Here is a 288,358-nt window from a genome sequence, read left to right as displayed (position 1 = left end):
TTTGGTGCAATATTCAGGATTGTCCTTAAAGAATGTGGGACGTGTCCTTATACGCAAACCTCTTGGGATCATCTTGGTTTTGAGGTATTCGGCCAGTGTGACACTGTGCAGTTCGGGGCCTGAGACAAAACATCAGGGGCCCAGGCACCGAATGTTTTGACCTAGCAACGCCCCTGCTCATATCAGAGATAAAATAAAGAACTTCACTTACCTCTCCTGCTCCTCCTCTCCAGGTCCGGCGATCGCTCCTCCAGTCACACTCCCTTGTCTTCTTCTCTAGCCTGCGCTGCACTGTCCCCTGACTGCGTGCTGTGTCGGATCATAGTGTGCACAGTACATCCTGACGCTGTATGCGGTCAGGACCAGCAGTGCAGCAAGGTCCCCAAAAAAGAAGAAGACAAGAGAGGGTGAGTACCGGCAGCGCTCACAGCACTTCTACCGCTCCCTGCACCTAGTAGATACTAGTGAGCGCTTACTAATAATGGAAGCGCTCACTAGTATTCGCTTTGTAAGATGCATGGCCACCCCCCCCCACGCACTTTTGGGGGGGGGGGGAAATATGTCTTATAAAGCGAAAAATATGGTAATACATTATTACACATTATAAAGTGCTATGTGCAGTGCAAAAATACATAATATACCATCATCACATTTGAAGTATATTCCCTTATTCATATGAAGTGCAAAAAGTGCTCATAATACAGAACTGTGTCATTTCATTCTGTAGTGGGATTGTCTCTCAGTGATAATCCAGGTGTAGAAAACAATTGGCCGTGTGAAATAGATATAGTCCAGAATGACAGGGGATGGTCGAACTCATCACATAGAAAAACACGTATGGAGGAGCGCCACGTACGGCGTTCTAATTAGCTAACTGTGCGTGTCTGTGAGTTAGAGAGGAATGACATTGCTTGCTGAGTCCATGGGATATGCAGTGGCCATGTTGAACATAGGAAAATGGAGAACTCACAAACCTAGTGCAATACTGGATGTGAGGCCCACTCCTACATATTGGAAAGGGGAAAACGAAACCATAGAACGTCCATATTTACGTGTAGCCTACAATCGTATATCAGAAGTGATCCAGATCACAATCTTGATGGATGGGCACAGGTCAGGGTTCTCCTGACTCAATTAGGCATTGAATAGAGGACAACCACAAAGGGGAGGTGATGCAAGATTTGCACACCCATAGGGTGAGTGTCACGGATGAGGTAAAGGAGTAAACACCACACCGACAACCAGGAAGGGGGGGAAGGGAAAAGCCGCTAGGGGGCTGTTAGATTCCTCCACGCTCAGCCAGCCTCCTTGATTTCCTGACATCAGTCACCTGAGGGACCGTGACAATACTCCCCCCTTCTACGGGTGACCTCTAGGCACCCAGGACCGACCTTATCAGGATGGGCTCTGTGAAAGACCTTCACCAGACGATTCGCATTAACATCGGCTGCTGGAACCCACATCCTCTCCTCTTGTCCGTAACCCTTCCAGTGGACGAGATACTGGAGGGATCTACGGAGAACTCGGGAGTCCACAATCCTGCTGATTTGAAATTCTAAATTACAGTCCACCATGACAGGAGCGAGAGGCAAGGGGGACGGCTCAACAGGTTCGACACATTTCTTCAACGACTTATTAAATACGTTATGAATTTTCAAAGCCTGAGAAAGTTCAAGACGGAAGGCAGCAAGGTTAACAATGGCAGTGATCTTATATGGGGCAATACATTTTGGGCCCAACTTCCAAGAAGGTACCTTAAGCTTAATGTTTCTTGCGGACAGCCACACAGAATCACCCACTCTCAGGTCCAGACCATTCATACGTCTCCTGTCAGCCACACGCTTATACCTGTTGCCCATCTTTTTTTTAGGTTATTTTGAATTTTTCACCAAATCGAAGACAAAGAAGAGGAAAATCGTTCCTCCTCAGGATTACCGGATGTTTGAGAACCAGAAAATGTGCCAAACTGCGGATGGAATCCATATGCCCCAAAAAACGGTGACTTATCAGTGGACTCCCGACTACGGTTATTAATGGCAAACACAGCTAACGACAAGAATGAAGACCACTCCTCCTGGTTCTCCGAAACAAAACATCTCAAGTAAGTCTCCAGATTCTGATTGATCCGCTCCATCTGTCCGTTCGACTGAGGATGAAAAGCCGAAGAAAAGGCAATTGTACCCCCAGACGAGTACAGAACGCTTTCCACACTCTGGAAACAAACTGAGTCCCCTGATCAGACACCACATCAGAGGGAATGCCATGTAGTTTCACAATGTTATCGACAAACACCTGTGCAAGAGTTTTGGCATTAGGTAGAGCAGGCAATGCTATAAAATGCTCCAATTTGCTAAACCGATCAACTACCACCAGGATCACGTTTTTTCCCGAAGAATTCTGTAAATCTGTGATAAAGTCCATGGACAAATGAGTCCAAGGTCTGGACGGGATGGGTAATGGAAGAAGAGATCCAGAAGTCCGAGTATGTGTCACCTTAGCACGTGCACAGGTACAACAGGCTGACACATAGTCCTCAACACACTTACGCAGCCCTGGCCACCAAAATCAGCACGAGATGAGATCGACAGTGGATCTACTCCCAGGGTGTCCAGCCAAGACAGTACAGTGATGTTCCTCAAATACCTTGTGACGTAAGTCTGAAGGGAACAGACAATTTCCCTGGAGGACAAGAGTCCGGTGCATCCTTCTGGGCCTTCAACACATTAGCCTCAAGATCAGGATATAGGGCAGATATGACTACCCCTTCAGACAAAATAGAACTAGAATCTTTAGAATAACCCCCCCCCCCCCCCCAGGAAAGCTGCGCGACAAAGCATCCGCCTTGATGTTCTTAACCCCAGGGCTGTAGGTGAAGTTAAATCTGGTAAAAACAGCAACCATTTGGCCTGCCTTGAATTCAGTCGTTTAGCCGACTCAAGTAAGCCAGATATTTGTGATCAGTAATAACCGTAATAGGATGAATTGCTCCTTCCAACCAATGGCACCATTCTTAAAAAGCCAACTGTGAGACAGTGACAGGTCTCACGCAGGGTAGAGGCAAGGAAGGGGTGGATAGTTCGATCCACACCGCTATTCCACCACAGGCGAGACCAGCTGGAAGTAATCAGGCTGGCACAAAGCACCTTCCAGGGTGTCAGCAAGGGGGGAGTGTGTTGCCTGTGGACAGAGGCCTGGAGGTTTTGTGTGGTCCAAGCCAGGAGGGCTGAGAGACCACTATTCCCCATGTGTGCTGAGACACTGGACTGGAGGCAGTGGGCGTACTGTGCTCTGTACAGCCAGGACGCTGTGGGACATTGGCTGAGAAAGCTGCTTGTGTTTACAGGGTGTGAACAAGGACTTAGGTGAGTCAGGAATATTACAGTATGTTTAGTTAGAGCCTGGACGGGCGAGTGTTTATTATTTTGTATTATTGTTTATGTTTATGCGGATGTGCCGCAATAAAGCACCGTGTTTGGATCTTAAACTTGGTGTCCTGAAGATATCTGTGAGAATGACCCCTGAAAGAGAGCTGATCCCCTACACAACTTAATGGCCAGCAATTCCCTATTATCCACGTCATTATTTCTTTCAGCAGTCGAGAGTTTTTTAGAAAAAAAAAGCACATGGGCGCCATTTACTAGGTGAAGGACCTTGCGACAAAACTGCTCCCACCTTTACCTCGGATGCGTCAACCTCTACAATGAATGGCTGAGACACGTCCGGTTGCACCAGAATAGGGGCTGAAGCAAAACATTCCTTCACAGCAGAAAAGGCTTGTAATTCCGCTTCAGACCAAACAGAGAAATTGGCCCCCTTCCTAGTCATGTCTGTTAAAGGTTTAACCACAGTCGAATAGTTCAAGATGAATTTACGGTAGTAGTTGGTGAATCCCAAAAACCGCATAAGCGCTTTCAGATTTTCGGGTCAATACTAGTCCAACACCACATGGATTTTCTCGGGATCCATATGAAAACCTGAGGATGAGAGCAAGTAACCCAGGAATTGCAGTTCCTGAATTGCAAATACACATTTTTCCATCTTAGCATACAATTTATTTTCTCTTAGGATCTGTAACACCTGTCTCAAGTGATCCTGATGAGTCTCCATGTCTGGAGAATAAACTAGTATGTCATCCAGATATACAACAAATTTCCCCACCAGATGATGAAAGATGTCATTGACAAAGTTTTGAAAAACTGCTGGAGCATTGGTTAACCCAAAAGGCATGACCAGATTCTCAAATCCGGAATCAAAGGAAGGGGGTAAGAATCACAGATAGTAATACGGTTGAGCTCATGGAAGTCCAGACATGGTCTAAGGGTACCATCTTTCTTTTTACAAAGAAAAACCCAGCAGCCACTGGGGATTTGGATGCTCTGATATGACCCTTTGCCAAGCTCTCAGTGATATACTCTTGCATAGCCTTTCTTTAGGGCTCCGAAAGATTATACAACCGAGATTTAGGCATACTCCCGATGCGGGGGTAACTCCTGGTTACCACTCTCAGAAAACACATCAGAAAATTTGAAAATGAACAAGGGTACAGTTTTACTGGTGACCACAGAGAAAGACGTATTAAGACAGTTGTCCATGCAAAAATCATTCCAATCGAGAATCTGTTTCGCTTGCCAATCGATGGTAGGGTTAATGTTTGCTTAACCATGGTAAGCCCAAAACCATCAGAGCAGGCAGACCCTCCAACACATAACACTGCTATAACCCTGCCCCACTATCGATAAATACCTCGATTTCCACCATTTTAGACTCTAGCGCCACCTCGGCAGACAGGAGAAAATTGGGTACTACCAGTAAATGACAAAAGTACGTTTTCTTGCTCCCCACCCACACCACCAATAGTTATTTGGGGATTAAAAATTTTTCTTTTGTTTTCACCTTGACACTGAATGTACGGGCAAATTTCCACAAAATGTCCCTTCTTTCCACAACAAAAACAGACTCCCTTCATATGAACAAAGCTCTTGCCAACAGTCTCAGGAGTAGCTCCCCTTAACTGCACAGGCACATCACAAGGCACAACCACAGGTGTCTCTTTACCATAAGTGTCAAAGGAAGCCGCCACCTTGTTTGACAGTACATCTTGAGGGTGAGGACCCCTATATCTCTCCCTCAGGCATCTATCAAGACGTACAGCAAGGGACCTAGCTGCTTTTAATGACTCAGGATTTTCATGAAAGGCCAACACGTCCTGCAGCCTCTCAGATAGACCCTGACAGAACTGGCTACGGAGAGCAGGATCATTCCACTCCGTATCCGTAGCCCATCTCCTAAAATTCAGAGCAATAGATCTCCGCGGAGAGCTCTCCCTGCCGTAAACCACGTAACTTGGTCTTGGCCTGAGAGATACGATCCGGGTCATCTTAAATAAGACCCAAGGCTCTAAAAAATTCAACTGCCGACTGGAGGGACGGTGATCCAGTCGGCAGAGAAAAAGCCCACGACTGGGCGTCATCTTTAAGCAAAGAAATGATCATACCCACACGTTGACTCTTGTTCCCAGAAGAGTATGGACGCAGCTTAAAATATAATTTACATGACTCCCTAAACCGGATGTAATTGTCACTACCTCCAGAAAATCTGTCCGGGAGTGCCACCTTTGCTTCAGGGCAGGCCTGGTACCCACCACCGGAACCAGCCGCCTGTGGTTTCTGAATCTGTAAGACTGTCGCGCGGAGGTCTGCTACCTCCAAAGACAGTCCCTGCATCTGTTCAACCAGTGCAGATATATAATCCATAGCTGCACTGACCTGAACAAAGAATGGCGGTAGATTATGTCACGGATGAGGTAAAGGAGTAAACACCACACCGACAACCAGGGGGGGAGGGAAAAGCCACTAGGCCTCAATGCTAAGGAAGGGAAAGGGTCACCACCTAAAGAACCCTACTGCTGGCCCTGAGTCCTAACTGCATGGGCACCCCTTAAAGGTAGAAATGCCCATACACAGGAACCTGGAAGCCCTGGAGACCCTGAAGAGCCCTAAAGATATTGGCAGGGCTGAGACAACCCGTTCCTTTCCAGATGAAGGAACAAGCATCTCCCTGAGGCCTAGTAGCAATAACCAAGGGGAAAAGACAAAATACAAACAAGCGAGACACTTAGCTTCTGTTGTAGAAGTATAAGGAGAAACTCAGGGAGAACCACACTCCAGCTCTTTCCAAAACCAAATGAAGAAATCTACCGCATAGTCAGAAGGGTAGGGTCAGACTATAAAGGGTAGAAGTGATGACCACTGAGCAACAGCTGAGACAAGGGAAGTGGTCATTAACCCTATCAACACTGAATCAAGAGAAATCAAGGAGGCTGTTAGATTCCTCCACGCTCAGCCAGTCTCCTTGATTTCCTGACATTAGTCACCTGAGGGACCGTGACAGGGAGCAAGCCTCACCACCAAGGAGACCTGCACCACATCACCCACAGTCATGGGCGATGCATGTCTCGGTCCCATCAGAAACCCACGGTGGGGGTGGGGGGAGAAGAAGTAGGAAAAAAGACAATAAGTGACAATAAAGTAAAAGTGAATAATGGCATGAAATTAAATTTTTAGTTGTGTAATAAATCATATATGTGTAGATGGCGAGTCTGTCATCACCTTCATTCTCAGGGCCATAATCTAAAAAGAAAGATGTGTAAATAAATAAAAAATAAGATTTTACAGCAGTGGCGTGCCTAAGGTGTTTGGAGCCTGGGGCGGGTCCTTTATCTGGCACCCCCCTCCCCAAATACTTTAAAAAATTGTGCCTGCTAACAGTAGTAATGCCTTCATTGTTCAATCACCACAATAGTTATGGCCAGATATGTGCCCCCTTACGATAGTTATGCCCACACTTTGTCCCCTCACAGTAGTTATGCCCTCATTGTGCCCTTTTTACAGTAGTAATTCCCTATCTGTACCCCCTTCAGAGTAGTTATGCCCTCACTGTGCCCCAATAACAGTTATGCCCCCTTCACAGTAGTAATGCCCTCTGTGCCCCTTCACAGTAGTAATGCCCTTTGTGCCCCCTTTATAGAAGTAATTCCCTCTGTGCCCCCTTCACAGTAGTAATGCGCATTGTGTGTTCTTCACAGTAGTAATGCCCTCTCTGTGCCCCATTCACAGTAGTAATGCCCATTTTGCCCCTTCACAGTAGTAATGCTCAATGTGCCCCCTTCACAGTAGTAATGTCCTCTGTGCCCATTTACAATAGTAATGCCCTCTGTGGCCCCTTCACACTAGTAATGCCCATTGTGCCCCTTCATAGAAGTAATGTCCTCTGTGCTCTCTTCACAGTAGTAATGCCCATTGTGTCTTCTTTACAGTAGTAATGCCCTCTCTGTGTCCCTTTCACAGTAGTAATGCCCTCTGTACCACAGTACTACAAGAAAATTTAGACTAGCACATTCATATTCATATCCATCAAGCAAACATGGTTGATAAAAACATGGCTGCACAACATTTCACATACAAAAAATAGAGCTGAGAAATGGGGATCATTCTAAATTAAAGTGGTATTATACCTACTATAAATGGAAAAATAGAAGCTCTTTGAGCTCATTTTTGATCAAACGTTTGTCGGGCCCATCTACCAGGCGTCAAGGTGGCTTCCGCAGACGGGTACCTAACACTAATATACCGCCTCTCTTGGACTTAAGCCTACAATTTCAGGTCAGTGTAGGAACCAGCTACATTTATACTCTGCTCAGAAGCCCCAGGCAGATGGGCATTGCTCAGTATAAAAGAGGCGCTACCCTCAATATATACTACAAGAAAATTTAGACTAGCCCATAGTAGTAATGTCCATTCTGCCCTCTTCACAGTAGTAATGCCAATTGTGTCTCCTTCACAGTAGTAATGCCCTCTCTGTGCCCCTTTCACAATAGTAATGCCCTCTGTGCCCCTTCACAGTAGTAATGCCCTCTGTGCCCATTTACAGTAGTAATGCCCATTGTTCCCCCTTCATAGAAGTAATGTCCAATGTGCTCTCTTCACAGTAGTAATGCCCATTGTGTCTCCTTCACAGTAGTAATGCCATCTCTGTGCCCCTTTCACAATAGTAATGCCCTCTGTGCCCCTTTCACAATAGTAATGCCCTCTGTGCCCCTTCACAGTAGTAATGCCCTCTGTGCCCATTTACAGTAGTAATGCCCATTGTTCCCCCTTCATAGAAGTAATGTCCAATGTGCTCTCTTCACAGTAGTAATGAGCATTGTGTCTTCTTTACAGTAGTAATGCCCTCTCTGTGTCCCTTTCACAGTAGTAATGCCCTCTGTGCCACAGTACTACAAGAAAAATTTAGACTAGCACATTCATATTCATAGTCATATCCATCAAGAAAACATGGTTGATAAAAACATGGCTGCACAACATTTCACATACAAACAATAGAGCTGAGAAATGGGGATCATTCTAAATTAAAGTGGTATTATACCTACTTTAAATGGAAAAATAGAAGCTCTTTGAGCTCATTTTTGATCAAACATGTGTCGGGCCCATCTACCAGGCGTCAAGGTGGCTTCCGCAGACGGGTACCTAACACTAATATACCGCCTCTCTTGGACTTACTTAAGCCTACAATTTCAGGTCAGCGTTGCTCAGTCTAAAAGAGTAATGTCCATTCTGCCCTCTTCACAGTAGTAATGCCCATTGTGTCTCCTTCACAGTAGTAATGCCCCCTCTGTGCCCCTTTCACAGTAGTAATGCCCTCTGTGCCCCTTCACAGTAGTAATGCCCTCGGTGCCCATTTACAGCAGTAATGCCCATTGTGCCGCCTTCATAGTAGTAATGCCCTCTGTGCCCCTCAATGTTAATAAAATAAAAAAAACAGTAACTACTCACCTTGTCCCGTTTCTGATGCTCAGACCACCTCCAGCTCTCCCGTGCAGACACAGATCGCTCTGTAGCACTGTGTGGGAGGAGCTTAGGCAGATTCCCTTGCTGCAGGCTCCTGCCACACAGAGCGGCAGTGTGATCTGTGTCTGCAGGCTGCATGGTGGAGCAGAGTGCAGAAGGCTCCTGAAGGAGAGAAGGAGCGCGGGGAGCTGAGCAGTCAGTGAGTAACAGGACCGCAGCTCCCCAGCGCTCCAGCAATGAGCTGGATCTGTATTGATGGAAGATCGCTGCTCGCCCCCAGGGCGGACCACCCTCCCCCCCTCTTTGGCACGCCACTGTTTTACAGTAATATTAATAATAAAGATGCTCGATCACACAGGAAGAGGCACACCCATATATGTTGGCTCCTGGGGCGAGTCAGTATTATCTCAACAACTCACTCATTTTTAAATTAACATTTAGACCCCTCGGTACACAATTTATAGATCCATTTGAGTTCTGTCACCACGCCTTCTCGGCAGAGGAATGTGATCTATGATACAGAATCGTATATTATTTTCATTATGTTTAAATTCAGTAAAATGTTTGTGCACTTGTAGACCCCCCACATATAGAAGCTGACATGGACATGATAGGACATAAATCACAAAGTCAGAGTCACATGTTAAGAAGTGCTTTATCTGAAAGCGTTCACCACTGATTGGCAACGCAACACAAACATGGAAAACACCCCAATTTGGGTTTAGACAGAAATAATTGATGTGGAATATTGTCCAGGCGCAGATCAGCTGTAGATTTCTGGATCTACGGTCCAAAAACAGAGGCTGTTTTTTAAACTCAGGGATATGTTCAAAGCAACTTTGGAGCGTGGGCCAATGGTAGCGAATGATGGTATTAATTCGAGGATTGTAATCGTTGTAGGTAGTGATAAACTGGATGCTATGAGTAGTGGCCTCCTGGTTTTTACTAGAAGAGCAAGGTCCCTGTCTGTGTCTAAAGCTCTGGATCTGTGTGTTTGTAATAGGCGTAAGGGATAACCTCTTTGACGAAATTTGAGAGTCCTATCATCAATGGTTTTATGTAAGGTAAATAGGTTCTACTGAAGGAGCCACTGAAGAAGGAGCTTGTCGCTCCAAAACGCGTGGTACTACTGTAATCCAGAAAGACCCCCAGCAAAACTGTTATATGCCACTTGATCCAGCAGTGTGATTTCTGAACCCTTACAAGAACAAAGCTTCTCAAGCCACAGCCCGCTATATCGGAGATCGGATACAGAGCGACCACGTGGGACGCCAGGAGGGACGCCGAATAAGGGCAGACACCAGCTGCGATAAGGGAAGTCGGATGATTTTACTCATAGGCGGAATACCGCTCAACTGCAAGGCGCTTTCCAGATTAATCAACAATGTGGTAACATTTCATAATTTACAGTAGAGAGTGGTAGACAATGTATACAACATAGCTATTAAATACACCAAGCTGCTATTTGTACTGCCACTTATATCAAATAAGATACCTAATATCTGTACTAGGGTTGTTTCGATACCAAAATTTTGATTTGGTTTCGATACCATAAAAAAGTATTGCGATACTCGATACCATTTGATACCACGCGAAAAAAAGAAAACACCAAAAAAAGCCATGTGCATTTCCGCATTTTATGGAACGTCCGGCCCGGCCCGATCCTATTTTTTGGGAGGACAAGGTGACAAAAAAAAAATGGCGAATTGCGAAGTTTTTATTTTATTTATTTCTGTTACGGCGCTCACCGCATAGGACATTTTTTTTATATTTAAATAGTTTGGTCTTTTCAGACGTGGCAATATGTGATATGTTTATTTATTGTTTATATATTTTATATGTAAAATTGCGAAAGGGGGTGATTCATACTTAATATTTTGATGTTTTTTTTTTCTTTTTTCTTTTGTTTACTTTTTATTTAATAACTATTCTCCCCCTTAGGGGCCAGAACCTGGGATCTTTGATTCCCTTGTCCTATTCACCCTAATAGAGCTCTATCAGAGTGAATAGGACTTCACACTCTTCTTGCTGCCCTGTGCATAGTACACACAGCAGCAGGGAGCTGACTATGGCAGCCAGGGTTTCAGTAGCATCCTGGCTGCCATGGTAACCGATCGGAGCCCCAGGATTACACTGCCACTGCCACCAATGAGGAGGAGGGGAGGGGACCCTGTGGCCACTGCCACCAATGATTTTAATACTGGGGGGGGGGCGCACTGCGCCACCAATGATTTTAATACTGGTGGGGATTGAGGGGAGGGGGCGCACTGCACCACCAATGATTTTAATATTGGGGGTTGAGGGGAGGGGGCGCACTGTGCCACTAATGATTTTAATACTGGGGAGGAGGGGGGAGGGCGCACTGCGCCACCAATGATAATATAATTAACATTTAATACAGGAAGCGGGTGCGGCACCTGAGGGGTTAACTGCCGCTAATTGCAGCTCCCCGCTAGCACCCGCCTCCGGGATTTGTATTAAACATTTACTTTTATTGGTGGCGCAGTGCGCCCGCCCCTCTCTCCTCATTGGTGGCCCCGGCAGCAGCGGCACAGGGGGGAGCGAGAGACTGCTTCCTTCTCCTCGTGCTGCTGAGGAGAACACGGAGCGCGCTGAGAGCAGCACGCTCCTTGTTCTCTGATACTAGACTGCGCAATAGCGAAGCCTAGTATCAAAAAAAGGCAAATTCTGGTATCGAGGTCGATACCAGGCAAAAGTATTGATTGGCTATCGAAAATTCGATACCCGAAACAACCCTAATTTATACAATATGAATAGTGAACATTGATCAACTATACCTGGACGAAATTGTTCAATAAACTATTATATGCACTAATTCATAAATGGGATTAGACTATTTTTATTTTCCTTATTTTTCTTATTAACAATTATGGATATTGATTTTTATTTTTATTTACAATCATGGATATTGATTCTCTCATACTAATCATGCACATTGATTTAAGAACTCTTCTGACTCCAATAACTCTATAATCATGATAATTGATTAGGGGGATAGAGGGAACCATGAAGTATTGACATAATTGTGAGATATTGATAATCATTGAATATTGAGTCTCTTTTGGAAGGGCATTTTACCGTGTGAAATAGAAATAATAGTTTTAATAATAACCCTCTTTACCGCTGGATTCAGTAGTTGTGTGGATATTGGATGGGATGGGTTCCTGTCCTCAGTTACACCATCTACACTGAGTTGGACAGGAAAATCACCACATCCAACCATTTATATGAGATCTGGTCTCCAAGTATAAAGGGGACATTTTACTTATATATAGAACAGAAGAATAATAGGAGTAACAACGGTATCTTTTGAATTGTATAACAGTGTGAATATTCAATAGGGGGGTTCCAGTCCTCTTCAGTCACAGAGACAATTGTAACATATACCACTGTTGCTGAAGCGGACGGGAGAATAAACAAATATTTTTTGTACAGTTCCCGGTGACTGAGTGCCTATTAATCTATTTGACTTATATATAATACATTTATGGACGTTGGGGTAGTCCACTAACTGTACACCTACGTCCAGAGACCAAACAGGAGAGCCACTATATACACATTCACTTTTATGTAAGGTAGTTTGATCGGACACGATACATCTTGTCCGTAGAAACGGACTAAATGGAAGGCGTCTTACCGTATTTCTTGGATGGCAGCTATAAAAAAGAGTTACAGTCAGTTGGTTTAACAAATGGTTCAGTATGAAGAGTGCCACCCTGAAACCGAACTAAGGTCTCCAAGAACTTAATCTGGCAATCAGAATGTCCTACAGTAAATTTCACATCTGGATCAATATCATGAAACGCAAGTAAACTGTCAATCAAACCCGTCCAAATGAGGAAGATGTCATCAATGTAACGCCACCACATCGATACTTTGGGGAAGTGGTAGGAGACAAAGATTACATACTATATTAGTGTAGGTTGGGGTAACATTGGACCCCATTGCCACACCTCGCTGTTGAATGTAGAAAGTCATCCTGAAACCTAAAATAATTGCAACGGAGTACAGTATCTAAGAGAGCAAGAACAAAGTGACGTGTTTCTGATGGGACCGAGACACACATCACCCATGACCGGGTGCTGTGGTGCAGGTCTCCTCTCTGGTGGTGAGGTTTGTGCCCCCTATGGGTGTGCAAGCCTTGTGTCACCTCCCCTTGGGGGTTATTCTCTATTCAATGCCTAATTGAACAGCAAATAAAATATGGCGGCACACAATAGAACTAGGGATTAGGGATTATTCTGAATGACAGTGGTACTATACCCACTATACAAGAAAAATGGAAGCTCTTTGCGCACATTTTTGATCTGGAGAGTATCTGCCTCCTTTAGATTAAGCACTCCTCTCCCATCTGCCCAGGGCTTCTGAGCAGAGTATAAATATATATGGTTCCTTTACTGCCCTGAACAATGTGCAGCCAGCCAGTAGCGCAGGGGCAACACGTGAGGTGCACGGTGGACCGATGAGGGGCCAAATTATAACACACAGTTCATCACTTTACTCACGGTTAGCAGAAAGCCTCCCTGGCAGCACAGTGTTGAGGTGGACAGCACGAAATACTCCGGGGCACGCTCTGTGGTAGGGAAGCATCAGCCAAGATGGTGGTTGAGGTGCCCTTGATGTTAGGGGTGCTTAGGGTGCTTGTTGCGCTGAGTCCCTTGATGGTTTTTTGTCGTGACGCCAGTACCGTTAATGGTGTTACAACCAATAGTGGTAATAATGAGGTAGACAGTGGTAAGATGCAACTCACAACTTTTACTGTTGATGACTTTGGTTGCAGCAGTACAAAAATACAGTCTCTTGAGGTTAACAGAGTTGATTCTGCAAATCCACTGTTTCTAGGCTTTTTAGGCTTGACTTGGAGCTTAGCCAGATATTTTCTATATCAGTGCAATTTGGTGAGGTTGCCGGAGGCTATGGTATCCTTCACCTGAATATCCCAAAGGTCCTTGATGCCTGATTTGTGGCTTTTATCCTTTGGATAGATAAGTCCTTTTTCCTTGTCTCTTTCTGGACTAAACTTTCATCAGAGCAGAAGTGCTAGATTTGCACTCTTCCACTCTCAGCATCAGTCTCCTAATTACTGATCTCTACACTGATCTTTTTTTTTTACACAATAAAAGCACACAGAGCTATGGGGACTGGGTATTGCGGATGTGCTAGTGGCCATCTAGCAACCCATGTCCTCAGCTCTATACCCAAAATCCTGGTGACGGGTTCACTTTAAGAGAGACTTTTTTTTTTTTTTTTGTAATTTTTATTAGCAGAATATGAATTTTACATACAGAAAACCCCAACACCCCCATACCCTCCCCCCACAAACTATTCTGAAGATGCTCTCCATCCGCCACACACCTCCCGACCACACCAACATTTCAGCGTGACAATACGTGCCCCTCCCCTTCACAACTCCCATCAATATCATTTAATGAAATCTTGGATCCTGTAGAGAACATTACATAGGTTATCAGACACATCTTCCCATCATTAAATAGTAGATAGACATTCCCTAAGTCCCACAAGAGATCGCCAACCACGGAGCCAGATATACACAGCAGGAAGTAGTACCCCTAACACCAATCCCAAGCGGTATCTCTGTAGTTCCTTAGACGCCAGCCCAGGGGCATCAATCCAGGGAGTCCAAAGCTTTTCAAATTTGGTCAGAGCACACATTTTCCTATAGACCCCTCGTTCCAGGTTGATTAGCCAAATAATCTTGGCTATATATTCGGTTCTACTAGGACTACACTCATCAAGCCAATGTTGGGCAATCAATTTACAAGCCATATATAACATTCTAGCCACTGCTATCTTTCTGGGCTCAGTGGTTAGCAGGTCCTCCACATATTCCAATACACAAACAAATGGGGTCACATCCAATGTAACTTCATATAAGGAGTTAATAAGATGCAGCACAGCCCAACAAAAGCCCTCCAGTGCCGAACATGACCACAGCATGTGCAACATGCCCACATCCTCCTCCCCACATCGAGGACACTTGGAATCCGAACAGAGTCCGATATTAAACAGAAACTGTAAACCCGATGGATCAGGTACAATTGTGACAACCTATGGGCTTCACTGAGAGAAAGCTGCGAAGTCCTTTCCATTATCTCCTGCCACTGGTTTTCCTCCAATGGCCCCATCTCTACTTCCCACTTTGCCCTACTCTTCACTGGGTAGTCTCGCAAAAATGGATCCAGTATAGCCTGATAGAGCAGGGAAATAACTCCAGGCGAAGAATTCCTCTGGTCTACAAGGGCAATTATTTTGTTTTGCTGTACAGTGCTCAACATACCATCATCATGCTCAGCCCGGAAGGCATGGCGCAGCTGTAGAAACCTATAAAAGTCAGAGGATGGTAAAGCAGCTTCCGTCTGAAGTTGCTCATACGTTTTAAGAACATTATTATCGAGAAGTTGGTGAACTCTGATAATGCCCCTGTGACGCCAACCCCCCATACCCTGCAGGGAGCCCAGATGCGGCAACCATGGAGTGTCCCATATTGAGGTATACTGTGTGATGCCCTTTATGCTCTGTATGTCCCTTACTTTCCACCACGTCTTATTCAAGAGAAGTATCGTAGGGAACACCCTACCTGACATTTTCAGCTTATCTGACTCTAACGCTTCGTATAGGTTTGATACTGCCAGGAAGCCTCTCAGTAACCTATTTTGGATATTTCCCACCCCCCCTTTCCCAAACCCTGCATATGCTGAAGTTGAGCGGCTAAGAAATACACCCACGGATTCGGGAGAGCCAATCCCCCATCAGTTTTACTCCTTTGCAGTGTCTCCAGCCTCAACCGTGCCGAGCCCCCTCTCCATAAGAGCTCCCTAAACAGCTTATTAATTGAGTGAAAAAACCTGAGAGGCAACCATATGGGAGAATTATGTAGCAGATAAAGTAGCTGCGGCATCCAGATCATTTTAATAAGATTGATCCGTCCTACTACCGACAGCGGCAGCCGAGACCACACATGCATTTTCTGTTTAAATCTGACTTTAAGAGAGACTTTCAATGTTCTTTAACTCCTTATTGACAGTGGAAAATACAAACGCCTTTATTAAGCAGAAAAAGTGTTTCTGTGGATTACAAACTGCAGGAGAATACTGTGCAAGAGCCCCTTTACAAAATCACATTGTAAAAAGTTCAAAAATTGCATATTTTTGGTGTCACTACAAATGCTTGATGTCACTGAATGGCCGCCTGAAGGCTCCTTGTTGTTTTACTGCGCCTTCACTGTGGAAAAAATTAGTGACACCCCCCTTCAGAAGCGGGAAAATAGAGTTGCTGTCTCGATTCGAAAAGAGGGAAAATAATATTTGCTGCGCCACCATAGACTTTACATTATGTCTCCAAATGTTTGCGCCGCCCCCCTTATGCAAGTGAACCTAGGGGGCGGGCTGGTGAGAAGGCAGAACCTCTGTGATGGGTGGAGACGTGTGCTGAACGTCGATCCGTATAACAAGCCGGAAGAATCCAACGTATAACAAGCCACCCGGATTTGAAAAAGAGATTGCTCTACAATCCCTTCTCCCTGGGGAGCGGGTTCTGCCATGTGCCCCGGTTCGAGCTGATGCATGTAGATATTGGGTAATCATGCCTCCCCCTACCCTTATCCTATGGCACCAAGGAGGGGCCACGATTTACCACGCCAGGCCGGAGCACCAACACCGGAAGAATACCATTCTGTGGAAGAACTGCAGTCGGAGAGACCAGCCGGCTTCAGGCCACGCAATCCCCTGAGGCAGGCTTTGCTCGCAGAGATCCGAGCAGCGGGCATCATCAGGGTCCATCGGACAAAGGCCTACTTTTAAAGAACTGACCAAAAGGTTGGTGGAACACCCCACCGAATGTATGCCTCAATTGGAGAGAAGGCTGGGAACCGTCCTCTTATTTGATAAAGAGAGAGGATTTGGGTTCCTCCGTGATCAGGAAATCTAGCGGGACTATTTTGTCAACCGGCGTTCCGTAAAAAGTGCCTGTCTGCCGGACCGGCTCCATAATCTGCAGATTGGAGAAATTGTTGAGTTTACCCCTGCTGAGGGCCTGAGAGGTCCATACGCCAGTGCGGTGTCCAGACTCCCACTTGTTCCAGAGAGATGGGAGGAGTCAGGGTCCAGTGCGGAGTCCGAAGGCGAACCTGAGGCCTCGGTCGGAGGTGCCCGTGCTACTTACCAACATCAGGCCTCATTTATGGGCCCAAACATTTTCTGGCAGCCAGTGACAGTCGAGGCCGAGAGGATTCTCCTCCGACAGCCAGATCTATGCCGGGGTGCGGAGGATATAGAAGCCGCCGAGGCTCAGCTGAATTATCGAGACTACCAGGAAGGCCAACGTCGCAGGGCCGTACAACAAGACCTAGAAGGCCGGTGCAGTGATTCACCTACAGAGGATCCATTAAGGCCGGAGCCCGCGCTGCCACCACAAACTACCGTTAAAGGGCAAGGAGCCTGCCCCCGCAGATGCAAGTGTACCAAATCCGCAGCGTGACAAAAAGAAGGAAAGGCTGACATATGCGCGCAGCTCTGCAAATATCCTATCCGTGGAGGATTTGTCGGGGTGCCTAGAGCCTGCTCTGTCATATAGGGCTCCACTCAGTCCCCCTAAATAAGAGGAACTCCCATGGTGGATGAAGCCCGTTGTTGCTGAGAATAAGACACATGCCTGTAAGTAGGCCGGCTGGCCAACTTCATGTCACTATGTTACCTACAAAGAAAAAAAAAAAAGAAAGGAGCTGGAGCCATCCATAAAGTGAACTCTGTGTAATTGTCTGTGGTAGTTCTCCAGGCCACCTGAAGGAGTCACTGTTTTGCTGATGAACTCTATCAAAGACTCCACCTTGTACTACAGTACCCTGTTGCGCCAATGTTTGCGCCAATTTGTCCCTTGTTTCCCCCTTCTCAGGTTGTCTGGGACTTTAAATCAAGTTATGCAATGTTTTTATCTTATTTTATCAAAAATTATGAGTACAACTACTACCCCCATCGGCCCAACATAGCTCACAGATTACCCCTGCGGTCCGGTTTGCTGCAGATAGATAGATAGATAGATATTATATAGATAGAGACAGACATATGATAGATAGATAAATATAAGATAAATAGATAAATATGAGACAGATTATAGATAGATAAATATAAGATAGATAGAGACAGACATATTTATAGATATGAGAGAAAAAAGAACAAGGGTTAATAAAACTTTCCCACTAAGCATAAACCCAATAAACATACAGTACAGACCAAAAGTTTGGACACACCTTCTCATTCAAAGAGTTTTCTTAGTTTTGATGCCTTCATAGTCATGAAAATAATGAATTAACACATGTGGAATTATATACATAACAAACAAGTGTGAAACAACTGAAAATATGTCATATTCTAGGTTCTTCAAAGTAGCCACCTTTTGCTTTGATTACTGCTTTGCACACTCTTGGCATTCCCTTGATGAGCTTCAAGAGGTAGTCCCCTGAAATGGTTTTCACTTCACAGGTGTGCCCTGTCAGGTTTAATAAGTGGGATTTCTTGCCTTATAAATGGGGTTGGGACCATCAGTTGCGTTGAGGAGAAGTCAGGTGGATACACAGCTGATAGTCCTACTGAATAGACTGTTAGAATTTGTATTATGCCAAGAAAAAAGCAGCTAAGTAAAGAAAAACGAGTGGCCATCATTACTTTAAGAAATGAAGGTCAGTCAGTCAGCCGAAAAATTGGGAAAACGTTGAAAGTAAGGGCTATTTGACCATGAAGGAGAGTGATGGGGTGCTGCGCCAGATGACCTGGCCTCCACAGTCACCGGACCTGAACCCAATCGAGATGGTTTGGGGTGAGCTGGACCGCAGAGTGAAGGCAAAAGGGCCAACAAGTGCTAAGCATCTCTGGGAACTCCTTCAAGACTGTTGGAAGACCATTTCAGGGTACTACCTCTTGAAGCTCATCAAGAGAATGCCAAGAGTGTGCAAAGCAGTAATCAAAGCAAAAGGTGGCTACTTTGAAGAACCTAGAATATGACATATTTTCAGGAAAAACCTAACCCAAAAACAATGGCAGAATTGCATTTTTTTCTCCCGTCCCATCCCACAAATAGTGTTTTTTTTCCTTACAGTTTCTCAATACACTAAATGATGCCATTAAAAACACAACTTGTCCAACAAATAATTCTCATACAGCTGTGTTGGCAAAAAAACAAAAAAAATGCTCTTGTAAGATAAGGAGGCAAAAACTAAAACGTCACTGCCAATATTACCATGTTCCTTAAAGGGGTTGTGCAGCCACCAATATTGATGATCTATCTTCTGTATAGGTCATCAATATTTGATCGATTGGGGTCCGACTCCCAGCTTCCAGGAGGTGGCGCTTTTACAGGCACTACTTCCTCTTCAAGATTACAGTGCGCGTTGTCTTAGACATCTTGACGGCGCAGTGTAAGAGGCTGACTCCCGGCACCACCCGCCGATCAGCTGTTTGACGAGGTGGTGGCACTCGCACAATTACTGCTTACTTTTCATCACACTAAACATTACATCTTCCCGCTTATAGCAGCGGCGCAGTAAAATTACACGAGCTCGTCATATCTTTCTCAGTTGGTGATAGCAGCAGGAGGTCATCTGCATACAGCAAAAAATTCAACTCTGTGTCATGGAGGGTGAGACCTGGTGCGGAGGACTACTTCACAGTCGCCGCCAGCTCCTTTATGAGGATGTTGAGGAGCGTTGGACTGAAGCTCCAGGCCTGTCTGACTCCTCGGCTCTGCTAGAAATAAGACGATTTACCCTCATGCTGCATCTGTTCTCAGTGTAGGAGCCAGAGGTGAAGCTAGGCTTTCCTGCACCCGGGCAAGGATTCAGTAGGGTGCAACCCAAACCCCCCACCCAGCCACATGCGTTTGCCTCCCAACTGTAGTAATAGCCCCTTTTTGCAATTATTTAAAAGTGGCGAGTGCATGACGGGGACCTGGACTCCAGCACCGACACGTTTACTATCTTTTACAGCTGTAAAAGAGCAGTAAAAACTAATCCACGGGCCCAAGCGGTTTGTACTCCAGACACACGGACTGCCGGAGGTGCAGATAATTCATAAATTAGGCTAATCCTCTGGCAGTGCAGGGGGGAACAAAGATCGGCATAAAAAGCATGGTCTTTGTAAATTACCCCCAATATATACATCTGATAAATCTATCACAGGCTACATGGCGGTACCAATACACCCTGTAATAAATGAAGGAACCAACGGGTCCTACCGCATCCAGAGTTTCGCTGGTGTGTCGGAGTGATGTCCGCTGGAACCGGAAAAAAGTACCTGTGGTGATAGAGCAAAACGAATAATCACATAAGGAAGGGATGGTGACTGATGCTGTGAAATCCCCAGCATATATGCCCTTCGCATATAATGTTTTACAGGGTCAGCTCACATGCAGACCCTCGCATATAATTTGTTAGAGGGTCAGCTCAGCTGCAGGCCCTCGCATATAATTTTTTAGAGGGTCAGCTCACCAGCAGGCCCTCACCTACAATATTTTACAGGGTCATCTCACCTTCAGGCCCTCACTTCTAATTTTTCAGAGGGTCAGCTCAGCTGCAGGCCCTCGCATATAATTTTTTAGAGGGTCAGCTCACCAGCAGGCCCTCACCTACAATATTTTACAGGGTCATCTCACCTTCAGGCCCTCGCATATAATTTTTTAGAGGGTCAGCTCACCAGCAGGCCTTTACCTACAATCTTTTACTGGGTCAGCTCACCAGCAGGCCCACACATAAAATCTTTTACTGGGTCAGCTCACCAGCAGGCATGCACCTCAAATCTTTTACAGGGTCAGCTCACCAGCAGGCCCTTGCATTTAATTTTTTAGAGGGTCAGCTCACCTGCAGACCCACACATAAAATCTTTTACAGGTCCAGCTCACCAGCAGGCCCACACCTCAAATCTTTTACAGGGTTAGCTCACCTGAAGGCCCTTGCATTTAATTTTTTAGAGGGTCAGCTCACCTGCAGACCCACACATAAAATCTTTTACAGGGTCAGCTCACCTGCAGGCCCTCGCATATAATGTTTTAGAGGGTCAGATTACCAGCAGGCCCGCACCTAAACTCTTTTACAGGGTCAGCTCACCAGCAGGCCCTCGCATATAATTTTTTACAGGGTCAGCTCACCAGCGGGCCTTCACCTACAATATTTTACAGGGTCAGCTCACCAGCAGGCCCGCATCTAAAATCTTTTACAGGGTGAGATCACCTGCAGGCCCGCACCTAAAATCTTTTACATGGTCAGCTCACCTGCAGACCCTCACCTAATTATACCTAATAGGTAATTTGCACGCATGCTGCCGTGTTTGGATGTGATAGCCGTAGCTGTTTCTCAGACTCCTTCTCCGGAATCGAACCATGATTCCCCCGTTACCCATGGTCTACATGGTTTGGGCTGAATATAAAATCGAAAGTCGATAGGGCAGACATTCGAATGGTTCGTAGCCATCACGGGGATGTGCGATCGTCCCTAGGTTATCTAGAGTCACCAAAGCGGCAGCAGGCCCTTGCCCATAATGTTTTAGATGGTCAGATCAGCAGTGTGGCAGGCGCAGCACTATGAAGTGCCTTTTGCGCTGTGGCATTAGAAAAATGTTTATATCTCTGACTTTTTAGTCTAACCAGATTGTCTATTAATCTGTAATTCCTCTAGCGGCGTTCTATGGAAGCAGTAGGTTTAAAGAGCACACCAAATGCATGAAATAACTTCTTTATTAACGTCAACTTTTCTTCATATATAACACTGCCGCCTCCGCAGCAGATAGTCTATGTACAAAACACATGTGGAATAAAGTATCATAAAATGGCGGTATGCATAAGATGGTGGTTCAACTGTTCAATCTTGTCATTCAACATAAAATGGTGGATATATTTCACTCTTCAGTATCTGTACTCTGACTTTAAGTTATTTAAGCACTTTATGATCTCTCTGATATATATCTGAGGTATATCTGAGGTTAACCAATAGTTCACTTGCTCTACTTGGTTTTCAGTTTGCTCTATACAGTTGTTTATGATCTGGTATGAGCAGTTTGCATGTGTATGCAGTTTGTTTGGATTGTATGATTGTATGGCGCAGTAGTTCGTTTGTATGGTGGAACTGTAAGTAAACATACATATAACCAGTTCAGCATACAGTTCTAATCACTATATTAACAGTAGGAACATTATATAACTGTTTTAAATACCTATTTTGGCCTCTTGCTTCCATAAAACACAGCTCTTAGTGGAGTGTGTGTCTGGTTAGCTCCTCTCTCTGGTGAATAATGATTCCAGCAGCTCCTGCTAGGCTGGCTGTAATTGGTCAGAACTCCTAGGCTGTGTGAGGCTAGCTAGGATTGGTCAAGACTCCTGCTTAGCAACAACAGTTTAACTCTATGCTTTCTGTTGTGTCTGCTGTGTCATTGAGCTTACCTTACATTATATAATGAATCTTAAAGGCACATTATCTTTTTCTGCTTCTGTAGACACAAAATATAACTATTACATGACATCCAAACATGAAGTCAATGTAAATAACTCTGCTTTTGTCTTTGACACACAAACATAGGAACTGTATTAAGGTTATTGGCAGGTCTAGCTGTATAAACATATAAGCTATGTTAGCAACCTAGGACAGGTCTTAGCTGGCCAGCTACAGTCCCACCAAAATTACCTATAACTCTATGTTCTTAGTGGTGGACTTAAACATGAATTTGAGGAATTTTCCATCAGGTTCTCAACTTCCAAGTGTCTTTTATTACTCTCAAGTAGAACAACTAACTTCTGTATAGGACGTTCCAACTTGAGTGGAGTAGTGAGATGTTTTCCCTTTTTGTCAAGTTTTGAGTCTCCTATTTGTAACAACACTCTTCTTACTAGTTTGTCTTCATCCTTTTGAACTTATAGAACTTTAACCAATTTCCATTTACTTCTAGGTAAATCTTCTTTTACTAACACTATGTCACCTACTTGGACATTTCTTCTGGGTGTTTGTCATTTACTTCTTAGCATAAGATTGGCTAAGTACTCTTTCCTCCATCTATTCCAAAACTGATCTGATAGATATTGAACTCTTCGCCATCTCTTTTTAGCATATAAATCCTCTTTGGTGAACTTGCCAGGTGTTGGCTGTATGTAATCAGACTTAAGGTGAAGTAGATGGTTGGGAGTTAAAGGGTCCAACTTGAAGCATGATCTGCTGGGTTTTGCTTTGTGTCAATGTGATGCCAATGTTCTGGATTTGTTATTTCCTGAATTTTCTCAACTATGTTGGTGACAAAGATATGGAATCTTCGAGCTTTGTTGTTTATGTATCCTAGGACAACTTGTGAGTCTGTCCAAAAATATTCTTCATCTATTTTTAATTCCAATTCTTCTCTCAGAAACTTGTTTACTGATGCTGAAACTACGGTTGCTGACAGTTCAAGTCTTGGTATTGTCTGAATGCTGGTAGGTGCAACTCTGGCCTTCCCCATAACCAGGGCACAGTGTATCTTTTCTTCTCCTATCACTCTGATGTAGGAGCACTAACCATAACCATAACTACTGGCATCTGAAAAGTGATGAAGTTCTATTTTCTTGTACTTTCTGAAATAATGAGGTGCAAAACATCTGGATATCCGAACTTCTCTAAAGTTTTGAAAGTCTCTTATCCAACTCTCCCACCATGGCCTCAATTTTTCAGGTATGGGCTCGTCCCATTCCAACTTCTGTCTGCATAATTCTCAGGGCCAGCGCAACCATATAGGCGAACTAGGCGTTCGCCTAGGGCGCCAGCCTTCTGGGGGCGCCCTGGTGGGCTCCCCCTGACTGGGGCTGCAGCCGCCCCCAGCGCCGTTACAGAGGGGCCAGGAGGTGGAGGTCCTTCTTAAATATGGCAGAGCAGGCATCTGCTTACCCTGATGGCAGGTGCCTGATCTACCAATAAATTACCGGAGGAGAGGAGGCGGGCGGCAAGGGAGGCTGTTCTAGCAGCTCCCCACTCCTCCCTCGTGCGCCCTCTGTGATGCTGGAATATGACGTCATTCCGGCCTCGGCATACTAAACGGCGCGCTGGTGGACTGAGGAGCCGCACCACACTGGGCCCCAGGGAGGTGAGTGTTTAAGTGTTTGACTGAGTGAGTGTCTGCCTGTGTATTTATGTCAGTGAGTGAGTGTATGTATGTCTGTCTTTCTGTCAGTAAATGTATGTGTGTCTGTCATTGAGTGTCTGTGTGTGTGTGTAGGTCAGTGAGTGAGTGTATGTCAGTGAGTGTGGATGTCTGTCGGTCAGTAAGTGTCTGTGTGTTTATCAGTGAGTATGTGTATGTTTGTCAGTGAGTATATGTAGTGTCCCACTAGATAAAGGTGGGCACTGCACAAAAGGGGTTAATGTGTCTTTATTACCTTTAATGTTATGTGTATGCATTTCCCTGTGTTAGCTGGGTGTCAGGCCTGTCAGGGTGTAGTTTAGCCTCCCAGACGTTAGAGGGAGCTAGAGAGCCCTAGATATATATGGGAAGGCCCAGGCAGGGGAGTGGTAGTTCATTCCAGGGGACTAGAGGAGTTACTTCGTCCACCTGAAGCTCCTGAGGCTAGGCTTAGCTCAGTAGAGACACCCCGGTTGCAGGACGTCACCTCCTGGGAGAAACCACAGCCCTGCAGCAATAAAGCCAAAATACTACAGGCAAAGATAAGTAACCCTGATAGGCAGATGCTTTAGGAAGAAAAGCAAGGATTTAATACGAGAGGAAGATATATATATACCAAGGATTTAAGCCACCATTTAGGCATCCGGGCCTTGGGATTGAAACCAGACAGGAGTTCTAGAAAAGGACAGTGTACGCTATTTCTGAGGAAAGGTACAACCTGATTCTGAGTACATTGTGGATTTACCCTCTGAGTATCTTGCATAACTTATACCTGCCATCTTGTGGAATAAAGCCTGCTGGCAAGCTGTAATACAAAGGACTGTATAACTACCTTACTGTATAAAGTTGGACTGTTCAGTAAAGAAACGTTTGGTTCACTATACCATCTGTGTACCTCAATTATTACCACTACAAATCGGTGTGCCACCGTCACAGGCACTGGCGTCACGAATCCAACAGGGACCTTGCCCCAGGCACTCAAAATACCTGTAACATCCAGGGCACCTCATCCACCATCAGGCCTGGTCCCTACATACCGAGTGTGCCCCAGAGGAACTGTGTCTACCTCTCATTCACTGCCGCATGCCTGCCCAGGGTTCTCCAATACAGTGAGCAACCCTCGATTGCCCAGAACCGTGACCTCGCTTCGCTATACCCTGCAGGTCTGGCGTGCTGCATAAATTGGCGTCACGAACAGGATTTACGGAACATTCCTGCGCCATTGCGGATATAAAACTGTGTGCTGAAAAATTGCCTTAAAGTGACCAAGCCCTATTGTTTTATTCAAAGATTGCTGGGCCAAAGAACTGTCATAATTAGCGGTGTGAAGATAGTGTTTTCTGGACTGTTTGCTGCTTATTTGAGCCACCGCTTGCTGTCAGTGAATAGACAGCGTTTTGCTAAAGATGGCCGCTGAGCTTGCTTGAATTTACTGCTGCGTCATCTTCATCCTGAATTGGCGGTAAAAGTTGGCGCCTTTTTGCTGAAAAGAGCGGGAAAGGCTCAATGTCGGCGCCACCGCCCTGTCTGGACATTTGCATGTCTGCAGAAATGGACTCCGCCTCCCCATACTGGAGTACCTGGGGGGCGGCCTCCCAGTGCAATGGGAGGATCTGTCTGAACTTATTGGCGCCACCCTGTCGCTCTCCAGAGAAGGATCGAGCATGTTGAAGAGTGAAGACTGCTCTGCTGGGATGTCCGCGCCTGATTTGATAAAGATGGATAGTATTGGTGTTGAGCCAGAGGACGCTCCACCGGCCTACTCTCCGGGACCGGAGAGACCCGCCTGCCCGCCACCGAGGATGCAACCGGAGACCTATTACGGCTCCTGGAGAGACTTCTTCCAGCCCTCGTTCAAGTGGTCAGCGTTGATGGCAGAGATCCGGGAGGCCGCCATAAAGAAAACGACAAAGACAAAGATCTACTATGAAGAACTGGCAAAGACCGTTCATGAGCGCCACACTGACACCCAACCCCGCCTGGAAAGGAGAAAGGGGTTGGTTGTGGCCTTCGATAAGAACCGTGGCTACGGTTTCATACAGGACTATACCACCGGCAGAGACTTATATGTGAATCGGAGATCCGTCAAGCGGAGTTACCTCTCCGAATATATGCATAACCTCCGCGAGGGAGAGGAAGTGGAATTCACCCCTGCCGAGGGCCTGCGAGGCCCATATGCCACTGCCGTGACCCGTCCCAAGAAAGAACCGGAGGACTGGGAGGCCGATGAGGACTACTCTGGCTGCGAGCGCGAACCAGCGCGCTCTCCAGAACCGGCCCATCACGCATTCCAAGAGCGGGGCTCTTTCATTGGCCCGAATGTTTTCTGGCAGCCCACAGTATTGGAAAAATGGGTGAGCCCCTATCCATCCCCCGAGCTGCCTCGCCGGGAGAAAACGATGCAAGAGATGGAAAATCTGAAAAGACTCCACGTTACCCTGGACAATATCCGGAAGGGTAAAAAACCTGATGCGCCACCTGAGCCTGCAGCGGCTGCGCAGGATGCACCTTCTATGGTACAAGTGCCGGCGGCGACAGCGGAGGACAGCGATCCTGAGACCGAGAGCCTGGATGACCAGATCGTCCGTCTGGAGGAAAAGTTGCGGGAGTTATGCAGACTTGCCACCGCCAGAATCCAGACGCCACCTAAGAAGGAAGAGGTCTGCCTTCAGTGCTCGGACATCGCTGGGTCAAAGGTAAGGGTACCTGTCCCTGCCGTTCAGCCACCCTCTGTACCTGCAGCTGCGTTGAGGCCCCCAAGGAGGCCCTCTTATACTGTGCACCTTTAACCCTTTAACCCCCTTTTCAGGTTGATTAAGGGTATTACAGCACCTCTTTTATATATATATGCCAATGGAATAATGTGGGCTATTTTTATGTGCTGTCTTTTTACTGTGCAACATCAATTTTAAGGAAACGTGCCCGGAGATAGACTCAAAAGCACCTGAGCCTCTGTGATCATCTACCTTGCTGGTATCCTGACTTGTCTGATAATGACGCTTGTTCTAAATAAGAAAGAAACCTGGGTACGGACTCATATGTGTTCCTTTGAGCCTCCAAGGACTTACGTTTATTATGTTTTTATGGACTATCCTGGCTTATTGATACGCTGCACCAGGTCAGCACCCCTGTTCCCTCACATTATCCTGAGAGAAGAGAACGACGCCCCTTTTCACCATTCCTTGCAGTTACATTGTTTGTTAATTTTTATGCTGTTGCTGTGATAATTGCCATGTATGCCGGTTCTCATTTTGTCTTTCAGGCTGCAGTTTCCAGCCGGGCAGGGCCCCTCCATGTTGCGCCGAGGACGGGCAACGTTATAGCGTGGTTGTATGTAGTGTCCCACTAGATAAAGGTGGGCACTGCACAAAAGGGGTTAATGTGTCTTTATTACCTTTAATGTTATGTGTATGCATTTCCCTGTGTTAGCTGGGTGTCAGGCCTGTCAGGGTGTAGTTTAGCCTCCCAGACGTTAGAGGGAGCTAGAGAGCCCTAGATATAAATAGGAAGGCCCAGACAGGGGAGGGTTAGTTCATTCCAGGGGACTAGAGGAGTTACTTCGTCCACCTGAAGCTCCTGAGGCTAGGCTTAGCTCAGTAGAGACACCCCGGTTGCAGGACGTCACCTCCTGGGAGAAACCACAGCCCTGCAGCAATAAAGCCAACATACTACAGGCAAAGATAAGTAACCCTGATAGGCAGATGCTTTAGGAAGAAAAGCAAGGATTTAATACGAGAGGAAGATATATATATACCAAGGATTTAAGCCACCATTTAGGCATCCGGGCCTTGGGATTGAAACCAGACAGGAGTTCTAGAAAAGGACAGTGTACGCTATTTCTGAGGAAAGGTACAACCTGATTCTGAGTGTGTTGTGGATTTACCCTCTGAGTATCTTGCATAACTTATACCTGCCATCTTGTGGAATAAAGCCTGCTGGCAAGCTGTAATACAAAGGACTATATAACTACCTTACTGTATAAAGTTGGACTGTTCAGTAAAGAAACGTTTGGTTCACTATACCATCTGTGTACCTCAATTATTCCCACTACAAATCGGTGTGCCACCGTCACAGGCACTGGCGTCACGAATCCAACAGGGACCTTGCCCCAGGCACTCAAAATACCTGTAACATCCAGGGCACCTCATCCACCATCAGGCCTGGTCCCTACATACCGAGTGTGCCCCAGAGGAACTGTGTCTACCTCTCCTTCACTGCTGCATGCCTGCCCAGGGTTCTCCAATACAGTGAGCAACCCTTGATTGCCCAGAACCGTGACCTCGCTTCGCTATACCCTGCAGGTCTGGCGTGCTGCATATATGTGTGTGTTTGTCTGCCAGTGAGTGAGTGTCTGTCAGTTAGTTTCTGTGTGTGTTTCAGTGGGTAGGTGTATGTCTGTCAGTGAGTGTCTGTCAGTGAGTGAGTGTGTGTCTGTCAGTGAGTGTATGTGTGTCTGTCAGTGAGTATGTCTGTCAGTGAGTTTCTGTGTACGTCATTCAGTGAGTGTCTGAGTGCGTCTGTCAGTCAGTGAGTGTATGTGCGTCTGTCAGTCAGTGAGTGTATGTGTGTCTGTCAGTGAGTTTCTGTGTACGTCATTCAGTGAGTGTCTGAGTGCGTGTCTGTCAGTGTGTGTGTGTGTGTCTGTCAGTGAGTGAGTGACATGAGGGGGCGGCAAAATAGATCTTTGCCTAGGGCGGCAAAGATCCTTGCACCGACCCCGATAATTCTTGTAGTATTTCTTTTGCTTTGAGGATCACTGGGGCCAAGAATCCTAATGGATCATATAAAGAAGCCACTGCGGAAAGAATGGTACGTTTAGTTGCAACTTTCTCTTCAATAGATACTTCAAAGAAGAACTTGCCATTCTCTACATTCCATCCCAATCCAAGTACGTTCTGGACCGGAAGATGATCATAAATGAGATCTACATTCTTCATTGTTGCTACACGTTCAGACTCACTGATGGATTCCAGTACCTCTCTGTTGTTTTAGATCAGGGGTGGGGAACCTCCGGCCCGAGGGCCGTATGCGGCCCACGGTATCATTTCATGTGGCCCCCGGCCCCCTGCCAGAACATAATGTGAAAATGCTTATGACCCCTTCCATTATGGAAGCGGTCATTAGCATACGGGAGGCACAGGAAGGTGAGAACAGCACTGCACTGGCTGTCCTCACCTTCCCTGGTCTTCTTTCAGCCCCACACTGTGTCCTGACACATCCAGCGTCAGGACGCAGTGCACGTAGACGTGCACTATGACCTGACGCTGTGCGGTGTGAGGTGACAATATAGTGCGGCAGGAAGAAGAACAGGGAGGGTAAGTGAATCTGCCAAGAGGCAGCGCCGTACGGAGCTGGAGAGGTAAGTTTATTTGTTTATCTTAAATACAGTATCTGATCTGATGTCTGATTGGGGCTGATCTGAGGCTAAAGGAGGGTGGGGAGGGTCTGATGGGGGTCTGATCTGAGGCTTGGGAGGGTATGATCTGAGGCTGGGGGTGTCTGATCTGAGGGTTTGATAGGGGTCTGATCTGAGACTAGGGGGGCTGATGGGGGCTGATCTGAGGCTGGGGAGGGTCTGATGGGGGCTGATCTGAGGCTAGGGAGGGTATTATGAAGGTCTGATCTGAGGCTGGGGGGTCTTATAGGGGCTGATCTGACCCTGGGGGGTCTGATGGGGGCTGATCTGAGGCTGGGCGTCTGATCCGGGTCTGGTCTGAGGCTGGGGGTCTGATGGGAGTCTGATCTGAAGCTAGGAAGGGTCTGATTGGGGTCTAATCTGAGGCTTAGAGGTCTGATGGGAGTCTGATCTGAGGCTGATGTAGGCCTGGGGGGTCTGATAGGAGGCTGATTTCAGGCTGATGGAGGTGGGGGCAGATATTTTGCTGAGAAAGGGACAAAGGCAGGGACAGTTGCGAAGAAAGAGGCAGGGAGAGTGAAAGCTGGGTGAACCCCTCTCTGGACCCCCTGGGTTTAGCTTCCTGCCATTAATGTCAAATAAGTAACATTCTGAACTTAAAAATTAGACTGCTATGTGTGGTCAATATGGCGCCTGTATTGTATGTAATATACTGTATATATATAGTGCAGGCGCTATTTTGTGCTGCAAAAATACAGCCCTCTAGATTATTTTAATTGAAGTGCAATTTCTGTAACTTATCCCTAAGTCAATTATATGTTTGACCAAATACAGGAGTAAAAAATTTTTATTGAGAATTTTGTATGGCCCCCGAATGATGTTACAAATATCCAAATGGCCCTTGGCAGCAAAATGGTTCCCCACCGCTGTTTTAGATGAATTTATGAAAGCGCAGGTTTCCTCTTGCGCATAACTCTTGGCTTTCTTTCACTAGTTCGATTGCAGATTATGTGGCCTCTAGACTTATGAGACCATCATCTACATAAAAGTTTTTCTTCAGAAAATTTGCTGCTGATGGGCAATCCTTTTCATTCTGATTGGCCAGGTACTTCATACAATAATTGCCGCAACTTGGAGATGATGCTGCTTCAAACAAGTGTACTTTCATTCTGTATTCTGCTGGCTCTGTTTCTGTATCTGTATCTCTGTCCTCCCACCATAGGAACCTCAGGAAGTCTCTATCTTCATTCTTCACATGAAACTGGTGGAACATCTTTTCAACATCACACATGACCGCTATGGGATACTTTCTGAATCTACAGAGTACTCCAGGCAGAGTGTTTGTAAGATCTGGTCCTTTTAGTAGATGATCATTCAACGCAACACCATTGTACTTTGCTGAGCAATCAAATACTACTCTAATCTTATCTGGTTTCTTTGAGTGGTAAACACCTTGATGTGGGATGTACCACACTTCTCCTTCTTTAGGTTGGTTATTAACTTTCTCTGCATGTCCTTCTTCAAGGATGCCTTCTATGAATTTCAAATAATCATTCTTGAGCTTGGGATCTCTTCCCATCCTTTTCTTCAAACATTTCAATCTTGTTAGGGCAAGATTTCTGTTACTTGGCAGACGAGGTCGTTCTCTAAAAGGTAAGGGCATTTTAAGATGACCTTGTTGATTCTGCTGAATACTTTCTTCTAAAGTGTGTACGAACTTTATGCCTTCTTGGGATACACTCTTTTCCTTAGAACTTATGTCTACAAAGTCGGATTCAAGGATCTTGATTACTTTTGCTGGACTTACAGTTGGTAACTCTTGGACAGATATTCAATGACACAATCCTGTCATCTGTCTTGAGTTTGCGATCTGCTGTTTTCCTCCATCAACACCCCATCCTAGATCAGTTTGAACAGCGTAGGGTTCACCCTTTCCTCCTGTGATTACCTTTCGTGGTATCAACGCTTCGGGACAATCGTAGCCTATCAACAGTCCAACACCAAACTCCTTCAGCGGGGACATTTCATGAGATATGACAGATAGGTGCTCCCATTCATTGGCTGTTTCACAGGTAGGTATGCGATTTCGATCTAGAGGTATATTGTCTTTTGTATAAGCTGGAGGTAGATCTAATGCAGTTTCAATGAAGTCCTCTAACTCTCAGTCCTTTGACCCTTTGACTGTTCACTAATGTGTCTCTCCCCGTCATTGTGGTGAGTTTGAGCTTCACTGGTTCTGTAGCCACTTGTAATTTCTTGCAGATTTCTTGATCAATGAAGGTGAAGTCACTCTGGGCATCCAGTAGCGCATAGGCAAATACCTTCTTGTTCCTACTTTTAGGATTTGAAATACACACTGGTACAACCATTGATGTGCAGTTGCTTTCTCCTTATCTCACTCTGTAAGAGAATACCGATTTTTTTTTCTTCCTCAGTATCTTTAGGTATTGAGGATTTATCTTTCTTTGGACGTTCTTCATGTAGTGGTGTAGGATGGCGTCCTTTGCAAACTCTGCATGTGGCCTTTTTCTTACACTCCTTAGTAACATGGCCTTTTATTAGACTACCAAAACACAGTTGGTTCTCAAGTACAAACCTTTTCTTTTCATCTGGGGGCTTCTCCTTCAATTGTTGGCACTTGTGTATAGAGTGGTTCTCTCCACATAACATACACTTGAAGGTAGTCTGAAGATTTGTCGGTTCTGTCTCTCTACTGATCCCAGTAGTGACTTTGGACTTGCTCTTGCTGGTATCTGGACCTTTAGCTGCTGTGTTGGTTGCAAAGCTAGTTTCTCTTGCACATCCTATCTCTCTTGCAGGCCTTCTAAGGATTTTAAGACGTAAGATGATGTTACTGGATTACATGCTATCCGTGCTTCCTCATTGATGAACTCAGAGAACTCTTTAAAACTTGGGAAGATCTTACCTAGATCTAACTGTTTAGTCACATAGCGATTCCATCTAGAAGCCACTTCTTCAGGTAGCTTAGCATCCTGTGGTTTTCTAGATAGTTGTTCAGTACTTCCAGTCCTTGAACATGTGGGATGGCATTGCTGCATGCTTGCAGGAAGTCACCATACCTTTGGAGTCTGAAGTATTCTTTAGGACCTATTTTAGGCCAGTTATTCAGTTTCTCTGTAAAGGCTCTTTGTACTAAGAAAGGATGACCATATCTTGCATTCAATTTGTCCCAAGCTTGCTTGTAGGCTTCTTCGTCTTTTATATAGAAGTTAGCTTCAAGAACTTTCTTTGCTTCCCCACCAACATATCTCTGAAGGTAGAATAAATTGTCGACTGGACTGAAGCAATGATGCTCAATCATCATTTCAAAACTTGCCTTCTACTCTATGAACTTCAGTACGTCTCCCGAAAATACAGTAGGTTCCGGAACGGCAAGTCTAGCGAGGACTGTTCTCTGTTGTCTTGCTGGGACAATAGTTGTAACATTTTCTTGACCGTTGCAGTGACATCTAGGGATAGAATCACCCGGTTCTATTTTCTCACTTAGTTCTGAATTAGGTGAGTCCCTTTCTTCATCTTTTCCGGTAGAGATAGAGGGTAAATCCACACACCTTTTCCTAACATTGGACTAGCCTCTCTTTGTCTTTCTGAGCAGGGATGGAAGGATAATGACTTATTTCCTCACTAAGTGCTGGATATTTCCTTCCATTCTCCTGGGAGTATGTAGGAAAGTAGGAGTCTGCTTCTTCACTTAGTACACATTTGAACCTAAGACTACTCTGATTCATATCTTCTTCGTGCACTCTGAGTCTGGCTTCTATGATCTTAACTTCTTTCTGCCTTTCCAGACTTTTCATCTCAGCTTCCATTTGATGGCGCTATGCCTCCATTTGATGTGGCTGTGCCTCGATGGCAGCTTCCATCTTAATTTCTGCTCTCTTGACAGCAAGTTGTTCAAACAATTCCTTTCTTTTTGCTGAAGTACTTGATGACTCTGTTTTGGGGCTGGCACTTCTGCTAGCGAAGGAAGTCCCACTTAGCATAGTCTCTCATAAAAAGCTTGTTCATTCTACTTCTTGCTTTAACTTCATCATAGTTTGCTGCAGATGAAAGTTCTCTCATGAGCTTTACTAAATCTTTAGTGATCACAGTACGTGTCCATGTTCCTTACAATATCCTAGGAAGGTGTCGTAGATGACCGCAGGTTGACATATGTTGCCATAAGCTCTGATTCAGATTCTTCTTCCGTCTCTACCATGTCACTCAAGGTCCTTTTTATACTTTCTTGCTTTAGCTTTCTACAAATGTGTTTAATGTATGATTGCCACCTATCATACATCCGGGTGAACTTCTTCTCTTTCAGTGCTGCTTCTTGCTCCAAAATTTCCAGCATTTTTGGGGTCGGTTTTCTGGCACGTGATGAATGTCTTAGGCTAGTTTCACACTAGTGGCAGGGGATTCCGGCAGGCTGTTCCGGCGGGTGAACAGCCTGTTGGATCCATCCTGCCGCTAGTTCACGTGTGCCTCCGGACTGCCGCTCCGTCCCCATTGACTATAATAGGGGCGGGGGCGGAGTTCCGGCGGCAGCACGGCAGCGCACGGCAAGAGGCAGCTGGACTAGAAGTACTGCATGTTGTACTTTTAGTCCGGCTGCCTCTCACCATGCGGCTGTTCACCCGCTGGAACAGCCTGCCGGACTCCCCTGCCGCTAATGTGAAAGTACCCTTAGTTCATCTTCTTGGGCTAGATTTGTTTAAGGCAAGACTAGTGCTGCATTAGACTCTTCTAACTCAGGCCGGTTCTCTTGCTCTTCACCTTCTACCCTATCTATCTTTGTATCCTCTAACAGTGGCATGGTAATACTAGGCTCGGACATTTTACTTTACATGCTATAACAATCAATATGAATATTAAAGAACCTTTCCCTTTAAATGCAATATTAATAAATGCAGAAATAAATTACTTTAACTTTAAATGTAACAGCGATAAATGCAGGCAATAAATGACTTTCACTTTAAATACTTTAGAGTCCGTGTACTACAAACTGTTCTTTGTTTTACTTTAAAGCAGGGGTCCTCAAACTATGGCCCGCAGGCCACATGCGGCCCGCCGAGGACACCGATCCGGCCCGCCAGGTGTTTTGGCCATTTCAGCAGTTCTGTAGGCAGCGGTGGCGGCTGCAGGGCACAGCAGGAGATGAGCGCTGCACTTCCATTGCGTTCATCTCCATAGTGATCTGTATCGCCGTCCTCAGGACAGCGATACAGATTTCTGTGCTGTGGCAGGGGAGGGAGATGTGGCATCTGAGAATATAGATGTAGTGGCTGTTACTGAGACGTGGTTCAAGGGGAGTAATGACTGGGATATATCAATACCAGGGTTCTCTCTATACAGGAAAGACAGAGAAGGCAAGAAGGGGGGAGGGGTGGCCCTGTATGTGAAAGATAACATAAAATCTAATTTGATACAAGTTAGCGAGAACAATTTAGAGTCAGTTTGGGTTACCGTGCAGCTTGATAATCATAAGGTAACTCGTGTAGGTGTGATATATAGACCACCTAGCCAAGTCAAAGAATTAGATGATCTACTAGTTGAGGAAATAGCTAAAATGACATTGAAGGGGGAAGTTATCATTATGGGAGACTTCAATCTTCCAGATGTAAACTGGAAAACCAAAATAGCTAGTTCTGCCAGGAGTACAGATATTCTAAATTCCCTACTGGGATTATCTCTACAGCAAGTAGTGGAGGAGCCAACCCGGAAGGAGGCCATTTTAGATTTAGTATTCACAAATGGGAATTTGATATCTGATATTACTGTAGGGGAAAGCTTGGGATCTAGTGATCACCAGTCAGTGTGGTTTACTATAAGTACAGTGACTGAGTCACACCACACAAAAACAAAAGTTTTAGATTTTAGAAAAACAGACTTTTCTAAAATTAGATTAGTGGTATACAAGTCCCTATCAGACTGGAACAGTTTCATTGGAGTCCAGGAGAAATGGGACTACTTAAAAGTGGCACTATTGAAGGCAACAGAAAATTGCATTAGGCTTGTCAGTAAAAGCAAAAAAAGGAAGAGACCACTGTGGTACTCAGCAGAAGTGGCCAAAATCATTAAAAACAAAAAGATAGCATTTAGGAATTATAAAACAAAACAAAACGAGGATGACAGACAAATTTATAAGATTAGGCAGAGAGAGGCCAAACAAGTTATAAGAGCTTCCAAAGCACAGGCAGAAGAGAAATTAGCTCAGTCAGGGAAAAAAGGCGAGAAGGCATTCTTCAGATACATAAATGAAAAAAGGAATTACCAAATTAAAAACAAAAGAAGGAAGGTATATAGAAGAAGATAAAGAACTAGCTGACTGCCTCAATGAATATTTCTGTTCAGTTTTTACAAAGGAAAATGAAGGAGAAGGACCTCAGTTAGGAAAGAAGACTAATGAATCTTTTGATGCATGTGTCTTTACAGAGGAAGAGGTTCTAAGTCAGCTGTCTAAAATTAATACAAATAAGTCACAGGGGCCTGATGGGATACACCCAAAGCTATTAAAAGAGCTCAGCGTTGAACTAGCCAAACCATTAACAGATTTATTTAACCAATCGCTGGCAACAGGAGTCGTCCCAGAAGATTGGAAATTAGCAAATGTTGTGCCCATTCACAAGAAAGGTAGTAGGGAGGAATCGGGCAACTATAGGCCAGTAAGCCTGACATCAATAGTGGGGAAATTAATGGAAACCATACTTAAGGAGAGGATTGTGGAACATCTAAAATCCCATGGATTGAAAGATGAAAAACAGCATGGGTTTACTTCAGGGAGATCATGTCAAACTAATCTTATTGATTTTTTCGATTGGGTGACTAAAATAATAGATGGAGGAGGTGCAGTAGACATCGCTTATCTAGACTTTAGTAAGGCTTTTGATACTGTCCCACATAGAAAGCTTATCAATAAAGTGCAGTCTTTGGGCTTGGACTCCCATATTGTTGAATGGATTAGGCAGTGGCTGAGGGACAGGCAACAGAGGGTTGTAGTCAATGGAGTATATTCAGACCAAGGTCTTGTTACCAGTGGGGTACCTCAGGGATCTGTTCTGGGACCCATATTGTTTAATATCTTTATCAGCGAAATTGCAGAAGGCCTCGATGGTAAGGTGTGTCTTTTTGCTGATGACACAAAGATTTGTAACAGGGTTGATGTTCCTGGAGGGATACACCAAATGGAAAAGGACTTAGGAAAACTAGAGGAATGGTCAAAAATATGGCAACTAAAATTTAATGTTGATAAGTGCAAGATAATGCACCTGGGACGTAAAAACGCAAGAGCAGAATATAAAATCAGTGATACAGTCCTAACCTCAGTATCTGAGGAAAGGGATTTAGGGGTCATTATTTCAGAAGACTTGAAGGTAGGCAGACAATGTCATAGAGCAGCAGGAAATGCTAGCAGAATGCTTGGGTGTATAGGGAGAGGAATTACCAGTAGAAAGAGGGAGGTGCTCATGCCGCTCTACAGAGCACTAGTGAGACCTCATTTGGAGTATTGTGCTCAGTACTGGAGACCATATCTCCAGAAGGATATTGATACTTTGGAGAGAGTTCAGAGAAGAGCTACTAAACTAGTACATGGATTGCAGGATAAAACTTACCAGGAAAGATTAAAGGACCTTAATATGTATAGCTTGGAAGAAAGACGAGACAGAGGGGATATGATAGAAACTTTTAAATACATAAAGGGAATCAACAAGGTAAAAGAGGAGAGAATATTTAAAAGAAGAAAAACTGCTACAAGAGGACATAGTTTTAAATTAGAGGGGCAAAGGTTTAAAAGTAATATCAGGAAGTATTACTTTACTGAGAGAGTAGTGGATGCATGGAATAGCCTTCCTGCAGAAGTGGTAGCTGCAAATACAGTGGAGGAGTTTAAGCATGCATGGGATAGGCATAAGGCCATCCTTCATATAAGATAGGGCCAGGGGCTCTCCATAGTATTTAGTATATTGGGCAGACTGGATGAGCCAAATGGTTCTTATCTGCCGACACATTCTATGTTTCTATGTTTCTATGATAGACTGCGGGCCTTGTGCCGGCAGCCTATCAGAGGCCAGTGCAGGCGGCGCGATGATGTCATCGCGCCGCCTGAGCAGTACAGAGCGGGCCAGAAGAGGCCTGCCTCGCACTGCATCGCAGGAGGTAAGTATGAGTGTTTTTTTTATTTTATTAAATCTGCCAATTTTTCTGCCACACTTATTACTGGCACATGGGGAAGGGGGGGGGGGGTGGCAGCAAAGAGGAGACTGGCACGTGAGGGGGGGGAGAATTGGCACTTATTACTGGCACATGGGCAGAGGCGTATCTAGTGAAAATGGCGCCTATGGCAAGCACTGAAACTGCGCCCCTGTCAAAATATTTTAAACCCATCTTTCAGATAACCTTAACAAAAAAAAAAACACGATAGCTCTTTTGTAGAACCCCCATAAAAACTTACAGTTACTTGACTTGGCCCTTGGGGATCTCGGACGCCACTTCAACACTTTGGCCGGGGGCTCGGTGGAGCTGATGTTGTGCTTTAACCTAATGAGAAAGATTTCATAATAAGGATTTGGAGAAAGGGCAGAGGGATAGCAGAGCAGGGAGAGGCTGGTGCTGCTACTAGGGGGTCATACCATGGGGGAGTAATAAAGCCCACCATAATGCCCCCCCAGTAGTAATAATTCTCCTTATAATATGCAAAACATTTGTAATGCCCCCAGTTGAGCTAATGTTCCCATAATGTGCCAATATAAAATACCCCTTCTCAGTGCCCCCGTAGATGACCCCCATAGTGCCCCCCCCTTCCCCATAGTACCCACCATAATGTGTCCCAGTATAAAATGCCCCTATACAGAGCCCCCATATAAAATATCTTCTTTTTTAGCCTCAGTAGATGCCCCTATAGTGCCCCCCAATAATCTGCAGTAAGATGTGCCCCCATAGATGCCCCCAATCATGTGCCAGTAATAAGAGCCCCCCCACCATCATGTGCCAGTAGCCAGAGCCCCCCCATATCATGTCAGTAGCCAGAGCCCCCCCATATCATGTGTCAGTAGCCAGAGCCCCCCATATCATGTGCCAGTAGCCAGAGTGCCCCCAATCATGTGCCAGAAATAAGAGCCCCCCCACCATCATGTGCCAGTAGCCAGAGCCCCCCATATCATATGCCAGTAGCCAGAGCCCCCCCATATCATGTGCCAGTAGCCCCCCTTATGTGCCAGTAGCCCCCCTATGTGCCAGTAGCCCTCCTTATCATGTGCCAGTAGCCCCCCTTATCATGTGCCAGTAGCCCCCTTATCATGTGCCAGTAGCCCCCCTTATCATGTGCCAGTAGCCCCCCTTATCATGTGCCAGTAGCCCCCCATATCATGTGCCAGTAGCCAGAGCCCCCCCCATATCATGTGCCAGTAGCCAGAGCCCCCCCCCACCATCATGTGCCAGTAGCCAGAGCCCCCCCATATCATGTGTCAGTAGCCAGAGCCCCCCCATATCATGTGTCAGTAGCCAGAGTGCCCCCATATCATGTGCCAGTAGCCAGAGTGCCCCCATATCATGTGCCAGTAGCCCCCCATATCATGTGCCAGTAGCCCCCCTTATCATGTGCCAGCCCAGTAGTCCCCCCTTATCATGTGCCAGCCCAGTAGTCCCCCCTTATCATGTGCCAGCCCAGTAGTCCCCCCTTATCATGTGCCAGCCCAGTAGCCCCCCTTATCATGTGCCAGCCCAGCCCAGTAGTCCCCCCTTATGTGCCAGCCCAGTAGCCCCCCTTATGTGCCAGCCCAGTAGCCCCCCTTATCATGTGCCAGCCCAGTATTGTACCTATATAAAAAAATTAAAAAAAATAATACACTTATACTTACCTCCAGCAATGCGATGCGATGCAGGCCACCTCTTCCGTCTGTGTGTCCCTCGCTATACGGCTCAGGCGACGCGATGACGTCATCGCGCCATCACCGGCCTCTGATAGGCTGCCAGCACTAAGCCGGCAGCCTATCAGAGGAACAGGAGGGGACACACCTCTCCCTCCTCTGCCGCAGCACAGACAGGCATCTGTATTGCCGTCCTGAGGACGGCAATACAGATGACTATGGAGATGAGCGCTTCCGCAATGGAGGCGCTCATCTCCTGCTCTGCCCTGCCGCCGGCCGCGGCCGCCCCCACTTGTCACCAGGGCCGCAGCGCTGGGGTGCGGGGCCCGGGCACCCACTGCACCCCGTGTAGGATCGGCCCTGGTCGCCCCCCCCCCGCTTGGCGCCTATGGCACTAGCCATGGCTGCCATAGCTTGGATACGCCACCCCTACCCCTGAACATCTCCTTCTCCTTTCTTCTTCTCTGCCATGTGACATGGGGGGTGGCAGCAGAGAGGAGACTGGCACACGATGGTGGGGAGAATTGGCACTTATTACTGGCACATGGGGGGGTGGCAGCATAGAGGAGACTGGCACATGGGGGGGTGGCAGCAGAGAGGAGACTGGCACATGGGGGGGTGGCAGCAGAGAGGAGACTGGCACACGATGGGGGGGAATTGGCACTTATTATTGGCACATAGGGGGTGGCAGCATAGATGAGACTGGCACATGATGGGTGGGGGGAGAATTGGCACTTATTACTGGCACATGGGGGGGTGGCAGCATAGAGGAGACTGGCACATGAGTGGGGGGGAGAGGAGAGTGGCACTTATTACTGGTACAGGAGTGGGGGGAGAGGCACTTTTCACTAGCACATGATTGGGGGGCATCTATGGGGGCACCTCTTACTGGCACATTATTGGGGGGCACTATAGGGACATTTACTGAGGCCACAAAGAAGGGGTATTTTATATGGGGGGCTCTGTGTGGCACTAATATTATCAGTGGTATTATCTGTTTCTGCAGTATAGTATTGGGGAGCTCTGGATCCGCCACTGGTTCCATTCGTCTTGCCGCGCAGACCTTCCAGACCTGTGAACCTCATGTGCAGCTGCGTCACAGGAAGTCCAGAGAAGAAGAAAGGAGAAGGAGATGTTCAGGGGTAGGGAAATGTGTTTTTTAGCGAATATTTACTTACCATTTCCTCATCTTGAGTTGATCTTCTGTTTTGGAATGTCTGTATAAGCAGGACCACTGTAGTTTCTGTCATCAGCAGCTTCCTTGAACAGTTTAACCACAGCTATGGTCTGGTTGAGACCATATCTCCCACCATTATCTGACCTGTTGAAATGCAGACTGGCACCCTGATATTTCATTATCCAAGTCTCTTTGAGGAAGAAATGAGAGCATGCCAACCCAGCCAACTGCCATTTGTCTTTCCATGGGCCAACCATGATACTAAAATAGCATCTTCCTGCTTATATAGCCATTCCAAACCAGAAAGTCAACTCAAGGGTAAAAAAATAAAACATTACTGATTAAAGGGGTTTCCTTGATAGAAAAACTTAAATTTGATACACGTTTCCTTTTCAGTGTTCAGATTTAGATATCAATCTGGCCCGTTATATAAGGAAATATAACAGAACCCCGTCAGGGACTGAGCTGGTCTGCATAGAAGAGCCTGCAAGAGGTAAGTGTCCATGTCGGGGGCAGAGACCCGCAAGTGGGGGTTCATACACTGTGTGTGCGTGTGTATATATATATATATATTCACACACACACACATATTGGTATTTTACTAATAGCAATTTGCAATCCTTAGGAAACAATGATGTCAAGAAAAGGAACCCGCACCTATATAGAGAACGGAGGGCGCACTGTGCATGCGCAGCTGCACTCCATTCATTTCTATGGGGCTGCCGAAAATAGCCAAGCGCTGGCTCGGCTATTTCCGTCGGCCTCATAGAAATGAATGGGAGCATGGGCAGTGCATGCGCGGTACGCTCCAATTCACTTTCGGGGCTCCGTTCTTTATATAGGTGAGGACCCGCACCTAACGATATGCCCCCATTGTCCAAGATGGGAATACCCCTTTAAACTATAGTCCGGCCCTCCAACGGTCTGAGGGACAGTGAACTCGCCCCCTGTTTAAAAAGTTTGAGGACCCCTGCTTTAATGTCTCTTTATGCCAAAACCTATGTGCAATGATAAGTAATAAGGAAAGCTCTGACCTTATTCTGAAGAGCAGGAACAAATGTCAGTCTTAAAGGAGACGTGTCTTTTCTTGATGATGCAATGCTTTGTGCTGATTTGTGATGCTCTGCGATGACTTGCGATGCTCTGTGATGACTTGCAATGCTCTGTGTAGACTTGCGATGCTCTGTGCAGACTTGCGATGCGCTGGCTTGGATACTCTGCTGCAGGCTTTGGGCCTAGTGGCGGGAAACTAGCTGGCTACAGTACATGGTCTCTCCATGGATAGCGGTGCGGGCACTCTAGCTCTGGACTTTGGCCTCCCACCATCCGTCTCTTTCTCTCTCTCGGGATCGCAGGAGGGTTGACGCTCTTTCTCTGACTATTTTGCCTTTCTGCCACTTTAAGAGTCGGCTGCAGTTTGACTAATGCACACGTTCTATGGCCTCTATGGTAGCTCCGCTGAGGTATCTTTGCTTGCTCACTCAGGGAACAGTTGCTGCGTGGCTGTATATGCTGGCGCTCTGCTGCTCTAATGCGCTCTTTACTGTGCAAGATGAGGAGCGCTATCACTTCGCCCCCTGAGGGAAATAGTTCCACTGTGGCAGGCGCAGCACTATGAAGTGCCATTTGCGCTGTAGCATTAGAAGAATTTTAACTTTTTAGTCTAACCAGACTGTCTATTACTCTGTAATTCCTCTAGCACCGTTCTATGGAAGCAGTAGGTTTAAAGAGCACACCAAATGCATGAAATAACTTCTTTATTTACTTCAACTTTTCTCACAATTCTAAAATTTTTGGCTCTATACACCACCACAATGGATTTGAAATGAAACGAACAAGATATGCTTTAACTGCAGACTGTCAGCTTTAATTTGAGGGTATTTACATCCAAATCAGGTGAACGGTGTAAGGAACCACTTGTTAAGGAACCAAAAGTAATGGGACAGAATAATAATCATAAATAAAACTTTCACTTTTTAATACTTGGTTGCAAATCCTTTGCAGTCAATTACAACCTGAAGTCTGGAACGCATAGACATCACCAGACGCTGGGTTTCATCCCTGGTAATGCTTCAGTTCCTGCTTGTTCTTGAGGCATTTTCCATTCAGTTTTGTCTTCAGCAAGTGAAATGCCTGCTCAATCGGATTCAGCTCAGGTGATTGACTTGGCCATTACATAACATTCCACTTCTTTCCCTTAACCTCTTAAGGACACAGGGCGTACATGTACTCCCTGTGTATTTTCGATCACTGCCGTGCGGCTGGCAGTGATCAGAACCCGGTGCCTGCTCAAATCATTGAGCAGGCACCTAGGCTAAATGCGCGGGGGGGTCCCGTGACCCCCCCATGTCGGCGATCGCGGCAAACCGCAGGTCAATTCAGACCTGCGGTTTGCTGCGATTTCTGAAGTTTCTGGTCCCCGCGGTCCCTGACCGCGGGGATCAGAAACTTTATATGCCTAAAAAAAAAGTTTTATTCACCCCCCCCTGCACCCCCGAATGATTTTTATGGTGGTGGGAGGTGCAGGGGGGGTGTTGCGGGAGGTGTGGGCGGTGCGGGAGGCGGGCGGTGCGGCAGGCGGGATCGCGATCCCCCGCCCGCCTCCCCTTGTATAATCGTTGGTGTCTAGTGGGGATGCGATGTCAGCCGTTTAACCCTTTCCATACAGCGGTCCGTACGGACCGCTGTATGGAAAAGGTTAACAGCGCAGGGAGCTCCCTCCCTCTCCCATCGGGGGGCTGCTGTGCCTTTGCAGCCCCCCGATGGGGAGGGAGAGAGCCCCCAGAGAGCCCCCCGAGAGATCCCCTCCTTACCCTTCCCCGTCTGCGAAGTTCTGAGCAGTACTGAGCAGACGGGGAAGGTTCCCATGGCAACAGGACGCCTCTCAGGCGTCCTGCTGTCCATGGTGCTGAACAGATCTGTGCTGAAAGGCATAGATCTGTTCAGTGTAAGTAAAATACAGTACAGAACAATATATATTGTACTGTACTGTATTATACAGACATCAGACCCACTGGATCTTCAAGAACCAAGTGGATCTGGGTCAAAAAAAAGTGAATAAAAGTGAAAAAAAAGTAAAAATCAAAAAACACATTTATCACTGATAAAAAAAATAAAAATAAAAATTCCCTACACATGTTTGGTATCGCCGCGTCCGTAACGACCTGATCTATAAAACGGTCATGTTACTTTACCCGAACGGTGAACACCATAAAAATAAAAAATAAAAAACTATGATGAAATTGAAATTTTGCCCACCTTACTTCCCAAAAAAGGTAATAAAAGTGATCAAAAAAGTCGCATGTATGCCAAAATTGTAACAATCAAACCGTCATCTCATCCCGCAAAAATCATACCCTACCCAAGATAATCGCCCAAAAACTGAAAAAACTATGGCTCTTAGACTATGGAAACACTAAAACATGATTTTTTTTGTTTCAAAAATGAAATCATTGTGTAAAACTTACATAAATAAAAAAAAAGTATACATATTAGGTATCGCCGCGTCCGTATCGCCCGGCTCTATAAAAATATCACATGATCTAACCCCTCAGATGACCACCGTAAAAAAATAAAAATAAAAACGGTGTAAAAAAAGCCATTTTTTGTCATCTTACGTCACAAAAAGTGTAATAGCAAGCAATCAAAAAGTCATATGCACCCCAAAATAGATGCCAATCAAACCGTCATCTCATCCCGCAAAAAATGAGACCCTACTTAAGATAATCGCCCAAAAACTGAAAAAACTATGGCTCTTAGACTATGGAGACACTAAAACATTTTTTTGGTTTTAAAAATGAAATCATTGTGTAAAACTTACATAAATAAAAAAAATTGTATACATATTAGGTATCTCCGCGTCCGTGACAACCTGCTCTATAAAATTACCACATGATCTAACCTGTCAGATGAATGTTGTAAATAACAAAAAAAAAAAACGGTGCGAAAAAAGCTATTTCTTGTTACCTTGCCGCACAAAAAATGTAATATAGAGCAACCAAAAATCATATGTACCCTAAACTAGTACCAACAAAACTGCCACCCTATCCCATAGTTTCTAAAATGGGGTCACTTTTTTGGAGTTTCTACTCTAGGGGTGCATCAGGGGGGCTTCAAATGGGACATGGTGTCAAAAAAACCAGTCCAGCAAAATATGCCTTCCAAAAACCATATGGTGTTCCTTTCCTTCTGCGCCCTGCCGTGTGCCCGTACAGCTGTTTACGACCACATATGGGGTGTTTCTGTAAACTACAGAATTAGGGCCATAAATAATGAGTTTTGTTTGGCTGTTAACCCTTGCTTTGTAACTGGAAAAAAAATATTAAAATGGAAAATCTGCCAAAAAAGTGAAATTTTGAAATTGTATCTCTATTTTCCATTAAATCTTGTGCAACACCTAAAGGGTTAACAAAGTTTGTAAAATCAGTTTTGAATACCTTGAGGGGTGTAGTTTCTTAGATGGGGTCACTTTTATGGAGTTTATAATCTAGGGGTGCATCAGGGGGGCTTCAAATGGGACATGGTGCCAAAAAAACAGTCCAGCAAAATCAGCCCTCCAAAAACCAAACGGCGCACCTTTCACTCTACGCCCCGCTGTGTGCCCGTACAGTAGTTTACGGCCACATATGGGGTGTTTCTGTAAACAGCAGAGTCAGAGCAATAAAGATACAGTCTTGTTTGGCTGTTAACCCTTGCTTTGTTAGTGGAAAAAATGGGTTAAAATGGAAAATTAGGCAAAAAAATGAAATTCTCAAATTTCATCGCCATTTGCCAATAACTCTTGTGCAACACCTAAAGGGTTAACGACGTATGTAAAATCAGTTTTGAATACCTTGAGGGGTGTAGTTTCTTAGATGGGGTCACTTTTAGGGAGTTTCTCCTCTAGGGGTGCATCAGGGGGCTTCAAATGGGACATGGTGTAAATAAACCAGTCCATAAAAATCAGCCTTCCAAAAACCAAATGGCGCACCTTTCACTCTACGCCCCGCTGTGTGGCCGTACAGTAGTTTACAGCCACATATTGGGTGTTTCTGTAAATGGCAGAGTCAGGGCAATAAAGATACAGTCTTGTTTGGCTGTTAACCCTTGGTTTGTTAGTGGAAAAAATGGGTTAAAATGAAAAATTAGACAAAAAAATGAAATTCTCAAATTTCCTCCCTATTTGCCAATAACTCTTGTGCAACACCTAAAGGGTTAACAACGTATGCAAAATCAGTTTTGAATACCTTGAGGGGTGTAGTTTCTTAGATGGGGTCATTTTTGGGTGGTTTCTATAATGTAAGCCTCGCAAAGTGACTTGAGACCTGAACTGGTCCCTAGAAATTGAGTTTTTGTAAATTTCGGAAAAATTTCAAGATTTGCTTCTAAACTTCTAAGCCTTATAACATCCCCAAAAAATAAAATATCATTCCCAAAACAATTCAAACATGAAGTAGACATATGGGGAATGTAAAGTCATCACAATTTTTGGGGGTATTACTATGTATTACAGAAGTAGAGAAACTGAAACTTTGAAATTTGCAAATTTTTTTCAAATTTTTGTTAAATTAGGTATTTTTTGGTGCAAAAAAATTTTTTTTTTTTACTCCATTTTACCAGTGTCATGAAGTACAATATGTGACGAAAAAACAATCTCAGAACGGCCTGGATAAGTCAAACCGTTTTAAAGTTATCAGCACTTATAGGGACTCTGGTCAGATTTTCAAAAAATGGCCTGGTCCTAAGGTGTAAAAAGGCTGTGTCCTAAGACTCTTGCTTTTGCAGTATGCTTTGGGTCATTGTCCATCTGCATTGTGAAGCGCCATCCAATGAGTTCTGAAGCATTTGACTGAATAAGAGCAGATAATGTTGCCCTAAACACTTCAGAATTCATCCTGCTGCTTTTGTCAGCAGTCACATCATCAATAAATATAAGAGAACCAGTTCCATTGGCAGCTATACATGCCCACGCCATGACACTACCACCACCATGCTTCACTGATGAGGTGGTATGCTTAGGGTCATGAGCAGTGCCTTTCCTTCTCCATACTCTTCTCTTCCCATCACTCTGGTACAAGTTTATCTTGGTCTCATCTATCCATAGGATGTTGTTCCAGAACTGTGAAGGTTTTTTAGATGTCGTTTGGCAAACTCTAATCTGACCTTCCTGTTTCTGAGGCTCACCAATGGTTTATATCTTGTGGTGAACCCTCTGTATTCACTCTGGTGAAGTCTTCTCTTGATTGTTGACTTTGACACACATACACCTACCTCCTGGAGAGTGTTCTTGATCTGGCCAACTGTTGTGAAGGGTGTTTTCTTCACCAGGGAAAGAATTCTTCGGTCATCCACCCCAGTTGTTTTTCGTGGTCTTCCGGGTCTTTTGGTGTTGCTGAGCTCACATTTCATTTTTAAGAATGTTCCAAAGAGTTGTTTTGGCCACGCCTAATGTTTTTGCTATCTCTCTGATGGGTTTGTTTTGTTTTTTCAGCCTAATGATGGCTTGCTTCACTGATAGTGACAGCTCTTTGGATCTCATATTGAGAGTTGACAGCAACAGATTCCAAATGCAAATAGCACACTTGAAATGAACTCTGTACTTTTTATCTGCTCATTGTAATTGGGATAATGAGGGAATAACACACACCTGGCCATGGAACAGCTGAGAAGCCAATTGTCCCATTACTTTTGGTTCCTTAACAAGTGGGAGGCACATATGCAAACTGTTGTAATTCCTACACCGTTCACCTGACTTGGATGTAAATACCTTCAAATTAAAGCTGACAGTCTGCAGTTAAAGCACATCTTGTTCATTTCATTTCAAATCCATTGTGGTGGTGTATAGAGACAAAAATGTTAGAATTGTGTCGATGGCCCAATATTTATGGACCTGACTGTAACACTGCCGCCTCCGCAGCAGATAGTCAGAGTACAAAACACGTGTCGAATAAAGTATCATAAAATGGCGGTATGCAATCTTGTCATTCAACATAAAAGGGTGGATATATTTATATATAGTTCACTTGCTCTACTTGGTTTGCAGTTTGCTCTATACAATTGCTTATGATCTGGTTTGAGCAGTTCGCATATGTATGTAATTTGTTTGGATTGTATGGCTCAGTAGTTCATTTGTATGGTGGAACTGTAAGTAAACATACATCTAACCAGTTCAGTATACAGTTCTAATCACTATATTAACAGTAGGAACATTATATAACTGTTTTAAATACCTATTTTGGCCTCTTGCTTCCATAAAACACAGCTCTTAGTGGAGTGTGTGTCTGTTTAGCTCCTCTCTCTGGTGAATCATGATCCCACACAATCTGTGTGTGAGGCTGGCTGTAATTGGTCAAAATTTCTGCTTAGCAACAACAGTTTAACTCTATGCTTTCTGTTGTGTCTGCTGTGTCATTGAGCTTACCTTACATTATATAATGAATCTTAAAGGCACATTATTTTTTTCTGCTTCTGTGGACACAAAATATAACTATTACATGACATCCAAACATGAAGTCACTGTAAATAACTTTGCTTTTGTCTTTAACACACAAACATAGAAACTGTATTAGGTTATTGGCAGGTCTAGCTGTATAAACATATAAGCTATGTTAGCAACCTAGGACAGGTCTTAGCTGGCCAGCTACAAGTAGGCCCTTGCTCCAAATGTTTTTGAGGGTCACCAGCATGCCATCAATCATAATTTTTCAAGCCTGTGTATGATGCCCTCCTTTATGTGTAACAAAGGGTGTATTGGAGTGCTGGTTCCTTGTAATTTTTGGCAGCCCTTTCATTTAGTGCATAGGCTTTATGCATGTAGGATATCATTTTTTAGAGGGTCAGCTCACCAGCAGGCCTTCACCTACAATCTTTTACTGGGTCTGCTCACCAGCAGGCCTGCACATAAAAACTTTTACAGCGTCAGCTCACCAGCAGGCCCACACCTCAAATCTTTTACAGGGTCATCTCACCAGCAGGCCCACACATCAAATCTTTTACAGGGTCAGCTCCCCTGAAGGCCCTCGCAATAAATTTTTTAGAGGGTCAGCTCACCTGCATGCCTGCACATAAAATCTTTTACAGGCTCAGCACCTCAAATCTTTTACAGGGTCATCTCACTAGCAGGCCCACACCTCAAATCTTTTACAGGGTCAGCTCACCTGAAGGCCCTCGCCTTTAATTTTATAGAAGGTCAGCTTACCTGCAGGCCCGCACATAAAATATTTTACAGGGTCAGCTCACCAGCAGGCCTGCACCTCAAATCTTTTACAGGGTCAGCTCACCAGCAGGCCTGCACCTCAAATCTTTGACAGGGTCAACTCATCTGCAGGCCCTCACCCAATTATACCTAATAGGTAATTTGCGCGCATGCTGCCTTGCTTGGATGTGGTAGCCGTAGCTGTTTCTCAGGCTCCCTCTCCGTAATCAAACCATGATTCCCCCGTTACTGCACGCAATGTTGATGGTGAACAGATCAAAACACTGACAGAATCCATGGATGGCAGGCTTTTGAGTGTCCTTGCAAAGAAAGGTGGCTATATTGGTCACTGATTTGTTTTTGTTTTGTTTTTGAATGTCAGAAATGTATATTTGTGAATGTTGAGATGTTATATTGGTTTCACTGGTAAAAATAAATAATTGAAATGGGTATATATTTGTTTTTTGTTAAGTTGCCTAATAATTATGCACAGTAATAGTCACCTGCACACACAGATATCCCCCTAAAATAGCTAAAACTAAAAACAAACTAAAAACTACTTCCAAAAATATTCAGCTTTGATATTATTGAGTTTTTTGGGTTCATTGAGAACATGGTTGTTGTTCAATAATAAAATTAATCCTCAAAAATACAACTTGCCTAATAATTCTGCACTCCCTGTAGAGTCACCAAAGAGGCAGCAGGCCCTTGCCCATAATGTTTTAGATGGTCAGATCAGCAGGCCCTTGCTCCAAATGTTTTTGAGGGTCAACAGCAGGCCATAAATAATAATTTTTTCAAGGCTGTGTATGATGCCCTCCTTTATGTGTAACAAAGGGTGTATTGGAGTGCCGGTTCCTTGTAATTTTTGGCAGCCCTTTTACTTAGTGCATAGGCTTTATGAGTGTAGGAGTCCCACTACATGAAGAATTGTACCACAATGTGAATTAGGCGCTCCTTTATGTGATATACAGGTTGTATTGGAGTGCCTCTTCCTTGTAATTTTTGGCAGCACTTGCACTTTATATACAAGTAAATATACAGGAAAGAATGTTTCCTATCAATTTTTCCTCTAAAGTCGATTTTTTTCTTCGGTTTTGTGCGTATTATTGTCAGTCTATCAAAGTGGCGTACTATTTGTACAACATCGTTCCCAGCAGCGACCTGCGACTACAATATGCATCCAGACATCCTGCCCATTTCGGTGGTGTTTCCATTAATTTCTGACATTTTCCTATGAACCAGGCACCCTCCTCTCTTCAGAGCAGGGGGTACCTGGTTTAATACTCGGGTTCTCCCATTGACTTCCATTATACTCGGGTGCTCGGTCGAGCACCCGAACATCCCAATGTGTTCGGCCCAAGCACTACGGTGCTCGATCAACACTAATAACAGGGTAAACTAGGGAATTGTTTTCCCCTTAGTCTACTTTCACATCAGCGTTTTTGCTGGATCCGGCAGGGGATCTGCAAAATCCCATCCGGTCAATAATTCAACTTTCTGCATCCGTTCTGAACGGATCCGGTTGTATTATCTCCAAAACGAACAAGACGGATCCGGCACTAAAACCATTATAAGTCTATAGGCCCGGGTCAGTTTTTCTTTGTGTCCGAAAAATGGGATACGGCACCATTGACTTAAGTTGTGTTTAATGCCAGATCCGTCTTGCTCAGTATGGATCCATCTTGCTCAGTATCCCATGGCGCACACAAAAACGTTGCTTGCAGCATGTTTGTGTGCGCCATGGGATGTCAATAAACAGAAGCATAAGTGAAAGTAGCCAAAGTGCTACCACACAGTAGTTATGCCCACATGGTTCCCCCTCACAGTTATAATGTCCTTATTGTGCACAGCAACAGTTACTATGCCCACATTGTGCCCTGTCACAGTAGTAATGCCCACATTGTGCCCCCTCATAGTAGCAATATCCACATTGTGCCCTCTCACAGTAGTAATGTCCACATTGTGCCCCCTCACAGTAGCAATATCCACATTGTGCCAACTCACAGTAGTAATGCCCACATTGTGCCCCTCACAGTAGTAATACCCACATTGTGCCCCCTCACAGTAGTAATGTCCACATTGTGCCCCCTCACAGTAGTAATTCCCACATTGTGCCCCCTCACAGTAGTAATATCCACATTGTGCCCTCTCACAGTAGTTACACTGAAACAAAAATATAAACGCAACACTTTCGGTTTTGCTCTAATTTTGCATGAGCTGAACTCAAAGATCTGAAACATTGTCTACTGTACATACACAAAAGACCCATTACTCTCAAATATTGTTTACAAATCTGTCTAAATCTGTGTTAGTGAGCACTTCTCCTTTGCCGGGATAATCCATCCCACCTCACAGGTGTGGCATATCAAGGTGCTGATTAGACAGCAGGAATATTGCACAGACTGTCAATAAAAGGCCACTCTGAAATGTGGGGGGGTTAGAAAACCAGTCAGTATCTGCTGTGGCCACCATTTGCCTCACGCAGTGGAACACATCCCCGTCGCATAGAGTTGATCAGGTTGTTGATTGTGGCCTGTGGAATGTTGGTCCACTCCTCTTCGATAGCCGTGCGAAGTTGCAGAATATTGGCAGGAACTGGAACACGCTGTCGTATACGCCGATCCAAAGCATCCCAAACATGCTCAATGGGTGACATGTCCGGTGAGTATGCTGGCCATGCAAGAACTGGGATGTTTTCAACTTCCAGGAATTGTGTACAGATCCTTGCACTATGGGGGGCATGCATTATCATGCTGCAACATGAGGTGATGGTCGTGGATGAATGGCACAACAATGGGCCTCAGTATCTCGTCACGGTATCTCTGTGCATTCAAAATGGCATCAATAAAATGCATCTGTGTTTGTTGTCCATAACATACGCCTGCCCATACCATAACCCCACCGCCACCATGGGCCACTCGATCCACAACGTTGACGTCAGCAAACCGCTCACCCACACGGTGCCACACACGCTGTCTGCCATCTGCCCTGAACAGTGAAAACAGGGACTCATCCGTGAACTCATCCAACGTTGTCCACCCAAGTCGGTTACGACGACAAACTGCAGTCAGGTCCAGACCCCGATGAGGACGACGAGCATGCAGATGAGCTTCCCTGAGACGGTTTCTGACAGCTTGTGCAGAAATTCTTTGGTTATGCAAACAAATTGTTTCTGCAGCTGTCCGGGTGGCTGGTCTCAGACGATCATGGAGGTGAACATGCTGGATGTGGAGGTCCAGGGCTGGTGTGATTAGACGTGGTCTGCGGTTGTGAGGCCGGTTGGATGTACTGCCAAATTCTCTGAAACGCTTTTGGAGACGGCTTATGGTAGAGAAATGGACATTCATTGCACGGGAAACAGCTCTGGTAGACATTCCTGCAGTCAGCATGCCAATTGCATGCTCCCTCAAACGTTGCGACATCTGTGGCATTGTGCTGTGTGATCAAACTGCACAGTTCAGAGTGGTCCTTTATTGTGGGCAGTCTAAGGCACACCTCTGCAATATTCATGCTATCTAATCAGCACCTTGATATGCCACACCTGTGAGGTGGGATGGATTATCTTGGCAAAGGAGAAGTCCTCACTGACACAGATTTAGACAGATTTGTGAACAATATTTGAGCGTAATGGGTCTTTTGTGTATGTAGAAAAGTTCAGCTCATGCAAAATGGGAGCAAAACCGAAAGTGTTGCGTTAAAATTTTTGTTCAGTGTATATTAACATTGTGCCAACTCAAAGTAGTAATGCCCACATTGTGCCCCCTCACAGTAGTAATGTGCATATTTTGCCCCCTCACAGTAGTAATGCCCATATTGTGTCCCATCACAGTAGTTATGCCCACATTGTGCCCCTCTCAGTATTAAAGCCCACATGGTGTCCCCTCACAGTAGTTATGTCCACATTGTGCCCCCTCACAATAGTTATGCCACATTGTGCCCCTCACAGTAGTAATGCCCACATTGTGCCCCCTCACAATAGTTATATCCACATTTTGCCCCTTCACTGTAGTTAGCCCACATTGTGCCCACTCACCGTAGGAATGCCCACATTGTGCCCCTTTCAGTAGTGCTCCTCCATCAATAAAGTTTAAAAAAAACACTGAATAGTCACCTGTTTCCTCAATGATCGGGCACATCCGGCGTTCCTCAGCAGCAGCACGATGCAGTCACACACACATCACACTGGTGGGCTGTTTAACCGCCTCACGTCCGCCCATAGACTATAAACGTCCTATGGGTGGACGTCTATTTCTGACAGCACGTTTTAAAACGTCCTGTCAGAAATAGCAGCTGCACGCTAATCGTGCAGCTGCTGATCGGGTTGCCCGCTGTCAGTGACAGCAGGGCAACCCTAAGACAAGGCAGGGACAGTTCCCAGGTGTCCCTGCCTTCACGATCGCTGCAGACACAGCGCTCACCGAGCGCTGTGTCTGCAGAGCAGGAAGCGCTGTGCGCTTCCTGTTCCGGCCCGGCGGTCATGTGACCGCCGGGACCGGAGAGTGCAGGGGCTGTGTGAGGTCTCTCAGAGACCTCGATCAGCCCTGCTGTGAGGCTGTACAGCGCAGGATTGCTGCTGTACAGCCTCTATAGGGGTGCATTTGTCCTGTAACTGGGGCTACTATCTCAGCCCCAGTTACAGGAGAAATCAACTGTGAAAAAAAAAAGAAAAAGTGAAGCAAATGTCCCCCAGAGGTCTTGTATGACCTTATGGGGGACGAAAAGTGTAAAAAAAAATAAAAAAAATAAAGGGTTGAAAAAATAAAATAAAATAAAGTTTCACATGTAAAAAAAAAAAAAGTTCCCAAGTTAGGAATAAAAATAAAAAAATTAAAATAGAAAAAATAAAGTAAAATAGACATATTTAGTATTGCCGCGTCCGTAAAAACCAGCTCTATAAAAATATCACATGACCTAACCCCTCGGATGAACACCGTAAAAAATAAATAAAAAAAACTGTGTCAAAACAAGCAATTTTTGTCACCTTGCATCACAAAAGGTGCAACACCAAGTGATCAAAAACGCGTATGTCCCACAAAATGGTACCAATAAAACCGTCACCTCATCCCGCAAAAAATGAGCCCCTACATAAGAAAATCTCTCAAAAAATAAAAAAACTATAGCTCTTAGAACATGGAGACACTAAAACATAATTTTTTTGGTTTCAAAAATGCTATTATTGTGTTAAAGTGAAACAAATAAAAAAAAGTATACATATTAGGTATTGCCGCGTCCGTAAAAACCAGCTCTATAAAAATATCACATGACCTAACCCCTCGGGTGAACACCGTAAAAAAAAAAAAAAAAAAACTGTGTCAAAACAAGCAATTTTTGTCACCTTGCATCACAAAAGGTGCAACACCAAGTGATCAAAAACGCGTATGTCCCACAAAATGGTACCAATAAAACCGTCACCTCATCCCGCAAAAAATGAGCCCCTACATAAGAAAATCTCTCAAAAAATAAAAAAACTATAGCTCTCAGAACATGGACACATTAAAACATAATTTTTTGGTTTCAAAAATGCTATTATTGTGTAAAACTTTAATAAATGAGAAAAAGTATACATATTAGGTATCGCCACGTCCGTAACAATCTGCTCTATAAAAATGTCACTTGACTGAACCCCTAAGGTGAACGCTGTAAAAATAAATAAATAGAAACTGTGCTAAAACAACCAATTTTTTGGTCACCTTGCCCCATAAAGTGTTATATTGAATGATCAAAAAATCATATGTACCCAAAAATAGTACTAATAAAACTGGCACCTTATCCCCTAGTTTCCAAAATGGGGTCACTTCTTGGGAGTTTCTACTGTAAGGGTGCATCAGGGGGCTTCAAATGGGACATGGCATCTAAAAACCATGTGGAGTTCCTTTCCTTCTGCGCCCTGCCGTGTGCCCATACAGCAGTTTACGACCACATGTGGGGTGTTTCTGTAAACCGCAGAATCTGGGTAATAAATATTGAGTTTTGTTTGGCTGTTAACCATCGATGTGTTAGAGAAAAAAATTGATTAAAATGGAAAATCTGCCAAAAAAGTGAAATTTTAAAATTTGATCTCCATTTTCCTTTAATTCTTGTGGAACGCCTAAAGGGTTAACAAAGTTTGTAAAATCGGTTTTGAATACCTTGAGGGGTGTAGTTTCTACAATGGGGTCATTTATGGGGGTATCCACTATGTAGGCCCCACAAAGTGACTTCAGACCTGAACTGGTCCTTATAAAGTGGGTTTTGGCAATTTTCTTAAAAATTTGAAGAATTGCTTCTAAACTTCTAAGCCTTCTAACGTCCTAAAAAAATAAAATGACATTTCCAAAATGATGCCAACATAAAGTAGACATATGGGGAATGTTAAATAATATATATTTTATGAGGTATCACTTTCTGTTTTAAAAGCAGAGAAATTGAAATTTAGAAAATTGCGATTTTTTAAAATTTTTGGGTAAATTTGGGATTTTTTCATAAATAAAGGTGAAATATTTTGACTCAAATTTATGACTATCATGAAGTACAATGTGTCACGAGAAAACAATCTCTGAATGACTTGGATAAATAAAGGCGTTCCAAAGTTATTACCACATAAAGTGAGATATGTCCGTTTTGCAAAATTTGGCCTGGTCAGGAAGGGGGCAAAGGGCCCAGATGGGAAGTGGTTAAGAGGAGGCTGACTCCTGGGCGTAGATCTTTCCATGCTTTGTGTTGTGGACGTAGCTCTTGATGAGGCTTTGCAGGGTGCAGATGTGATCCGTGGTGTGGTGGTTTGGCATGAAGCCTGCTTAGCCTTTGCTTAGCCTTTGGTGAGGATGTTGTGCTGGGTGAGGAAGTTGCCTCTCACTCGGGATGACATTGAAAAAAGTTTTCTCAGGTTGCTGCTGAGACATATACTTCGGTCGTTGGCCAGGTTGCAGCTGTCTGTGGTCTTTTGTATGGGGGTTATGAGGCCTTGGTTCCAGCTCTAGAACAACATTGAAGAGTTTTACTATTGCAGCCTGGAAACCTGGTGGGCTGAATTTTATAATTTCTTGAAGGATCCCATCTAGGCTGCTGGATTTTATTTACCCTTTATCAATGAGATCCTCTCTGTTATCTCCTGCAGTGTATTTGGCGTATCCAGAGGGTTTTGTAAATCTTTAATTCTTTCCTCCATGTCCTTCAGTTTCTTCTTTTTGTTCTGGGCTTTGGTCCTCCTCCAGGGGGGTCTTTGTACAGATCCTTAAAGTACTGGGGCCAGATGTTGCCATTTTGAATGTGGAGGTTGTTGTTCTTACAGTTTGTCTTTATGTGCAGTGGCGTAACTACCGGGGCCTGGCGCCGGCCCGCTGAGGATCACGGGAGTTGTAGTATCCCGCAGTCACCAAGCTCCAGCTATGCCTACCTCGCGTAGGCTTTCCCGCCCTCTATACTCAGGCCCCGCCCATAACTTTGTGGCGGGAAGACTTGGAGTGACGCAGTTGGTATTTTGTGACAGAAGCGTGAGGAGGTGGGGGATGTTGTGAGGTGAAATTTTGTGGAAAATAGTTTACTATTCCTTATCAAATGGACAATTAGGTAATTTATGAAGGAATGTTAGGGAGGCCATGTAGAAATCTCGGTATATTGCCTGGCCCTTATCTGTGCCCCCCCTGGACTTTGCGCCCCTGGCCACTGTCTGTGCCCCCTTGGCCCCTGTCTGCCCCACCCAGGCCCTTTCTGTGCCCCCCCTTGCCTTTGTCTGCGCCCCTGGCCCCTGTGTGCACCTCCCTGGCCCTAGTCTGTGCCCCCTTGACCCCTGTGTGTGCCACCCTGGCCATTTCAGTGCAACCCCTGGCCCTTATCTGCGCCCCCCTGGCCCTGGCCTGTGCTCTCCCAGCCCTTGTCTGCCCCCCCCCAAGGCCCTTGTCTGCCCCTACCCAGCCCTTGTCTGCGCCCCTCCAGCCCTTGTCTGAGCCCCTCTGCTTGCTTTTCTGCCATCTACTACTGCTTATTTTGTTGCTCTTATATATGCAGAGGGTGTGCGCTTATATGTGCCATAATAAGCACTAGTACATGGCGGAACAGCGGGCAGAAAGGGGAGGCTGCCATGTACTGCAATGTTTTATATAAAGATAAAAAAAACCCCAAAAAAGTCTTCACTAGTTTCTTATCGAGCCCGGCTACAGACAGGGGCTCTGTAGGAAACACTGTGCAGCAGCCTCCTGTCATTTACTATGAAAGAGGCTGCCGTACACAGGCTCCGGCTCCTCTGATCGCCACACGGGGGATCCGGAGCATTACCAGAAGCACGTATTGAAAAAAAGTACTATGTAAATTAAAAAGTTCCTAATCTTGGAGGCAAAGGAGGAAATAACAAAATAAAGTATTAATGGGGTTGTATAATCTTAGACATTGGTGGCATGTTGCTACAAAATGCCACCAATGTCAGTTAGGTGAGGGTCCCACCTGTAGGGCCCACACTTATCTCTATAACGAAACACCAAAACTGAAAGTAGCCAAGCGCACTGCTCAGGTCATGTCTAGGATTTGATGACTTTCTTACCCTCATCTTACATTTTCTACCTCTTGGGCTAATAGTATATTACAAAAGTTTTTTTATACCTTCTAGATTTCATTGCTTGGAGCAGCGCGTCGGCAGAACTTGAAGGGGAGAAGAGCACGTCAGTGAAGACTACAGTTCAGTGAGAAAGATCCCAACCAGGGTGAGTACGGCTGGCCAGTGCTGTGGACCCGAATGTCTCCTTCTCAGCCTCTGCATCTTAGTAAAATTAGAGGAGGAAAAGGATGGACTTCCAGGGCATCCGGCACTGGCCGCCAAGGTACACCGAGTGGGACTTGGAATGTGCAGGGTGTTGGAGGAGGGCAGCAGCAGACTACTAAGAGAATCTCCTTAAAGGCTTTGTCTCTTTTTTTTTTCTATTCATGACCTATCCAGCTCGGTGGGGGTGACTCCCGACACCCCCACCGATCAGCTGTTTGAAGAGAAGGCAGCACTCATACAAGCGCTGCCTTCTCCTCATTGTTAACCTGCTTACCGACTGCAGTGAAGAGCAGTGTAATTGCAACTATGGAATCCCAATTCACTTCTATGGGACATTACCCTACTACTCACTTGGACAGGAAGAAGCTGTCCCATTGAAGTGAATGCAGTTGTGAGGGAAAGTAGGCAAACAATGAGGAGAAAGCAGTGCTTGTATGAGTGCTGCTTTCTCTTCAAACAGCTGATCGGCGAGGGGGCTGGTGTCGGACCCACGCTGATCTGATATTGATGACCTATCTTGAGAATGGTATCAAATAAAGGTTGAGGAGCAGCACCCATGGACCTCGTCGACCACACCGGAATGCACCAGCCCAACCACCACCGCAGATCCTCAGCAGTCCACAGATCAGCAATCAAAAAACGGTCACGGCAGCATCTCCAGTTCCATCTTTATTTCTTGTACTTAAAAAGAATGTGTACACAAAAAAAGAGGCAACGTTTTGGCTACATGGTAGCCTTTTTCAAGTTAATAACAAGTGATCATAACAATTCATATATAGTGAATATAGCCCCTCCCCTAATGGTAAGAGACCAATCCATCGGTTGTCGCAACCCCCAAACACACCTACATATAATCGGATTAACCAATCTCTCATATAACCTCCCACAATCTCAAATTAATAATTATATTGCTAAAAAACATCTGTGTCTACCTTAAGAAGAGGTGGTAGAGGTGGTAACGAGTCATGGTGTCCACATGGAGAGATCCAGGCTTCAGAGTGGCGTTCCTCTATCTCAATTGCACATGTCTAACAGCTCATCCTTGTGCGCACCGCTCATAAGGAGGGCACCGTTCGCGTCATCCTGCATCATCACATGACGATCATGTGAAAATCACATGATCGCGATCCAACTCCCGCCCATCTACGCCGATAGAGTCGGCTGCCAAGCGTCCTCATCACCATGGAGATACGCTTATCCGGGCGGAATGGATAGACAAGCGCTCACTGTCTGTTAGGGCGCAATCCCATAGAAGAACTCCACCATGGGATTGTCACTCACATACGGTATCTATGTACATAAGATGGATCCAGGCTGTCATACATATATATTTTTCCTACCGCCTATGTAGTTACCAGCAGGATCCAGATGTCTCCAAGGGTCACCAGATGTCATACACCATCTATAGAGAGTAATATAATAACAATAAGTGACATATTAAAAACAAGATAAAATCATCATATATGTTCTATACTGAATCGGACATGTAAGATATAATACTCTATATCATTCAATACCACTCACATTGAATTCAATATTAAGGCCAAAGGGTTGTAATGACTTTAAAGTAACGATCCATTTTAGCTCCTTTTTTCTAAGGATGCGTTCTCTATCACTTCCTCTTCTCAAAACCCCCACTGAATCGATCACACGGAATCTCAGTTGGTTGACACAGTGACCACACTCCACTAAATGTTTCGCCACCGGCATTTCCATTTTCTTCCAGATTGTACTCTTGTGTTTGTTAATCCTCTTCCTAACTTCCATGGTTGTCTCACCGATATAAATCAAGCTACATGGGCACTGCATCATATAAACCACATCCTTAGATCTACAAGTGTAGAAATCCCTGATGACATATTTCTTACCACTGTATGGATGGACAAAAGTGTTCCCTTTTAGCATATTACTGCAATTGCAGCATCCTAGGCAAGGAAAATTGCCCATCTTTCTCGGTGCTAAATACCTCTGTCCTTTCCTACCTATTCCTCCTGTGTCGGTCTTAACCAACTTATCCCTCAGATTGGCATTTCTTTTGTATGACATCAATGGTGGATTACTGAACTCATGTACTGTCGGGAGACCTCTGTGTAGAATATGCCATTCCTTCCTCAATATATAGGCTATATCCCCACTATGGTTACCAAAAGTGGATACAAAACAAATCGGATCCATATTTTTGTCAGTCGGTGTATTGTGTAGTGTGGTCTCCCTGTCAACCAACGAGATCCTATCACTCGCATTCTGTAGCAATCTCCGTGGATATCCTCTTTTGGCAAATTTATAACACATCTCATCTTCCATAACCTGCAATCTGTCTTTGTAATGCAAGGCACCAACGAAACAGACCAGTGAGGATGAAGTAAAAGGGGTTTATTAACAAAATAAACAAAGTCCAGGTAAACTTCACTGGGCAAACTGGGCAAACAAAAAACGTAGGAAAGCCAGGAGTAGTTCTGATCCATGCATAAGCCTCAGTGCAACTTGCCAGGTAAACAGATGCGTCACGGAAAGTCCCGGGTCCTGGGTCCCACAGGAATGGACGGAGTCCCAGCAAACTTCAGTCAGTAGCTAGCAGTACTGACCTGCACCTGGATAAGGAAGGACCGACCTGGGAGGCCACCTTTTATGTGCCTGCTAACAAATCCCAGGGCGCCAAGTGTCCACTCCCCATAGGTCATGATCCTGCCCTACACCTGTGTACAAGGCTTTGGTCGGTCATTAGTCAATTAGACCAATGTCGGCCCCCTAATCTGCTTTGAAATTGCGGCCAGGTGCTATTCCCTTCGCTGGTCGGCGAAGCGCATAAGAAGCGCGTACGCGCGACCGCGTATCCCCTTGCGAACCCGTTTTTGAACATAAATGTGGATGCACGACAGGCTCTGTAAGAGTGATCGAGCGCGTCGACATGGACACTGGAATGGAATCCACAATAGGTACCGGAGACAAGCTTGGCCGCAGCGTACTGCCACTAGCCCAGCCAAGCTGTCCCCAAAAGCCATGCGGTCTTCCCCTCCGGAGCACATGCGAACGCATCCCTGCGTCGGTTTTCAAAGGGGTCGGAGCTGGTGTATCAATGGAGACACGTGTAACCTGTCCCACAGCCCCACAAGGACCCTTTTTGGTCACACCGGAGTGCGAGACAGGTAAGGATCTCACAGTCGTCATCTGAAATCACTCTCCTAACCCGTAACAGTTGGCTTCAAGGGAGTGAGTTCAGCATATGTAGTGGATGATTACTGTCATGTCTCAGTAAATTATTTCTATCAGTAGGCTTTTGATACAGGTCCGTCTTGATCATCCCTTCCTCCACATATACCCTAACATCAAGGAATTGCAGCTCCTCCTGTGATGTGAATATCGTGAATTGCAGACCCGACTATCCCCTATTCAGATGTTGGTAAAAGTCATCTAGTTTGTCTTTAGAGCCACTCCAAATCATAAAAATGTCATCGATGTAACGCCAACAACACAGGACTCCCTCCATAATTACAGATGCATACACCAGCTTGCTCTCAACATCCGCCGTGAAGAGGTTAGCATAGGTGGGGGCCACATTGGACCCCATGGCCGCACCACGCTCTTACTGATAAAAGGTGTCCCTAAAGAGAAAATAATTTCTCCTTAGGTCCACCTACAGTAGTTGAAGAACAAACCGGCGCACATCAGGAGAGATCCCTGTGCCAGTGAGCGCCACATCAACAATATTTAAACCATAACTGTGCTCAATGGATGTATATAACGATGTTACATCAAAACTCACCAACCAGAACTGTGCAGGTAAATCAGTTCCTCTTAACTTGGTCAAAAAATGACCTGTGTCCCTGATATAGGAAGGAGCACTGATCGCATGGACCCGAAGCAATCTGTCAAGGAATATAGCCACAGTGCCAAATATTGATCCCCGGCCAGACACAATCGGTCTGCCAGGTGGATCATCAAGACTCTTGTGGATCTTGGGGAGGACATACAGCAGCGGGATGATGGCATGCTGCACTATCAAATATTCACTCAAGTCCTTGTCGATGAGTCCCTTATCCAAGGCGTCATCGACAATGTTCCTGAGTGTGTTAGTTATGTCCCACTTGGGATCACCTCCTAGTGTACTGTACACCTCCCCATCATCCAGCTGCCTATGTACCTCACCAATATACTTACAGTACATGTGTCCATCATGACCACCCTTCCCCCTTATCGGCGGGCTTTATTGTGATCTTCTTTTTCTGTACTAATGACTTCAGTGCCTCCCTTTCTGCGTCAAATTATGTCTCAATGTCACCCTATTCTGTTCTCTCAAATTCCTGATCTGTTTGGTCACTATCTCAATATATGATTCAATGATATGATTGTTTTGTGGGGGGCATAAAATTACTTTTTTTCTTAAGTGTTAGATCCTTTAATGATAATTCAACCATCTCTTTATTAGTTATCCTAGTGTCAACCCCCGTAGAGAAAAAGCCTTTCAATCTCAGTCTCCTGAAAAAACATTGTAGATCTAACTCAACATCAAACCAATTAGTGTCCACTAAAGGGCAAAAGGACAGTCCACGTCCCAATACCCTAATCTGATCGACAGTCAGTTCCATAGAGGAGATGTTCACAACCAACTGTTCTATCTCTTCTGATTGCGTCTGGTCGGTCTCCCCTTAACCTTTGTTGTAACCTGGAAACATAGGTGGAGGCAGGTTCCTTCTGGGACCTGTGGTGCTTCCTTCCGCCCCGTCGACATTTCCTTCCATTGCGCTTCCTGGTTGCCCTAGAAAAGCCGATTTTCGCAGGTGGTGAACCCAAATTGCCCCTGGTCAAACTTCTTCCCCTTCTTTCTCCTCGGTCTGTTTTGACTCTGCTCTTTATGCCAATTGTATACACGGCCCAGACTGGTATTCTTCCAAATCTCTGTGCCACTTATCTCGTTTGGTTTTCTCAACTTCGGCCCTATGTCTTTGTATATGTTGGGCTGTCTTCTCCTTATGTGTGGAGAAATCATCCGCTCCCAGTAGATCTTGAATCTGGGAATCCAATGTTGTTAACGTTGTTTTAATGGCATCAACCTCTTTATGAAGGTATTCAATGTTTAATAGCATCAATTCAAATGAGAATTTGTTATTCACCAACTCAAATTTTTTGCAAAAGTCCTCATTATTGGGGAATAAATTGAGGCGCAAATGAGACCTCTGACCCCTTGGAATTTTTTGGGTCTTATAATATTCCCTCAGGGTATTAAGATGCAATTCAATGGTTATAAGTCTCTTAGAGTCTTGCTCATATTTCTTTCTTAATAGGTCGATTGATGGTATCATGAGGAAAGAGACATCACTCTTATTCTCATTAAACAACCTGTGAATGTCCTCTTCAGTATACAGGTAGACATTCAAATTGGCAGTCTCTCTGGTCTTACCTGGTCCTGGGGGTACCTCCATCCTGAGTATTGGGGTCTCCCCTGATGCACGCTCCCTGGATCCAAATAATGTCAAATAAAGGTTGAGGAGCAGCACCCATGGACCTCGTCGACCACACTGGAATGCACCAGCCCAACCACGACCGCAGATCCTCAGCAGTCCACAGATCAGCAATCAAAAAAGGGTAACGGCAGCATCTCTACTTCCATCTTTATTTCTTGTACTTAAAAAGAATGTGTACACAAAAAAGCAGCAACGTTTCGGCTACTTGGTACCTGCTGCTTTAGAAGAGGATATCCACGGAGATTGCTACAGAATGCGAGTGATAAGATCTCGTTGGTTGACAGGGAGACCACACTACACAATACACTGACTGACAAAAATATGGATCCGATTTGTTTTGTATCCACTTTTGGTAACCATAGTGGGGATATAGCCTATATATTGAGGAAGGAATGGCATATTCTACACAGAGGTCTCCCGACAGTACATGAGTTCAGTAATCCACCACTGATGTCATACAAATGAAATGCCAATCTTAGGGATAAGTTGGTTAAGACCGACACAGGAGGAATAGGTAGGGAGAGACAGAGGTATTTAGCACCGAGAAAGATGGGCAATTTTCCTTGCCTAGGATGCAGCAATTTCGGTAATATGCTAAAAGGGAAGTATGGCTGGCCAGTGCTGTGGACCCGAGTGTCTCCTTCTCAGCCTCTGCATCTTAGTAAAATTAGAGGAGGAAAAGGATGGACTTCCAGGGCATCCGGCACTGGCCGCCAAGCTACACCGAGTGGGACTTGGAATGTGCAGGGTGTTGGAGGAGGGCAGCAGCAGACTACTAAGAGAATCTCCTTAAAGGCTTTGTCTCTTTTTTTTTTATATTCATGACCTATCCAGATCGGTGGGGGAAGAGGGTGACGCCCGACACCCCCACCTATCAGCTGTTTGAAGAAAAGGCAGCACTCATACAAGCGCTGCCTTCTCCTCATTGTTAACCTGCTTACCGACTGCAGTGAAGAGCAGTGTAATTGCAACTATGGCATCCCAATTCACTTTTATGGGACATTACCCTACTACTCACTTGAACAGGAAGAAGCTGTGCCATTGAAGTGAATGCAGTTGTGAGGGCAAGCAGGCAAACAATGAGGAGAAAGCAGTGCTTGTATGAGTGCTGCTTTCTCTTCAAACAGCTGATCGCGGGGAGGCTGGTGTCGGACCCACGCTGATCTGATATTGATGACCTATCTTGAGAATGGCGTCAAATAAAGGTTGAGGAGCAGCACCCACGGACCTCGTCGACCACACCGGAATGCACCAGCCCAACCACGACTGCAGATCCTCAGCAGTCCACAGATCAGCGATTAAAAAACAGTCACGGCAGCATCTCCAGTTCCATCTTTATTTCTTGTACTTAAAAAGAATGTGTACACAAAAAAGCAGCAACGTTTCGGCTACATGGTAGCCTTTTTCAAGTTAATAACAAGTGATCATAACAATCCATATATAGTAAATATAGCCCCTCCCCTAATGGTAAGAGACCAATCCATCGGGTGTCACAACCCCCAAACACACCTACATATAATCAGATTAACCAATCTCTCATATAACCTCCCACAATCTCAAATTAATAATTATTTGTGCTAAAAAACATCTGTGTCTACCTTAAGAAGAGGTGGTAGAGGTGGTAACGAGTCATGGTGTCCACATGGAGAGATCCGGGCTTCAGAGTGGCGTTCCTCTATCTCAATTGCACATGTCTAACAGCTCATCCTTGTGCGCACTGCTCCTCAGCAGTGCACCGTTCGCTGGAAACCCCTTTAAGGAAATGATCTGCTTTTGTGAAACTGATAACTGATCAGGATAGGACATCAACATTAGAGCTCATGCACACAATAGCTCATGCACACATTTGTTTTTTTTTAGGCATGTATGTTTACACAGGAGTAGGAAGTTGCGAAGCGTTGGGGGGGCATACAAAAATTTGCTGTGGGGCCCAGTCACTTCTAGCTACGCCCCTGCTTATGTGGTTCCATGGTTCCCAGAAAGAGTTGTCTTGGAGGGCATCTTGGAGTTGGAGGAGTTTGGTGGAGATGTGGCCTTGCTTTTTCTTTCTGAGGATTGTTTTCTATTGCTGTTGTATGGTGTAGTCCGTTTTCCTCAGACTGGGGTTGTTTGGGTCTTGGTGTTTTTCATTTGAGGCATTTCTTAGTACCTTCCTTACTTCTTTACACTCCCTGTCAAACCAACTGTTGGGATGTTACCTTTTCATTATTGCATCTTTTCAGGTCGGACATTTCTGCCATGGTATAAAGTATTGAGGTCCTTTACTACAAGATTTCCTCCCTTTTGGTTCAGTTCATACACATTATTATGGAAGTGTAGCGTCTCCTTGGTCTCTGGTCTGTTGATGTCCTCTATATATTTTGGGGCTGACATCTTAGATCATTTAAAAGATGGAGGTAGGCTGAAGAACCTGGTCTGCTGTGATGTTTGTGTGGGTGGCTTGCTTGTGGATAATGCATAATGTACAGTATAGGAGCAGTTTACTGTGGAGTGACTACGAAGGCACCAACTTTTGTAAGGTCCGAATCTGTGTTGTTATAGTCTACCACACTGTTGTCTTCATGGAAGTTTAGAGTATATCTTCCTAAAGAGTCTCCCTTGGTCAAAGACTTCGACATAAGTTAATTAGTTTTCTGCCACTTTTATCAACTATGCCTTTATAGCTGTTCCTCTTGGTGTGCACTGAGCTGTCACTGCTCTGAATATCTAGACGTTTCTGTCAGTGGTCAGGTAGTCTCTTTCCATCCCTGTTCTTGCATTGAGGTCTCCATAGATGAGAACATTGCCCAGAGCCTGGAAATCGGTAGCTTCTCTCTGTAAGATCTCAAAGCTGTCTTGGATTGAAGTATGGAGATTCTGGTGAAGATACTTGCACTGCACAGAGGTAGACGTCAGCCCATGAGGTGAGGATGGAGTGGTCTATTCTTACCCACTGGCCTAATATGCTCTTGAACCTTCCCCCCTACACCAGACTAATATTCCTCCTGACTTCCAGCCCTGCATGATGATTTTGTTTTTAAGGACAGGGACAGAGATTTCCTTGTATCCAGAGGGCACCAAGGATTCATTTTCTGCCTTAGTCCATGTTTCCAGAAGGATCTGCACATTGATGTTTTCCAGTTTTTGATCAGAGTCTGAAGCCTTCAGACCCTGAAGGTCTGTAGATACACAAGAAATAAAGTGAAGCAGCACTCTAAAATCAGGTGAAAGGGCGGTGGCCCGCTTTATTTATCCCAAACACAACATTTCAGCCCAACAAAATGAGACATTTCTCAAGGGAGACTTGAGAAAGGCCTCATTGTGTTGGGCTGGAACATTGCATTCGGGGTGAATACAGCAGGTCAATCACCCTTTCACCTGATTTTGGAGCACAGCCTCATTTTGCTCATTATTTAGCAGTCTATCTATCTCTATGTCATGGATATAAAAAGTCTACACACCACAGTTAAAATGACAGATTTTTGTCACCAAAAAAAATCAGACCAAGAAGAATGATTTCAGAATTTTTTCCACCTTTAATGTCCCCTGCAATCTGCACAATTCGATTGAAAAGCAAAACTGAAATCTTTTAGGGTGGAAAAATAAAAATAAAGAACTAAAATAATGTGGTTGCATAAATATGCACTCCTTAATACCTTGTTGAAGTACCCTTTGAATTTATGACAACATTCAGTCTTTTTGAGCAGGAGCCTATCAGCATGGCACATCTTGACTTGGCAATCTTTGCCCACTTCTCCAAATCTGTGAGATTGTGATGGCATCTCCTGTGTGCAGCCCCCTTCAGATCAACCCAGAGATTTTCAATTGGATTCTGGACTGGAGCTCTGGCTGGGCAGCTCCAAAACTTTCATCATCTTCTGGCGAAACCATTCTTCTGTTGATGAGAAGGTATGCCTTGGTCATTGTTGTGCTGAAAGGTGAAATTCCTCTTCATCTTCAACTTGTAAGCAGAGGCCTGAAGGGTTTATGCCAAAATTGAATGATATTTGGAACTGTTCATAATTCCCTCAACCTTGACTAAAGCCTATGTTCTAGCTACAGGAAAACAGCCTCAAAACATAATGCTGTCTCCACCATGCTTCACTATGGGTATGGTGTTCTTTTGGTGATGCGCCGTGTTGGCTTTGTGCCTAACATCCTTTTTGGAATTATGGCCAAAAAGTTCATCCTTGGTCTCATCAAACTATAACACATGTTCCCACATGCTTTTGGCAGACTTGATGTAGGTTTTGGAAAAACATAGATGTGCTTGGATGTTTTTCTTTGCAAGAAAAGGCTTCCGTCTTGCCACCCTACCCCACAGCCCAGACATATGAAGAATACGGTAGATTATACAGTACACAACCAGTACTTGCCAGAAATTCCTACAGTTCCTTTAATGTTGCTGTAGGCCTCATGACTGCCTCCTGGACCAATTTTCTTCTTGTCTTTCCATCAATTTTTGAGGGCCGTCCAGTTTTTGGTGATGTCAGTGTTGTGCCAAATCCACTTCTTGATGACCGTCTTCACTGTGTTCCATGGTATATGTAATGCTTAAAAATTTTTGTACCCTTGTCCTGACTGGTACCTTTGAACAGTGAGGACCTCTTTGACATGTTCTAAGCTGTTTACAGGCTATGGCTTTTGCTGTCAACTGCAAGAGAAGAGCTGAACTTTATATGTGGTTAATCTGAATCACTGAAACATGAGTATAAATGTGATTGCTAATTCTGAACACAACCACATCCCCAATTATAAGAGGGTGTTCACACTTATGCAATCATAAGCTTTTCTTATTTTTATTTCATTCCTCTAAATGATTTCAGATGGTTTTTCAATGCAATTGTACAGATTATGGGTCACTTTGAAAGTGGAAATAAATGTGAAATAACTTGTCTTGGTTTGAGGGTGTGTCGACTTTATATATCCAGTCTATCTATCTATCTATCTATCTATCTATCTATCTATCTATCTATCTATCTATCTATCTATCTATCTATCTATCTTTCTAATACTTTAAAGCTACTACTTGTATTGACCATAGTGTCCTATATACATAGGCTCGGTGCTAGTTGATGTGCCACCATTTCATCTGCCCCATGTCCCAATAAGCACCATCATTTACCCAAACTTATAATTAACCAAAATCAATATGTATCTATCTATCTATCTATCTATCTATCTATCTATCTATCTATCTGGTTTATCTGTCTATATATCTACAGTATATTTCTATCTATCTACAGTGGGGAAAATAAGTATTTGATACACTGGCAATTTTGCAAGTTTTACCACCTACAAAAAATGGAGAGGTCTGTAATTTTTTATCATAGGTACACTTCAACTGTGAGAGCCAGAATCTGAAAAAAATAAAAATCAAGAAAATCACATTGTATGATTTTTAAATTATTAATTTGCATTTTATCGCATAAAAAAAGTATTTGATACAATAGAAAGAAGAACTTAATATTTGGTACAGAAACCTTGGTTTGCAATTACAGAGGTCAGATGTTTCCTGTAGTTCCTGTAGACCTAGTTTGTACACACTGCAGCAGGGATTTTGGCCCACTCCTTCATACATCCAGATCTTCTCCGGATCTTTCAGATTTCTGGGCTGTCGCTGGGCTACATTGAGTTTCAGCTCCCTCCAAACATTTTTGATTTGGTTCAGGTCTGGAGACTGGCTAGGCCACTCCAGGACCCTGAAATGCTTCTTATGGAGCCACTCCCTGGCTGTGTGTTTCGGGTCATTGTCATGGTGGAAGACCCAGCCACAACCTATCTTCAATGCTCTTACTGAGGGAAGGAGGTTGTTGGCCAAAATCGCATGATACATGGCCCCATCCATCCTCCCTTAAATACGATGCAGTCGTCCTATCCCGTTTGCAGAAAAGCACCCCCAAAGTATGATGTTTCCACCGCTTCACGGCTGGAACAGTGTTCTTGGGGTTGTACTGATCCTCCTTCTTCCTACAAACAAGGCGAGTGGAGTTCATAACAAAAAGTTCTATTTTGGTCTCATGACCTTCTCCCATACCTCCTCTGGATCATCCAGATGCTCATTGGCGAACTTCAAACGGGCCTGGACATGTGCTGCCGTTAGCAGGGGGACCTTGCGTGCGCAGGATTTTAATCCATGACGGCGTAGTGTGTTACTAACGGTAATATTTGAGACTGTGGTCCTAGCTCTCTTAAGGTCATTGACCAGGTCCTCCTGTGTAGTTCTGGACTGATTCCGGACCTTTCTCAGAATCATACTTACTCAATGAGGCGAGATCTTACATGGAGTTCCAGACCGAGGAAGATTGACAGTCACCTTGTGTTTCTTCCGTTTTCTAATAATTGCACCAACAGTTGTTGCGTTTTCACCAAGCCGCTTGCCTATTGTCCTGTAGCGCATCCCAGTCTTGTGCAGGTCTACAATTTTGTCCCTGGTGTCCTTAGACAGCACTTTGGTCTTGGCCATGGTGGAGAGGTTGGAGTCTGATTGATTGATTGTGTGGACAGGTGTCTTTTATACAGGTAACAATTCAAACAGGTGCATTTATTACAGGTAATGAGTGCAAAGTAGAGGGGCTTCCTAAAAAAAAAACCTAACAGGTCTGTGATATCCAGAATTCTTGCTGGTTGGTAGGTGATCAAATGCTTTTTTCATGCAATAAAATGCTAATTATTTATTTAAATATCATACAATGTGATTTTCTGGATTTGTTTTTTAGATTCTGCCTGTCAGGGTTGAAGTGTACCTAAGATAAAATTTACTGGCCTCTCCATTCTTTGTAGGTGGGAAAACCTGTAAAATCGCCAATGTATCAAATACTTATTTTCCCCACTATATCTCATATCTAATTTTCAGCTGATATCCTATAATAACGGTCTGGACATGCTGGGAGTTGTAGTCCTCTCCTCCGTGTAATGTCATCTGATGCTGGTGTATAGATTACAGTTTCCATTCTGTGTGTTGTATCGTCACTCACTGTACAACTTCCTCCTTTTGGGGGGTTATGAAAGTGGTCACCCTGACTGCGATGCTAAGTAGCAGCGAGCGGAAACTACTACTCCACCAATCCGCTCAGTCACACACACTCCAGCAGTATCCTGAAGGAAGCAGGAGCGCTGTGACTAGTGGCCGCCTGCCCAGCCAGAAACCTTCCCTGCCTGTGAGCGCTACCGCCACCTCCTGCCTCTGGGCCCTGGCTAGCCTAGAACTGAATCCTGAAGACTGCAGCAGCCACACCGCCCCCTGAAGGCAGAAGAAGAGAACTGAAGAAGCCCTGAAGTCTGACTCTGTACGTCTTTAAGTAGTGCACTGCTACCCATGATGATCTGCAATAAATCCACACAATTAAAGGGGTTGTCCGAGTTCAGAGCTGAACCCAGATATAACCTCTTCTTTACTCATTTACTGTGTATGAGTGGAGCATCAGAGCATTTCCTTGTGCCAATGCATGTCGACGACGTCACCGGGCTCACTGCTAGGCGGGAGTCTCCTAGCGCAGTATGTCAATGGCAGTAAAAGAACAGACCCTTCTCTGCGCAAAGCTCCGATGCTCCACTCATACACAGTAAATGAGTAAAGAAGAGGCTATATCCGGGTTCAGCTCTGAACTCGGACAACCCCTTTAATTGTGTGGATTTATTGCAGAATATCATGGGTAGCAGCGCACTACATAAAGGGGTTCTCCGAGATTTTGATATTGATGACCTATGCTCAGGATAGTTCATCTATATCAAATAACTGGGGTCCGACAACTGTCTGTTTGAAGACTGGAGCACAGCAACCTCTTCCTAGTCCAGTGACGTCACATTCATAGGGTCACGTGACCTTGCCACGGCTGTACTTTCACACAGTTTCATTTCATATAATAGAAAATTGTGTAATCAGCAAATTTCATAATAATTTAATTTAAAAAGTCCACCTGAAATCATGGCCACTAGGGGTCTCACTTCCACCTAAGTTGCAGTCCACTGCCTGAGACACAGAAGATGGCTGAGAGAAAATGGGGGGGTGTCAGAGCTAGCAGAGAGCCTGATAGAAGCAGTGCCTCCTGCCTTTCTGTAAGTGTGATCTCCCCTTCCTTATTAGCTTTCTGAGCTCCCTAGAAGAAAACATAGTGGGAAGTAAGGGAAGCGAGGTGACAGCAGTTCAGTGCTGGCAGATTCCACAGAAGGGAGATGCCCTCTGCGTCTGAGAGAAATGCATCTAGCTGTGCAGCTAAAACATGGACTAATATGGCTGAAGGAAACTTTAGGGAAACTCAATAAAACACCAATTCAAGGAAGCACAGCCACTAGGCAAACTTTTTTTGAAAACTCAGGTACGCTTTAAAATCAATTTTTTATTTGTTTGTTTGTATGACTCTGCACCTTGTAAGTAGTGTTTTCCACATAGACTTCAATAGGGTTGTTAACATAAACAGAAAATGTGCAACAAAAGCCTCACAAAACTGCATAAATGCAGCAAAACTGTGAAAATTAGTGTGGATTTTTGATGCGGTTTTCATGTGGCTACAAATCCACACAGTGTGCAGGTCACCTTACAGTGACTGGTATGGTTCTGGTGAGGGTAGGAGAGAGAGAGTGAACTGTGCATCCCAGGACTTATGTACTCTATTGGGAAATACACTGAACACTACGCGGTGCAACAACCTGGAATATGCATACCTTATTTTTCACCCTATAAGACGCACTGGCCAAGAAGACACACATCGGTTTTAGAGGAGGACAATAAGAAAAAAATCTTTTTCATTAGACTTCAGGTCAGACCACCAACCAGACCCCCAATGTTAACCAGACCTCAGCTCACAGCCCCAATAAGATTCCCAATGTTAATAAGACCTCAGATCAGACCCCCAATAAGAGCTCAGCTCAGACCCCAATGTGAATGACCCACAATCAGACCTCAGATAAGAGCCCCATGCCTCTCATCAGCCCCCATATGCCTCTCATCAGCCCCCATGACTATCATCAGCCCCCGTATGTCTCTCATCAGCCCCCGTATGTCTCTCATCAGCCCCCGTATGTCTCTCATCAGCCCCCGTATGTCTCTCATCAGCCCCCGTATGTCTCTCATCAGCCCCCATTCCTCTCATCAGCCCCTATTGCCTCATATCAGCCCCCATTGCCTCATATCAGCCCCATGCCTCTTATCAACACCCCATATCAGCCCCCATGCCTCTTATCAGCCCCCATATCAGCCCCATGCCTCTTATCAGCCCCCATATCAGCCCCCATGCCTCTCATCAGCACCCATTGCCTCATATCAGCCCCATGCCTCTTATCAACCCCCATATCAGCCCCCATACCTCTTATCAGCCCCCATATCAGCCCCCATGCCTCTTATCAGCCCCCATATCAGCCCCCATGCCTCTCATCAGCACCCATTGCCTCATATCAGCCCCATGCCTCTTGTCAACCCCCATATCAGCCCCATGCCTCTTATCAGCCCCCATGCCTCTTATCAGCCCCCATATCAGCCCCCATGCCTCTCATCAGCCCCATGCCTCTTATCAACCCCCATATCAGCCCCCATACCTCTTATCAGCCCCCATATCAGCCCCCAAGCCTCTTATCAGCCCCCATATCAGCCCCCATGCCTCTCATCAACCCCCATATCAGCCCCATGCCTCTTATCAGCCCCCATATCAGCCCCCATGCCTCTTATCAGCCCCCATATCAGCCCCCATGCCTCTCATCAGCACGCATATCAGCCCCCATGCCTCTCATCAACCCTCATATCAGCCCCCATTCCTCTCATCAGCTCCCATAGCATGCCCCATGCCTCTCATCAGCCACGATGCCACAGAGAACATAAAATAAAAAACACTTACCTTACTGTTTCGGACGCCGACGCTCCTCACCTCCAGCGCTCCACCTGCTCCTCCTTCCGTCGGCTGTGATGTGAACCGATGCGCACAGCGTGAGGTCACAGAGTGCCCTCATGCTGTGCACAGCCACAGCTGACAGCAGAGGACCAGGAAGCGGTGAGTACAGAGTCTTCACTGCTTCCCGATCCTCCGGTACTAATGAGTGCTTCCATAATAGAAGCGTTCATTAGTATTCACTCCATGGGACATTTTTCTGTCACTTTTTTGGGGGGAAAATGCGTCTTATGGGGCTAAAAATACGGTACATAAATTATATTAAAGGGGTTTTTCCATTTAAGACAATGAGGGCATATTGCAAGGATATGCCCCTATTGTCCGATAGGTGCGGGTCTCGCACCTATTTCGTGAACCTAGCCGGGAAAGTGAAGGAAGGAGCATGCGTGGCTATCCGCCATTCATTTCTATAGGGCCGCCGAAAATAACCAAGCAGTGGCTCGGCTATTTCCGTTGCCCCCCCAGAAGTGAATGGAAACGGTGGTTGTACAGGCGCGCTTCGGTTATTTTCGGCGGGCCAATAGGGATGATTGGTTGTGGCTGCACCCGGCACTGCCTCCCATCACTTTGCCGGCTTACTTTTAGAGATATGTGCGGGTCCCAGAGGTGGGACCCACACCTATCAGACAATGGGAATATCCCTTTAACCCCACCCCAAAAGCAGTAGGGTGAGGTTACACATTATGTCTGCGGGGCTGCTGTAGTGTAGTTTGTCACAGTTTTCTGAAATTGTGGTAAAACACTGATTTTGTTGCAATTGCAGAAAACCACAGCAAAAAATGCACTGTGGAAAAAAAAATGCATTACTGCCATAATGTGCATGCCCTGCCACACACTAACCAATTTATTACAATCTATCTATCTATTATCTATCTATCTATCTATCTATCTATCTATCTATCTATCTATCTGTCTATCTATCTATCTATCTATCTATCTATCTATCTATCTATCTATCTATCTATCTACGTATCTATCGTTTTAATACTTTAAAGCTGCCACTTGTATTGACCATAGCGTCCTATATACATAGGCTCGGTGCCGGTTGATGGGCCCCCATGTCATCTGCCCCATGTCCCAATAAGCGCTATCACTTACTCTGCATCCCAACCTTATACTTAACCAAATTGTTGCTGATTTTTCCTTCATCCACCAGGGGGCAGTAGAAGAAAGCAGCTGTGATGCCAGTACACAGTCTTCCACATTTCTATATATAAAGCCTAAAAACAAACAAAAATAACCAGATTCTGGGAAACACCGGCACATGTATGATGTGGTCACTCCAGGCATGGGCCCCCGTGAGCTCAAGGGCCACAGCCTATTATCTTCCATTATCCCAGAGAATCTTATTGCATCCGGCCATTATGTATCAGCAGCGTGCTATGTGCCACAAATGCCTGCTGGCCTAAATGCAGATAAAACCGGGCGCAGCTATCTCTGGTCACAAGAGCTTTCAATCTAAATGCCTGAGTGAATAGCTGCTTGTATTCCATTAGAAAATGTGACTGGCTGCATTTTTTACCATGAACCCAGATCAGTCCCCATAGACAACAGCTAACAATGTACTGCAAGGCAGAACAAAAGGGGAATCCGCAGCCAATCACAGCCCGAAAACGGAATTTAAAGGGATCCCATAGGCTTGCGGAGGTCCAATGGCTGCGCGATGTCTCCTGGCTGTCAAAGGCACGTGGGAGAGATGATTAGAGGCTTGTACTTATTGGCTGCATGTAACCCCCCTTCCCCCATTCTCTACACCTCCTCTGTATCTTACTCACATACTGAGCTGCTCCTTGTGTCTGGTCTCTGCCCAGGATGCCATTAACCCTATGCGTCCCTGTCGCTTTCAGCGCCAGCACCGTACACGACTACTTTGTAACATTCGTATACATATGTTACATTTATGTATCGCCATTACCTCAACATTCCGAATCGCCCGCCATCCCATTTCCAATGCTAGATAGGTTATTTTTTTCCTATTTCCTATAGGAAATGGACAGGAAATGAATTGCTATTTGTTATCGTCCAATTTTTTATCCTCTCCCGTACAATTGAACGGGGTCCATGAAGTCGCTGCCAGCGTCGAAACGATCACAAAAATCACAAAAATTACTAATACGCCTGGCAACACATGGATAGCTGCAGTATGTCTTGACTATAGGTGGGTGGTTGGGGGTGGGGAGGGGTAATCCCAGGGTAATACCATAATATAAATGATATATGTAATTGTGTTTGTGGATTTAGCATTGACAACGGGCATGACAGCAGCACAAGTATTAATATAAGCCATCGTACATAAATCTACAAGAGCGGGCCGGCTTCGTGTCATGCTACAGCCATTGAGGTAAACGGCAATGAGTGCATATCTTGGGCGTAGGAGCTTGCAGTCTAAGGCGTAAGAGGTGGGATGACGAGGCTGTAGAAACAGATGAAGTAGGACAGGTAGTAATGGACATGGTTAGGGGATAGTTAAAAAAAAGTATAGAAATATAGATTAAAAATTGCTAAAATATAGAAATAAATAAAAATATAAAAGTAATCCAGCAATTAAATAAATGAAAAAAAAATTATATAAAAAATGGATACATTGTGTCAAGGAAGTGGTACATATAGTGCGTAAGGTGTGTATATCGTCGCCTCACATATCCATCAAGGCCACGTTTACAGCAGCGCAGGGTCCATCATGTGAAGCTTCAGGCCGTTCACATGATGATCACGCGCTCTCCTGTGGCTCCTTTGATCACGTATGTACATTCTGCCGGGCCATTTTCCCATACATACACTGTGACTCGGCCCGAGGTTTCTATGTCATTCCTCGTCATCATGTGATCCAAGAAAAATATTTAAGCAGATCCCTCCGACGGGGGGTCGTCCTATAACAAAGACATGGAAGGCGAAACGTCTCCAGCTTCAAGTCTTGGGCTCAGCAATTCATTTAAAATTATATTTATATTTTTTCTATCATATCAAAATGTAATCATGCTAAATGCCGTTGTCATGGCAGGATATTAGAATATTACAAAGAAGAATGAATATTAATAAAATGGCAAAGGTTATGGCATTTCTGAATCCTACAAAATGATGTCTTTTGAAATATGATCAAAATTATTTTTTTTAAGTCACATTTAAAAAATATATATATATTTTTTTCTCTTCCCCCTATCTTCTATACAATATTTGCATTTTGTTTCTTAAAATTGATACATATTATAAATTAGTGAGCTATAATAGAATCCCACTGAAGTCAATATATTCTATGGGGGTCATTTATTAACCATAAATACGGGATTTTTTTATGGACATAAATTTAAGGGGTGGGGTAAACCAGTCCAGAAAAAATGTAAAAAAGTAACAAAAAAAATAAATATTATAGTTGGAGTGTTTTGTTAAACACTTAAAAAAGAAAATAAGAAAATATAAATAATAAAAATGAAATAAAAGAAATAATGAAATATTTATATATTAATTACGACACAAAAGATCCAAGATAATAAAAGTTAATAAGATCATAAAAGATATTTTCAAAAATATTTTTTAAATAGCTATTACATTTCTTTGATTTTTAGCATTTATTTCCTGTCTTGTTAAAATGTCTGCTCACAATTACCATAATTAACCATTTAGATATTACTATTTTATTTTTATTATTTCATCTTATATACGGTACATTTTTTGACATTTTATATAATTTGTGTTGTTTATTCCCCCCCTAATGTTTATTTAATGCTCAATCTATAAATAATAACATTTATAACATATAAATGGTTTATGTGATATATTTTATCTCTATGATGTCACACATTTTCTAGGGTAATTTCTTAAAAAAAAATTCTCCAAGTCATTAACATTTTTATGTATTTTTTTTTTCAAATGATAATCTGATTTGGCAATGAAAGGCCTTGAGGAAATCCCGTCTAATAAGTAACTCCTTGTTTGCCATGTTGGAATTGACAGACCTTACATCCGCGCTCTCCCGCAGTCATCTAGAAGAACGCTTTGCTGTTGCCTGACTGTTAATTTGGCTGGGGAATTAAAAGAAAAGGAATTCATTAGCAGGGGCTCCCTGACTACCCCCCAGGCCCCCAGCCTGCTATGTGTCACCATGTCAGGTCAACAAGGTCCTGGATGTCCTCCCTGTATACACATCCTGCTCACTTTCTTGGACTGATGTGAGTCCAGACTGACAACGATGAGATTTCTAGTTCCTTCCAATGTCACTGCACAGAGGTGTATCCCGTGCAGCTTTCTCGTGTAATAAAGATACAATAGGAAGATTATTTTTCACTGAACTGTCAGTCCATGAAGATCTAGCAAGAACATAAAGCCAAACGCACACATGTGGAAAAGGCCTCCCTGCGACTTGTTCCCTAGTCGAAAGCCATAGGGGCAAGAGCTGGGGCAGTAGTGTCACTTTAGAAGGCCCAAGAACACTGGTGCCATCACTAGAAGGTGAAGAGAAATGAAGAACCAGGACCCAGAATCTTCAAGTTTGGCCATGGATTTGGGCAACGTTGCCTGTGACCTGACATTTGCAGCAGTAGTAGAGCCATCATACAGGATTTCCAGGCTTGAATAGGTCTTCCTACCTAAAACCTTTAACATGTCCCTCCTGATCAAAACTCCAGGGTTTCCATTTCCCTCCATTCTCTATTGTCAGCAGAGATGTAACTCGAGTCTCCGGAGCCTCAATGTAACATCTGTAACATGGCCCACACATCTCATGTGCCTTTGAACATACTCTGGCATCATAGTATCTCCAGTAAACTTCTATGGAGGCCTCCATTCATTTCGTTATGCTCTTTCCAGGCAGATTATAGAGCTTGGGGAAAGCAGGATCCCTTTCTCGTGATTGTTGGGAATCCCAGAGCTCCTTACTGATCCAACATTTATGTTCCACGTGGACAACCCATTTCGAGAGTAAATGGACAATCCTCTGTGAGCTAAACAGTCTCATTGATCTTTTTCCTAGATTGAATACCAATTTAACAAGCTTTTAGCTTTTCAGTTTCTCGTTGGTCCCATTCATGTAGACATCTACATAGTGTTCTAGTATATTCTTGATTTGGAGTACTGGTTGTATTGATGTCGAACTACAACTTTCTTCCACCATAGCAGCCATTAAGTCAACTGCTGCTATCTAATAAGAAAGTTGTGTGTATTGTGTCAGTCTTGTCTCCTCATGGGCCAGGAAGAGCTGGGCACATCAGGGGTGGGGAAAACAGTAGTCAACCTGCCCGAGCTGACAATGGCGAGTTATAGCTATTGGTAGCCAAATAGATGTGGCTGCGGATTCAAATGACTCAGGTCAGCAAAGTATGGTCAGAGGCAGAAGAACCATAGACTTCCGTGGCGACAAGCCTCGTAGGATGACCCCCATGGCACTATCTTTAATGGCTAGAGGCAAAGGAGAGCTTGTAGTGAAGAAAACTTCAAGTAGGAATAGCACATTTTGCGGTACCTGGTTTTCCCTTGTCTCTTAAGTCTGATGGAAGGAATCCAGACCCTAAAATGTTTTACTTCTTAAGACAATAAATTTGTCATCAACACAAGCTCCCTTGAAGATAACACCTTGGAGGTGTTTTTGGTTTTTATAGCACATATAGTTCTTTCATCTTACTTTCGGTCCACAGAGGACATGCAAATTGCGTTGGCTGATAATCATTTCCTCTGGTGGACCCAAGATTCACAAATCCAAATCTTAGGAGAACATCTTTGTAAACTTTACACAATAATCCATCCCATCATGATGAAATACATCTAGAGGAGGCTTCTGTGTCCAAAACCAGATTTGTCCTTCCTGTTTTACGGTATGTTGCTGACCAGTGAGCTTGCCTGATGAAAGTATTCTATATAACATGGAGGGGTTACATAATTTATTTAATGAAATCAAGAAATGAGAGAACAATAAGATGTGGATGGGAAGTAATCCAGTATGTAGTGATCTCCTCTAAAGGATTGATGTCCATTAAAGACAGTATAATTATAAATGATATACAATTATAAAAGTTATGTTCATGTACATTGTACAAAGGAATAATATTAAAGTAGTCATATTCTTGTACATAGGAACAGTAATATAGTAGTTATATTCTTGTACATAGGAGGCAGTATTATAGTAGTTATATTCCTGTACATAGGAGCAGTATTATAGTAGTTATATTCTTGTACATAGGAGGCAGTATTATAGTAGTTATATTCCTATACATAGCAGGCAGTATTATAGTAGTTATATTTTTGTACATGGGGCAATATTATAGTAGTTATATTCTCGTACATAGGGGCAGTATTATAGTAGTTATATTCTTGTACATAGGATTAGTATTACAGTAGTTATATTCCTGTACATAGGAGCAGTATTATAGTAGTTATATTCTTGTACATAGGAGCAGTATTATAGTAGTTATATTCTTGTATATAGGAGCAGTATTATAGTAGTTATATTTTTGTACATAGGAGCAGTATTATAGTAGTTATATTCTTGTACATAGGAGCAGTATTATAGTAGTTATATTCTTGTATATAGGAGCAGTATTATAGTAGTTATATTTTTGTACATAGGAGCAGTATTATAGTAGTTATGTTCTTGTACATAGGAGCGGTATTATATTAGTGATATTCTTGTACATAGGAGCAGTATTATAGTAGTTATATTCTTGAACATAGGAGCAGTATTATAGTAGTTATATTCTTGTACATAGGAGCAGTATTATAGTAGTTATATTCTTGTACATAGGAACAGTATTATAGTAGTTATTTTCTTGTACATAGGAGCGGTATTATATTAGTGATATTCTTGTACATAGGAGCAGTATTATATTAGTTTTATTCTTGTACATAGGAGCAGCATTATAGTAGTTATATTTTTGTACATGGGGCAGTATTATAGTAGTTATATTCTCGTACATAGGGGCAGTATTATAGTAGTTATATTCTTGTACATAGGATTAGTATTACAGTAGTTATATTCTTGTACATGGGAGCAGTATTATAGTAGTTATAGTCTTGTACATAGGAGGCAGTATTATAGTAGGTACAGGTGAAACTCGAAAAATTAGAATATCGTGCAAAAGTCCATTTATTTCAGTAATGCAAATTAAAAGGAATGCATTAATGCAGCTTAAAATTAGAATTTTGTGAAAAGGTTCAATATTCTCGGGTCAAAGTGTCACACTAAGTCAGCTAATTAATCCATATCCCCTGAGCAAAGGGTACCTCAAAATTGTGACTTTGGGGTTTCTTAAGCTGTAAGCCATAATCATCCAAATCATAACAAATAAAGGCTTGAAATATCTCGCTTTGCATGTAATGAGTCTATCTCATATGTTAGTTTCACCTTTTAAGTTGGATTACTGAAATAAATTAATTTTGCACGATATTCAAATTTTTCGAGTTTCACCTGTATATTGTTATTCATAGGAGACAGTATTATTGTAGTTGCTTTTTGTACATAGGAGCAGTATTATAGTAGTTATAGTCCTGTACATAGGAGCAGTATTATAGTAGTTATATTTTTGTACATAGGAGCAGTATTATAGTAGTTATAGTCCTGTACATAGGAGCAGTATTATAGTAGTTATATTTTTGTACATAGGAGCAGTATTATAGTAGTTATATTCTTGTACATAGGAGCAGTATTATAGTAGTTATATTCTTGTACATAAGGGCAGTATTATAGTAGTTATATTCTTGTACATAAGAGACAGTATAAAAGTAGTTGTATTCTTGTATATATGGAGCAGTATTAATAGTGGTTACCGTATTCTTCACCTCATAAGACACACTTTTTTTTGCCCCTGCGTCTTATGGGGCGAATACTAATGAGCGCTTCCATCATGGAAGCGCTCATTAGTACCCGGGGACCAGGAAGCGGTGAAGGCTCTGTACTCACCGCTTCCTGGTCCTCAGCTGTCGGCTGTGCAGTGGCTGCACAGAGCGTAAGGGCGCTCAGGGACCTCGCGCTGTGCGCGCCAGTTCACAGCACAGCCGACAGCAGGAGGAAGAGGATCGCGCTGGAGGATAGGAGCAGCGTACAGGAGCAGGAGAGGTAAGTGGTTTATATATTTTGTGTTCTGAGGCTGGGGGCTGCTGAATAATGGCTGGGGTCTGATTATATATATGACTGGGGGCTGATTACATATGACTGGGGGCTGATTATATGACTGGTGAATGATTATATGACTGGGGGCTGATTACATATGGCTGGGGGCTGATCACATATGGCTGGGGGCTGATATGAGGCATGGAGAACTGATATGAGGCATGGGAGTCTGATCTGATGTCTTATTGGGGTCTTATTAACATTGGGGGTCTAATTGGGGCTGTCAGCTGAGGTCTGATTAACATTGGGGGTCTGATTGGTGGTCAGACCTGAGGTGCAATAAAACATATTTTTTTCTTATTGTCTTACTCTAAAACCTAATCTTATGGGCCAAGGCGTCTTATAGGGCGAAAAATTTGTTTTACAGTGAATTCAGAAAGTCTTCAGACCCTTTAGTTTTTGTTTTCTTTACATTTTATTATGTTTTGCTGCCTTGTACTAAAATAAAAAAGTTCAAACTTTCCCCATCATTCTGTACTCAGTACCTAATAATGAGAAAGTGAAAACAGAATGTTAAATCTCTCAGGTTGGATGGGGAATGTCAGTGGACAGCCATTTTTCAGGTCTCTCCAGGGATGTTCGATTGGTTTCAAGTCAGGACTTTGGCTGGGCCGCTCAAGGACATTCACAGAGTTGTCCCTTAGCCACTTTTATGTTTTCTTGGCTGTGGGTCTAGGTTTATTGTCTTGTTGGAAGGTAAACCTTCAGTCCAGTCTGGTGTCCAGAGCTCTCTGGACCAGGTTTTCATTAAGAGTATCTCTGTACTTTGCTCTATTCATCTTTCCCTCAACTCTAAACAGTCTCCCTGTCTGAGCCACTGAAAAACAACCACACAGCATGATGCTGCCACCACCATGGTTCACTGTAGGGATGATATTGGGCAGGTGATGAGCAGTGCGTGGTTTCTTTCAAACACGAGGCTTAGTATGGAGGCCAAAAAGTTTAATCTTGGTTTCATCAGATCAGAGAATCTTGTTTCTCACAGTCTGAGTCCTTCAGAGTTTTTTTGCAAACTTTTTGATGTGTCTTTTACTGAAGAGAGGCTTCTTTCTAGCCAGTCTGCCATAAAGCCCAGATTGGTGAAGTGCTGCAGTGATGGTTGATTTTCTTTGAATTTTCTCCCATCTGCACACAAGATCTTTGGAGTTCAGCCAGTGTGACCATTGGGTTCTTTGTTACCAGTTCTAAGAAGAGTCCTGGTTGTTCCAACCTTTTTCCATTGAAGAATTGTGGAGGCCAATGTGCTCTTAGGAACTTTCAGTGGAGCAGAAATTTTTTGTACCCTTCTAGGCCTAGACCTGTGCCCCCACACAATCCAGTCTCTGAACTCTACAAGTAGTTCTTTACTCCTCATGGCTTATTTTTTGCTCTGATATGCATCGTCATCTGTGAGATCTTATATAGACAGGGCTGTGTCTTTCGAAATCATGTCCAATTAACTGAATTTACCACAGATGACTCCAATCAAGGCGTAGGAACATCTCAAAGATGATCAAGCACAAAATATCAAGTGTCATAGCAAATGGTCTGAATACTTCTGTCCAATGCAAATTTTAGGTTTTATTTTTAAATAAATTTGCTAACATTTAAAAAATTCTGTTTTTACTTTCTCATTATGAGATATTGAGTGCAGATTGATGGGGAAAACTTGATTTTATTTTTCCTTTAGCGCAAGGCCGTAACATAAAGAAAAGTGAAAGGGTCTGAAGACTTACCAAATGCATTGTAGTCTTGTACATAGGAGCAGTATTATAGTAGTTATAGTCTTGTACATAAAGGCATCTTATCTTATCTTATTAGGAGCAGTATTATAGTAGTTATATTTTTGTACATAGGAGCAGTATTATAGTAGTTATATTCTTATATATAGGGGGAAGTATTATAGCAGTTATATTCTTGTGCATAGAAGCAGTATTATAGTAGTTATATTCTTGTACATAGGAGCAGTATTATAGTAGTTATATTCTTGTACATGGAAGCAGTATTATAGTAGTTATATTCTTGTACATAGGAGCAGTATTATCATAGTTATATTCTTGTACATCGGAGCAGTATTATAGTAGTTATATTCTTGTACATCGGAGCAGCATTATAGTAGTTATATTCTTGTACATAGGAGCAGTATTATAGTAGTTATATTCTTGTACATAGGAGCAGTATTATAGTAGTTATATTCTTGTACATAGGAGCAGTATTATAGTAGTTATATTCTTGTACATAGGAGCATTATTATAGTAGTTATATTATTGTACATAGGAACAGTATTATAGTACAAGGAGTGCAGAATTATTAGGCAAGTTGTATTTTTGAGGATTAATTTTATTATTGAACAACAACCATGTTCTCAATGAACCCAAAAACTCATTAATATCAAAGCTGAATATTTTTGGAAGTAGTTTTTAGTTTGTTTTTAGTTTTAGCTATTTTAGGGGGATATCTGTGTGTGCAGGTGACTATTACTGTGCATAATTATTAGGCAACTTAACAAAAAACTAATATATACCCATTTCAATTATTTATTTTTACCAGTGAAACCAATATAACATCTCAACATTCACAAATATACATTTCTGACATTCAAAAACAAAACCAAAACAAATCAGTGACCAATATAGCCACCTTTCTTTGCAAGGACACTCAAAAGCCTGCCATCCATGGATTCTGTCAGTGTTTTGATCTGTTCACCATCAACATTGCGTGCAGCAGCAACCACAGCCTCCCAGACACTGTTCAGAGAGGTGTACTGTTTTCCCTCCTTGTAAATCTCACATTTGATGATGGACCACAGGTTCTCAATGGGGTTCAGATCAGGTGAACAAGGAGGCCATGTCATTAGATTTTCTTCTTTTATACCCTTTCTTGCCAGCCACGCTGTGGAGTACTTGGACGCGTGTGATGGAGCATTGTCCTGCATGAAAATCATGTTTTTCTTGAAGGATGCAGACTTCTTCCTGTACCACTGCTTGAAGAAGGTGTCTTCCAGAAACTGGCAGTAGGACTGGGAGTTGAGCTTGACTCCATCCTCAACCCGAAAAGGCCCCACAAGCTCATCTTTGATGATACCAGCCCAAACCAGTACTCCACCTCCACCTTGCTGGCGTCTGAGTCGGACTGGAGCTCTCTGCCCTTTACCAATCCAGCCACGGGCCCATCCATCTGGCCCATCAAGACTCACTCTCATTTCATCAGTCCATAAAACCTTAGAAAAATCAGTCTTGAGATATTTCTTGGCCCAGTCTTGACGTTTCAGCTTGTGTGTCTTGTTCAGTGGTGGTCGTCTTTCAGCCTTTCTTACCTTGGCCATGTCTCTGAGTATTGCACACCTTGTGCTTTTGGGCACTCCAGTGATGTTACAGCTCTGAAATATGGCCAAACTGGTGGCAAGTGGCATCTTGGCAGCTGCACGCTTGACTTTTCTCAGTTCATGGGCAGTTATTTTGCGCCTTGGTTTTTCCACACGCTTCTTGCGACCCTGTTGACTATTTTGAATGAAACGCTTGATTGTTCGATGATCACGCTTCAGAAGCTTTGCAATTTTAAGAGTGCTGCATCCCTCTGCAACATATCTCACTATTTTTGACTTTTCTGAGCCTGTCAAGTCCTTCTTTTGACCCATTTTGCCAAAGGAAAGGAAGTTGCCTAATAATTATGCACACCTAATATAGGGTGTTGATGTCATTAGACCACACCCCTTCTCATTACAGAGATGCACATCACCTAATATGCTTAATTGGTAGTAGGCTTTCGAGCCTATACAGCTTGGAGTAAGACAACATGCATAAAGAGGATGATGTGGTCAAAATACTCATTTGCCTAATAATTCTGCACGCAGTGTAGTTACATTCTTATACATAGGAGCAGCATTCTAGTAGTTATATTCTTGTACATCAGAGCAGTATTATAGTAGTTATATTCTTGTACATAGGGGCAGTGTTATAGTAGTTATATTCTTGTACATAGGGGCAGTGTTATAGTAGTTATATTCTTGTACATAGGAGCAGTGTTACAGCAGTTATATTCTTGTACATAGGAGGCAGTATTATAGTAGTTATATTCTTGTACATATGAGCAGTATTATAGTAGTTATATTCTTGTACATCGGAGCAGTATTATAGTAGTTATATTCTTGTACATCGGAGCAGCATTATAGTAGTTATATTCTTGTACATAGGAGCATTATTATAGTAGTTATATTATTGTACATGGGAGCAATATTATAGTAGTTATATTCTTGTACATAGGAGCAGTATTATAGTAGTTACATTCTTATACATAGGAGCAGCATTATAGTAGTTATATTCTTGTACATCAGAGCAGTATTATAGTAGTTATATTCTTGTACATAGGGGCAGTGTTATAGTAGTTATATTCTTGTACATAGGGGCAGTGTTATAGTAGTTATATTCTTGTACATAGGAGCAGTGTTACAGCAGTTATATTCTTGTACATAGGAGGCAGTATTATAGTAGTTATATTCTTGTACATATGAGCAGTATTATAGTAGTTATATTCTTGTACATCGGAGCAGTATTATAGTAGTTATATTCTTGTACATCGGAGCAGCATTATAGTAGTTATATTCTTGTACATAGGAGCATTATTATAGTAGTTATATTATTGTACATGGGAGCAATATTATAGTAGTTATATTCTTGTACATAGGAGCAGTATTATAGTAGTTACATTCTTATACATAGGAGCAGCATTATAGTAGTTATATTCTTGTACATCAGAGCAGTATTATAGTAGTTATATTCTTGTACATAGGAGCAGTATTATAGTAGTAATATTCTTGTACATAGGAACAGTATTATAGTAGTTATATTCTTGTACATAGGAACAGTATTATAGTAGTTATATTCTTGTACATAGGAGGCAGGATTATTGTAGTTATATTCTTGTACATAGGATAAGTATTATAGTAGTTATATTCAGTGATGGTCAGTTCGCAGTGTTCGCCAGCGAACGCTGGCGAACACTGCAAACTGATCATCACTGGTTATATTCTTGTACATAGGAGCAGCATTATAGTAGTTATCAGTGGCATAACTAGAGTGTTATGGGCCCCAGTGAAAACCTTGGATCGGGGCTCCCCCTCCCTCCCCATTTTTACAAAGAGGCGGCAGATTTTCTTTACACTAAGGGCTCTTTCACACGAGCGGATGCCGTGCGGGTAATCCGCTGCATGAAAGAGAGCCAAGCTCCGTTCCGGACAGCAGAGACACGGAGCAGTAACATGATTGATAATGCTCCATGCCTCTCTGTGACCTTTTTACTACAGAATCACAGTGAGATAAAGTTGTCACCGTGATTTTGTAGTAAAAAGATCACAGAAAAGAAAAGAGCATTATCAGTCATGTTAATGCTCAGTGTCTTTGCTGTCCAGAATGGGGCTTGGCTCTCTTTCAGCGGATTACCCGAACAGAATCCGCTCTTGTTAAAGAGCCCTAAGCCCAATGCATGGCTACACTCACCCAGTCCTAATAAAATCTGGTCCTACCTCATCCAGGGTGTCGCTGGCGTCGGCGTGATGTCCACTGGATCCAGAACAAGGTCCCTGTGGTCATAGAGAAAAAGAGAATAATCACATGGAAGGGATGGTGACTGCCCCTGCGAAATCACCAGCAGGGGGCGCTGTGCTGGCCTGTCAGACTGAGCCATGCCCACATTGTGGCCCCCTCACAGTAATTAAGCCCACCTTGTGGTCCCTTAAAAATAGTTATGTCCTCCTTGTGGCCCCTAACAGCAGTTATGCCCAACTTTGTTCCTGTCACAGTAGTTATGCTTACTTTTGAGCCCCCTCACTGTAGTTTTGCCAGATTATGTGCCCCTCACAGTAGTTATAGCCAGATATGTGCCCCCTCACAGTAGTTATGCCACATATGTGCCCCTCACAGTGGTTATGCCAGATATGTGCCCCCTCACAGTGGTTATGCCAGATATGTTCCCCTCACAGTGGTTATGCCAGATATGTGCCCCCTCACAGTGGATATGGCCAGATATGTGCTCCCTCACAGTAGTTATGCCAGATATGTGCCCCTCACAGCGATTATGCCAGATATGTGCCCCTCACAGCGATTATGCCAGATATGTGCCCCCTCACAGCCGTTATGTCAGATATGTGCCCCCTCACAGTGGTTATGCCAGATATGTGCCCCTCACAGTGGTTATGCCAGATATGTGCCCCCTCACAGCGGTTATGCCAGATATGTGCCCCCTCACAGCGGTTATGCCAGATATGTGCCCCTCACAGTGGTTATGCCAGATATGTGCCCCCTCACAGCGGTTATGCCAGATATGTGCCTCTCACAGTGGTTATGACAGATATGTGCCCCCTCACAGCAGTTATGCCAGATATGTGCCCACTCACAGTGGTTATGCCAGATATGTGCCCCTCACAGTGGTTATGCCTGAGCTCAGAAGAACAGTGAAGCAGGGAGCGGAGAGGTTTCCCTGCTTCACTCTGAAAACGAACAGCCAGGCAGTGACAAGAACTGCCGGGGGAGTGCGCCCCCGCCCTTTTCCTTGCCTCTGCGCTCCCCCTGCCTCCTGTGCCCCCTCTTGTTTGAAGAGCGCTCTGACGGGGCACGGCATTCTCACTGTACTTCATGCCGGGCCCCGTCAGAGCGCTCCCATTACATGTGAGTGCAGCGGGCCCCTACTACTATAATACTGCTCCTAAGTACAAGAATATAACTACCAGGGGTGTAACGATCGTGGTCACAGAGGGTGCGACCGCAATCGTTACACCCCTGGTAGTTATATTCTTGTACATAGGAGCAGTATTATAGTAGTTATATTCTTGTACATAGGAGCAGGATTATAGTAGTTATATTCATGTACATAGGAGCAGTATTATAGTAGTTATATTCTTGTACATAGGAGGCAGTATTATAGTAGTTAAATTCGTGTACATAGGTGCAGTTATTATAGTAGTTATATTCTTGTACATAGGAGCAGTATTATAGTAGTTATATTCTTGTACATAGGAGCAGTATTATAGTAGTTATATTCTTGTACATAGGAGGCAGTATTATAGCAGTTATATTCTTGTACATAGGAGGCAGTATTATAGTAGTTATATTCGTGTACATAGGAGCAGTATTATAGTAGATATATTCTTGTAAATAGGGGCAGGATTATAGTAGTTATATTCGTGTACATAGGAGCAGTATTATAGTAGTTATATTCTTGTATATAGGGGCAGTATTATAGTAGCTATATTCTTGTACATAGGAGCAGTATTAGAGTAGTTATATTCTTGTACATAGGGGGCAGTATTATAGTAGTTATATTCTTGTACATAGGAGCAGTATTAGAGTAGTTATATTCTTGTACATAGGGGGCAGTATTATAGTAGTTAAATTTGTGTACATAGGTGCAGTTATTATAGTAGTTATTATACATAGGAGGCAGTATTACATATAATATATTCTACACTACATATATATATATATATATTCATACAATGTTAGCAGCAGTAGCATGCTCAGTCATTAAATACATTACTGATACATTAGGAAAATTGGGAATGTCTCAGGAACGTATGGTGTAATTATAAAGAGGGTTCTTGGTTGTGAAAATATCACTCAGTTCTAGGTTGTGAGCTTTACTGTTGCAGAGAAACTGCATTATCGGTGATGATGAGAACTCCAATAGACCTTCTACTCTCCTTGACAAAACTATGTCATCATATTTATATACAGAGCAATCTGCCATCTCGAATAGATATCTATATAGGTCTATAGATGATTATCAATGGTCTCACATCTCTATTGCCCCCAGATTTTCTTCTAGTGTGGTGTTCAAGGTTACTCAGGACTGACTAGATTCCCCCTGGTTTACAGGCCCATGGGGCTATCTTAGAGGCAACTGCACTGGGTGCCATTTTGGGTCTTACCTTTAAAGAATTTTTACATTATAATGTGACATTGGGACCACGTCTTCGTAAACATACATGGACATTAGTTGGATCCATGTATGAATACATCATGAAACCCCATTGTACTAGATTAGTGATGGGGAACCTTTTAGAGGCAGAGTGCCCAAACTGCAACCCAAAACCCACTTATTTATCGCAAAGTGCTGACATGGCAATGTAACCTGAATAACAATATAGTATATCTTCCATGTACTTTATCATTTAGCTACAATAGCCTGCCTACATTCAATGCCTTGCGCTGATGAATGGCAGGAAAAGTCTAAAGTATATTGGTACGCCTTAGACTTTTCCAGGGAGTGGGTGCCCACAAAGAGTGCTCTAAATGCCGCCTCTGGCACCCGTGCCATAGGTTTGCCACTAGAGATGATCGAATTTTAAAAAAATGTAATTTGGCTGGTTTGGCGAATGAAAATTTTTTTTTGGGTTCGATTCGAATTTATTTGCAGCGAATTGCGTTAAAAATGCCTATTTCCTCTCTGCAGAGAGCCTGTATAGTGGTGTAGAACACTGTGCCTTGCAGTAACACACATAGGGAGTCTGCTGTGGTAGTGAAATAATGCTGTGAGTCAGTATGACATGCAGATGACAGGCGTTGCTCTTAGAATCACTGCACACTTCACTTATTTGGGCAGTCACGGGGCCAAAACTGACCAAATAACTTAAGTGTGAACTCAGCCTTACAGGTCGATGTTAGCGCCAAGAAGAAGCGCACTACTTTTACACTGTCGGCACCTGATTCCACACAGATGTCAACAGAACCTGTTCTATTAAACGCTTACCGTATTTTTTGCCCTATAAGCACCTCTAGGTTTTAGAGGAGGACATTAGACTTCACATCAGACCCCCAATGTTAGCAGCCCCCATTGCCTTATATCAGCCCTGTGTTTCCCCGATTGCCTCTCATTTTGGCCCTCAGCAGCCCCCATTGCCTTATATCAGACCTCTGTAGCCCCCATTGCCTCTAATTTTGGCCCCCAGCAGCTCCCATTGTCTTATATCAGCCCTCTGTAGCCCCCATTGCCTGTCATTTTGGCCCCCAGCAGCCCCCATTGCCTGTCATGTTAGCCCCCATTGTCTCAGATCAGCCCCTATTGCCTCATGTTTAATAAAATAAATAAACCACTTACCTCTCCTGCTCCTGGACGCCGCCGCTCCTCACCGCCCGCACTCTGTCTTTCTCCTGCTGTCAGCTGTGCTGTGAACCAGCGCGCACAGCGTGAGGTCACAGAGCGTCCTGCAGTTCACATCCGACAGCCTAGGACCAGGAAGCGGTGAGTACAAAGGGGAAAAAAAATGCGTCTTATGGGGCGAAAAATACGGTATACAAGTAGAGCCCCCCCGACAGAGTGGAGAGGGTGTCAGCAGTAAGTTTGTGTTGATGTCACTGATTATTTTGCCCTTCCTCTGATCCATCAGAACAATAACCCCGGATCCTGTCTGTTGAGCATCCGGTCAGCATTTGGTCAGTAATCCATCAGTATTGCTAATGCCAAAAAAACAGGAGTGGATCCAAAACAGAGAAGACACGTGAATGGAATATTTTCATGTCTTCTGTGTTTTGTACCCACTCCTGCTTTTGGCTACCAAATCACAAGCCAATTCTGATGGGACCATTCAGGCCTTACAACTGCTACACAGACAGGATCTGTTGTGCGTCTCATTTTTCCTTCCTTCTGACAGATCAGAAGAAGGGTCAAATAAATGATGATGTCAGCCAGGCCGAAAGGAAAAATAGTGGCTCAGTCATGAAGTGGGGAAGGTGGGAACAGCATGAGGAGACCACAGAGTGGCACAATGACAAAGTGTGGAGGTGGTGGCAGCATCAGAAGGCCACATAGTGGCACAATGACAGTGTGGAAGTGGCAGCAGCATCAGAAGACCACATAGTGGCAAGGTGAAATAGTGTGGAGGTGGCATCAGCATGAGGAGGCCACAGAGTGGAAAAGTGACATAGTGTGGAGGTGTCAGCAGTATGAGGAGACCACAGAGTGGCAAGGTGACATAGTGTGGAGGTGACAGCAGCATCAGGAAGCCACAGAGTGGCACAATGACAGTGTGGAGGTGGCAGCAGCATCAAAAGACCACAGAGTGGCAAGGTGACATAGTGTGGAGGTGGCAGCAGCATGAGGAGACCACAGAGTGGCAAGGTGACATAGTGTGGAGGTGGCAGCAGCACGTGGAGGCCACAAAGTGGCAAGGTGACATAGTGTGGAGGTGGCAGCAGTATGAGGAGACCACAGAGTGGCAAGGTGACATAGTGTGGAGGTGGAAGCAGAATCAGGAGGCCACAGAGTGGCACAATGACAGTGTGGAGGTGGCAGCAGCATCAGAATACCACAGAGTGTCAAGGTGACATAGTGTGGAGGTGGCAGCAGCATCAGAAGGCCACAGAGTGGCAAGGTGACATAGTGTGGAGGTGTCAGCAGTATAAGGAGACCACAGAGTGGCAAGATAACATAGTGTGGAGGTGGCAGCAGCATCACAAGGCCACAGAGTGGCATAATGACAGTGTGGAGGTGGCAGCAGCATCAGAAGACCACAAAGTGGAAAAGTGACATAGTGTGGAGGTGACAGCAGCATGAGGAGACCACAGAGTGGCAAGGTGACATAATGTGGAGGTGGCAGCAGAATCAGGAGGCCACAGAGTGGCACAATGACAGTGTGGAGGTGGCAGCAGCATCAGAAGACCACAGAGTGGCAAGGTGACATAGTGTGGAGGTGGCAACAGCATGAGAAGACCACAGAGTGTCAAGGTGACAGTGTGGAGGTGGCAGCAGCATGAGGAGGCCACAGAGTGGCAAGGTGACATAGTGTGGAGGTGGAAGCAACATGATGAGACCACAGAGTGGCAAGGTGACATAGTGTGGAGGTGGCAGCAGCATGAGGAGAACACAGAGTGGCAAGGTGACATAGTGTGGAGGTGGCATCAGCATGAGGGGACCACAGAGTAGCAAGATGATATAGTGTGGAGGTGGCAGCAGCATGAGGAGGCCACAGAATGGCAGGGTGGCATAGTGTGGAGGTGGCAGCAGCATGAAGAGACCACAGAGTGTCAAGGTGACAGTGTGGAGGTGGCAGCAGCATGAGGAGGCCACGGAGTGGCAAGGTGACATAGTGTGGAGGTGGCAGCAGCATGATGAGATTACAGAGTGGCAAGGTGACATAGTGTGGAGGTGGCAGCAGCATGAGGAGAACACATAGTGGCAAGGTGACATAGTGTGGAGGTGGCATCAGCATGAGGGGACCACAGAGTAGCAAGATGATATAGTGTGGAGGTGGCAGCAGAATCAGGAGGCCACAGAGTGGCACAATGACAGTGTGGAGGTGGCAGCAACATCAGAAGACCACAGAGTGGCAAGGTGACATAGTGTGGAGGTGGCAGCAGCATGAGAAGACCACAGAGTGTCAAGGTGACATAGTGTGGAGGTGGCAGCAGCATGAGGAGGCTACGGAGTGGCAAGGTGACATAGTGTGGAGGTGGCAGCAGCATTATGAGACCACAGAGTGGCAAGGTGACATAGTGTGGAGGTGGCAGCAGCATGAGGAGAACACAGAGTGGCAAGGTGACATAGTGTGGAGGTGGCATCAGCATGAGGGGACCACAGAGTAGCAAGATGATATAGTGTGGAGGTAGCAGCAGCATGAGGAGGCCACGGAGTGGCAAGGTGACATAGTGTGGAGGTGGCAGCAGCATCAGAAGACCACAGAGTGGAAAAGTTACATAGTGTGGAGGTGGCAGCAGCATGAGGAGGCCACAGAATGGCAGGGTGGCATAGTGTGGAGGTGGCAGCAGCATGAAGAGACCACAGAGTGGCAAGATGACATAGTGTGGAGGTAGACAGTGGGGTTGCGTGGAGACGCTAAAAAGGACCACAGAGAGGCGCCAAGATCCCTAGTATCTAGGGTTATGATGGTATATAACCAAAGAGATAGAAGCTTGAGTTGTTAGATACACATAAGTGGGGTGGCAATACTTTCACACTCACCAATTATTATGATTCTCACGGTCAATTTGTATATGGTATGCAATTAGCAAATGTGGTATTAGGTAAATATAAAATATTAGGCAAATATAAAATCAAGATATAAAATCAAATCAAAATTTTAGTGACTCACTTCACCCAGGAGGGTAATGTGGGATAAAGCACAAGACACCCACATCACACCTCCTGCGCCTGGATCGCCAGTAGAGTCTCACGGATGAACAATGATCACTCAGGAGTTCTTGTTCATTCTTTATGTTCTTTTATTCCAAAGCCAATGTGGGGGAGTGAGCAGCTCGACGCGTTTCGGGGCCTCTTAATGGGACCCCTTCATCAGGAGCATATATGCCCATTAAGAGGCCCCGAAACGCGGGTGCAGAACAGCGTAAGAGTGATGAGAGGGGTTGCACATGGTTTGCATACACTACATGCCTCCAACATAATTCTTGGATCTCTACATGAAAATAATACAGAGCAGCGGAGTTCAGCCACCTCTATTTGCTTCCCGCTGTTTACTGCTCCTGAATTAAAATTGGGGCAACCAGCTTCCTCTGATGTGTATGTCTACGGAGTCCTTTTGTTATGGCTTTGCACAGGGAGCAAGAATGTTATGCACAATTCTGATGGAACTCCTGATCCTAAGAAACTGGACTTGGACTCCAAAGCAGAGGCTCTCCTGTCATGTCTTGTGTGCTGTGGAGATCGAATGCAGATGGAGCAGATAAAAACACATGACTGTTTTCAACTTACAGAAGCTGCTTGATTTAATTGTGAATAGATGGCAAAGGCAAAGTCTGCTGGTCTGTTGTCATCAGCATCTTCATTATGTTTACTGCAGGACCCACGACGACGTAATTTGGTTTATACAGCAAAAGGAGGTCTACAATCACCCATCAATTTTCCCCAAAAAAGCCTGTTTCACATAAAAATTTCACCACTACGTAATTCGGTCCATACCGCAAAAAGGGCTTTACCACATATAACTGCACCGCTGAACGGCAAATAGGCCCTTTATTTTTTTCCACTTTCACACTACACAAGGCTTTTCAACATATAAGTGCAACGCTGAACGGCGAATATATTTTTATTTTGCCACTAATACACAGCAAACAGGGCTTTACAATATATAACTGCACCGCTGAACGGCAATTAGGCCCTATTTTTTTTCCACTTATACACTACACAAAAGGCTATTCTACATATAAGTGCAACGCTGAACGGCGAATATATTTTTATTTTGCCACTAATACACGGCAAACAGGGCTTTAGAATATATAACTGCACCACTGAACCGCAATTAGGCCCTCATTTTTTTACACTACACAAAAGGCTTTTTAACATATAAGTGCAACGCTGAACGGCGAATAGCTTTTTATTTTGCCACTAATACAGGGCAAAAAGGGCTTTAGAATATATAACTGCACTGCTGAACAGCAATTAGGCCCTAATTTTTTCCCACTTTTACACTACACAAAAGGCTTTTCAACATATAACTGCACTGCTGACCGGCAAATATATTTTTTCTTTTTCCACTAATACATGCTACACAAGACTTTAGAACATATAACTGCACTACTGAACGGCAAATATATTTTACTTTTGCCACTAATACATGACAAAAAGGGCTGTAATTTTAGCACTTTACCACACAACGGCTAATAAGCCCTTTTTGCAAACTAATAAAAGCCGAAAACTGCTTTAGAACATATAGGTGCACCGCACAAAGGCAAATAAGACATAGAAATATTTCCTTGTAATAAACCCTGGTAATGCCTGTATCAAACAGCACTTGCACCCCAATAAGAACAGTTTGATGGAATTACAGAGCTGTGCAATGGCAATTTGGGTGCCCAGTCAGTGCAGCAAGGTGTAATGGGATTGTTCCTATTACCCGGCTGTAACCTCCCCTACTGAACCCTGTTCAACATAAATGCTGTGGAATGATTCCTCCCTATCCTTTCCCTACACCTTGAATAATCTTTCCCTACACTTGTAAATCGTTTTTTTTTAGCACAATAAAGTTTTTCTAGCACTGTCCCTAGCGCCTGCTGACGTCTCTCCTTGCACTAAGTACACTGGTAAATGGCAGAATCTAAGATGGCTGACGCTATTTATAGGGCTGTGACATCACAGGGCTGGCTGGCTTCTGATTGGCTGCATGCATGTCAGTATGGGTGATCCCGCCTTCCCAGAGTTCCTTTCTCCATGTCCTTACATGTGCAGCAGCCATTTTCGGCTTTAGTGAGAATCGACTTTTTCCCGGAATTCGGAACTAATTCCACTTCGATTCACTCATCTCTATTTGCCACCTCTGTCCTAGATGGTCTCTCTCAAGCTGTATATACGTGTATAAATAGATCAGAGTAAACTGTATGGGGTCATGTGGGTTTTTGGGGAGGCATCTTCTTCTTGTTTATGTCAGTCATGTGGCTTAGGGTTAAAAGAAATGTTTTCTGGTTTGCAAGTAGAAGGACAGATGCCTGAGGCTTGGAAACTGTTTCCCAGGAGCGCAGGAACCACAATAGTCACAAAGACATAGCCAGAATTCATGAATTGTCCCCATGCTTACCAAATGACCAAGGTTGTAGTTATAGAGGTTGCAGAAGTAGCAGGCACACTTGATCCCTGGTGTCTGAGGCAGCCCAGAAGGATCTTTGCCACATGAAAAGGACACTAGTATTATAAATGGCACATGTGGATGATTTCTTTTTTTATTTTTATTTTATTTTTTACAGATTTTACATGAGGGCCCATGGACTTGATGTAATGCCTCTGCAAGGGGTTGTGCCCCTTGGGTCCTAATGAACCCACATGCTGCCATTTCTAAGCTGTTCCAGACTCCTCCAGCATTTCCATGATGCAAAGCAGCTGTCTGATGGCTACAAATTTTTGTCATATAAGCTGTCATGGAGCTACATATTCCTTAATACACGGCATGCAAATGATAGCAACGGAGCATGGCATTTCCAAACACGTTTACACTTGACAAAGAAAATTGTGTAGTACTAGAACAACTCCACAAAAGCCTTGAAGTCATGGGAACCTACCACCTCATTGGAAGGTCCTTGTGGTGGGACTGAAGGAACCTTATCCTGGAAATTTTCTACTAAGAAAGTAACAGGGTCCTGGCTTGTTAAATGTTTCAGGCCTCTTTCCCACTTGCGTTGTCCGGATCTGTCGTGTACTCCATTTGCCGGAGGTGCCCGCCGGATCCGTAACACCGCAAGTGAACTGAAAGCATTTGAAGACGGATCCGTCTTCAAAATGCGTTCAGTGTTACTATGGCATCCAGGACGCTATTAAAGTCCTGGTTGCCGTAGTAGTAGTGGGGAGCGGGGGAGCAGTATACTTACCGTCCGTGCGGCTCCCGGGGCGCTCCAGAATGACGTCAGAGCGCCCCATGCGCATGGATGACGTGATCCATGCGACACGTCATCCATGAGCGTGGGGCGCCCTGACGTCACTCTGAAGTGCCCCGGGAGCCGCACGGACGGTAAGTATACTGCTCCCCCGCTCCCCACTACACTTTACCATGGCAAACAGGACTTTAGCGTCCCGGCAGCCATGGTAACCATTCAGAAAAAGCTAAACGTCGGATCCGGTAATGCGCCGAAACGACGTTTAGCTTAAGACCGGATCCGGATTAATACCTTTCAATGGGCATTTATTCCGGATCCTGCCTTGCGGCAAGTCTTCAGGATTTTTGGCCGGAGCAAAAAGCGCCGCATGCTGCAGTATTTTCTCCGGTCAAAAAACGTTCCGGTCCTGAACTAAAGACATCCTGATGCATCCTGAACGGATTTCTCTCCATTCAGAATGCATTAGGATAAAACTGATCAGGATTCATCCGGCATAGAGCCCCGACGACGGAACTCTATGCCGGAAGAAAAGAACGCAAGTGTGAAAGAGCCCTAAGTTAGGATAGAATTGTGGGAACTGATATGTAGCTTCCACCACTGGTGTCACTAGGACTGGGCACCAGATGCACATCCCCCTGGTCATCCCATTCCTAGTGTCCCATTGTCACTTTTATGGAGAAGCCTCCATGCAGAAGGCAGGCATGAGCCGTGCTTAGGACAACAGTGAGGAATACTGTGGCTAGCATGAGTGGCATTAGGGGGCACAGCAGTTGTCACAGGGGTACAGTGGCTGGTATGAGGGCACAGTGGCTGGCATAAGGTGAATTGTAAATGGAGGCAATATCGCTGTCATGGGGCATTTTAAGCAGTCATGGGGGCATTGTGGCTGTCATAGAGGCTATTGTGGCATGCGTGGGGGACCTTTTTTTCAAGCGGGTACTATGGCTATCATGGGGGTATCTGGCATACGAGGCACTGTGGCTGTCAGTCATGGGGCATACAAGACACTGTGGCTGTCTTGAGGCATGCATGACATTGTGGCTGTCTTGAGGCACACGAGACATTGTGGCTGTCTTGAGGCATGCATGACATTGTGGCTGTCTTGAGGCACACTAGACATTGTGGCTGTCTTGAGGCATGCATGACATTGTGGCTGTCATGTAAACAAATGTGGGCACTTTTTTTTACAGGCACTACTAGGATGGATGCTACAAATGGGCACTGATTATTAGGTAGAAACATCTCTATGGGCACTACTAGGATTAACCTAGAATACCCACACGCACAATAGGGGGTAACAAAACCTTGGAACCCCTTGATGCCACGAACTGTTTGGGTTACTAAAGCACTAAACATCAGGGAATGGCTGGCACATTAAACCACACTTTAGTAAGGTTGCAATAAGATGACTGTCTATGACGAGCCATTCATGGGAACTTGAAGATCCTGTTCTTGCATTGGGACCATCTGTGTCTACCTCGGCTTTCATATTCCCTTGTATATACTATATATAGAACCTAGTACTATGTATAGTAACAATAACCATCAAAGGATTTTGCAAAGTCTGACAGATAAATCTAAAACAAAGGGAGACGTTTTTGCAGCTGGAGATCAAAGCTTCCCAGAGGGTCAGTAGTTCACAATGCTTTAGGAAACAGACTGTAATGGGGATTTTGTGACATTCTGTAGGTACTTGGAGTGATGAGGGTCCATATTCATTGTCTGCCGGGCCTGAAAGATGAGTACATAAGGATATGGATGGGGCAGGAATCAACAGGATATTAGAAGAGGAAAAGGGAACAGATTGTCGAATGGATATGAAGTGACTGGAATAACCCATACAGAGGGGGCACCATGTCATAGTGATTTACTTATCCACAGCTGCTCATTACAATCCTGCCTATTCCCTAGAGAGGTATGTACTATACAGTAAAACAGCAACACCCTCCCAATGATACAGTCATCTTTTTTCCAATGGGTCATGTTGTATTCTGATTTATCTTGGTCTCAGTCTATAACGGCATGAACAGCGCATAAGTTATGCAGTTTTGTTCCCACTGTCTTTACTCTAACTCTATAATTTATTCATTCACTTACCAGTAACTAAAACAAAAAGACAAAAAAAGAGAAGAGAGGAGTGGGAGGGGGGAGATGTAGCTGCAGTCTTTTTTCCTCAGCCTGTGTTTGAGATTCATGCTGTGAGAGGGGAAGAAGGAGCAGCAGAGAAGATACCTGATTTAATAGGTCTACTACAGTTATGTCATATTTGATCATCTAATACAAAAGTGTAAGCATGCCTGATATAATTTCTAAGTATAGGGTTTATATTATAATGTGTGTGTGCCTTCCTTGAAAATGTATTTTTATAATTTTTTGTATACAGTGAGGGAGGTAAATGTGATTGCCAATAAGTCCATCAGAAGCAAGTGACATCACTGAGGCTTAACTGTAGTAACATGTCACAGAAGATAAATGGATATTCCTCCTTACCCTGAAAATAACTTCTTATATCAGCGCAATATTGAAAACACGTCATGTGAGCTTGTCCGCCATTGATATTAAATTTAGGATAGCAGATATCCTGCTTGATATAATATACAATATAATGCTTGATGGATTTATAAAGTATTTACATGGTCTTTGGTTGTTCCAAATCTTCATTTAAGGAGCACATCCCCTGAAAGAAGTTCTGACATATTCCGCAGCGCTTTACAGACATTAGAATCACGTTGTCCCCAGTGGGGCTCACAATCTGAGTTCTCTATAACTATGTCTTTGGAGTGTGGAAGAAAACCAAAATACATGGAAGAAACCTACAAACTCCATGCAGATGATGACCCTCAGGTTGGATTCAAACGTAAGACCCTAGCACTGCAAGGCACCAGTGCTAACCACTGAGCCACCGTATACATACTTTTGCAGCCAACTTTTTGCTGCACCCAAAATATAAAATTTAAGCAAGCTTGCAAATTGTCTTAATTTTAAAAATAATGCTATTTTGTGCATACAGCTCCAATGCAGCCCTTTATATTTCCATAGAAATGGACTACAAACAAAATCTGTGGCCAGCAGTCCCGTGGTACTTTCTTCCATTTCCCTCTTCTTTTTAACTTACAGACAGTTGTACTAAAGGGTTTGCCTGAGTTAAACAAAAACTTGGGGGCCCCTGTAAATGGTCTAAAATAACAAATCAAGGGATAGTTACCCCTTTTCTCCCCTGTTTCTTCCTGCACCGTGTTCTGACCCTCCCTGTTGCTGTTTGTTTTCCTGGCTGCAGCATTGACTCTCCGTGCACAAAGGTCACCATGCAGCCAATCACTGGCCTCAGCAGTGACATTCTGTGTACACAGATCACATGCAGCCAATCACTGGCCTCAGCAGTGACATTCTGTGTACACAGATCACATGCAGCCAATCACTGGCCTCAGCAGTGATTTTCTGTCTACACAGGTCACCATGCAGCCAATCGCTGGCCACAGCAGTGATGTTCTGTCCACACTGGTCACCATGCAGCCAATCACTGGCCTCAGCAGTGACATTCTGTGTACACAGATCACATGCAGCCAATCACTGGCCTCAGCAGTGATTTTCTGTCTACACAGGTCACCATGCAGCCAATCGCTGGCCACAGCAGTGATGTTCTGTCCACACAGGTCACCATGCAGCCAATCACTGGCCTCAGCAGTGACATTCTGTGTACACAGATCACATGCAGCCAATCACTGGCCTCAGCAGTGATTTTCTGTCTACACAGGTCACCATGTAGCCAATCGCTTGCTTCAGCAGGGACATTCTGTGTACACAGATCACATGCAGCCAATCGCTGGCCTCAGCAGTGATGTTCTGTCCACACAGGTCACCATGCAGCCAATCACTGACCTCAGCAGTGACATTCCATGCACACAGTTCACCATGCAGCCAATAACTGGTCTCAGCAGTGATATTCCGTGCACACAGGTCACCATGCAGCCATTCACTGGCCTCGGCAGTGAGGTTCCATACACACAGGTCAACCTGCAGCCAGTCATTGGCCTCAGCAGTGACTTTCCTTGCAGATGGGTCACCATGCAGCCAATCACTGGCCTCAGTGGTGATGTTCCATGTACTGCCAATGCCAGTGATTGGCTGCACAGTGAACTGTGTGCGTTACTACTGCCACCAGTTAGATAATGTCAGCGAGCAGGGAGGACAGGGCACAGAAGCCGGGGAGAAAAAAGCAAAATATGACTTCTTTTGTTATTTTAGTGCATTTACATTTAAAGTGATATTCCAGCAAATCTCTACAGCATATCCACAGGACAAGTCAGGAAAAATCTGACCCTTCACCTATCATGTCCCATTTATAACACTGGTGTTGTGTTGTGTGACAGAAAGGCCATTGGTCACCTCTGCACCCCTATCGATTTGCCCATAGAACAGGGATCCCCAATCAGCAGCGTTGGTCTGTATACCATGTTACTGCATCCTAAAAGGTTCATTTGGAACAGAGTTGTCAGATACCCTACAACTCCTTTACACGGTCCTGAGGAGTAATGTAGAGGATTCCTTTACAGGGTCCTGAGGAGTAATGTAGAGGATTCCTGTATCACAGCGCTCCCTTAAACCTGCTGGTATCACTCAGCCTTTGTTGTATATAGAGGTTCTGACATAAAACAACCTCATTGTGTACAACAATAGGGACAATAGGCTTTGAAATGCAACTATATTTCATCAGAGAAAATGTCTTCATTCATCTTGCAGCAAAAATTTCTACTTGAGGCGCAGAGCCCGATAACCATAGCTACTGTGTGTTTTTACATGGAATGTGCTGCATTTATGAATGTCATAAGAATGTATGAATCCTGTGCTCTGTGACAGCGGCTCCTCTTCTCTCTCCCTCAATCAAATGTAATCAGGGAGATCCTTTTCCTCAGAGTCATCTACTGGGCATTGATTTCTGCAGGGTTCTCATAGATCTAGATGAGTAAAATGGAATTTACTAATGTTCCTACTGGTCTACAGTAGTTAAAGGGTCAATGCCAGCTTCCCTGGTGGTCTAGGTCAGTGTTTCCCAACCAGTGTGCCTCCAGCTGTTGCAAAACTACAACTCCCAGCATGCCCGCACAGCCAAAGGCTGTCCGGGCATGCTGGGAGTTGTAGTTTTGCAACAGCTGGAGGCACACTGGTTGGGAAACACTGGTCTAGGTAATGAAGGGTTCAATGCAAATCTCAGCGGTGGTCTAATGTATGAAAGTATTCAATGTCAAATTTCCTGTTGGTCTAGGGTAGTGAAGGGGTTAGTGTAAGCATCTCTGGTGGCATGTGATGAGATACGTGGTATAATGCAAGAGATGCGTTAAAGTAAGCATCCACCCTTAGTGGTCTAGGACAATGAAGTGGCTAAAAATTCAACATCTCTGATAGCAATCAAGGAGTTACTGTAATCGTTTCTGGTTGTCTAGGATAGAAAGGGTTATTGTAAGAAATCCTTGATGGTCTAGGGCATTAAGACAGATTTATATAAGCATTTTTGTTGGTCTAGGGCAGAACAGAATTAATAATAGCATTCCTGGGAGTTTAGGTCAGAAAAGGGTTAATAATAAATGTCTGATGTAGAGCAGCAAGAGATTGATATAAGCATTCTTGGTTGTCTAGGGGGAGAAGGGTGTTGATATAAGTATTCTTGTGGGTCTAGGGCTGAAAGTGGTTAATATAAGAAATCCCTGATGGTCTAGGATCACAACAGATTAATATAAGCATTCCAGCTGGTCTAGGGGAGAAGGGAGTTGATGTAAACGTTCCTGGGGGTCTAGGGCAGTGAAAGGATTCATGTAAGCTTTTGTGGTGGTCAAGGCAATGAAGGGCTCAATGTAAGCATCCATGGTGGTCTTGGGTAGAAAAAGGATTATTGACGAAATCCTCTTGCTTACCTTCATCATTCGGTGGAATTGTTCCCATCCACTCTTGCCAATTTTTTCGATTCACTTTGTAGTTGAGGCTGTAGTTATGGTATAGTGGTGGGTATCCAGTTGAGCCTAGGTGGGGTTTTTATTTGCTTTGTTTTTCAAGTGTCACAGCTTGTGGAGTTCAGTCCTTGTCCTGAAGAGTAGAGAGCCTTCTCATTGGTTCACATGCACCCTGGTAGGGGTTATTTTGATTACTCCCTGCAGTCACTAAAATAATTGCTGCATTGTCTGTGTGGTCAACTCAGGGCTGCTGCTTATGTCATCAGCTGATGTCATCAGAGATATGGTGTGAAAGATGGGAAGTATATGGAGCAATGATATTATAAGAGGAATACCTCCTATTTTCGGATATATAAATCGAATATCATTAGATGAAGACTGACATATCATAAAAAAGTGATAAATAATACTGAGATACGGTACTTTAGATGTATTACAAACTAACCCCAATACATTAGACTGAGGTTCCTGAGGTCCATCATTGGTGGTAATTCTGAAGGCCCACCCTGCATCTATACAGAACACCTATCATGCTGTATTAAAGGTGACTGATTGTGTCCAAGCATGGACTTTGGTAGGCCAGTCCAACCATGGGTGGGCTGCAGCCACAACACCCCCTTCTATTTGGATACACAAAGTGCAGTGGGAACCCAATAAGAACCCTAATGCCAGTTACTACCAGACTGCATATCTCCAGGCTCCAAATGACACCAGAAGGACAGAAGAGATGAGAACAGGACTTCAGCACGGCTCTAGCTCAGGACACAGATGATAATGATTACGGTATTTTAATGGTAAATTTGCTACGCGTTTCAGGACCGTACCAGTCTTTTTGTCAGGCAATCACCAATACATATTGGTGTGTTGCTGGCCCTAAACCTGGTCGGATCATGAGCTGCACCTCTACCTTTTTACTGCATGTCAGGTTGTTGCGACCTCAGCTCAACATCTATAGGTGAGCGGCCCTCTGGACGAATTCCTGTGGTTTATGTCAGCGGTCCTGTCTATGAGCGCTCTCCTTTGTTGTTGCACATGTTACACTGACACCAGAAGCCTGGCATAAGCATTCATATACTGCTCCTTCACCATGTATCACATACTTGGGGTCTGTATTTATTTACAGGGGTTATCCAACTCCTATAATGACCCCCCAATGCCGGGGGACCTCATATTGATTATACTTACCCTGCTCCCTGGCACTCGCGTTGCTCCTACCCAACAAAACATCTGGGGAGGGGCAGCCAATAGCAGGCTGTAACAAGGACGATTGCGGATGATGCTAGAGAGGCTCGTCGCCATCAAGGCCTGTCATTGGCTGCCCCCCCCATCAGCAGATGTTTTGATCCACGCGATGGGGAGATGCAGCAGAGGCCATGAGGGGATCAGGAGCAACGAGGGTGCCGGGGTGCCGGGTAAGTATAATCTATCTGAGGTGCCCGGGCATTATAGGGGTTGGATAACCCCTTCAAGGGAGCTGGTCTGGGGTCTGGAGGTCTTTTCATTTAGGAAGTCTTGTCTTGGGTTTGTATATTTTTGGAGTGTCTGGTCTGGAGTCTGTATTCATTTAGAAGATCATGTCTTGGATATGTATTGATTTAGGGGTTTCGTCTGGGGGTCTGCATTTATTTAGTGGCGTGAAGTGGGTGAGTGTTTGTTCATTTATGGAGACTGACTCTGTATTTAGGATGTGTGTTCTGGAGTCTGTAATTATTTAGGAGATCTAGTCAGGGATCTGTATTTATTTAAGGTATCTGGTCTGGCGTCTGTATTCACTTAAAGGGGTTCTCCCATGGCTAATGTAAAAAATAAATATCAGACATCATATAATACATGACACATGGATCCAGAGATCTCCCCATTCATTGCTCTTGTTGCTAGATTTATATCAAGCTGGCAGCTCAAGGGGAGTGTCCTTTCTGCTGCAGCTCAGGGGACGTGTCCTTTCTGTGGCAGCTCTTTCCCTATCACAGGAGATAGCTGAAGATGAAACTAAGCATGTGCGGCCTTCTCAGTGAGCCGGACAAAGAAATAATAATAAATAAAAAAACAGTGGGTGGCGATACATTTTATTGAATAACTCAGTGGCTATGCTAAATTTTTAATTACATAGAATTACAAAAGTATTAAGATTCCCACCATTCTTTGGAAACCCTAGAAATGGTTGTGCGTGAAAATCCCAGTAACTGAGCAGATTGTGAAATACTCAGACCGGCCCGTCTGGCACCAACAACCATGCCACGCTCAAAATTGCTTAAATCACCTTTCTTTCCCATTCTGACATTCAGTTTGGAGTTCAGGAGATTTTCTTGACCAGGACCACCCCCCTAAATGCATTGAAGCAACTGCCATGTGATTGGTTGACTAGAAAATTGCATTAATGAGAAATAGAACGGGTGTTCCTAATAATTCTTTAGGTGAGTGTATATTGAAGCAGTATTATAGTAGTTATATTCTTGTACATAGGAGCAGTATTATAGTAGGTATATTCTTGTACATAGGAGCAGTATTATAGTAGTTATATTATTGTACATATGAGCAGTATTATAGTAGTTATATTCGTGTACATAGGAGGCAGTATTATAGTAGTTATATTCTTGTACATAGGAGCAGTATTATAGTAGTTATATTCTTGTACATAGGAGCAGTATTATAGTAGTTATATTATTGTACATAGGAGATGTATTATAGTAGTTATATTCCTGCACATAGGAGCAGTATTATAGTAGTTATATTCTTGTACATAGGGGATGTATTATAGTAGTTATATTCCTGTACATAGGAGCATTATTATAGTAGTTATATTCTTGTACATAGGGGATGTATTATAGTAGTTATATTCCTGTACATAGGAGCAGTATTATAGTAGTTATATTCCTGTACATAGGAGCAGTATTATAGTAGTAATATTCTTGTACATAGGAGCAGTATTATAGTAGTTATATTCTTGTACATAGGAGCAGTATTATAGTAGTTATATTCCTGTACATAGGAGCAGTATTATAGTAGTTATATTCTTGTACATAGGCGGCAGTATTATAGAGGTTATATTCTTGTACATAGGAGGCAGTATTATAGTAGTTATATTCTTGTACATAGGAGATGTATTATAGTAGTTATATTCTTGTACATAGGAGCAGTATTATAGTAGTTATATTCTTGTACAAAGGAGGCAGCATTATAGTAGTTATATTCTTGTACATAGGAGGCAGTATTATAGTAGTTATATTCTTGTACATAGGAGCAGTATTATAGTAGTTATATTCCTGTACATATGAGCAGTATTATAGTAGTTATATTCTTGTACATAGGAGCAGTATTATAGTAGTTATATTCTTGTACATAGGAGGCAATTTTTATTTGTATAAAACAAACATAAATACAGAAATACTTTTTCCTCTGGATCAACTTGCAGGATAACAGACCGAACTGGATGGACAAATGTTTTTTTTCGGCCTTATATACTATGTTACTATGTACTATGTTACCTATGTTTATAATAAATCAAAGATCATTCAGTATAAATCATACATGTTCATAAGAAAATAAAATGTATATTAACTGTAACTTAAAAGTACATTTTAGCTAAAGCAGAAAAGCATAAAAAATAAAAAATAAATAAGTAAAATAAAATAAGAAAACAAACACAGTGACATCATACAATTGAACCGTCAGTCTAGATGGACGTTCCTCAATAGTTTTATATTTTCCCCTTTTTTTTCCTGACCTCTAATGACTGGATCCACCTGAGTTCTGACATGATGAGGGTTATAGCTGTGATATGATGGAATGGCTCGCTATAGATGGACACTCGGTTCTGGTTTGCCAGTGGTAATATTTGATGACAGTGATTATCAGATACATGGTCCCCCGGTCGATGTTATTCAAATGAGATGTTACCCCATAAAGGATTTCTGGGTATTTTAGGGACTGTAATAACGGGATTTTTAGCTTGGCGGCTATGTCATGCCAGATTTTCCGTCCACCCCAGCACTCCGAGATAAAATTAAGCATAGTCTCTTCCTGCTAACAACCTAAGGGACACATGCGATCTAACACACTGAGGAATTTTAGATTCCCACTGACAAACAGTTTTCCCTGCAATGAATGCCAGGCGATATCACAGAACTTTGGGGGAAGCCTCGGTCCATTGAGAAACCTCAGACTATCCTTCTAGGTTGTGGTTGGACAGTCTGTAAGTGCTAGCTGTAAACAATAGAAAGTCGTACATACTCTGGTGTATAGATCTTTCCTGGTTTTACTCTCAATGAAAGACTTGTCTATACTCCATTTTTTCAGACATCTTATACCATAGTCCAGGTACTGGGGGAGGTAGTCACGAGTCAATCACCCCTCTTGAGACTGCCGCCTCGCATCCAAGATTCTGCAAAAGGCAATATCCAATCCCTGATACTATTAAGTATCCAATGTCCAAAAAGCTTGACTCTCCTTAAGGTTGACCAGAGACCCTGAGGTCTCAGAGTAAGTTCTGATGGCAGCAGATAATATCTCCACCTCACCAGGTTCAGATATCACCACCGTCACATCATCCACTTAGGCAACAACATCCAGGGGCAAGCAATGGGGGACTGGCACCCCCTGAAAAGGCAAACACATACAGCACATACAGCAGTGGACTCAACGGGCAACCCTGTCTCACCCCCGCCTCAACCCTGAATGTGTCACCCTGCTAACCAATGATCAGAGGAAAGCTCTGTGCCTTTGTATACAAAGTTTTCAGCCAATCTACAAATTGTCCCGGAATACCGTACTTAGATACTCATGGTCCACTCTGTCACAGACTTTAGCCTGGTCCAGACCTACAACATATCTCCCACACCTCAGAACTTTATATCTCTCAAACATCTCCCTTATCGAGATGAAATCTCCAGAGATGTTCCGCCCTGTAACTGTGCCGAACTGACAGCCTGCCAACAGTGCCCGGGACAAACAGACTAACCTAGAGAACAGAATTTTTGTCAAAATCTTCCTGTCGACATTCAAGAGGGCAATCGGCCTTAGACAGCAGAATTAATGAGGACACCCTCATGGATAGAGGCATCAGGTGATTTTCTAGACAATTTCTGTACACATCCACGATGATTGGAGATAAGTGAACTTCTTATAAAATTCTGCGGTAATACCGTCTGGACCTGGTGCCTTCTTCAGATGTAATTTATCATTCGCATCTTTTATCTCTTCCACCGTTATTTCTGCTGTTAAAGGAGAAAAGTCAAAATCTCTAGTATCAGGCCCTGGAGTTGCCTCTAAGAATTGGGTCACTTTTTCCTTATCCAAAGCCTTCCTCTGAAACAAGTCAGTATAGTATAATCTCACCACCCCCAGGATACCCTCCCGAGATTCTTGTAAAACACCCCGGGAGTCAGTGAGACCTGTGATCAGTTTTTTAGCCACACGCTCCCAGCAATTCTCAAAGGGATCAGGAGCCCCTAAGGACCGATGATCCCATTCAGCTACCAGGGAGGTGTACCTGCTGTACTGATACTGCCTTATCTCAGATTTCAGCCCATCAATCCTTTGTTGGTCATCCCCACCCGCCGAATAAAGTGACTCCTTTGCGCACTCACACATACTGGCCATACTTACTCTTCCCCTTCTTAATTGACAGTCTCTGTAAGAGGGACCGGATCTCCTCCTTGACATCCTCCCACCAGCCAGCCATGTTATCATAGAAAACCACTCTGTCAAGTTGGAATAGATTTGAATAAGTATGGCTTAACATTATTAAAAAACGGAGTCCTTTCGCTCACTGTCTGTGGCCCATAGATGTTAATAAGCCAGAGTCTTCTACCTCGGATGGTAAACTCTAGCAGCAAGCACCTTCCCATCGAGACCTCCATTAGTCTATGTACAATTACATTACGGGTGTTAAACAAGATAGTAACCCCGGCATAAGGCTCCACAGACATCGACCAAAAGGACGGACCAGACTGCCATGCTCGCTCTGCCTCTCATATGAGACCTAAGGTGTTTAAGCGTGTCTCCTGCAAGAAAAACACATCGGCCTTGAGGTATCTCAGGTGTTCGTAGACGGCATGTCTGGTCCTTCTAGCTCTAATGCTATTCACATTACTGGTGACCACTTTAAGATGGAAGTCTGCCATCAGGAGAAGAAGAAATATAACCCCCATCATCATAAATCAAAGTCAGAGTTGTCTTGCTGACTACCAGTTTCAATATCCCTACAGACTATGACTCGGCATGAAGAGGTCTTCTTTTTGTGGGAGGAACCTCTCCTGGGTCGTCATCACATTCCGCCATCATACGTTTAAAGGATAACTGTCATATTTTCATCAAAAAATCTATTTTAGCATATGTTACTGCTGCAGCAGCATTATGCATTAAGCAATCTTTAGTTTCTTCACTTACCACTGTTTTCTTTGAGTTTTCCCCTTAGTTACGGCTGTTTTGAATCCTACATTATGAGGATCTTCTTAAGATGGCTCCTCTGCCAGTTCTCTGAGGCCAAAACTGCATTCCCTCACTTCCCATACACACTTGCTGTAGCCAGTAGCTTCCTGCCAGCCAATCAGATTGGATTACTGAGAGACAGGCCTCCTCACTCTGAAGCCTAATGCAGGCATGCAGTGTGAAGGATCGCCCCTCTGTCTACCTAGCCGGAGACAGATGAGCCATAGCAACGGTCTTTTAAGGGAGCAGTGGAAAGGGACGGGAGACATTCATGAAAGCTGGTTATTATAAGGTAATTACAGATCTTTTGGCAATCATTGACAGACTAAACTCAGGTGTACATGCCTATCTCTAATAAACTAGCAAATAAAAAAATATATGACAGTTATTCTTTAAGCTCTCTCTCTATTTCTGCCTCTCTATCTGACTCAGACAGCACACTGTATCTGTTGGTTGTTACTGTTACACCATGCTGTCTGTCCACTCTCATTTCAGTAGGTTTTTGGACGGTGGTCCAAGCACCCTCAGGCCTGCGGCTGGACTTATCTTTTTTCCGTTTTTTAAGGATTTTATTTTCCCCAGTGGTGGGTGCTGGGGCAGGGGAAGAGACAGACACTGGATGCTCTACAGGCTGCTCCACAACCTCCATGTACCCCTCAGTGTTACCTGCCTGCGGGTGGTCTGGCACAGTACCACTCATGTGTGGGGTCTCTGGTACTGTGTACAATGACCCTGACAATAGCGCCTCCTCCTCCTGCTCTTCATCTGGGACATCTGCCTTTTCTACCAAGTCCTCATCAGGGAGATCTCTACAGATGTTATGCCATGCTTCAGGACAGTCTCTATGGGGGCGACCGATGTTACCGCACAAGTTACACCTTATGTTCTGGCAGGTGCGGCTCACATGGCCGATGTCCCTGCACAGGCTGCACTTCATCATGGTGCAGACACTCGCCTCGTGACCCGATTTCCCACACTTAAAGCATAGCCTGGGCTGACCAGCATAGAAACAAACACCTTTCTCCCGGCCAATGAAGAAGGAATTAGGAAGGTGATGGCTGATGTTCTGGTGCTGGTGTAATGTAACCAGGACCCTCCACCCCCTGGTCCAGATTCCATCCTCATCCCTGGTCTTGGTCAGGTTTGACTTGAGGTCACAATGTCTCCTGAAGGGGGACAGACTCGTTCCAGAAAATGATGGTAACATTTACAGTGTCAGGCTTAGAGATGGGAATAAAGCTGAACTTATTCCACCCCTCAGTATCTCTGACCTGGGTGTAAAGAGCCCAGAACCGGTCCAGATTAGACATAAGCTTGAAGCTAATATCATAGCCCTGTCTGTCTGGGACTTTTATTACTGCCAGGCTGTTGGTTGGCAGGAAGCCTATCTGGGTACACAACATGTCTTTGACCACACACCTTCAGTCAGGTAGATCTTATTTTGCCCCTTCATGTCTAAACCTAACAACATTCCTTCTCTTTAAGGCCTGGACTGTGGTGTTAGAGGGAAATGATGGAGAACCCTGACTCCAAGCATTTCCAGATGTCTGACCAGTACTGGTGTCCTGTGGGGGGCGATGTGTGGGCTGCTGACTGCCTGTACTATGGGGCTCTGCTGCCTGTGGTGTAACTAAAGGGGGGAACTCCTCAGCCTGAGACTGCACTGCTTCCTCCCCACCATCAATACCAGGGTTCTCTATGTTGCCAGCTGCCATATATGACTCCTCAGCTGGGATATTATCACACACAGAGATATCAGCAACATCAGCCATATCAGCAGCATTATAGTCCTCAGTATTAACCCCCTGCACATCACAGTCCTGAGTGTCCTGCTCATATACACCCTGAGGTGCTGCTACAGGGTTACCTGCAGGTGTCAGTCCACAGTCCTCCTGCAGTGCACTGCCTCCTGGGACTTGTGGTGTCTGCACTGCCACTTCACTGCTGTCATCAGGTAAGAGTCCACAGTTTTCATTTTGTGCAGTACTTACTGTTGGGACCTGTCGTACCTCACCAGGGGCTGATGCAGGACTTGGCTGTTGTTGCTCAGATGTTCTTTTCTTGTACAACTCCCTCTCCTCAAAAGGAAGAGTTGCTGGCTGTAATATGGGTCTTACGTGGGACTGCAGGGTTTCAGACCTAGATGTTGATGTAGTCCCAGAGTTATTGTCTTTCTCAAACCTCTGCTGGTTCCTGTATGTCTCTCCAACTGGTCCCATTTTCTCCAAGACAGAGTCAATCTCCTGCACATTGTCAGCAAGTTCCTTGGCCAGTGAGTCCAGCTTCTTGTCCAGTAAGTCCTGCTTTTCTGGGTTTGCAGCCTTCAGTTTGTATGTACAGATTATCTGTTTTTGCAGGTACAGTTTATGTTTCTTTAGTACTCCATTCTTCTCACCAGTGTTGGGATCTGATCAGCCAGGTGGAGCTCAGGTGATTGCTCTGGAGGCCTCTGATTGCTGCTGGGGAGTTTTGCAGGCAGCTTGTTTGCTGTACAGGTTTCTGTCTTTCCTGGCACAGGAATAGGTTATTGGTTAATTACTCAGGGCCTCCCCAGCCACACCTGTCCATAGACCCCCCAACCCCCAAACTGACTACCGTGTCAGCCTCCTGACATCACCCCAGACCCTACCATTTTTTATTTTTTTTATATACTTTAGGGTGGGAGGGAGGGAGTTCTTTTTCTCCCCAAAATCGCGCCGGCTCACCCCTGGCCACCACCTTTTAAAACCTAAATCCCACCCCCTCTATCTCCCTAAACACCTCCTCCCCACCACTATTAACTCACTCCTGCCCCGACCCTTCCTACCAAAACCTTTCATGTCGGCCTCCCCTTACCTTTTGTCCTAGTCCGGCCTCTCTTGCATAGGTTATTGGTTAATTACTCAGGGCCTCCCCATAAACATCACATTTTCTCCTCCCCCAATACCTTCCCAATAAGACGCAACACACTCTGCTTGGATTAAATCGGCCACAGCAGCCGTTTTATTAATAAAATAAATACATCCATAAATAACAATAACATTAACATTAACCCCTGACGAGGGAGATCGTAGAAGCCCCAAAATTTTACCATCCTTAAGAAGCCAACATGGCAATTCCATCTTGCCTCCAGCCGTAGAACACCAGCTCGGAGACACCAACTGATGGACGCCTCTCCGAACCAACCAAGTGCCTGAAACTATGAGAGTCCAGCCCCACCATTGAGGCCCTCCCATTTCCAATACCATCATATACCACCAGCTTCTAGGATCTCCCACCGCCAACGACGCACAGCTTGAACGACGCACACCTCCCTCAAGCCTGCGCGTTCCTCCACAAATGCAAAGACGTTTGTTTCCACCCTGCAAACCCAGGGCCCACAAATCAATGCCCACAGCATTTAAATAAACCCCTTCCGCTCTCCAAAATCCTCCACTCCCCGACTCCAAATCAGTATGCCTGACCGCCACCTCCCCATTGCGTGCCATAAACCTCCCAATTACCCTATTCACCTTCACTCTGGCCTTATTAATGCGCTCCACCGAGCGTGCTTCCCTCCAGGTCTTACGGGCTACTATATCAGACCAAACCATTATCAGACCCGGAAACATAGACCACAATCTCAAAAGGTCGAACTTTATATCCTTTATCAATTCCCTGCAAGGCCTGACTCCCAAATCATTACCCCCGACATGCAACACTAATATATCGGGGGCCCGATCCAACCTCGCAAAACGGTTCACTTCCCTCAACACGCTCCCCCATAACATACCCCTACACCCTAGTCATCGTAACACCGCGTCATCCCTACTGAAACCCAGATGCCGTCCTTGTGGTCGCACGGCCCCCCGAAGCCCCCCCCCCCCCCCCCACCTCCCTATCTTCTTAATCACCTCCTCACTCAAACCCAACCTGGCCGCCTCCGTTGCCGCCCCAATCCTGAAGGAATGACCCGTAAAGTCCCTAGAGTCCATCCCTAATGCACCCAAACATTTTTTAAACACCGCCACAAACTGAAATCGTGACAGAAAACTCACCCCCGCCCTGTATTCTCTTAAGCAGCGTACCGGACACAACAAACACCCCGTCACTTCAAACAGTGTCACGATAGATACAACCTCTGCCCTCTCTATCCGTCTTAGAACGGCGGATCCGCACCACAACCCTATCACCATACAAGTCCACATCACCACCACACAAACCTCCTGCATTACGAACACTGGGACACACTAGTTCACCCAAACGGAAAGCCCCGAAAAACGCTAATGAAAAGGCCAACCTAAACAACCGCACCTCACTTACTGATCTACAAAGCAAACCCACCTGCGCACCTATCCGCAACAATAAAGCGAACGAAAACGGCCTCCTACGATCAGCCACTCGCTTACCCCTTCTACATCCCTTCAATACCTGTCTTACCGGAAAGGTTTTCGTAACATCTGGGAGGCCCCTTAATTTAAACCCGAACGCCAAACCCGCCATAACCCGATTCACCTGCGCTACTGACCATCCATTCTCTGCCATATTCCCCAAGAACATTTACTAACGGAATCTCACCCTCATCAATGCCCATTCCCAACTCAGCGCACCACCGCTCCCAATCTCTCCATGCCTTAACGTAGGCCATCCAAGTGCCAGCGCTCAAAGACTCCCGCAGCAACCCCGCTACTGTACCTCCAAGAGCTCCCAAAGAAACTCCGGACACACCAGCCCGACCGCCTCCGCTTCCGGGGCCAGCTGCCGAAAACGCTCTGGCCCTTCCTACCAAAACCTTTCATGTCGGCCTCCCGTTAACTTTTGTCCTAGTCCTCCTCTCTAGACTCTGCATTTTTGGCGCAGAACCTTGCGGTCCCTGGAGTTTTGCGGCTGTTGTCGCTGCTTTTGGGTCACAATCCCCTGATGGGCGACTGGATTCCGGATGTGTAGCAGAGATGGCACTGGTAGCACCTTGAGGTCTTCCTCCATTACTGCCTTTGATCTCCTTCACAGCTTGCATGCCCCCAGACCTTCTGAGCTCAGATTCTATCAGCACACACTGCTGCAGATTCTCTTGGATGGTTTGCTTTTCCGGAGATGTCCTCCTCTGCCTTCCTGGGGTGGAGGTGGATTGTCCACCTGAGGCTGGTAATGGAGATTGTCTCACCTCCTGTACACTCTGCATGGTTCTTACTTCTGGACGCTCCAACAGTTTGGTCTTGCAACCCCCAGTAGCCTTATAGCAGCCCCCAGTAGCCTCATAGCAGCCCCCAGTAGCCTCATAGCAGCCCCCAGTGCCTCACACCAGCCTCCAGTGCCTCTCAATCAGCCCCCAGTGCCTCTCAATCAGCTCCCAGTGCCTCTCACCAGCAGTGCCTCTCCATCAGCCCCCAGTCAGTGCATCTCCATCAGCCCCCAGTGCCTCTCACCAGCCCCCAGTACCCTCTCCATCAGCCCCCAGTGTCTCTCCATCAGCCCCCAGTGCGCCCTCCCCGGTATTAAAATCATTGGTGGGCAGTGTGCCCCCCCCCCTCCCCGGTATTAAAATCATTGATGGGCAGTGCGCCCCGCCTGGTATTAAAATCATTGGTGGGCAGTGTGCCCTCCCCGGTATTAAAATCATTGGTGGGCAGTGCTCCCCCCCCCCCCCCCCGGTATTAAAATCATTGGTGGTTAGTGCATCCTCCCCGGTATTAATATCATTGGTGGGCAGTGCCCCCCCCCTCCCCGGTATTAAAATCATTGGTGGGCAGTGCGCCCCCCCCCCCCCCCCGGTATTAAAATCATTGGTGGGCAGTGCGCCCCCCCTCCCCTGTATTAAAATAATTGGTGGGCAGTGTGTAACATCCCAGAGTATGTCACTAAAATCTGTGTCCCTGCTACAAGAATGTCCAGTGTTAATGTATTTCCATCTTATGTAATCTCATTGTGCATTGCCATGTCTATGTCTGTATTTTATATATTTGCTGTAATTTCCATGTACACCAGCAGGTGGCAGCAATATGTAGGCAGTCTACAGGTAGTTTAGTATACCTAGCTGGAATAAACCATTCCAGGCTAGCTCCCCCCATCTGAGGAGGAGTGGAATGTTCCCACATCCTACTTCAGAGGGAGGACAGAAAGTTCTAGGCAGTGTACCAGCCACCCCCTGTTGGGGAAGGCTGTGTGAATAGGAGCTCCCAGAAACAGGGATCCCAACCAAGGATTCAGGCCTAACCTGAGGCCTAAAGCAACAATCCCAGCCTGAGTTCCTTACCTCAGCTGGATGACAAAGAAAGCAGCAACTTCAGAACTACTAGATCTCCAGGAAGAAACCACCATTCCCTGCGAGCAGTCCTGTAAGTACAGATTCCAAATACAAGGAGAAGATAAGTACCTCCATAGCTAGTCAGGCCCAAACAAAGCACACCTCAGACAGAGCAGAAGACAGATACCTGCCAGACTCTTAAAGGCGTATGTTCAGATGCAGAATATAGATATAATTCCTGCCACATATTGCCAACACCTGCTGGGACCTAAAGACTATTGCTGTAACTTTGTATGGATCTAGAGCTGCATAAGATAACCTCAAGTAAAGACAAGTTGGACCCTATTCTCTGTGTGGAATTCCATCATTCCTCCATTACTCCTATTTACAACACTCAATTTGTTGCATGTGAGCCAGGATACAGGAGTCCAGCCGTACCAAGGTAGGAGACACCGTTGACACAATACAGAGACAATATCCCCCTCTGGCATTCCTAACCTAGTACATGAGATATACCATCTTAAAGGGCCCTTCTACAGTACCTGCGCAAGCTGCAACTGGCGTCACAAACTTAGTTACACCTAAATCTGACCCACTGCATGGCAGCCCCAATGACCCAGTGTCCTGCTCATTGCATTCAAGTGGCGTCACGAACAGGATAGGATTGTATTGTGTGTCCATCCCTAAACAGCAGAACCGCAGCTAATTGTGCGCAAAAACGGACTTAAAAACCGCATGTTCACAGTATAACAATCAGGGCTGAAGATTGTACCAAAACCGCTTAAAAAGTGATTGTCTTACTTGCATTGCTGTGCCAAAGAGAGCGCTGCACGTGCGCTGCTGCACACAAAGTGTTAATTCGGCATTGTGGAGATTCGCCATATTCGTTCCAAGATGGCGCTGCATCTTTATGCTGAAAGACAAAGGAATCAAGAAACGCCCTCCCAGGAGCGCGAAAAGGAGGAATACGCCCTCCAGAAGCGGGAAAATATGACTACAGCCCCTCAGGAAAAGCGCGAAGATATCGAATACGCCCCTTCAGGAGCGGGAAACTTGGAGAACGCCCTCTATGGACTTGCCTATGATCAGGCCAGAGGTGATAAAAGCTCCACCCTCTGTGCCCCTCCTTTAGTGTTAGCAATCAGCGTGTGCCGGAGCACAGTGAAGATGGCCTATCCAAGACCAAGATGGAATGCCATGTCCATCGCTGGGGAAGATGTGTACCCAGAACAGCCTATGGAGATCCGGGTCTCTCAGCTAGTACAGAGACGCGGACCCTCAGCTCTTGCTGCCCGACAGGAGGCCGTGGATACCCCTGCGATCCAGATCCCTGCTGCACCTAGCCTACCTGAGCTACTGGAGATGCCTGAGGAGATCGATGAAGTCCCGGTTCCTGCCAGCGGCGTTCCAGACCTGGTAATCGAGTACCAGGTGGCCGTGGATCCCTCCGCTGTGTACAGTGCACCCGCGGAAGCCGACGAACCTGCCCGGATGGATGTGGACGTTGTACCCGCTCCCGCAGAGGCCGTCGCTGACGTCACTCCCCCAGCAAAGAAGAAGGCCGTGATCCAGATGGCGCCTGAATCCAGAGAGGACCAGCGGAGGACACCGAAACTGGCCGCCCGGCCACGACATCGGTTAGGAGCTACCCCGCTCCCTGAGGCCCAGGCCCGGTCCATGTCCGCTCCACCGCCACGTCCAGAGACCCCGTCACCGCCAATCAACCTAAGACCTACCAAGCCACAGCCACCTACTGGTGCGGTGGAGGCGGCCAGGGATTCCACTCCACCCCCCAGCTACAGCCAGCTCAGCAGCCTCAACCCACAGGTACCCCATGAGATCACCGCATTTGCCCAGACGGCTTGGGAATACAAGTCGGCCGTAGAAGAGTGGGTGAAGATGGTACTAGACAGCCCCCAGTCCGGAGATCCCGTCCTGACCAGGCGTACAGGAACCGTCCTATGGTTCTCTGTAGAAAGAGGCGTGGGTTTCCTCCAAGATAACCATTCAGGCACAGAAGTGTTTGTAGGCCGCAGATCGGTGAAGCATCACTACTTGCCCCAGGAGAGGCACAATTTATACATTGGGGACCAAGTTGAGTATACCCCCATGCGGTCCATGCAAGGACTATTTGCGGCTGGAGTAACCCTACTACAGAAACCTCTCTCCCCTGCCATCACCCCAGAGACCTGGCAGGAAGATCCAGGTTCTGCGGCAAAGACCAGATGCCTGCAAGAGACCCCAGATGGCCGGCTGGTCTTCAAAGAGAAAGCGCAACCAGCCCCTGCACTTTTAATTCCTGATCTTTCACCGCCACCAACCCTGAGGGTGGAACAGTGTATTAACTTTTAATCCCAAGGTGCAGCCGTGTTTTATGCCACCCTATACGCTCCCATGGAAGCAGCCACAGGCTAATGTTCCAGCACTCCCTGAGCCTTTGAAGCCAGAAGTTCTTCCCCTTCCAGCACTGGCTGTGGATCCCGGTCAGCAGCAAGCTACGGCTACGTTTTCCAGGTTGGCTGTCCAACCAATACCTACAGTGACAGGTAGAGGCCGCTGGCGCACTACAGTCAACACTACTCTCAGCCACCAGCACCCCCATGCTTTCTTTGATATTGGTGGACGATATCTAAAAAGTCAGTCAGTAATGTTTACTTTGTGCAGTATATAGGTTACCTGGTTATACCAAGATAAGGAAACTGTGTGTTGGACACCTTATGCTAGCGGGCAGGAACCTCGAGGAAACCGTTATGTGTTTTGTCTTTGTATGTCATTTTATGTAAAGTCATGCAGCACTTTGTATTAATTGGGTACCCAGAGCTTATTCCTCACCGCCTAATATACGCTGAGGACGGCTTCACTTAAAGTAAGCGGGTATGTAACATCCCAGAGTATGTCACTAAAATCTCTGTCCCATGGCAATCCGGCATTCAGGCGATTACCCACCGGAACACACGCCATACAGGGCCATAGAGCCCCCTTGACACGCAGCTTCCTTCCACCCACTGAGGGGACACTACCATAGATGCTTCTTTTTCCTTCCCTATGCGGCTTGATCCGGTTGTACTGAAGAAGGCTGTTAGCCGAAAAACTCAGGTGGAGTACAGGGGTCTAACTATTATTATAAAATCTCTGTGTCCCTGCTACAAGAATGTCCAGTGTTAATGTATTTCCATCTTATGTAATCTCATTGTGCATTGCCATGTCTATGTCTGTATTTTATATATTTGCTGTAATTTCCATGTACACCAGCAGGTGGCAGCAATATGTAGGCAGTCTACAGGTAGTTTAGTATACCTAGCTGGAATAAACCATTCCAGGCTAGCTCCCCCCATCTGAGGAGGAGTGGAATGTTCCCACATCCTACTTCAGAGGGAGGACAGAAAGTTCTAGGCAGTGTACCAGCCACCCCCTGTTGGGGTAGGCTGTGTGAATAGGAGCTCCCAGAAACAGGGATCCCAACCAAGGATTCAGGCCTAACCTGAGGCCTAAATCAACAATCCCAGCCTGAGTTCCTTACCTCAGCTGGATGACAAAGAAAGCAGCAACTTCAGAACTACTAGATCTCCAGGAAGAAACCACCATTCCCTGCAAGCAGTCCTGTAAGTACAGATTCCAAATACAAGGAGAAGATAAGTACCTCCATAGCTAGTCAGGCCCAAACAAAGCACACCTCAGACAGAGCAGAAGACAGATACCTGCCAGACTCTTAAAGGCGTATGTTCAGATGCAGAATATAGATATAATTCCTGCCACATATTGCCAACACCTGCTGGGACCTAAAGACTATTGCTGTAACTTTGTATGGATCTAGAGCTGCATAAGATAACCTCAAGTAAAGACAAGTTGGACCCTATTCTCTGTGTGGAATTCCATCATTCCTCCATTACTCCTATTTACAATACTCAATTTGTTGCATGTGAGCCAGGATACAGGAGTCCAGCCGTACCAAGGTAGGAGACACCGTTGACCCAATACAGAGACAATATCCCCCTCTGGCATTCCTAACCTAGTACATGAGATATACCATCTTAAAGGGCCCTTCTACAGTACCTGTGCAAGGTGCAACTGGCGTAACAAACTTAGTTACACCTAAATCTGACCCACTGCATGGCAGCCCCAATGACCCAGTGTCCTGCTCATTGCAAGTGCACCCTCCCCCAGCTCCCCTGTATTAAAATCATTGGTGGGCAGTGCGCCCTCCTCCCCGGTATTAAAATCATTGGTGGGCAATGCGCCCTCCTCCCTGGTATTAAAATCATTGGTGGGCAGTGCGCCCTCCCCCCCCTCCCCGGTATTAAAATCATTGGTGGGCAGTGCACCCACCCCTTTATTAAAATCATTGGTGGGCAGTGCGCCCTCCCCCCTCACCTGTATTCAAATCATTGGTGGGCAGTGCGCCCTCCCCTCCTCCCCTGTATTAAAATCATTGGTGGGCAATGCGCCCCCCCCAGTATTAAAATCATTGGTGGGCAGTGCGCCCTTCCCCCCAGTATTAAAATCATTGGTGGGCAGTGCGCCCCCCCAACCCCCCCCCCCAAACATTGGTGGCAGCGGAAGTTCCGATCGGAGTCCCAGCAGTGTAATGCTGGGGCTCCGATCGGTTACCATGACAACCAGGACGCTACTGAAGTCCTGTCTGCCATGGTCAGTTAGTCAGCAGCATACTTACATGCACTGTGGCCGCCCAACGCTCCTTCTTCTTGTAACTTGTCACAGGTCTGTGCGGCGCATTGCTTTTGCTTATAGCGATGCGTTGCACAGACCTGTGACGAGTTACAAGAAGGAGCGCCGGGCGACCACATCGTATGCAAGTATATTGCTGCAGAATAACTGACCATGGCAGACAGGACTTCAGTAGCGTCCTGGCAGCCATGGTAACCGATTGGAGCCCCAGCATTACACTGCTGGGACTCCGATCGGAACTGCCGCTGCCACCAATGATGGGGGGGAGGCCGCCTCCTATCGTACGACGGTCAGCACACAGCTGCTCACTCCTATTCCTGACCTGAAGCTGCTCCCCCTCCTCACTTCGCCTGCCCTGCACAGTGCACGCAGGGCTCGCCTCTCACCCTCCGCACCGCCCCCTATGTGATTTTAGTTAGCAACTTAGCTGCGGGCCACGCCGCCTGCAGGTACGGCTTTACTGTGGCTCTCCTGGCTTGAGGGGGCCCCGTGGGCCCCCCTGACTTAGGGGCCCAGGCGCAATTGCGACCGATACGACCCCTATAGCTACGCCAGTGTTGTTAGTATTTTCAACTGAATTCGCTGGGCAATGGGGAGCCAGTTAAGGGATTGGCAGAGGGGAGAGGCAGAGGAGTAACGGGGGAGAGGTGGATTAGTCAGACAGCAGATTTGAGGATAGATTGGAGGGGTGCGAGAGTGCTAGATGGAAGGCCACAGAGGAGGATGTTTCAGTAGTCTAGGCGGGAGATGATGAGGGCATGTTCAAGCATTTTTGTTGACTCCTGGTTGAGGGATGTGTGGATGCGGGAGATATTTTTCAGTTGGAGGCGGAAGGTGGTGGAAAGGGCTTGGATGTGCGCTTTAAAGGACAGGGCCAAATCCACGGTTACTCCAAAGCAGCGGACTTGAACATAGAGGGCAGTATTATAGTAGTTATATTCTTGTACATAGGAGCAGTATTATAGTATATATTCTTGTACATAGGAGCAGTATTATAGTAGTTATATTTTTGTACATAGGAGCAGTATTATAGTAGTAATATTCTTGTACATAGGAGCAGTATTATAGTAGTTTTATTCTTGTACATAGGAGCAGTATTATAGTAGATATATTCTTGTACATAGGAGCAGTATTATAGTAGTTATATTCTTGCACATAGGAGCAGTATTATAGTAGATATATTCTTGTACATAGGAGCAGTATTATAGTAGTTATATTCTTGTACATAGGGGCAGTATTATAGTAGTTATATTCCTAACCAAATCTCTTTTTATTAAGAGTGCAGATGGTCAGATAATGGCAGATATCAGCAAATAGCCATATGCAAATGGCACTGAGTAAACACATACAAATACTTTTGCAGACCATTACAAAATAACTGAGATCGTGAATACAAATATGGTAAGACATTCAATGAGAAGAGAAGAAGACATACATGGGTGGGAAAAAAGGGGAGGGTAGGAAGGGGGGGAAGAGATTCTTCCACATCACCAAAAGTTACCATAGCTTCCCCAAGGGCGCCACAATTTGAGAAATTTGGAGCGTGTGTGGGATTCCCAGTGGGCCAATTCCTCAAATCTGAACAACTGGTCTGTTTTCTCGGTCCACATCAACATTGAAGGAGGAGAGTCATTTTTCCAAAGAAGGGGTATCAATAATCAGGCTGCAGTGAGGAGCATGGTCGGGAGACTAGTCTTAGATGGTGTAAGGGAGTCATTGGGACACCAAAAGAGAACCAGTTTTGCGTCTAGGCGGACGCGACAGGAGCATAGCGGATTAATCGTGGACTCTAATTGGGTCCAGAAAGGGCAGATTTTACTGCAGAACCACCATAGATGCGACAAGGAGTCAACTTCTGTTCCACACCTCCAGCACTACTCTGGGATTTCTGGATTAAGTCTGTGCAGGAATTCTGGCGTTTTATACCAACGCGTAAGCAGTTTGTACGAATTCTCTTGAATTTTGATACATCGGTCGAAGCCATGAGAGTGAGATAAGATAAAGGCTTTTTCTGGCTCTGATAGATGGATTGAGAGCTCTTTTTCCCAGGCAGACATAAAGTGCAGTGCTGGAGGAGCAGAAGCGAGCAACTCCCTGTAAAGTGTCGAGAGTTTTTTTTTCGGGATTTTGGACACACAAAGCTTTTTTTCCAACCAAGTAGGCGTGTCAGAAATGGGGGGGGGGGGGGGGCAAGCTAAGCACGTTGACATCTCGGTTAAATGCCAAGGTAGAGAGGAAGGAAAGGGCTTTGACTCTAGGTAGAGTCTGGATCTTGTCCCATGCCAAGTCCCCAGATGGAGATGTAATGTCTTGTAGGGTAAGGTCAGATAGCAGGTGCCAAACTCCAGTAGGCCTAAGAATATCGGGATGGATGTAATTCTGTAGTAGGTGTAGTGGGAGGTGAGGGCTCGGGAACCTTAGATCTCGGGATTTATATAGTTTGGCCCATTCTACTAACATGCCTTTCCAGATGGGTGAAGCATACGAGTTGTTAGGGGAACATGTGCGGATTCCCCACAGGATAAGTCCCTCCTTGTAGGTGATCATGGTACGCTCTAATTGTACATATAGATTCGCGGGCTGACGCGAGAGAAGAGAGAAGCATCTACTTAAGAGCGAGGCTATGTAGTAAGTGTGAACATCGGGCAAACCAAAGCCCCCAAATCTTTTTTCTCTTGTCAATGTGGAAAAAGCTATCCTAGGGGATTTACCCGGCCAGAGGAAGAGGGAGAACATACGGCGTATCTCGACGAAGAACGAATGGGGTAGCCAAATCGGTAATGTTTGTATTAAATACAGGAGTTTGGGGATTATAAAGGTCTTGAGGTAGTTCTTCCTGCCTATCCACGAGATAAAAGGGAGTTTAAGGGACTGCAGGTGTGTTCTAATATCTTTGAGTAGGGGGGCATAGTTGAGACCAAATAAGTCATCGTGGTCGGCTGAGATGCGGATCCCCAGAAACGTTATATCGTGGGAGGCCCAAGTAAAATAGTAGTTATATTCTTGTACATAGGAGCAGTATTATAGTAGTTATATTCTTGTACATAGGAGCAGTATTATAGTATATATATTCTTAACCAAATCTCTTTTTATTGAGAATGCAGATAGTTAGATAACGCAATTTAATGTCCGTATTTAGTAGGGAGATAGGGCAGTAACTGCCACAGTGCAACGGGTCTTTATTCTCTTTACGAATAATGGTGATATGGGCTGTAAGTGATTGGGGAGGGAGGTGGCCACAGTCCAGGAGATAATTACATAAAGAGCTAAAGTGGGAGACCAGTATGGGTTTAAAAGTTTTATAATAAGAGATGATGAAACCATCAGGTCCAGGACTGCGACGAGAGGGGATAGTGGCCAGAACCTTCAGGACTTCGGGGCCAGAAATGGGAGCCAGTAATTGGGAGGACTGTTCTGAGGATATAGAGGGGAGTTGAAGGGAGGAGAGGAACTTATTCGAGGCATCCGCGATAGAACAGGGAGATGAGCCAGGAGGGGCCGGAGATTATAAAGGTCCTCGTAAAAAGCACAAAATGCTTTGGCTATGTCAGGGGTAGATTTGAGATGATTACCTGTCGCGTCTTTGATTGCCGGGATGAAGGAGTCAGAATATTGTTGTTTAGTTAGCGCCGCCATAAGTTTATTCCCTCTGTCCCCGTGGGCTTAGGATTTAAAGCGCGCACGTAGGAGTAGTTTAGCCGAGGTAATGTTTAACATATTTTTGAGTTGCGTTCGCACGACCGAAAGCTCCTCCGCAAGGCTTATAGCTTGGGATTGTTTATGGCTGAGCTCAAGAGTGGCGATACAGGATAGGATGGTGGATATGGCTTGGGCCCTTTGTTTTTTAATATGGGAGCCGAGGGCGATCAGCTCTCCACGAATCACAGCCTTATGAGTCTCCCAGATGACAGCAGGGGAGGGAGGGGAGGGGCCTGCAGTGTTATTACTGAAAAACTCCCGTAGAGAGGTGTCTATTTTCTCGGAGGATACCTGATCCTGAATGATGGTTTCATTGAGACGCCAGTTCCATTCTCTTGTAGGGAGAGTGGACAGCGAGACCGTCAAAAAGACAGGGGCATGGTCCGACAACGTAATGTTGCCTATTCCGGTGTGTACAATCTGTTTAACATGTTCAGAGGAAAGGAATACATAATCTAATCTATGGTGTGAGGACTTGGCATGGGAGTAGAACGAATAGTCACGACCTGTAGGGTTCAGGGTACGCCAGGTGTCAATGACACCCAATTTGCGCAGAGCCGCTTTCAGGCGTCTAAGACGAATATGAGTGATGGCCGATCTCCCCGAGGGGGAGTCCAGGAGTGGGTCTAAGGTCGCATTAAAATCTCCCCCCAGAATTACCATACCATGTTTGAATGCAGCGAGCGCAGAGAGGGTCTGAACCAGCCATGCAACTTGTCCCCTGTTAGGTACGTATATATTGGCCAATGTAACCGGTGTGTCCGCTATAGAGCCCTTCACAAACAGGTACCAGCCGTCAGGATCCGAGGAGGAGGCTACAACCGCAAAGGGTACCTGCCTGTGAATGGCAATACTGACACCCCGGCTAGCGGAAGTCTGCGCACTGTGGAACCATTGAGTGAATTTCTTGGAAGGAAGATTAGGGATCTTACCTGCCCGAAAATGTGTTTCTTGGAAAAAAGCGATGGAAACTTTATCTTTTTGTAGCAAGGAAATCACCTGGGATCTTTTGCACGGCTCATTCAGGCCCCGGACATTAAGGGAGGAAACTACAAGAGAAGCCATTTGAAGTCAGTAGGAAAGCACACATCAATCAAAATCTGAGCGAGCCAAATAAGAGCATAAGGGTGGGATAAGAGGACACAAAAGGGGAAACACATAAGGGCAAAAGGATAAAAAGGTAGACAATAAGGCAAACAGGAAAGCATTATCACAGCGCAGAACTAAGAGCTCTACAGAGCGCCTGGATATCAGAGGATCCTTTCTCATCACGGACTGGTGCCGGGATCCATCAGGCGGGGGGTCTCGTAGAACTGGGGTAGGCCAAGGGAAGGCTATCAGGTAACAAGAAAGTCAACGAGGAGAACAGTGGCTAACAAATCCCCTGTGCAAAAGGGGGTGGGAAGGGAGAGGTAGAAAGCTCTCAGGAAGGTGAAGTCCTTAGAGAAATAAACAAAGGCCTGGATACATCAAAAAAGCCGTGTCAAGAACTAAAAGGCCCTGGTGCATGTCCTGAACAGCAGAAAGGAGAGATCCGCAACTTCGGAAGTCCACTTCAGGAGAACACCGGATTTGTGTCCGGCAAAAATGATGAACATCTCAGCAGATAGGTTTCAGCTATGAGTAGAGTGACCCGCTGCAGCGGAGGCCTGAGCACTCTGACTGGGTCAGGATTTCTTCCCAGTAGGCACAAGGGACCAGGTGTCTGCTTTCGGAAGCGAGGGTATAGGATCTCCCTGGTCCGCCGGCATCCAGGACAGAATTTCAATCGGAGCTATGCCCAGTGGAACCCATGCCCCGGATAAGTCCTGGGGAGTGCGTATGGTGATCTGCCTTCCGTTTTTGAAGACAGCCAAGCCAAAGGGGTACAGCCATCGAAACTGGGTCCCCGAGGTTTTGAGAACCTCAAGAAGCGGACGCAAAATACGTCTCTTTGCCAACGTGGAAGGTGCTAAGTCCTGAAAGAACTGCAACAGCGAGCCTTCATATTCCAGGCGATCAGCTTCCCTACTTGCTTTCAATAGGGCCGCAGTATCCACAAAACTGAGGAGGCCGCAGATAACATCCCTCAAGAAATCCAATGCTTTTGGCTTGGGACGAAGAGCGCGGTGTATGCGTTCAATGATGATAGTTGCTGCTCTTTCTGGGTTTAAAAGATTCGCAAATATTTCCTTCGCGATTTTTTCGAGAACTTCCGATGCGAATATTTCTGGAAGACCGCGGATACGAATATTACGTCTGCAGCTTTGATTTTCCTGATCTTCGATTCACAGGAGGGCATCGTTGATAAGTTCTCTATGCGAGCAAAGTGTCGAGCAGGTTTCCTCACCGAAGCGAATAATCGAGTCCTGCGAATTTTCCAGCGCAGCGACTCTCTGGCCGATGGATCGAAGATCGGTCTTTATTTCTGTCAGGTCCTGCCTCAGAGGTGCCAGGGCGGAATCCAAGAGCGTCTTAAAGGTGCTATAAAAGGAGGTTTGTGCCAGCTAGGATGAGGTGCTCAGAAACCAGCAGCCATGCAGCTCAGCGGCCAAGCTCCGCCTCTAGTATATATATTCTTGTACAAAGGAGCAGTATTATAGTAGTTATATTCTTGTACATAGGAGGCAGTATTATAGTAGTTATATTCTTGTACATAGGAGCAGTATTATAGTAGTAATATTCTTGTACATAGGAGCAGTATTATAATAGTTATATTCTTGCACACAGGGGCAGTATTATAGTATATATATTCTTGTACATAGGAGCAGTATTATAGTAGTTATATTCTTGTACATAGGAGCAGTATTAAAGTAGTAATATTCTTGCACACAGGGGCAGTATTATAGTATATATATTCTTGTACATAGGAGCAGTATTATAGTAGTTATATTCTTGTACATAGGAGCAGTATTAAAGTAGTAATATTCTTGTACATAGGAGCAGTATTATAGTAGTTATATTCTTGTACATAGGAGCAGTATTATAGTAGATATATTCTTGTACATAGGAGCAGTATTATAGTATATATATTCTTGTACATAGGAGCAGTATTATAGTATATATATTCTTGTACATAGGAGCAGTATTATAGAAGTTATATTCTTGTACATAGGAGTAGTATTATAATAGTTATATTCTTCTACAGAGGGGCAGTATTATAGTAGTTATATTCTTGTACATAGGGAGCAGTATTATAATAGTTATATTCTTGCACACAGGGGCAGTATTATAGTAGATATATTCTTGTACATAGTAAGCAGTATTATAGCAGTTATATTCTTGTACATAGCAGCAGTATTAAAGTAGTTATATTCTTGTACATAGGAGCAGTATTATAGTAGTTATATTCTTGTACATTGGAGCAGTAATATAGTAGTTATATTCTTGTACATAGGAGCGGTATTATAGTAGTTACATTCCTGTACATAGGAGCAGTATTATAGTAGTTATATTCTTGTACATAGGGGCAATATTATAGTAGATATATTTATAGTAGATATATTCTTGTAAATAGGAGGCAGCAATATAGTAGTTATATTCTTGTACATAGCAGGCATAATATAGTGGTTATATTCTTGTTCATAGGGGCAGTATTATAGTCGTTATATTCTTGTACATAGGAGGTAGTATTATAGTAGTTATATTCTTGTACATAGGGGCAGTATTATAGTAGTTATATTCTTGTACATAGGAGTAGTATTATAGTAGTTATATTCTTGTACATAGGGGCAGTATTATAGTATATATATTCTTGTACATAGGAAGCAGACTTCACTGAACAGAGGGTAGCTTACGTTCCACTCTATGAAATTAAGTCACTAGATGAAGGAACGTTGTAAAGAAAACAATAAAATCACCTTTATTACATATATTATTAAAATGATAAGAGGGACAACACAAACTCTACCTAATTCGCTATATTAATAGTTAATGGATGACTATCTGTAGTGTACGGGAACTGTAATGCCCGTCACTACCAAAGTGTCACTTGGTGTGCTGTCGTCCCTCCTAATTATGGGGAAGTTGTTGTATGTCAGTTTTATAAAATGTAATGTAATGCATGTATTTTCCTTATACTGAAACTTGCATGTACAGGCCGGCTAGGGGTGTCATTCCAGCTTCTAGTCATTAGAGGGAGCTAGAGAGCCCTAGTTTATATAAGGCCCAGTCAGGGAAGTAGAAGACAGACGGAGTCTAGTGTCTGTAATCTACAGTTGGAGATTAGACAATGTCTGAGACCAGTCCAGGCCTGAAGCCTGCTGTCCAGGAGAAGATTCCCTCCTGAATTCCCATATGCAGAAACAGGAATATGTTAGATCAAGAACCTGAGGAAGTTTCCAGCAGCTGAGAGAGACAGAGGCAAAGATCAGGAAAGCCAGAGGTACTAAGAAAGACAGAGGAGGTACTTATAAAAGCTATAGCCAAGGATATAAAGCCAGAACTAGGTTAATGAGCCTTGGTGAAGATATGCTATATTCCAGGATCAGACAGAATTAGAGTGCAAGCTCCTGTGCTGCAAGTCCTGTGTTCAACACTCTGTAATTACCCTGCTATAACTGAATTGCCTGCATCGACCGAATTGCAAAATCGACTGTATGCTTAGGAACTGCATTTCCAATATTGTCTCTGCTTGCAAAACTACTAAAGTTGGAGTTCTGTTTTAAGACCACGTTTCCTCGATTTATTCCTGCATCCGCAAACGGCGTGCCACCGTTTACTTGGCACTGGCGTCACAAACTATTTCTACCTATACCTGCCCTTGCAGAGAGTCAGCTGTACCAGGTTAGTGTATATTGCACTACATCATCCAGAAACACCTATTGCACACAACTTGAGTACGCTGCACCTCTCTTTTGGCGTCACGAACAGGATACGCACGCTTTCTAGTGCAAGAAGCGTGAACTTTGTGCCTTATACCGTTGCCCTGTGACCAAAGTGACAATTTTCCTGTTTTATTCAAGTGGACTTTGTGGACTGAAAATCATACCCAAAGTGTGTCAAAAACTTCTAAAAAGCGCTGTGCAGTATTGCGCTACCAAGAGGAAGAAAATCGCCGCATTGGAATGTGGTTTTGTGGACTTTTTACATTCCTGCTTGCTGTCAGTGAATAGACAGCGTTTATACCCAAAGATGGCTGCTGGGCTTGCTGAATTTACTGCTGCGTCACCTTCATCCCGAAAAGGCGGGAAAAATTGGCGCCTTTCTGAGGAAAAAGCGGGAAGAAGGTCAAGGGCAGGCGCCACGGCTTATCTGGATATTTGCATGTCTGCCAGCATGGACACCGCCTTCCATATACTGGAATACCTGGGGGGCGGCTCCCCAGTGCAGTGGGAGGAGCTGGCTACTCTGATTGACGCGACCCTATCGCTCTCCTCAGAAGGATCGAGCATGTTGGATTGTGAGCAGAGTGTTGCTGCAGCGTCCGCACCTGAAATTGAAAAGATGACTGACATTGGTGTAGAGCTAGAGGAGGCTCCACCGGCCTACGTTCCGGGACCGGAGCAACCTGCCTGCCGCCCAAGGGAGAAAGAACCCGAGCCCTGCTATGGCTCGTGGAGGGACTTTTTCCAACCATCTTTTAAATGGTCCTCCCTGATGGCGGAGATCCGAGAGGCCGCTATCAAGCGGAACACAAAGACCAAAATTATCTATGAGGAGCTAACCAAGACCATACATGAGAAGCATACGCACACCCAACCCCGCCTGGAAAGGAGAAAGGGAGTGGTGCTATCGTTTGACAAACCCCGTGGCTACGGGTTTATTCAGGACTATCTAACTGGCAGAGACCTCTATGTTAATCGAAGGTCTGTCAAAAGAGACTACCTCCCTTCGTACCAGCACAGCCTCCGCGAGGGAGAGGAAGTGGAGTACACCCCTGCCGAGAGCCTACGAGGCCCTTATGCGACTGCTGTGACCCGTCCCAAGCAAGCACCTGAGGACTGGGAGGCAGAAGAAAGAGAAGACTACTCTGGCTGCGAGCGGGAACCGGAACGCTCTCCAGAGCCGGCCCATCACGCCTTTCAGGAGCGGAGCTCCTTCATTGGGCCTAATGTCTTCTGGCAGCCAACCGTGTTGGAGAAATGGGTGAGCCCCTATCCTTCCCCCGAGCTGCCTCGTCGGGAGAAGACAATATCTGAGCTGGAGTAGTTAAAAGGACTTAGTGCTACCTTCCAGAACATCCGGATGGGACGGAGACCAGACGCATCGCCAGAACCTGCAGAGGCCGAGTCCGCGTCATCGGTGACTGTACCTGCGCCGGCGGCGCCAGCAGAGGACAGCGACTCCGACACAGACAGCATCGGTGAGCAGATCGTCCGGCTGGAGGAGAAGTTGCGGGAGTTGCGCAAGACATACACCGCCAGGATCCAGACACCGCCGAGGAAGGATGAGGTAAGGGTGCCTGTCACCACCCGTAGACCGCCTTCTGTTGCCACCGCTCCGTCAGTGCCCCAGACCGGACCCGCGATTGCCGTAAACTGCTGCACCCAGAGCACCGGACCGCTTGCTGCGGCGGTGCCAAGCACGTCACACCCTGCAGTGATCATGCCAGGGCCGGCACGGTCCATCAGAGGGTTCACCCCTAGGCCTAATGGGCCAATACCTATTAGGGGCCCCTTTACCTTACAGCTGCCCCCTGATACAGTTATGTGGGCCCATCCTCCTGTAGAGGACTACTACAGACGATACTTGCCAGCGGAGCCAAGTGATTACAATATTTCACTGTGAATCAGCCTGCTAGGCCTTTGATTGATTTCATCAGAAGTGATGTTCACCCTTTCAGGACAGGAGTCCTATGTTTCCTGGTCCTTTGTTGCGGCTGCCAGTTTGTCCACGGCTCAGTGGTAGGTGTTGACCACTGAAATTACAAAGTCAGCAAGGCCAGGCTTGTTTCCAGGACCTCCTGCCTGCTTTTGCTACCCACGCCAAGTTGTGCCTGTTCCTTTGTTGCACCTTTTACCCTTCACCCCCTTTTCAGGTTGATCAGGGGTATTACAGCACTTGTCTTTGCTGTCCGTTTATTGTGCAACTTCATACTAAGGAACCGTGCCCGGAGACAGACTCAAAAGTACCTGAGCCTCTGAGATTCTTACTCTTTTAAAAGTAATGTGCCCAGAGATGGACTCCACCGCATGAGAGCCTCTGTGATTAATAAGAAATAACCTGGGTACGGACTCATGTTTGTTATTTGAGCCTCCAAGAACTTTTATACCGTTTTCTACTGTTTTATCATGGACTTATTCATTGTCATGGACTATCCTGGTTATAATGTTACGCTGTGCCAGGTCAGCGCCCCCGTTCCATTCATTATCCTGAGAGAAGAGAACGACGCCCCTTGTCACTACCCTTCACCTTTGCCAATTGGACCTGATGTAAATGTAAATGCAGATGAATTACATGTATGTATGCCTGCATGTCTCTATGTTCTATTTCAGGTAGAGATTCCAGTTGGGCGACCCATGATGGAGTACGAGGTCGTACTCAGCTTAAAGCAGTGGGGTATGTAGTGTACGGGAACTGTAATGCCCGTCACTACCAAAGTGTCACTTGGTGTGCTGTCGTCCCTCCTAATTATGGGGAAGTTGTTGTATGTCAGTTTTATAAAATGTAATGTAATGCATGTATTTTCCTTATACTGAAACTTGCATGTACAGGCCGGCTAGGGGTGTCATTCCAGCTTCTAGTCATTAGAGGGAGCTAGAGAGCCCTAGTTTATATAAGGCCCAGTCAGGGAAGTAGAAGACAGACGGAGTCTAGTGTCTGTAATCTACAGTTGGAGATTAGACAATGTCTGAGACCAGTCCAGGCCTGAAGCCTGCTGTCCAGGAGAAGATTCCCTCCTGAATTCCCATATGCAGAAACAGGAATATGTTAGATCAAGAACCTGAGGAAGTTTCCAGCAGCTGAGAGAGACAGAGGCAAAGATCAGGAAAGCCAGAGGTACTAAGAAAGACAGAGGAGGTACTTATAAAAGCCATAGCCAAGGATATAAAGCCAGAACTAGGTTAATGGGCCTTGGTGAAGATATGCTATATTCCAGGATCAGACAGAATTAGAGTGCAAGCTCCTGTGCTGCAAGTCCTGTGTTCAACACTCTGTAATTACCCTGCTATAACTGAATTGCCTGCATCGACCGAATTGCAAAATCGACTGTATGCTTAGGAACTGCATTTCCAATATTGTCTCTGCTTGCAAAACTACTAAAGTTGGAGTTCTGTTTTAAGACCACGTTTCCTCGATTTATTCCTGCATCCGCAAACGGCGTGCCACTGTTTACTTGGCACTGGCGTCACGAACTATTTCTACCTATACCTGCCCTTGCAGAGAGTCAGCTGTACCAGGTTAGTGTATATTGCACTACATCATCCAGAAACACCTATTGCACACAACTTGAGTACGCTGCATATCCACAAACAATAGACTAGCCCAGAAATCAGTCTGATACACCGAAAAGCTGTGTCGCTAAAATTCAGTGTGTCTGGCCGCTCAAGTGTGGAAAAAAGGTCAACCATATGCACCACTGAGGACTATGACCATGACTATGACTATGACGAATTAGGTAGAGTTTGTGTTGTTCCTCTTATCATGTTAATAATATATGTAATAAAGGTGATTTTATTATTTTCTTTAAAACGTTCCTTCATCCAGTGACTTACATAGGAAGCAGTATTATAGTTATATTCTTGTAAATAGGAGGTAGTATTTTACTAGTTATATTCTTGTGCATATGGAGCAATTTTATAATAGTAATATTCTTGTACATAGGGGGCAGTATTATAGAATGGAGTGTTGAACATTAAAGTGGTTGTGCAGAATTAGAAAAACATGTTGCTTGTCTATGGCTATGGCTTGTGCCTGGTATTGCAGTTCTGTCACGGCCTTTGGTGTGCGCTGTGACACTTATGCCACGCTTGCTGTTGCCTGTGGCAACGTTTTGCTGTTTCAGCATGCAGGGGCAGTGTCACGGCCTTTGTGGTGTGTGCCGTGACATGGTTGCCTCGCATGTTGTTGCCTGCGGCAGTGTGTAGCTTTTTATGCTGGTGTGTACACTTCCCCTTTCAGTTGTTTCCTCCTCTGTCCGGTGCTGGAGGGGTTAACCACCTTGTTGGGCATGGTCACTAGGTGCTTCATCTTACCTGTGGCTGGAGGCCAGGAGTCAGTGGTACTCCAGCCATGGTGTGTGTTGGAGTTATGCTCCTGGTCTTCATGTTCTATCTCCCAGAGTGAGGGCCTCCTAGTGGGACATCGAGGTCTCTAGCGATGTCTTCCCTCCCTTACATGTGTTGTATGTTTGGTGTGGGGTTATGATTTGGTGTGCTGGTTACCTGTGAGAGTTGCTGGTATGGTGTCCTGTTTGGTGTTAGGGCTCCGGTACGTATTCACGGGTTCCAGTCGTTGTGGCAACGGCAGGTAGGTGTGTTGTCTTGTTTTCTTACCTGCCGATTCTCTTGCTGCATATGGTCTTTTCCTTTCCCTGCTTCTAGGCCTTTTGAGACTCCTGTTCTTCCGTGTCCTGGAAGAACAGGGCGCCTCTCCTCAGCTCCTTTGTGAGGGATTCTCAGGGCGACTCAGAGGCTTAGGTATCCAGGGTATGAGCCGTCCTACCATCCAGGTCCGCTCATACGGTGAGGAGTTAGGGCTAGGTATAGGGACGCATTAGGAGGAGGTGACCTGCTCCCTTATCCTTGTGTTCAGGCCTAGTTGCTTTCCTTATCCCCCAGTCATCGTATGGTGGGGGGTTTTCTCCACTCCCCACCGTGATTGTATTTCCCACTAGGCCCTTTTCCTCTGTCAGTGCCTTCGGAAGAGGGCACAGCATGTGTCGCCTGCCGTTTTCTGGCGCACATGCTTATCCTCCTGGGGGAGGGTGAAAGGGGAACCCTGTTAACAGTGCGGTTCTCTGTAACAGATGTTGCAGTAGGTGTGAACCGTCACTTGTGTTTGGTCTCCCCTCGTCCATGTCTCAGTGGTCCTGTCGCTTGTGTTGTGGTGGCTGGCTTCATTTCTTGTTGAACTGGCTTTGGTGTATGCTGGTGGGGGATGCATGCTGGCAGCGACTTGGTGTGAACCGTGTCTGAGTGTGGACGCAGTGATCAGTGCGGTCTCTCCTGGCTGTTTTGTGGCTGGCGCCCTGGTTCCTGTGTATTGCTCCAGGGGCTGGCAGCAGTTCTGGGGAGACTCGCTTGTGCTGACTCTGATTCTGCTACCTTTTTTTTCCCCCTTCCCCCATCCCTGTTTGTGGGTTCCTCACTAGTTTCCCCTTTTTCTGTTAGGGGGGCTTTGAGGGGTGGGAGTGTCACGGCCTTTGGTGTGCGCTGTGACACTTATGCCACATTTGCTGTTGTCTGTGGCTGTTTCAGCATGGTCTGTTTTGGAGTTATGCTCCTGGTCTTCATGTTCTATCTCCCAGAGTGAGGGCCTCCTAGTGGGACATCGAGGTCTCCAGCGATGTCTTCCCTCCCTTACATGTGTTGTATGTTTGGTGTGGGGTTATGATTTGGTGTGCTGGATACCTGTGAGAGTTGCTGGTATGGTGTCCTGTTTGGTGTTAGGGCTCTGGTACGTATTCATGGGTTCCAGTCATTGTGGCAACGGCAGGTAGGTGTGTTGTCTTGTTTTCTTACCTGCCGTTTCTCTTGCTGCATATGGTCTTTTCCTTTCCCTGCTTCTAGGCCTGCTTCTAGGCCTTTTGAGACTCCTGTTCTTCCGTGTCCTGGAAGAACAGGGCGCCTCTCCTCAGCTCCTTTGTGAGGGATTCTCAGGGCGACTCAGGGGCTTAGGTATCCAGGGTATGAGCCGTCCTACCATCCAGGTCCACTCATACGGTGAGGAGTTAGGGCTAGGTATAGGGACGCATTAGGAGGTGACCTGCTCCCTTATCCTTGTGTTCAGGCCTAGTTGCTTTTCTTATCCCCCAGTCATCGTACGGTGGGGGTTTTCTCCACTCCCCACCGTGACAAGTTCTGTTTAAGTGTAGGATGCTGAGCGGCACACACAACCTGGGGGGCAGTTGCCATGCTATTTTTGGAAGAAAGCAGCCATATATTTCTAGGACAACCACTTTAAAGGGGTATTCCGGTGGGGCGGAGCTTGCCAATGGCGAGTAGGTAGCACAGCGCCTGAGCTCCCGAATATCTCCAGCTCTTATAGGCAAAACAGAGCACGATTCCCAGCTTTACCCGCATTATGGGACGCAGGAAGGCTCCAGCATCAACCCCGGCACCGTCTGAGCGTGAACAGGGCTCCCTCGACCGCTATTTTGGCTCCGCCAGTCAGCAGGGACCGCTGAATCCAAGATGGCGGAACCCAGCGCGCCTCCAGACACCGACAGGGATCGTACACCCTCCTCAGAACGCAGCGATCGGGGGGATGGCAAGCACAAAGATGCCCCAGTTACATATGCAGCTGCGTTATATGCATATGCAGATGCAGGTCCGTGGACCCATCCTCCCCTGCCCCATCTAGAGCCTCGGGGGCGTCCATCCACTCATCACCAGGCCAGACCCCATCCCTCTCCATGTATCCCCGGCTAGGAGGGTCTCCCCTCTCCCACCAGCAGGAAGAGGAGTGGGATTGGAAGTCCCATTTGAGGGCCCTGCCCACTAAAAATGAGATAGATGCCCTCCTGAGCAGAATGGAGGCCTCCCACAAGCAGGACTTAGCAATGCTGCACCAAGATCTAAAGCATGTGGGTCACAGAGTGGAGGAGGTTGAGCTCACCCAAGAAAACATCTTTACAGCACTGGATGCACACCGAGCAGCTATAAATGATCAAGCAGCCCAATTGCAAGAAGTGCTGGCCCACTTAGAAGATATTGAAAACAGAAATAGGAGGAACAACCTCCGTATTAGAGGGGTCCCTGAAACAATTGACCTGCCAGAACTGGAGTCGTGGGCCCAGAACTATTTTAGCAAACTACTAAAAAGAGCGGATGACAGGCCTATAGAAATAGACCGCATTCATAGAGCGCTAGGCCTGAAACCGTCGGACCCTGCCCGACCACGCGACATTATATGCCGTATACACTTTTATAAGGAAAAAGAGGCCATCCTCAGAGCCGCCAGACTGGCAGAGAAAGTCTCCAATACGGCCCCAGATTGTATCATTCTGCCGGACCTTGCCCGGCGCACCCTCTTGCTGCGGAAAGCCATGAAACCTCTCCTGACTGTCCTACGAGACAACGCCATCATCTATAGATGGGGTTTCCCATTCCAGCTTCTCGCCAAAAAAGAAGAAAAGCCAGCGGTCTTCAGATCTCCTGCTGATCTTCCAAAGCTCCTGTCCACATTTAACCTTCCAAGGACGGACTTGCCTGTTTGGCCCCTTGCACCAACTGTGCCCCCGCTCCAGAGACGGGAATCTTGGCAGGTAGCGGATCCGAAGCCACAGACGTCGGCCCGGCGCCACCAGAAACCTATGGCCTAAAGCAACTGATCCTGGTTAGGACTTGAAGTCCCTCGTTTGAATACCTCAGCACTCTACGTTTGTACTTTTGTTAATGTTGCTAACTTTGCTCTGTTCATTTTAGTGATACTCTATTGTTATGTAGCTGGAGACTAGTAGGGCCGCTTACTGACCCTTGGCTTCTTCACCTCCCACATAGGGATTGCGACACTTTGTGCCGCTTGTGACCTTTGTCACCCTTTAGTTTATTTAGCCTCATCCAGCTCGCTCTTATAGGAGCTTACTTACGTATCCCCACCTCTCCTTGCTAACCTCAGTGTGTCTACCTTCCCTGAACCCCCCCCCCCGCCCTTGCATTACTACCAACCTCGTCTAGATATCTAGGTGCACTCCCGGCGCTAATAATGTCCCACTTCTTCTTTTGTACCTATAGCGCTAGGGGCCTCAATAAACCAGAGAAAAGAAATCAGATTTTATACAGTTTCCACCGCAAGGGGGTCATGTTAGCTATGTTCCAGGAAACCCATTTTAAGGCCCAGTCGATACCAAAGTGTACGCATGGTTACTACAACACTTGGTTCCATAGTCCTCATCCTACGAAAAAGTCTGGAGGGGTGTCTATCGCTTTCCATAAAACCTTTCGACCAGTGGTACTAGCTTTTAGTATTGACCACAATGGGCGTTATGTTTTTCTCAAACTGTCTGTGGATCACTCAGTTTATACGGTTGCTAACATTTATTTTCCCAACCAGGGGCAGGTAGCTTTCGGTACTGCGGTGCTGAGACGTCTCTCCCGCTTCGCAGATGGCTCGTCCATCATACTCGGGGGCGACTTTAACATGGCGATGGACTCCTCACTGGACTCGTCTACCGGTAGGTCTTCAATCTCCCCGGTATCCCACAGCCGGTTTAGAGCCAACTTGACCTCGCTTCGTCAGGTCGATTTATGGAGGGTGCTGCATCCGGGGGTTAGAGACTATAGTTTCCACTCTCAGGCACACAACAGTTACGGTAGACTAGACTACTTGTTTGTCTCCCAACAGTTGTTAGATTCCGGACCTCGCTGCTCTATGGATGGCTTCTTGTGGTCTGACCACGCCCCCGTATATGGCCTCCTGGGCCCATCCCCACTGGGACGTCGCCTGTTTTCCTGGCGGCTAAACGACAATTACTTAATGATCAGGTCTGTTTAACAGACGCTCGCTCCGCTATCACTAATTTCATTCAAATTCATCAATCGGACGCTACCTCACCACTGATACAATGGGAGGCTTTAAAATGCGTTCTTAGGGGCGTGTTCATATCACACGGAGCCAGACTGAAAAGAGAGCGTACACAATGGCTTACAACCCTTCTTGCGGAGCTGGATAGTAGAGAGGCCCTAAACAAAATCTTCCCCTCGGACCAGCTTAAAACTGACATCTCTTCAACCCGTCAACAAATACTCAACATTCTCGACCAAAAAACGCTCTGTATACGAGACCGGATTAAATATGGTTTCTTCGAGTACGGCGATAAATGTGGTAGGTGGCTGGCTAGAGCCTTACATCCTCGCATACCCCTTACCCACGTGCCTTCACTAAACTCATCCACCGGTGCTCTGTCGGACATCACCTCTGAATTTAGAGCCTACTACGAAAAACTATATAATCTTCGTGCAGGGAGGGACTGCGATCACGAATCTGATCTGACCGACATACAGCAATACTTACGGCAGTTCGGTCCGGCGCGCATCCCTAATACTGAGATCCCAAGCCTAAAGGAAGATTTCTCGACTTCTGAACTCTCATGTGTGATAAAGGATCTTAAAACAGGGAAGAGCCCAGGGCCAGATGGCCTAACCCCTCATTTTTATAAGATACTTAGTGAGGCCCTTTCCCCTGTACTTTTACGGGCCTTTAACCACATCTCTGGATCTAACCCCTTTCCCCGCCAAGCCCTTAGTGCTCATATTACAGTGATCCCTAAGCCAGTAAGGGACCCCGCCCTCTGCACCAACTACCGTCCGATCTACTTGCTAAATGTAGATCTGAAGGTATACGCGAAATTGATAGCCCTGAGGCTGCACCCATATATCCCCGGCTGTAAACACAGGGAGCAGGTCGGATTTGTCCCTGGTAGGGAGGCATGGGACAACACCTTGAAATCAATTGGTATCATTAGCAAGGCGAGACAGTCTAGAACCCCTCTGTGCCTTATCTCAGTGGATGCCGAGAAGGCATTTGATAGAGTGAATTGGCAGTTTCTGTCCAGGACGTTGGAACACATAGGATTGGGGTCTAAAATGATAAGCAGGATTATGGCGTTGTACACCTCCCCCTCAGCCCAGGTACGGGTTAATGGATTGCTCTCTAGCCAGTTTGAGATACGAAACGGGACCCGCCAGGGATGTCCCCTCTCCCCCTTTCTATACATCCTATGTATGGAATCCTTGGCTAACGCCCTCCGATCGAACCAGTCCATCAAAGGCATACAAGTAGGACGAACTGAACATAAACTCTCTTTGTTTGCGGATGACCTCCAAATAATTGGAAACAAGTGAAAGCTGTCCTGCCTGAGTATATCTGATCAGGGGGAGTAGTCAGTGGTACGACGTCAGTTCCTTTGCATTTTCTTTGTTATTTAAGATGTGTTTGAGGTTATGTGAATATAGTCTGATGAAAGCACGGACATGTGCTGAAACGCGTCACTAACTAATGAAATAAGAAGTTACTGAAAATAAATTTCTGCATTTGAAAATCAAGAGCGAGTGCCGGTCATTCTTTTACAGCCCTCCTCCTGTACTTGTCCTCCCCAGGGGTCGGCTTACCCTCGGTCCTTCGAGAATTTGAAACCTTCGGCCGCCTTAGCAACTTCAGGGTGAATGTGCAAAAGTCTGAAATCCTGAATATTACTCTTCCGCAGCGGGAGGTCATCCGCATCAATGACACGTTCTCATTTCGATGGGCTACTCTTTCCATCAAACACCTAGGAATTAGCCTTCCTGCCAACCCAGCTCACTTATACAAACTTAATTACAAACCCGCCATCAGCTCTCTCACAGCCAGTCTGCAGAAGTGGTCCCCTCTCCCTATCTCGTGGTTTGGATGGATCAATGCCCTTAAAATGGATATCCTTCCTAAACTCTTGTACTTGTTCCAGATGGTTCCATGTACCCTCCCACATACATTTTTTTGTCAGCTCCGCAGGCTGGCTTCACAATTTATATGGGCTGGGTCCCGAGCAAGGATTAGTTATGCTACCCTATCCCGTCCCAAAAACATGGGAGGAGCGGGCTTACCCAATTTTAATTCTTATTATAGAGCAGCCCTGGCAAACTGCGTCCTGGATCTTTTCCATCATCGGGAGAGTAAGTTATGGGTGGAGATGGTCCATGATTTAGATCCCTCCCTGGCGACTGGGATCTTCTGGGTGCCACTAACACACCAGAAGCAAATGCTAGATTCCAATAATCCGTCCCTTCTCCATATGCTAGCTAAGTCCTGGGGCAAATTCGCATCCAAACTCAAATTAGTTACGGCTTATGGGCCTTTAACGGTCCTTAGCACCTGTCCCTCCCTTCTGGAGGCCGTTAGACGCCTCCCGTCCCTTCACACCACTTCTTTGCCTCAGATTAAGATACGAGACCTCCTCAATGACTCTGGTGTACGTCCTGTAGCTGACTTGTCGCACATTATACCACGGTCCCCAGGGCAGTGGTTTCTCTACTTCCAGCTCCACAATTTCCTCCACACTCTGGCCCCCGGATCACAGTTGTCGGCCCCCCTGACTGACTTTAAGAAGCTCTGACTTGCAGACTTTGGCCCGGGACACAACATCTCTTTAGTCTACGGCTTGTTGGGTATTGGGGAGATTAGGGACGGGCCTCTCAAGGCTCAAATTGTGAATGCTAAGTTCGCACCAGAATGGGAGAAGGAATTAAACATTTCTCTATCCGATGATCAATGGAACAGGGCACTCCTGTTCACACATAAATCCACGGTGTCATGTCGATTACAGGAACTTAACTATAAGATTCTTCTGAGATGGTATAGAACTCCAGTGAGGGTCCACTGCTATTATCCATCCGTTCCAGATACATGCTAGCGATGTAATTCAGCAGTGGGCACTATGCTTCACATATGGTGGGAGTGCCCAGGAGTGTCTTCTTTGTGGGCAGATGTCTTCGCCCTACACAATGCTCTATATTAATCTAATGTGTCGCCCTCGCCATTGATTGCTCTGCTTTCTGTCTATCCAGGCCCCCCCAGATGGTAAAGAGGGGTGCCCTTAGAATTTTTGTACAAGCCATGCGACAAATTATTCCACGCAGATGGAGGTCCACAGACAGCTTGCAGAGGATACACTGGATATCAGCCATGGACACCCTAATTCGTATGGAGGAACTCGGATCAGAATCCTATAATCGGGTCCAGGTTTTCTTACGCTCTTGGGAACCTTGGTTTCAATTTAGAAACTCGGCCTGTTTTACTAGCTGGCTGGACACCGGCAGGATTGAGGCCCCTAGCCCCTCTGGCTCCTAAGCTGAGGAATAAAGGATTGCCACTTGTCCCTTTCCCCGACCCCTAACCTACTCCCTTCCTCTCACCTCCCCTCCTGTCCCTAGTTTTTGTGTGTCTGTCATTCCAGATTCTTATTCACATAAAGCTATGATATACCCTAATGTACTCAGCATTTTGCTTGTTTTACCGTATCTGCAATTGACATGCTTGTCATTATATACCTTTATCGATAAAAATTGATTTAACCATAAAGGGGTATTCCGGTTAGATTGTTATCCCCTATCCCAGTGGTAGGACCTCCACCGATCACAAGAACAGTACCCCCTGCAGCTATCTCTTAAAACTATCATAGAAATGAATGGATCGGTTGCACACATGCCAGACCGGTGCTATGTTCATTTCAAAGGGGCTGCAGGGTGTACGCGGCCTCCATTCTTGTGATTGGTGGGGCTCTCCGCAGTAAGATCCTCACCAACAGCCTAACAGCCATCTTCTATCCTCTGGATAGGGGATAACTTAATCTAACCGAAATATCCCTTTAAGACTGGACACCAGATAGAGACCTACACATAGGCTGGACACCAGATAGAGCCCTACACATAGGCTGGACACCAGATAATGCTTTCCATATAGACTGGACACCAGATACAATTCTACATATAGACGTGACGCCACATCCTTCTTCCCACATGTAGACAGAATATCCGATAGTGCCCGTGCTATATGTAAATATACATTGAGAGTGTGATAACCATGAGTAATCTTTTAAAATTGAACATTTTGGAAGTTCTTAGCTTCCAATAAAGTTTAGATGAGAATGTGGCCAGGGACTTCACGGTGTCCAATGAAATGAGAGCTGAAATCTAGGTTTCCTGCCAGTAACTTTGTGTTCTTTGTCACTTTTTAAGAGCTTCTGGTAAACAATTTTCTTCGCACACACTGCCAATATCTGCGAGTCTGGAGCCGTGTCAATGAATCGTCATTTCTTGGCAGGTGATCAGTCTGATTCAACATGAAAGTGTAAAGTGTATTTTACGCTGGAGCATACAAATGTTTATATGTGAAACATTTTCACACGGTCAGTATGGAATCGGAGTCTAATAAAATGGGATATCCACTCCAGGAACACCCTCAGTGTAAACAGTCTACTTTGCTTCATCCTTTAAAGAGGTTGTCCCATGAAAAATATTCTACAGCTTTCAAATCAACACCTTTCAAATGCAATTTTTTTTAATAAAAAATGTATTATAGCACTTATAATTGTTTTTTATTTATTTATTTTATAAATATTTTATTATTTTCCATCATGATTACAAAACATATAAATTAAAATTACAAACAATTCATATTAGTATCAAACTCCCATCCTCTTCCCCCACCCCAGGGGAGCCAGCTGGGGAAAAAAAGACAAATTAATTATTAACCTTTGTTTCCTATCCATGGGACCCAGGTCTTTTCCCAAATTTGCATTCTATCCATACTCCGATAATATATCTTTTCATAGTAAATTACCATATCCACCAAACCTTCCCAGACTTTTATAGCCGGCTTTTTATCTGAGCCCCATTCCCTAGTAATTATGATCCTAGCTATTAATAGAACATGGAGCAAACACTTACGCTTATCACCTATTTTAGGGCATTTATCCACATCTCCGATCACTGCAATATCTGGTATATTACGGGCTGTAATGCCCAGTTTTTCATTAATTATAGAAAAAACCTTACCTATATCTTTGAATTATCTGACAATTCCAAAATAAATGCACAAAATCTGCCCCCTCCAAAAAACATTTACGGCATCTAGAATGTTCGACCCGTCCTATTCTATGTAGAAATTTCGGTGTATAGTATAACCTGTGTGAAATATTAAATCTAATTAATCTGTGTGGTGTTGAGACGGAGGCTACTTTTGCTTTCAGGCTCGGACTGCCCCACAGGGGTACAGGGGAATCCCCCGGTGGTCCCCTGAACAAGTTAGGCCCCTAGTCTACCACCCCCTGCACAAGTGGCACATAACACAGTAGACTTACTGCACTACATACATATATTCAATGTACAGCACCTCCACCAGCCTATGTTTATATAAAAAAAACTTGTTAAATTATTTATTATATTTGAATGTATCCGTACGGTGGGCCCTAAAATACATTTTTACTGGTGGGCCCTAGGTACCCCAGTCCAACACTTTGCATTCCTATATATTTGTCCCCATTGCATCTCAGTTATATTCCCTAGATCTTTATTCCAATCCCCTTCACTTTTAAATCTATTTAGCTCCACCATTTCTCTCATAATAACTTTATATATTTCTGAAAATGAAACTTGGTCACCCATTTGTCCCACATATAACTGAAGGACTTTATGTGGTCTCACAAAAAACACAGTGTGATCCTTAGTACTTTTACAAGCATGCAGGGCCGTCTTTAACAAGGGGCAAAAGGGGCAGCTGCCCCGGGCCCAGTTGCTCCTGGGGGGCCCAAGCAGCTGCCTCTTGAGCCCTGTTAGCCACTGCCCTGGGTGTCAGGCTGTCAGCTACACAGGGGGTGCTGCCATGCCTGCCGGCACTCCAGGCAGCGTACTGTGAGAGCTGTGATTCTCTAGGACCTTAGATGACATCATCACCATGTGACCTGTAACCTAGCAATATTACTGGTTACATGGCTATGAGGTCATCAAAGATCCTTTCTTTCTACCAGGAGTGTTGCTGCAGGAGAAGTTTGCCTTAACTGTGGAGCTTTTTTTGTGAAGATTACATCAGGAAAAGGTGACAGGGGCTGTTATGCTAATATACTGTAAGCTACTGTATATTGTGGGGTGCTGTATATTGTAGGGGGCTGTATACTGTGGGGTGCTATACTGCTCTACTGTATACTATGGGTGGCTGTATACTGTGGGGGGCTGTATACTGTGGGGTGCAATATACTGTGGGTGGCTGTATACTGTGGGGTGCTATACTGCTCTACTGTATACTATGGGGTGCTGTATACTGTGGGGTACTGTATACTGTGGGGGGCTGTATATTTTGGGGTGCTGTATACTGTGGGGTGCTATACTGCTCTACTGTATTCTGTGGGGAGCCGTATACTGTGAGGTGCAGTATTCTGTATACTGTGAGGTGCTGTATACCGTGAGGTGCTGTATACCGTGAGGTGCTGTATACTGTGGGTGCTGTATATTGTGGAGTGCTATACTGCTGTACTGTATAGTGTGGGTGCTGTATAGTGTGGGTGCTGTATAGTGTGGGGTGCTGTATACTGTGAGGTGCTGTATATTGTGGGGTGCTATACTGCTCTACTGTATACTGTGGGGTGCTGTATACTGTGGGGTGCTGTATACTGTATAGTGTGGGGTGCTATACTGCATACTGTGGATTGCTGTATACTATAGGGTGCTATACTGCATACTGTGGGGTGCACTGTAACGCTAGGGTGAGCTGAGCCCCGGTCTTCTTCCTGCAGAGCGGTGCCCACTTCCAGCCCTGAGCCCAGCTGTCCAGGGCACTGATCCTGAGCCGCTGGAGTCTTCAGAACTGGAAGTATTTACAGTCATTCACTGTACTCTACCAGGTGTGTGGATTTTTTGTGTGTGTTGTGGTGGAGGGCGTGATTGCATGCTAAGGTGTGGGAAGGCGGGATCCAGGGGGCCCAAGTAAATTTTTGCCCAGGGCCCAATCGATATTAAAGACGGCCCTGCAAGCATGTACTTATTGATGATAACGAAACCTGTGCATTATATCAGTACTCCCTTCTACCCCAATATCCGTTAACATCTTAATTTCCCCTTCACAAAAAAGATGTACAACCAAATAAATACCCCTATCAACCCAATATGTGTGATCCTTAATCTTTCAAAACTCTACTAAGTGTCTATTATACTATAGTGGAGTAAAAGTAAGAATGTTTAAAGGGGTATTCCCATCACAGACAATGGGGGCATATTGCTAGGATATGCCCCCATTGTCTGATAGGTGCGGGTCCCACCTCTGGGAGAACTGGGCTGGGAAATGAACGGAGGGCATACTGCGAATGCGCAGCCGTCCTCCATTAATTTCTATGGGGCCGCCGAAAATAGCCGAGCGCTGGCTTGACTATTTCCGTCTGCCCCATAGAAATTAATGGGAGCAGGGGCCGCGCGTGCGCGGTGTGCTCCCATTCATTTCAATAGGAACAGCACTTGGTGGTGGACGGACCCTGGGAAATCCGGGGTCCTATAGTCACAGCTTTCCCCGCTCCGTTCTCGTTGTAGGTGTGGGTCCTAGAGGTGGGACCCGCACCTATCAGACAATGGGGGCATATCCTAGTGATTTGCCCTCATTGTGTGTGATAGGAATACCCCTTTTAGGCCAAAACATACTCTTATCCATTTCCATAACTGCTGCAACATATCACAGATCAGAGATTTTTTATGGATTCCATATTGAAGGGCACCTGCATCTAACATTTGAAAAATATTTTCACATCTCCCTTCCATATTAATTACCAAATCCCTAAAGAAGCCTAATTTAGCCTCAGTTATTATCCATTGAAGTTGAGATGCTACAAAATATCCATAAAAAAAAGGCAAAAATAGACAGCCCTTCTCTTCTCTGTTTAATCCGCACCCTTTTCCTTCCCCAGACCAATTTATTAATCATAACTTTAATTGCATTAAAAAAAGAATCCTTGATGCATACTATACAAGGGGCAAGGACGTACAGAATTTGTGGAAATAATACCATTTTAGCCAGGCTGATTTTATCCAATTTACTCAACGATAGTTTCACCCATATGCTAATTTTCAATGTCAATCTATTAAGCATTGGGGGGAGATTTAGTGCAACATAATCTTTAATATCCGCCGATAAGTTACCTTAATATTCAAAACTATTGTTTTTTTTAGAACCCTTGGGTCCTTCTACCTGATCTATATTTATGTTTTCCTGCTCAATGGGTAAAAGAGTTGCTTTATTACGATTAATTTCGAACCCTGATAAGGATCCGAAATACTCCCAATATCGTCTAGGGAGGGAATATTTTATGTCTTTCAAAAATAATAAGATGTCATCAGCATATAGACCTGTCACCCTCCACTCCGAAACCCCTAATTCCCTGTTCTCCTCTAATCTGAATTGCTAAGGGTTCCAGAAATTTAGCGAATAACATTGGGGACAATGGACATCCCTGTCTAGTGCATCGGGACAACTTGAAACTTCTAGTAATGTCACTATTTATTTTATGAGTTTTTCACCCAAATTCATTCTATTCAATAAAATATATCTGTATAGCGCCACCTTCTGTTTGCTCTTTTTCTAATTTCTCTGTCCTGCTCACCAAGACGGAAGCACATGGTCAGTTCAATCCTTCAACCACCACCAGCTGCATCAGAAATGACATACCGCTGAGACAGGACAGCTTGAAATAAATCCAGCAGGACCATTGAAGCAATGAATGGTGGAATCTCTGGATCCATGTGAGGTACAGGGATGGTTCTAGCTTTGTTAAAAAAAGGTTGTCATGTACTTGATTATGTATGGGTTTTCATTTTTTACATTATTCATGGGATAATCTCTTTAAGTTTCTAAAGTCTTCCGATTTATGGAGTTATCCAATTTTTGGCTCCAGGTAGAACTCTTGGTACACCCTAAACCATTAGTTTTATTGGAGATCATTTCCAGTCTTCATATTCTGATTCAAGATCATGATACAGGGCCAGCCAATTTTAACCACCTTGTAGTAAGGGAACTTTTTCTGTCTGGGATAGGAAGTTCACATCTTCTTCATTTCTGTGTAGGAAATGGAAGTAACACTGCATCTAGTTGTCCCTTAGTAGAGGTATCAAGGCAGGTTTGATGGGTTGGATCAACGTTTAAGATATGATTATTAGTTGGATTTGGAAGGTATAACTGGCCATAGACAGTAAACATCATCCAAGGTCACGTAGAAGATCAGCCAATGAAAACCTCTTCTCCACCCTTTAGCCAATATTAAGTGTTGTATGTAGAGATGAGCGAATTTTAGGTTATGAAATTCATTTACGCAACGTTTACTGGTAAAAGATGAATTGCGTTATGGATTCCGTTACCACGGACCATAACGCAATTCTATGACGGAATGCCTTTAGAGGCATTCTGTTATTCATTCCATCATAATAGAAGTCTATGGGCTGCAAAACGGATCCGTCCCATTTCCGATATGCAGGAGAGGACTCCCCTGCATAACGGAAACGGGATGGATCCGTTTTGTAGCCCATAGACTTCTATTATGACGGAATGAATAACAGAATGCTTCTAAAGGCATTCCGTTATGCATGCCGTCATAGAATTGCATTATGGTCCGTGGTAACGGAATCCATAATGCAATTCACCCTTTACCACCATACGAAGCGTGAACGAATTTCAAAATATGAAATTCGCTCATCTCTAGTTGTATGTTTTCTTTTCAGTGCCTAGAATAGTTGCCATGGATAATGAAAAGGTACATCATGCACAAGGAAATTTAGACTTGGATGAAATCAGGCTGGCTTCCGATGGGTAACACAGGGCCTCATGATCTAAATCATTAGGTACAAAATGGCATTGGAGTGGTGACCTTCTGGGCACCCATAATTCATTGGTATTGATTGGTTAGGGTCTAACTTCTGGCAACTTTCCCTGTTCCCCTATCCACACCAGATACACGACTGGTACCATATTTTATGGAAGCGCTCATTAGTACCTGAGGACCGGGAAGCGGTGAAGGCTCTGTACTCCCCACCTCCTAGTCCTCAGCTGTCGGCTGTACTGTGGCTACGCACAGGGCGAGGGCGCTCTGTGACCTCACGCTCTGCGCGTCGGGTCACAGCACAGCCGCGGCAGGAAGAGCGCTGAAGGAAAGGAGCAGCGGCGTCCGGAGCAGGAGAGGTAAGTGGTTTGTTTTTTTATGTGCTCTGTGGCATGGGGGCTGATATGAGGCATGAAGGGCTCATTTGAGGTCTGATTGGGGAGTCTCATTAACATTGGGGGTCTGATTTGAGGTCTAATGAAAAATATTTTTTCTTATTGTCCTCCTCTAAAACCTAGGTGCGTCTTATGGGCCGGTGGGTCTTATAGGGCGAAAATACAGTACTTTTTCTCCCACTTCTTGCTGTGCCTGTCTGTACAGAGTCCCCTGTTCTATCTAATGATGGATGTCCTGAAAGTCGAGCCCCACCTCTGGACGTCATGATTTTCAATGAAATACCCCTTCTTTTACTTTCTACCTCACACCATCTTTGTTCCCTTCCTACTATGACCACCATCTTCTGCCTTTCATGTATCACAATTTAATTCAAGGGGTTGTCTCATCTGAGACATTAGCGGCATATCACTAGGATGATAGATGCGGGTCCCACCTCTGAGACCCGCACCTATCTCCAGAACGGGACCCCGAAATTGAGCAGAGAGTAGCCGCACATAAGTGACCGCTCTCTCCATTAATTTCTACAAGACTGCGAAAAATAACAGAACACTGACTTAGCTATCTCCGAGAATAGAGCGGTGGCACTTGCTCGGTTATCTTCGGAACTCCCATAGAAAAGGTGCCCTTTCCATTACTTTTGGGGACCCGTTCTGGAGATAGGTACAGGTCCCATTGGTGGCATATCCTAGCGATATGCTAATGCCTCAGATGAGACAACCCCTTTAAGGTCTTTTTTTTCCTCTTGTGATGGTATTTAAAGGGGTTGGCCACCTTTAGAAAAACACGACCCCTTTCTTTCAGAAGGAGTGGTTTGTGTGTTGTGTGTATTGTAGCTCACTTGCATGGAAATTAATGGCTGAGCTGCCATGCCACACACAACCTGTAGACACCCTTCGTACTTTTTTTGGGAAGAAGGCGGCAATGTTTTTTAGATTCCTGTACAACCCCTTTAACCACCTCCGGACCGCTGTACGCAGATTCGCGTTCCGGAGGTGGCAGCGCTGCGCACAGTCACGCATATACGCGTCATCTCGCGAGACGCGAGATTTCGCTCCAAGCCGGCCAGCGCATGCGCATCGCGGGCCGGCAAAAGTTAAAGAACAAGTTCGTCACCAGCCTGCCAGCAATGATCATTGGCTGGCAGGCTGGCGATTTTTAAAAAATCCAATCACAAGCCATATAACAGATCATATTAGTAAATATGATCTGTTATATGGCTTCTCTGCTCCTCTGCTGGTCCTTTTCGTCGGTTGGATCCAGCAGAGAAGCAGACATCACTGTGAGTACACCAAACACTTCACTGTAGCCCCTGATCACCCCCCTGCACCCCAATTAACCCTTTGATCACCCCTTTGATCGCCCCTGTCAATCACCAGTGAAAGGAAAAAAAGTGATCAGTGTAAACTGTCACTTTTTTTTTTTCGCTAGTATTGGCTGTTAGGTTTTAGGGATAGTTTAGGCCCCTTGGTTAGGTAGTTAGCGTCAGTTAGCGCCCACCCCACCGCACCGCAGTCACTTTTATTCGCTGAATAGCGTATTGCTAATCAGCATTTGTACTTTTATAGTATCTGTAAGTGATCAAAACTGATCACGGTCAGATCTATAATAGTATTAGTGTCACTTTAGTTCGCCCTCCACCCAAAACGCAGTGTTTGCCCGATCAGGCCTGATCGGTCGCCCACACGTGCGTTCACCCACGCCCGCCCCACCGCAGTGACAAAAAATATATATTTTTTGATCACTGCACATTCATTTTACACGCACTGCGGCGATAAAAAAATCAGTTTTGATATTTTTTATCAACCGCAGCGGCCTCTGGTACTTCGCTAGCCTCCCCTTTGTAAGACAGGTTTGCTTTTTTTCTTGGGTAGTCTCAGGGAATACCCCTAAATTTAGTAGTCCAAAATGTCAAACAGGGGGTATTCTTCTGAAGAGGCCTACAGGATTCTGACCCAGTCGGATGAGGAGTGGGAACCCTCATCTGACGAATCTAGCGGGTCAGAATATGAACCTGTGGAAAGCAGTGGCTCTCTGACCCAAAGTTCGGACGAGGAGGTGGAGGTCCCTGGCAGCACCAGGCGTACCCGGCCCCGTGTCGCTAGACCACAGGTTATGCAGGATCCGCTTCAAGAGCAGCAGAGTGGGGCTGTCGCTGCCGGATCACGTGGTGAGGCATACACCAGCAGCGCAGCCCTCCCTGGACCTAGTACCAGCACTGCCGTACAACATGGTGACGTGGCGAGCACCAGAAGGGCAGTTGAAGCTGGTACGGTGGCACGTGCAGTAGTTACCCCGTCGCAGCCACCGCACAGACAGGCCCGTAGAGCCCCTAGAATCCCTGAGGTGCTGGCAAACCCTGATTGGCAGTCACCAACTTCAGCCGCACCTGTAGTTCCCCCTTTCACCGCCCAGTCTGGAGTTCGGGTTGAGACGGCTCAAATCGGTTCGGCCCTGGGATTTTTTGAGCTGTTCTTGACTGCGGAGCTCTTGGACTTAGTCGTGGCAGAGACCAACCAGTATGCCACACAATTTATATCCGCCAACCCGGGAAGCTTTTATGCCCAGCCTTTCCGGTGGAAACCAGTCCAAGTTTCCGAAATTAAAATTTTTTTGGGCCTTCTCCTCAACATGGGCCTGACAAAAAAGCATGAATTGCGGTCATATTGGTCAACGCACCCGATTCATCACATGCCCATGTTCTCTGCTGCTATGTCCAGGGCACGATTTGAGGCCATCCTCCGTTTCCTGCATTTTAGAGACAACACCACCTCCCGTCCCAGAGGCCACCCAGCTTTTGACCGGCTCCACAAAATTCGGCCCCTCATAGACCATTTCAACCAGAAATTTGCAGATTTGTATACCCCCGAGCAAAACATCTGCGTAGACGAGTCCCTAATACATTTTACCGGGCGCCTTGGCTTCAAACAGTACATCCCAAGCAAGCGTGCCCCGTATGGGGTCAAATTGTATAAGCTCTGTGAAAGGGCCACAGGCTATACCCACAAATTTCGGATCTATGAGGGAAAAGATCAGACCCTGGAGCCGGTCGGTTGCCCTGACTACCTGGGGAGCAGTGGGAAGACAGTCTGGGACTTGGTGTCACCCTTATTCGGCAAGGGGTACCATCTTTATGTGGACAATTTTTACACAAGTGTGGCCCTCTTTAGGCATTTGTTTCTAGAACGGATTTGCGCCTGTGGCACCGCGTGAACTAGTCGCGTGGGCTTCCCCCAACGGCTTGTAACCACCCGTCTTGCAAGGGGGGAGAGGGCTGCCTTGTGTAACGAAGAACTGCTCGCGGTGAAATGGAGAGACAAGCGTGACGTTTACATGCTCTCCTCCATTCACGCAGACACGACAATCCAAATTGAGCGAGCAACCCGTGTCATTGAAAAGCCCCTCTGTGTCCACGACTATAATGCGCTCATGGGAGGGGTGGACTTCAATGACCAGATGTTGTCTCCGTATTTAGTTTCCCGCAGAACCAGACGCTGGTATAAGAAGGTGTCTGTATATTTAATTCAATTGGCGCTCTACAATAGTTTTGTTCTCTACAGTAAGGCTGGGAGAACACGATCTTTCCTCAAATTCCAGGAAGAGATCATCGAGAACCTCCTTTACCCAGGAGGTTCCGTGGCCCCATCCCCCAGTGTAGTTAGCCGTCTACACGAGCGACATTTCCCCAGTGTCGTTCCTGGTACCTCAACCCAACCGTCACCCCGAAAAAGATGTCGTGTCTGTAGCAGGAGTGGAATAAGGCGTGACACCCCTTATTTCTGTCCTGACTGTCCGGACCACCCTGCCCTATGCTATGGAGAGTGTTTCCGGAAGTACCACACACAGGTACACTTAGCATAGGGATTGCATCTCACCGGACAGGCACACAGGGCTATTAGGGCCCTTTTACTCTCAGCTGCTGCAAACCTCTCCTTTCACCTGGGATAAAGTGCATAACGTACTTCGCCACATCTTTGGGCGATTTGCGCTTTGCACATTGTCCCATGGGGAAGGAGAGGTTTGTTCTATAAAGGTAAAAAAAACTAAACAAAAAAAAAATTACCGGTCAGTAAAAAAGTTAAAAAAGTTTAAAAAAGTTAATATGTTCTGTTCTAAAGTTAATAAAGTTATTGCTTTGCGGCCTGGTTTTTTCTTTTTTGTTTTGTTTTTTTTACCTTCCAGGTGGACCAACCGATCGACCAGCTGCAGCACTGATGTGCATTCGGACAGAAGCATTGCGCTGCTGTCAGATTACACGCAAGTCGGTGTATGCGGCGCTGCAAGACGAGATTTCTCCTCTGCAGTAAAAGATATGTTTGCCGAGGCATATGAGCTGAGGAGGTGGCGGTGTTCATATACTTTGGCAAACACTTTGTATATATAAAAAAAAAAAAATCCCGGCAATGATTTATTCATCCACATCGATTGATGTGAATGGAGAAATCGGGTTTGCCAGGGCATACGAGCTGAAGTGGGTATGGATGTTGGGCGGAGCTCCTATGTCCTGGCAGACGCCTTTCCCCTCCTTTTTCTTTTTTTGGCAGAGATTTTTTCATCCACATTGATCGATGCGAATGAAGAAATCTGTGCCGTTCATTTTTTTCTTTCAGCCCAGAGGCTGAACGGAAAAAAAAAATCTCATTACCCGTATGCTCAATATAAGGAGAATAGCAGAAACTCCTAATGCTGGGCATACATGTAATGATTGCGGAGACCCTCAAATGCCAGGGCAGTACAAACACCCCACAAATAACACCATTTTGGAAAGGAGACACCCCAAGGTATTCGCTGAGGGGCATATTGAGTCCATGAAAGATTGAAATTTTTGTCCCAAGTTAGCGGAAAGGGAGACTTTGTAAGAACAAAATCAAAAAAATCAATTTCCGCTAACTTGTGCCAAAATTTTTTTTTTTCAATGAACTCGCCATGCCCCTCATTCACTACCTTGGGGTGTCTTCTTTCCAAAATGGGGTCACATGTGGGGTATTTATACTGCCCTGGCATTCTAGGGGCCCCAAAGCGTGAGAAGAAGTCTGGTATCCAAATGTCTAAAAATGCCCTCCTAAAAGGAATTTGGGCACCTTTGCCCACCTAGGCTGCAAAAAAGTGTCACACATGTGGTATCTCCGTATTCAGCAGAAGTTGGGGAATATGTTTTGGGGTGTCATTTTACATATACCCATGCTGGGTGAGATAAATATCTTGGTCAAATGCCAACTTTGTATAAAAAAAATGGGAAAAGTTGTCTTTTGCCAAGATATTTCTCTCACCCAGCATGGGTATATGTAAAATGACACCCCAAAACACATTCCCCACCTTCTCCTGAGTACGGAGATACCAGATGTGTGACACTTTTTTGCAGCCTAGGTGGGCAAAGGGGCCCACATTCCAAAGAGCACCTTTCGGATTTCACAGGTCATTTACCTACTTACCACACATTAGGGCCCCTGGAAAATGCCAGGGCAGTATAACTACCCCACAAGTGACCCCATTTTGGAAAGAAGACACCCCAAGGTATTCCGTGAGGGGCATGGCAAGTTCCTAGAATTTTTTATTTTTTGTCACAAGTTAGTGGAAAATGATGTTTTTTGTTTTTGTTTTTTTTTCTTACAAAGTCTCATATTCCACTAACTTGTGACAAAAAATAAAAAGTTCTATGAACTCACTATGCCCATCAGCGAATACCTTGGGGTCTCTTCTTTCCAAAATGGGGTCACTTGTGGGGTAGTTATACTGCCCTGGCATTCTAGGGGCCCAAATGTGTGGTAAGGAGTTTGAAATCAAATTCTGTAAAAAATGACCTGTGAAATCCGAAAGGTGCTCTTTGGAATATGGGCCCCTTTGCCCACCTAGGCTGCAAAAAAGTGTCACACATCTGGTATCTCCGTACTCAGGAGAAGGTGGGGAATGTGTTTTGGGGTGTCATTTTATATATACCCATGCTGGGTGAGAGAAATATCTTGGCAAAAGACAACTTTTCCCATTTTTTTTATACAAAGTTGGCATTTGACCAAGATATTTATCTCACCCAGCATGGGTATATGTAAAATGACACCCCAAAACATATTCCCCAACTTCTGCTGAATACGGAGATACCACATGTGTGACACTTTTTTGCAGCCTAGGTGGGCAAAGGGGCCCATATTCCAAAGAGCACCTTTCGGATTTCACTGGTCATTTTTTACTGAATTTGATTTCAAACTCCTTACCACACATTTGGGCCCCTAGAATGCCAGGGCAGTATAACTACCCCACAAGTGACCCCATTTTGGAAAGAAGACACCCCAAGGTATTCCGTGAGGGGCATGGCGAGTTCCTAGAATTTTTTATTTTTTGTCACAAGTTAGTGGAAAATGATGATTTTTTTTTTTTTTTTTTTTTCATACAAAGTCTCATATTCCACAAACTTGTGACAAAAAATAAAAACTTCCATGAACTCACTATGCCCATCAGCGAATACCTTGGGGTCTCTTCTTTCCAAAATGGGGTCACTTGTGGGGTAGTTATACTGCCCTGGCATTCTAGGGGCCCAAATGTGTGGTAAGGAGTTTGAAATCAAATTCTGCAAAAAATGACCTGTGAAATCCGAAAGGTGCTCTTTGGAATATGGGCCCCTTTGCCCACCTAGGCTGCAAAAAAGTGTCACACATCTGGTATCCCCGTACTCAGGAGAAGTTGAGGAATGTGTTTTGGGGTGTCTTTTTACATATACCCATGCTGGGTGAGATAAATATATTGGTCAAATGACAACTTTGTATAAAAAAATGGGAAAAGTTGTCTTTTGCCAAGATATTTCTCTCACCCAGCATGGGTATATATAAAATGACACCCCAAAACACATTCCCCACCTTCTCCTGAGTACGGAGATACCAGATGTGTGACACTTTTTTGCAGCCTAGGTGGGCAAAGGGGCCCATATTCCAAAGAGCACCTTTCGGATTTCACTGGTCATTTTTTACAGAATTTGATTTCAAACTCCTTACCACACATTTGGGCCCCTAGAATGCCAGGGCAGTATAACTACCCCACAAGTGACCCAATTTTGGAAAGAAGAGACCCCAAGGTATTCGCTGATGGGCATAGTGAGTTCATAGAACTTTTTATTTTTTGTCACAAGTTAGTGGAATATGAGACTTTGTAAGAAAAAAAAAATCATCATTTTCCGCTAACTTGTGACAAAAAATAAAAAGTTCTATGAACTCACTATGCCCATCAGTGAATACCTTAGGGTGTCTACTTTCAGAAATGGGGTCATTTGTGGGGTATTTGTACTGTCTGGGCATTGTAGAACCTCAGGAAACATGACAGGTGCTCAGAAAGTTAGAGCTGCTTCAAAAAGCGGAAATTCACATTTTTGTACCATAGTTTGTAAACGCTATAACTTTTACCCAAACCATTTTTTTTTTACCCAAACATTTTTTTTTTATCAAAGACATGTAGAACTATAAATTTAGAGCAAAATTTCTATATGGATCTCGTTTTTTTTGCAAAATTTTACAACTGAAAGTGAAAAATGTCATTTTTTTGCAAAAAAATCGTTAAATTTCGATTAATAACAAAAAAAGTAAAAATGTCAGCAGCAATGAAATACCACCAAATGAAAGCTCTATTAGTGAGAAGAAAAGGAGGTAAAATTCATTTGGGTGGTAAGTTGCATGACCGAGCAATAAACGGTGAAAGTAGTGTAGGTCAGAAGTGTAAAAAGTGGCCTGGTCTTTCAGGGTGTTTAAGCACTGGGGGCTGAGGTGGTTAAAGGCTATCAGAAATCTGGACGTGAACAAAGTGTATTCTATTGGGGGCCTAGTCATTTCCGACCTCTTTCCAACTCACAGTAGGGGGCAAGTCATCCCCCTTCCAACATGCCTTTACAATGGCGCACTGTGTATCACCGAACATCTGTTCAGGCTAAGCGTGTTGGAGTGGTCTTAATCTACGGGACCTCATTGACTCGTGAAGCCAACCAGTGATTGCCAAAGAGCAGAGTCCACATTCAGCTGCAAAGTTCAAACCGTAGCATGGAATTCCCACCCCTGATTCCAGGGCCGTTATTTGGCACCTGCAAAGCTATTTGGATGCAAGTAAACTTTTTGGCAATGTGGCCCAGCCTGACTGAAAAATTATCCTGTTGTGTCCAAGACAACAATGACAGTACCCATTCTGTACACAAGGATAGGTCATTATCATTATGAAAGCTAATATTCAGGGGAGAACTGGCATCATTTTATGGCTTTACGTGCCAGCTTGATAGTCTCAGAAACAGCAGCAACACATGTTACACTCTATAATGGGGGGAAAAATGCAGAGGTGGCGGCAGCCGTATTTCTGTGTATGACTCTTCGCTTGCTGATGGGCATCAATCCCATGTACATAACCAGATGGAAGTACACATTGACTGTATAGTGTATAACACCGGAATGAACCATGACTAATATAATTCTGCTACCAGATCTGATCCATATTCCTGTTAAGAGGAACGGTAGTTATGTTTCTGCCCATGGGGGCATTGTAACAATCAATGATGGTGCGGTCAGGAACATGCCAAGGTTTTGGGTGTAAGAACATTAGGTCATACCTTTCACCCTATAATGCTTATTATAGAGGGTAAATCCCCTGAGGAAACAGTTGGAACCATATACAGTATATTGTATTACAATAGGCCAAGACATTGAGAATTTCCGTGTTGTGAATCATGAGGCTTGCAACACGTGACTATTCACAAATCTAGGAGGGGCTCCTCATCTGAGTGATAGTTGGACCTATATAGTCTCTAAATTTGGGTAATGTCAATGTACAGGGAGTGCAGAATTATTAGGCAAGTTGTATTTTTGAGGATTAATTTTATTATTGAACAACAACCATGTTCTCAATGAACCCAAAAAACTCATAAATATCAAAGCTGAATATTTTTGGAAGTAGTTTTTAGTTTGTTTTTAGTTTTAGCTATTTTAGGGGGATATCTGTGTGTGCAGGTGACTATTACTGTGCATAATTATTAGGCAACTTAACAAAAAACAAATATATACCCATTTCAATTATTTATTTTTACCAGTGAAACCAATATAACATCTCAACATTCACAAATATACATTTCTGACATTCAAAAACAAAACAAAAACAAATCAGTGACCAATATAGCCACCTTTCTTTGCAAGGACACTCAAAAGCCTGCCATCCATGGATTCTGTCAGTGTTTTGATCTGTTCACCATCAACATTGCGTGCAGCAGCAACCACAGCCTCCCAGACACTGTTCAGAGAGGTGTACTGTTTTCCCTCCTTGTAAATCTCACATTTGATGATGGACCACAGGTTCTCAATGGGGTTCAGATCAGGTGAACAAGGAGGCCATGTCATTAGATTTTCTTCTTTTATACCCTTTCTTGCCAGCCACGCTGTGGAGTACTTGGACGCGTGTGATGGAGCATTGTCCTGCATAAAAATCATGTTTTTCTAGAAGGATGCAGACTTCTTCCTGTACCACTGCTTGAAGAAGGTGTCTTCCAGAAACTGGCAGTAGGACTGGGAGTTGAGCTTGACTCCATCCTCAACCCGAAAAGGCCCCACAAGCTCATCTTTGATGATACCAGCCCAAACCAGTACTCCACCTCCACCTTGCTGGCGTCTGAGTCGGACTGGAGCTCTCTGCCCTTTACCAATCCAGCCACGGGCCCATCCATCTGGCCCATCAAGACTCACTCTCATTTCATCAGTCCATAAAACCTTAGAAAAATCAGTCTTGAGATATTTCTTGGCCCAGTCTTGACGTTTCAGCTTGTGTGTCTTGTTCAGTGGTGGTCGTCTTTCAGCCTTTCTTACCTTGGCCATGTCTCTGAGTATTGCACACCTTGTGCTTTTGGGCACTCCAGTGATGTTGCAGCTCTGAAATATGGCCAAACTGGTGGCAAGTGGCATCTTGGCAGCTGCACGCTTGACTTTTCTCAGTTCATGGGCAGTTATTTTGCGCCTTGGTTTTTCCACACGCTTCTTGGGACCCTGTTGACTATTTTGAATGAAACGCTTGATTGTTCGATGATCACGCTTCAGAAGCTTAGCAATTTTAAGAGTGCTGCATCCCTCTGCAAGATATCTCACTATTTTTGACTTTTCTGAGCCTGTCAAGTCCTTCTTTTGACCCATTTTGCCAAAGGAAAGGAAGATCTTTGCCTACCGAGGAGTTGCCTAATAATTATGCACACCTAATATAGGGTGTTGATGTCATTAGACCACACCCCTTCTCATTACAGAGATGCACATCACCTAATATGCTTACTTGGTAGTAGGTTTTCGAGCCTATACAGCTTGGAGTAAGACAACATGCATAAAGAGGATAATGTGGTCAAAATACTCATTTTCCTAATAATTCTGCACGCAGTGTAGGTTCAGTGCCTGGGATGTAGGTTGGAATTGTAGGGCAGGACTGAAAAGATAGCCATATCTTATGCTCCTCTTACCAGAGAAGAGCAAATTTTTTTTTTTATTCGATTCGGCTGATTCGCCGAATCTCACAAAAATTTTTTAAAAAAAATCGCTTTGTGATTAATAACTTTGTCACGAAGCGCATTTTTTTTGTAAGTAGCGGGTGCAATGACAAGGAGCTGCGATAGCACTGCCACCATCATTGTACCCCTCAGATACATTGTACCCCTCAGTCATTTTACTGGAGGCCATATCTCCAGAAGGATATAGATACTCTAGAGAGAGTTCAGAGAAGAGCTACTAAACTAGTACATGGATTGCAGGATAAAACTTGGAAGAAAGACGAGACAGAGGGGATATGATAGAAACTTTTAAATACATAAAGGGAATCAACTCGGTAAAGGAAGAGAGCATATTTAAAAGAAGAAAAACTACCACAAGAGGACACAGTTTTAAATTAGAGGGGCAAAGGTTTAAAAGTAATATAAGGAAGTATTACTTTACTGAGAGAGTAGTGGATGCATGGAATAGCCTTCCTGCAGAAGTGGTAGCTGCAAATACAGTGAAGGGGTTTAAGCATGCATGGGATAGGCATAAGGCCATCCTTCATATAAGATAGGGCCAGGGGCTATCCATAGTATTCAGTATATTGGGCAGACTAGATGGGCCAAATGGTTCTTATCTGCCGACACATTCTATGTTTCATGTTTCTATGTTCATACATGATCGCGGCATCAGAGTGTAAAATTAACAACAACAAAAAGTTAAATCAAACTTACCGCCTCCATTTGCTGGCGATGGTCCGGTCACCGCCATCTTGCTTGAAGATCTCAGACGAAATCCTGTGCGGCGCGAGATTACGTCATCAGGACACCCGGCATGATGATATAATCTTGCCCTGTACTGGATTTCGGCCGAGATCTTCAAGCAAGATGGAGACTGGCAGCCCGTCGCAAGCAAATGGAGGAGGCAAGTTTGAATTTTTTTGTTTTTTATACTATTTCAGGTTAAATCTATTCGCTGACACAAAGCACGAGGAAATTCGGCTTCTAGGCAGATAAAATTTATCCTGAAATTCGGATCGAATTCCACTTCATGGGATTCGATTCACTCATCTCTAGCTGTTACTCCCTTGGAGAGATCCTTCTATGGGTGGTGTAAAGGGGTTGTCCGGGTTCAGAGCTGAACCTGGACATATCCCTATCTTCACCCTTCTGGCCCCTCTGACACTAAGATCGGAGCATTTCATACTCCAGTGCCCTCCCTTGCCCTACACTGTATCACGCAGGGCAAGGGCTTTTTTGTTTGGAGGAGGATTCCCCCCAGGAGTGTTCCTGGTGACTTGACCGGCTCTGATAGGCAGGCTTTAGCGCTGCCCTAGCCGTTTTACAGACTAGGGCAGTGCTAAAGTCCACCAGTTAGTGCCGGTGACGTCACCGGGCACAAGCCTCCTTCTAGCAGTCCCTATGGAGAGCCCGGTACGTCAGCGGATCTCCTAAAAATGCCTTTGCCCTGCGTGATTCAGCGCAGGGCAAAGGAGAGCATCGGAGCATTTCATGTTCTGAACACAGACAACCCTTTTAAGCCACTTCCGTTTTTGAGCCAAATGTAGAAGTGAATCCAGCACAACGAAGCCCTTCTTTTATATCTCCCCTTCCTTTTCAATCCACTTCTAACTTTGACTCAAAAGATTGCATAAAAAAACTTTCAGAAAAACTGCTGCTTTAAAAAAAAATTTAAACCACCTTCCTTGAATGTATATCCAGTCCTTTAATGAGAATATGTTTAGGGGTGGCACAAGCCTTGTTCTCCCTTTCCTTGAGATGGCCACACACAATATAAAATTTGGCTGAACTCATCAACTCGGGCCGATTATCCTATATGTATGGGTGTCTCCCAACTTTTCCTAATGCCAAATATCAGGGGTAAAAGGGATCACCAAGTTGAACAGAGAGTCTGGCAGTGGCGTATTACCTTTATCCCACTGAAATAAACCAACACTGTCAGTCGAGCCAAGATACATGTTGTGAGTAGTAGCCATCTCTTGTGTACAGACAGCATTAAGCCAGAGTTCCTGTTGGTTCTACCGAACTGTACTTACAGCATCATAGAAGCCTATGGAGATCCCACCTCAGTAGAACCATGGAAAGGGGTTCAGTGGTCAAGGTCATTTCTGCATAACCCATTGATTGGCCGGCAGCAATTACGTCACGTGCAAGTAGACATTGTACACTTCCAGTCCAGTGGGCACAAGACCCAGAGCACTCATGACTAGTGAGTATTTTATTTATTTTTTTACTTGTGTCTGGTCTCCTAATCATGCGTTTCTGGTCTAGGAGAAAATTGTACACCATAATTGGGCTAAGATTTTGAAGTAAAGCAAGCCAACCAATGAGTGTTGTACAATTAGAGGTTTTCTGAGATATTTTTAACTGATGACTTATCCTCTGGCTAGGTCATCAGCAACTGATTGGTGGGGGTCCAGCTCCAGAGACCCTCGCCGATCAACTGTTTGAGAAGGCACCAGCGCTCTGAGTAGCACCACGGCCTTCTCACAGCTTTCCCTAGGCCATGTGATGTCACGTTCATTGGTCACATGGCCTAGGGGCAGCTCAGCCCCATTGAAGTGAATGGATGGCGTTGTGCTTGGTGAGCTGAGAGAAGGCGCGATGCTACTGCGAGCAACGTTGCCTTCTCAAACAGCTGATTGGCGGCAGGGAAGGGGGATCACGGGTGTCACACCCCAACCGATCAGATACTGATGACCTGTCCAGAAGATAGGTCATCATTAAAAAGATCTCAGAAAACCCTTTTGAGAGAAAAGTGATACATTTATTAGACAGGATTAGTAAATCTGCCCCATAATTACCAAAGTTATACTTACTATAGGTGTGCCCCTATCGTTGCGATAAATAGGGCCAAATTATATAGGAGAGGCATATAGGGCCTTCTGGTATCCTATCTGCTAAGTGGAGGTGGCTATGTTTGTGGCTCGCTCTTTTGAGATCCAAGGTTGGTAAAAGCTTCCTGGCAAAATCAGCTATTTGCTAGGGGTGCTGGGAGTGAGACCTGGCTCTTGAAAGGATTTATTTTTATTTTTTTTAGGAAAAAAACTCTTAATCCATCTATGAAAAAAGCTGCATCCTATTTTACCCATAGTTGATGAAAACTTCCATAGCTACCACAAAAGCATATTCATCAAAGGATCCCAATATTGGCAATGGTAGAGAATATGAATTGGAAGATGATTGATCATGACCAGAATAACTTTCTATTAACACCAATTACTGTGGCTTTGATTAAAAAAAAACAATAAAAACAACAACAACATAGGTTTGATGTAGGTCTATAAGCATAGCAACACAGGACTTTAGGAGGGATCTCAGTGGTATACCCATTTGTATGGGTCTTAAATAGTCAGTTATAGTATCCATAGCATGTCTGGATATTCTCCATACTTGGATTGTCCACCAGTAGGATTTCCAGACAGCCGAAGGAAGGATTTTTGCCACTATTGTTTTCACCCACTCCATGCCACCAGGGACAAGACTTCTTCTGCTTTCTTGTATTCACCACCTGCATTTTTCACTTTATGGCATTCAGACCCACACATGCTACATTGGTTGCCCAATGCCACCATTTTTCTCTACAGAAGTCAATGGAGACTAAATACTGCTTCCATTGTATACAGATCCATGAAAAGTCTCTATAAGGATACTGATTTTTATTTTTTACTTTCACCCTAAAAAAATAAAAATCAGAACTGATGTGGTACCTATATGGAAGTACACAGAACCCATATGGAACTCGCATGGTATCTCTATGGCATGCTACATGTACAGTACCTTATGAAATGTGTAATTCAGTTCCATCAATTCAATACCATATGGCATGGATAGAAAAGTAGAAAGAACACTAGATGGTCCTCATACGGAAATACAAGGAATTCATCCCTATGGAATACTATATAGAACTCATAAGGAAGTACACAGAACTCATACCGTACAACAGTGAACACCGTACAGAACTTATACACTATTCTATATGGTATTCATATGGAAGCACAGTACATGGTACTTCTACGAAGCTCCTACAAAAAAAGAACTCTAAATGGAATTCATACAGAAGTATCCAGAACTCATACCGTACCATACAAAACCCCATATGAAATTCATACACGTGTAAACATAAGTACACTATTCAGTATTATACAGGATATATGCAGGGCATTGACCTTTCTGTATATACTTCCTTTAATAGGACAGAAGAAAGAAATTTGACGCCACACTTCATTTATATAATATATATTTATAGAATATTTTCCTTTTTTTATTCCATCGGACCATATTGACATTCCCAATACATTTTCTTTTACTTTTTTCCTTAAAAAATGTCTTAAACAACACAAAAAAAATATTTCAGACAATCTATATACATATTTCCAGGAATTTGGTGTTTTTAACAATAAAAGCATTTAAATGTGACTTTTTTTTTTAGATACTTCTCATTGCCCCTCCCCCTTCAAGTCCCTACCTAGTCCCCAAGTGCTTTTATTCTCTGTAGCCCCCATTATAATTACAAATTATACAGAATTCCTAATATTCCCAGCCTTGCCAAAGGACACAGTGCATAATTTATATTTCAGCGACAGCAAAATAAGGGGGTATTGTTTTTTTAGTTTTTTTTTCCATTGAGTTGATTTTTTGATTCAAGGATTTTTTTTTTTTGTAGTTTTCATTTTGTTAATAAAAACTTTCCAAAAGAAATTCAGTATTTACACAGTGAATAAATAGAATATTATTACACCTGATCCTGCCTTTCAGGAAGAAAAGCTGTTAAGAGGTACTGGGGAGAATATGGCTTGAAACTTGAGGCTGTTGACCATAAATTAGGAATAATACAAATAAACACAAAAATGAAAAAAATACAAAAAAATGAAAAATAAAAATAAAAATTACAAAACAAAGTGATCATAAAATGGATCGAGCAGTTTTGCTAGGAAATATTCAGTTTGATACGTGCATGCAGAAATTGAAAGATGGGGTGATTGTTATGATTTCACAGCAGATTACATACTCGTTGTGTCTGCGCTCTAGTTTTAGTATTGGAGGCCATTGACCGCTTCTGCATATAGACCGTTATGTCATTCAAATTTTTTTTCAAAAATTTTCTGTAGTGCTTTAAACTGCTACATTGCACTGCCTGCCGGTGGCAGTTGAGGTTTCCATAGATGTGTAATACTGTAGAACCATAGAAGAGCAGGTATTTCTTTCGGGCAGGTATCAAAGGAAAGAGCTTCCTAGCATGGCTGTACATAGCCTTCTGCAATCAGTAGGTCTGTGTTGTATCATTTCAGGTGGTACAGTGTGTTCACAAACTTTCTAAAAGGGGTCAAGACCATCTATATAATGGCCGATGCTTGAGGGCCAAGATTTTGAGCTAAAAATGCACCCAACTTTGAAGCACATTTGGCTCGTTCCGGTCAAACTTGAATCACCAACGCATGATGGATCTAGTGGAGTCTGACCAGCAGTGAAGGTGAGAACAGAGGTGCCATGGGTTGAATTTAACAAAAAAAAGATATCTAAAGGAAAATAAAAATGGGAAGAGAAGCTCCAATTTACCAAGTCAGAGCTCTCCTTTAGTGTTGTATGCCCCAGGTGCCGTAGGCATCATTTGGGCATGATATATTTTTTTTGTAGAAATATATTAACCTGGTCCTCTCTTTAGGAGCAAGATCTACTGATTTCAGAAGCAGTCAACCTACGTGAGACACAGGTGCATCGGAGACTGGCGTCTTGTATTAGTGTAACACAACAGTGTGTCGTTGCACACTGTGTGTCTTTTAGGTGGCTAGGATTTGTGCGTATCAGTTTCCATCAATACATCTGGTGTGTGGGGTTTAGTGTACAGATTTCCAAAGTTGTCCATGCTACCTGTTTCAATGTAAGAAGTGCTGTATAGTTAAGTGGTACCCTCATCCCCCAGTTAACTCCCATTGTGGCATTTCAGCACAGCACTGGCACCCCCTCTGCAGTCACCAGCCGCCCAGTTCCTGGGTCATAGGTTCCTGCCAGGTAGTAGAGGTTCTGCCGATCTTGGTAGCGCTTGCTGTGACTCATCTTGTCGTACTGCTGGCGGCTCACCACCTGGCACTTGTGTGAGATTGTCTGTACATCATTCTCATCCTCATGGGATGACTGGTACAACGCGTTCTGCAAAAGGGAAAAACATTCACAATTAGAGTTGACAAACCCTTATCGCTGCAATAACTTTTCATCCATGGATACATGTCCATCACTAATTCCCATGATACCCAAATTATTCTAGCCCCATTTTATTGTCTGAGCCAATGATAGGTTGCATTGAACCCATCATGAACACAGATGGGCACAGTGAAATGCTCTGGCTATGGCTCAAGGTGGGAGGCATTATTACTATGTAAAAGTGTTTAAACCCAGTACAAGAAAATTATACCCCAACCTTATATACAAAATCTGCCACCAGTGGAGATTCCAACACCTGGCATTGGGTGCCTCAGGTCCCTTGGTGCCAGCAAACACCGTAGCCAATTGTATCTGCACCTTCCACTGGATTGCTGCCCTATAGCATGCCACGGGTATTTTCAGAGCCTATCAAAATCCTGTGCCACCTTTTTTCTTTTAGTTGCTTTTGTAGCCTTCATAAAAGTAACACAAAATGATCTACTATAGGAAAAAGTAGAGGTGTTGCCAATGGATAGCTGTCTGTACAATCCCCAAAAAGAAGTCTTTTTGACCCCAAGTACCATCCTAATCATACAGAGAAAAGTGTTCATTGACAGGGAAGATGCAGTGTTTTGTTTTTTCTCAAATCCTTCTCCTTGTATCTACCATGGAAGGCCGCTGATGTTCCAGACCAGTGGCCTTCTAGTTCATGGCCATTGTTAAACAGTGCCTATCCACTTCAAGACTCCCAAAATGGCTCTCAGTTCTGGCTCATAGAAGATGGGGTTCCCGGCAGAGACTCCCCTTTATTACATCAGGGCAAAAGGACAAGGTTGTCATAATAAGACAACCCCTTTAAGATAAATTAAAACTAGAACCTTGATCATGATTCAACAACCCCTATACATTACTGCTCAGTGCCTCACCTTGCCATCGCTGTGCCTTTTTCCCAGTTTAGTCTCTTCCGGATGGTAAAACCACTTGACTTTAACCACCATATTGCCACCCCAGGACTCCCACATGCTCTCAATACGTCCTATATAGGGCAGATTGGGGCGTCCGGCCGACAGGAAAACTGCGCATTCACCAACGTGCAGAGTCTCCTTTCCTCGCACTATGGACTTGTAAAACAGCTTTCTGGCCTTCCCTTTCATTCCTCGTCTCTAGAGATAGAAAGAAAACAGACTTGTTATTAAATCACATGGAGGACATGAGATATCTTAGAGCAGGCATCCTCAAACTGCGGCCCTCCAGCTGTGGCAAAACTACAACTCCCAGCATGCCCAAACAGTCTACAGGTATCAGCCTACAGCAGGGCTTACAACAGCTGGAGGGCCGCAGTTTGAGGATGCCTGTCTTAGAGTGTAACTCACCCTCCAATACACATTTTAAGTCTATATTTCTGTCCAGCAGGTACAGTTTTAGATATGGCAGTTTGTAGTAGTGGTTTAAGGTCTAGGTTCTCAACTGTGGTACATGTATCTCAAGCAGTCCTGGTCACAGGTGCACAATATATGACAAAGGACACTTTTGATAAGGGGGTACTTAAATACACTGAAAAATGCATAAATAAGTCTGAGTCTCCAGTGCCAGGATGGTACTCAAAACAGTAGATGGTAACCATGCTCCACCATTGGTTCTACATGATTTTTGTAGGCATTACATTAGGGGATGGAGGATGAGGAGATGGTCATCTGGAAGAACACTTATAAAAAAGGGGGTCACTAAACCTAAACTGACTGTTACCTGGGTAGGCTCTCCAGACCATTTCCATAGTTGGCGTGCAGGCAGAAATGCAGAAATCTTTGGCCGGTTTTCGACAGAGGGCAAGCGTTGCTGTCTAGGTAGGGGCTCTTTGGTTTTAGGGAAGTTTGAAGGTGTCCCTTTCCTCCTCTGTTTGACTTTTTGTTCTGAGACAAAGCAGCCCTGGGAGCTTTGACCACCATCTTCCGTGTGCTGTGCCAACAAGGTAGGCACGGGGTGGGTGATGCAGGGCTGCAGAAGCATTGTAGGATCCGCTTCATCTGAACTCTCTGATGAATCCTCATTGTCTGTAGAGCAAATGCTGGAGCTGGACATGGAGCCAGAGCTAGAAGATGAAGAAGACCCAGAGGAAGAGGAAGAAACTGATAGTCCTGCAAGAAATCTTGAGGGGACCCTTGCCCGCAGACCTCCCTGGTTCTCCGCCTCATCCTGGTCAGAGTATGAACAGTCACTGTCACAGTTCACACCATACTCTGTTTGCCCAGTGTACTTTCCAAGTGCCAAACCCATGGATAGCTGGTCATGAAGAGGTGGCTTCCGTTTTTTGTCCTTTGTCAGTCCTGATGCAGAACTGTAGCTTTGTCTAATATGAAGCCCAAAGTCTTTATCATAAAGTAGGAGAGCTTTGCCATTTTTAGTTTTGGGGGACATCACACCTTCATGATCAAGTTTCACTAAAAACTCATTACCTGCCTTCCTTTTACCCCCTTTCCCCTTCTCCACCTCCTCTGGCTTTTCCCCTTTCTTTGTCCTTACAGGCTTCTGCCCTGTTGTAATCCCAGTGTTGGCACTACTACCAAAAGGACTGTATGAGTTAGCCAAACTGCTGAAGGAATCTGCTCCAAAGCCGTTCCCAAACACATGAGGCAGTTCTCTGCACTTTTGTTTCTTGCCATTCCCCTGCGACTGGAAAGGATCATGGAGCCCGGTGCTAGTCTTGTTGCCAGCTTTCCGCTTTCCTTGGGAAGGCCAGCTTATCAGGTCCACACTTGTCGAGCGACCTAAGAAGTTGGTGGTGGTAGCAGGTAATGGAGTCTTTGCCCCTGAGTTAAACACATCCATTTTATCTGTAAAACCAAAGTGTGAAAGGATTCAACTCCAAATGTGTGTCACCACATTATTTCAGTCAAGTCTGTGATTTTCAAAATTAGCAAATGCTTCGCACTTAAGTCATGCAGGGTCTAAAAATGTCATACAAAAAAGATGTTCCTTCAATAAATCTTGCTCATAATTTATGCTACACCACGTGACTGGATGTGACTTAGATTTGGAGAACATGTTTCCTCTATTGTAGCTCAACATTTTTTCTCCACCCTTTAGAAATCATCTCATGAATTTTCTCTAGTCTGGCCAATCACTGAGCAGGCTCCATTACCAGTTCTTACCTGTTTGATCCTTGTTCATCGCTTTCTTCCCATTATTTCTTGATGCCTCTACTGAATCTCGGGTGTCTGAGGATGGGTTCTGAGATGTTTCTGATGTTGAGGTGCTATTACTGGCGAAGCGCTTGGTTCTGCGACTCTCTGCTGACAACAACAAAGCAGGGGATGGTTCTGTACCTGTAAGGAAAGAATAATTTTTTTTATTGGAAGGTCACTTCATCATGACCCATGGCATCTGTAGACCCCATAATCGTTGATTTAGACCATGTCTATCAACTGCGAAACTAAAAAAAATTTTTAGAAGGTGGCCCTCTCTAAGAAGATATGGGCAGTGTGCATAGTATATGAAGGTACTGAAAATTTGTAACAGAAGATTAAAGATATCCATACACCTTCAGTAGCTGTTGGCCCAATGCTCATACTGCTGACAACTAACTCTCCCTACTTCCCTATACACAAGCACTTGGCCAAGTGTGTATGTATCGTCAATAGGGCGAGTGGAAAAAGCCGCTGCCAGACACCTCTATAAGAAACTTAGCTCCTCGGAGAACAAAAGAATTGGGCGTTGAATACAAACCGCTCTATCCCTCTCTCCTCTAGAAAGTGAGGAACTCCCAACACAGTCCTGGTGAAAATCTCTGGATTGGTTAATAATAATAGGGGTCTTTAGATAATGGAGTGGTCTTCTCAAAAAGGTGATATTGGAGAGGTTTTACTGTATTCACTTGTTTTGTTCACTCACACTGGATGGTGAAATCTGAAGGCAGTAAGCGAATGTTGTTCAGGGTGATTCGGCCACGATCACCGTCATCAAACGCAACAGTCACAGACTCAGACTCGCCTTCATCACTTGAGGAACCTGGAATAACACAATAAAATATTTCTGTATAAAACCAGACACCAACAATACTGACAAACCATTGGGCCCAGCACCGTATATATCTTCATACGTGTAGTCTATAAAGCGTAAAGTACCCCTTAGAGGCGATAACACGACATCACATGAAAGAAACGGCAGCAGTGACGCTACTTAAGGACCATGACTGATTGTTAAAAGTGTTCCGCCATGGAATGTGTGAGATTTCAAGAACCCAGGAATTACGAATGCCTGGAATTATGAACCACTTGGTATTATGAATCCCCTACTGTGAAATTAAAAGGGTATTAGAAGTCACCTGTACAATAGCCTGCCCCCTCATGTGTTAATATGGCTACATAACTCCTTACTGAATACTCATATCATGCATTAAACAGCTGGGGGTATATTATTCCAGTTATTCCCATTATGCATATCCATGTATTTGGCACAATTACAGACATAATAGTTATACATTTCTGTCATGAAGTTCTTTCTAAATTTTTGGGGGAAAAATTTCTATAAAAAAATAAACATTTTACGATTAAGAATTAAAATAAAAAAATACATATTTTCTAAAACACTGAAATAAAATACATTTTAAAAAATTTATAAAAATAATTTTAAAAAGTCCAACATATCCAAATGTGTGGAATTATCAGAACACATTCATTATAATTTTTTTTAATTTTTTTTATTGCAGTTCATGGTGAAAATTGTAAAAAAAAATTACAGTGTTAATACAAGTCTATAAAATACAGGTGCTTGGTGTTTCTCATTAAATCAAGAAATCAATTTAAAATTCTATAAGGATCATGTGACCGGCTGGCCACTAGCGCCGGTTGCTTGGCAACGTCGCCTCTGACAGCAAGTGTCAATTACTATATTGAGCAGGAATGAGTGCTTGAGATTGTACAGCAAGTAGGCACCAGCAACATCTGAAGATGATGAATGTGGTATAATACAGGACTGCATGTTGTCCACGATACATCATTTCTTATTTGGAAAAAATAAAAATAAAACATTGTGAATAATTTTACTGCTTGTATTGTTGCCTGCTCTACCACTTAATAAATTTTACACATTTTCCTGCACAGAAAGAAAAGGCATCGGTGTTACAAATAGGTGGCCTATTAAAAAAAAAAAAGACCGTATTTAGAAATGGCGCAAACGTAGTAGTGGTGGGAATTATATAAAAAAATATATAGTATATCTAACAAAATGTTAAAATTTTAGATTTCTTTTAGTATCTTTTTTTCTTGTAATATATAATTTACATAGGGGCCTTTCATACCATCGCGCAGCGGCTTCATTCATTACTATATAGACACTGAACAATGCACGCTAAGTAATTTATATGGGAGGCTTCCTACCTCTCACCACATTTCCTGGGTACAGGCAGCGTGACTTTTGACTCCAGTAGGCACAGACACGAGTTCCGTGAGGAAGGCAACGTGTTGACTGAGGCCTTACATCCACCACCTGCAGGGATGCAGAATTTGTTAGAACTCATAATATATCTCGATAGATTTTCAAATAATAACATTTAAAAAAAAATAGGAAAAAATATTTTGAAATGGACATTTAGAAATTTTCTTTTAAAAATTATAATGTATTTTACTTTATGGGATTTGATTTTTCTATTTTTACTTTTAAAATCTAACAAAAATATATAGGTGTGTATATAAAAAAAAAAATGCAATCCCCTCTCTAACACACACACACACACACACACACACACACACACACACACAAACAAAACACTAACATTTGACCTTTGACCTACTCTACATTTTTAGAACTTCCTGTTACAGCTGACACACATTAGGAACTTACAGCTTCCTGTAGAAGTTGCTCCTGGGAATAAACGCGAGGCCGGTTTCCTCTCTCGCCCTCTATCACAACACTGTATCTGTAATGAAGTAAAAATACAAAGTACTTTCAAACTAGCGTTTTTGTTTTCCGGTATTGAGTTCCGTCACAGGAGCTCAATACCGCAAAAAATAAAAACGATCAGTTTTATCCTAATGCATTCTGAATAGAGAGCATTCAGTTCAGGATGCATCAGTTCAGTGCCTCTTACGTTTTTTGGACGGAGAAAATACCGCAGCATGCTGCAGTTTTCTCTCCGGCCAAGAATAACACTTGCCGGAATGCCGGATACGGCATTAATTTACATTGAAGTGTATTAGTGCCGGATCTGGCATTAATTTACATTGAAATGTATTAATGCCAGATCCGGCACTAAGTGTTCCGGCAAAACGGATCCAGCTTTATGGGCAGACCTTTAAAAATGCAAAAAAATGATTACCAGATCTGTTTTTCCGGATGACACCGGAGAGACGGATCTGGTATTTTAATGCATTTGTCAGACGGCTCCGCATCAGTTTGCGTCCGGATTGCAGGCGACGGAACTGCCTGCCGGAATCCTCTGCCACAAGTGTGAAAGTTCCCTTAATAGTAGTAGTCTCCATTCTCCAAGGCTGTCATATACTATGTGTACTATATGGACACTTACATGTCAGGGGGCTGTAGACTGCGAATACTGGCTGCGTACAGTAAGTTGTCCTCCTTGGGTATCAGAACATGCAAGCCTTCTCTCAAGTCCGTCTTGGAAAGAGAGCAGATATGAGCTGGAACGAGACAATTACATCACAAAATCACTACCCTGCCACTTCCTTATAAACTCAATTTGAACAATATCGGCTAGGACTTGCCCCTACAGAACTGCAGTTAGTCATAACTCTATGAAAGCAATTATCTCACCTTTCTTCTTGGCCGTTGAGCTGGTTTCCTCTTCCCCTTCTGAGAAACTGCTGTTATCATCAAACTGGAAGTCATCTTCTACAGCAAAACTCTGCAATAGCCGACTGACTGCCCGTCCTCTCTCCTGGGGTAGGGTAGGAAAAAGTCAACTGGTTAAAATAGTAAAGGTCTTCGAAAACAAGCTAGGACAACATCCCAGTGGTAGAACATGGCATTTAAAGATTAGTTATTTTTTGGTAATGAGGGTATTTGTGAGAGCCTTGTAATTCAAAAACTTTATCAGTAGGTCTACATAAAACTTTTTTTTCTAGGTGAACGGGAAACAAGAACTTCATTCCAAGGTCTGGCTTAGATGATTTTCCTTTACTTCTGGACATAAAAGATATCCCACATACCTGTTTGGACTTCATTCGTCCCATCTTTATCCCTTCCTTCACAAGATTCTTGGGGGATCGAGAGGTCAGGGAGAGACTCAATATCCCATTTTTTCTCTACAGGAATAGATGAAAAAAATATTTAACTTGGGTTCAGATTTCATAGACATGGCTATAACTATTGCTGGTAAACATACCTGGATGTTTTTGATCTTTTTGTCCTTTTTGAGCCCTTGGTTAGGAGTACAAAACAAAGTCTTGCTGGGTGTCAGAGCCTGGGTATCAGATTGTATTGTACGCCTCATATTCCCCTCAGGTTTCCCCTTGTGACTCAAAGACTTTTTCTTAAGAGGCTTATCAGGGTGGGTTCGTGCTTCCAACTTGGCAGAACGTTTTCGAATCTTGACTTCACTCTCAGGGCTGGTTATACAGCATGAACCTGGAAATAGAGTATTAACATAGAACACAATGAAGTTGTATAATATGACACGGTTTAGTCACCAAATGCTGCATAGGATTTCAAAATCCTTACCTAGTAGTCCTTGTCTTTCAATTTTCTTTTTAGCTTTTTGATTGGCTTCCATTTTCACTACCGCAGAGGCAGAAGGACCTACCAGGGAAGAATTACCAGGTGCATTAATGGATAAGCTGCTGTCATGGTTGGACAAGCCAGGGAGATCCTGCTCTCCGTCATCACTGTCCGAGTCCTCATCATTGTCCTCATCTGTAGGAAGAACACCAATATTTTTATATACCTTTCTGGAGTAGTTACTAACGGTACAGATTCATCAAAAAGGTCTAATGACTTGCCACAAAAGGTCTATGGACTCACTACTACTACCTAATCTTTGTACATCACAGCCCTGTTTCTAACTTCTATATAGTGCCCTGCTACTCTGTATCAAGTGTTCAACATAACTCTCCTCACCTGCTTCCCCAGCTCCCTCTGGCCTCTGTCTCTCCTGCCCCTTCCTTTCACTTCCTTCTTTGACCTTTAAACATGACCCTTTTGGTTGAGGCAGTTTCTTCTGCATTTTACTAGTGGGAAGAACTTCCTTACGGTGGAAAGGGCTGGTGCCAGAGCCTAACGCCTTGCTCTTCAATTGAGAGACCTTCCGTGCCAGCTTGTTCTGAGAGCACACCATCTTTTTGCAATGCATCTTGACCTGCAAAATCAATATTTGCACACAGTAAGCAAGTATGCCAACCTACTAAGGTCCATAGTCATTTTTTTGTTGTTGCCAATTTTGATCACTTCTGTGGAGTAAGACTTACAGTCTTCTGTGAGTGGTCTTGATCACTGTAACTCTCTTCTGACACTTTACTCTTCTTCTTCTTGGGTTCTCCATCATTTCGAAGATCTGTACATAGGAGGCTTAAATTTCTGATCAAAGGCCTAATTTAAAAAAAAATCCACACTTAGAATTCAGCTACCTCATCATCTAGATCTGCTGTAAGTTTTCTATTGATGCCAAGAAATGTCAAGAACAATTCAGTCAACCCATGAGATTTCTTTTATTTCCGCCGAGCAAACTTTAAAGCAACTTTAATTTGGAGTCCCGAGTTGATAAAGCTTTCAAGTCAACAAAATCAAGGAAGCTATCAATTGTTATATGGTTGTTATATGGTAGGTATGTATGCATGTACTGCTCCTCTGTCTACTTTGCCATCTCCATAAGAACATACTGTATGCCAGAAATATCTACTAGACTGACATGTGCAGAAGCAGGTACATGCTCGCAGCCGAATTTCCTTCTGGGCACAGTAGGAATTAAATGAACAGCCTATCTGAAACTTGTCACATCCCAACACACTTCAGCACAGAGATGTGTCTCCAGCCAGGAAGAGTGAGGTTCCCCCTGCCCGCTGTTAACCTCACCTCCATGTGCCAAATTCCATGTAACTGCAAACGGGGGAGGGCGCCGGGGAATTCCCCATTGCAAAGCACTCAGCACACATATCAGTCTAATTTATTCCAACCAATTCATGCTCTCCAGACCCTCTTGTAAACACACGACAGTAGACTTAATTGTCACCTCCTATGAAACATTGTTGGCTCTGATTACTATAAGCCGGTTGTAGGTTAGAGTGATTAAAAGCAACGGTAGCCACCACACTGAAGAACAAGAATAGGGTCTAAACTATTCCATGGTCTTGTCAATTAAGACCGAGGGTTTTGAAAGGGGGTGGGTGACTTTTTGGAGGCCATCTCTGGTGTCCACTAGGGGTGCTATAGCCCATGTCTGTTGTGATTGACCACAGTAAAGAGATACCACTCTTCCCAGTACTCCTTTGTTTGGCCTTCATTCTGAGCTGCCTCAACATCTGGAGAGGTTTCTACGGATTTTATACACAGTCCACCATGGGCAAACTTTTAGGACTGGCAAACCCCCACTCTAAGCCGTTCAGGAAAAACCATTATGGCAGATTTACTAAAGCTTGTAATGCGCAAATGTCTACTCTACATTCATTACCCGTTTTATACACTTATTGCGCCTTGTTAGACATTTTTTGAAAAGTCTTTAAAAAAGTGGCTTTGTTGAGTGTGTTATATTTATCACTGGCAGGTGGTTCTTTGGTGCAAAATACTTGTCTAAAGTATCCAATCCAAGAGGTGGCATAAAGAAGTGAAATGAGTCTAACGTGTGCCTCACTTCTTTACATCTATCAAACAGCATGCATTTCAGCAGAAAATTTGGCAAATCTTCCCTCCTAGCTCCTCTAGGTTTAGGCTAAGATTATTTAAGGCCATATTAATAAATCTGCCCCATTTAGTGGAAAGAGAGCAACATTTTTGTTGCCACTAGGGGGTGCTGTTTAAATCCCCTTCGACATCCTAAACATATGTAATACTATAACTAGGATTATGGCCATTTTTAACTAGCTCCTGAAGCGTGTGCTACCTAACGAAAAATTTATACTCACCTGAGCCCCACCACCCTGGCTATGTTCGGCGATCTTACGGTCCCTGGTGTGTTTGCTTCCAGTTGGGGTACAGACAGGGTCACATGCACTATGAATGGTCATTAACTGCAGCAACACACATGATCCCATCCGTACCTCGGCATAAAGTAAACAGGCCGGGGATTGGAAGATCACCAACAGAGCCAGAGAGGTGAGGTACTACACTCTCTCCGGGGGGCAGTTAAAAATGGGCCATAATACTGGCAAACCCCTTTAAAGATTAACCATGTACTACATGTAGAAAGGTGTCAAAATAAGTATAATCCGGGTTAAAGAGGAATTTCCCTGTTTCTATCATGACCACTAAAATATGAAAATACCCCTTTAAGAATTCTTCATCTGCCCTTGACCATTGGTGCGATCAGCCCCTTTAAATGCAAACATTCAGGACAAAAACATGCCCATAGGAGTTCATTCGACCTTCAAGGTAGACAGGGATGGACTTTGCGACAGTCATGATGTCGCCGGATAGACGAGAAGAATGACCAAACACAAAGAGCTGGCTCTATAGGATTTGGGGATGGACTTTATAGTTGGGGGCTACCAAGAGGTAGACTGGAGGTCAGTCTGACCATGGGGGATTACTTTACCGAGTGCGGTTCCTACAGAGCGGATTTTGGCCAGCTTTTTAAATCTGTAGTAAAAGCATCTCCCGCAGGCAGATCCATCAAAGCCTCTTAAATCCGCTCTGGAATCTCAGCTGGAATGATTTAACCCTTCAAGCACCCAAATCCACACAGAGGGCTTGAGAGCTCATGAAATATTTAGCCCTGACGCAAGGGGCACTTTGCAAGTTGTGTCATTCCTGGGCACTCTCACAACCGCCGTAAAGTGGCGCATACATTACTGCTGAGACATTAATAAATGACGGGCATATAAATAATGCACAATGATCTTGGGAGCATATCCCTCTGCGTCCATACATACAGGCGATTAAAAGCCGAGCCTGAAAATGGAGGAGCCTTTCTTCTTGTAAAGATGGCTGCCAAACGGAAGCTTTATGGGTTAGGATAAAAGGCTTTTGCAATGCCATCACCTTATTTTCCATCTTCCACATATCACACAGAGGCCAAATTCAGCAAACAGCAGGGTAGAGCATAGGGGAGGAAATGGGGGTTGCTAGGCAACCATCGCTGGTCTTGGCCTAGGGATGTATAGCCTGCATCCATGCAGATGTGAGATTGCCACTGTTTTATCATGTAGGGCCAGTATGGAAGAAGTGACTGAATAGAGTACCACTATCAACAATCCGGGGAAGATGTATATGTAAACCACAGCCTAAGTGCTCAGGAAGAAATAGGTTTCTCATTACCCTCATCATCCATAATGCACTGCAAAGCTCCTTATGCACCTGGGTCTGTTTTCGACTACATCATGTAAGAGGTCCTCTTAGGACATACTGAGGTTATGAACTGGGGGAGGGGGAAAATCTTGATCTGAACCCCCACTATCAGCCTTGAAAAGCATGAATTATGGCTTTCTAGAGGACGACAGTAAGCATTGATTTCAGTGTGGTCTGTGTGTGGTCACACATGCAATTTGGAAAAGACCAGCAGCTTTTCTCAAAGAGACCCACAAGTCTGAAAAGTGGTCAGCGAGCAGTACAACCCAGTTGGATGACAACCGCTGTAGATGGCAACTGGTGAGGCCCAGAGACAGTTGTCGTTTCCCTTCCCCCACCCAGAAGTGGCAGGGATTTCCAAGGAAAAGTGACCTAGAGCAGGGGGAAGAGATTAGGAAACCTGATGAGAAACATACTGTGAGTGTGGTTGATTCTGGACCTCATACTTACCAACACCCATCCCCAGAAACCCCTCAAGACCACCCAGGATTGCCCACTTATAGGCAGGTTTTGCATCAGTCCTGCCCATTTTCAGACCGGGACAGCCTCAATTTGCCAAGACTGTCTGAAAATCATGGACAGTCCCTGCAAATTCAGGACAGGTGACAACTATGGGAACTAAAGGGTAAGTGTGCCCTGTGGCCATCCACCACCTCAGTGCTCGGGTGGGTGCAGTATTTGGTCAAAACACTTGAGTAGGTTCTCACTGCACCAGGGATTATACACACCCTTTCTGTACTGGACAACAAGAATTTTTTTTGATAACCCTCTCAAGACATCAAGAGGCCCACATAATGTTTGGGCAGAGGTGCCCTCTGCTGTAGGCGCCTGCCCATTAATTCCACCGTAATTGACGCCCTATAGTCACTGGATTGCATACATAAAATGACTCAGCCGCCTCTTGTGCCCACAGTCAGCTGCTTGTGTAATGGGGAGGAGGGAAAAAGCAGGAGCCGGGAAGGGGGGGGGGGGGAGATTGGGGAGTCAGCATCCAGCATTAATTCTGACACTAGCAAGTCCCTTAATAGCAGCTCAGCTAAAACCTGCTACCCTCCTCGCTATGGTCAGGAGGCATAAGCTGCCCCTTGCCCTAGTGGCACTGCCAAGCAAAACACGGCATCTTTTTGTAGACTCTTTCCTTTTCCTCCAAGCATGCAACGTTTGCTAATGTTTTCTGACATAAAACTCCGACATTTTTTTTTTTCCCTGTGTCTTAATTGAGGGAGTCATTTAGTAGAGATTTAACTATTATTACCAAATCATAGAGCTTGATGCATTGCACACACTCTCCAATCGTGTTTGGACTAGCTTGGAGGATTTATGCAAATGGCCCTGCCGGGAGAGGCAATTTGTAGCAGAGAAGGACAATTATACAGGGCCCGTGAGTGCTAGAATAGCTGCACCAGGCGGTTAATGGGTAATAGCAGAGCGCTGGAACCAGTGAGTGGCACCGTAATGTGACCAGAGGCGGTTACATGGCACAGACAAGGGTTTCTATGCTGTGCTGTGTGCCACTTTTGTAGGAGAAACACTCCCCCCCCCCCCCCCAACAACATGGGAGATCATCAAGAGTTGGGAAAAGACATGAATGGAAACAGGTCAAAGACCTTAATTTTTTTGTTTTATAACAGGCACATGGTAGTTGGGGACATGAGGATCCAGGAGCTTAAAGTTATGCCTCTGAGACTTTCGGAGGTCTGCCTTTCTTCAGTTACACATGTGTATGGGGGGAGGGAGTAAGACGTCATATGGGCCTTAATTAAAATATCCAAAAACCATCAGTAAGTAGAAGTCCTCAAGTCAAGTTTTTAAATATTCCATTCATCCAATTCTCTGTTCTATAAATCTTTCTGGCAAAGCTAGGTGACTACCTATATGGCCACCATTACAGCTGGGTTTGTGGTGGGCCAGCTTTCCTAAAGTCCTGAATCAGACCTGCCTACATATGGACTCTAAACCAAGGAGAAGACATTACTACAACTATGGACAGAGTTATCATACTGCAGTCTGGGAAAGATCAGTAACCACCTGATAACGGTGGCCATTTTGTGTCCACTCCATTTTTTGTAAAGTCACATGGGAAGTATTACAAACGAAAGGCTGAGCTGAATGCTTAACAACCTGATGGAGGAGGATGACTCAAGGATTTCAGAGGGTTTAATTGGGTGTTCATGTTGGATAAACATGGCCTTAAAGAAACATCAAAGGATTTCGGTGATCTAGTGAATTATATGTAGACTGACCCTTTAAACTGGTAAAAATGTATTTCTAATTCAAGTCTATTGTTTTAGTTGGAGCAAAAATTCTGCATTCAAACCCAACAGCAAAACGGCCAAACTGCGATGGGTGTTAAGTGCAGGTTAATGAATAAAGCCAATATTTGCATTGTAGAATTGAGCTGACTGGAACACATTACTCTTAGTCTTAATGAGTGTACACAGGACCTGTGCTGGGAAGTGAAGGTCTGAGAGGCAGGTTTATACAAGACCATGTGGAAATAGCACTGCCTTAAGATAAATAGAAGGGGCAGGTACATCTCCTGAAGAAACAGACAGATCCCAAGATCTCAAGGGAGCTTAAGATGTATATCCATCCATACAATATTTACATTGCAGTCCTTGGGGACTGCTCATCTTGACTGCTGTTGCCTAGCAATGAGCACAGATCTTAGAGAATGAGTATAGAGATGTCTCCTGGTAACTTACTTGGTCTTCTTACTCTCGTACGGCCTATGTGAGGTAGGGGCACGACAGTGCGGGCGTTTTCTTGGCCTCCCAGGACCCCGTCGGACTGGACTTCGAGAACTCTCTTCTTTTCTGTTAACGGAGAGGACAGTCTGACTAAAAATTTTGATGGTTGCCCTTGGAGCTCCAAACCACTGTCAGACATGTGCCCAATAGTTTAGTACAACATAGTTTGTCGATCTCCATCCTTTGACTCTCTTTGACCACATCTCCCAGTATTCTCTAACTGCTGTACCTCAGCGGTGCGACATCTTACTCTATATTTACCTCTGGTTTGGCCATAACCTCAAATAGTCCATTGATGGACAGGTCATATTCCAAAACTGGAGGACCCTACAAACTCAAGATCCTCATTTAGATGACCATTTAGTAAGAGTTGGCTCTCCCTTTCACTTGACCACAATGTAATTTCCACTACATTGATAGATTTCCAATGTGGAAGGCACGTGAACTTCACCCCCCCTCCACTATACCACCAACCATGCTGAACCATTTTATCTTGTTTGGCAGATATATAGAAATATTCACGTACTCATGGTCGTGTCTCCTCTGTAATTTCACCAGCTCTCTTTGCTTCTCTTTATATCGTCTCTGGATCTCTGCCAGTTTCATTCTCATGTCCACCTCCTCAGTGTCCAGGTGGTCAATGGCAGCCTTCAGCAGACAAACCTAAGATGGAGGAGAAATAATGGTCCATGTCAAGTGATAATACAATCAGTCCATCAATGTTATGGAATCGGTAGGCATTAAATAATAGTCATCTGGATGAAAAAGGGTCATCTCACTCACAGGCTTTGTTTTCGGTGTCCAGCTATATGTCCGGCGTGATAGGCGGACACGAGGAGCCTGTTTCGGGCAGCAGGCAAGGTGACATGTTGGTTTAGCACCTTCTAGACTATCAGCCTCGGCTAGAGACCATGCAGCAGCGATAGTTGCAAAAACTTGGAGATCAGAGACAAGCAAATCTTCTTCAGTAGCTAAAAATAAAAGGAAAAATTAAACATGAAAATTAATTAAAAAAAGAGATATACACACACATATACATATATATATATATATACACAGTACAGACCAAAAGTTTGGACACACCTTCTCATTCAAAGAGTTTTCTTTATTTTCATGACTATGAAAATTGTAGATTCACACTGAAGGCATCAAAACTATGAATTAACACATGTGGAATTATATACATAACAAACAACTGAAAATATGTCATATTCTAGGTTCTTCAAAGTAGCCACCTTTTGCTTTGATTACTGCTTTGCACACTCTTGGCATTCTCTTGATGAGCTTCAAGAGGTAGTCCCCTGAAATGGTTTTCACTTCACAGGTGTGCCCTGTCAGGTTTAATAAGTGGGATTTCTTGCCTTATAAATGGGGTTGGGAGGAGAAGTCAGGTGGATACACAGCTGATAGTCCTACTGAATAGACTGTTAGAATTTGTATTATGGCAAGAAAAAAGCAGCTAAGTAAAGAAAAACGAGTGACCATCATTACTTTAAGAAATGAAGGTCAGTCAGTCAGCCGAAAAATTGGGAAAACGTTGAAAGTAAGGGCTATTTGACCATGAGAGAGAGTGATGGGGTGCTGCGCCAGATGACCTGGCCTCCACTGTCACCGGACCTGAACCCAATCGAGATGGTTTGGGGTGAGTTGGACCGCAGAGTGAAGGCAAAAGGGCCAACAAGTGCTAAGCATCTCTGGGAACTCCTTCAAGACTGTTGGAAGACCATTTCAGGGGACTACCTCTTGAAGCTCATCAAGAGAATGCCAAGAGTGTGCAAAGCAGTAATCAAAGCAAAAGGTGGCTACTTTGAAGCACCTAGAATATGACATATTTTCAGTTGTTTCACACTTGTTCGTTATGTATATAATTCCACATGTGTTAATTCATAGTTGTGATGCCTTCATAGTCATGAAAATAAAGAAAACTCTTTGAATGAGAAGGTGTGTCCAAACTTTTGGTCTGTACTGTATATATTTATTTATTTATTTTAATATATAGATTATAATTCCAAGAGGTATTAATATATACATTTTTTTTAATTGAATGAAAGTATTGAAGGGGACAGTGAGAATCAAGACATGAAATATGGTGTTATAATTAATATAATATGAAAATAAGATCAAATACAATATATATGTGAATTAGAATTTTTTTTTATATATTTTTTTAAGTTTACACAAATTTGACATAATATTCAGTACACAACCTTCTTGAAGGGGATCAGACAGATTTAATGCCCATTTCCGGTTCCATTTTGCCCCCCCTCCACTAACTGGACAATTTAGTTATGGATCAAGAGGGCTATGCTACCTTTCAAAAATGTAAAAAAAATATTTAAAAAAAGTAAAAGCATTTTCCAAGTGGAGCTTGCAAAAAATGCAAAAAAATAAATAAAAAAATGCTCAATTCATTTTTTTAAATATCAGTATGACTGAAATGATGCCCTCACCCTGCAGTCATAGGAGCACTGCCTCTTTAATTCAGGATGGTGACCTGTTTTTTTATTTTTTTTCCCCTCATTATATTAAGGATATAAATTCTCTAGTTTTATCTACGATAATAAAACCAGAACCATTAAAAACAGCCAGCATAGAATGCAATGATTCTATCAAACAAACAGGCATAAGAAGAGGTGTTGCAACTCCCAGTGGACTACGCAAGTAGCCAATTATTGCCACTGCTCCCTGTAAAGATGCCCACACGAGTGTGTTTAGAGAACCATCTTCCAGACACCAGACGGTTGATGTGGTTGCATTTCCGTGCATTACCTTATCCACGATGGCAAAAGCAATCGATACTAAAAGCTACTTGGAGAACATTGCCCTATTTAAGTATGGCTTCCTGTGCAATATCACAGCCCAGCACATGTGCCCATCTGTCTTCCAACTGACAACACACTTCCGATGGGTCCCATGACAGACACACAAAAGGGGCTGGCCTGCAATATGCAGCTAATTATCACCCTCCATTACACTACATGGTTTATAATTCATCAGCCAAAGAAAAGCCTTGCCACAGCGTTACTAGAGAAGGTGTATTATGCGGGGGCCAACGGGCACTGAGAGGGTTAAGACTTGTAGAACGTCAGCTTAGTCCTTCAACAGTGAACGGCAGAGGAAAAGGCAAGAATTTCTCAACTAATAAGAATTTGGAAAGATATGTGGATAGCTCACCACCCTCCTCAGTGGGGTAGGGGTGCTCTAGCCGATAAGACTGCTCACTCGATCAGTCCAAGAAGATAAATAAAATAGGAAAAAAAAACGGCTGGCACTCACTATGTGGTATCACATCAAACAACAATTTATTATTATTAATAAATTGTTGTTTGATGCGATACCACATAGTGAGTGCCAGCCGGTTTTTTTTTCCTTTTTTTTTTTCCTATTTTAATAAGAATTTGGGGAATTTTCACAAATTTTAAGAAATAGGGAATTTGAGGTGGCCTGGTCCTTTCTGGCAAAGCATTCACGTCAGTAGGGGACTTAATACTAATACATGGGCACAGGTGACACTTACGTCTTTCCATAAGACTCCATTGTCATGTTGGGATAGAAAATTGGATCGTGTATAGTTGACACCTGATACATAATACCCTGATGTCCCCATTTCTGAGACCTGATTGGCCACCAGAAGATTGCTTTGGGTTACAACTCACTTTCAGGCCCCAATATTTTTAGCATATTTGTATACCTGTGTTTCTGAGGTACAATTCATCACGTGTCAATTTACAGGGGCCTTGTTTGTGACATCATGCCTATTAAATGTATACTCTATAGCAAATCTATCCAGAAAATAGGAGTAAGGGCTCTTTCACACTTGCGTTATTGTCTTCCGGCATAGAGTTCCGTCGTCGGGGCTCTATGCCGGAAGAATACTGATCAGGATTATCCTAATGCATTCTGAATGGAGAGTAATCCGTTCAGGATGCATCAGGATGTCTTCAGTTCCGGTACGGAACGTTTTTTGGCCGGAGAAAATACCGCAGCATGCTGCGCTTTTTGCTCCGGCCAAAAATCCTGAAGACTTGCCGCAAGGCCGGATCCGGGATCAATGCCCATTGAAAGGCATTGATCCGGATCCGGCCTTAAGCTAAACGTCGTTTCAGCGCATTGCCGGACCCGACGTTTAGCTTTTTCTGAATAGTTACCATGGCTACCGGGACGCTAAAGTCCTGACAGCCATGGTAAAGTGTAGTGGGTAGCGGGGAAGCAGCATACTTACCGTCCGTGCGGCTCCCCGGGCGCTCCAGAGTGACGTCAGGGCGCCCCAAGCGCATGGATCACGTGATCACATGGATCACGTCATCCATGCGCATGGGGCGCTCTGACGTCACTCTGGAGCGCCCGGGGAGCCGCACGGACTGTAAGTATACCGCTCCCCCGCTCCCCGCTCCTACTATGGCAACCAGGACTTTAATAGCGTCCTGGGTGCCATAGTAACACTGAAAGCATTTGGAAGACGGTTCCGTCTTCAAATGCTTTCAGTACACTTGCGTTGTTACGGATCCGGCAGGCACCTCCGGCAACGGAAGTGCATGCCGGATCCCAACAACGCAAGTGTGAAAGAGGCCTTAAAAAAAACAAAAAAAACAAAAAAAAACAAACACACACATGCAAAAAACTCCCCCTCCAAAAAAGATTAAAAAAATAAAAACATCCATGCCTGGGCAGTATACTGGCTGGTACCAGAGTCACAGCTCAGTCACACTGTATCGCTGCACACTTATATGCTGCAATGTATTTATTTGCTGGACTAGGAAATCAAATCCTCCCTCTTAATGGCTGCTCTAAAAAGTGACTTTGGAGGGGAAGGTCGGGGGCTAGGGGGTCCCTGTGGAGAGTAAGAGTCTGTGATTAACTAGCACACTGCTCTAAGAGGCCTGGGCTGCAGTGTTTGGGTTTAATAATCTCTCAGGAGATGACAATACTGAGCTTGCAGGGAAATTAAGTGTATACGATCCTGGGCTTTTAACTGCTCTTAGTATGGAAAACCCTTCCCTTATTTTCCCTACAGACTTATGGAAGAGCTTCAAAGGGTGTCTATTAACCCTATCCATGCCTAATTATAAAAAATTAGTGGCTGCTGTAGACTTCAGTAGTGAGATGTGCATCCTACTGGCCAAGTGATCTCCTGTAGGTTAAGATAAATCCAATTTGCCAAGCAACGACCACTAAACAAGGCCTGAAAAGCCAATAAAATTTAGGAAACATTTTTTTTCTTCTTTACTTGTTATTGTCAGCTAAAATGGACCTACTATAACCTACCATATATCAGATCAGTACGGAAGGTCATTGCTTGGGCTACTGGCTAAATAAACAATTTTCCTGTCCTGAAAGGCAATGGTGGGCTTATGCTGATATAAAGAAACCAACATGAATAAGTTGAGATTTTGTGTAAAGTAGGGATGCCCACCCTGCGGCCCTCCATCTGTTGCAAAACAAACTCCCAGTAAGCCTGGACATTCTACAGCTCTTAGGACATGCTGGGAGTTGTAGTTTTGCAACAGCTGGAGAGCTGCAGGTTGAGCATCCCTGGAGTAAAGCCTGAGGAAGGGACAAAGGGACAACTTGATGATCGGATGATTAAGGAAGTGGATTTTTCTGTACCCTAAACTCCCCTTAATGCAGCTAAACTGGAGTGACTAACCTTTTAGAACAAAAAAACATAGAAGACCCTAAGGGTAAGAATTGGTGCTAAAGGGAAACTTACAATATTGAGAAGTGCAAAGATCACTTACCTTTTGCATCTTGCAGCTGGTCTTGCAGAGCCAGATCTGCTAACTCACTGAGTAGAGCAATCCCATGAATACCTGAGCTTGTGGGGAAAGATGACGAGTCGGCAGCTGAGAAGAAGTCCCCCTCTTCCTGAATAGAAGGGAGTTCTCCTAAGGAGATACTGGCAGCTATTAGGGTATCCAGACTATAGAAGGATTCATGATGGTCTGTTTCAACTGGTGAGCAAGGTGGTGAAGGAGTCAGATGCTCATCGTCCTCTGCCTGTACATCACCAGAGTCCAGGTCATTATTGACCTCTTGTAACAAAGTCTGATCTATATCACTAATAGCCTTGTCGCCAGGTTCATCCAATGTCACTGAAGCCTCAGGTGGCTCCTGAGAAATGTTTGGCAACTGCCCAGCTGATGCGCCCTCAGTGTTACAACCATCAGGTTGTTCCTTCTCTTCATTTGCTTCAAAACTTTGAGACTCTACATGTTCCTTCTCTTCCACATGATTCTCGGGCACACCGAAACTCCCACTGGTTATGCCTTCCTCATACTCCTGGGACTTTGAGACCTGGGGTTCTTGGCTACAAATCTCACTTAGATCTGTCTCACCCAAGCGAGGCAATTCCTGGTTGTCCTCCAAAGAGTCCCCTGCAACTGGTGTGCGACATGGGGATTTTTTTGAAGGGGTAAACGTCCTGGACTGCTCAGGTTCTGCCGCAGTTGATGCAGTTTGCATAGTTTCAGGATCAGCAGGGTCTGCAGAGTGCACATGATGGGGAGATGGAGAGGTATAGGATTGGACAACCTCTGGGTAGGTATATCCAGGAGGCAGATCTGTGGAGCAGAGAATTTATGAAATTAAACTAAATCCACTAAGAAACCTCAAAAATCAAGTTGAACTTGATCTTTAATAGATCATTGCCTTAAAAAGGTATTACATTTTTAACTCAATGGTTAAAACCTTTAATTGTAATGTGGTTCCACGGTTGGGCTTACCACCTTCTCCAAGAAGCCATTTTTGGTTCTATCAATTATCAAGGCATAAGCCCTAAGGAGTTATTTTATGTGCGAAGCGCCTTGAGGACACATATATATGGTGTTGCACAACTGAAAATAAAGAGGAGAGGATTCTATTGCTTGGACCTTTAGACATTTGGTGGGTCTCCAAAAACATCTGAAGTTACAATCCTATTTTTGGCAATTTATCTTCCACTTCCTACAACTGAATTGTTTTTGGATTTGGTTAATGTTGGCACAAAAACAAAACGTGCCTGTGATGGAGAGTGAATTTATTTTTAGGAACAATAGGCTAAAAATAAGTTAATATTTGTTGTCTGTTGCCAAATATATGAAGAAACCACTGGTTGCCAAATATATGAAGAGTCAAAAATGGCAGTCTGCTAAAGACAGCCCAAATTCAGGTTGGTCTTGTTCTCATTTTAGTGAGTGGTCTATACTGCTGTAGTGTATTCAGGTAATGAAAACAGAATGTGGGCCAAAGGGATCTCTTGTTCTATTAAGTGGTTAGGAATTGGTTGTGTAAAGAAGCTCCCAAAAGAAACCTAATATTAATAATTGCGATGGGACCTCTCTAAGCACACTATGCATGGCCTTTAACTCTTCACAGCAACCACCCAAATAGCCTCGAAAAATTATCTCCCAGAGAATTGGTCTTTCAAGAAGAGGGACAATTTATAAATGGGATATAATAAATGAAAATTCATCATAGGACAAGGGTGGTCTTCTCAAAGAGTTGGTCTCTGGGAGGAGTTAACAGAGTTTAATATGAAAATGTATGGGTTGTTGATCACCATTTAATGGGAATTAGCAAAGATCAGGGGTGAAAAAAAGATGCAATGGCCTTATTCAGTCAGTGTTCGGTCAGTATTTTCCATCAGTGATTTGTGATTGGTTGATAAAAGTGCAGTATAGGTTTATAAAGTAAAAAACAAATCTCATTATACTTCCTAAAGCGGAATGTTACTAGAATTGTATTCTTAAAGGGAATCTGTCACCAGAAAATTCACAGATAAATGATGCACAATGGCTTGTAGGGCTCGCTCAGCTGAATGTAATGCTTCATTCTGGAGAAAAAAGTACTTTTAATCGATATGCAATTGAGCAATTAAGTGCACTGAGGGCGGGCCAAAGCCATTGAGTGCAGGCCCCTCATTTGCAGACGAGAATAGCCCTTGGGGAGTAAGGAGGAAAAAAAAGCAGATTTTCAAGAATACAGCTTATGGACTCCTCCAGACTGCAGACTGGTTTTTGGAACAATATATGGAGTCTGCAAGCCGAGTGCAAATGTGAAGCTTTAAAAAAATTGAAAAAAAAAAAAAAAAATGCAATGAAAAGGATGGTGGCAATAAGGGACCGAGGGAAATTATGAGAAATTTTGATGACATGAAAGCTCATGGGCTCTCTCTTGTTGCTCAACCACCGGACAGAGCAACCATTCAGGAGGACGTGGGAGGTGTAAAAAGAGAAGGGCGACAATGAGAAATGGGGTGGAAAACGCAAGCGTGAGAAAAAGAGAGGAATGATGGAAGGAGAGAAAAGTAGAGACATGAGCAGACCAAGCATTAGATGGATGAAGTGAGAGACTGCATAAAAGGGAGGGTGAATGATTGAAAGCAGAGGAGATAGATGGACATGGGTGGGTGGGGGGGGGGTGGATTAGACAGGTTTAGAAGATGGATGAAGCCAGCGGGACTCATTACCCTGGCTGTTTTCTGGGTGTTTATGCAGCTGACACAGACTGAGGACTAGGAAATAAATGTTATCACTCTGTCTTGAGAAGGCTCTGAAGGTGCCCGAAGTGGGCAATGCCCCCCACCTCTTTCCCCTCAACGGCTGCTCATCGTCATAGGGTTATTAATGGTATCCACCCTCCTGACAGCATGGCCAGATGAACAGAATATCACTCCACCAGTTTATCCCCTCAAACAAGTACAGTTCAAGGAGACATCCGTGACTCATAACCTTGGGGTTAAGACGCAGCCTGGTCTTTGAAGTAGGATGTAATATTCTATGATCCCAAGCCAGTGAGGCTTCGGGACCAGTGAAGCAGCTCTTCCCAGAATATGAGGAGTGGGACATTAGGTCTTCTAATTTTAACTCCATAAGTATTTGATTGTGCCTGGAATACACTGCAATGATTCAGTCAAAGGGCTGGCGGAGACTACAGCAGAGGGGAGCAGATTTCCAACCATACGCAGAGAAGACGTGGTGACAAATGGGCCTTGCGGCATGCAAATATGTTTTTAATTTAAAAGGCAATCAATAGCACTGCAATTCATTTAACGGGATGCATGGATCCCTGCCCCCTCCCATTATGCCTCTGAATTATTATTTTCTTCCTTTGAGCTATGCTTAACCTCTTTAGTACCAATAAAAACCGTAAACAAGGCAGACCTACCTGGTTCCAGTGATTTGGGATAGTCTCTAGGGGGTTGCCCTTCTCCTCTCCGATCTTCTCCCTCTTTCCCCTTGGAGCTTTGAACGGGCACAGGGCTAACAGCTGGAGAGCTGGGCACCAAGGCGGAGCTGCCATCAGGGCAGGCCGGTAAAGTGCATTGGGCCGGTGGCCGGGGTGTTGGGCATTTGGACGGAGGCCGTAGGGCAGGCGAGTGAGAGCAGGGTGAAAGCTTAGGTTGTGCAGGGGCAGATGGTGGCGGAAGCAGCAGGCTGGGTGGGGTCTGACTCTTGGAAGTGTTTAAGGCATCTGCTTTACTATGGGGCTTTGCAGCCTTTTCTGGTGGGTCGTCAGACTCTGGCAGATGATCCTCGGTTTTCCTCTTCAGAAAGAGAATATGTTAAGTTAGTGGCAAACACGGGATGGAAGCATCATTAAAACATAAGAACTGTAGTCTGACATACTTGAAGATGACTTTGCCTTTGAAGCTCTAGAGCCTGCGCTGCCCTTTGCTGTTGCAGGGCATAAAGCTCCTGTTGTCGTAGAAACTGTGACCGCGAGTAGACCGGGAGCTGTCCTGGGTGCTGGAGGTGAGAGGCGGGTCCTCTGCCAGGGTACATCGGAGGCCACAAAGAAGCCTGATCCATGACATCAGCTGGGCAGAAGGGTGCACAAATTAGAATGCCAAGCAGTTCGTACCATTACAGCTAATTATAACTCCGGCATTCATTTACTACTGTGCCAAGTAAATACATACACAATCCATATATAATTTGAACTCTAGACTTGCAAGGTCTTTGGTTAATATCAGCCATTGCCTGAACTCTAATCTCAAAACAAGTATGACTTAGTTCAAAAATCTCATAAAACATACAATTAACTCCACAGAGAACAGTTTTTCAATACGATTAGGCCATTAGGTGGCACCATTAGCTCCAACACAATAGAATGTCAACAGTTCTAGAATACATGATTCGTAAAAGGCATTACCCTTACCAACTTACCAAGAGAGTGTGGAGCAGTGTGGGGAGAGGGCTCCGGAGGTAGAATGACCAGTTGGGCAGGAGGTTCCTGTGATAGGGGGAACACTGGTTGCATGGCACTAGGCATAGAGGGGGGGAATCCTGGGGGCAGGTTCTGATGCAAAGCTGGGTGACTAATACCTGGTGGCAGACAGATTAGCTACAGTTTATACACTTTAGAGGACTCTGATATTTTTTGCATCCATCATAGTTTAAATTATATATTTTTCTTATATAATACAATTCTGGCAAGTGCCAGGGCAAGGGAGCTCTTCCAAATGGTGTCAAGTGCCAAATTACTAGACACCATTTTATTTGTCTTAACAGAGGAAGACCGGTTTCCTTTGAAAGCATACATCTTAGACAAGCCCATACCTGCATATAACTGCAGTGTCAGCTTGGCACACTCCGATGACACATTGTTCTGCTTTAGTTTTGCACTGGCATTAGGGCAAAGAACCCATGTCGCCGGATATAGCTTCTAGAAATTAGCATACTCACTGTATGAAGGGCCACCCATCCATATGGAAGGACTCCTTGTTCTGGGCAGCCAGTGGGGATGGGTTGGGTGCGTATGTGGAGTAGGATCAGCTCCTAATTGGCTGGCTTGGAGAGATGAACCGCTCGCTATCATAAGATGAGGAGTCAGGTCACCAGGGCAACCGCTGGAAGGATGGATTCTTGCAAACTCAACCAGGTCCTTGTTTTCCCTAAAACGAATGGGACATGAAAAGGTGTGAAACAGGATTAGGAGTTCACATTCCTTGGACATAGCCGCCCTAAGAACTAGATGCAGGGAGCCTGTTGTATAGACCTGACAGCTACTCACTGCATTAAAAGGTCTCTACCGGGAATCCCCAGCCTCTCATCACAAAGACGGTTTCTCTCTTCCTCTGCGTCCAGGTCAATCACATGCATGGACCGACCAGAGCCTACAAAAAGAAAGAAAGGGTCAGGGTAAACACAAAAGGCTATTCAGGTCTGCTAAAGTAGATCCTCTATTGAGAAGGTATTGACTTCAACATAGAGTAGGGTAGTTACCCAGGTTGCTTTGCTCTATTTTCCAAAAACCTCTCAAGGTCTCAAAGTATTCATAGTCCCTACACCACAAGCAATCAAACAGTATTGAGACCATAAAGACTTGGTTGATTAATAAGTAATGGAGAGTTGTATTTTGGGAACATAACTAGGGGGCAATTTAGAAACATAGGTTTTGGATGGACAGCTTTTTCTTTTAGTTGGTAGGCCAAGAAAAGATTGAGACATTCATAAATTCTATAGTTCACCATGAGGTGAGGTCAAGAAGAGGTTAAAATCTTAATTCTGAAGGTCTTGCCAACCGACTAGACAACACTCAACTGGAAGCGGTGTCTCACCGGGAGATTGGCCTCGAGGCCGGCTAATGAAAGCCATGTGTTCTGAGCAGGCCAAGGGCTTCTGGTAACCCCGGATATCATTTTCCTGCCAACACCCCAACCCCTCCCTCTCTGTTGGTCATCCCCCCCAAACCACATGGTGACATCACTCTCAGCACACATCAGACAGGAACCTCTCACGCCTCCCACTCACAAAATGCTTCCTCCCAGTGGAATAAATTTTCTAAATCCTGATTTAGCAGTTTTTTTTTACTTAGCCACCAACTCCTGGCAGGAGGTTTGAGTGTCCATAGCTCCACGTGCTAACAGCACTGCCATCCACCTGGCACCACCATAGTTGTAGATTAGCTCACCTGTCTTCAGATGAAGTATTACAAAATCCAGATAAGGAGTTTCCCCCCCCAAAGTGAAGACCTTAACAGTACGAGACATGCCTCCAAGCGGCAATGAATTCAGTCATGTACTAGTTAACAGTCTGTACTTTCACAATCGTGATCACAAGGCTCTGCAAACTTTTACTTTCATTTAGACAAGTACATACACAGAACACAATGCCATGTGTTCTCACAATACAATGTATTCTTACATTGCTGAAATCAATAGAGGCAATTGAGTCAAGGTATGGTTTGAATACATCGGTGTAAAAGTAATAATGAGGCCAATGCCAACATATAGTAGCAGTGTGTTCCAGGTCAAGAATAGCCCAAAAACATGGTGGCTATCCCATAAACCAACATCACAATTGGGATACCAACATGTTTCAAGTCAGTGCTATATCGGGGTAGATCTTTGTCCACAACAACTTTTTTCTGATTATACCCACCTTTCTGAGACACATTATTCCTGCTCTGTCGACTTGAACCTGAACCATAAGATGACTCATGGCGGCTGCTGGTATCTTTTTGACGTGCCACTGCCACAGCAATGCCAACAGGAGGCTGCCTGACTTCCCCTTCTCCATGAGATGCGTCGTTCTCTCTACTTCGGGCACAGTCCATCCGCTCTTGTTCAGGCTGGCACTTGTTTCCGTGGAATTTAATTTCTTGATGGGAACAACTGGTCTTCATGTTGCCCAACCCCACGAAGGGGGTCCTTTGACCCACAATAAGTGCTTGATTGCTGTATTTAAGCAGGTTTTTCATGGCAGAAACCTCATCTGTGGGGCCTTGCATTTCCTGGCTCAGAGGAGGGCCCGGAGTCATCAGTGCAGCCTGTTGTAAACTTGTGCTAAAGGGGTCAAGGTAAGAGTTCTTTCTGTCCTCAGCAATAGACATGGGACTTTCTGTCCATGGGGCTAAATGAGGTCCATTGTAACCCAAGGAGCTCAGTTCAATGGTTTTTCTTTTTCCATCTTGGATACTTCCCGTTTGCTCCATGTCTGTTGGTCTGTGCTGCTGGTGCCGTATTCTTGCAACTTTTTGAGAACTACTGTGCACCTGGGATTCCTTGGAGGATCGGTCTAAAGTGCAGCAGGACTGGCTGGTTTTTATACAATGTGCATCCTGGTTATTAGGACGGGGACAGTCTTGTGGTGCAGGCATGTCAAAGTATGAAGCTTTATCAATGCCCCTCTGCATAACAGTCTCTGAATTTCCACTGTTCAAAAAGTCCAAGTTTTTGATCCTTGTGGCTGTGTTCTGCGGCCACTCTGACCTCCTATCCCCTTTAGATTCAGCTTTTAAGTGGGAGAATGTATTTGAGTAAGACCCAGGGGGGTGGGAGTCAGAGTTCATATTGTGGCTCTTGTCTTTTCCATCTCCTCCTCTGTCCATATGGCAGTTATCCTGGGTCACCTGAAAAGGCCGGCTTTTGTCGGTGAAGTGCCCCACGGAAGGCACTAACGTGGGCCTGCCCATCTTTAGATCCCTGCCAGATTTGTCCTGCAAAGAGCATACAACGTCCGAGTTGGAATGAAGCTGCAGACAGGGGAATGAGCCAGTGGAGGTGTTAAGTGAAGCAGGAATGCTGGGGAGACTGGATGGAACAGTGTATGACACAGAGTGGTGGAGCATTTGCCTCCGCTCTAGGCACTCGCTGTAAGGTTGCTGGGGCTCATGCTGGGAATATGACCGTTCAGATCTCATGTCTTTGGCACATCGATTCTGGCTACTTTGACGAGGCATTCCTGCCCCAACAGTGCAGCTGGACAGCAATGCTTTACTGGGGTCCCCATTCAGCACCTTTGAGGTCATTAGGCAAGAGTTCAGATGCTTGGTCCTGTTATCACATGATCCTCTCTGGTGCATGTCCTCCTTACAGTGACTATCCATAGACATGGGCAGCACCAATTTCTGCCTCTCCTTGCCATCTTCCTCCAAGTGCCTTTCCTTTAGGTCCCCTTTGCCCAATTTCTCCTTGTTCAAATCTGCGCCCCCTAGGTAACGGTCACTGTCCTTGGAAGATTTCTGCATGTGGCTGTTCTCTCTGTCCCGGCTACATGAGCCAATGGGATGTCCAGGAGCTGCCCGTGCAATGCTGGGGAAATTGTGGTTGGTTGACAGGAGGGTCGGTTGGGGTGGAAGGTTCCGCAAATAGAAATTATCTGGAACAATAGATTAAACTGGTTTAGACAAGGTCATGCACCAACTATCCAACAACATTATTCTTAAACTCAACCAGTAAGATGAAAATAGGACTTTGAACGAAAACTGTTTAAGAAGCCAAAAAGCTCTAAATCTGAATGGCTCCACCATGTAGTTGTAATGATACCATACTGGAAGTCCCTTAGCATTCTTACAGACAGGTTTATCCAGGATTAGAAAAAGATGGCTGGATTAAAACAGATCCACACCGGTCTATGGGTTGGGTGTTGACACCTGATGGACCGGGGTGGCACTGTTTTTGGAAGAAAGCCCCCATGTTTTTCTAATCGTGGCCAACTCCCTTAAACTTTGAATGCTTGATGCTAACCAATATGGCTGCCATTACAGGACGGTGAGAAGGGTTTTCATCCTATCTATCCTCAACCCATACTCTTCTTAGGTGAGGACATAGGGAATTATAATCTTATAAGGGGACATACTCCATTATCTATGCTGTTAGCACAAGGGTTGTCTTCCACTAAAGTGCCCCCTAGATTATAGCTCCCAACCAGATACAACCTATGGATAGGGTTGGCACTGTCTCTGGAAGAAAGCAACTATGTTTTTCTAATACTGGATATCCCTTCATACACACACAGTGTAGAAGTAGGAGATCTGGGCAGATTTGCCCTTCAGGCACCTAGGAAAGCTACAGCTAGCAACAACTAAAAATATTTCAAGCTTTTTTCATTTTTTTTATCGTTGCCTCCCTCGCTCATTCCATGAGGTTTGAAACAGATACAAAATACATCAGATCGCTGTTTCCCAGGATTAAGGGAAAACCACAATATTGTGAAAGGTGAGCTCCTATTAGGAGATGTCTATGTCAGCACAGGAGGCTCAGGGCTTGGACACTCCCAAAATCAGCAGGCCGGGGCCCCAAAAGGCTTGGGTTACACTCCAGCGACATCTTTCCACCTGTTCATTTCTGGACAGTCAAAATACAACCTTAATGGAGACAAATTGTAGGCCAGAAGAAGAAGAAGAAGAAAGAAAAAAAAAGACACTGTGGCATTCAGCTGGCACCAATGCAAGAAAGAGAAACCTAGTTATAACCAAGAGGGAATAAAATCTTCCTCCCACCCCACTGTGAAACGACTAGGCCGCTATATATGGACACAGTGTCAATATACATTTTCGATTATCCAAACCTTAAAGGTCAGATTCTAGCGCGCTTGACATACGCCTGGCCAAACAGATTTCCTTTTGGGCAACAGACTTGAAACTAGAATGTTCTTGGCTGGTGACAGGGACATGGACACATTTTTATGAATAGATGATGTATCATGAAGATTACCCCCAACATTTCTTAAAGGGGATATCCAACCTACATATACATACCAATTTGACCTCAGTAATCTGAGAGAGACTCATTTCTTGGGATGTCATACCTGGCAACAGGGACAGACTATAAACAAGGCACCTTAGGAACCTAAGAGGCCACCAGCGCCGACTCGCATAGCTTACGTTTGTTCTTCCAAAGTGATTCTTAAAATCTCACCATTTGTCACCCTGCCCCACCATAAACCTTGTAAGCACCATGAAAGTACTGGCTTGTGGCCTTCAAAACATTCTCTTTCTACACAGGCCTAATAGCCACTATTCCTATGCACAGTGTATACACTGATGTGTATACAGTCATGAATAAAGCAGTTGCTGGCTTAGTTGTGTTTGTAATGTCAGTGAAGAGGAACATGCACAGCCACCTCACCTAAATGTGGTTGCCATAGAGGTTGATATGGAGTCGTGGCCGCACCAAATTATTTTGCCCAAGGCTCTCCACCAACCTTAAATCAGGCTATGCCTGACAACCCCCTTAAATACATTGTGTTTGTTTCGCAAAGTAATAGTCTAAATTAATATTTGTGGGACAACCCTTTAAAACCTGGGGAAAATGTATTTTTTGGGGGTGGGGAGCATTATTTGTTTCTTGAGATTTGTAAAATAAAAGTTGTATTGTGTGATTACCGATTAAAGAGGTTGTCTCAGGATAGGTCAACAATATCAGATCGGTGGGCGTCTGACACCTGGAACCCCCGGCGATCAGCTGTACGAAGAAACGGCGTGCCCAGTGTCCTATCTCCCTTCTCTTTTCCTGTCCGCTGCTGCTATCCCATAGACATACAGCGGAGAGCAGGAAGAGAGGGAGACGGTACATGCATACTGCACGCGCGGTCTCCTCAAACAGCTGATCGTTGGGGGTGCCAGGTGTCGGACCCACGCCAATCTGATATGGATGACCTATCCCAGGGATGGGCAAACTGTGGCTCTCCAGCTGTTGTAAAACTACAACTCCCAGTATGCCCAGTCTGCCTACAGCTATCAGCCTACAGCAGGGCAGGATGGGATTTGTAGTTTTGTAACAGCTGGAGAGCCGCAGTTTGCCCATCACTGACCTATCCCAAGGATAGGTCATGAATAGAAAAAGCCCGGACAACCTCTTTAATCTTACAGGATTTACATGTAAATTAATGAAAATTAGCTCTCTAGCTACAACTGAATTCCAAAACCTCTAGGTCTGAGAAGTTGATCTATAAAAAAGGTCAAATCTGACAGCCAAGTTAGCCATGGTACTCAGCACTACCTCAACTGGGCTAAGTGTTCATACCTGGTGAAATATGGTGACCCATGTACGTTAACTGAATTTTTAAGTGGGTCTTGACAAAGAAAGTCAGGCCCTGCTTGACTATATAAATAATACACAAAATTAATACTACTAATAAAAGCCACAACTAAATGGGATAAGTGCTTCATATAAAATAAACTTAGTTAATGATGGTTTAATTTGTAATATGATTATGAGCCCAGACAGAGCATAATAATAATAATAATAATAATAATAATAATAATAATAATAATAAATAAAACTAAATCTAAGATAATAAAAAGAAATATACATAATATAATAGAACTTACCAGTAAATAGAATTCTACTACAAAATAATGCTAATTATATAATAATCATATTCTATTTTTATATTAATAACTTATTAATATGCAGATATTTTCAATATAAATGAGCTAATGTGGAAATTTCTTATTCTGCAGTCATATTTCCTATCTAGAAGACAATAGTGGCCTCTACAAATCCCCATGCCACTCTTCATTGCACAAGGGAAATAGGGTTCCACAACAGGACTTTTGACCATTGGCTAAGCAAATTTTTACCGATTTCCCCTTCTCTAATTAATTCTTAAAGCCAACGTAAAACCTAAGCAGATTGAGGCCACTTACCTGCCAGCAGCATAGGCAGTTTTTCAGCAGAAGATGTTGATTAACCTGGTTTTGGATGCCTGATGGCTACAGACTATACAGGAAGATACAATTTATCCTGGTCTGCTATGCCCCCCTGTCTATATTTTGCCTTCTAATCTTAATATTGTCACCAGACTGCCGCTTGCTATTCCTGCTGGCTCTTCAGCCTCAGAAATGCAACGAAGGACAGATTAGTGGGGGATTACTGGAGGAATTTCATGCGGCAAGTAATACAGAACGTTGAGAAGGTTAAGTAAACGCAGGTCATAAAAAATTCAAGTCCAGTCCTGTTATTTCAGCTTAGTTATAACTTTGCAAAGGGAAGAGGAAAAAAAAATAAAAAAAATCAGAGCATGAAGGCTTGTGGGAATGCTGAATTTCTGCATGCATGCCTGTCTGGTGCCAAATGAGGTAGCAAAGCTTATGCACGACATATCAGCAGGCAGGTGAAGAGAAGACGCTTCTACCAAGGAAGAAAGGTATTTTTTGGACATACAACAGCAGGGTCCAACACATTTTGTCCTTTTGTGACCCAATACATTTGGACTATTCTTGGAACATTATTATTATTATTATTATTATTATTATTATTATTATTATGAGTACTAGTATTTTACAATGAAGGATTAAAAATTTATGAATTTTATTAAATTTTTTATTTCATTGCATGATTAGCAAGGTCACTGCTAGAGTAAACACCTGGGGTATTTGTGCACTTGGTCAACCAGGGAAAGGGCATTGCTACAATTCACTATATTGAAAGAAAGACCTAGGGTATGTGCAGAGGTCGACTGTACCACCACACAAACCAAGCAAATGCTTGGGGACCCAGAGACAGGAGTCCCCCTGGTTGACCACAAGTGATTGGCTGAAGAAACTGAATAATGGGGTTGACATACCAGAAGCGCAGCTAATTCAGCAGCACAGGGGCCCAACAAAGGAGAGTACAAAGTGCTAAGCTGAGAGTGGGGCTTAGGGACAGAGCCTAGCATTGCAAAGGAGTGGAGCTTAGCGGGACAGAGAAATAACTTTGCTTGAGGCCTCAGAAATGCCAACTCCACCCTTGGAGATGTACCCCTGATGGCTAAGACCCTACTTTTACTAGTATTTAGTTATGTTCTTCAAGTGTTTACAGAAGTTCATAGCCTCTTAAAAAAGCTGACCCTTTTTTTTCTATTTAAAAAAATCTATTTTCAGAAACAGTGTCACTTTTGTGTAGTGGTTGTGCATGGTATTGCAGCTCAGCCCCATTTAAATGGCTTATCTGAGCTGCAATATCACATACAACCTATGTTGCTAAAATAAATAAAATAAAAAATACAATGCAATACAATTTTGTAAGATTGGCATTTCTTATGCTAGTCTTAAAAAATAAAAAATATAAAAAATACACTGGTCTAAAACGAGATTCATTTTGGGAGGTCCAGGCACTAGAAACTGAAATCTACGCATAGATTTCACTTGTAATTAAAGCTAGTTTTCTAGAGCAGGTTTTGTTAAATTTGTCGAGTCACTTAAGCCATGTTCCTTCCTGGCAAATTTCTGCAAAAACTGGGGCTTGGGCAAAAATTTGTGCCTTTTCACCACCAATATTCTGAACCAGGGAGTTCTTCTAGGCTATAAACATGTTTCGGCTCACTCACTCCAGAAGGCACAAGCACAATGGCTGAAACCGCTCCTTATTTTAAAGTTTTAGTCTCAAATTAAAGGCCCCTGACCTCATTCGCAATTACATTGCGCATACCGATGAATCTAAACCACAAATTTAAGCTTTTGTATTATTCATTTCACACCTCTTAAGGATGACAGAGCAATCTGGTGGCCAATAAATAGGAAGAATAATGGACATTCCATACATGCGATGACAAGTTCAGAACTAGAAACTAGGCAATATTCCATAAATATGGCGGATGACAGTAACATGGGGGAAACAGCTGAGGGTGGCGGAAAACCTTTATGGGTTGGTGTCCTTCGAGGGGAGGAGACTGGAAGATCCTCAAGAAAACAAGGCAAGCAGTAAGATCTCCACGACCACTAGGGGCACTGTTTCTGGCCTTCTTAGAAGGCTGTCTGTGGGTGTGTGAATTTATCAAGCCCAGCTTTCCAAAATTCGGGCTTCAAAAACTTGTGCAAACTTTTGGGCTTATTTGCATGACATTTAAGGTTTTTAATGAGGGGAAATAAACAAAAAGCACACATAGAGCAATACCTCATAACATATGTGGAAAGGTACGAGGTGGTACCACTTATCTAGTTGTGATAGAGGCACAACTTCTCAAAAGGCCAGAAGTATTATGGGTGGAAAGCTGCAGCCGACGAGGAGGTCCGAAGTTCAAAGTTGGCAAGGGAAACTTCAAAGCTGCTATCCCAGATGAGTTCTGATATTTTGATGGCAAATTTAAATTCATTTATTGTCAGGGTTTAAAAAGAGATGTGTTACAGGACTGTTGTCTGAAGATGGGATTAGTATGGTCCCGAAACGCTTTTCTTTTATAAACTGACAAAAGGATTAAACCTGCTATAGTGTCTGGATGTTACTGGGATAGCAGCACTGATATCAGTCCATTTTGGTTTCTCCTTGCTGATTTTACAATTTTATGGTCTAGGTACATGTGGTTAGTTTGTCAAGTCAAATTGAGACAGATTTATCAACTGGTACTTTACTGTCCCAATTTTACTCCAGTAAAAGGGTAGTGTTGAAGGTAGAGTAATATCAAGACCAAAATGTCAGACAAAGATGCACCCCCCCCCCCCCCAGCATTTTTGATATGTGGTACTTTACATACAAAGGTTACCTTTTTGGGACTCATAGAAGCGATGTTGTCCATACAGAACATTGCTGTTTCCGTGGTCCAAGTGGCTCATGGGTAAAAAAGTGGAAAAACGAGGATAACCTGAAAAAACACAGAATTAGAAGAAGATTATTTAAAACAATTGTGTAGCTCCCAATCATCCTTCTATTTACATTCTTGCACCATTCAGTTCAGCTTCGAAGGATTCCTCTGACTGCCGATTAGTCACCGACCAATTTGAAAAGATCAGCGAGATACAAAAATATCAATATCTACACATTTACTTTCATTTACTGCCATTTACTTAAAGAACATGAATCCAATATTTGTAGAAAGTGGGTCTTATAGATTCAGATTTTCCAATGCCACAGTAGTTACTGGCATGAGTGGTACAACTAAAGCAGGCCAGACGCTAAGAATTGGCCACAATCAGTTTGATGGCCCATTATTGGGGCCACACATAAGCAAATATATTTTTGTATGGTTGGAACCATGGGAAAATACTACCCATCATACTGGAAATGGAAAGGGAAAATGGAAAGCCCTTGGCCAACTACTGCCTGGCATTGAGTTCAAACATTTTCTGTGCACTCGTTATTCTTCCTACAGTGATCACTCTTCTCCATGGGCTGTGTCTGATATTTCAGCACTGAAGTGGATGGAGCTAAGCTGCAATATCACAGAGCCCACACGCAGGAGTGGGGCTATTTCTGGAGGGAAAAAAGCATGCCTTCTTATCTAATCTAATGCACCCTTTAAGTGCTCATCCTCTACCAATTCTCATATGGTTAAAAAACACAAATGTAATAAGTGAGTAATAACTTCTTATTACCAACTATACTATGATAGCGGTACATTCTTCACTTATACCTTTGCCCCAAAATGATAGCATGTCATAATCGAATAGCAAACCGACCATGCGTACTGTAATACTCCGCAGTGCCCCTTAGACCCGAACTGTCTTATCTTAGCCAGGAAGCCAAAGATCCATCCCTCAGCCTTACAAAACATCTGATGCAATATATGAAGTGGAGGATGTATCCCCTTGGTCTTTCCAATCGCCTCCCAAATATTCGTAACTGGCTTTAGAACCTATTCAAACTTCCACCATTTATTTGTACACTTTATCATATGGTTAACATTGCCATGAGTATATCAAACAAGGTTCACATGCATCTTCTCCATGTACAAAACTGGCATGGAGACATGGAAAGGAGAAAAAAAAAAAAAAAAGTGACAACCACAGCTCTGTGTAAGAAATTTTCTCCAGAGCAGTTGTCACTTCCCCTTCCACGCACTGAAATAGACAGAACATAATTCCCCTAACCTAGATTGGTCTTCAGTTATAAGGAGACTACGTTTGAAAGTTGTCCATGCTGTAGACAATATTGAGGGAGAAAACGTAAGGAAAATAAAGGATGATGATGAAACTCTGTGAAAAAATTGCTCCGGAGCAATTGTCATTCACCCTTCCATCATGCACTTAAATGATGGGAACTACACTTTTTAATCTACATTAGTCTTCATTAGGGATGAGTGAATCGACTTCGGATGAAACATCCAAAGTCGATTCGCATAAAACCTTGTTCTAATAATGTACAGAGCAGGAGCTCCGTACAGTATTAGAATGTATTGGCTCCGATGAGCCGAAGTTATTGCTTCGCAAAGTCTCGCAATGACTTAATTAATTAATTTGTACTGTAAAAAAAACATTTCCCTAACTCGGGTTCGGTTCTAAGTGGAATTCGGGAAATGTTTTTTTTTTAATTAATGAAGTTATTGCGAGACTTTCCGAAGCAATAACTTCGGCTCATTGGAGCCAATAAATTCTAATACTGCACAGAGCTCCTGCTCAGTACAGTATTAGAACGAAGTTTTATGCGAATAGACTGTGGATGTTTCATCCGAAGTCGATTCGCTCATCCCTAGTCTTCATCTATAGAGTAGACCAAGCTGGAAAGTGGTCGCTGCTGTAGACAATCTTGGTCTCGAAGTCCAAGACTATAAAAATTTACTTTGGGGTGCATTTTCTGTGCTACAGCCCGGGTGCCTTGCAGCGCTGGGGTTCTAGATTCAAATCCGACCAAGGACATCTGCAGGAGTTCGTATGTCCTCCCTGTGTTTGCGTGGGTTTCCTCCGGGTTCTCCATTTTTATCCCACTGTCCAAAGACATAATGATTGGGGACAACTTGATGCTAATGTCTGTAAAAGCGCTGCGGAACATAGTAGCAGTATGTAAGTGCATAAAATAAATATATATTATAGTGGAGAGCCCTTTAAAGAGGACCTTTCATGGTTCCAGACATAAAATAAGTAGCGTGTTATGTAGGGCAAAAAGCAGGGATCTAATAGCGCTTACTATTTTTCCTGGGCGCCGCTCCGTTTGCCCGCTGTGCCCGTTAAATTCTCCCGCCTGGTATGCTTATTAATAGCATCAGAAGAGGGAGGAGGATACGCCAGGGTTTTTCAATGGGCAGTCCAAATCACAAAGGAGAGCGTCACAGCCAGGGAGAAGGTGATTTTTTTTTTTCTTCCTGGCTGTGACGCTCTCTTTTGTGATTGGACCGCTCTACAGCCAGGAAGAAGAAGAGGCCCATTAAGAAACCCTGGCATCTCCTCCCTGTCCCGATGCTATTAATTAGCATACCAGGTGGGAGAATTTAACAGGGGCACAGCAGGTGAACAGAGAAGCGCCCAGGAAAAATTGTAAGCGCTATTAGATCCCTGCTTTATGCCCTACATAACGTGCTACTTATTTTATAATGTCTGGACCCATGAAAGGTCCTCTTTAAGCAGTTCTGCATGTAGATGACACAAGAATGGTTGATATTAAGGGTTAACCCAAGAGTTCAGGTATACAGTTTAGCTCAAGATGGGCTCAATCAGCAAAATTTTTGCATATCCAGCCACCCACTGGGACACTATTCTTTAATATCCACTCTTGATCTCTTATTATTACACACAGTGAGCTTCACACACCAAGTAATTGCAGCAAACAGCAAGAACATGTTCCGGCTTTTATTACCACGCACAATGAGCCAAGTTTATCTGTTGTCGGGCATGATTTATGGGGTAAATCTGAGCCACCCTACAGCACCAGGACCTGAAAGAACCCCAAAATGACTATTATAAGCCACCAATGGTTCAGAGATGGCGGTAACTTAGATTAGGACCTTAGCCCTGTAGGATATCAACCCTGATGAAGCCAATATCCTCACAGAGATTGCACACTCTCTCAAAGCCCGAGTCTTTTACTTAAGATTCTCTCATTTCTTCCCCGGTGCAATAAAATTACTGATAAGTTAATTTGTTTTTATAACATAGACCCAAGAGTGAGAGTCAGAGGTACGAAAACCGTATTGAAGGGTCCCTCTAGGGCTTATTCTGATAACAATGGTGACATGATTTTCAAACATTAAAGTTGGTCTATTGTCCAAAAAGAAGAAGATCTAAAAATGTCCAGCTTCTCTTTTAAAGTTGTTGTACAAGATTAGAAGAACATTGCTGCTTCCTTCCAAAAACAGCACTACTATAAGTTGTGTACTATTACAGCTCAGTCCTATTCCTTTCTGTGGAGCTGAACTTCAGTAGCAGGCACAACTCATACACAGGTGCTGAAAGAAGGGAACCATGCTTTCCTAATCCTGTACATCCTTTAATGTTATTAAGTTTAAAAAGTATTAACGTACATAATTTCATTGTTGTTAAGTTTTGCCCTTGGAAACAAAATAAAAATGTAAAAAAATTCTGCAGAATTTTAAAAAATTCTCAAAATCTGCTAATATGCAGGACTTTGAATGCCCTCTGGGAAAGAGCCTTGCCCCTCAATGTTTATTACCATGGTCGTAGTCTTCCATGGCCCCATCAATTCTACCAATGGACCCTTCCTCCTTTGCATTGTCCCACCATCTCAGCCAGCGATCATATAAATTGTAGATGGCTTAATGTTGAGCCAAGATGTTCTAGTGAGAAACATAAAAAGTTCTATGGCCCACAACAGCTTGTACCTTGCTACAATGAAACAGTCAAATTGCCTTGACCTACAGTGGAAAGATTTCAGTCTATGGAGGAGGACTGGGAAAGAAGACTTCCAAGCTTTCGACATTCTTGCAGCTGTCTCTTTTAATTGCCTCTTGTTAAAAGACTTTTACTAGCTTTCATTTAAGTAAACAGCAGTCAGTAAATTCCTCTACCACAGATGCCCCGTTCCCACGTGTAACCTTCCACTGACCCCTGGACTCATCCACCGCCTCCCAGCACTTTCATATGGAGTTACTGAAGAATATTATAGGTGAACATCTGTTCTCCTCCCCCAGTGACATCTTTCTAACCTGTTCTAACAAAGAATAGGAGTTGTATCTTGGGGGTAGGAATCAGAGTTATGTGTCAGTGCCTCAAAATGCTCATTACTGCAAATGTCATATTTCATGTTACATCAGTTTGCATTAATGCACCAAGGTAGTCAGCCTCGCCCGCAAGTAACAAAACAAGTCTTCAGATGCAGGAGGAGTGGTTACAAAATGGGCCACAAGGAGGTTTTTGAAAGCAAACAAGAGAAGCTGGGAACAGATATAGAAAAAGAAGCCCTATCAAAAAATCCATATGGGGCCTTGTTTTGGTAATGCCATGGCACCACATCCCAGTATAGATGTTTTTTGTTTGTTATGTGGCCATGCCTTTAAGAGACATAGCATGAGAGAGGATTATGACAAATGTGAGCCAACCTCATCATAGAAGGATCCGATACGTATTTCGTCTTGGCAAGTGCTGCAAACCGAATTTTTGCCCAAGTAAGGTAGTCCTAGCTATGACTGATCCATTATTTGTCATTAGGGAGAGTAAGCATGATCTTAGAAGGAGGCGGTCAAAGCTGAACAACGCAAAACTAAAAACATCTAGACCAAGTCTTCTACCATTCTAGAATAGATGTTTTTTTTTAGTTTTTTTTTCATGTGTGCCATGTCCTTCATTCACATCCCTTGTTTGTGCATAGAATGTAGAACAAGATGGGCAAACAAGGTGGCTAAAGAAGATGCTTTCCAATGTGTCCACAACATTTGAAGTGTCAAACAACCCAAAAACATCTAGTTTGAGTCTTCTATTATTCCAAAATAAAAGGGTTTCATATTTAGTCAATGCCCCACACTCTCATCCTTTGGAAATAGAGAGATGGTTCCCTCAAGTGCATCCTATAAGCCATTGTTTGTAGGTACAGAGGGTAAGGGCTATTCAGGTTCATGTCATCTACAGGAAAGAAAGAAGAAGCGAACATGATTTTGGATCATCGCTCTCTTATAGGCCCCAAAGAAGTGGCTGTCTATAACACAGTGAACAAGGTGAACAATGTAAAACCAAAAAAATCTAGACTATGCCTTCCAGCATTCCAGAATAGAAGGGACTGTGGTTTGTTCAAGGCCCTACATCCACATCCCTTGAAGAAAGAGAGGCAGTTCCATCAAGCTTGTCCTACAAGACTTAGTTGGTATAGAAGGGTTCAGCTCTATAAATGTTCAAGTCAAGATGGAGGTGGGCCACATAAGCTGGGACCGTTGCCCAACACACAGATCATCAGAAGATGAAGACCAAACCTAACTGACGTCCTTTGGATATATTTAATTTGGTGCATGTATATTTATGGATCATGGCTGATAGCCCATCAAAACTCCCATATCGTGTTGTCTACTAGTTTGGAAATATAGAAGTGCAGTAATGGCATCCCAAAAAAAGTTCCTACAGATCTTGCCAATTTCCCAAGGAACCTGGGACAACACTTGCATTTACAAACAAACTGTAAGCACTGTGGACCATGTTGGTGCTATATAAAGGATGATCATTAATACTATATCAGATGCTCAGTCTGTCTTAATCTATGTATATCTTAATGCAAGCTTACTTGATCTGTCCAGAAAATCCATTCCCCAAGATCAATAGTCCCTATAAATTTACAGTTGGTGTGAACCGAGATCTTTAATGGTACCACTTGATGAATTCCGATCATGCTTCGTCTTCCTGACACATGGAAAGACTTATGAGATATAGCAAGGCCATATGAACTTACATCTGGAAAGGCATGTCCAGTAGTAACACAGTTAAGCAGACAGCTCCCTCAGCAGGAGATAAGGCTTCTTTGAGCTTAGGACGCCTATTGAGTATTGAAGAGAGTACTTGGAGTAGTCTGAATCATAACAGCTGCCTCTTGGAAAAAAAATAAAAAATTCATCTCTTTTCGCCCCCCTAGGCCTAGGAACAGAGCTTGCAATTCTGAGCCCCACAGAATGAAGTTCCGTGCAGCTGTGGTTCAGGAATTCCCAGGGCGAAGGGGCAGAGATGCCCGGGTACAAAATGTGCAGTCTGCTTTGAAGCCTGGAGCCTACGCCAGGGCCTGAAATGGCTCCATTCAAGGACAGATGCAGACAACAAGTCTTTGTGTGTTGCACAAAATTAGGAGATAGACTGGCTAGGGAGGATGGAGTACTGCAGGCAGAGAATGAACCAGGCAACGTAACTTGTGCCTGCAGCTGACAATTTTTTATTTATTTTTCGTTAATATTTGTCATTTTATGGCTATAACAAGAATCGGAGGACTACAAATGGCAGAAATAGATGCAACATGACTGACTAAGCTGCACAGTGGAATTCTGCCACCTATAGCCCAGAATGTGGCATGTCTCCTGCACTATCATGGGCTGCTGTCATTTGTGAGATACAGAGTGCAGTCTTCTGGTCACCTAGTCACCCACATTTCACATCTATGCACAGTGACTTCCCTGCTGAAACCAGTCATGAACCTGTGCCTTTGTGTCTATTAGTACACTAGGGGAGGTACCCTTACATTGAGGCAGAAACACCTACATGCACCTTGGAATTTATCTCAAAGGATGCCGTTGCCCCATTTCAGTTACTTTTTCCCAGCGATTCCGATATGGAATGAATACTGGGGGCAATTATAGAGGTATGAAATCTGAGGGACTTTCAGAAAAAAAGTATATAAGTACATGATTTCAGACGGCACACCAATTTGCAGTGTTCACAAGTGTTTTTTTATTTAATCATTCAGCCGAACATTCCGGTGCATAATATTGCAGCAATGTTCCGGCTTTAAGACATGAGCAGCCCTTTATCAAGCATGTCTGTGCACATGGGTCACATGCCGGCTGTAAAAAAAAATAAAAAATTATATAAATTTAGAACGCAACCATAACATCCGGTATCTACCCATAGAAGGGGGGTAGAGTCGGCAGCAGATTTCCGTCTATATTAATTCATGACGCTTTGTTTTGATTCTGTGTGACAGTGTTTAGAAGTCTGTTTCCAGTGCCTTGAAACGCGTGTCATCACCATGCCAATCCAGCAAGGAAAGGGTTGACCTGGGAATATTTTAGGAATTCTATTTGCAAGTTTAATTACTTTTTTTTTTTTTTTTATTGCCAATGCCTGAAGACATGAGGAGGAGGAGGAGGAGGAGGAGGAGGGGGAACTGGTATCAGCAGAGACATGAAAGATGGGAGGGGGGGGAGGACTTTAACAATGTGGTGATGAGTGAATAAGGGGTTTGAGGCTTATAAAATAAAATAAAATAAAAAATAAAATAAAAAGTATTTTTTTTTTATGCCATCAGCAGCATCTACTAGCTGATTGAGGGGGGTGGGCGCTTAAAAGGCACCGATCGGTAAAAGAAAATAATATAGATTATCAAGAGTTGTGCGTCTGTGCAATTCTACTGTGACTATTTTAATTAACACTTAATATTAGTATATCAATTAATAACTTAATATTTTATATTACTACTGCCATTACTACATCAGCCTCTGAACTAAGAAATAGACTAAACTAATTATTAATTTTGAATGAAATGAGTAATTTATTTAAAAAACAAAAAACACTTATATTATTACTATTGCCTCTATAAGAAATATAGTAGTTAATCATAATGATAATTAACAAGCTTAAAAGGGAACCTGTCACCGGGATTTTGTGTATAGAGCTGAGGACGTGGGTTGCTAGATGGCCACTAGCACATCCGCAATACCCAGTCCCCATAGCTCTGTGTGCTTTTATTGTGTAAAAAAAACGATTTGATACATATGCAAATTAACATAAAAGAGTCATATCTTACTTGTGTGACCAGAGAAGAGTCATATTTCAAGCTCTGACTCATCTCAGGTTAATTTGCATATGTATCAAATAGGTTTTTTCCCACAATAAAAGCACACAGAGCTATGGGGACTGGGTATTGCGGATGTGCTAGCGGCCATCTAGCAACCCATGTCCTCAGCTCTATACCCAAAATCCCGGTGACAGGTTCCCTTTAACAATGATAAAAAAGTATAATTATAAATAATAATAGCAACAATTATAATAATTTTCCATATTACTGCCATTCCTAGACATAAATAAAATAAAATTAATACATTTTTGTATTTTATCACTAGTATCAAAAATTGCAATTTTGCAATGAATCATAAGATTTTATTTTTTCATTAAAAAAATTAATAAATAAAACAGTTTTAGCTCTCCTCCTGACCCCCACCCCTCCCCCCCAGCTAAGCACTCCCCTAGGCTCACTTGCACGTGTGCTCCTGAAGCTGCGGTTGCTTAACTGCTGCACCCACCCCGACAGATGTAGTTTAACAGCTGGAAAGGAGCAGTTTACCCACAACTGTCCTAACTGTACAAGTTGCTAGAATAAATTTATTTTGTATTTTTTTATCCAGCATGGAGACTGTTAATAGAAAGAATCACGCAAGGATGTTCTACAACTTATGCGGCACAGTTATGGCTGAAGAATACAAAGTAAGCCCTTGAAACTGCCAGCACTTTTGGCAGCTACATTAAAGGTAACGCCAGGTATTTCCTTGACACCCAACCCTACAGGAGATCCCAAGAGGAGTAGGAGGAGGGAGAAGGGGTGTGGAGTGCCGCTAAAGTAGTCTTGGTTTATAAATATACATACCAGGTGACTAGGAAGTCATACAGAATTGACACACACTTACTATGTCTCTCGGACACTTCAGCTGCCAAAAATGCATGGCCTACTTTAAGTCACAAGCACAGAGTGGATTTTTTTTTTGTAAATAGTAAATATTTTTTTAAAAAATGTAGCTATTTATATATTAATTTTTTTGTAGTAGATTTAATGTACAAAAAAAGGAAATTGAGAAATTTTTTATTTTTTAAACTTTGTTTTTTAATAAATAGATTTTTACAATCCATTGGTCTGTAAAATGTAAGGGTGGAAGCACCCAACCCGGTTACCGATGATCAATCCATGGATTTGTTATTGGAGAAAACAGGTTACGTGAAGGGGCTAGGACCCAACCTGGGCACAGATGACCTAACCATGGATTTGTTATTGGAGAGAACAGGTTGTTTGAAACAACCAGAACGCAACCCAGTCACAGATGACCAAATCATGGATTAGTTACTGGAGAGAACAGGTTGTATGAAAAAGCCAGGACCTAACCAGGTCACAGATGACCAAACCATGGATTAGTTACTGGAGAGAATAAGCTGTACAATGTAGTCAGGACCCAGCCCAGTCACAGATGACCGAACCAAGGATTAGTTACTGAAGAGAACAGGAAGTATAAAAGGGCCAGGACCCAACCCGGTCACAGATGACCAAACCATTGACTGGCTATTGGAGAGAACTGGTTGTATGAAAGAGCCTTGACCCAACCTATTCACAGATGACTACTGAACCATGGATTAGTTATCGGAGAGAACAGGCTGTATGTCAATAACATCTGTATGTGGGCTCATTAACATCTGCCTGCTCTCCATTCCCCATTGGCTTAGACACACCCGATCCTTCTTGCATTTGTTAACCTATTAACCCATGTTACACTGAAGTGATTGGAATAATGCATGTTCATTCATTAATTCATTCCTCAATGTCTGCATATGGTCACATTTCACTTCTCCAGTCTTGATACTACATCCCTGTAACACATGTCTCAGTCCAAACTAACATATGAGGTCACTACCCCCCCCCCCCCCCCCCCCCCCACAAGCGAAGCGCACCCTTCTACTGATGCTGCTTCTCATCAGCTGATTGGCTATTAAGTGTCCCAGCCCCACCCAATGAGGTTTTTCCACTATAGGCATGTATGGCCTATCCACAGGAGATGCCATAAGTGTTGGATAGGAGGAGATGCCACCACCACTGTACTGCAAGCCAAGGCAGTCAGCCGCATTCATGAGAAGACTATGCTGGGCAGCCTCTGTAACTCCCATAGACTTCAATGCATAGAGCCATGAAAGTGTGCAGCCACCTTTCTATTCAATCCCTCATACATAGGGATGTTTGCAGAATATATGTTTGCAGAAAGGGTACCCCCAATAGGTTAGGTCCAAGCTATAAGACATCAGACCTATTAACAATATGGCAGCCCACACGTTCCTTAAAAGCTATAGATCAGCACAATGCAGTGTCTTTAAACGCTAATAAAGCTGCACTGTATACTTGCCATGTCAACTCTGCTGCATTAGTAAGATTCTCCCTCAACAAGAAATGAAAAGCAGAAGGTAAATTCAGCAAAAATGAAATGAGCACTGTAGTATAGCAAGCGTTGGTGGCAAACAGGAAACTGGTAGCCACACTTTCCATGCCACCACACTAATCTGGCACGTGCATAGGAGATTGTGAAAGAGGCTCTTTAACGCTGCTCTTTAATCATACAGCTGGCACAAGAACTATATGGGGTTAAAAGGAAAAAAAAAAAAAGTAATATCTGCCAATCTTGAGCAGCCCTTGGTGGAGAGAAAGGCCGGGCGCAGGAAGCTCTTGCTGAGATGGGATAAGCAGCAGATGTTAGCACTGTTGTATTGCTCTGTGAGCTGGGGAAGGGTGTGTGAAAGATGTGGGAGTAGGGAACTGCTTCAGGATATGAAGCCCAAAAACAAATCACTCAACCTTACCAAATAAAAATGTTATGTTCTCCATTACTGGGCAGGTTATGACGCAGAGGACAGACATGGGCACAGTGCTCTGCCCCCAGTCTACACAGCGCCGGTGCCAAAGATCCAAGGAGAACAGTCTTCTTTTTTCTTTTCTTTTTTTTCTTTTCAACATTTACTCAAGAAGGACCTAAAACTAAAGTTGGCACTAAACTTTTGGGACACAGGACTAACTATTGGGAAGAAACATTAGCAAAATTATAAAAAAAAAAAAGTTGGCACCTAGACATTGAATTACCATCAGTTGATGTGTTGGCATCTTCCCACCAGCTAAACTGATAGCGGTTGGCAGACTTTGTCAGGGCCACGTTGTTCTTCCGTATAAAGGGCCAATATATAAGATATATACATACACTCTGCAGGGAATGTAGAAATTCTGTCAAAAATTGAGCAAGTGGTGCCTTTTTTTGTTGTTGTGTACTTCCTTATGAACTCATTGCAACTTGAGGAAAGTCTAAACCAGGGTTGGTTTCAGAAGGTGGTGAACTGGGCAATAGCCAAGGCCCCACGATTTCTACCCAATGATGGGAACCCCAAGGGGAATGTGAATTTACCACTGATCAACTGGGAATCAACTAGTTAGCCCTAAACCTAGACCCCACAAGGGAAATTACAAGACAAAAACGGTTTACAAGTGGGTCGGCAAGCAATGGAGGAAATCTTTACATCTTAATCAGCCCATTTTCTATCAATCTTGGTCCTTGATCTTGCTTATTGTATGTGTATGCCTGGGCTGGACATGGCCCAAAAACCTAATATTCCTAGAAATTAGCTCCTAACACCTAACTTTTTCCATTGTTTCACAATTTTTTGGAAGCCAGAAGAAAAAGAAAAAATTCTAGACTTGCCTATGGTGTACATCATTTTCTGAGATTGCAAACATAGTACACAATATTATACAAAAGGGAAAAAAAAAGTTGCTGGAGTGTTGGATTGGTTGACATTTGGGGCAGGTTCTGCTGCTTGAAATCTGTGCCACATTTACCCTCAAATTACATATTTGCGCCAGTTTGCTGTCACACAGAGATTGATTCTCCAGCCTCTATGTATTTTAGGTCCTTTAATGTTTGCTTTCAACAGAATTTCATCCAATGCTTGTGGTTTACAGGCTAAATTAAGACCAGACAAACTTTTCTTGCTTGCTCTGGAACAGTGTGCTGAATCTTGTAGTTCCACAACAGCTTGGAAACCACAGACTGCCCAGGTCTGCTGTAGATTTTAGCTCGTAGCACCAATAAAAAAAATCACTTGACCAAAAGTGAAAAATGAGGGATGCCGCATCTTCAAACACTACGAGTCCTTCATTTTTCTACTGGAAACACATCACAGGCCTCAGCTCAACCCACACCCGCCTTCCCAAAATTACTTTATATAGTATAAACCCTTTCATAACCAGCATACTCAAAAATCTGGCTCTGTACAATAACACATAAACGAAGCGGCAATCAAATGGTTAAGGGCAAGGCCATATTCTCGCCACACCCCGATTCCTCCCAAATTAGTTCAGTCACAGAGAGACAGAAACACGCAGAGTTAAAGAAAGTGAGAGCGGGAGGTGGTATTGGCTATGGGCCCTGGCATCATGCCCGGCTGCTAGTCTGAAAAGATGCCAGCTGGCTTGTTCCACATTAGAACTACACCCCCCACCCCCTCTCAGTCCAAACTTCCCCTCCCTTCTTCAGGCTTCATAGTCAAAAGAGAGGAAGAGGGAACAACCAGTGCAAGCAAACATACAAAGAGAAGACTGATACAAGAGGCAAACACAATGAGCCGGGTCAAAACACAAGTAGCCTCAACACAATGCCAACCAGGATCAAAACATTAAAAAAAAGAAAAACAAGAAAAATCTAAACAAAAAATCTCGAAGTTCCACCTGGTTCATTAACATACATGAAGTAAATGTCAGCTTGGACTATAAGGTCCCTATCTACAAATAGGTTCAGCTTACTAAACAAATTGAGTAGAAGGTTGAACATCAAACATGCGTAATGAGACCTCAAAATTTGGGGCCAAACTATGATTTGCCCCTTCGTACAGAAAACTAGAGCAGTGCTGAGCAGGTGGAGAAAGTTGGCTGCTAGTGTTGAGCGAACTTGTGTTTTAAGTTCGGCGTCTAAAGTTCGGGTTATCGAAGAATCACGTTATGGATTCTAAATTTCGTTATGGTCCGTGGTAGCGGAATCCATAAGGCGATTCTTTGATAACCCAAACCTGAACTTTAGACGCCGAACTTAAAACACAAGTTCGCTCAACACTATTGGCTGCACATCTTGGTATATGATATAAAGGCCTTCACATAAGCTTGACCAGGCAGAGATAGGTTATCAGGCCAACATACATCAGATTAACGATGGCCGATCCCACCATTTTCGACTGACCGTCTAATGTGTATGAGGGGCTCCGGACTCTCACTGACAGCAGATGTCAGGGGAGATAATGATTGGCTGCTGAATTTTAACATGCACAATGTTTTATTCTCAGGGGATTAAAATGTCACCTCCAGAGTATTCTGGGAAGGGCTTATTCCCCTCTTCCCACTGAGACACTTGCACTCTCAGCGAACCAGAGTGAGCATGTTTGTGGAGGGTCAAAAGGAATAGTGGTCGGCTCAAAAAAGTTTGTTGGGCTGTAAGCTATCTAATGTATATAGCCAGCCTTAAAGTTAAGTAGTACTTGGTGGAACTTCTCAATTTCAGCTGGATAAGTCAACTATCTAATGTGTATAAGAGCCAAGCAACAAAATTTTGAGGGGGAAAAAAAAGGATTCAACAAGTCTTGACCTTTGTTCACATAGCAGATAAGCCAAACCCAGTGTGCATGTTTACAGGGAAGACAGCAAAAGTAATCCAATGTACATGGAGATCCTTAGAATAGTGCACCAATATAATTATCCTATGCTACTCCGTAGGTGAAATAAAGGACTCCGTTTGTTATAAGTCCCTCTTGTATGTCCTACTGGAAAATGACAACTTTGTCACCACTGAGAAGGCAAATCAACAATTTCTTCAATAATTTCTTCACAGGGAGAGACGGTTGCTACATGGATGAGAGACTGTGATGCTTATCAACCCAGTTGTCCTCCAACCTACAGGTCTACATAGCAATGCACAATTACCTCCCAACTCTACGTTAACACAATAATATACCATGACATATTTGAAGCAGCTTAAAATACTAGCTGCTCCACCCTAGAAACCTTGAGGCTAAGACAGTTAGTCTTAATACACGTTCTCCCAAAAGCAAAACGGACTATGAACATGTTGATGACAAAAACACCCATCTCCTAGGACAGTCCCTAAGGGGCTCTTCATTTACTCAATGCATGAATCAAGGTGAGCTTGTCCCACAATGTTGAAAGGCATAGTTGCAAATAATCTGTGCACCCAAGGGCAAGCAACATACCAGGTTCTTGATGTGTTTCCTATTGTGAAGCAGGGGAGTCACCTGTTAGGTGACTATTGGATTCAAAATAAGTATCTTAAGCCCATTATATGTGAGGGCATTACTGATGGGTGATCCATTATGGTATGACAACTTAAAGAGCAGTTTTGGCCCAAGGGCCAAAAGTTGGCCATAAGCATCCCTACGTACCTTTGAGGCCAAAAAACCTGCTAAGTAACCCCCCTCCCCAACACACACATGCATAAACTTGCATGTGATAAGTTTTCCGTCTATGGAACAGTATAGATTTTATATAATAACATATAGTAAGATTAATAAATAAACAGATGGAGGTTTTAGATATTTGGGTTGAGGGGACTTCTAGGTATGTCAATAGATACAAATACTATGGTTTTACTAAGAAAATAAACCAACCACATAGGTCATCCAAGCATAGGTTATAAAGGTCATCTAGCCTAAGTTCTAAGGATGCTGATGACATGAAGCTCCTGCTTGCAGGTGTCTGTACTAGATAATGTGGCTAAGCAGGTTTTGATGAGGAGGAGATGAGGGCAGTAGAGTGGAGTTTAGACAGGCTTTGTTGTGAGAATTTCAGACAGAAGAGGCGAGAAGAGACAAGATGATGATAGAACACTTGAGACACCTAACAAGTCTTATTTTTGGGAGGGGGGGGGGGGACAATGTATGTATCTGGGCTGCTGATGGAGATAAAGTGAGATGGGTGAACTGTGTACAGGGCTGTCTTTCAAATCAATATCAAAATACTAGACCAAGTGATCATGATACAGTTCTATAATATTTTTACAACCTCCAATGACCATAATACAGTTTTATTATGCTGCATGCATAGTAGTGCTGACCTTCATGGGAGTGAGAGAACCAGATCTGGGAGGCTCCGGCCCCATGGGGTCCTCTGTATGTGGTTTCGGATGGAGATGAGGGTGTTCCTGCTGGGTGTGCCGATGCTGCTGCAGAGCCCAGGCTACTACTCAGAAAACTGCCCATGAAGGAGGGGGAGGAGTTCGCCATCAAACCAGTGCTAGCTGAAAAACAAAGACAAAGACAAATTGATGACCTTCGGGATAATATAGCAATTTAGCAAACCAACAGATACTTGTGAATGAATATTCCAGCAAAGTATTTAGGTACACAACACTGGGTAGCCTACAAGATGGCATGGACAAGCAAAATGACTGGAACTAGACAGATGCCTATCGCGATTTGGTTTTCATGCCATGAAATGAGCAACTTGCCTGCATAACCAGTGATGTATTAGAGATGCATGCGGCATCTCATAAATGTAGATTATTCAAAAATGTACTACAAAGTTGTTCCTTATGGGTACAACTAGATGGTGCGATGATAGAAGAAGGTCGAGCTGCATCTGGAGTCATCAGCCTCACTTGCTCCTTAGAAAATGAAGGATAACAGGAGTCAATGCTGCTGTAAGGCCTCTTGCACACGACCGTATGGCTTTTTCTGTATTTTGCGGTCCGCAAAAAATACAGATGACGTCCCGGTGCATTCCATTTTTTGCGGAACGGAACAGCTGGCCTCTGATAGAACAGTACTATCCCTGTCCGTTATGCGGACAATAATAGGACATGTTCTATCTTTGAACGGAACGTAAAAACAGAAAGCATACGGAGTACCTTCCATATTTTTGCCGATCCATTGAAATGAATGCTTCCGTATATGGAACGCAAAAAACGGAACGTAAACGGGAAAAAAAAAAACGTTCGTGTGCAAGAGGCCTAAAACAGTGTCATGTTTGCCAAGACCAGTACTACCAATCTGTTTGAGAGCTACCTTATAAAGATGTGTTTCTAACCTCAGGAACATGTATAACCACCATTGCAATGGAAAAGAAACTCTTTTGGGATCCCGACTCACCCTAAACTAATCTCCATGTTATGCCGAAGATGAGTAATTGTGAACCATAAAAAGAAGGAAGAGAAAATCAGAGGGAGTTGACCTTCTCAGTTGACCCAGTTCTCAATTACAATATCCACAGTTCACGTCATGGTCTGAAGGAAGAGCTGTATACTGGAAACTGGGGGGGCTCCATTTCTCATCTTATTCTTAGATCACTTCTGATTAAATTGCCTGGGTCCTGATACAGAATCTGTCCTCATACTTGGCCCTTTTAGATCCATTTAGAGTCCATTTGTGACTCAAACCTAAATTACCCCCTCATATCTAAACCACAATACATTCTGCATTGTAGCTACAACATGACCTTACACTTTACACACAGTCCTCATGGTTTCATAAGAATTTTATTGACTTAACATTTTTATTATTATGGGATTAAAATAAAGGGGAAAATAAGAAAAAAAAATAGCCTCGTAACCAAAAGCGTAATCCAGAAGTTGGAGAGAAGAAACAGAGTAATTAATGAAAGTCATGTGCAATAGGCAAGCAGTGTACAGGGTGTGTACTGTATCACTGGTTGATCAATTCCCTTCCCTCCCAGCCTTCGGGGCGCTGTTAAAATTTCACATCTTCTACCAAGCCTCTTATGACTCCCCCTCCCCTTCCCATATTCCTCCAGCTGCTTCTGTCACCTGACAGGGAGTGATTTCCAGATGTGAGATTCCCCTCGAGATGTCAGAAGTGTCTTTCCAGATTACGCCTCATACACACACAGCCTTTAGCCAAGACCTCCCTTGCTTAAGGCTAGGCTTAAGCAACCGATGGACCCTGGAACCACAAGCTCCAGCATGCTCTCCCTGCAAGTATGATAGAACTCATAGTTCCGTATCAGCTGTAGAGTCGTCAGTTACTAAGCCATGTTAGTCTGTAGGTGTGCCCCCCTATTATGGATCCTACGAAAGAAAACCCAGATGTTCTGTAGTTATGAACAAGAAGCTTTCTCCACATTCCCACCCAGATTCCTGTGAAACCCAAAAGAACAATTATAGCATGAACCCAAGCCAGGTCTTCCGAGCCCTATTTTTAAATGCTTGTCATATTGTTCCCAGTTGTATCCATGCGGTGCCAGTTCACACACAGCTGTTAGAAGAAGGGATGGACCATGTTCAATTCTGACCTAAGGGAGCAGCGCAATATTCTCAAAGTATCAGCTCGCCCGTCCTTCCAAAAATGTCCCCAACAAAACTAGAGGAAAAGGCAGAGTGAAGCCACATCCTAAACCACACCCTGGCTCACACCCACGGTACTTGATGGGGGATTTCCATTCACTGCTGGTCATCTGCAAAGGATGTGAATGGCTTCTTAAACATAAACGGGCAATATGTCAATACGTTGCATTCCGTAAGCTGGCATTTGTATGGTAGGAAATTCAGTTCTTTGGTGAACAAATTAAGCGATTTTCAGAGATGCCTACTAATATTTGACACTAATGGGGTGTCAAATATGGTGTGACTTTGGGGGGCTACATGGCAAAAACATGATTCAAATTGATCACATTGATCCATAAGCCCTAAATGTGGTATCTACGTATTCTACAGGAAACCCATGTCATCCAACTTAGGACACCTCAGATATCAATCAGCAGAAAGTTACCAAGTCTAACCATTTGGCACATGCTGCCATAATGGGTACCGTAATTACTCCAGAACAATTCCACCAGTGGGGTTAAACTTAATTATATTTCTAAGCAAAATCATAGGCACAACAACATTTCCTGCCAGGCTCCTTACTTTATTTCACTTATACCCAGAAGCTTGCAATCAAAAATACAAAACTACTCGAGAGACCCCCAGTCCCATTTACTTACCCCAGAAGAACATGATCCTCAAGATTAGCAGGGACTGTCGTAATAATGATCTCTCTATACTGTTTTATCACATACCCCATAAGGGTCCAATAAATAGCTTCACGATGAGGAAGTGGAGGGAGAAACAGGACCTGCCAACCCAACAGCAGCCGTTCACAGGAGAAAATAGCAAGGGAAACAGTTACACGGATCGTAAAAAAGAAAACTTTTATTGTGAGATCATATGGCAGGGATCTCTCCTGGGATAACAGTCCTGGAAACATGGATACAGTAACCCTACCACATCCAGATGGGAGCATCGCAATGTGATGTGTCCCATATTATTTAACTGCTTTTATAGCTACTTTTGGCAGCAAAAGGGTTATCCAATATGCAGCCTACAATTTTTTTTTTTAACCCCCTTCCTTTGCGCAGGTCTGTGTTGTTGGTGATGGGAGGGGATTTGTCAGAGGGGGGCGTCCCACGCTGCCAAACTGCTCCCTCCAAGATGCTTTTGAAATGAGTGTCCCAAGTGTGGTTTCAACAGGAAAGGGTGGGGGGGGGGGGTCTCTTTCTACTTCACCCTATCAATATTATCTTATGTTTAATGGAGTCCGTTACTTAAAGGGTGTTTCCACCTTAAATCTGACATCTCATGATAATAGATATTTTGGGTGACAACCAATATTGATCACCATCAAAGGCAAATCTATAGTGGGTGGAGAGGTGGCAGTCACATCTAGGCTCTCTGGTTCATAAGAAGACACTGGCATGCTAAATAGTCAATGATTTGGGGGACAGGGTCATATAAAGACACTGTTCTAGATTTTGCACTGGGTCTCAGAAGCCATGTTTCTTTTCTACTCATCATTACAGCACTCATGGAGGTTGCTACCACGTTTTCTCCAGATCCGGAGTAGCAAATCTGTCTACTTCTGCACAAATAAACTTCCCTACTCCAATATGACAAAGAACCAGGCTAGTTTGTCATTCAAGATCTTGGAGGAGAACCCTCACAGGGACTATGAAGTGGGGTGGCTTCTCTAGAAACAGTTTTGGCCACAAAGGAAATGTTGTATCCTTCAATAAGTGTGGTCACAAGAACCAAAGTTGGGAGACTAAAAAGTTTAGATTCTTAGTCCACCAGTCTCTAAAATCTAAGGACCACTATATAAATGAAGATTCATCACTGGTGGTTGCAAGTCATCTGCCTTCTTCTGACCACCCGAGCCATTACCACAAGGGAAGGATGGAGATATCCTAACATGGTGGAGAAACTGTATGATGTTGAGGTCAAAAGGGCTCCTCATTCTACCCACATATGTAGTTCAGAATACTTTACTTGTGATGGTCGGGATCTAGAGCATATATAAATGATTACTATTCCTATACTTAACCAAAGACAGATATTTTTGGGGTGGCGATTTCTCATGGACAACCTTACATAAGATTGTTTATCACCCAAGCATCCATGTGGAGGACTGGACAAGCATATTCATTAGCCTCCGTAAAGAGTATTTTAGAATAAAGCATTCTGGATATGGACTTTCGGCTTTAGCTAGGAGAGATCTTGCAGGGAGCACCCATCAATTCGTCTAGCAACCTTAATACATTATCTATTTCTTGGCTGGTCAACAATCTGCCAACAAACATCAAATTCCTATGGCCAACTTTGGTATGAAGGATAAGCAAAGGCTTTTGTTGTGGTGTGTGATGCATTTGGTCATAAAGTGGAAAGTAGCTCAAAACGTGCGAGTACGTATACAGCTTCACCAAATTGTATGAGAGTGGTCTGAAGGAAATTACTCCTTTACAAGAGGTGTGCCTGCAATTTGTTTCATCAGATCAGTTCCAAGTAGAAGATAATAAATTAGGAGTTAAATCAAGGACACCTTCACTTTACAAAGAGCAGAGATCAAGCCCAACAGACCAGATCCAGTCATGACACTGCCTGGCACCACCAGATGTTTCCTAGGGCATAACAGGTGGGAGAACTGACAGATGGGATTACCACTTCCATGACAGACTGACAAACACAATTTCCTTTATTTATATCGAGTCACAAGCAGCAAGACATGATAGGAGTTCACCATCTAGATAAACTTCTATGACGGGCAGAGGAACAGCCATCCATGGGAGTACAATATTGTGATAACGTGCCCACAAAATGAATGACAACTCTAACAGTTGACCACAAGTCTGGTGTTGACCACACTGCTAAACACATGACACAAGCAGTATGATATACTAATCTAACCCATGGTCAGATCTTGGTCACAAAGTACTGCTCTCAAGATCCAGATATCTATAAGATGTTCTATCAAATCTGAACCTCCATAGCTCCAGTAGCACCCACTAGATGACTCCATGAAGTACCAACAAGGAGAACAGAAGAAGTAGGTTGTGCCCATGATGACTTGTACGAATTCATCCAGTATCTAAAATTTCTGGACAGTAGGGATATAAGAATTCATCCTAAACCTAGAGTCAGAGGTGTAATGTGAAGCTATGAGGCCTAAATGCAAAATTTGTGACATGACTTCCCAAGCACTAAGTGCAATTAATAAAAATAATGGTGCCATTTTATGTGGTAGATGGGCACGGCTGTGGCTGCTACCTCTGAACCCCTATAGCTACACTCCTGCCTGGAGGACCAAGACCACAAGTTTTCTGAATCTTCTCAATGGGGTCTACCTATCATCAGACCTGGATTTCCAGAGAATTTCACAGATAACTGAGGTTTTAGCCTCATGAGACTGAGCGTTAGGGTCTGTGTTATCAAGGTGCACACCAGCCACGTATACCCCGGAGGAGTTTAGATTGGCAAATTGTCAAGAGCTCTGTCTGGACCAACAGCCCAGCTGGTAACAATGTGTGAAACAGACACAAACACAAACTCTTTTGGCGAACAGATGTTCAGAGGATATAAAATACAGAAAGAGTATGTAAAAGGCAATGTCCTTCACTGAGTAACCAGCAAAATTCCTTTAATCTGGCAAGTGACATGTCCCGTTGTCCGTACTAATGGGATATAAAATTGTTATTCTGCACATTAACAGGAAAGGGTATATATTGGGCAGAGAGGACTGTATAACAAGAATTAAAATAGGGCCTCTTACTGTAAAAATCCCACCATCCCAAGACAGAAATGGGAGACATGTTGTAAACCAGCCAACCCCCATCCAGTGCGTGGCAGGACATTGACCGTTTCTCCATTTTCTGATACATCACCAATAAAAAGCCAGCCATTAGTGTGCCCTATTGGACCACACTGTAGCTGAAGGCCCAATTCTCAGTACAAGCCCCGTTCTGTCCAGGAATGCCCACTTCAGGACATTTGTCCACCCTTTGAGGTGGACAATCTCACAAAAAATGCAACAGTTGGGAGTCAAGACTGAAGGAAGCAATTATATCCTTGTCGAAAAAGGGGACAGAGTGATGACCGTTAGGCCCCTTGCAGACGAGCGAGTATTCCACGTAGGTGCAATGCGTGATGCATTGCACCCGCACAGAATCCGGACCCATTCATTTCAATGGGGCTGTGTACGTGTGTGTTGGTTTTCACGCATCACTTGTGCTTTGCGTGAAAATCACAGCATGTTCTATATTCTGCGTTTTTCACACAACGCTGGCCCCATAGAAGTGAATGGGGCTGCATGAAAAATCGGATGGTTGCTAAGAGATGTTGTTTGTATGCCTTCAGGTTTTTATCACGCGCGTGCAAAACGCATTAAACTGCATTGCACCCGCGCTATAAAAACTGAACGACTTTGTTTGTGCAACGCATCCGCATCCGGACACAATCGTCTGCAAGGGGCCTTCGAGAAGCAGTAACAGCAGCCATATTGGCTGTCATTCGGTCTTTTTTGCTTTGAGGGGATGCCTAGGAATAGAAAATTTTTTTATTTTTTCCAGAAACAGACCTAACACCTGTCCATGGTCTGAGTCTCAACTAGGCTCCATGATTTTCTAATCCTAGACAACCGCTTTAATAGGATATCACGGACCCATGATGTCATTTTGACCTCCACCTCCCCACACATTTCTTCTGTTTTTGTGAGCAGGACCCTCTATAGGATAGAATTGCAATGTTTGGCATATTATAAATTCCTGCATCAAATCTTTAGAAAGTCCTGAACCATAGAAGTTCTCCTAGACGCAGGATGGATTCCAGTGTGCGACTCTCCGGATTCTGTGAATACGTTGACACCGTCCCCGGCCCCCTCCTTCCCACTTGGGTTTCAGCACTGTCTACAACTGGTGTCATGGCCTCTTCTGTTTTCATATGATGCTTATCTGCCTGGGCACGGTGCCTGACCGCACTGCACACTCACAAAACTGAACACTTCTAGCGTCTTACACACAAACAGTCCTTCTAGTGACAGGCTGCCATAGGGACACTCACCCCCCCCAAGCACCCTGGCGTCATGCATTTGAACAGCTGACAGAATTACGACCGACCAAAAGTGACACAAGGACTAAAGACTGCACCGATTTTACAATAGACAGTATATAGGGTGGTGCAGTCTGGATTCCGAGGCCTCCTTTATCAAAACTGGCCTTGTTGTTCATAGCAGCCAATCACATAGCAGCTTACAACTGTCCAGAGTGGTTTATGAAATGAAAGGAGAGTTCTGATTGGTTGCCAATAAGGACTTGGCCTGCAAACAGAAAAAAATGGACCTTGCTGCCCAGAGCAACCAATCAGAACTCGCCTTTTGTTTCAGAAACAGCTCTGGAAAGTTGTAAGCTGCTACGTGATTGGTTGCTATGGGCAATAAAGGCCTGTTTTTTTGTCAGGCAGTTTTGGTCATTGAGGCCCTAAGTGGGTGAAAACCACGACAACCATTACTGCTCCTAAACAGTTGTCCTACTTAGCCTTGGGGCAGGGCAGAATTAGAAAAACATGGCTGGTTTCCTCCTCATACTTACCAACTTTGCAGTTGGTAAATTCGGAACATAGGCCCTGCATGGCGAATGCCCCAAACCGTATGGGACCACCCATTTTGGCCTGAATTTTTAGGGACCATCTCTGAACATTTTGAACTACTAGCATCGATGCCTCTTAAAACAGCGGCACATCTGTCCACAGGTTGTGTATGGTATTGCAGCTCAGCCCCATTCGCTTGAATTGAGAGACTGGCTGCAGTACCGCACACAACCTGTGGGCATATATGGCGCAGTTTTAAGTAAAAAGCAGCCATTTTTTTCTTATCCTGTAAACCTATCTAGGTATACAATGCTAAATCTGCATCTCTCATACCCACCATCTTTGGAAACGCCCCCAGCCTATGCAGAGCTGCAGAAACTCACATTTTCATCCCAGGACAGTCCCTGCGAATTTGGGATTGTTGGCAACTAGGGCATAACTAAGCAGATTTGCCATTGTGGTCAGCAGGAAAGCTGGGTGACTACTGGTATGCGCCTACATACAGGTTGTCACATTGCTTTTCCAGACTGGTACACAGGGTGGCAGTTCCTGCATTGGCTGGAATCGAAGCCGGCACCCAGCTTTTCCAGCGGAAAATATGTAGGATAATGGAATTTTTGTATTTATGCATTTTTTTTATTTAAAGGGGAAATGCCCTTTAACCCGAGTCTATTCCCCCTAGCCATATGTTGTGTGTTGGACCAATTATATTCACAGCTCAAGACTCTGGCAAACACACGAGCACAAAAATCTGGGAGATGCACTGACCCATATTTCCCACACATGTTAATACACCCGCCCCCTCTGATTTTATGGAGCCACCCACCCTCTCTTTCCGACCCAAGCCAACTTCTATAGCGCAACACATGACACACGTATGGCACCAGAGGTCAAGAGGATGCATATGGACCAGACTTGAGTACATATGGAGACCGGGTGATGGGAGTGCCCCTCTAATGCCACACCAGGGACGCTGCTGGCACGGGGCAGGATGGGAAACAGACGACTACAACATTTGCTTTCATTTAAAAAAAAAAAAAAAAAAGTGAGAGGGAGAAGCCTCCAGATTGTAGGAGAGGGGACCATCAGCATTTGGAGCCGTCTGGGGTTCCTGAGAACGAGCCTGCGATCCCACACCCTCTCCGCCTCTTAAAGGACTAGTCCCAGAGGTGCAGTCGCTCGGCCCGAACCAGCGTTCCAGGTTCCCAGGCTTCGTCTGCAACGTTCACACACATGTACAACACATCTCGCTGCCCCTTCACACGACCTGCTCCCCTGCACAAGCGACTTTTGGCCAGAAAAGTAAAATCAGAAGATCCCGTGGTTACAATAGAATTGGTTCATGTAACGTGTCATAAATCAAAGCCAGGCGTGTAGCAGATTGCCCGTTTGCACAGGCTGTATGAGAGTTTTCCAGAAACTGCGCCACTTATGTGGACAGGTTGTGACTGGTATTGCAGCTCAGTCCCAATGCATTGCATCGTTTTGAAAATTTCCAAGATATTTTGGGAGGAATTTATCAAACTCGTACGCCGATAATGTCCAACTTATGCAGGGTTTGTTACCAGTATTGGAGCTTTCTCTTTTAACAAGCCATTTACTTGTGGATATGATCAGGACAGTTTTCAAGCCTCGAGATCACGGCACGCCAGCTGTTGTAAGACTACAACTCCCAACATGCTCTATTCACTTATATGGGATGTTCTCAGAACAACAGAGCATACGTGCATGCTGGGAGTTGAAGTTTCACAACAGCTGGACATTGCTGGCCCTTGCTCTAGATGAATGTTTTCAATCACTGACAGCAAGCAAAAAAAAAAAAAAAAAAGTATGAGTATTTGCAGGCCGCATCCAGAGGCTGGAAAACAGTCAGGCTCCCATCCCACAGTCTGTGTTGGCTGAACACGATTATGACTGAAAAATATTTTTACAAAAATCTCCCAGTCACTGAAAGCAAGCAGAGATTTTAAAAACGGTGACAGATTCAAACATAGATTAGATTAGAAACACAAGGATATGACACAATCTACTTCTTTAGTTCTGAGGCCGAAGGCGCTCAGCACATCTGAGCCTAGACCGCCCTGCACAGCAGAACAGAGTTTGTCACGTGGCACAAATCATGGCGACTACACTATGTGCTATATGCAGCATTACATAGGACACATGCAGGTACACACCGCATTCTTTATCCCTCCTGCTGGAAAATATCAAGAAAAGCAGCAGAGGCAAATAACAAATCGCCGTAGGCACAGCAGGACCCAGCATGCTAGATGCAGTGGAGCCGAGTATGTCATCTTGCAAAATTCATGGCACTGTCCCAAGTGTTTACATAGGACTGCATATTTAACTAGTGCATTAAAAACACACACATTGCAGTCCCAAATATTACATGATAAATTCAGCTCTGCTACATCTGCATACATGGTCAGCATCTAATGTGCTTGTCCTGCACGGCGAAGGCATCGATATAAGATTTCCATAGTCTTCTTATGCCGCTACCTGCCTTGTAAGGTTCTCCTAGTAAACTTACATGGGAATGGCGGTGCTACGCTGTCCATATTTGTACCCATAATAGGGAGAAAAATCTCTGAATCCGACAAATAAGACTAAAAATGGGCTGTGAGCGGGTGTGTCACATCCACCGGGGATGGCCGATCCCAAAGAAAAGGAATCCTACTATTATTAATCTTGGAATCACACAAAGCTGATTTATTAACCATCTGCAGGCTGCCGCCCCCAGACTGCCACATTAACCTATACCACGCCAAAGGCAACAGAGCTGATGGCCAGAACGCCATTATATACAGCATAAAGCATTGGTGACAAACCCCTAATTTACCCATAACGCTAATCATAGGTCTTAAAAGGGCCACTCCAATTAAGTCAACAGATAAGATATACGTATCAACATTTTTGGAGAGTCACAGCACGAGCAGGGACATTGCAATGGGAGCAGGTGCCACGTAAGACGCCAGTATTATAAATGCTACGTGGTAGGCGCTTCAAGTCATGCCAATATTCCCTAGATCAGGGATCAGCAACCTTCGGCACTCCAGCTGTGGTGAAACTACGACTCCCAGCATGTACACTTGCTTGGTTGTTCGAAGAAACTCCCATAAAAGTGAGTCGATCATGCTGGGAGTTGTAGTACTACTTGTTACTGTATACCCAGACTCTCCTATATCCAAGTGGATAAAACCCACATGGGGGGGGGGGGGGGGGGTTGTCTATACAACCCCTAAATTTGATGATCACGTCCATGGGCAGATTTTCAATTCAGTACCGAAATTCAGTATTTTGCAAAAATGAATTAAAAAAAAAATTAAATAAAAATCAAAGGAGCCGTTCGGTGCCCTGTGCCGGCCAGCGCTGCTCCAGACTCACACTTCTGTGTTTCCTGACTTCTAGATACTAATGAATGAATGAGCTGTGATGTAATAGACATTCCTGACTGTCCCGTCAGCCGGAGATTCCCTAACCTCACCATGAGTCACCTACGTTGTTAACCCTATGAAGCCTTTCCATCTCCGGCAGCACCTCCTGGTACCTGAGGCATAGCCCAAGGCACCAGGGCCTGGTTGTGACTGCTCCCGCTGCATCCCCTACAGCTGTGCCTCTGCCAGAATTATGAAGGGTGCATGCTAGGTGGGGCCCAGTGACAGATGTTGTGTTAGGGCCCAGTAGTTACAAGTTGTGCCTGTGCATAAAGGGAGGAAAAGCCCTATAGCAACCTCATGGTGGCAGATTTTGCCCCACCAGGACATAATGGTCTTGTGTTGGCTTCTCCAACTTAGGGTAATTAAAGGGGTTGTCCAGGATTAGAAAAACATGGCTACTTTCTTCCAAACACAGCACAGCGCCTGTCCACAGGTTGCGCATGGTATTGCAGTTCAGTCCCATTGACTTCAATGGAACCGAGCGGTAATACCAGACACAACTCATGAACAGGGGTGGCGCTGTTGTAAGGGAAGAATGAAGCCATGTTTTTTCTTATCCCGGACAACGCCTTTAAATCCTTGGGCTAACTGCACATGATCTCACCTCCCAATAGCAAATAGGTTAGGACAAAGCCCTCTTAGGAACCACATGGTCTCGAACTATGGTAGATCCATGTAGCAGTACATGGGAACATATGTTTTTTGTTCTAGTCTACCCTGTAATCACTACTTAAAAGGGTAGTACAGAATCAGAAAAACACGGCTACTTTCTCAAAAAATTAAAAATACAGCGCCACGCCTGTCCACAGGTCATGTATGGTATTGCAGCTCGGTGGAGTGACAGTACCAGACACAAGAGATGTGGCACTATTTTAAGAAGAAAGAAGCCATGTTTTTTTTGTTTTTTTCTTGACACTTTACAACCATCAGCTTTGTCTTAAATCTCCGGCCTGTACAAGCTGCGGTCGTGTCCCTTTAAAGGCAGGGGAGGATTAAAAGGGGCAGGGGCAAAAATGTGATTGGATGCGTTCCACAGCAAATATTACAAGCGCAGAATAAATAAATGGGGGGGGGGGGGGGGGGAAGCCCAATACATTAGGCATAACAAACGGCGAGCCGCAGCCATCACTACAGATAACACTTTTTGCAATGCTATTTAATCATTTAAAGGGCTGTTTGAGCCGGGAATTGCAAGCTTAAATCAGTTGGTAACACTCTCTGCTTCACAAATTCATCTCCCCCAGGGGCTGCCGAATCATTTCTGCCCTTCACGGTTAATGTGAACAAGGCAGTAGAGTCTAAAAAAGAAAGCAAATAGGTCAGGAAGGCAACGGGAAGCATGAGCTGGCAGCACCAGGCCGCAAGTTGGCAAACGTGGCATAGAAACCCGACGCTTACTGCAATACTGTGTGCTGAACAAGGGGTATTAGTCAGAGGATGGCTGGCAGCCCTCGGCCGGACGGTCGTTGAAAGGATGTTTCTGTAATACGGCAGCAAAGCCTTCCACATAAACCGCCTATGACGGACAGACAGGCTGCCTTGTGTTTACATAGCACCATCACGTCCTGTGGTGGCGCAGGATGGCGACAAAACCCAGGAGCCACTGGGCAAGGGTAAATATAGTCCAGAATGAAAGTAGTACATTTATATGGGTACCATATAAAGACTCGGCACCTCACCAGGCCGGCCATTGAGGGGGTGATCCATAGGCCGCCACTACAAAACGATACACCTATACAATTAGTATTTACAGTATATTTTATACGGTTTTATTTAATCTCTGTATGGTGGCATGGCCACTTTTGCACTGCATAGTACTGGCGCTATCCTACTTGCCTCTGGTACCGGGTAGTTTGGTTTCCGCTGTGCATATGGTGCCCCCTCCTTGTGGCTGGTAGCAGTGGAGTGCCGATTCTTTGTGACCCATCACTAGTCAACAGGGTGGTCATGTGACCTTCACGGTACCGGTTTGGCTCCTTAAATCTGGTTTCAAAAAGTAGCAGGAACTTTTTTTTATTTATTTTTTTCTCCCCGTAAACTGCGAGGCGGCCAGAAAGCAGTAGCCACCTGATCGGTGGGAGTCCGGATATTGATGAGCAATACTGATGATATTCCATCAATATTCTACTTCTATAAAACCCCTTTAATGGAATGTATGGAAGTGTTGATTAGCCAACGTATAGCACTTCTAATTACTCTATGGCGCTACTGCAACTTATAACGATGGGCACTCTCATGACCCCAAATAATTATTAAAAAGTACACAAACTAAATAAATAAAAAAAAATAATGTATGATAATTCACGAGAGTTTACATTGATTATCTCATTCTGGATCTCTTAACCGTCGAAGATTACAGCGCAATTGAAGAGCATTCAACTTTCTCCTAAAAGCCTACGAAGAGTGGGACAATCTGGTTTTTCTTCTTTTCTTTTTTTTTTTTGCAGCAGACTTCATTCCTTTGTTCGTCAGGCAAGAAAAACCAAAACCAAAAATCAAAGCATTCTCCACAATAAATCTCGATTATATCTTCGTTTTTCTTTTGAGATAAACATCAATAAACATCTGACCACGCATACGGCTTCCCGGCACCTGCACAGAATGGTGGCAGACATTCCTCAGACACAGAAATAAATAGTGGTAGGATTACTCCGGATTGGTAGGTCCATATTCTGGTCCTTAGGGGGCAGTATAACAATATTTCATAATACGCTCAGTGACCAAAAAAAAAAAAAAAACGCACCAGGAAGAAGTTGTTGGAATCCAATGTGAATGTACTAAGGATATATGGAAGGGATTACAATAAAGGAAAGCAGAAGTTTATTGGGGAAAACTGTACAATTATAAGGAGGCTCTAGGACCCTGTGGGGCCTCCTCTAGCCTGGATACAGGATGAGATACGGTTGGGAGGCATATAGGTTTCATATGGTGTCCTGCAGCACATTTCCCCACAGATGTTGCCGCTGGGCCTGTAGATCCTGCACACTCGTAGGTGGGTGAAGTTGGCGCCCAGCTGGTCCCATAAATGCTTTATTGGCGACAAATCAGGTGGCCGGGCATTACACTGCTGAAAAATACCAGTGGGAAGAACACATATGGCAGCAGGATGTCCTGCACATATCGCTGAGCTGTTAGTGTCCCTCGTATCAATACGTGTGTCATATATGATGGCTCCCCAGATCATCACACCGACATGGGGCAAGTGTGTCACTCCACAACAAAGACAGGATTGAAGCGCTCACGATGCTTCCATCCGACCATCTTTGGATCCCAAACAGAATCTGGATTAGCGGCAAAAGACAATACGGCTCCAATCCGTAGCAGTCCAGGTTTCCCATTCACAACACCAGTGCAAACGAAGGCGACGGTGGCTGGTTGTCAATGGCGGGACACGTAGTGATTATCGTGATACCACATTTTCTTCTGCTAAGTTCCTGAAAATGTTCCGGGCAGAGAGAGGGGTGTGTAAATGAAGGCGCTACCTGTATCTGGATGGTGGACAACGAAACTGATGGAGCCGCTCATGCCCGTCGGTGGATCAAACAATCCTCTCTACTGGAGATCTGTCTGGACCATCTGGTGCCTGTTCACTTTGTGCATGCCCTCACATAACCATCGTTACCAGCACCTCCTAACCGCTAGGTCAGAATGTTAAAATAACCATCCTGTCTCTCTCAGTGCAATGATGCGCCCCCTTTTAAAATCTGTCAACTTGGCAAAACATCTTTGAGTGCGTTGTAGAGACATGTCTAGCAGTCCGCGATCTCTCACCAAGAGGTACACTACCCAAAAGAAGCCTCTGAAAGCATTTTTATAGGGAAGTGGGGGGAGCACTATTACACCCTCTTGTGGTAAGGCCCAGCATCTAATAAGAACAAAACTGAAATAACTGAAACATTTGTCTGAGACAAAACTGTACCCCGAGTTTTGCAGAAATCCGACATTTCTATCTGGGTGCGTTATTTTTTGTCAATGAGTGAATTTTACTGATCAGTCCTACAAATGTGCTCAGAGTAGTTATGGTTGGTTTCCCCGTTCATACAAGTCCTCCCCACTAGATGGAGCTAAAGCATACAATAGACAGCTCCTCCCACTGCAATGAGAATATAAAAGCTGCGATGCGTGATGGAAGGAACATTCAGATAAGGGGAAAAACTTTGTTTTTTTTATTACATCAGATGTTTTGCTTTTGGTCAAATTAACATTTACTCAACCATTTCTGTTAATATAATTTGTATCCAGATTCGCCCTTTAAATAACCCTTGTAGACAACCGTAAAAGGTTCAAAGCTAGGACAAATCCATACGAAAGCCCACGGCAACCGGTTTTGTAGTAAAAATTAGATTTCATGAGGGACCTGAAACAAAAAAGCTGGATATACTCATTTATTCATGAGGCCTAAGGCACCTCCAGCCAAATGTTCATTTAGCTTTGATGGTGCAGTATATTCTTACCCAGTATCATGTAACGTACATGCAGAGTCATACATGTACCGGACAAGCGGTGAGCTCAATGTCCACGTGTTACGTTACAAAGGCTTTGATTACAAGCTGGGCTCTCCAAGGCTAACCTTTCTAAAGCTACCTTGAAAAGATTACTTGTCCATTACCATTGTGCCTCCTGACAGTGGCAAGAGGCTCCTCGCCTTTCCATTTTCCGTAGAAGTACCTTAAAATTTAATAAAACCTTGTTTTGGGCAATAAAATTTAAAAAAATAAATCAAGATATTTCCTAGGAAATAAGGCTGGTCTTCAGGTCACATAGCAAAGAACTCGGCTATGGCCTAGACAAGGTTTCAAAAACAGTTCACAAGGAGTATGAGAGGTTTTCCATCTTGATATTTTAGGGTAAGGCTATCTGACACAGAAGGAAGGTCAAGGAACAAAAAATAAAAATAAAAAAAAATCCAAGATAGTAGATGACCACTATTAATGTTAAATGTCACACCTTGAAAGAATGAAGCTTCCTAACCAATCCAGTAGACATTAAAGAGGACCTGTCAACTCTCCAGACATGTCTGTTTTATTAACTACCTGCTTTCCCCATGCAATAAGCATTTATTCTATGATGTCCCTTTCCTTTATTATTCCTGCTAGAAGTTCTTAAGGAATTGCTAACAGTCTGCAATAGAGGGTTCAGCTGGGTGTTACCAGCTGGGGAGTGTCCCTGCACAGTCTGACCCTGGCAACACTAATTGGATACTGACAGGATATGCAGGGACACACCCCTAAATGGACCTTCACAGCAATCACTAGTAATTCATTCATAACTTCTAGCAGGAATAATAATTGAAAAGCACAACATCATAGGAATAGATGCTCCAGAATTGCTATTACTTTGGGAAGCAAGTAGTTACTAAAACAGACATATCACAAGACGTGACAGGTCCTCTTTAAAGGGGTTATGCCATGACTGATGCAAAAAAAAAAATGGAAATCATACATAATCTAATACATATCAATCTCTAACAAAGCTAGAACCAGCCCTGTACCTCACATGGATCCAGAGATCTCCCCAATCATTGCTGCAATTGTTCTGCTAGATTTATTTCAGGCTGGCAGCTCAGGAGTTGTGCCCTTTCTGCTGTAGGACTTTCTGTAACTGCCACAGCTTCTAACAGACAGTGTTAGTTGAAGATTTAAACCTAGCATGTGCGACCACCTCAGTGAAGTGGACAAGAAATATGGAAAAGAACAAACAGCAGGTGGCGCTACACAGATACATTTTATGGAATAGCTCAGTAACAATTTAACATTTTTAATTACATCCAATTACAATTGCATTCAGATCCAGACGCTGGTTTGAAAAGTTTAGAATATTTTTCGCAGCAAAACTCCTTTAGGGTCTATGGTCAACATGAGATATTGAAGGAGGAAAGTGACCATGACTAATGTATTCTTTCTAAGACAATTGAAAAAGAAAAAGTTCTCCTAAGAGGGCTGGAAACATTTCAGCATCACATAGTAAAAAACATATCTTGGAAGGAGCAAGACTCTCCCTGACCCCTTCTATCCACACCGCCTTCTCTCCTCTGTCCCTCTAAATCTCCTTCCAATCAGCACCAAGTCTCCTCCAATCTGTTCTACCTCAGTCATAAATCAATTTGTCCAATAAAACAGCCTGACATGCTGAAATATCGGCTAAACAGCCACTCAATCTGTTTATGCAAATGGAATAAATCTATCTGTCCTCTCTAAATATTGATTATATTCCTTAATTTATGGCAAAATAAATACAAGGATTGCATGCAAAGTTAGGGAAAGAGAGGGGGGGGGGGAGATACATGTGATGGGAGGAATTCTAGACATACGTGATGACAGATGTATTACAATGATACTATATGATAAGTGCCATAAACTGTGGTCAGTAGAACTGTGCAAAACGGATAGCAATGTGTGTGTGGGTGACCCAGTTAATACCCCGGGGGTATGTAATTATTTGGGCCCTATGGCATCTCAACCATCCAAGGTGGTCATTGTGTATAAGTTTACAAATCAGTACAAGTCAACAGAAAACTGGTTTCACAGGTTCTTAAAGTGGTTTCTTTTCTGGGAATGGTCAGTTGAGCTCACAAATTAGGTTCTACCTATGGAAGTAGAAAACAACGGTGTTTTGCACTTTAAAAGGTAATTTGCACCTTTAGGATAGTCATACTATTCAACTGAAGAATGCCACAACACAACACTGGGGCATTTTTGCAGTGAGCCAACATCTCATCCAGACAATGCAGTGAAAGCCACCATGTACGGTGGATCCTGTACACCAAGATCTTTGCACATAGTATTGGACAATGTTCTACTCAATCTTCCACTACTCCGAATTTCTCACAATCAAAATACAGCTACCGCTGGCCCAATTCTTTGGACCGGTAGGACAAATATCTTACAAGAAGGACCTCCAACATGTTTGTGCATTCTTAGATTATGAACATGATTAAACAAGGTGCCTAACATCTCACATCGGTCATGAATTGGTTGACCTAATGTTGGTGAGACTTCAGCAAGTGTGTGGCCTAGTTCTATTAACATGCCTCCAAAACATGAGAGGACAAGAATCTTTTGGGGTAGGTTACGCCAATTTCTTTAGTTTATGACTTGATTCATTTTTCATAGTTGATGTAAAGCCATCAGAGAAAACACAAAATGTGAAAAGGAAAACTGTAACGCTGATCTGAACTGAAAAAACCCATGACCAAAATAACTGTGCAGAGTAGTGTCCTTGTGGTCTCCTAACAATAGATGGTGATGGTGTTGCCAGTGGGAAGTACAGATGCTGATCTGTAGAAGAAGGGCATTGGGTTCAATGTTATTCTGAGCTTAACATTAGCTACTAGATTGTCCTATAGGTCCAGGACATCAACAACTGTAAAGAAAAGAACAAGACAACCTGACCACTCAGATATTCTTAATTATTTGTCCTCTTGGCTTCTAGAGGACACTAGCCACTGATGTTCTGGCCACCCAATATAGAGAGACTGCTACCCTACCCATACCAGTATTGAGCTTTGGTGACAAGTTACGTTGGGCCATGTTTTCTACCTTTCAGGCACTGTCACCTTTTCACATCAGGTGCGATTTCTGCGACCAGGCGGTGCTCAGCCCAAATAGACTTAAATGTATACCCATTTAAGTCTATACCTCAGTGGCCTGAAGAAGGGCTTAGGCGCAAAACGGCCGTCGCCATATTCTTGTCTGCTTTGTATGTTCGTCAGCCCCAAGCCGCCCGCTGATGTATTTTAAGTCAGATACAATAAAGAGACTACTGCACCGCTGGCAAGTGCCGCCTGTTTTTCCTTATATCTGGGTATACATTTGAGAGGGAATGTTCACGTCTAGTCCATAGACTTCAGTGTCATAGCCATACATGCTTGGTAAGTGGTTTCAGATTTCCCTACCCCTTACAGAAGGGTACAATACAAGTCCTGTCTATTGGCTATGATGGTGCCACCATAAGATGGAGTCAGCGTTGGACTGAAGTTCCTTGGGACCACCAGAGGAAATAGACCTTAAGGGCCTTTAATCTGAGGGCTCCTAAATTTTTGGCCACTGTCCAGAGCTGTTCAAAATCTGAATTATCTTTGACAATATAGATTTTGGATAAATAAAAAAATTATATATATAATTCGGGGGGGGGGGGGAATATGTACCTTTAAAATAAATTTATTGAATTCTTTATGTCAGACTCCAAGTGTTCGAGGCATTCGGTAATTATTTCAGCCCCCCTGCTAGGGTGAAGACTGTGCAGTCTGTAGGTAGATCCACACAGATCATGTCAGGTAAATTATTGAGAACGTCCATAATAAGAAATCACCACAGGCTTAAAAAGGGTGTGTGATATTCCTGGCTACACTGCGTGGAACGGTGCCAGGATTCAAGCCACTTATATCTCACAGCAACACTTTCAGATTGAATTAATTAACTGCTCATTCACAGAATTACTTCTTTCATGTAACTCTTTCCTTCCCTGGGAGCCCATCTTAAAATAAGAGAAACAAAATAAAAATAAAATATAAAAAAAATTGGCCAATTCCCCCACCCGCCAATAAAACGAAAAATCACTACACTTATGAACCCAAGTCTAGGCCCTAAACAATGGAAGCCAGACACTGGGTTGGCAGCATTCTCTTGGAGACACACAGGACATTGTTGTCACCACTCTCCCAACTGGTAATGCTCAGTGTTGGTGATTTTCATGGCACAGTTTAATCCATGCGCTAATTGTAATCCCATTATAGCACAGAGAAATTCATTAGAATTCACAGCTCATCAAGCCGGCAGCAATAACAGTTACCGTGTTATTCTAAAAATTGACTACCATGTGAAAAAGCAAGCGGTAAACAAAAAGTAGGTTAAACCTGACACGCAGGAGGAATTAAGTTATTTAAAATAAAAAATAAAAAAATATATATAAAAACACCCTTTAAAAATGTTCAAAAATTTTATGGAAAACTTTTTTTTATTTGAACATTCCAAAAACACCACATAAAACACGTAGCTCTATATACACACAGACCTATAATCATTCAGATGTGTACTTCATACATACGAGAGATTGATGGAGGGCATCCCGGGCCTACCGAGCTAAAATGCTACACTGGGCTATATTATTGGGTGGGAAATGCAGATCTTAGAATGAAGGAGTAAAGACTTGTATTTAAACTTATTTTTAGATATGGGCAGCGTTTCTTGGCAAAAATGAACCAAATGAAAGGTGGCTTACTAAATGAAAAGGAGAAGAAAAAAAAAAATGTATATATATATATATATATATATATATATATATATATATATATATATATATATATATATATATATATATATATATACACACACACACATAAAATAAAATAAAAAAAATGTACAAAAAATTTAAAATAAAATGTAACTATATTTAATTCTTTTTAGATATATTTTGAGACAAATGGTCTACAAAAAAGCTAATTCTGCTGTAATATATAAAAAAGTAAAAAAAGTAAAATATCACACTGATTGTGTCAATCAGTATGATAGGAGTTGTATTAAGAAATAATTGCCTATGGTCTTCCGAATTTTACAATGTCCCCTTTGACTGACGTTCTTATTTCTTTCCGATTAATATTTGTAAATAGCCCATGGTTACAGACAAATCCATAACTCAATATTTCCAGCTTTTCTCCTGTACGCACCTCAATAATTACAGTTATGAAGAAATAGCGGATCTCCGGGAACAATCTGGTTAAAAGAACCGTGTATCAGATGTAGCTTATGATGCATTTCTGTCCCTGAGCGCTGATCCTGAAGACCATGGCTTGGTCATCTCCATAGTCAATGGGAATGTCCATAGTGATCTACCGGAGTATATGGAAACCTTTTAAAGGGTTGTCCAGGGTTTCCTTCTATTCTAAATTCCGCCACTCCCAGCCATACTTACTTGCTCCCAACTGCTCAGTTCTGTTCCATGTGTCCTCTGCTGTCTTCAATGCACGTCGGTTTCCACATGTAAACATCTGGTACGGATGTGGTCATGTGCGCCTCTGCCGCCAATGACTAGTTACAGTGGTGGCGTGTCTCCAAGCATCAAGTGACCGTAGCGGTGTGCCACTTAGGGACAGGTCAACGCTGCAGCGGCACACATGACCCTGTCCATGCCAGTAGTTTACATTTGTGAAATGAAGCACACTGAAGACAGCAGAGGACCCAGGGAATAGGAACCTAGCGGTAGGGAACAGGTAAGTAGCCTTTCCTTTACAGGTCCGGTGGATAAGTTCAGGTGGAATGTGTTCTGGACAAACCCTTTAAGTACCCAATATCCATGTATTAATACTATCCTCGAATTGGATTGACAAATTTGATGTAACGTGAAGAATTTTATCACTTTCTGAAAGGGCTAAACGCCTAATAAAGTTTTCTAAAAAGAAAAAAAAGAAAATCAGACAGAAAAAAATGATTCTTGATCCTCCACCCCCATTTCCGCTTGAGACAAAATGATGGGTGGAGCTAAGTAATGGGGTGGGGTTAATTTGTCTAGTCTTTGATTACGGAAAGCACAGAGGTGGGAGGTTTGATTTTCAGCAGGCTGCCTACCTCAGACTTCAGTCTAAAGGAGGAGCACAATAGATGCCTCCTGGAGTGGCTTTGAAAGACTTGGAAAGTGGGCAGCTAAGCACCCAGCCACCCCTATCAAGGCAAGGAGTAAATCACGGATTTAGACGGCTTGATTTAGTCCATCTATTGTCAAATATGTGATTGTGTTTTTTTTTTCTACAGATGGTCAAAGAGCATAAGACCTTCCTGGCCCATAATTATTGTATTAGACACCACAGCGGAGGGTTAGCCCTCTCATCTCATGCTCATAGCTTTACAACATCCTTACTGACCATACGTGGTGCCCAAAATGTGAAGGCACACAAGATGGAGTGACAGTAATGTGACCTTTAGGCTGATTCCACTATATGATATGGGACTCTGTACTAGCTTACAAGGCCAGGGATATTGTGGGTTCAATCTGGACCCTCTTCACTTTAGGGTCCATTCACACGTCCGCAATTTCGTTCCGCGAATTGCGGACCCATTAATTTCTATGGGGCAGCACGATGTGCTGCCCGGATCCGGAATTGCGGATCCGCACTTCCGAAAAAAATAGAACATGTCCTATTCTTGTCCGCAATTGCGGACAAGAAAAGGCATTTTCTATTAGAATGCCGGCGATGTACGTGTTTTGCAGATCCACAAAACACACACACGGACGTGTGAATGGACCCTTAGGCTGTGTAAGCTTCCTGCAACTTTGCTTCCATGCTATGTATGCCATTTAATGCACTAATGTTATCTACAGATGAATGCAAGGAATTCTCAAAATGGATCACTAGAAGCAAATGTTGGAATTTTTACATAAAAACAATACAAAGCAATTAGAAAGAAGAAGAAAAAAATAAGGGAGAATGTAGAATTAAAGTTGTCGGAAGGCGCAAAAAAACAATTTAGAAAGATAAGTATTCATGGTAAAGATGCTTAAAGGGAACCTGTCTTCAACTTTATGCTGCCCATACTAACAGCAGCATAAAGTAGAGACAGGTGAGTTGATTTCAGCGGTCGGTCATTTATAAGTTAATAGTAAGTGGTTGCCGAGAACCAACATCACAATCGTTGCAGACTGGGCCTGGAAAAGAGTCCCGGCCACCTGAGAAGAGTCCTGGTTATTCATGAATTCCTGCTCTCCTGCCGATGACTGACGTCTAATACAGAGTTTTCTCCCTTCCTGTCTAGGAGAGAACTGCCAATCATCAGCAGATGGATGTGAGAGCAGGAGATTATAATAACCAGGACTCTTCTCAAGCCCTGGGCTGCAATGATTAAGATGTGCCCTTAATGAGGTCAGCATAAAGTTGATGACCGGTTTCCTTTAAGCAACGCTTCAAGAAGCAGATTTAGCTTCCCTTCCCGATAATAAGTAAAGTCATTTGTAAGTTTAAATTTTTTTTATAAATTGTTGATACAAGTGAAATTTTGTTTAGGTGACATGCGGCGAGCCTGGTTGTCAAGATAAATACACCGCATGTAAAAGTCGGAAACCCTATCTGAGCCTGTTAATCCACTGGGCAATTGGGACTGTGGGCAGATCGGTTGGTCAGCCACTTTGCGGGGCTCCATTTCAGATATAAATGCGGGTCCCAGGGGTGGGACTGGCACCTATAAGACAACCGGGCATATCCTAGCAATATGCCCCCATTGTCTGAGATGAGACAACCCTTGTAAGGCTACTTTCACACCAGCATCAGGAGACATCTGGCAGGCTCTTCCAGCATATATGCTAGTCGGCTAAATAAAAACTGTGATGCACAGCAACCTTTGTCCGGAAGGATCTCCCCCAGTTCCCATTATAGTCAATGGGGTCCGAAGGGCAGGTGGCACTTTCCAGCTATGATGGCTGGCTGTATCTAAAACTAGCCTAATCCAGCACTCTTGGTATTTTTTAAACTCTCTATCCATCCTTTACTCTACCTCTCTATACCTTCCTACCTCGATCTATCCATCGACCCCTATAGATTTCTCTATCCTCCTATCTCTCAAGCTCTCTCTACTTAAATCTTGATCCAGCTCTCTCTCGCCTTCTTTCCAACCCTCTTCCTAGCTCTCTAATCATTACTTCCTCTACCGCTCCTTATCCATCTCTCTCTATCCTTCTGTCACTCTAACTTTATCCATCTTTCACCCAGGACTTTCTAAAGACCCTTTTACCTGGGTAAATTATAGGGAACAATCACTCGAACGGCCAATGTAAAGGTGAGGCTCCTTCATCGGGTGATTTATTTGCAAACTTACTCCCTCTGACATCTGTGGTCAGGGAAGAGTCTTGACACCCTGCCAAAATCTGTGGGTTCAGCCTATTTTCCAATAATGTGTATGGCCACCTTAAATGGATTTTCCCCAGAAACAATTCTTACTAACATTCAAAGAATAGGGCTTAATGTCTGATCAGTAAGTAACCGTCACCCGGGCCCCTCACAGAGGTTGTACTTACTTGGCTCCTCGGCACCCGCGTCACTTCTGCATCTCCCCATCACGCAAATAAAAACATCTGGCGTTGGGGGGGGGGGGGGGGCGGTGAGGGGGACAGCCAATAGTAGGCCGCAACGGGAACGAGCCTCCCTGGCATCGCAGGTGAAGCTAGGGAGGTTCGTTCCTGTCGCGGCCTGCTATTGGCTAACCCCTTCCCCTGACGGGGAGATGTAGCGGCTTCCATGCGGGTGTCAGGGAGCCAGGTAAGTACAACCTCTGTGAGGGGCCCGGGCATATGGGGACGCATTTTAGGGTTTGGATAACCCCTTTAAAATTATTCTGAATATTTTCCGAAAAAAATTATATATAAAAGTCATCTCATCTCCTTCTGCTCTACACCATGCTGACCACAGATCGGAAGGCATGTGCAACATGACTGGTTCCCTTTAAAGGACACAAGAGGACATTTCTCAAAACTAGTGCTAAGGAAAACTGGCACTTGTCCATAGCAACCAATCAGATTCCATGTTTCATTTTCCCAAGTTCCTTTGGAAAATGAAAGGATTAATCTGATTGGTTGCTATGGGCAACTAAGCCAGTTTTCCTTAGCATCATCAGTTTTGATAACTCAACCCCTTAGACTCCTAGTGCAGAATCTCTCAATCCTCATACAATTTTTATACCTGTAGGATACAATATGGAGGCACTTACCTGTGTGGGTTGCCATTGGGAGGGGTGAGGAAAAGTATTTGGTGGCCTGGAAGTGTCCTGGGTGCTGCACCGCACTGTGGCCTGAAGGTGGGTTCATCCTGCCAGCTCCGCGGTGACTCAAGTGAGGAGGGGGAACAAACTCCCGGCCGTCCATCACGGGAGGGAGTGAAATATAGGGTAGCACTGTTTAGTGGGAAGTCCCGGGATGGTTGCCGGGCTCCTCTTGAAGCTCCGGTATCATTCTCTATAGGAGAAGAACACAAAAAGAATATTAAAAACAACATACTAATGTGTAGGCCTAATTCAAAACAGGGCATCATACGTAAAAGCTATATGGTCACCAAATATACATGTGTAGGCCTGGATACTGATGTAGAGAGTAGACAATCTGTCCATGACAACAATGCACCTGACAAATTACAAGAAAACATGATGTGATCAGAATCAGTCAGTAGTGCAGACTCTGGCTTTGGGCCTGCAACTTTAAGGAATTATATCAAAGCACTGGAGCAAGATATTGAAATATGGTTTTCACATTTGTAATGAATGCTAAAGGATTTCTATAAATTTCTTTTTGGGAGGTGTAAAACATTGTTTTTAAAGTTTTTAAGCCTAGACCTTATTATATTGGGGAGGATTAACCTAATAAACCTCCAAGTTATGTACTGTCGTTCCACACATACAAAACTCCATAACATATCTTAACAGGGGTAGGACTAGACATGACTATACATCATAAACATCAAACCCTCCCCATTAAGTATGGTCACCTCCAGGAAGGTTCAGATGGGGGTTCCTTGCACCCACCAGAGGAAATTATTCTCAGTGTCCAACTCCCATATCATCGATAAAGCTTAAAGGGGTTGTCGGGGCTATTTCTATTGATGACCTATCCTCAGGATAGGTCAACAATATCAGATCGGAGGAGGTCTGACAGTCAGCACCCCCCGACGATCAGCTGTACGGGAAGACGGCGCGCGCTGTGTGCACATGCCGTCTCCCTTCTCTGCCGCTGTATGCCTATGGGACTGCAGCAGAGAAAAGGGAGACGGCTGATCGGCGGGATTGCCGGGTGTTGGACCCCTGCCGATCTGATATTGATGACCTATCCTGAGGATAGGTCATCAATATTAAAAAGCCTAGACAACCCCTTTAAGAGATTTTGAATCAAAGAAATAGAAACTACTGGCAGCTTCAAATGTTTTTTCTCCTGGACCTTCGGGGCGCACTAAGGTCTCAGAGCCTGGGCCCACTGGAGGATCCTCTAGTACTCTGGTGGGCAAGTCCAACACACTCCCCAGGACAAAATACATTAAAGCATGAAGACCCAAAGACTGACTCCGAGCTATTCCAGCTAGTAATGCGAACCACTAAACTGACTCCGTTACTAATGGGAATGTGCAGACATTCAATGCAAAGAACAAGTGCATGCCTTTCTTCCAGTCCTCAGCATGAACACGTCTTTAGGAGCCAGGAAATTTTAGAAGAAAATAAATCACTTATTTTTAGGGTAGACCTTCTATAACATGCGCGGTAGACACTTTTAGTCATTGGTGTCCACAGATAGGGGCTTCTTGATTTACAGCCTGGGTTAACTTATGTAACAAGTGTGCTCTGTATAGCATCAAGGTGACATACCCCACACATCACTATGAGCAAACTTGCCAAATATGAAATAAAATAAAATAAAAACTACAAAATCTAAGCAAAAAAATGTGGCAGTAGTCCGATCACTCACAAATAATTATAGTCAGGCTATATAGAAATGTTTTTTGTTTACATTGTTTTCAGATTAGATTATTATATACTAAAATGAATATTAATAAAACTAATTTATAGCCTTCTCTTTATACATACACAAAGTATCACACGTGCAAACAAAAAAAATATGTCTAAAAAAGTAATAGTTTAGTACTAAATGCGTTTGAATGAAAATGCCCAAGTTTAGGTTAACCACAGGGATATCGAGAAAATGACTAATTTGTTAAATTTTCATAAAACTTGAGATAAGAAACCTGGAGTCTAAAAAAAAATTGGTCTAATGGTATAAAAAAATAAATAAAAAAATCTAACCTAATTAATTTTTTTAGCCAAATCACAAAAACCCACAATCCTTTCAGCTCGACCAGCCAGACGGGGACATAGTTAAGCAAAAAAAAAAATGTGAAGAATAAGGACTGGAAAGGAAACAAAAATGAAATGTCGCAGTGGGGAATTTTATCTATAGTTAAGCCAAATCTTCCAATTAGAAGAAAGATGCAAGAGGACGGTAACCTCTGACCCATTCATGATATGGACTGAAATTATTAGTTTAAACATAATCCACATTAACCAGACTAATTATTGCAGTAATTACAGGAGCATGGATATACGAAGGGAACGGCGGGTGTTACATGCAGCTGGTAAAAGAGATTTTGCATGAATGTTGAGTATTAACTGTATCAGTGCTGGAAACGGAAGTCTACATTACAATACAAGTTATTGAGAAAACAACCCATTCGACCCTACTCCCCTCAAATTGGTCATATGGACTCCTTAAGACCTAGTAGGATTTATGATATCCCCTTGGCGTTAATTCCAAGATGGGCTTCTAAAAAATAAAACTTAAAGAACCAGATTTTTCCAAACAACTCCAGCCCAAGAAAATTCTATATTTCATCTGAACGCAAACTTTGACCACCTTGCTTCTGAAACCCATGCAACTAATTGGATATATCAGGTTTACAGATTTGGGCTAGGAATATACTAAGATTTTTGTTTCCAGGTTGACCATTTATGAAGCAGAAAAACAGACAAAAACTGTAGACCACCAGAGCTGCCCCCACATCTAAGATACCAACTAAAGAATTCATACATGGTCTACGGAATTATTTATACAGTTGAATTTATAGGTAACACTCAAAAGGTGATTGATGATCAGCGGTGGATTGGCCATAGACCTTACAGGTAAATTTCCCGGTGGGCCAATGCCCAGGTGGGGGGGGGGGGGGGGGGTCGCCAAGGCCCTGTCTTTGTCGTTGGCCAGGTACATAATAAACTGTAAGCGGTAATTAACACTGAGAATCAGGTACCTGGGCAGCGACCGCACATGCCCTCCTGAATTCAACTGCTTTGGCCCACATCTCACCTCCTAAGGAGGAGAGAAAATGGTGGTATTGATGGCCACAAAAGAGGGACATCTTTTGGGGCAATATATTGTGCAGCTCTACGGTATATGGTTCTGCTGGGAAGGTATTTTGTGCTATGGTATTGCTGACTGCACCTACTTGTGTTGCCAAGACTTCTTTCAATTTGGACCCCCTACAACATGGGACCACCTTTAGGCTTTTTTCCCCAAGGCCACTTTAAATTCTCGGTCTGTCCCTGTTCATGATTAATGATTAGTTGGCTGATTTTTGTGGACAGAAGTAAAAAAGTCAAAGATAGGCCAAAGCCAACGGAATCGGATTTCAATAAAATATTAGACAAATGGTCATTTGAGGGTGGTACACATTCCCAGAAATTATGGTCAAACAAGGTTAGATCATCTTTCATGCATGGTGAAGACAGACAAAGGCTTTGGCTTTTGATCGTAATGCTGAAAATCTAATAAGCTTCATATATTGGGAACCATAAAAGGCAGATCTTGAAGATTTCTAGAAAAAAATTCCAGTCAATGAATGGACAACTAGTAAATGAAGGTGCTGCTGAATATAAAATTTGAATATGCGCCATTTCGGAAAGCCACTTACAGCAGCTCTTGTGTACTCATGTAATACATGTGTATGGCAGCATGTGATGCTGTATTTTCCCTCCCCCTACAGCAGCTCTCTTCTATCTGCAGCTTCCCTCAGATGAGATTCTGAAAGCGGACCTAAAGTGATAAGCTGATCATGGATCCAATGTCAACCTAAAGAGATACTACCTTCAAAGCCACCATATAGTCACACCATTTTATCTATAGTAGCTAAATAAAAAATGAGTATTGAGGGTGCCATTGACCATAAATTGATTCGGGAACCCGGACATATGTTCAATTGTATTAGCAAAAATACGGCCATGCTTCATTAGACCTGTTGCCTTTGACTACAGTGACAAGACTTGTTGAGGGTTGTTGTTTTTTTTCCTTAAAATGGAAAAAGTTAAAAAGGTTGCTTGCACTCCATGTACAAATATTAGCTCTCTCTACATGCATGCTGTGGCCTGCATGCTGGCAAGGCCTCCCCTCCACTGCCCGTAGGCATATGCTTCCTCCGGCTCCTAAAGGGCCAGCGCACACCCTAATCTTTACCAGCCAATGACTGGCATCCCTGGAGTACATAAGACACCTTCCTCTGTGGGAGGGTGCCTGAGCATTAGGTTCGTTCGCTAGCTAAGTTCCTGCAAAGGGCTGTATTCTGTCTGCCCATATACAGTCCTCTGCCTGTTTTCTATATTCTGACCCTCTGCTGCCTGACCTGACCTGTGCCTGACCTCTGGATTGACCCCCTGCTCCCTGCCCTGACCTTTTACCGTTTAGCACATATTCTGATTTTGTGACCGCAGCCTATCCCTGACTACGGTGTTCCCCAAAATCAAATCTGGTGGCCGACACAGCGATTCCACACCCACTGCCATAACATATAGAAAACACTTCAGACAAAGAACTGGTTTATGGCATTTTGGGTGTTATTTTTCTTTTTTGGTATGGCTTTTTCTGGGTTTACGAATAGGAAAAATTTCAAAATGTGACATTTAAAAACCTCACTAGAAATGTGCGGAAATTAATCCTTAAGCTTACAAGATATATTCTATCTATTTTTCCCGAATCGAAAGAATAAACATCTTTCACGGAAATCTGCTAAACACAAATAAAAACTAAAAGTTATTCGAGTTTAGGTTATCAAAATGAATCCACACAGTCCTGGAATCAGAAAACAGATACTTCTTAATAAAGGCGTTGTGATATGAGATGGATCCCACCCTTGTTCCCCGGAGAGAGATCAGTAACAATAATCATAAATAAGACAAGCTTAGAATTTCTAATAAGAGAAAGTGTATACTCTGGCAGTATTGTGTATTAAGCTTCAGTACACGAGTATCACAAATCGGTAGGGTATTCTGCCCTGAGGAATGGGCGACACAATATTGGTTCAGTTTTCTACTACAGAGAAAGTAGGTACTCCGAAGAGTAGAAGGACCCCACATATAGGGTATATGATGAGGTCACATTTCCATTTCAAAATTTGTTCTCTGCTCCCTATAAATCCAGTTGTTTTTTTTATATTTCCTGTTACTTATCCCATGGTCAACCTCTCCCCAGTCCAAGATGGTTGCTCCAAGGTACCAATAGATAACATTCAGCTACACAGTAAACAGAGATAAGATACACTAAAGGTTTAGTGTCACTTTAAGGTTAGGTCTTGGCGGCCTTCCCAGGACTCTTTACCTAGTGGTGAGGAAAATATAAACTGTGCTTACTCAGAGTATGCCCCACATAGATAAAGATGTTGACTTTATCTAGACATGCCTTTTGTATGGGTTATCAGGAAGAAGTGGCCATTGTATTGAGTCTGTCAAGGAAAAACACCCATACACCCAAGAGGTCTGGTTCCCCCTTTGAGGAACCTCAAGGGCTGGGAGCGGCTGCAAAGATTCCCTCACTATGGAGGACTCCACACATCCAGGTATTAAAGGGACAGTTCAACGATTTAAACGAGATCTATGTAATGCTTCATTTCACCTGTGGTAGCGCTGTTTGGGAAACTCAACACTTACTGGCCGATTCCTCTTCTGAATACCACTGATTGTTTGTGACCACAGCGCAAAGACACCCTCAACTTATGATCAGGGAACTCCCTTTAAAGGGATGGTACAAATTTTTTTACGGCAAGAAATAATGAATACATTTAGGAAACGAATTGTAACCGATGTAATTGGTAAAGAATAGGCAATGCGTCATCATACAGCGCCACACGCAGGACAGTTTATGACATCATCAGGATCCGTCATATCTTTATAGGCTAACTGGCTCCTCTCTGCAATCTACAACTCTATGTGGTTTCGCCACCTATGGATCCTGTTTAAACCAATCTCCGGTCAGCTGGTTGGACAGATTTGATCTGTCGGCCAATTAGATTGGCAATCAATGAATGTCAATCCACTCCTGCAGAAATATTTCCTATATGGTCAACCTGATTTTATTCAGCCAAGCTGCATATACAGGCTTCTATACGTCGATTGCTGAACAATGGAAGCCATGTCCGCATTAACCGCCCCCCGTAGAATGGACAGATAGGAAAAGTCATGTTGTCTATTGATCATACTGAACAAATGTATCTCAGGGGACCAGCACGGTTAGTAAAGACTATAGAGCATGAAGTGAATAGACAATTCTGAACTGAATTACAAAATTTTACTAAAATTTACAGTATTAAAAAAAATAAAAAAAATATCAGACATGACTCTAGATAGGATAGTACTGTATGTACAACTAACAGAATATCGAACTAATAAAATATATTTTCCCATTTTTATAATGCTAGCTTTGTTTCAATCCAAATCTATTAAAAAATAAAATATAAAATGTCCTTGAAAATGATTTTGCACGTTAATACAAAATAATAAAAAAAACTCTGTTACTGATAGAGTTCTTGATAACTGAAAGATTTTTGGAAGATATTTTCAAGATCGATAAATATGATTAAAAAAATAAAAATAAAAAAGTGACAAGATCTATACTTACAAATCAATCTAAAAATGAAATATATATTTGAAATATTAGGAAAAAAAATAATAAAAATAAAAAAATATTTGAGGCAAACATTTAGGGCCTATAAAAACGAATCCCTATGTGCCTCACACGTATAGATGTACAGCCATATGTTCCACTCCCATGCTAAATCACTAAATCTCACAACCTTCCATGATGACACCAGAACATGGACACAATGACAGCCCAAAGCAAGTGCTCAAATAATGCAGGGCTGACGACTGAATGGAAAATATTGTATACATTACATGGTGTTGTCCTCTTTCCAAGATTTGCTCTTATTTATGTGCCATTTGTCCATTAGTGCCCACTTGTCAGGGAATACAGAACAATTACTGCCCTGTTACTGTGTAATATTTCAACCAGGCTGCCTCCCTAACCCAGGGCCAGCACCTCTCCTTCCATCCAGGCTGCTTCACTGTGGGACCGCTCCAAAAATGCACTTCTGGGACACATCCAGCTGTTTCCAATACTCATTTTTATAATCTTACCACTTACATCATTGTAAGAGCAATGGGAAAATATGCCCTGGATACACGGGGAGTCCGGCCTTTGTATTTTTCATGAGAAAAACACACAAAATACCCATAACTGATAAATTATGCAAATTGAAGAAAATAAAACCTGTATTCAATTTTTACCATTTTGCATTTCCAACAAATTAGATATGAAATCGCCATTATCCTAAATTATTTGGATAATGGAGAATATAGTGTCAGATGTTTGTTTATTTATTTATTTATACATACATTATTGTGAATATTTTTGTCATTTGCAAGTTTGGGGGTAAAATATTGTCAGTTATTTTTTTATTCTATTATAAAATATAATTTTGTTTTCTATTTTTTTTATATATATCTTAAGGGCTTTTTACACTAAGCAGTAAACACATCTAGGCAAATTGTATTTTATTTTATTTGTTTTAACTTTTTTATTTCTTATTATTTTTTCCTTTTCCCACTAGGTAGTAGAGGAAACACGTCATCTGCGCAATTGCCTGTAGTGGAATTTTATTTAATGTTTTATTGTCCTATGTGATCTTAGGAAAAGCTGTAATAAAAAGCCTAATAATGGTACATATGGCAATAAATTACATATATATATACACACTTTATTTTAATCTTTTTTTTTTTTTTTTTACATGGGACATTTATTTTTTAACCAAACATTCTTTTGTCGCAATGGACATGAATGGGGGTTCTCGGGCATTGCAAATAAATATTAGAAGGAGGGGCGATTCAGATTAAAACATATTAGCACAGAGCAAATTAGAAGAATGGGAGGGTAATTTGTCTGTTATTTTTTATGACCCTATTTTTCTGTTTTTTGGCTTAAAAACAAAAAAAAGTGAAAAGTGAATTAGGCCTCAATAACTAATATGCCTGCAATGCTAAAACTAAGGCTGAAATTAACTGACCAGCACAAACCAATGCCTCGAAGAACCGAAGCTTCGCATTTTATTAACCCATTGTATGCTGCAGCTGTCAATAAATATCAAACCTGCCCATAGGGCGAAATACATATATTGGTAACCATCCCCCTGCAGTGCAGTCACTCCATTTCAGTGAAAGCTATTTTATTCTCTCACTTTTTAGACATGGGGGATAATACAAGGCTATGGATTAATGCAATCAGCTAAGACAAAGCTTCCTACACAGCTGGATGGGAGAATCAGTGCAGCAGCTCCAGCCCCTTTATTTTGCTATATTTGCCTTGCCTGGAATAATTGCTTATATATATATATATATATATATATATATATATATATATATATATTAGCAATCATACATGCAGCTGTACAATGCATTAGGTAGGACTTGTACAAGGTATGAGGACAGCAGACAATAGGAGACCATGCAATGACAGGAGTGTTGTACTATAATTATTCATTGTTATCAGCACAGGGAGGAGAAGACATCATGCTATTCCATAAGAAAAGTCATCAGAAAAAAAAGACACATGGCCATAGGTCTAGCTCACCAACCCTAGAGACCTGGCACCAGCAGGAGAACATCTATAAGGACAGCATTCAGTATAGAAACCAAGATATATTATGGCCTGGCCTGTAAATGACATTCATAACTCTGATTATTACCAGCTATATCACAGGGTCCACCTAGATCAAGGGCAAAAAAAACAGAGAGGGGAGGGAGGGGTGTCTTTGTAATTGTGCAAGTTGATCTAAAGTGACACTTCCCTGTCAGTGAGAATGTAATCTCTGTAGGATCCTCAAACTGCATTGTATTAATATTTAATAGTGCACAGTGGAAATAAAGAGAGTGTGTGTCTCCCATAGACCAGGACTGTCAATGCAAAAGAACACATAGATGCTGTTTGAAGATACATAGACATATACACAGGCTGCACCTGCACAGAGGGAGGATAGCAGAAAGAGAAAATTATTACATGGCTCTGTGTGTGCGTTATCACATGTAGATATAGTATCATGTCTGGGGGTATTGTACTATGAGGTGTGTCTACTATATGTATATAGAGATTGATTTGTTATAATGTGTGTGTATTATTACATTATAGTATCATGTCTGGGGGTATTGTTATAATGTGTGTGCATTATTACATGTACATATAGTATCATGTCTGGGGGTATTAATGTGTGTGCATTATCACATGTAGATATAGTATCATGTCTGGGGGTATTAATGTGTGTGCATTATTACATGTACATATAGTATCATGTCTGGGGGTATTAATGTGTGTGCATTATCACATGTAGATATAGTATCATGTCTGGGGGTATTAATGTGTGTGCATTATTACATGTAGATATAGTATCATGTCTGGGGGTATTAATGTGTGTGCATTATTACATGTAGATATAGTATCATGTCTGGGGGTATTAATGTGTGCGCATTATTACATGTAGATATAGTATCATGTCTGGGGGTATTAATGTGTGTGCATTATTACATGTAGATATAGTATCATGTCTGGGGGTATTAATGTGTGTGCATTATTACATGTAGATATAGTATCATGTCTGGGGGTATTAATGTGTGCGCATTATTACATGTAGATATAGTATCATGTCTGGGGGTATTAATGTGTGTGCATTATTACATGTAGATATAGTATCATGTCTGGGGGTATTAATGTGTGTGCATTATTACATGTAGATATAGTATCATGTCTGGGGGTATTAATGTGTGTGCATTATCACATGTAGATATAGTATCATGTCTGGGGGTATTGTACTATGAGGTGTGTCTACTATATGTATATAGAGATTGATTTGTGTGGTCATTTTATAATGATGCATGTTGTGTGTGTTCTATGATATACCTATACAGTATGTGTGTGGTTATTACACTATGACGATATTTAGATATAGTAGAATACATGTTTTTTGTATTATGGTGTCTGTATGTGTACAATGTGTATAAATCGAATGTTATGTGTGTGTGGTTATTTTATAGTGATACATGTTGTGTGTGTTCTATCATATGCCTATATAGCGCGTATGGTTATTACATTATGATGTAGTAAGGTAATATCTAGATACAGTATAAATGTGTGTTAGTATTGTATACAACCAATTCTTTATTTTCTGTAACCCCCCCCCCATTTACTCACAGATTGTAACCTCTTTTGAGTAGGGCCCTCACTCCTAGTGTTTCAATTATATATTAGCCTGAAATCCTGTGATGTGTATTTTGTTTTAGACATGTATCCCCTGATTTTTAAAGTCCTGCAGTATATGGTGTCGCAATATAAATAGTTTTGTTATTATTATGTATGCACAATATGTATAATATATATGGTTGTTTTATAATGATGCATGTTTTATAATGATGCATACATACATACACATATATGTGTGGTTATTATATTATGTGAGTACTAGGGTATGTACCCATGTGAATAGTCATAATGTATTATCATACTATAGATATATTCAAGTATCAAAATACAATAATCACACTCTGCTATCCATCCACCATAATATAGATCTCATTTACATATAGTACATGTATCATAACATAATGCAAGACATGCATATTATACCTACATACATGATACACATAACAGACTAAAATAATACAGTACAATACATACAGGCATTTATATATTATATACACACACACACACACACACACATATACATACTACAAAACCAACAGATATCATATACTATATCTACATATAGTATAAACATACAGACATCAGAATGTAATACTCTCACACACACTAAATAGGCAAAATGATAGAACAGACACAACCTTTATCATTATAAAATAACCACACACACATCAGACTATACTTACATAATACACCACAATACATCTAGGTTTCATATTATATGTCCATAAGTGTCATAGTACACACAACATAATATACAAAAAAAATACACTACCATACACACACTACAAAAACACATATACTATATTTACATACAGTACAAACATACAGATAATATATACTATGATAGCATATGACAGAACAGACAACATGCATCAATATAAAATAAGCACAAAGATCTAACTGTACATACATCCTATTTGTGCATATCATAGTTATAGTAGACATGTATACCTGATGACAATGTATTTATTGATGTGTGAAGTAATAAACATGCATCCTTATAGCAGATGTACAGTATGTTACACACAATATAATATGCTGCTATAATTTATACACATGCATATCATAGTGCATACAGACATCAAATGTAATCACTCACTGTCATTCTATTTCTACATACATACAGCATACAAAAATGCTATTCTGTATACATACATATAGTAACATACAGCATACAATGCATACAGACACAAGCACAAACTATGATTCTACACATACAGAATACAAAGACACACTATAATACATAGTATGTATTGCATACATTAACATACACAGGCACAAACAGTACATACATATACAGCATATAAAAATGCAATTATACATATTGTAATATGCCCCATATTATCCATACAGACAAGCACAAGCCACTGTATAATAGCACACACTATGAGTCTACACATACAGAATATATAAAAGCATACATATAGTAACATACATAAAGCACAGACCTCAGTATAATAGCCACACACTATGATCCTACACATACAGCATGTAAAAACACACAATTATACATTCGGTAACATGCACCATACTATCCATACAGACAAGCACACAGTACGATCCTATACATATAGTACACAGAAATATCAAATTATATATACAGTACAGATACACCATACATTATATAAATCACCACATACACATTCATATTCATACATTCATAACCCCATACACAACAGTATCACTATCCACATAGAAAAAAACACAATCTAGACATATGGACCTAAATAAAACTTGGATTTAAAAAAATAAATAAAATAGTTTCACCCCTTTTGTTTTACAAAAGGATTTTCCTCCACCCCCTCCTTGGTCTGAAATCTTAATCTATTGTGTTCTTGCTGTTTTCCTTAAAATCCCCTGCTTTGCAATTACTGAGTATTGAAAGATCAGCTCCCCCACCCCTTTCCTTGCAAGCATATCATGGCTGGGGCTCTCCCAGCAGTCAACCTCTTCCAGGGGAAAAAAGAAAAATCTGTCTGCTAAAAACAGTATAAAAGGGGGTGATACAATAATAAGAAACACACACTCTGCAATATAAAGTTGTAGATGTGCAAGCTTAATCTATTATATGATAGAATAAAAGATCTATACTCTATAGTGTAAATATATATATATATATATATATATATATATATATATATATATATATATACACACACACACACACACACACACACACATATATACACACACACAAGCTTAGACTAGTATTAATATGTTGAGTGTAATAGAAGAGAGATGATTATATAGATAATCCAAATTAAAGATCTATACTGTATAATATAGGTATATCTATCTCTATAGCTATCTATCTACACACACAAGCTTAGTCTATTAGTATGTTAATTAACAGTGTTATAAAAGCTAGAAACAAAGATAGATAGATAGATAGATAGATAGATAGAAGCTCTAACCTGGATCTATACTAAAATACCAAGGCAGGAGATACAGCAATAGGTTACATCCATGGAGAGTACCTATATTTGCAGTGACACCAGTTGTGGATTGAGGTAGTGCCAAGTTCCCTTCATTTGCAGATTAATTCTTGACTGATGAAGACACTAGTCCCTTGTAACCTCGGTGCCTTTGGATTTTATTCTACTCTACAGGTCCAAGAACATAAGGGGTAAATAGTATCAAACATGATTTTTTTTTTATTGAGGGGGGATTTTCCTTTTATTACACAAAAATAAATCTTCAGCCGGAACATCCAAAATTAGAAGCTTCTTCTCCTGGCCATGGAAGGCTGGAATACCCTGCAGCCTACCACTACTGGTTAGAAAAATGGCAAGGGTGGGTGGACCATGGTCAGGAGCTGCATTGGTCTCAAGATATCCAAAATCCAGGGCTTCTTTAGGCAGTTCCAGTCGTTGTCCACAGAGATCTGTCCTTCTCCTTGTAGGACTTTATCGATAAAAGATCATTGACCCCCCCTAAATCCATCCTTTGTGACGAGTCAGGAAAAAAAAAAAAAAAATTAAATCAGTCCTCAAAAATATCCCCAGCGCCCATGGGTGCCACAGGAATCCAGCAGAACATATCCATTATGGGAAACAATCCATGTGCCAAAAGCAGCAAAATGTTGAAAAAAAAATCTTTTTTTTCCATTAAAATCTCTGAAAGCAAAGCCATACACACAGTGCAAATGTATAGACAACGTACAATATTATGAGGTTTTTCCCCCCCCCCAGAACTTTTATTTCTTTCTTTTTGCCCTGCATTGTCTAGGTGTTATCATAAGAATAGCATTAGGAGATCTAAACACAATTGGGAAAAGAGGGAGGGTAGGTTACCTTGTTTAAGAGACAAGGGGGGGGGGGGGGGCAAAAACCTAATCAGGACTCATTTACATTGATCTACAGATAAATACATATTTAAAAACAAAAGTCAGGGGGGGCAGGTAAATGTTGCCGGATGGCTCATTGATGTAGAGAAATAGAAGATGTTAAAATAATAAAATAAATAAAATAAAAAACACGCCCCCATCCTGTCTTTAACCTAGATTCAGTACTGGTGTGGCCGTGCAATGCATCCAGCTCGGTTCTGTTTATTCTCACAGACACATAAAATGGAAACTGGACTGTAAAAAAATAACCCTTTATACACCATAGAAAAGTTTATTTGGGTTTTTTTTTAAACTAGTAAACGGAGGGTTAATGTTTGTCAAAACAAAAAAAACGCCAACGTTCTAAAATCGAACGTTCGATTTAAAAACAAAAACACATCACATTTCATATATGAAGGTATACAGGGGCTGGAGGTATACAGGGGCTATACGTATATTGAGGTATATAGGCAGGTATACATGGGCCATACATAAATGGGGGTATATAGGGGCTGTAAACCTATAGATTTCAGCGTGAGGACGCAAAACTGCATCCAATCCCCATTTGTACAGTGACTTGGCCGGCCTCATCCTATATACAAGGGATAGAAATTAATGAATTTTAAAGTTTTATTGTATTTTTTTTCAGATTTTTTTTTTCCACACATCTGTCCCATCCAGAACCAGAACCGGACGAGAATATTGTCCATCCGATCACATCGCACAGCTCCCATCTATAATGTATCCCCTCTCATACATTTTTTTTAAATTTATTTAAAAGGACCCCCTATCTGTTAATGGACAAGGAGACGGAGACCGATCCCGATCCCCATCTACTCCGATCAGACATGGTATATTATTTATACTCATTTTCCTCAACATTTTAAATATTTTTTTGTCAATTTTCAATTTAACAAAAAAAAAGAAAAAAAGGGAAAACTATTCCTCCTGGATGACAACCTCCAGATTCTGCCGCTGGAATTGGCTTTTTTTTTTTTAATTATTGGATTTCTGATGCGATCTAATAAGGGGGAAGATTGGATCGATCAGGAATATTTTGCAGTTCTGTGGATACAAAGAGATATTTTTCTTTTTTTTACCTTAGCCTGTGTCGGATCGCCGCCGATCTGTGTGATCGATAAAGCTCCTATTTTTTTTTATTTTTTTTTTTTGCCAGAAGCCATCTAAAAAAATATTTTGCTATTGATGATAAATAGGTAAATAATTTTTTATTATCATTATTATTTTTTCCTGCTGACATGGGGGTGATGGGGAAAGGGGTGCGCTAGTGCGGGTCGGAAGGAAGAGGTACTTACTGTGAGTGCAGTGGGTGCAGGGGCAGGCGGCTGGGCGCAGTGCTCTCCCCGGGCTCTGCATGCAGTGACTGGACTGGGTGCTTCCGGCCTGAGCCTCTCTGCAGCCCCCCCTCCCCTCGCTGGAGCAGCCCCCCTCTCTCGCATACTAATGAGCCGCTGCCAGTCTCATTGGCCGCTGGAGAGGGAACTCGTGCAGTTCTCCTAGCGTAAACAGGCGGCGCTATTGGATAACGCAGGGAATGGGAGCTGCCAATCAAACGCTGGGGGGAGGGAGCTGCCAATCAAAGGTGGAGAGGAGGGGGGGCGGGCGGAATGGGAGCTGCCACTCACAGGTCTGGAGGGGGGCAGGTCTGGCTTGCAGCACAAAGGCGCCTAATTCAAGTATGGGGGAGTGTGCAGGGGATGGGGGGAGGGGAGCAGAGGGGAAAGGGTCAGGGGAAGGGGTTATGTGGGGGTGAGGGAAGGATCAAAAAGACCAGGGGTGGAGGAAAGGAGCAGGAAACTTTCAGAAGTGCTACTCAAATGGATGAGTGTCACTGCCAGTCTCCCTGCAGGCACCAGAGGCGGCCACTAGGGGGAGAGGGGGGCTCAGCACTGGGGTTTGATGGAGTGAGGTCAAATGGATGACATGTCTAATCCTTTACCGTGATAATGAATGGGTTAAAGATGGTAGAACCACAAGTCCCAGGAGACCCTGAGCACTTTTGTAGAAATTCAGCTCCCATAGGGATCTGTGGGAAAGGGGAGGAAGCTTGGGGTGCAGAAGTTGTTGGGGCCCAATTATAACTCCAAGCAGAAGGTATGGAGGTCAGCTGTGGAATTAAGGGGGGGGGGGGGGGGGGGGGCTACAAATCCCAGCAAGAACTCAGGCAGGTGAGACCAGCTGGGACTTGTAGTCCTGAAATATTTGCAAGGAGCTTTAGTCTCTGGACTATTGGGAGGGGAAGAATTATTAGGATTTGGTTACTCCCCCCCTTTCCCCACCTCTCCACTGACAAACTGAGGTGTTTATTGATACCTGTCAGTGTGGATTAGGAAATCAGAGCTGCAGATTACAGCCCCTGGGGACAATGCTGGAGTATTCGGTTATATCAAGGGGCCCCTGTGCCGTCTGGGGGCCCTAAAGAGAAGCAGAAGCCAGACTGTATAAAGTGCAGGTACAATGGGGGGAGGGGGCAGATATCTCCATTCATTCCCATCCAAAGTGGAGAAGATTGTCAACATTGACTGTGGAACTACATCGTCAAGAAATGAATTGCTGGGGGTTGTAGTTCCACCACATTTGGAGGGTCACAGGTTTCTGCTCTCGGGGAATGCTGGGAGTTGTAGTTTTGCAGGTAGGCTAAAACCAATGAGGGGAAAACTAATTTCTGATGTATTATTATTATTATTATTATTATTATTTATTGTTTATTATTATTATTTTATTATTATTGATTTATTATTTGTATAATAATTATTTATATAGCGCCAACATATTCTGCAGCTTCACAATCCGAGGGTCCCTGTAGCAGCAAAATCATACATTACACAGCAAGAAATATTATTTTTATTATGTTTGATTTATGATTTGTATTATTATGTATTATTCATTATGATGCATTATTTTATTTCTATTTTTATTTATTATTTGTATTATGCTTTTATTTATTTTTTATCATTTCCATGAAGCTTTACATACATAATAATATAAAACAAAAACAAGTACAATAAGCTTGAGCTTATTAACAGACGGGTGCAGAGAGGACTACGGGACCAAATTATTAATATTTTTTGTTCCTCAAATTTTACGTCTAAAATTGGAATATCCACTAAAGGAGGCACCAAATTTGATTGGCGTCCGATGCATTTCTTACATTTAAAGGAGGAATTCCCACCTAGAACCAAAAAGATTTCCAAAAAGTTTACAGTAGTTAAAGGGTTACTGCCCAGTCTGCATTACACCTCCCCACCCCCCTCCCTTTTCATCTGTTATCCAGCCCCCTTCCCCCGCCCCTCCTAGACTTATGTGATTGGCTGGCCTGGCGCCAGCCAGATGTCAATCACCGATTGTAAACAAGGCGCTGATTGGCTGCTGGCCAGTCCGCACTGGGCTGCCTGAAAAAAGCAATTACTGGGCCTGGCTGTTTCTAGGCTCCCCCAGCAGTTCGATGAAAGGAGCCGGTTTCAAGACTCCTCTCCATAGGCAGACCCCCATGGCCCCAGAGCCAAGAAGAGAGCAAAGTGTGAGGGCTTCAAAGGGAAACGATGCATTTACTATTAGAGAAGACTAAAAATAATGCAGGGCAGCACAGGGGGGTTTGTGTGTATCTCTTATGCACAGAAAGCATGGGGAGAGCACTTTACAATGGAGTGTATGGGGGGGGGGGGGGCATTGTTAATCTAACATTGTACCCCCCACCACCCCAAATTAAGTGTGCACTGGACTACTATGGTATATCCAGAAGCCAAAGCAAGGACTATGCAGCTGCTTTTGCCTTTTTTTGCTTCAAGAGAAGAACCCTAAAGGATCCTCCAGGAGTCTCCCATTCAGGTATGGGGTATATGGAAAGCATGGGGAGGGGAGGGGGTCTATAGGTAGACCTAGGAGGAAGTGCTTCCATTATTTGTATGTGATTCCCCCCAGGGTCGGATTGAGAGGTTATAGCTGCACAGTAGAAGGGATAGGGATTTGCTGGGTGCAATGTAAAAACCTAGTAGACCAGTGAAATATTATATGTCTAGTGTTACATTGTGAGAATTTTGGCACTCCAGCTCGAGGCATGGACCTTATGTAAGGAGAGCGCAAGGGGTTAATCGAACAGAGAAGGAGATAGGGGGGGGGGGGGCTGTGTCCAAGGCTTGTAAACTGTGGGAAGGGAAGGAGGACCTTTATAATGATGCAATAAGTGAAAATATACTCTGAGACGTGGTACAATTTCAATAAAAAATATATAAAAAAATGTCTTGCTTTATTTCTTGTGTAGCCTTGATTGGGGGGGGGGGGGGACTTACATTTCTGGAACAAAGGACTGGAAAATGGCAAAGATGGGAATGTTCGGTCTAATATACCAGTTGTGTTTATCTGGATACAATGTATCCATCCGATGCTATAAATAAAGGATTGATAGGTGGGAGCCCTATATATATATATTAAAAAAATTATATATATATATATATATAAATTATGAGACCCCCGGCTTTTCAGGATTGGAGCTTCACTGTACGGAAGAATAAAAATGAAGTGAGAAAGTTTTCAGTGTGAATTCACGTTAGAATGGGACAATCCAGTAATCGGCGCCAGACATCCAGCCAGAGGGGATCCTGTGGAGAGAACTCCTGGAGGACGGAGGGGGAGGATGGAGGATGTCCGGGCACAGTCCGGCGGCCGACTGCTGCGACCAGACGGGCTAGAGGAAAAGGCGCAGAGCAGGGGAGAAACATCCAGATTTCTGTTGCGCAATAAAACGAGATGCATCGATAAACGCTTCCTTTTGCAGGACCTGGGTCTTCTGATACTTGTGGATGGATGTTTGGACTGTAGGCCTTACCTGAGCATGGTGGCCAAGTTCACCCCTTCATAGAAGCTGTGCTACTAAAGGGCTGTCTCTGATAAAGTGACTGTTCACTGTATATTAGTATTCAGGAATACAAATGTGCGGGATCATCCAGACTTGGACGTTTGTAAATGAAGTGCAGCAATATATATAATGTGTTCCCTGAAACATACATGATATTAGGTCTAATTCTGCGCCTTTTTATACCTTCCATGAATTTCATTTAATTTGTAATATTTTGTATACACGTGTGTGTTTATATAAATATATATATATATACATAAAATCGCTCTTAAAATTCTTACCTAATGCTTATATAAAATGTTATATTAATCTAAAATATATAATAATTAGAATAATGATTGATAAGGGGACGATTATAAAATAGACTCATTAATATTACAAACTAGAAGAAGACAAAGTGAATAATCTATGGTATCCAGTACAAAGTTAAAAAAAAAGTGCAAATTATTTATACAAGATATTTAATTAAATACTTTTTATTTATATAGTAATTTACAACAAAAAAATATTATAAGGAAAATTAAACAAATCTATAAATTAGGTTAATAATAATAAAAGGTCACTATGGTCTTTTTTTTTTTTTACTTTTCTTCTGGATTAGAGTGACAGGGAGATAGTGAGCTGACCTAGATCCTGGATGGTCCTGAGAAGTTTCTCGGTGACTATAGGCACCCAAAGAGTCTTGATTTTTTTTTGTTCTTTCTTTCTCTCCTCTCCCCTTCTGACACCCCCTGGCTGAGGGGGAGTGCAGCTCTGGAGATACTGACAGCTTGACTTGGACTTGGTTTTATTCTGTAGTGTTTTAACTAAACGTCATAAATCTCAGCTCCATCTTCTCAACGGGTTAATATGATTTACTTACAAATACCGCTGACATTTATAGGAATTAAGGCCAAGGCAGTCACAGCTGAACAACTTTGGTAAAGTTGGGGATTATTAGAGAGAGGAACCTAATCCCAGTCAGGGGGTATGGGGTGCTCCCTGCACATGTAGTGTGTGTGTGTGTGTGTATATATATATAATCGTCTGTATAGTCAGGGGGTGTGGGGTGCTCCCTGCATATAATATAGTGTGTGTGTATATATATATATATATATATATATATATATATATTCTCTGTATAGTCAGGGGGTGTGGGGTGCATATGTATGTATATATGTGTGTGTGTGTATATATATATATATATATATATATATATATATATATATAACTATTGTATGCATTCTCTGTATAGTCAGGGGGTGTGGGGGGCATATGTATATTTATGTGTGTGGATATATATATATATATATATATATATATATATATACATATATCTAACTACTGTATGCATTCTCTGTATAGTCAGGGGGTGTGGGGTGCTCCCTGCATATAATATAGTGTGTGTGTATATATATATACATATATCTAACTAGTGTATGCATTCTCTGTATAGTCAGGGGGTGTGGGTGCATATGTATGTAAATGTGTGTGTGTGTGTATATATATATATATATATATATAACTACTGTATGCATTATCTGTATAGTCAAGGTGGTTTAGTGCTCAATGCACATATAGAGATGCACAGATAGGGGAGTGTGTATGTATAAGCTCTATGGACTCTCAGTATAGTCAGGGGGTTATTCAATGCACATACAGCATCCTCTGTAAATCAAGCAGAGTGGGTAGTCAATGTATATACAGAGAACATATACATGCTATATCTATGGCATATATTGTCCTCTGCATTTATCTTCTGTATAGTCAGGGGGTGTTGTGAGTAATGCATTTAGATATAGAGAAGGTATGCATATTATCCCCCTGCATGTATAGTCATAGGTGTGGGGTATGCAATGCACATATGGAGTAAAAGTTAATACATATTATTATAATGTACCGTTCATCTCCTGCATGGGTCCTTTATATAGCTGGGTGGGGTGATATAGGGTAGACATACAGGGAAGAAAATATACATACTCCAGATATAAAACCTATAAGTCCTGTCTACATTCTTTGTATAGCGGGAGGGTTCTCAATGCACATATGGAGGAGATCATATATTAGTTTCTGTATAGCCAGGGGGTGCAGGCTACACAGTATACCCAGAGAAGAGAACTTCTACTATATACATAATACATGTCCCCAGCATGTATCTTTTATTGGGAAGTATTGTACTGAGTACACATATAGTGGACTACATATAGACCTGTCTGAACATAAATATAAATAATATACACATAATGTCACTTCTTCATACAGTAGCCTTGTGGAGTGCTCAGTGCACACATAGTGGAATATGTGTGTGTATATATATATATATCCTGTGTATAGTCAGAGGGTATGAGGTGCTCAGCAGCCTGCATGCCCTCTGCCATATGAGAAGAGATTATAGAAGGCAGACTACTCATAGCACACATATAGAAGGTTGCCTATATGCCTATAAGACCAGACACTGTATAGGCTGGGGTATACATAATTACAATATTTAAAACCACATATTTTATGTTAACCATACACCTACCCTTATATATAATCTGCACTCCATACATCCCCTCCATGCAGAAGATGCATCCAGTTGTTATATCCTATTATTGCACCAGTATATGGTGGGAGCATTACCAGGAGACTCCCTTCTGAATATGACCTGCCCTTTATAGACCATCTCAGACTGGTGAATGGGGTGTTATCCCACTCCTATATACTGACCCATACTGGTGATGGGAAGATATTCCTCCAGCAGTTCAGTTGCTCTCTGGGGTATAGTGGAATTAACCCTTCAAGGAGGGGGAGGATTAGATGAGTGTGTTGTGTGAACATACAGCTATAATTGCACCCCTACATGATAATAACAGTGGACTCCTGGGACAGAACTGCTCAGAAAGCCCTGCTCCACCAGTGACTACCGGGTGTCATGACCATGGTCCTGCTGAAAGAAAGTTCCTCCAGCCCCAGGTATCAATGGCTCCTTTGTTAACCATTTACCCCTGAGATGGATGAGAGTTTGGGGAGTTTTGCTGCAAAAACATCCGCCTGTGTGTGCATCAGTAATGACATACATTTTCCATGCTGCATGGAGGGAGCCTCCCTTCCAAGCCATTGTGCCCCCGAGTCCAAGCTGCTTCCTGACAGTGCACTTGTGTGTGCAGATAGTGGGTGAGCTGGGCACAGGGCTATCAGCCTGGCATCCTGTCCATTGTGTAGAATGGACACTGGCCTGGAGGACTTCCCTTCTACTAACACCACAGATAATGCAGCTCTAGGTAAATATTTACCCCCCTCAGCTGAGCAGCCCACCCCAGCCCCTCATATGGAGGCTAACACCCTGCATTAACCCTTCAGGGGCCAGGACCCTGAGATAAGGCATACTACATATAAACGGTACAGCATATGGCTGCCCTATCTAATCTATCTCATATCTATCTCATATCTATCTATCTATCTATTATATATCTATCTCATATCTATCTATCTATCTATCTATTATATATCTATCTCATATCTATCTATCTATCTATCTATTATATATCTGTCTCATATCTATCTATCTATTATCTATCTGTCATTATTACCTTGAGTTAAATATTCTTATGTAGGAACCTATTTCTCACATACACTATCCAGGTTTACACTTCTTGTACAAACTGGTGTAAAACCTCGAAGGCAAAAGAGATAATATAGAAATTCTGGGGGACTCCACAATCATTTGGGCAAATATGTATAATACCAAATATAGATAGATTTATATGAGATAGATAGGAGATAGATAGATATTAGATAGAGTGGTAACATCATACGATGTATAATGTGGTGTACTATCTAATAGCAATATCTAATTGGAATAGAAGATCAAATGCAAATGAGGAAATTATAATGATGAAATACCTAGATAGATAAATAGACATGAGAACTGAGAAGGACAGACAGAATGTCTTTGCCATACAGACAGGCAGATATATACTAGATACAAATATATCTACTATAGATATTTGTGTCAGGGTTTGAGGTTTTATCAGTAATTTCTAATTCCCTTTCAACATCTACATATATATTATATGCAATCTCTTATATCAATAAAAATAATATAACATTAACCCTTCATGACCAGGAATCTGTCATAATTGATGCCACCAGCAACTCACATCATAGTTTCTAAAAACATCTATCTATCTATCTATCCTCTATTCTATCTATCTACCTCATATCTATCTATCTATCTATCTATCTATCTATCTATCTATCTATCTATCTATCTATCTATCTATAATCCACCATCCCCTCCACCCATAAGGCAGGGCTCACTTCCACATCTGCATTTCATCTTCTCGGTTTGTTTTATTACGGGTCATTATGTAAACCTTGTTTTTCGGATATAAGGTGTAACCCTTACCTTACATAAATGGACAGGAAAACAAGATGTACCCAGATAGCCGGGGCCCCGACACAATGCGATTAGAAAACCCGACAGCAAGGACGGAAAGTGGATATTATCTATTTAACCACTGCCTGCCCGGCTGCGGGGGTGAGGGGCAGCAAGCTTTATCAATACCTAATATAGGATTGAGACCTCCAGCTATAGTACCTATTTTTCCTTTGAAGATTTACAACAATTTATACAGAAAGTGTATGTGTGTATATATATATATATATTACAAGAAACAGATCTTCTACCAAGCAATATCTAACGTCAACTCAATTTATCTATCTCCTATCTATCTATCTATCTATCTATCTATCTATCTATCTATCTATCTATCTATCTATCTATCTCATATCTTGTATCTATCTGCACGGGTGTGTATAGGGTTAGACATAATGTACTCCTGCACACAACCAAGCTCATAAAAACCACAAGGCTGAATGAGGTGATTGAGCCAATTTGGGGGCTCCCCATACTGCTGGGGTATTAGTAAGTTATCACTCGCAGAGGGAGGCAGAATCCAAATACAGATGTTAAATACATCAAATGTGGTATAAATTATCAAAACTCAAAAAGGCCTACTTCCACTTAAAGGGACCCAGGGGATCCCTGCTCCAGACCTGAAGTGTGATTTGGCATTAAATAGATGCACAGGGGGACCCCATGTAAAAGTCCTGACAGTATCAGTGTATTAGGTATTTGTCTCAGGATTTGAGGTTTTCTCCCATAAGAGGAGTTGAATAGCATAATGGGCTGGGGTACAATAATGGTAATTTACAGGGTAGCCACTGGCACATCCCCACTTCAACCATTTATCATTATCTATCTATCTATCTATCTATCTATCTATCTATCTATCTATCTATCTATCTATCTATCTATTATCTATCTATTATCTATCTATCTATTATCTATCTATCTCATATCTATCTATCATCTATATCTATCTATTATCTATCTATCTATCTATCTATCCTATATCTATCATCTATCTATCTATCTCATATCTATCTATCTGTCTATCTATTATCTATCTATCTATCTATCTATTATCTATCCATCTATCTATCTATCTATCATCTATCTATCTATCCTATATCTATCTATCTGTCTATCTATTATCTATTATCTATCTATCTATCTATCTATCCTATATCTATCTATCTATCTATCTATCTATCTATCTATCTATCCTATATCTATCTATCTATCTATCTATCTGTCTATCTATCTATCTATCTATCTATCTATCTATCTATCTATCTATCTATCTATCTATCTATCTAAACTGTATTGTGGATTGTAAGACATAGTTCAGTATCTGATCCTCCCATCCAGCAGAGACAGGAGATCCCTGGGGTCAGTAATGTCCTGTGTCTTCCCTCCTCTTCATAAGGTGGTGCCAGGATCTGCTCTTGTGGCCCACCGAGGGGCCCCTGGTTGTAGGGTTGTACCCAGAGTGGCCCTTAATGGCTGGACAACACACGGAAATGACAGGGGAGAGAGGAACATACAAAGCTGAAGCAGCTCTTTAATCAGGGAAGTGTCAGGAGGACTTTTATTGCAGCTCCCTCCCCTCCCCCATCACCCAATTTCCTTTCCTTGCAAAGAGACAGTAGATAAAATGTGATCAGCGGACACTGGGCAGCGGTGACATAGCACCGGCACCTCACCTCTCATTGTCACCATCCATTCAATGCACAGCTGTGTGTGGTGTTAATTACCCCCATCAGATCCGGGGAAAGCTCGAAACAATATGCCCCTAATGGCTGACTTCCCCAATGAATCCCCTCAACTGCCCTGAACAAATCCATGCATGAGGCCTGTTCACACCTGTACTCTGCCAATCTGCGTTTATAATGTGCACCTTTCTCTTCAACATTAATACACATGGATCCCTAGATTATACCGAGAATATATGTGTATTACAGCCAGCAGATCACGGAATGTAATGCAGGTGGGGGTCTCTCCAGTCCTTAAGACCACCAGCTCAGCTCCATCCACATCCTACCAAGTGGGGGCTGATCATCATAGATAATGGCTCCTTCTCCTCTGCTGTCACAGGATCCATGGAAGAAAAGAAGGAATAGACTCCGGAGAGAATGAAGGAAACAGCCCCAGATGGGCAGAAAGTCTGTCTATTATCTATCTATATATCTATTATCTATCTATCTATCTATCTATCTATCTATCTATCTATCTATCATCTATCTATCTACAGTATAATATATCTATCTATCTATGTAATATCTATCTATCTATCTATCTATGTAATATCTATCTATCTATCTATCTATCTATCTATCTATCTATCTACAGTATAATATATCTATCTATCTATGTAATATCTATCTATCTATCTATCTATGTAATATCTATCTATCTATCTATTATCTATCTATCTATCTATCTATGTAATATCTATCTATCTATGTAATATCTATCTATCTATCTATCTATCTATCTATCTATCTATCATCTATCATCTATCTATCTATCTATGTAATATCTATCTATCTATCTATCTATCTATCTATCTATCTATCTATCTATCTATCTATCATCTATCTATCTATTATCTATTATCTATCTATCTATCTATCTATTATCTATCTATCTATCTATCTATCTATCTATTATCTATCTATCCATCTATCTTCTATCTATCTATTTTTTATCTATAATTTATTTTATCTATCCATCATATAGAATACTCATCTGTTATTCTATCTATATATATTATCTAGATATTCATCTATTTATTTATGTATGTATCTATCATCTGGACATCTGTCCTGTAAAGTAATGTGTGTCAATCTATCCCATATCTATCTATCTATTATCTATCTATCTATCTATCTATCTATCTATCTATCTATCTATCTATCTATCTATCTATCTATCTATCTATCTATCTATCTATTATATATCTATTATCTATCTATCTATCTATTATCTATCTATTATCTATCTATCTAATATCTATCTGTGTCTATCTATCTATCTTCTATCTATCTATCTATCTATCTATCTATCTAATATCTATCTATCTATCTATCTATCTACAATATCTACATTCCAGTCTATATATAATATACAGCAGACAGAAGTCCCAGATACTTACATAAATACATCGAAAAATAGACATAATGATAGATTGATAATAAATACTGAAATAGTTATATTTCATGATCGTCAGATAATAATCAAATAGGCATCGATCAATTATTAGATGATTGAGACAGATCGATAGATTAGATAGATAGACATGAGATAGATAGATAGATAGATAGATAGATAGATAGATAGATGATAGATAGATGTGCATTAGTACTGCAGCACCAGGTGCGGGGTCTTCTTGCAGGAATGTGGACCCCCTCCTCTCTTTAGCACAGTTTACTTAATTCCTTGTTAAATGTAGATTCTAATTTGTATCTAAGTATAAGCAGTGTGTTCACACACAGCATCCTGCGCAGGGTTGTGTGAGGTGATCACAATGGAGCCCCATCTGGTTTGAATTAAACTTTCCTTTCATTTCGCCTGTGCCGCTAATATGGGAATTATTAATAATACAGTTCTAATGGCCAATAACAATAATCCCAGCCTTCAGCGGGTAACTGAGGGGTCTGGGGCCCCAGCATCCAGGGGTGCACTAGTGTCCAGAGAGAGAAGGGCCAGGGGTGCACCAGTGTCCAGAGAGAGGGGCCAGGGGTGCACCAGTGTCCAGAGAGGGGCCAGGGGTGCACCAGTGTCCAGAGAGAGAGGGGCCAGGGGTGCACCAGTGTCCAGAGAGGGGCCAGGGGTGCACCAGTGTCCAGAGAGAGGGGCCAAGGGTGCACCAGTGTCCAGAGAGAGAGGGGCCAGGGGTGCACCAGTGTCCAGAGAGAGAGGGGCCAGGGGTGCACCAGTGTCCAGAGAGGGGCTAGGGGTGCACTAGTGTCCAGAGAGAGAGAGGGGCCAGGGGTGCACCAGTGTCCAGAGAGAGAGGGGCCAGGGGTGCACCAGTGTCCAGAGAGAGAGGGGCCAGGGGTGCACCAGTGCCCAGAGAGAGAGAGAGAGAGGGGCCAGGGGTGCACCAGTGTCCAGAGAGAGGGGCCAGGGGTGCACTAGTGTCCAGAGAGAGAGGGGCCAGGGTGCACTAGTGTCCAGAGAGAGAGGGGCCAGGGGTGCACCAGTGTCCAGAGAGAGAGGGGCCAGGGGTGCACCAGTGTCCAGAGAGGGGCTAGGGGTGCACTAGTGTCCAGAGAGAGAGAGGGGCCAGGGGTGCACCAGTGTCCAGAGAGAGAGGGGCCAGGGGTGCACCAGTGTCCAGAGAGAGAGGGGCCAGGGGTGCACCAGTGTCCAGAGAGGGGCCAGGGGTGCACCAGTGCCCAGAGAGAGAGAGAGAGAGAGAGAGGGGCCAGGGGTGCATCAGTGTCCAGAGAGAGGGGCCAGGGGTGCACTAGTGTCCAGAGAGAGAGGGGCCAGGGGTGCACCAGTGTCCTGAGAGAGGGGCCAGGGGTGCACCAGTGTCCTGAGAGAGGGGCCAGGGGTGCACCAGTGCCCAGAGAGAGAGGGGCCAGGGGTGCACCAGTGCCCAGAGAGAGAGAGGGGCCAGGGGTGCACCAGTGTCCTGAGAGAGGGGCCAGGGGTGCACCAGTGTCCTGAGAGAGGGGCCAGGGGTGCACCAGTGCCCAGAGAGAGAGGGGCCAGGGGTGCAGAGAGAGGGGGGCAGTGGGCAAGGCACAGAGGCAGAACCCCCACTAGAGGCTTCCCCAGGCAGGCTGCATGAAGCGAGCTGTTCCATGTCACAGGGAGCATGTTGTGATACACAGGTAATTAGTGATGTGAGGAGCAGACAGCACCCAATACACAGCACTGACTGATCCGTCAGCTGGTACCAGGCACATCACACAGACCCGGGAGGGACGGAGAGATAGAAATAGAGAAACCTGAGAGATACAGAGAATGCTGCCACCTACACAGACGGAGAAGGAAATAATCGAATTACGATTTTTTTTCTATTTATCTTTTTTCTATCATTACACTATCATCTAGATATCAATCTATGCATCTGTTTAATGTATCACTCGATCTCCTTCTTTATAACAGACTATCTATCTATCTAGATACTCATCTGTTATTCTGTGTCTATATATTATCTAGATATTCGTCTATTTATGTATCTATCTATCATCTGGACATGCCCTTTACAGTGTATGTGTATATAGACGATAGAAGAAATGGATTTTCTACCTAAGTAATATCTAATGTCAACTCAATTGCACCATCATCTATCTCCTATTTATGTATTGATATGTCTCCTATCTTTCTATTATATATATATTATCTATCTATTATCTATATCTTTCTATCTATTATCTATATCTACCTATTGATATGTCTCCTATCTATCTATCTATCTATCTATTATCTATCTATTATCTATCTATCTATCATCTATCTATTATCTATCTATTATCTATCTATCTATTATCTATCTATCTATTATATATCTATCTATCTATCATCTATCTATCTATTATCTATCTATCTATCTATTATCTATCTATTATCTATCTATCTATCTATCTATCTATCTATCTATCTATCTATCTATCTATCTATCTATCTCTCTCTCTCTCTCTCTCTCTCTCTCTCTGTGATGTCAGGCTCTCCTACACTACACACCCGGACATTACAACCTTATTATATATAAGAGACTCCTTTTGCACTAATGCAGGGATGTTTAGGCAGGCAGGTTAACCCTTCGCTACCCGGTTCTATAATCAGCCTGACCCTCCAACTCTACCCATCACGGAGCCATGACAGGGAGCCTATTGTCCCCATGCAGAGGTCCAGCTAAGCTCAGTCCATGGGGGGAGGGGAGGCTGCATGTGCCTGTCCAGGGTTTATTGCAGCCCAGCAGTCTTGTTAGTTATTAATTATCAATGCAAACATGGGCTCTGGGCAGATCAATGGTATCGAGAGCAGTCATGGACAGCCAAGTGATGGATGAGCTGTGCAGATGGGTCTGGATGGTGGACCTTCTCCTGGTGGAACTATCTCCACTAGACTAGGGCTAAGGTCTCCTAGGGAGAGCCCAGGAGCCCCCTTATCTCCAGCTCCCAGGGACCCCAGACCCCTCAGCTCTATCTCTCCACCTAAGTGCACTTCCTAAAATGCTATATGCTATACGCCATCAATAATTCAGTCCCAAAAATACCACATTAAAAATCCTCCCATCAGCAAATGCGCCCTTTTGCTCATCACAACCACACAGGGAAAGGGTTCTGCCCATGACTACAATGCGAGGAAATGTATTTCTATACCATAATATTCCCTGCAAGCGCCATCCGACTACAGACACGTGTGCGCCATTATTTTTGGGGTTATTATTGAACATTAGCAAGAATGTCGCTCTTGTTAAATGGCGCAGACTCTGCATTCACCCGGACTCTGATCTGGTGAATTAACAGCAACGCAGTCTTTACCGTCCCTGTTTGTGGTATCAACACAGAAAGGCGATTTCCTGATTGAGAAAAAAAATACTATGTCTTTTTATCTGTTCCTTTGATTGAAGGTTTGTTTCCAAATCAAGATATACAATTACAAACTAAGGGGAAAAATGAAAAGATTGGAAGCGGAAACAAAGAGTCCTTTGTAGGCTCCTTCCCCCAGACAGGAACACAGGGCTTGCCCGGATCACCCACACCCTTATCCCAGATCCACATGGACGGCGCTACCTGAAAACCAGTTCTAAATCCTCCATCTGCATCCTACAGAAACCCAGGGACAGGAATCAAGTCCTTCTACCTTTCTATTAACTTGCCCTTTAAATACTCATTGGGCTACATTGATAGAAATCAGGGAAATATTACAGAAAATCGGAAACACAAATCTGCAGAGAGAGGTGTATGTAGTAGAAAGCACAAAGGTTTCATGTTACGGATAGGCCTAAAGAATAACATGTAGGAATATATATATAATGTATATATAGTGTAGGGAAAACCTAACTTAAATAGATATAAAACAATATAATTTTAAAGATATTAAAAGAAATATAGAAACATTGCAGCAAAGTGGTGGATGAGTTACTTTGTAAGGCCTCATGCACACGAACGTTTTTTTTCACGGTCCGCAAAAACAGGGTCCGTAGGTCCGTGATCCGTGACCGTTTTTTCGTCCGTGGGTCTTCCTTGATTTTTGGCGGATCCACGGACATGAAAAAAATGTCATTTTGGTGTCCGCCTGGCCGTGCGGAGCCAAACGGATCCGTCCTGAATTACAATGCAAGTCAATGGGGACGGATCCGTTTGACGTTGACACAATATGGTGCCATTTCAAACGGATCCGTCCCCATTGACTTTCAATGTAAAGTCCGGAGTCCCTTTTATACCATCAGATCGGAGTTTTCTCCAATCCGATGGTATATTTTAACTTGAAGCGTCCCCATCACCATGGGAACGCCTCTATGTTAGAATATACTGTCGGATATGAGTTAGATCGTGAAACCTCATTTCCGACAGTATATTCTAACACAGAGGCGTTCCCATGGTGATGGGGACGCTTCTAGTTAGAATATACTACAAACTGTGTACATGACTGCCCCCTGCTGCCTAGCAGCATCCGATCTCTTACAGGGGGCCGTGATCAGCACAATTAACCCCTCAGGTGCCGCACCTGAAGGGGTTAATTGTACTATCATATCCCCCTGTAAGAGATCAGGGCTGCCAGGCAGCAGGGGGCAGACCCCCCCCCCCCCCTCCCCAGTTTGAATATCATTGGTGGCCAGTGCGCCCCCCCCCCTTCCTCCATTGTAATAAATCGTTGGTGGCACAGTGTGCGCCCCCCCCCTTCCTCCCTCTATTGTAATAATTCGTTGGTGGCACAGTGTGCGCCCCCCCCCCCCCTTCCTCCCTCTATTGTAATAAATCGTTGGTGGCAATCATTGGCCCCCCTCCCTCTATAGCATTTTCAACATTGGTGGCCAGTGTGCGGCCTCCCATCTTGCGCCCCCCCCCCCCGATCATTGGTGGCAGCGGGTTACTAGCAATAGTACAAGATTCATACTTACCTGGGAGCTGTGATGTTCGTGTCCGGCCGGGAGCTCCTCCTACTGGTAAGTGACGGTTCATTTAGCAATGCGCTGCACAGACCTGTCACTGTCACTTACCAGTAGGTGGAGCTCCCGGCCGGACACGAACATCGCAGCAGCAGGTAAGTATTAATCTTCTACTATTGTACTATTGCTAAGTAACCATGGCAACGAGGACTGTAGTAGCGTCCTGGTTGCCATGGTTACCGATCGGAGCCCCAGCGAATAAACTGGGACTCCGATCGGAACTCCGCTGCCACCAATGATGATGGGGGGGAGGGGGGGGGGGGAGATGGGAGGCTGCACACTGGCCACCAACGTTGTTAATGCTATAGAGGGGGGGGGGGGGGCAATGGGGGGCGCACACTGTGCCACCAACGATTTATTACAATAGAGGGAGGAAGGGGGGGGGCGCACACTGTGCCACCAACGAATTATTACAATAGAGGGAGGGGGGGGGGGGCCGCACTGGCCACCAATGATATTCAAACTGGGGAGGGGGGGGGAGGGTCTGCCCCCTGCTGCCTGGCAGCCCTGATCTCTTACAGGGGGATATGATAGTACAATTAACCCTTTCAGGTGCCGCACCTGAAGGGGTTAATTGTGCTGATCACGGCCCCCTGTAAGAGATCGGGTGCTGCCAGGCAGCAGGGGGCAGTCTTGTACACAGTTTGTAGTGTATTCTAACTAGAAGCGTCCCCATCACCATGGGAACGCTTCTGTGTTAGAATATACTGTCGGTTCTGAGTTTTCACGAAGTGAAAACTCAGCTTTGAAAAAGCTTTTATGCAGACGGATCTTCGGATCCGTCTGTATAAAAACTAAACTACGGCCACGGATCACGGACACGGATGCCAATCTTGTGTGCATCCGTGTTCTTTCACGGACCCATTGACTTGAATGGGTCCGTGAACCGTTGGCCGTGAAAAAAATAGGACAGGTCATATTTTTTTCACGGCCAGGAAACACGGATCACGGATGCGGCTGCAAAACGGTGCATTTTCCGATTTTTCCACGGACCCATTGAAAGTCAATGGGTCCGCGAAAAAAAACGGAAAACGGCACAACGGCCACGGGTGCACACAACGGTCGTGTGCATGAGGCCTAATGGAGAGGAATCGGAATCATGGGATATAACAATATATATATTACTGACGATTATAATTATACTTCTATCAACTGTCTATCTATCTATCTATCTATCTATCTATCTATCTATCTATCTATCTATCTATCTATTCTCATATCTATCTATCTATCTATCTATCTATCTATCTATCTATCTATCTATCTATCTATCTATCTATCTATCTATCTATTCTCATATCTATCTACCGTATTTATCGATCTATCTATTATCTATCTATCTATCTATCTACCGTATTTATCTATCCATCTATTTCTTATCTATTATCTATCTATCTCATATCTATCTATCTAAATTATTAAACAAGTGTCTTTGTATAAATTACCAAAAAATAAAGAATAAAATTAAACTAAAGAAAAAACGCATATTTACCATTGGATTAACCCTATAAGAATACTTTTAAAATACCTAGAATGAAGCAATCGAAGCCTAAATTTGCCCTGACTTGGTTATTAACTGAAAAGTCGATAAATTTAATTAAAAATCACTAAATAAAAACCTATTTTATTTTCAGTTAATTCAATCTCCTTTCTACGGTGGATATATAAAGTAGGTAATCAATGAAAAAAAAAAAAATAAGAAATCATTTATTTTCTTGACTAATTTTTTCCTTCTCCCAAAAAAATTTAATAAAAAATACTAAAAAATATTTCACTTATCAAAACCTATTTGACTCTCTATTTATTTATTTTTTTAATCTTAAAAAATAAATAAAAAATCTAATAATGTCTGTGTCCGTTTTGATAAAACATCTTAAAGCAAACGCCGAGGACAGGAGCAGTGTCTGGAACTGTATAATATTAATAATAATAATAATAATAATAATAATAATAATAAGGCATCGGTGCAAAATGTTCCTAATAAACCATATAAATACTGGTAAAGGTAAAATCTACTAAAAAGGGGCTAAAAAACGGATCTACGTGTTTTCTGCCCATTCGCCCCCCCCCCCCCAGAGCCAAATACTTAATGATTGATGGTCTTCTCATATGTACATTGCTTTAGAAAAAAAAATAAAGAAAAATATATATTTTTTAAATGACAAAAAAGATATTCTTTTCGACTCTATAAATTGCATCACCCTTTTATAACCCCCTTTTTCCCTTGAATATAAAAAAATAAATAAAATATAAAAAAAATGCAAGAAAAGAGTAAAGTAAAAAATAAAATAAACGGGACATACATTATATAAATAATATATATATAAAAATGTGTGCATTTTTTGTATAAAATTATATACAAAAAAAAAAAAAAAAGAACCACGACCTACCTACAAAGAGTAGTCTTGACTCATTCTTTAGCAATCCAAGGGGGGAAAGAAATGAAGGGGGGGGGGGGGGGTTAAAGCTTGAAAACCAGGTCGGCTCCTGACGGGATTCCTCGGTGGCCTTTTATTGTGGTGGGGGACAGATCCCCTTGACGGCTGCTCCTTCCTTTGCTCCTTCTGCCTCTAGATTTGGGATCTCTCAGCTCAGGGGTCTCTCTCTACCTGCCTTGCATGGAGTAAATCCATTCAATTAGAGCAGAGGCTGCTGGTAGCTGGATAATCACAAATTTATGGCTGTGTGACGTCTCTCCTCTCCCACAATGGAGTCCCAGTGACATTAAACAGAAAATTGATGAGAGAGAAGCGAAATTTAATCTCTTTTTCCCCCCCATCCGGGCATTTAAATGTTGTTTTTTTTTTTTTCCCCCCCCCCCCCCCCTTTCCCTGGCCTTTAACTCTTCCTGTGCCAGGGATGGCTCCATGCCACTCTGGCACTAAAAGGGTGCCCATCCATATTTATTCCATGGCACTCCTCCTCCACCACTCACCATTGCAATGCAAACACACGACTGTGCAGTGACATCCAGAGCTTTATTGAGGGGAGATGCACTTACCTTGAGTCCACAGAAAGCATGCATGACCTCCCCCCTCCCCCACAGAAAGCAATACAGCCCCCCACCCAACCCTCTCCATGCAGCCAGTCCAGTCCGAGCCTTGATGCATGGTATCTTCGGTCCTAGGTGGGCGCACAGTGGCCCCCGGGCTCTTCTGGACCAGGTCGGCGCTCCTCGGCGGCGGGTCTGCTCCGGCGATTGTCCGCGGCCGCGTTACCGGCATTCTGCTCTTAAAGGAGCCGCGCACGATTCCTTCCCGAGCTCCCGGGGCCGTTGTTGTCCACCATGCCTGCAAGACACCGCCCCAGGGTGTGACGTCCTTGTCCCCTCCCCTGGCTGGGGATGGCTGCGCTGGTGGATCGCACTGCCGGGGTCTGAGGACTGTGCTCCATACAGGGAGCCATGCAGATAGGATGCCATCAACTGCCACAGCTAGTCCAGGGGCATGACAGGGACCCATAGGGCCCCATAGCATGTTGGGGCCCCACACCACCATGCCATCCTTGTCCACAGATGCTTCTGATTATGTTGGACAGGGATAGTACACACAGATATGTGACAATGGTGAGAAAATGCACACAGTGATGTCACAATGATAGCATAATGCACACAGTGATGTCACAATGGTGGGTTATTAATGCACACAGTGATGTCACAATGATAGGATAATGCACACAGTGATGTCATTGTGGTGGGTTATTAATGCACATGGTGATATCACAATGCTAGGACAGTGCAACACAGTGATGTCACAATGGTGGGATAATGCACACATTGATGTCACAGTGGTGGGATAATGCAACACAGATATGTCACAATAGTGGAATAAGGTACACAGTGACATCACAATGGTGGCATAATGCACACATTGATGTCACAGTGGTGGGATAATGCAACACAGTGATATCACAGTGGGGGGGGGGGGGTAATGCAAACAGATATGCGACAATGGTGGGCTAATGCACACATTGATGTCACAATAATAGGATAATGCACACAGTGATGTCATTGTGGTGGGTTATTAATGCACATGGTGATCTCACAATGGTGGGAAAATGCACACAGTGATATCACAATAATAGGATAATGCACACAGTGCTGTCATTCTAGTGGGTTATTAATGCACATGGTGATGTGACAATGATGGGATAACACACACAGTGATATCACAATGCTAGGACAATGCAACACAGTGATGTCACAATGGTGGGAAAATGCACATAGATATGTCATAATGCTAGGATAATGCAACACAGATATGTCACAATGGTGGGATAAGGTACACAGTAACATCACAATGGTGGGATAATGCCGACAGTGATGTCACAGTGGTGGGATAATGCCGACAGTGATGTCACAGTGGTGGGATAATGCACACATTGATATCACAGTGGTGGTATAATGCACACATTGATGTCACAGTGGTGGGATAATGCCGACAGTGATGTCACAGTGGTGGGATAATGCCGACAGTGATGTCACAGTGGTGGGATAATGCCGACAGTGATGTCACAGTGGTGGGATAATGCCGACAGTGATGTCACAGTGGTGGGATAATGCCGACAGTGATGTCACAGTGGTGGGATAATGTGAATATACAGTGAAGATATACAGTCAGATACAGTTAAGTTACAGCAGTGATGCTCACAGTAACATCACAAGTGTGATAATAGGCATGGTGATGTATAGAAATTAATCAGTGATGTCACAATTCAGAAGTAATGCAAACAGCAGTGTGCTCTTCCATTGTCCACATATATCAATAATTGCACATAGGTGTGAGTGGAGTGGGGCTCCTTTAGTCATTGGGGACCAGTGGCAGCTGTTATGGATGCTGCCCGGCTAGTTATGCCCATGGCTAGCCAATCAGGAATCAAGAATGTTGGCACTTACATTATAATTTTATAGGGAGGCAACCTGCACCCGAGGGCTTTGGTTTCATAGCCCATATTAGGCTTTATAAGCCGGGTGCAGATGCCCTGGCACCCTGGGTTAGGTTGTCAATGCAGTAGAAATGTAGTTTGAAAGGGACTGTCTGATTGTTTGACACTCATGACCTGTCCTCAGGATAGGTCATCCGTGTCTGATCTGTGGGAGTTTGATTCCTGGCACCGCCGCCAATCAGCTGTTTGAAGAGGCTGCAGCACTCTGGTGAGCACCGCGGCCCCCTCCTAGGCCAGTTATCATTTTCATTGGTTACAAGTGAATAGGGCTAAGCTCCAATACCAAGCAGGGCCGGCGCTTCCATAGAGGCAAGAGGGGCAATTGCCCCCGGGCCCCCGAGTCCTTAGGGGCCCCCCCGCGCCGGCCCGCAACTAACTATATACAGGACAGTCAGTCAGTGTCAAACGGAGATGAGCGCTTCCATTGTGGAAGCGCTCATCTCCATAGTCATCTGTATCACCGTCCTCAGGACAGCGATACAGATTACTGTGCTGAGGCAGGGGAGGGAGAGGCGTGTCCCTTCCCCTTCCTCTGATAGGCTGTCAGCCTAGTGCCTGCAGCCTATCAGAGGCCGGCGCATGCGGCGCGATGACGTCATCGCTCCGCCTGAGCCCTGAGCCGTACAGCGCGGGACACAGGCCGGAAGAGGCCTGCATCGCATCGCTGCCAAGGAGGTAAGTATAAGTGTTTTTTTTTTTTGTCAATACTGGTGGCTACTGGCACATGTTGATGGGGGGGGGGGCCCTATGGTTACTGGCACATGATGGGGGGGGGGGGCTCTGGCTACTGGGACATGATAGGGGGGCCCTGGCTACTGGCACATGATGGGGGGGGCTCTGGCTACTGGCACATGATGGGGGGGCCCTATGGCTACTGGCACATGATGGGGGGGGGGGCTCTGGCTACTGGGACATGATAGGGGGGCCCTGGCTACTGGGACATGATGGGGGGGCCCTATGGCTACTGGCACATGATAGGGGGGGCCCTATGGCTACTGGCACATGATGGGGGGGCTCTGGCTACTGGCACATGATATAGGGGGCTCTGGCTACTGGCACATGTTGATGGGGGGGCTCAGGCTACTGGCACATGATAGGGGGGCCTATGGCTACTGGCACATGATGGGGGGGCTATGGCTACTGGCACATGATATAGGGGGCTCTGGCTACTGGCACATGATATGGGGGGGGGCTCTGGCTACTGGCACATGATATGGGGGGGCTCTGGCTACTGGCACATGATATGGGGGGCTCTTGTTACTGACACATGATGGTGGGGGGGGGGGGCTCTTATTACTGGCACATTATTGGGGGACATCTATGGGGGCACTTATTACCGGCACATTGGGGGCACTTCTTACTGGCACATTATTGGTGGGCACTATAGGGGCATTTACTGAGGCCACAAAGAATGGTTATTTTATATAGGGGCACTATATAGGGGTATTTTATACTGGGACATTATGGGAGCACTATGGGGACATTAGCTCAACTGGGGGCATTGCAAGGGGGTATTTTTTGCACTGTCACATTATAAGGAGAATTATTTCTACTGGGGGGGGGCATTATGGTGGGCTTTATTACTCCCCCATGGTATGACCCCCTAGTAGCAGCACCAGCCTCTCCCTGCTCTGCTATCCCTCTGCCCCTTCTCCAAATCCTTATTATGAAATCTTTCTCATTAGGATAAAGCACAACATCAGCTCCGCCGAGCCCCCGGCCAAAGTGTGGAAGTGGCGTCCGAGATCCCCAAGGGCCAGGCCAAGTAATTGTAAGTTTTTATATGAAATATGTTTGTTATACACATATAGCCTACACTGTGCCACACAATGTACAGTTTCTTCTGTAAAAGTTATCAAGTGTCATGGGGGGGGGCCCTTATTGTTTTTCGCCCCAGGGCCCCATTTCACCTAGAACCGGCCCTGATACCAAGTACAGGCACTATACAATGTACGGAACTCAGCATAGTGCTGAGGCCTGCGCTGAGCGCTGAGGCCCGCATCAGTATTCGACACTTGGATAACCCCTTTAAATGGCACCAATGGAAAGGAATGGGGTGAGAATGGATGCACCAAGTCCACCAGAGTGGGAGCCAGGCTAGGCAGGAGTTCTTCAGTTTGCCAAGGGCGCATACACTTAATAAAGCAGGCATTTTACAGACTCATAGGCACCCTGTGTACAGGGGCAGAACAAGTGCAGTACCCCAGGATAGGGTCACTGCAAAAAGCATGGTAAATAAAGTAAAATGTTCGGAAATACTGTGTACCCAGCAGCACTGTATGGACAAGTCAGGGTTAACTCCTTGACTCAGCCCCTTTAGGTTGTGAGGAGATGGACCTGGGTCCACCCCTGGTTAGTCATTTAGTTGAGAGTTTGTGCTTAGCTGAGAAATACAGAGGACCTACATGTGCTTACTCCTTAGAGCTAGGACTGAGCTCAGAAAATCTTCACCTCCTGGACTACAGCTGCCCAAGCAAGTTACTTTACTGCAAAACTAGAAGATCCAGAATCTACAAGCCTGTGCACTGGAGTCAGTGAGGTATTGTGCACATTTATGGCAGAAAGAGACTTTGCTGCTGTGAGAGGGAATATTGCCAGCGCACCCTCCCATACTTTGAGACTGTTTGGCCAGCCGAGTCTTAACTTTGTACCCCTCAGGCCCAGAATTACAGAACATATTCCCAGAACCTCAACTGCATTCCTAAAGTTCTGCAGAGAGACTTTGGAAAGACAGAGAGGAGTACCACAACCCCTATCATTGCTGCTATCTGTACATTGCTGTTGGGGAGTAATGACACTGTGAACTACTTGGATCTGTACCTTTATACTGTTGGATGTACTACCACTCCTATTCTGCACTTTAGTAAAGAGAGACTGACTGATTCCGCCATACGCCGGCCACTACACCTACACCACCTGATTGCACCCAAACCACCACTTAACACCAAGGGCACCCAAACTACCACCAAGCAGGAACCCCAGTCATGGATGAGATTTTTTTAAATTGCACCTACTTAGCTGGTGCCATAAAATGCTACTGATTTACTGCATATAACCCCCCTCTTGTGAATGTAGCCCTAAAGGCACATATGGCGTTTCACTTTATTATTTCAGTGGTCCCTTAGGCAGCTGCCTTCTCTGTCTACCCCTTGTTTTGTCCCTATGAGGCACCCTATTCTTCCCTGGGAATAATGCTTCTAATAGACAGATGCCAATACAATTTTAATGGCGTATGTGTAATATAGCCACATGCATGAGCACTTCTAGAGCGGGTTCCTGGGTGGAGGACCCCACCACTATAATATACATATGGTCTAATGGGGGGGGGGGGTATGGACAGGGGTTATCTGTAGTCATAATCTATATGCAATGGAGTGGAAAGCCGTGTGCTGTAGAGTGTAGAGTTCACGCATGAGTGAAGATCTGTCAATTGCTGCTCGGTCCTTGGTCTGGTGGTTGAAGGTCATGACCAGATTCTTGAAGTGTTGGATGGAAAGTAGATTTGATGCCCTGTTTGGGGGGAGGTTTGTGTAGATTGCTAAGGTTTGTCTGACCGTGCAGAAGCTTATGGTGGGCTAAGTAGGTGGATAGAGCAATGGAGCTGGATGGAGATGATGTTAAGATAGTGGTCTTTAAAGGGAGTCTGTCACCACATTTGAGCCTATTAGACAGATCCAATAGCGTTAATAGTGCCACCCAGAAGTTTAAAACGGTACCTTTGTTGCATATACCGGAGTCTTGTTTGAGCCAAAAATGAACTTTGTAGGTTCTGTAAATGCGCCGTCTCAAGTGCCCAGGGCGGCGTCTCAATCTTCCGAGCCCAAGACCGGACCTCCCCAACGGCTCATAACCCCGCCCTCCTTGTGCCTCTGCCCGCCCGTTTACACTCCTCCTCTCTCCTGCGGCGCAGTGGAAAAAGAGAGAGGAGGAGTGTAAACGGGCGGGCAGAGGCACAAGGAGGGCGGGGTTATGAGCCGTTGGGGAGGTCCGGTCTTGGGCTCGGAAGATTGAGACGCCGCCCTGGGCACTTGAGACGGCGCATTTACAGAACCTACAAAGTTCATTTTTGGCTCAAACAAGACTCCGGTATATGCAACAAAGGTACTGTTTTAAACTTCTGGGTGGCACTATTAACGCTATTGGATCTGTCTAATAGGCTCAAATGTGGTGACAGACTCCCTTTAAGAGTCAACAAGCTGGACTTATTTACTATGGAGGTCATAGGTGCAGTGGTCATCCAAATCTGACTGAATGATTGTGATGCCAAACATATGACTATAAAATGACAAGTATCTGTTAATAGGTGTGATAGGAGGTTTGGAGGTGGCCATTGGATATTTTTGGATCCCATCCCAAGTCTGCCTTGGCACAGGGTTTAGAATTTCGGCATTTACACTTCCACTTGATGAACTTTCCATTACAATCTGTCAGTGATCTACTCAGGTCAGTTCTCTTTCACCAGGTGTGTATATACAGTTAGGTCCATATGTATTCGGACAGAGACAACATTTTTCTAATTTTTCTTCTGTACATTACCACAATGGATTTTGAAGAAAACAATTCAGATGCAGTTGAAGTTCAGACTTTCAGCTTTAATTCAGTGGGTTGAACAAAATGATTGCATAAAAATGGGAGGAACTAAAGTATTTTTAAAACTCAATCCCTTCATTTCAGGGGCTCAAAAGTAATCGGACAAATTAGATAATTGTAAATAAAATGTTAATTTCTAATACTTGAAAACCCTTTGTTGGCAATGACTGCCTGAATGTCACAGTCGTTACCTTTGACTGTGACCTTCCGTTCTTGCTTGTTCGGCGCTTCTCGCTGAAGTTCCGTTCCTGTGTCATTTGTGGTTCTTTATGGGTTAACTCCCCTGTGTGCTTATTAGGAGTTAATCCTCTGTCTGCTCCATGGGTGTGGTCTCTCTGCTGCACCCATGGAACCTGTATATAAGGCTGAGGTTTCCTCAGTTCTAGGTCAGCTCTCTTGGTGTGTGTTGTCTTGTCCTGTTCTGCTCCTGGTTTGTACTTTCTCTCCCATGCTGCTGACCCATGGGATCCGTGTCTGTCTGTGCTCTGTGGGTTTCCCTACTTGTTCATTTGCGTCCTCTTTTCTGTCTTTTTGTTCTGCCAGTTATGTTTTAGTTACTTTGTGTTTATTCTGATGTCTGTGTTCAGCAAGCCTTTGCAGCAGAGTGGCATGACAAGGCCATGCAGTTTACTACTGGTGGAGCAAGTCCTTCTCTGCTCATTGCCACTCCTGCTCCCTTGCATGAACTCCTGCTTGTGTTATTATTTGCCCTGTTTTGTATTTACCTGTCTGTTATGTTTGCCTATGTGCCGTCGGTACCTTCTGGTATCTGTTGTCCATTCGCTCCTGCTGGCCCTGTCTTGTTCACGCTCCAGAGTGGACCCTGGCAACTTCCTGCGGCAAAGTCTAACCCTCACCATCTAGGGCTCTAGTGAATACCAGGAGTTGCTTAGTCACGCCCCTCTGGAGTATTACTAGACAGTGGCGCAGTGGGGGTTTTCTCCCACTGTGCTGACGGTACATAGAGCTCTTGTTTTGTCTGTGCTGCCTTCCCTGTTTTGTTTGTGCAATAAACTCTTATGTGTCTGTACCTGATTTCCGTTTGTTTATTGCATGACGATGCAGTGGTCTCTCCTGGGACCTCCAACTCGTGACACTGAAGTCTTGAACTCATGGACATCACCAGACTCTGTTTCCTCCTTGTTAATGCTCGGCCAGCCCTTTACTGCCGCGGGTTTCAGTTGCTGTTTGTTTGTGGGCCTTTCTGTCTGAAGTTTAGTCTTTAAAAACAAGTGAAATGCTCTTTTGGGTTCAGATCAGGGGACTGACTTGGCCATTCAAGAATATTCCACTTCTTTGCTTTAATAAACTCCTGGGTTACTTTAGCTTTATGTTTTGGGTCACTGTCCATCTGTATTATGAAACGCCGACCAATTAGTTTGGCTGGATTCGAGCACACAGTATGTCTCTGAAAACCCAAGAATTCACCCGGATGCTTCTGTCCTGTGTCACATCATCAATAAACACTAGGGCCCCGGGGCCACTGGCAGCCATGCATGACCAGGCCATCACACTGCCTCCGCCGTGTTCTACAGATGATGTGGTATGCTTTGGATCATGAGCTGTTCCATGCCTTCACCATACTTTTCTCTTTCCATCATTCTGGTAGAGGTTGATCTTGGTTTCATCTGTCCAAAGAATGTTCTTCAAGAAGTGTGCTGGCTTTTTAAGATGTTTTTTTTTTTTTTTTTTAGCAAAGTCCAATCTAGCCTTCATATTCTTGAGGCTTATGAGTGGCTTGCACCGTGCAGTGAACCCTCTGTATTTACTTTATGCAGTCTTCTCTTTATGGTAGATTTTGATATTGATACGCCTATATCCTGGAGAGTGTTGTTCACTTGGTTGGCTGTTGTGAAGGGGTTTCTCTTCACCATGGTAATTATTCTGCGATAATCTGTAACGTCCCACTAAGGGCCACGCCTGGGGTATCCCTTGCCCCTTGGGAGGTTTCTACAAAATATGTCCCTCTTATTGAGCAAGTAAACGTGACGCCAGCTGCAGTCAAGCAGCGGAAGCTCAAGGCTCCCTTTGTAGATAGTAATGTTGGTACCCAGAGGTAGGAGTGCCAGAGTGGTGCAGGGTGGCCTACAGTCTCTGTAGATGTTATGTACACGTGTCACGGTGTTCCTACCTGGATATCCGTGGATCCCAGATGTAATGTGGTCCGAAGCAGTGCAAAAGGGGTAGGTGAACTTGGATGGTGGATGAGTACAATAAATGGAGTCCAGACTTTGGAGTAACGTTGAACAGTTGCTTTTACTTGGCATAAATTGGTAATCCAAACAGCTTAAGTTAGTTGTAGTTTGTAGTCTGTTTTATAATCCTAGGAACTTCTTGTCCTGGCCTTAGAGTACCTCAAGCTTCGGCTCAGCTAGGAAGGAGGCAATGCAAGCCCAGGAGGGGACAAGCAACCATGTAGACTTCAGAGGAAGGGCCTATGGCCCTAGCAGAGTAGGCAGCGCTCTGCTAGCCAGCACACAACCTTTCCCTAAGGAGGGTAGACTAGAACTGCCCACTAACTAACTAAACTCCTCCCTCTAGAAGGTTCCTCTCCAGGGAAGCTAATACTGCCAATATTGTTGCCGCCATCTGCTGGTGGACCAGGTTATTACACTTGAACATAATAATGTCAGGAATAAATATGCACGTTATCAGGCTATGACACAAAATACATCAGATATTATGCATTGGCACATGGAAATGGTAGCAAGGTGTCAAAAGGAGTAGTAATGGCACTTCGGGTCATTACACATCCACCACTGTTGTCTTCCGTGGGCGTCCAGGTCTTTTTGCATTGTTGAGGTCACCAATGCTTTCTTTCATTCTCAGGATGTACCAAACATAGATTTTGCCACTCCTAATAGTGTAGCAATTTCTCGGATGTTTTTGTTCTTCTGTTTTTGCAGATGAAGGATGGCTTGTTTCACCTGCATGGAGAGCTCTTTTGACAGCATGTTTACTTCTCAGCAAAATCTTCATAATGCAAGCACCACACCTCAAATCAACTCCAGGCCTTTTATGTGATTAATTGAGAATTAAATAATGAATTAATTGCCCACACCTGCCCATGAAACAGCCTTTGAGTCAATCGTCCAATTACTTTTGGTCTCTTTAAAAACAGGGTGCCACATGTAAAAGAGCTGAAACTCCTAAACCCTTCATCCAATTTTAATGTGGATACCCTTAAATAAAAGCTAAAAGTCTGGATTTTATGTCCAAGTCCATCATATAACTATAACTTTGAATATGTTTTAGTAAACAGTGTCAATGTCCAATTATATATGGACCTAATGGTATATATAAAAAAATTGTTTTTCCAGATTTTATAATCCATGGTCCTACATGACCTACCGGAACAATGATGAACATGCTTATTGCTACTCAGCTTGGATGTTAGGAATAAAATAGGAACAGTGAGGTTTCCTCCATCTAGAGGTTTACCATTCAAGAGCACTTCAGGTAGGCATCAAGACTCAGCAGTACGTTCCAGCACTGGCCGGACTGGGAATAGACCCTATCGGGAAATTTCCTTGTAGGATGATGCCCAGGGTGGGCATCTGAGCCCTCCTCACGGCTGCCAGCCAGGTACATGATATAATACTCTAAGCATTAATTAATGTAGGAGCATCAAGTACTTGTGCAGCTGGTCAATGGCCGCAGGTGCCCTCCTGAACTCAACTGTATTACCATCCTCAGAATGATGATTCAGTTAAATATTGTGATGAGGGTGGCAGTATTTTCTGTTGCACTGTAGTATTTGGTGCTGCTGAGGTGGTATCTTGTGCTGTACTATGGTATTGCAGGCCCCGTCTACTTCTGTTGGCCTTGTCTACTTGTGCTGCCCCATCTTCTGTCAATTCGGACCCATCTAGAACATTGGGCCACTTTTAGTTTTTTTTTCCAGGATCACTTTAAGTTCCCAGTCCGCTCTGGTTCTAGCTACTAAAAGGAGACGGTACCAATAAGTCTTGACTCAAACAAACCCTTTCTAGACAGATTTCTAACTCTAGGTGCCCTGAGTAATTGTAATCACAGGCAGATACATTACCTAGGGGCTTAGGCACAGTGTGGTACGAATATCGATTGGACTATTAATTTTTGCACCGTATGGTGGTATTATCGATGCATGAAATGTTACTATAGAGGCCTGGTTTTTAGCCACTCGATGGTGGTACTATTTGGCCATTGCGTGGAAGAAATATGTAGCACTCATCATCTCACCTTAAAAATTCATAGTTTATTTATTCCATGAACACGACACTGCATAACAGGTCTACGCGTTTCGAATTGGAGGGTTCAGAACCATGACCTGAATTCTGAAACCTGAAACTTACATTACTTGGGCATTGCAAAGAACTTTTTGGGTACTCCATGTCGGTGTTGGGTTATTTGGTGTATGGCTTATTTTCAGGCAATACACTATATAGTGGTATTATTTAATCATTGTGTGGCACTAGCCCGATCTTTGTGAACCTTACTAAATTTTCCAGCCTTCAAAAAGGCATGAGTGACGCTTATATAATAATTTGCCCAGGAAAATCCTTATATTTTAAGCTTTGAAGGAAATGTGTTACCAAAAATGTTATCTGCCAGTTAAAACCCGATAGCAACACATACCGTATTTTTTCGCCCCATAAGAGGGAGAAAGTGGGAGAAAAAAGTCACTGCGTCTTATGGGGTGAATACTAATGAGGGCTTCCATTATGGAAGCGGTGAATGCAGCGCTCCCCGAGCTCTGTACTCACCCCTTCCCGGTCCTCTGTCTTCATCTGTGCTGTGGCTGCACACAGTGTGAGGATGCTCTGTGACCTCATGCTGTGTGTGTCGGGTCATGGTACAGCCACGGCAGGAAGAAGAAGAAGAGAGCTGGATCCTGGTAGCCCGCGGCATCTGGAGCAGGAAAGGTAAGTTGATTTATTTTATGTGCTCTGAGTGAGGCATGGGGGGCTGCACTGAGGCATGGAGGGGCTGATCTGAGGCTGGGGGCTGATCTGAGGTATGGGGGTCTGATCTGAGGCATGGGGCTCTGATCTAAGGCAAGGGGATCTCATCTGAAGTGTGGAGGTCTGATCTGAGATCTGAATGTTTTTTTATTTATTTATTTTGGGGCTCTTATCTGAGGTCTGATTGTGGGTCATTCACATTGGCGTCTGATCTGAGGTCTGATTGTGGGTCTGATCTGAGGTCTTATTAACAATGGGGGTTTGATCTGAAGTCTGAATGAGGGTCCTACTAATGTTGGGGGTCTGATTGTTGGTCTGATCTGAGGCCTAATGAAAAATATTTTATTCTTATTGTCCTCCTCTAAAACCTAGGTGCGTCTTATAGGTAGGTGCATCTTATAGGGAGAAAAATACGGTATCCCTTTTAGCTAATCTGTTTTTATAATTTTTATTCTATTTCCTGAACATGATTATGGGGGCGGCCATCTTGCCTGAGCTGTTCTTAACAGCATTTACAAAGCATTAAATAAATTGCTTTATGGCAGCCACATGATCCATAGACACAATAGTCAGGAGGGGACCTCATTGACTTTTATGGGAGAGTCTCCCAGGCATAATCTGTGACCTGTGCAGAGGTCATTGTACAAGGAAAGAATAGATAAGATTTGACAATCACCTATTGTGAATGGTGGATCCTGTCTTATCTATACAGAAAGGTGATATCTCCTTATTATTATAGGCAGGTGTAGAATGGTATATAACTGCTGTAACGTGATCTGTACAGACCAAGAAGTGGCGCCTATTATTAGGCTTAGTTGTCAGGGCAAAAACTGCAGGATTTTTATGTTTTTGCTTATATATAATTGTTAACGTGGAAAATAAAAAAAAATCACCCTAAACTCTTAAAAAATATATTAAACTTAAAAACGTGATTTAAACAATAGGTCATTTTCAAATGACGAATTCATTTGACACAATTTTCACATAGAAAATATGTATAATAAATCAGTGATGTGACTGATTTATTCCTGGACCAAACCAAAAACTCTCCTCATATATATACTGTATAAATATCTAGTGTTTTAGCGCTTTCTATCTGGTAACATAAAAATGCTGCATTATTTGTAATAGAGCAAAAACATTTGCTTTTATGGCCAACTAAAGAAAAGTGAAGAATGAATGTAACATATTCTCCACCTCAAATACACACTTCAGATTGTAATAAAGTCTATATAACATTGTAATGAATATGCGGAAGACACACAATGCTGCTTAGACCCGTGAAGTCCTCTATAAATGTCCTCAGTCCAAGAGGATCTACTTTTATATATTTCACTGATGCCTAATACATGAGATAAAGAAAAGCAAGAAGGAAACAAAACATGGATGTGGAGGAAAGAAGCTTCTTCCTTCCCATGAAAAGCCTACATTATACTGCACCATGGTTATACTATACTGCAGTATAATTCCCAAATAATGCCACCATAGTTTACCAACCTCTAAAAACCGTCTTTTTACAGAGGCAACAGAAGAATGACCAGATATGGGAACAGAGAAAGGTAAAGGAAGAGATTGGAGAAGGACTGAGAGAGAAAAAAGCCAGGAAAGGGAGGAGATGTAAAGAGAAATGGTAGAGAACAGAGATAGGAAAGGGAGAAGATAGAAGGAGGACTGGGAGAGAACAGAGATAGGAAAGGGGGGAGATAGATGAAGGACTGGGAGAGAACAAAGATAGGAAAGGGAAGACATGGAGAGAAGACTGGGAGAAAACAGAGATAGGAAAGGGAGGAGTTAGAAGGAGGGCTTGGAGAGAACAGAGATAGGAAAGGGAGGAGATAGAAGGAGGACTGGGAGAGAACAAAGATAGGAAAGGGAAGACATGGAGAGAAGACTGGGAGAAAACAGAGATAGGAAAGGGAGGAGTTAGAAGGAGGGCTTGGAGAGAACAGAGATAGGAAAGGGAGGAGATGCAAAAAGGAATGGTAGAGAACAGAGATAGGAAAGGGAGGAGATGCAAAAAGGAATGGTAGTGTCATGGCTGTATGTGGGCAACAATAGTAATACACAGTACAGAGCTACTGACTGGACCCAGAACTAGGGAGGATAACGGGTGACCCCTGTCCGACCCTCAACGCTCTCCCTATTCTGCTAAAGCACATGCCCGGATCCAAATGGCGGAAAGAGGCATGCCCACGTGCCTAAGACTAATGACCACTGTAACCCCTACAATAGTGGAAGGGGCACGGCCACCAGTGCCCTACTCAGTATATGGAGGGAACCGTGGCCACCTCAGATCCAGTCAGAAAATAAACAGGAACACAACAATGTCTGCACACTTAGCTGACGGTGTTGCAGCCGCAGAGAAGACGGATCCAAGGACAGGCTGGCAATATCCAGAGTGCTAGCTGCAGCAGAACACAGGTCCAGTGAACTGATAGCTACAAGTGAAGAAACTAAAGCCAGAGCTACAACTGAAGTGAGAACTATAATCCCCATCCTATCATAGGAGGAGGGGTGATATAAAGAGAGGAAAATCAAACACATGAAGGACAGCTGTGGTGAAAGAAACCAAAAGTAAACAGAGTAGTGAGAACTCCTCCCAGCTCTAGTAGTGACATCATCACAGGGGTGGAGAAACAGAGCTGTGAGAACGTCCCAAAGCTCTGGTAGTGACAGTACCCCCCCCCCTCTACGGGTGGACTCCGGACACCCAGGACCCACCTTCTCAGGATGAGCCCTATGAAATGCCCTGATGAGGCGAGTGGCTTTAATGTCCGACACCGGAACCCACATCCTCTCCTCAGGACCATAACCCTTCCAATGAACGAGGTACTGAAGAGAACCGCGGACCATGCGAGAGTCCACAATTCTGGAAACCTCAAACTCCAGATTGCCATCAACCAAAATCGGAGGAGGAGGCAAAGAGGAGGGTACCGTGGGCTGGACATATGGTTTTAAGAGAGATCTGTGAAATACATTATGTATCTTCCAAACCCGTGGAAGATCAAGACGGAAGGCAACAGGATTGATGACTGACAAGATTTTATAAGGCCCAATAAACTTGGGACCCAATTTCCAGGAGGGAACCTTCAACTTAATGTTTCTAGTAGACAACCACACCAGATCACCCACATTCAGGTCCGGACCAGGCACACGTCTCTTATCAGCCACACGCTTATACCTCTCACTCATCTTTTTAAGATTACCCTGAATCTTTTGCCAAATGGTAGACAAAGACGAGGAAAATCTCTCCTCCTCAGGTAAACCAGAAAGAGCCCCTCCCGAGAATGTCCCAAACTGTGGATGGAACCCATATGCACCAAAGAATGGTGACTTATCAGAAGATTCCTGACGACGGTTGTTCAGAGCAAACTCAGCAAGAGGGAGAAATGAACACCAATCCTCCTGGTTCTCTGAAACAAAACAGCGCAAATATGTCTCCAGATTCTGATTGAGGCGCTCAGTCTGACCATTCGACTGCGGATGAAAAGCAGAAGAGAAGGACAGCCGAACCCCCAGGCGAGAACAGAAAGCCTTCCAGAACCTGGACACAAACTGCGTGCCTCTATCGGAAACAATATCAGAGGGAATGCCGTGCAATTTAACAATATGGTCGACAAAAGCTTGCGCCAACGTTTTAGCATTAGGTAAACCAGGGAAAGGTACGAAATGAGCCATCTTGCTAAAACGGTCCACCACCACCAGGATCACCGACTTCCCCGAGGAACGAGGAAGATCCGTGATAAAGTCCATGGACAGGTGTGTCCAAGGACGGGAAGGAATGGGTAACGGGAGAAGGGAACCTGAAGGCCGTGAACGAGGGACCTTAGCGCGAGCGCACGTCTCACAAGCAGCCACAAAACCCTCCACCAACTTACGAAGAGCCGGCCACCAAAATCTCCGAGCAATGAGATCCACCGTGGCTCTACTCCCGGGGTGACCAGCAAGAACCGTATCATGATGCTCCTTAAAGAGTTTGTGACGTAGCTCAGGAGGCACGAACAACTTCCCAGAAGGACAACGGGCAGGTGTCTCAGTCTGGGCAGCCTGGACCTCGGCCTCCAAATCGGAATATAGAGCAGAAACAACTACCCCCTCCGCCAAAATGGGACCCGGGTCCTCGGAGTTTCCTCCTCCCGGAAAACAGCGAGAGAGAGCATCAGCCTTCACATTTTTTATCCCAGGTCGGAATGTAACAACAAAATTGAATCTGGAGAAGAACAGAGACCATCTGGCCTGTCTCGGATTCATACGCCTGGCCGACTCCAAGTATGCCAGATTCTTATGGTCGGTAAAAACGGTGATAGGGTGCCTGGCCCCCTCCAACCAATGGCGCCATTCCTCGAAAGCCAACTTGATGGCCAACAACTCCCTATCGCCCACATCATAGTTTCTCTCTGCCGGGGAGAGTTTTTTAGAGAAAAAGGCACAGGGTCGCCACTTGGCAGGGGAAGGGCCCTGGGACAAAACCGCACCCACACCCACCTCGGAAGCATCCACCTCAACAATAAAAGGTAAGGAAACATCGGGATGCACCAAGACGGGAGCAGACGCAAAATTCTCTTTAATCTTAGAAAAGGCTGCAAGCGCCTCCTCCGACCAAGAGGAAAAATCCGCCCCCTTTTTTGTCATGTCAGTGAGGGGTTTGACAACAGAGGAATAATTCAAAATGAACTTTCTGTAATAGTTCGCAAAACCCAGAAAGCGCATCAATGCCTTCTGATTCTCAGGAAGCTCCCACTCAAGTACAGCACGGACCTTCTCGGGATCCATGCGAAAACCAGAAGCAGAGAGGAGAAAACCCAGAAATTGAATCTCCGATACCATAAAAAGACATTTCTCCAGCTTGGCGTACAATTTATTTTCCCGCAGAATCTGCAGAACCTGAAAAAGATGATCCTGATGGGTCTGAACATCAGGGGAAAAAATCAAAATATCATCAAGATA

General features: G+C 43.8%; 1 protein-coding gene across 4 annotated transcripts; it reads right to left on the bottom strand.

Annotated features, from left to right (window-relative positions):
- Nucleotides 1-161,516: 161,516 nt before the first annotated feature.
- Nucleotides 161,517-272,235, bottom strand: BAHCC1 (BAH domain and coiled-coil containing 1). 4 transcript variants are annotated; one of them, XM_040438786.1, is made up of 28 exons: nucleotides 252,872-252,995; nucleotides 237,901-238,144; nucleotides 212,985-213,167; nucleotides 197,766-197,864; nucleotides 189,957-191,675; nucleotides 188,587-188,689; nucleotides 188,259-188,467; nucleotides 187,740-187,898; nucleotides 187,200-187,390; nucleotides 186,739-187,117; nucleotides 183,333-184,154; nucleotides 178,378-178,565; nucleotides 178,121-178,257; nucleotides 177,550-177,660; nucleotides 171,814-171,934; nucleotides 171,467-171,704; nucleotides 171,071-171,262; nucleotides 170,736-170,977; nucleotides 170,560-170,655; nucleotides 170,165-170,288; nucleotides 169,917-170,031; nucleotides 169,235-169,310; nucleotides 168,772-168,880; nucleotides 167,285-167,401; nucleotides 166,546-166,719; nucleotides 165,143-166,227; nucleotides 164,323-164,559; nucleotides 161,517-163,405 (listed from the first exon to the last, which is right to left on the bottom strand). In XM_040438786.1, the coding sequence occupies exons 2-28, from the start codon at nucleotides 238,052-238,054 to the stop codon at nucleotides 163,199-163,201; spliced, it is 7,587 nt and encodes a 2,528-aa protein (XP_040294720.1). In that variant the 5' UTR covers nucleotides 238,055-238,144; nucleotides 252,872-252,995; the 3' UTR covers nucleotides 161,517-163,198. The 4 variants fall into 4 exon arrangements, with proteins under 4 accessions (XP_040294720.1, XP_040294719.1, XP_040294721.1 ...); XM_040438785.1 differs by lacking the exon at nucleotides 252,872-252,995 and adding an exon at nucleotides 271,325-272,235 and having other exon boundaries at nucleotides 163,199-163,405; XM_040438787.1 differs by having other exon boundaries at nucleotides 163,199-163,405; nucleotides 171,599-171,704.
- Nucleotides 272,236-288,358: the final 16,123 nt, after the last annotated feature.

This window comes from Bufo bufo, chromosome 6 (genome assembly GCF_905171765.1).
Source record: "Bufo bufo chromosome 6, aBufBuf1.1, whole genome shotgun sequence".
Lineage (NCBI taxonomy): Eukaryota > Metazoa > Chordata > Amphibia > Anura > Bufonidae > Bufo > Bufo bufo.
Note: the sequence above shows the minus strand (reverse complement) of the source record. Positions and strands in the feature narration are given on the sequence as shown.

Excerpts from the sequence above, each read along its gene's own strand:
- BAHCC1 (XM_040438785.1), bottom strand. The coding sequence starts at position 238,054 with ATGGACGGCCGGGAGTTTGTTCCCCCTCCTCACTTGAGTCACCGCGGA. Across the intron at positions 188,468-188,586 it reads GGTAGAGACCTTTTAATGCA|GGAAAACAAGGACCTGGTTG; the intron begins GTGAGTAGCTGT and ends CATTCGTTTTAG. Across the intron at positions 169,311-169,916 it reads AGTCTACAGCCCCCTGACAT|ATACAGTGTTGTGATAGAGG; the intron begins GTAAGTGTCCAT and ends ACTTCATTACAG.